General features: G+C 39.8%; 15 protein-coding genes and 1 long non-coding RNA gene across 23 annotated transcripts; 9 read left to right on the top strand and 7 right to left on the bottom strand.

Annotated features, from left to right (window-relative positions):
- Nucleotides 1–13,813: 13,813 nt before the first annotated feature.
- hmgxb3 (HMG box domain containing 3) lies at nucleotides 13,814–29,285 on the bottom strand. Its single transcript, XM_042493796.1, has 21 exons — nucleotides 29,143–29,285; nucleotides 28,424–28,586; nucleotides 28,113–28,287; nucleotides 26,268–26,771; nucleotides 26,034–26,141; nucleotides 25,727–25,861; nucleotides 25,361–25,599; nucleotides 24,430–24,539; nucleotides 24,256–24,336; nucleotides 23,960–24,042; nucleotides 23,741–23,848; nucleotides 23,491–23,631; nucleotides 22,615–22,922; nucleotides 22,351–22,478; nucleotides 20,784–20,915; nucleotides 20,462–20,646; nucleotides 19,921–20,143; nucleotides 18,094–18,227; nucleotides 16,989–17,108; nucleotides 16,641–16,850; nucleotides 13,814–15,610 (listed from the first exon to the last, which is right to left on the bottom strand). Exons 2-21 carry the CDS (start codon nucleotides 28,561–28,563, stop codon nucleotides 15,008–15,010), a joined length of 3,867 nt encoding a protein of 1,288 aa, XP_042349730.1. The 5' UTR covers nucleotides 28,564–28,586; nucleotides 29,143–29,285; the 3' UTR covers nucleotides 13,814–15,007.
- Nucleotides 29,286–29,659: 374 nt separating this feature from the next.
- Nucleotides 29,660–31,263, top strand: LOC121947945 (SLC35A4 upstream open reading frame protein). The gene is made up of 3 exons (XM_042493148.1): nucleotides 29,660–29,683; nucleotides 30,066–30,164; nucleotides 31,059–31,263. Exons 1-3 carry the CDS (start codon nucleotides 29,669–29,671, stop codon nucleotides 31,254–31,256), a joined length of 312 nt encoding a protein of 103 aa, XP_042349082.1. The 5' UTR covers nucleotides 29,660–29,668; the 3' UTR covers nucleotides 31,257–31,263.
- A 30-nt stretch (nucleotides 31,264–31,293) lies between these two features.
- On the top strand, nucleotides 31,294–33,234 carry slc35a4 (solute carrier family 35 member A4). Its single transcript, XM_042493147.1, has one exon. The coding sequence runs from the start codon at nucleotides 31,724–31,726 to the stop codon at nucleotides 32,816–32,818; it is 1,095 nt and encodes a 364-aa protein (XP_042349081.1). The 5' UTR covers nucleotides 31,294–31,723; the 3' UTR covers nucleotides 32,819–33,234.
- A 14,001-nt stretch (nucleotides 33,235–47,235) lies between these two features.
- Nucleotides 47,236–51,767, bottom strand: cd74a (CD74 molecule, major histocompatibility complex, class II invariant chain a). The gene is made up of 9 exons (XM_042493719.1): nucleotides 51,549–51,767; nucleotides 50,145–50,314; nucleotides 49,492–49,583; nucleotides 49,281–49,334; nucleotides 49,119–49,202; nucleotides 48,942–49,011; nucleotides 47,734–47,934; nucleotides 47,555–47,620; nucleotides 47,236–47,444 (listed from the first exon to the last, which is right to left on the bottom strand). The coding sequence occupies exons 1-9, from the start codon at nucleotides 51,635–51,637 to the stop codon at nucleotides 47,428–47,430; spliced, it is 843 nt and encodes a 280-aa protein (XP_042349653.1). The 5' UTR covers nucleotides 51,638–51,767; the 3' UTR covers nucleotides 47,236–47,427.
- Nucleotides 51,768–52,729: 962 nt separating this feature from the next.
- Nucleotides 52,730–109,605, bottom strand: LOC121948341 (bifunctional heparan sulfate N-deacetylase/N-sulfotransferase 1-like). Its single transcript, XM_042493718.1, has 15 exons — nucleotides 109,091–109,605; nucleotides 71,721–72,734; nucleotides 68,366–68,848; nucleotides 67,539–67,626; nucleotides 67,018–67,172; nucleotides 64,953–65,138; nucleotides 63,692–63,820; nucleotides 61,541–61,723; nucleotides 61,053–61,149; nucleotides 60,670–60,793; nucleotides 58,639–58,813; nucleotides 57,481–57,651; nucleotides 56,552–56,661; nucleotides 54,830–54,932; nucleotides 52,730–54,726 (listed from the first exon to the last, which is right to left on the bottom strand). The coding sequence occupies exons 2-15, from the start codon at nucleotides 72,264–72,266 to the stop codon at nucleotides 54,607–54,609; spliced, it is 2,670 nt and encodes an 889-aa protein (XP_042349652.1). The 5' UTR covers nucleotides 72,267–72,734; nucleotides 109,091–109,605; the 3' UTR covers nucleotides 52,730–54,606.
- A 3,182-nt stretch (nucleotides 109,606–112,787) lies between these two features.
- On the top strand, nucleotides 112,788–118,132 carry rbm22 (RNA binding motif protein 22). Its single transcript, XM_042493643.1, has 11 exons — nucleotides 112,788–112,866; nucleotides 114,140–114,193; nucleotides 114,285–114,314; nucleotides 114,438–114,570; nucleotides 114,686–114,786; nucleotides 115,142–115,314; nucleotides 115,547–115,747; nucleotides 115,841–116,005; nucleotides 116,651–116,739; nucleotides 116,994–117,122; nucleotides 117,393–118,132. Exons 1-11 carry the CDS (start codon nucleotides 112,813–112,815, stop codon nucleotides 117,545–117,547), a joined length of 1,284 nt encoding a protein of 427 aa, XP_042349577.1. The 5' UTR covers nucleotides 112,788–112,812; the 3' UTR covers nucleotides 117,548–118,132.
- A 204-nt stretch (nucleotides 118,133–118,336) lies between these two features.
- On the bottom strand, nucleotides 118,337–127,148 carry LOC121948286 (myozenin-2-like). The gene is made up of 6 exons (XM_042493644.1): nucleotides 126,997–127,148; nucleotides 124,943–125,027; nucleotides 123,753–123,919; nucleotides 121,333–121,486; nucleotides 120,545–120,728; nucleotides 118,337–119,727 (listed from the first exon to the last, which is right to left on the bottom strand). The coding sequence occupies exons 2-6, from the start codon at nucleotides 125,016–125,018 to the stop codon at nucleotides 119,544–119,546; spliced, it is 765 nt and encodes a 254-aa protein (XP_042349578.1). The 5' UTR covers nucleotides 125,019–125,027; nucleotides 126,997–127,148; the 3' UTR covers nucleotides 118,337–119,543.
- Nucleotides 127,149–129,124: 1,976 nt separating this feature from the next.
- Nucleotides 129,125–140,135, top strand: LOC121948476 (soluble guanylate cyclase 88E-like). The gene is made up of 17 exons (XM_042493876.1): nucleotides 129,125–129,286; nucleotides 130,425–130,564; nucleotides 130,643–130,777; nucleotides 131,341–131,464; nucleotides 131,558–131,677; nucleotides 131,812–131,896; nucleotides 132,292–132,378; nucleotides 133,737–133,854; nucleotides 134,504–134,633; nucleotides 134,832–134,978; nucleotides 135,886–136,032; nucleotides 136,117–136,273; nucleotides 136,349–136,458; nucleotides 136,545–136,634; nucleotides 137,258–137,416; nucleotides 137,526–137,663; nucleotides 139,366–140,135. Exons 1-17 carry the CDS (start codon nucleotides 129,125–129,127, stop codon nucleotides 139,516–139,518), a joined length of 2,202 nt encoding a protein of 733 aa, XP_042349810.1. The 3' UTR covers nucleotides 139,519–140,135.
- Nucleotides 140,136–144,749: 4,614 nt separating this feature from the next.
- On the bottom strand, nucleotides 144,750–148,550 carry arl3l1 (ADP ribosylation factor like GTPase 3, like 1). Its single transcript, XM_042493698.1, has 6 exons — nucleotides 148,376–148,550; nucleotides 147,310–147,453; nucleotides 145,928–146,044; nucleotides 145,437–145,487; nucleotides 145,138–145,323; nucleotides 144,750–144,909 (listed from the first exon to the last, which is right to left on the bottom strand). Exons 1-6 carry the CDS (start codon nucleotides 148,391–148,393, stop codon nucleotides 144,862–144,864), a joined length of 564 nt encoding a protein of 187 aa, XP_042349632.1. The 5' UTR covers nucleotides 148,394–148,550; the 3' UTR covers nucleotides 144,750–144,861.
- A 1,113-nt stretch (nucleotides 148,551–149,663) lies between these two features.
- Nucleotides 149,664–153,794, bottom strand: LOC121948540. Its single transcript, XM_042493956.1, has 8 exons — nucleotides 153,739–153,794; nucleotides 153,460–153,514; nucleotides 153,282–153,347; nucleotides 153,099–153,140; nucleotides 152,728–152,760; nucleotides 152,353–152,613; nucleotides 152,011–152,109; nucleotides 149,664–150,038 (listed from the first exon to the last, which is right to left on the bottom strand). Exons 2-8 carry the CDS (start codon nucleotides 153,503–153,505, stop codon nucleotides 149,956–149,958), a joined length of 630 nt encoding a protein of 209 aa, XP_042349890.1. The 5' UTR covers nucleotides 153,506–153,514; nucleotides 153,739–153,794; the 3' UTR covers nucleotides 149,664–149,955.
- A 2,538-nt stretch (nucleotides 153,795–156,332) lies between these two features.
- On the top strand, nucleotides 156,333–170,665 carry rgs14b (regulator of G protein signaling 14b). Of its 6 annotated transcripts, none has more exons than XM_042493784.1 (15): nucleotides 156,333–156,519; nucleotides 161,057–161,078; nucleotides 161,242–161,393; nucleotides 161,528–161,620; nucleotides 163,189–163,332; nucleotides 163,418–163,576; nucleotides 163,708–163,783; nucleotides 163,906–163,994; nucleotides 164,181–164,399; nucleotides 164,656–164,729; nucleotides 165,088–165,214; nucleotides 166,506–166,587; nucleotides 167,428–167,480; nucleotides 168,792–168,891; nucleotides 169,538–170,665. In XM_042493784.1, exons 1-15 carry the CDS (start codon nucleotides 156,397–156,399, stop codon nucleotides 169,816–169,818), a joined length of 1,794 nt encoding a protein of 597 aa, XP_042349718.1. In that variant the 5' UTR covers nucleotides 156,333–156,396; the 3' UTR covers nucleotides 169,819–170,665. The 6 variants fall into 6 exon arrangements, with proteins under 6 accessions (XP_042349718.1, XP_042349719.1, XP_042349717.1 ...); XM_042493785.1 differs by having other exon boundaries at nucleotides 164,653–164,729; nucleotides 168,792–168,870; XM_042493783.1 differs by having other exon boundaries at nucleotides 164,653–164,729.
- A 543-nt stretch (nucleotides 170,666–171,208) lies between these two features.
- Nucleotides 171,209–178,115, top strand: LOC121948444. Its single transcript, XR_006106148.1, has 5 exons — nucleotides 171,209–171,585; nucleotides 176,889–176,993; nucleotides 177,401–177,478; nucleotides 177,585–177,638; nucleotides 177,793–178,115. It is a non-coding gene; the product is annotated as an uncharacterized LOC121948444 (long non-coding RNA).
- A 3,671-nt stretch (nucleotides 178,116–181,786) lies between these two features.
- On the top strand, nucleotides 181,787–202,541 carry slc34a1b (solute carrier family 34 member 1b). Of its 2 annotated transcripts, none has more exons than XM_042493741.1 (13): nucleotides 181,787–181,808; nucleotides 183,003–183,073; nucleotides 183,673–183,855; nucleotides 184,307–184,453; nucleotides 184,730–184,873; nucleotides 186,440–186,551; nucleotides 187,078–187,273; nucleotides 188,006–188,101; nucleotides 188,260–188,326; nucleotides 188,487–188,654; nucleotides 188,870–188,986; nucleotides 194,177–194,301; nucleotides 200,758–202,541. In XM_042493741.1, the coding sequence occupies exons 2-13, from the start codon at nucleotides 183,016–183,018 to the stop codon at nucleotides 200,980–200,982; spliced, it is 1,638 nt and encodes a 545-aa protein (XP_042349675.1). In that variant the 5' UTR covers nucleotides 181,787–181,808; nucleotides 183,003–183,015; the 3' UTR covers nucleotides 200,983–202,541. The 2 variants fall into 2 exon arrangements, with proteins under 2 accessions (XP_042349675.1, XP_042349674.1); XM_042493740.1 differs by lacking the exon at nucleotides 200,758–202,541 and adding an exon at nucleotides 194,828–195,549.
- Nucleotides 202,542–234,636: 32,095 nt separating this feature from the next.
- Nucleotides 234,637–240,819, bottom strand: adra2db (adrenergic, alpha-2D-, receptor b). Its single transcript, XM_042493828.1, has one exon. It carries the CDS (start codon nucleotides 240,453–240,455, stop codon nucleotides 239,184–239,186), a length of 1,272 nt encoding a protein of 423 aa, XP_042349762.1. The 5' UTR covers nucleotides 240,456–240,819; the 3' UTR covers nucleotides 234,637–239,183.
- Nucleotides 240,820–256,161: 15,342 nt separating this feature from the next.
- simc1 (SUMO interacting motifs containing 1) lies at nucleotides 256,162–266,081 on the top strand. Of its 2 annotated transcripts, XM_042493500.1 has the most exons (10): nucleotides 256,162–256,703; nucleotides 259,184–260,452; nucleotides 260,567–260,814; nucleotides 260,969–261,038; nucleotides 261,298–261,458; nucleotides 262,859–262,951; nucleotides 263,047–263,178; nucleotides 263,910–264,066; nucleotides 264,287–264,371; nucleotides 265,818–266,081. In XM_042493500.1, the coding sequence occupies exons 1-10, from the start codon at nucleotides 256,554–256,556 to the stop codon at nucleotides 266,027–266,029; spliced, it is 2,577 nt and encodes an 858-aa protein (XP_042349434.1). In that variant the 5' UTR covers nucleotides 256,162–256,553; the 3' UTR covers nucleotides 266,030–266,081. The 2 variants fall into 2 exon arrangements, with proteins under 2 accessions (XP_042349434.1, XP_042349435.1); XM_042493501.1 differs by lacking the exon at nucleotides 265,818–266,081 and having other exon boundaries at nucleotides 263,910–263,950; nucleotides 264,287–264,372.
- Nucleotides 266,082–266,991: 910 nt separating this feature from the next.
- Nucleotides 266,992–287,968, top strand: cnot6a (CCR4-NOT transcription complex, subunit 6a). Its single transcript, XM_042492966.1, has 12 exons — nucleotides 266,992–267,070; nucleotides 268,232–268,353; nucleotides 269,258–269,444; nucleotides 270,873–270,958; nucleotides 271,057–271,161; nucleotides 271,286–271,354; nucleotides 272,068–272,225; nucleotides 273,699–273,853; nucleotides 278,900–279,054; nucleotides 279,292–279,525; nucleotides 282,395–282,597; nucleotides 283,379–287,968. Exons 2-12 carry the CDS (start codon nucleotides 268,242–268,244, stop codon nucleotides 283,592–283,594), a joined length of 1,680 nt encoding a protein of 559 aa, XP_042348900.1. The 5' UTR covers nucleotides 266,992–267,070; nucleotides 268,232–268,241; the 3' UTR covers nucleotides 283,595–287,968.
- Nucleotides 287,969–288,358: the final 390 nt, after the last annotated feature.

The following is a 288,358-nucleotide window of genomic DNA, read 5'->3' as shown; positions in this document are numbered from 1 at the left end:
TATGACCAAAAATCCAAGACTATAGTAAGGCAAAAAGTTCAAAATTTGACACGTCTCTAAAACAGTTGAAAACAGCTGGAAACAGCTTAAAATAGCCCGCATAGAAACGCCATAGCAAAGAAAGTTGCAAAAACAGGCAACAAAAGCATAATTTGGCACGTCGAAAATATGACCAAAAATCCAAGACTATAGTAAGGCAAAAAGTTCAAAATTTGACACGTCTCTAAAACAGTTGAAAACAGCTGGAAACAGCTTAGATTAGCCTACCAAGATAAACCATAGCAAAGAAAGTTGCAAAAAGAAGCAAAAAAAGCATAATTTGGCACGTCGAAAATGTGACCAAAAAATCCAAGACTATAGTAAGGCAAAAATGGCAAAATATGACATGTCCCAAAAACGGTTGAAAACAGCTGGAAACAGCTTAGATTAGCCTGCCAAGACAAGTCATAGCAAAGAAAGTTGCAAAAACAGGTAACAAAAGCATAATTTGGCACGTTGAAAATATGACCAAAAATCCAAGACTATAGTAAGGCAAAAAGTTCAAAATTTGACACGTCTCTAAAACAGTTGAAAACAGCTGGAAACAGCTTAAAATAGCCCGCATAGAAACGCCATAGCAAAGAAAGTTGCAAAAACAGGCAACAAAAGCATAATTTGGCACGTCGAAAATATGACCAAAAATCCAAGACTATAGTAAGGCAAAAAGTTCAAAAATTGACACGTCTCTAAAACAGTTGAAAACAGCTGGAAACAGCTTAAAATAGCCCGCATAGAAACGCCATAGCAAAGAAAGTTGCAAAAACAGGCAACAAAAGCATAATTTGGCACGTCGAAAATATGACCAAAAATCCAAGACTATAGTAAGGCAAAAAGTTCAAAATTTGACACGTCTCAAAAACAGTTGAAAACAGCTGGAAACAGCTTAAAATAGCCCGCATAGAAACGCCATAGCAAAGAAAGTTGCAAAAACAGGCAACAAAAGCATAATTTGGCACGTCGAAAATATGACCAAAAATCCAAGACTATAGTAAGGCAAAAAGTTCAAAATTTGACACGTCTCAAAAACAGTTGAAAACAGCTGGAAACAGCTTAGATTAGCCTACCAAGATAAACCATAGCAAAGAAAGTTGCAAAAAGAAGCAAAAAAAGCATAATTTGGCACGTCGAAAATGTGACCAAAAAATCCAAGACTATAGTAAGGCAAAAATGGCAAAATATGACATGTCCCAAAAACGGTTGAAAACAGCTGGAAACAGCTTAGATTAGCCTGCCAAGACAAGTCATAGCAAAGAAAGTTGCAAAAACAGGTAACAAAAGCATAATTAAGCACGTTGAAAATATGACCAAAAATCCAAGACTATAGTAAGGCAAAAAGTTCAAAATTTGACACGTCTCTAAAACAGTTGAAAACAGCTGGAAACAGCTTAAAATAGCCCGCATAGAAACGCCATAGCAAAGAAAGTTGCAAAAACAGGCAACAAAAGCATAATTTGGCACGTCGAAAATATGACCAAAAATCCAAGACTATAGTAAGGCAAAAAGTTCAAAATTTGACACGTCTCTAAAACAGTTGAAAACAGCTGGAAACAGCTTAGATTAGCCTACCAAGATAAACCATAGCAAAGAAAGTTGCAAAAAGAAGCAAAAAAAGCATAATTTGGCACGTCGAAAATGTGACCAAAAAATCCAAGACTATAGTAAGGCAAAAATGGCAAAATATGACATGTCCCAAAAACGGTTGAAAACAGCTGGAAACAGCTTAGATTAGCCTGCCAAGACAAGTCATAGCAAAGAAAGTTGCAAAAACAGGTAACAAAAGCATAATTAAGCACGTTGAAAATATGACCAAAAATCCAAGACTATAGTAAGGCAAAAAGTTCAAAATTTGACACGTCTCTAAAACAGTTGAAAACAGCTGGAAACAGCTTAAAATAGCCCGCATAGAAACGCCATAGCAAAGAAAGTTGCAAAAACAGGCAACAAAAGCATAATTTGGCACGTCGAAAATATGACCAAAAATCCAAGACTATAGTAAGGCAAAAAGTTCAAAATTTGACACGTCTCTAAAACAGTTGAAAACAGCTGGAAACAGCTTAGATTAGCCTACCAAGATAAACCATAGCAAAGAAAGTTGCAAAAAGAAGCAAAAAAAGCATAATTTGGCACGTCGAAAATGTGACCAAAAAATCCAAGACTATAGTAAGGCAAAAATGGCAAAATATGACATGTCCCAAAAACGGTTGAAAACAGCTGGAAACAGCTTAGATTAGCCTGCCAAGACAAGTCATAGCAAAGAAAGTTGCAAAAACAGGTAACAAAAGCATAATTAAGCACGTTGAAAATATGACCAAAAATCCAAGACTATAGTAAGGCAAAAAGTTCAAAATTTGACACGTCTCTAAAACAGTTGAAAACAGCTGGAAACAGCTTAGATTAGCCTACCAAGATAAACCATAGCAAAGAAAGTTGCAAAAAGAAGCAAAAAAAGCATAATTTGGCACGTCGAAAATGTGACCAAAAAATCCAAGACTACAGTAAGGCAAAAATGGCAAAATAGGACATGTCCCAAAAACGGTTGAAAACAGCTGGAAACAGCTTAGATTAGCCTGCCAAGACAAGTCATAGCAAAGAAAGTTGCAAAAACAGGTAACAAAAGCATAATTTGGCACGTTGAAAATATGACCAAAAATCCAAGACTATAGTAAGGCAAAAAGTTCAAAATTTGACACGTCTCTAAAACAGTTGAAAACAGCTGGAAACAGCTTAAAATAGCCCGCATAGAAACGCCATAGCAAAGAAAGTTGCAAAAACAGGCAACAAAAGCATAATTTGGCACGTCGAAAATATGACCAAAAATCCAAGACTATAGTAAGGCAAAAAGTTCAAAATTTGACACGTCTCTAAAACAGTTGAAAACAGCTGGAAACAGCTTAAAATAGCCCGCATAGAAACGCCATAGCAAAGAAAGTTGCAAAAACAGGCAACAAAAGCATAATTTGGCACGTCGAAAATATGACCAAAAATCCAAGACTATAGTAAGGCAAAAAGTTCAAAATTTGACACGTCTCAAAAACAGTTGAAAACAGCTGGAAACAGCTTAGATTAGCCTACCAAGATAAACCATAGCAAAGAAAGTTGCAAAAAGAAGCAAAAAAAGCATAATTTGGCACGTCGAAAATGTGACCAAAAAATCCAAGACTATAGTAAGGCAAAAATGGCAAAATATGACATGTCCCAAAAACGGTTGAAAACAGCTGGAAACAGCTTAGATTAGCCTGCCAAGACAAGTCATAGCAAAGAAAGTTGCAAAAACAGGTAACAAAAGCATAATTTGGCACGTTGAAAATATGACCAAAAATCCAAGACTATAGTAAGGCAAAAAGTTCAAAATTTGACACGTCTCTAAAACAGTTGAAAACAGCTGGAAACAGCTTAAAATAGCCCGCATAGAAACGCCATAGCAAAGAAAGTTGCAAAAACAGGCAACAAAAGCATAATTTGGCACGTCGAAAATATGACCAAAAATCCAAGACTATAGTAAGGCAAAAAGTTCAAAATTTGACACGTCTCAAAAACAGTTGAAAACAGCTGGAAACAGCTTAAAATAGCCCGCATAGAAACGCCATAGCAAAGAAAGTTGCAAAAACAGGCAACAAAAGCATAATTTGGCACGTCGAAAATATGACCAAAAATCCAAGACTATAGTAAGGCAAAAAGTTCAAAATTTGACACGTCTCTAAAACAGTTGAAAACAGCTGGAAACAGCTTAGATTAGCCTACCAAGATAAACCATAGCAAAGAAAGTTGCAAAAAGAAGCAAAAAAAGCATAATTTGGCACGTCGAAAATGTGACCAAAAAATCCAAGACTATAGTAAGGCAAAAATGGCAAAATATGACATGTCCCAAAAACGGTTGAAAACAGCTGGAAACAGCTTAGATTAGCCTGCCAAGACAAGTCATAGCAAAGAAAGTTGCAAAAACAGGTAACAAAAGCATAATTAAGCACGTTGAAAATATGACCAAAAATCCAAGACTATAGTAAGGCAAAAAGTTCAAAATTTGACACGTCTCTAAAACAGTTGAAAACAGCTGGAAACAGCTTAAAATAGCCCGCATAGAAACGCCATAGCAAAGAAAGTTGCAAAAACAGGCAACAAAAGCATAATTTGGCACGTCGAAAATATGACCAAAAATCCAAGACTATAGTAAGGCAAAAAGTTCAAAATTTGACACGTCTCAAAAACAGTTGAAAACAGCTGGAAACAGCTTAAAATAGCCCGCATAGAAACGCCATAGCAAAGAAAGTTGCAAAAACAGGCAACAAAAGCATAATTTGGCACGTCGAAAATATGACCAAAAATCCAAGACTATAGTAAGGCAAAAAGTTCAAAATTTGACACGTCTCTAAAACAGTTGAAAACAGCTGGAAACAGCTTAGATTAGCCTACCAAGATAAACCATAGCAAAGAAAGTTGCAAAAAGAAGCAAAAAAAGCATAATTTGGCACGTCGAAAATGTGACCAAAAAATCCAAGACTATAGTAAGGCAAAAATGGCAAAATATGACATGTCCCAAAAACGGTTGAAAACAGCTGGAAACAGCTTAGATTAGCCTGCCAAGACAAGTCATAGCAAAGAAAGTTGCAAAAACAGGTAACAAAAGCATAATTAAGCACGTTGAAAATATGACCAAAAATCCAAGACTATAGTAAGGCAAAAAGTTCAAAATTTGACACGTCTCTAAAACAGTTGAAAACAGCTGGAAACAGCTTAGATTAGCCTACCAAGATAAACCATAGCAAAGAAAGTTGCAAAAAGAAGCAAAAAAAGCATAATTTGGCACGTCGAAAATGTGACCAAAAAATCCAAGACTATAGTAAGGCAAAAATGGCAAAATATGACATGTCCCAAAAACGGTTGAAAACAGCTGAAAACAGCTTAGATTAGCCTGCCAAGACAAGTCATAGCAAAGAAAGTTGCAAAAACAGGTAACAAAAGTGTAATTTGGCACGTTGAAATTATGACCAAAAATCCAAGACTATAGTAAGGCAAAAAGTTCAAAATTTGACACGTCTCAAAAACAGTTGAAAACAGCTGGAAACAGCTTAAAATAGCCCGCATAGAAACGCCATAGCAAAGAAAGTTGCAAAAACAGGCAACAAAAGCATAATTTGGCACGTCGAAAATATGACCAAAAATCCAAGACTATAGTAAGGCAAAAAGTTCAAAATTTGACACGTCTCTAAAACAGTTGAAAACAGCTGGAAACAGCTTAGATTAGCCTACCAAGATAAACCATAGCAAAGAAAGTTGCAAAAAGAAGCAAAAAAAGCATAATTTGGCACGTCGAAAATGTGACCAAAAAATCCAAGACTATAGTAAGGCAAAAATGGCAAAATATGACATGTCCCAAAAACGGTTGAAAACAGCTGGAAACAGCTTAGATTAGCCTGCCAAGACAAGTCATAGCAAAGAAAGTTGCAAAAACAGGTAACAAAAGCATAATTTGGCACGTTGAAAATATGACCAAAAATCCAAGACTATAGTAAGGCAAAAAGTTCAAAATTTGACACGTCTCTAAAACAGTTGAAAACAGCTGGAAACAGCTTAAAATAGCCCGCATAGAAACGCCATAGCAAAGAAAGTTGCAAAAACAGGCAACAAAAGCATAATTTGGCACGTCGAAAATATGACCAAAAATCCAAGACTATAGTAAGGCAAAAAGTTCAAAATTTGACACGTCTCTAAAACAGTTGAAAACAGCTGGAAACAGCTTAGATTAGCCTACCAAGATAAACCATAGCAAAGAAAGTTGCAAAAAGAAGCAAAAAAAGCATAATTTGGCACGTCGAAAATGTGACCAAAAAATCCAAGACTATAGTAAGGCAAAAATGGCAAAATATGACATGTCCCAAAAACGGTTGAAAACAGCTGGAAACAGCTTAGATTAGCCTGCCAAGACAAGTCATAGCAAAGAAAGTTGCAAAAACAGGTAACAAAAGCATAATTAAGCACGTTGAAAATATGACCAAAAATCCAAGACTATAGTAAGGCAAAAAGTTCAAAATTTGACACGTCTCTAAAACAGTTGAAAACAGCTGGAAACAGCTTAAAATAGCCCGCATAGAAACGCCATAGCAAAGAAAGTTGCAAAAACAGGCAACAAAAGCATAATTTGGCACGTCGAAAATATGACCAAAAATCCAAGACTATAGTAAGGCAAAAAGTTCAAAATTTGACACGTCTCAAAAACAGTTGAAAACAGCTGGAAACAGCTTAAAATAGCCCGCATAGAAACGCCATAGCAAAGAAAGTTGCAAAAACAGGCAACAAAAGCATAATTTGGCACGTCGAAAATATGACCAAAAATCCAAGACTATAGTAAGGCAAAAAGTTCAAAATTTGACACGTCTCTAAAACAGTTGAAAACAGCTGGAAACAGCTTAGATTAGCCTACCAAGATAAACCATAGCAAAGAAAGTTGCAAAAAGAAGCAAAAAAAGCATAATTTGGCACGTCGAAAATGTGACCAAAAAATCCAAGACTATAGTAAGGCAAAAATGGCAAAATATGACATGTCCCAAAAACGGTTGAAAACAGCTGGAAACAGCTTAGATTAGCCTGCCAAGACAAGTCATAGCAAAGAAAGTTGCAAAAACAGGTAACAAAAGCATAATTAAGCACGTTGAAAATATGACCAAAAATCCAAGACTATAGTAAGGCAAAAAGTTCAAAATTTGACACGTCTCTAAAACAGTTGAAAACAGCTGGAAACAGCTTAAAATAGCCCGCATAGAAACGCCATAGCAAAGAAAGTTGCAAAAACAGGCAACAAAAGCATAATTTGGCACGTCGAAAATATGACCAAAAATCCAAGACTATAGTAAGGCAAAAAGTTCAAAATTTGACACGTCTCTAAAACAGTTGAAAACAGCTGGAAACAGCTTAGATTAGCCTACCAAGATAAACCATAGCAAAGAAAGTTGCAAAAAGAAGCAAAAAAAGCATAATTTGGCACGTCGAAAATGTGACCAAAAAATCCAAGACTATAGTAAGGCAAAAATGGCAAAATATGACATGTCCCAAAAACGGTTGAAAACAGCTGGAAACAGCTTAGATTAGCCTGCCAAGACAAGTCATAGCAAAGAAAGTTGCAAAAACAGGTAACAAAAGCATAATTAAGCACGTTGAAAATATGACCAAAAATCCAAGACTATAGTAAGGCAAAAAGTTCAAAATTTGACACGTCTCTAAAACAGTTGAAAACAGCTGGAAACAGCTTAGATTAGCCTACCAAGATAAACCATAGCAAAGAAAGTTGCAAAAAGAAGCAAAAAAAGCATAATTTGGCACGTCGAAAATGTGACCAAAAAATCCAAGACTATAGTAAGGCAAAAATGGCAAAATATGACATGTCCCAAAAACGGTTGAAAACAGCTGGAAACAGCTTAGATTAGCCTGCCAAGACAAGTCATAGCAAAGAAAGTTGCAAAAACAGGTAACAAAAGCATAATTTGGCACGTTGAAAATATGACCAAAAATCCAAGACTATAGTAAGGCAAAAAGTTCAAAATTTGACACGTCTCTAAAACAGTTGAAAACAGCTGGAAACAGCTTAGATTAGCCTACCAAGATAAACCATAGCAAAGAAAGTTGCAAAAAGAAGCAAAAAAAGCATAATTTGGCACGTCGAAAATGTGACCAAAAAATCCAAGACTATAGTAAGGCAAAAATGGCAAAATATGACATGTCCCAAAAACGGTTGAAAACAGCTGGAAACAGCTTAGATTAGCCTGCCAAGACAAGTCATAGCAAAGAAAGTTGCAAAAACAGGTAACAAAAGCATAATTTGGCACGTTGAAAATATGACCAAAAATCCAAGACTATAGTAAGGCAAAAAGTTCAAAATTTGACACGTCTCTAAAACAGTTGAAAACAGCTGGAAACAGCTTAGATTAGCCTACCAAGATAAACCATAGCAAAGAAAGTTGCAAAAAGAAGCAAAAAAAGCATAATTTGGCACGTCGAAAATGTGACCAAAAAATCCAAGACTATAGTAAGGCAAAAATGGCAAAATATGACATGTCCCAAAAACGGTTGAAAACAGCTGGAAACAGCTTAGATTAGCCTGCCAAGACAAGTCATAGCAAAGAAAGTTGCAAAAACAGGTAACAAAAGCATAATTTGGCACGTTGAAAATATGACCAAAAATCCAAGACTATAGTAAGGCAAAAAGTTCAAAATTTGACACGTCTCTAAAACAGTTGAAAACAGCTGGAAACAGCTTAGATTAGCCTACCAAGATAAACCATAGCAAAGAAAGTTGCAAAAAGAAGCAAAAAAAGCATAATTTGGCACGTCGAAAATGTGACCAAAAAATCCAAGACTATAGTAAGGCAAAAATGGCAAAATATGACATGTCCCAAAAACGGTTGAAAACAGCTGGAAACAGCTTAGATTAGCCTGCCAAGACAAGTCATAGCAAAGAAAGTTGCAAAAACAGGCAAAAAAAGCATAATTTGGCACGTCGAAAATATGACCAAAAAATCCAAGACTATATTCAGGCAAAAAGTTCAAAATAAGACATGTCCCAAAAACAGTTGAAAAGAGTTTGAAAAAGCTTAGATTAGCCTGCCAAGACAAGTCATAGCAAATAAAGTTGCAAAAACAGGCAAATAAAAAAACATAATTTGGCACGTCGAAAATATGACCAAAAATCCAAGACTATAGTAAGGCAAAAATGGCAAAATATGACATGACCTAAAAACAGCTGAAAACAGCTGGAAACAGCTTTGATTAGCCTGCCAAGACAAGTCATAGCAAAGAAAGTTGCAAAAAGAAGCAAAAAAAGCATAATTTGGCACATCAAAAAAACGTGACCAAAAATCCAAGACTATAGTAAGGCAAAAAGTTCAAAATTTGACATGTCTCAAAAACAGTTGAAAACAGCTGGAAACAGCTTAGATTAACCTGCCAGGAAACGCCATAGCAAAGACAGTTGCAAAAATAGCCAAAAACAGCATCATTTGGCACGGCGAAAATATGACCAAGAACTCAAGACTGTAGTAAAGCAAAAATGTCCCAAAAACACATGAAAAACACATTAAACCACATAAAATAGCCTGTTGAGACATGCCATAGCAAAGAAAGTTACAAAAAGGGTTGAAAACACCATAATTTGGCATTTCAAAAAAGTGACCGAAAATCCAAAACAGCCGAAAGCCACATTAAACCACTTCAAATACCCTCCCAAAAGACGCCATAGCATAGAAATTTGTAAAAACTTCCAAAAAACGTTATAATTTGGCATGTGGAAAAAATGACCGAAAATGCAAGGATATAGTATGGCAAAAATGTCAAAATATGACATGTCACAAAAAGAGCTGAAAACCACATTTAACCACATGAAATAGCCTTCAAAGTCGTGCCATATCTAAAAGTAACAAAAGGGGCAAAAAACACCATAATTGGGCATATGGAAAAAATGACCCCAAATGTAAGGCTATAGTATGGCAAAAATGTCAAAATATGACATGTCCTAAAAACAACTGAAAACCACAATAAACCACATAAATTAGCCTGTCGAGACATGCCATGGCACAGAAAGTTGCAATAAGTACGGAAAACACCATAACTTGGCATGCAGAAAAACTGACCGAAAATGCAAGGCTATAGTATGGCAAAAATGTCGAAATATGACATGTCCCAAAAACAGCTGAAAACCACATTAAAGGAAATCAAATAGCCTGTCGAGACACACCATAGCAAAGAAAGTTACAAAAAGCGCCAACAATGCCATAATTTGGCATGTGGAAATCATGACCGAAAATGCAAAATATGACTAAAATTGCAATACTATAGTATGGCCAAAAACGTCAAACTATGACCTGTCCCATAAATAGCTGGAAACAAACTAGAATCGTCTGCCGAGCTATTCATAGCATAGAAAGTTGTAAAAAGGGTCAAATACACCATAATATGGCAAGTCCAAAAAATGACCAAAAATGCAATATAGTATGGCGACAAATGTCAAAATTTGACCTGACCCAAAAACAGCTGGAAAGAGCTGAAAACAGCATAAAATAGTGTGCTGAGACACATCATAGCATAGAATGTTTATTTAAAATTACAGTTTTTCCTTTTAAGAGAAGACAACAAACAAATCATGAAACAAACGCAGCTGTCTTTTATATACTTTAATTAAGTAATAAAAGAGAAAAAAGGATAAGGGCTTAACAGATTCAATCTATTAAGATAGATATATAAGAAGAACACGTTCAGTCACATATTTATAATCACAAATACAGTGTTAGGAAAATCAGGGATGATATAAATAGGAAGATAAGGTGCACTGGAACAAGGATCGTTTGTCTCCTCTTCCCAGCAACAGCAAGATTGCTCACACACAAATAAAACTTCCAAGGACAGTTGGTCAGATGATTGGCAAAAGTTCATATGAGTTAACTTCAGGTCAAAAGTTAATATCAAACGATATGTAATTCATTTGAATATATCAGCTAAAGGACAATTTTTGTTTCTACACAGCTAACCTGTCTTGTATCACTTCTTACTGTGCCCATTTCCCTCTCTGTTCGACTAGCTCATTTCCCTTCAATATATTATTTTTAAGACATGTTGAAATGTTTCACATATGTTTTACGTGTTTTCAGTTCCACACTACAATTGTTCCATAAATTAACCCCTTTGTCTGTATTACAATGATATTTTGTGTCAGTCCTCACTGTTTCATGAACATAAAAGTTCCTCTCAGATCATGTGTATTTACCTTGATTTGAAACAACTTTTGGATATTAAAAGGGAGGAGATGATTTTTTTAGCTCTGTACATGATTTAAATTGTTTTGAAGTCATCTAGGTCCTTAACTTTAAGTATGTCCACACACTTCCACACAGTAAGTCATATAAGGAAGTACAAAGGAACAGTACAGGGTTTTTAGTGAAGTCTGTTTCAGGAAATCTTTGACTTTATATCACATTGCAATTGACTCTGATATTTTGGCCTTGATGTATTTTATACGTGGTTTTCAGCATAGTTTATTGTCTATTATTACTCCAAGAAACTTAATTTCTGACACTCCTTCAATTCCCACTTCATTTATCATGAGTTTTTTGTTTTGGTCGGTCAAGGGGTTTCCAAAAATTACAAATTTGGTCTTGCTTAAATTCAGTGTTTGTTCTTACTTTAGCATTTTCAATTCACTTTCCACTGTATCCAAAAGGGGAGAAAGTTCTTACCACAACAAATTAAATTTGTGTCTTCTGCAAATAATATTGTTTTTAGCACTGAGGATTCCTCACATATGTCATTTATGTACATAAAAAACAACAATGGCCCCAAAACTGAACCCTGCGGAACCCCACAGGTGATCTGTATGTGTATTCGATGTGAAGCTATTGATCTTTACATACTGTTCCCTATTTTCCAATTAACTACTTAACCAAGAGAGTGCTACCCCTCTAATTCCCAGTCTTTGCATTTTTTTAAAAAATAGTTGATGGTCTAGGAACACTCCGACCGAATATTCTTTATTTTCTATCGCTGCTGTTATTTCTGCCACAAATTTCGTAAGTGCAAACGAGGTTGTTCTACCAGCCCTAAACCCATACTGTTCTTCATTATTTTTAGTGAGGAATCCATTTAGTGTCTTAGAGAATATTTTTTCCAGTATTTTAGAGAACTGTGAAAGTAACTAAAGTGGTCTATAATTTGAGAAGACATGTCTATCACCAGCTTTGAATATATGTACCATTTTAGCTGTTTTCATTTTGCCTGGAAACACACCAGGATGTAAAGACAGATGAAAGATATGTGTGAGAGGTTTTAAGCCACACTCAACAGTGTTCTCGACCATAGCCAAATCAGTTCCACTGCAGTCTGTAGACTTTTTACTCTTAAATGATTTGACAGTTTCTATTATTTCTCTCTCATCTCTTTCCCTTATAAACACAGAACTTATTACATTTGTGACTGTACTTACTACAATGTCTGTACTGTTAGTATTTGCAATCTTCCCAGCAAAACCAGGATCAACACTAATAAAAAAATTGAATTCATTAACTAAATCAGTATCATAACCAGGTACATTATTCTCAATTTGGAAATGATTTGAGTAGACAAGCAGTTAAAGTGTTTTTCTTCATGTTGTTGTTTCTTCTCAATAAGCTTCTTGTTATTATTTCAAGCATTTTGTTTTTTCATGAACATAAATAACAAATAATGAGCTCAAGGGCACTGTTATACATTAAGTAAAGATTTTCACTGTAAAATGTTATGTAGTGTGTTGGTTGTAAACCTATATTGGACTGATTTAAATTCAATTAAACAGACTAAATGATGTTTTTGTCCTTACTTTAAGTAAATATAGCAATGTATATGGCAGCAAAATGTTCGCAAGTATTTAAAAACAATCAAACAAAAAAAAAAAGCAGAATATTTTTTGAAAATGTCCAGCGTTGTAATGTTGTAGTTGGTCTAAGTGATGGTAAGCATACTATATCATGGCATCATGAAGTTTATGCAAAACATTATTATGCAAAGAATATTGACTACAGTCATGTTATTGAATAAAAATCACAGTATTTCTCTTAACCTTAGTGGAGTTTACGACTGTCATCCCTTTGTAAAGACTCCCAGTAGCTTATATATCCACAATCCTAATGACTTTGCATGAAGGGGAAAACCACACAATTAGAAGCACTGTGCAAAAAAATGGAGTTAGCACAAGATGTCCAAGCTAAAAGCTCCAGCTATATAAAATCTGTTTTACTCTTTACATAATTTGGAGCCTTTTCACTCACTCATGATAACCATGAAATTGATGACATTTAAGGCCTCTTTTTCAGCCACATGACTGTTATGAAAATGAGTGTAATTCTGGTGGTTTTGGCGGTTTTGATGTGGAACCTTACAGTAGTTATTTCTGTAGTGGCCTACATTAGGTTGTGTCTTTGTCCGCTATCTCTTACACGTTATAGAAGAGTATTTGTACTCAAAGCCTACTTAAAACAAGCATCTTCACTGTAAAACAGAAACAGACAGCTTCTACCCTCCCCCCAACCACCCCAAAAGCTTTTACAAGTGGTATTAGTTTCCACAGCAGTCACAAAGACAATCTTATATGTCTGAATTTTCCTCAGAGCCTAGGGACTTCCAACAACACAGGACACACTGCAATGTTTTTTCCAGTTCAGTATTTCCTCTGTCAAACATTTCCGCTACTGAGGATAGTAACTGCAAATATCTTACACTGACACTCTTTGGTAAGCGGGGTTAGTTACCAATAGCTACCGGGGAAAAAGAAATGCTATTCTTTTCCTATTTTGGTTGCGCAAAGGTTGAAACACTTCCTTTATGCCGTGAATAGAAAACATGTGTTTTTCCACTTACAATTTCAGAAATATTGCTCCCCGATGTTTTTTTAATGTTACAACACAAGTGCATTAATACTGCTCTATTTATTAGTTTCTATTAAAGGTCCGGTGTATGATATTCGTAATTATGTTTTCATTCCACGGAATCCACCATGTTGTTTCTGATGTAGATGTAGAACAGACAAACCAAACACTGGATCTACATAGGGCCATTTGATTTTTTGTGTCTGCCACCGTAGTTCTCTACGCTTGGCACATGGGTGAAAGTTTCAGTTCTGCATCCTCACCACTAGAGGCCACTAGATGCCACACACTGGACCTTTAACTAATTAACACAGATTTTATCTTTGTTTTTGTTTTTTTTTGTTTTTTTAAGTTCGACCATTTTGCCACAATAAAGTTGGTCAGCTCTACACTGATCAATTTATTTATATTTATTTGTTACATATGCAGTTCACAGGACTCTTTAAGTATTACAATATTTCTTTATCTACATTATACTTGGCTGCTGCGAAGTGTTGTGATCATTAGGTTTCCCATACTGAAAACTTAGAGTGTTAGCATATGAACAAATTTCAACCACTTGGACAAACCCTACATGCTTTATGACAGTCTTGTTCTGATTGCTAATCAAAGCACTGGAGACACAAAGTAATATCCCTACAGCACTTCATGCAGGCAGGTCTACAGAGTTCGTTTTTTAAGAGTTAATTCGCCATTTGGTTCGCAGGAATTAAGACAACTGACTGTAAGTGTCTTTAAATGGATCTCTAATGAGAAGAAAATAGAAATCCAAAATAAAGTGAAGGCCACACGTTCCATTACGATATCATGGTTCAGTATAATTATCATCACTTTTCAAAAGCAAACATCAGTCTAAAAGGCAACATGTGGCAGGGGGGGGGGGTAACAATGTAAAATGTAAAGCAGAAATTTCTCTTAACATGAAGGGGAATAAATACAACACACTATTCATGTTTAAATATATACATTTAGGCTTGAATTAACCGACTTATTAAAATCCTCTATACATTCATTCAGTCACAGGAAGGCTCACCTACACACACACTCTCACCTCTGGGCATCTCACACAAAAAACTGTTACATTCCTTTAGTCGTTTGAAACAATACACTTGATTTTCAGAATTCATCAACGTGTTTTCTACTTACTCTAAACTTACTATTAAATTTAGATAGAGATGTTTTCGAATATGACCGCATAACCAGTCATTTTTATTTATTTATTTTTTAAAATTTTTTTTAATTACATTCAGAGTTAACACTGCTGATTATTCTTCTCATCACCAATAATAAGGTCAGCTTCGGCATAATTCAACCCACTTTATCTCTATTCAGTCTATTTCCTAACATCAGTATAACTATGTATGGCTGATTAAATGCGCTGTTGTACACACTCATCTAACAGTAAAGTACTCTCCAGCACTAAATTGTGATTAGCACAGTGTTACTTCCAAATTCGTGGATCCTTCTGGTCGCACTTACGTCTCCCTTCTGTTTCTCCTATTATTTGCACTCAGGTCTTTACATGCAGCAATCTTTACATTCAGTCCATCCCTCTGTCTGCATGCTGACTGTACAGTATATCTTGAACATTTCTATTCAGGAAGCACAACCTCATATGTCTCTGTCCCTCCCTCTTGTGTCTGTCCCTGCACCCTGCCTTCCTCATCCTCTTTGTCTGTGTTGATCTGTGCCACTCCCAGTCGGTACAGAGCATCCCTGATCACTACCTCCCCAGGTTGACAGGCCTTCACCACTTCGTTTATCTGCTGACTTACAATGTCTCTGCTGGTGAGAAAATCGACCAAACGGTTGTAAAGGTAGTAATAAGCTGTGTTGTTGAAAACCACAGGTTGCCGCCGTGTATGGCTTACCGCGTAACAGTCCGCATCAAGTGAGTTCTCTGTAGAGTCATTCTCAGCTTTGTCCATCTGCTCTTTCTTCTCTGCCCCCTCGTCGTCCTCCTCTTCCTTCTCTTTCTCCAGCTCAGCCACCAGGCTAACGTAGGGCTCCAGATCTCTGCAGAGGGCCATGGAGTAATGCTCCGATGGAAGAGCTGAAGGTTCCTGAGCAGCTCCAGGAGGATGAACGAGCCAGCAACAAGATGATTTGGTGATGGGGTGGACCTGCTGATTCTCTGCTACCAACGACAAGTCAGCGCTGTACAGCTGGTCTTGTAGCTCAGCACATGACACAAACTAAAAGGAAAGGGGAGAGATTGTCTGAGACTGCCACGTATGTATTCTTGATATAAGTAGTTGTATTACAGGCTCAATCTTTGGTTTAAAATAGATCTACAATACTGTCTACAAAAGGCTAATAATCTTGTTTTACTAAAGCTGAATTGACAGATCTAACTCTTAAATGACAACTACAATGTTTAACTGTTTGTAAATACAGAAAATTCAGGGCTAATTTTTACTTTAGAATCATCTGAGAAATGCAGAATATTCAAAATTGTCTATTTTGAAGTGTACCTTCACTCAAATACATAAAACATTAAAACAACTGGTGGGTAAAGTGATAACACTGATCATCTTGCTACAACGGGCAGCCAGTGCAAGGGCTCTTGGCTCAAACCCGCTGGCCGACTGTGGGGCCCTTCCGAGTTTGCATGTTGTCCCTGTTTCAGCGTGGCTTATCCGGCTTCCTCCCACAGTCCAAAAAACATGCAGCTTAGGCCGTGTGAGCGTGATTGGTGCCCTCTCTATGTGTCAGCTCTGTGATAGTCTAGCGACCAGTGGAGGGTTGGCCCTGCCTCTTGCCCAATGACAGCTGGGATAGGTTCCAGACCTCCATAACAACTAACAGGATAAGAGGTTACGGCAAATATATTAATGAAATGAGTCGGTACATTCCACAGACACTCGGCCAGGTAGATGCTTTGAGCTCCTTCTCGTGTTCTTTAAGTTATTCCTGAGCAGTTTTTGTGCTTATTGAAAAATACAATCAACATTTTCAAATGACTCTTATAATATATGCATTATGTTTTTGTATGTTTTTCGTTCTAGACTAAATTGTGCTACATTCTGACTGTTTTCTGTTTTTTTTTTTTTTCTGTTAGGGTAGTTGACTAATCTAAATTTACTTCTGTGTGAATGTCAGGGAATTTAGTCTTTAGGAACATCCCTGAAGAACATTTGTATAATTTCTACAATAAAAAAAACAAACAAATCCAGCCTTGACTATTTTAGTTTCGAATTTTATCCAACACATCACATCACTCACCTCTGGCTTTTCGAAAGGGTCAGAGAAGCAGCCTTGGTTCCTCCCCCACATTTGGCTTGCCATTTCTGGGTATTGCATGTCAGCACAGAGTGCCACCTCACATGCACAGTCACTAACATAGACTGGGGGCCAGTAGCGGGAGGAGAGCAGCAGGTCTACGTGGTCCCGAGCCGTCTCTCCTCTCACTAGGTACTTAGAGCCACACACCACCTGTAGGCACAAAGACAGAAATGGAAAAGCCTTTCCAAAGTCTTAAATACAAAAGGGACATTTGAGTATACATTTTTACAGTGCTCATCTATCATACATGTGTTCGTCATATATGATTGTTTTGGCTGTGGTTTTTACCTTGTGGGGGCAGACCTTGGAGAGTTTTCCAGCAGTGAGATGTGGAGGGGGCTGTGGAGCCGTTGAAAGACCGCCGTGAACAAGTGTGTACAAGGAGATCAGGGAGGTCAGCAGCTCATTCTAACACAGACGGACACAGAACAGAGGCTTTTATTTAATCTATCTTCCCCTACAAATACAGGCACACCAGAATAAGTAGATATAAGGTGAACGTGAACACAGAGCAATAAATAAGAAAACCATCTTTCAAATAAATTCTGCCTCATTTTATAGAAAGCAAAATGACTTGCTAAAATAGCAAGACAGTAAAGTCTTACATGAAGAGGAGGAGAGGAGGGGATTTCCTGTTCTTTAGGCCACAAACTCATCACATGATAAGAATAGTTCTTCAGACAGTAACACTCTTGCTGGTATTTTACGGTCAACATGCTTACTTCCAGTCATTAGGCATTTTCTGACCGGAGAAACTTTCTCATAGCTCTAGGAACTCCCCTATTTATTGTGTCTGCATTGCATGAACATCATGACTGTTTTTGCTCAAACAGTAACACTAATACTCTAGATAGTATTTAACGGTAAAATAGTTTACTTCCAGGCATCAGAAGATTTCTGACAGGAAGGACATTTTCACAGCTGCCATTATAAAAACCTGTCAGCCGTGGAAACAACAGCTTGTGATTAAATAAATGAAGGAAAACATGGACAAATGGCCCAACAGCAAAATCCAGGCTTTACTGAGCATCAGGGCTTATTTTGCTTGTTGATTAATCTTCCAATTATTTTCTAAATTTATCTGTTTGGGCTATAAAATGTCAAGATGATGTACCCAAGTGTCTTGTTTTATTTACAACCCAAGGATACTAAGTTTAGACAACTGTAGACACCAGAAAATATTGACATATAAAAATGCTGGATTCAGAGAATTTTTTCTTTTCTTGGAAAAAATACTCAACCCGAGTAACTGATTATCAAATTAGTTTGTAGTTAATTTAATCTTCCCAGATCCCAGATCAGTTTGGTTCAAAAACGTGCGAACAAACCCATTTGTTTCTGTCTCTCTCTCTCTCTCTCTCACACACACACACACACACACACACACACAAACCTTGGTCGAGCCTGGGCTGAGGCTTGCCCCGCAGCAGTCCAGTATTGTTCTCAGCTCGTCTTCACTATGATCTTCAATCTTGTCAAGTCTAAGCTGACCATCATGAATGAGGCGCACCAAAACTGATGGATCTCCTGAAAACAGATAAAGAAAAAACATTCTCTCAAAAATGAGTTCTTAAAGCTCACACAAGCCATTGCAACTACAATTAAGAGATTACTTATGTAGTTATTTATAAAAATTCCTTAGAGAAATTATTACTTAATGTAACTCTGTACTGCATGGAAGAACATGTTAAACACATAACAATAAACTGCTATCCTTGCATGCTTTCTGCATCATCATACTAACATTATCTATCCATAACAAACAGAGCATAAAATCCCTCTGAATGTAATCACTTTTTTCCATCTCCCTCTCTATGAAGCCGCATTGCCCTTTTTTCACTTCAAAAGAATATACTTGAGAATTTCCTGTCACAGTGTTAATGCATATGAAGGATGAAATTCAGCAGTGGGTGCAGGAATGGGGCTTTCTAGGGAGGTTTTGGGGGAAATGTTCAGTTTTTAGTGGTCCTGTGTGGCTCACTGGAGGCAAATCATTCCCATATACTCTAAATGGTCCCAAACTGAGTTTATATAGGAATGCCATTCACAAATTGTTATGCACAGTATTCAAGACTCAAACCCCACTGTACTTGGAGGCTCTCTTTTTGGGACACATTCTGTCAAAAATGTCTAAATCCTGTACCACTTAAATTGGAAGATTGGTACAGGATAATTTTGAAAATATTTAAAATGAAAAATTTGATTTTGAGGATCCAAAAAAAAAAAAACCAGATTCTATGAAATTTCTAATAAATGAATACAATCAATTTATCCGGTTCTAATATCTGTAGTTATATATTTAATAGAGTGTGACAGATTGAAGTAGAAGTATAAATAGGTATGTAGGCTGTATGTGTGTGTGTGTGTGTGTGTGTGTGTGTGTGTGTGTGTGTGTGTATACAGGCAAATATAGATGTGCTTTAGTGTAGATGTGTTACACATGTATATGAGTTGTGTCTATACATGGATATACCAGTATACTCCTTGAAGTGAAGACAGAGGACTGAAAGTGCTGCATTGAAATACCTCTTTCTGTACATAAACATAAAGAGCCGTTAACTTTTTTACACTTTAAGTCTCCTAAAGACAACGTTTTAATTTGTTGCTGTTTTTTTAATGGATTTTTGTTAGGTGCCAAAAAATAAGATCTGTGGTTAAAACAAGCTTCGGACACTTTCGTGTTTTGGTCTATGATATAAATTACACCAGTAAACATGGCACTTACAAATTCTGAAACTTTCTAAAATAAGGCCGTTGCTCACAAGTGGCTACAATATCACATAGAACGCAGCTTAATAGCCTCGTTGTGGTGGTGACGCTGAAGTCACGGGATCGTGGTGTAGTTAATTTATGACTTCATGTCAGCTTTTTCCCTCTGGCAATTGCAATTACACTTTGAAAAATTCATCAAAGTGGTGTTGATTTCTTTTTACTGTTTTGTTGAATAAAACAAATAAGAATTATAAATTCTGTTTGCCACCAAATTTATTTCCGCAATAATCCAAAATCTAATAGCAAAATACCACTGGAATTTTGTAGAGGGAACTATGGCGATGCTAAATTCTACAAAAAAAACATCATCCCTGTACCATGTATATAAAAAACTGGCAAACGTTTTTTTTGTAAAAATAAAAATATAAATATCAAAGGTTTTGTGCACTTCGTGATGTCGCACTTTTAAAACAAGAATATTCAGCAGTAGTTTTTAAGAATCACATACCTGAGGGCTGCTGTGTGTGTGACAGGACCTTGTCCTTCTCTGTGTTTATGACAGAGGGACTCCTCATGAGCGGGGGAATGAAGGGAGCAATGATAGAAGCATCCACCCGTGTGATAGGGATGTCAGTGGGGAAAGTCGCTTGCTCAATAGCCTCACTCTCCATGGTCAGCCAGAAGTCATCCATGTGTACCTCATCTGAAACTGAACACTCGGGCCAGGTAAACTGTGCAGGACATGAAATGTTTGTCAGCTTGTGGAGAGGTCACGAAAGTATGGAGCATATACATGCAAAAGCATATATGCAAAACCAGGCAATAACCTCTGGGTCCAACATAGAAGTGCCAAATGACCACTTGAGGCTGACTAAAAAAGTGAGTCAATCTCTCTATGTTAAAATGCCCAACTTAACAGCAGAAATACACATTAAAAACCTGGTACAAATCATGTTTTTGGTCTCTAGCTAATTTCTCCACGAGTATGTTGCCATGATTCTTTTGGGGGCTTTTATTTCACACTTTTTTTTCTTGCATTCATCTCTCACCTCCACATTCTTCAGCTCCAGTACATTTCTTGTGTATCGCTGTGCAATCTCAAGTTTAGGAGCAACACCACAAATGCCGCAGATCATGTCATTGTAATCTCGCACTGTGAGACACTCAAAGGCCCAGTAACCACTCAGGAGAAACTCTTGAATTTGCGATAACTCCTCTGGACTCAGAGCATGGACTGATGCAAAAGAGGAGGACACAATGAAAGTCATAAAAAACAAATTTAAATGACAGAAGATGAAGAAGACTGAAAATAATGAAAATCCAAGGTAACATTGAGCAAAAAATGCAGCAGAATGCAGAGTAAAGTGTTACCAGGATGACTGGGAACGTTGTCTAGTATGGTCCTGGCTGCATGAGCAGGAGGTTGGCCCAGTTTGATACAGGCCCTTATCTTCAGTAACAGGTCAATACTAACCAGCAGTCGGTTCCCAATGTTGAACAACCCTGTTAAAAAAATAATCAATATTTTAATTCACAGAGTAAACGCACAGCAGGCCATATATCACAGTTTAAAAAATCTTCCACAGCAAAAGTTCATATAAAAACCGATGAACTCCTGTAATTAATTAATTAAAATACCAATGTAATATGGTGCTGTGCTAATTTCATTATGAATCATTTGTTTTAAATGTTTTTATTTTATTCTTTTTTAAATTTTCCTTTTTAAAAACACCTTTTTATGCAAATGTGCATACATGATGCCATAAATTGTATAAGTGTTTGCCACATTGTGAAAAGTTCTTCTTCTGATCAAAAAAACAGAGAGTGACATATATAAATAGACAGTGGAAAAAAAACAAACCATATAGGCAGATGTACAGACAAGAACATGAAGCAGTTATGATGATGTATGTGATGTGATAAGAGCCCGGGAGTAGAAATTAGATTAGATAAAGTAGGGTATGTGTGGGTAATTTGTGTGTGTGTGTGTGTGTGTGTGTGTGTGTGTGTGTGTTTGTGTGTTTTTGGATGCTTGTATGAAAAGAAGTCATCTCTGAACAACACGACCGGAAGCCCCAGAGGGGGAAAGACAGGCCGGCTCAGCAAAACAACAGTTCTTTTTATTTTTTATTTCCTGACAAAACAGCTGTGTATTACTCAAATGCACATAAGTATGAAAAAAACATTTATTCAAAAATAAAGTAAATCTTCCTCAGGACAAGCTGATTATACGCACTTTAGTCACTGTGACTAAGCATTGAGGTAACCATAAAAACATGGGTAAAACACTGGTGTCTAGCTGTAGTCTTGTACCCACAAATAGAACACAACAGCTGCGGCAACACAGAGTTTCTGTTAAAACACTGGTAAAAACACTTCAGCAGTCACCTCTGACACAATGGAGGACATAAACCAAGAGTAAGGATAATCTCTGAGGCTTCAGTACAAAACAAAGTGACTGAACATTGTCCAGAGGTCCCATATTTTTTTTTAAACGCAACATTTTTAAATCACTTTTCAATCATATTTTACCCTATTTATAAGTTTAAGGCCTATATAGCAATGATCAGGCACAACAATTAGCATGGTTAGTGTCCGTCTCTCAAAAGCCACACATTAATAAACACACACTCCTGTGCATTGGCAGATAAGGAAATTGTCAGCTCTTGCTATCTTAACCCGCTCGTTAGACATTCCTAACACCCACTAGCTGCATACACCACTGTGTATCATGTGATACTAGAGGCATTTCAACAGTCAGCACAGCGAGATTTACCTAACCTATTTTGTGCAACATTAGACCTATTTTGGGATTTGTACGTACATGTTTAAATAATGGCTGAGATAATGTATATTTTAAACTCTTTCAAAGCATTTTTTCATGTCTTATACAGGAATTTAATGACCTGAATGTAAAGTTGTAAGTGGTGCTGTTTACCTGGATGCAGGTCTGTGAAGCTGTGCAGAGCCAGACACTGAATGTTGAGACACACCTTGAGCTGAAGAGTGGCTGTCTGGATCAGTGTCTCAGTGAGCAGCCAGCAGTCCACTTGTCCTGCAACGGTACTATGATGGACAAGCACACACACACACACAAACATAAGAGCAAACTTTGGGGAACAGGACATCAACATAACATGCTGATATTGAAATATTAAAGCCAGAAACAGGAGAGCCAGAATGCAGAAACTCATCCTCTCACCTCTGACCTCCTTTGAAGAGAGGGTAGTTACACAAGCCACAGTGAGTAGCTGCCGATTCATAGAACTGAGGCCACCCAGATTCTACCAACGTCTCCGTCTCTACGCTGTCCTTGTGCTCCTGGTCACCTGGTTGAACCAAGATGATCTGGAGACTGTTGAGCTCCTGGATGAGGGTCAGTGTTTCCTGCAGCTCGGTCTCACTCTCAGGAATCTGCAGAGAACGTTGCAGTAACTGCAGGGTATTCTGCCGCTGGATGTCCTTCTGAGCAGGACTCAGGACCTGGTACGGGTCGAGCAGAGTCTCCGACTGAGAGAGGAAAAAAGAAAATCCACATTACATGATGTAAAAGAGAGTTTTGAGGTGAGTGGCTAATAATCTGTTCTATTAAAGTGGTATAATGCTACAGCAAAGAAAAAAGATCGGGGGAGAAAAGATTGAGATTTATGGGCTTGTTCATGAGTTTGTTTCAGCAATGATTTCCTGCATCATTGCAATGTAGAAATTCTGATGTAAAAATACAGCTCTTACCATAGACTGTATATAAAGATGAACAACATGAGAGTGCCCCGTAAGTGTAACTTTTCAATCTTGATCGCCCCCTGGTGTCTGTTCTTACGACCTCTAGTACTACTACGGGGACTAATATATTTTTATATAAAAAAATTACAAACTGTGAAGACAAACGATATACAGATGGTCAAAATTACACAAAGAGGAAAACTGCAATGATTAATGACCTGACATCAAAGACTTGTTGTTAGGCCGAGATTTATGGATACTGAGAAGCAACTGCTGCTCAGGGATCTAAGGGTACAAGATAGAGCTGGAAACTAATCATACACTTGAGGACAACCTCGAGGAAGTAAGCTTTCACCTTTGCTCCCTTGGCATTCTTCTGGGTCAGCTCACAGCCACATTTAGGGCACACTGCAGGTTTGTGTCTGTTCTTATACATGTAGTCACACGACGGGTTCTTACATCGACCCCTTCCTCGTGCCGTAGACAGACCCAAATCCTAAAAGAATAAAGAAAAAGTGAAGAAAAAAGAAAACTAAGTAAAAGGGACATTTAGTGAACTGTAATAAGAAAAGGTTAATTTGTAAAGTGAATAGCAGTGTACTGACAAAGCTGGAAACGGTGTGTTGTTTAAAAGGCACGACTGACACGATATTCACTCTCCTATCAACCAGTGAAGACACAGGCTGGTTTCCATCTGCTGAGACAGAAGAATCCTACAGAGAGACATGCAAAATGTCAGGATATTGGACCAAATCTGCATCTTAGCTTTTTTCTATTTGTATGTGTGTTTTTTAGAGTGTGAGTGTGGGAGTGTTTGTGTTAACCTGCTTAGCTTTGGTTGCCGGGACCGCCTGGCCGAGCTGCTTTAAAGTGCTTGGTTTGAGACCTGAGAAACTCTCTCGAGGCACTGTGGTTAGACAATGACCAAATCAGCAAAGAGCAGAGACATCAGAAAATGCAGTCACCCATATACAAACATATCACTTCCTCTGTATAAACAAAGGTAATCTGTATATGCCGATAAGAAACACTGACAAAAAATACAATAAAACCACAAGCAAACCACAAACTCTCATTTAATCGTAGCATAATACAAATAAAATCAATTGATGCAAAGTACCGGTGGATGATTTGCTGTTGTTTGCACTCTGACACTTTCCTTTTTCAGGTGGGACAGTTATGATCTGGAACACAGCACGGCCTGGAACATAAACACAAGCCAAATCCATATTGTAACACTTTAATTTAACACTGACAACAGAATATTGCCTGAGTGCTGCATGTTTTATCCCACCTGTGCTGTAGTAGGCAGGAAGGATGGGTCTCACAGGCCTCTTTTGAACAGTGGCATTGCTTCTGTGTTGACCTGGGACTGTCGTGCCCTGAAGACCGTCTTTCATCTGTCTACTCAGCGACAGAAGGAAAATACATCAAGTAAGATACACACTTTGATCAACACTTGCAAAGAAAATGGCTGTAACAACACACAAAGGTAACATTATAATCCTGTCCAAACATATTTTTGGATTAACAAAAGGTATTCAAGTAAATAAAATAAATATAGGGTATCTACTGGCAAATATGGCACTTTTTAGACCCTTTCAAGATAATTTTTAACCTAATTCAAGACAAACTTTTGGACAAATAATTTTTGGATTATTCAAGCAATGCAGATACATGTAAAGAGGTGTAGTATGTAAGTTTAATGCAGGAATATGGTTACCAGAGTGTGTTGGATGAATCTACATTTTGCCAACAGGCAAGTGCAAGTATAGAATAAAAAGTAAGAGTTGGTTTCAGTGACAGGTGTTAAGATTTGCAACATCAGCGATGTGAATGCAGAAGATCTTGACCTATTGTAACAGAGAAAAATTAAAAGATGGATAAATGAATTTAGATTAAATATTTGTGGCAATTCAGACCTCACACATTCCAATTTAACACTATTCAATGACTTTTAAGGCCTAATATTTATTTGAATAATTCATTTAAGATATTTTAAGACTTTTTAAGAACCTGCAGACACACTGAAACAACTATTTTAGTTACACATACAGTTAGCCTAAGTTATGTACGTATACTTACTGCACTTAAGCATTAAAGCACCATTCTGTAAATGGTGTACAGCACAGTTTTCACAGTCCACATGGTCGACATGCAACTGGGGCCCTTGTAACAAACAGAACATGCTTAAAAAACTGATGTTAAAACTTCATGGGCGCTACCTTGTTTGTTCCTGCTCTCTGGTGCTGCTGCCCTCTGGTGGCTTTACATCTGGAACTGCACGCTGCTTTTTGAGGGACCGTTGAACTTCTTTTTTGCTCTCAGTGATGTTTGTTTTACCAGCATTAGCATTCCCCTCCTGTGTGGCAGGGGGTATGGGTTGGCAGCTTTCTTTAATCTTGGTTTCAGCTTTCTGTGGTAATTGCTTGGATGCAGCCTCTCTCTCCTGTGTCTTCTTTGCCTATTACATAAATGCAGCCAAAGTTTACTGACGTGATACGCAAGTCAAAACTGGAGGCTGAATCTTTGGATGTTCACATGAGATTGATCATCCCAAACTGTATGTGCAGATTATGCTTGACACTTACAGCAGATATCCATTTTCCACCCAAGTGGCTCCCACATTCAGGGCACGTTGGTGGCTTGTGGCGGGTGACATATACAAATGAGCATCCAGGGTTTGGACACCTCCCTCGACCTCTGCGGGTGTATGTCTTCACAGACTGCAAAAAAGAGAGAAACATGGAAGTTCATTTCTCTAAACTGCTATTACCACCCCCAAATATCTTAAATCTAAATGATGATATTCCTGATTTACTTTTTCTGTGTGTAGACTGTTTGCCAATTTCAACGTTGACATGTATACATTTATAAGTGAATAATGTGGGTACATACCATTTTATAGGAAGGTCTTGCACTTTGTTCTACACTGGCTCCTACTGAGACCATCATCACTGGGCCCACAGAGCTGACACCTGGCAAAGACTTAGGCTCCAGCAGGTTCTGAAGGAAAGGACAGATCACTTCACTGCATTAGTTTAACCACATCTTTATGATTAAATTGGTCAAGATCTGAAATTTCTTGAAAAATGTGATATGCTTACTGGTAGAAGGACATTTAAGTCTCACCTGAGTGGGTATAATGGCAACAACCTGTGTAGTTTCTCCCTGTATCTGCTGCACCATTGTCCCACCATAACCACAACCAGCCAATCTTGTCTCATTTCCTTTCAGCGTGACCCCATTTGCTGTGAGGCCAGCAGAGCCATGTGGGACGTCTGTGGCGGCCGGGGATTTGCATGAGACAGAGGAGGAAGAGGAGGATGGGATTCCTCGGAGAGCGGAGGGATTAGACGCCACTTCCGTTTCCTCAGCAATATCATCAATAACAATGGACTGCTCAGAAAGCTCCACCTCACCGGCCAACCCAAGAGGTGTGAACTGAGGCTCTTGGGTGACAGAGATGGAGGGCAGGCCTCCCTCCACTGGAGAGTCCAGAGTCTGCACGCTCACCTCTGGCTGAGAGCCGCCTAGCTGCTGATTTGAAGAGCAGCCTTTAGACAGGAGAAAGTAACTGGCCCTGGGGAGGATTTTGCGGAAGCCCGGAGGGTCTTTAGAGGGGCTCAGAGACGACTGAGAGAAAAGCACAATCGAGAATATTATTCATGACTATTCCTGGATTCACTTTGACATCATACTAGACACCAGTGGATGAGCTGCTGTCAAGACAAAGCAGGCAAAAGCTGGTTATCTTTGCTCTGGTACTTGATGCTGATGAGTCTCTCTGTTCCGAATTTGTCTGTACTTACATGAGCCAAATGTATTCATTACAGGTAAAATCAGTCAGATTGACAACAAGTGCTCTGACAATCATATAGAAGGTCAACAGCAAAAAAGGAAAACCTTTTGAAAAGTTTGGCTTGGGTTGTCTGCTTGGTACTATCATTTATTTACTACTGCAAGCTGTGCTGATGTAACAGGCAGTGGCATAAAGTAGTTAAAATGGGCCTCGTGCAGGCTATTATGAGGGTCCCCTGTGTGTGTTAGTTACTGTGTAAGTTATAAACTTAAAGTAGCCACCAAATAATCTTATCATCTCATCTGATCAAATAGAGACTTGACACTGGATAACACCAACATACATAGTAAACAGAAATCATCACTGCATACATGAATATGCAAAATTACTAAAGAAAATAAAGAACTATAAATTTCATTGAATAGTTTTTTTTAGCTTATTTATAATGTAGAATAAACGTATATTTTATGACATATTTTGTTATATATTGCTATTGACTAATCTATAAAATAAATTTAAAAAAAGATGAAAACTACAATGGAGATGGGTTTCCCTTCTTAAAGACATATGTGGCAAATGGCAATATTTTCTATTTATTTTGATTTTTTCTCTGAACACAGTTAATATTTCTAAGTTAGCAATGTGAACTACTATAGGGGCTAGTTTTCTGCCAAACATATTGTGGATGCAACACTGCGACCACCCTGCCTGAACTGTCTATATTCACGCCCCTGGCAACAGATATCAGAACTTATTTATCACGAGAGGTTAATACTTCTGACCTGCATGTTCAGTTTATTATAGCCTATAACCTATTTTGTACATTTTTATCATGTCAGTGATCAGTGACACTGTTTAACATTAGTTGTGTCAGTTTTATCTTTTACTTGGCACCAACGATAACACAGTTTCTTCTGAAAAAAAAGTTCATTTTTAACATCAAAAATAAGCAGTATATATATATTGAACACAGCAAGATATCTAAATAAGCACTTTTCCCACTTTCAGAATAGGTTTCTTTATTAGATCCCATAATAAATAATATTAATAAATCTACCTTGTACCTTTATTCTGATGTTGTTTCCATTAGCAAATTTAATCAGTGAAATTAAAGGCTCCAGGGATGCTCAGATGTACTGGTTTGCTTAAATAAAAAAGTTGAGGATGCAGCTTACTGTGTCTGTGCCCTCCTTCTCCGACTTGGCTTTCTCCAGATAGTAGCCTTTCTCAGCTACACTGAGCCTTCTCCAGCTCTCACTGATTCTCTTGTTGATCTCTGACTGTGGCAGATTAGGGATTTCCTGTTGCATAATCTGGTGAACGTCAAAGTAGTAAAGCAGGTAGGCAGACCTAAAACAGACAGATTCCATCAATTAGTACATGATAACGGGAGAGACGAGACTCCAGCCCTTTTTATGACAGGGCCATGATTTGTGTCATGATACCGTTACAGCTGTGTGAACGTCCTTTGGGGTATGTACATCACCTTGGCTTCTTAGGTTTCTCAGCATTGTCTTCTTGAGCTTTGCTCTTCCTCTTCTTTGGGGTGGACGCCTCCGTTTGGCTGTAGCAGCTCTCCCCATCCTCATTCAGTTTCAAAACCTCAATCACCTCAACTTTCTCCATGATCTCCAAAGGTATAGGGTCAACTAGAAAAAAAATGAGATTAGTTGGTTGTTCATGTTTGTAGCTTTATGAATGTAGAGTTTGTAGCAGGGATGTTGTATCAGACTGTATTACTTTAAGCTAAAGTGGGGTTTGTTTAATATACATTGCTTTGCACAATTCCATGCTTTTACACCCTCATTTGTACTATTTAAAACATGTAAACAGACACATGATTGTGCAGCTTCACTTCTCTACACTTTAATCACAACACTGGATTTCTGGAGTTAATGACAGCTCAGTGGGGAGCTATATCTCTAAAGGGTAAATAGAGATACATTGTCTATTAAAAGACAAAGAAAGTAGGACAGAGTGACTAAAGGCTGGTTCTTCATGCAGAGAGAATAAAGCTCTGCTGTATCTTAATCTAATATAATGGGAGCTTGTCATGCATAAGGCTCATAGGGAGACTAATAAAGCGCTACCATGTTAAAAACACGGGTCCTTCCCTGCTTTAAAAGTAGGTTTAATGGCGTGTGCGTATACTGCCTGCTCAGTCAGTGAGTTATCCAATGAAATGCCTTCTTATTGAAGCCTTACCTACGATGACCCAGGGCTCTACAAACGGCTCTGAACAACCTTTAAGAGTCGCCGACAAAATCAGGCATTTTGCCGATGGTAAATGATGCTGAAATTCCCAAATGATTCATCTTAAATCACGGATTTTGCGATGCATTAATGTCTGTAAAGTAGCTTCGTTTCTCGTCGACTTGTAAAAAAACATGGCGGTTTGTTGCTATGCTCTCAAACCAATCAGATACCGGAATAAACACGTACGGGCCAATCACGCAACACGTTTTAGACACGTGAAAGTAACGTGTGCGTCGTGTCTCAACGGGAAAAAAATACATGAAAAAATCCCGGAAAATAAACACAGCAATGGTTCAACGGTAGAAAAACAAGTATTTGGCGGTTACACATCTTGACTCTCTCAAAGTCCCCAAAGAGGCGCAACACGAGCATCTTTACTCTTTTAAAAACTATAACCCAGACCAAAGTAATCGAGCTGAAGCGAAAAACTGTCCCAGGCTTATGAGCCGAACTAAGAGCACTCAACCGAGCAAAGATGGCGGATGACAAGGTGAGCGAGCTGTTGTGTCCTGAATTTAAATGTATTAATTTCACCCTTTAGGGCAGAAAGCGATATTTTTTTAAGAGAACAAAAGACGGGGCCTCTCAGCAGCAGCAGCGGTTGGCTGTAAAATGAAGTTACCGGGGCGACGATCGCTTCTTCTTGATGAACTCAATCGATCCTTGAGCCGGTTAAGTTATGTTGCTATCAGCTAATCAGCTAACTTCGATTAAACGAGCTTTTGTAACAGAAGCTCTTCTTGGAAACTTCTCTCAGTAAATTTATCTTTAGGCTTCATTGCACATTAACGCTGGCTACCTTCGGTTTCACATGCGTCAGGATTAGTACACCGTTTCTAATATTTATATTTGATGTCTTACTTTCTTTTTAGGATCCTCTGAAACAGTTAAAAGATTTGACGCAGCTCAAACATCAGCTGGAGGAAATCCAGAGGCGAGTAGAGAGCGAAGTTTCTGTGGGAATTCCTCAGGTAAGTTTTTAAAGGTGATCCTGATAGTTTGGAATCGGAGCTAATTAGCTTGATTTCTTTCAAAAACATGGGATAGAGGCAAATACTTAAAATTAGAACAACAACAACAAAACACACATACACAACAAAACAAAGAAAGTTGGTAGGTGGGTGGGGGTGTGCGGGATAAAACAGAAACAAATAAGGAAATTATTTTAACAAAATAAAAAAAAATTACTCTTTAACATACGTTACAATATGTGATGGAAATATTTGAACGTTTTCCCTAGCTCTTGCTTTTTAAAGATAATTTTATAAATCTAGAAATTTATTGCAGTTTCTGTGCCATTTTGGCAAATTGCTCATTACCTCTTTCTCTCCACTTTTTTTTTTAAAGAAACCAAACCGATTTGCTTAGGGCTCAAATGTTTAAATGTGTGAAAGATGTCTGAATGCAGCACAAAAACAGTGATGTTGCTCCGAGTTCCAGAGGGTTGAAATTGTGTTCAGCTCTTGTTGAAGTGGTTTCCTCTCATCTATCAACCATGGATTGTTTCAGAGATAATGTCAATGGTCCATGAATGCAATCCTCAAATAGACAGAAGTGTATATAAGCATTCACAGCATTTGCTCTTCATTCAAATTTTGTATTTTTATTTGCATTATTGAAAAAAGAATGCAATTATCTCCAGTGAGATGACAGACTTTATTTGTTTAATTGTGTCCTCTTAAATTTCTTTCTGATTCTTTTGTGTTGTTTGTTTGTTTGTTTTTTGACAGCATGATAAATCATGATAAATATTTTTCTGTACTTGTATTGTAATTGCATTACATTTTATTCCCTTATCAGTTTGTCCTTTTTATGTGCAGGGAGTGTGCTGAAAATTCTTGTTTTTTTTTTTCTTGCTCCTTTAGGGAGGCTCTGTGTTTGGATCTCCATTTTTGAAGGGCTTACTGGCTGGCTATGTGGTTGCCAAGCTACGCTCCTCTGCCATCCTGGGAGTGCTGCTGGGAACAATCACTGGAATGTACGCGGCACAGAACTATCAAGTGCCCAACACTGAAAGGACCGTGAAAGACTATATGAGCAGCTTGAAAAAAGGACCAAAATAATCTGGTCTGACGGCTGGTCACGCCAGAGACATAACAGGCCCAAGAGAAAGAAATATTGTTGCAGCTGCTGGCTTGTCGGTGGCTCCTGACGGATCAGCCTTCAAGAAATCAGTGTAGACTGGACTATGGATATAATGATATAACTGGAGTTTCACTGGGGACTCATTTTTATTTGCAATTTTGCTTTCGGTTCAGTCAAACACTGCTTAATTGACGCGTCTTTGTTTGGTGTTAATGCAAATTGGAGAACTTGATGCCTACAAGGTTTTAATGTTTGATCCATCAGATTTCATACCTTGTCTGCTGCCTGGTGCAGTTATCTAAGCACGTTAGATCTTGAACTGGCAAGTTAAAAATAGGCAGCAGTTCCATCAAATGTCACCCACACATTTATTGTTCCGTTCCAAATACATAGATGGAGTTATACAGAGAATAGTGCATCTGAGTATTTTATAATAGATATTTTAATGATTGAGATTTATAGCTATTTATTTTTAAAAAAAAGCCAAAAAGCAAGGGTTTTTTGCACTATAGCTTGTATTCAGATTTGTGAGACATTGAGTGTTTATTTTGCATCACTGAGGATGATTGTGATCCAGAATGTGGGGCCCAGTTCCCCAGCGAGGATTAGGAGACAGTGGGTGAAAAGGATTCTGTGGGGTGTCCTCTTTGGGCTGATGGTCCTTATCTATGGCTCTCATGCACCGCTCATTTCTCTCACTAAGGTAGATGGTCAAGTTCCTTTCAACTCCTCGTCGTGTGTTGTCATGATTGAGTTATCCAAACTCCTGATTTCTCTGGTGACTCTTGTTTTAACTGGGGGTACTTCCACCTTACATGTTCCTCCAACTTTAGTCCGTGTGGCCCCCTACGCAGTCCCTGCCATTCTCTACGCCCTCAACAACAACCTGGTAGTTCTCATGCAGGCTTACATGGACCCAAGCTCATACCAAGTCCTCTCTAACCTGAAAATTGCCTCCACTGCCCTGCTGTACTCCCTCTGCCTGGGAAAGAGGCTCCGGCCCTCTCAGTGGTTGGCTCTGGGGCTCCTCATGGGTGCAGGCGTGTGCCACAGCTACAGCAGCCTGGATCCAGGGGACACTGAGAGGGCTGAAGCAGAGGAAGGTCCCAGGCTTCATATCACAGCTTGGGGGCTTTTCCTTGTGCTGGTGTACTGCTGTGTTTCAGGGCTGGCAGCAGTTTACACAGAGATGGTGCTGAAGAGCCAGAAGTTGCCGCTCAGTTTGCAGAATCTCTACCTCTATGTGTTTGGTGTGGCCATCAACGGGCTCTCCTCCTTTTCCTTTGCAGCAGGTGAAAAGAACTTTCTGGAGGGATACTCAGGGGTGGTCTGGGTCATTATAGCAGGGCAGGCAGCTAACGGACTCTTGATGTCTGTGGTGCTCAAGCACGGCAGCGGGATCACCAGACTGTTTGTCATTTCCTGCTCCATGCTGGTCAATGCTCTGTTGTCTTGGGCAGTGTTAGGGCTGCAGCTCACACCTTTTTTCCTCCTGCCTGTTTCTATGATTGGACTGGCAGCTTACCTTTATTACAGATAGTAAATAACTGAACCACAAGGTCCATTGAACTGTCTACCTGAACTTCTGTTTCCTAGTTTTCAAGTGTCAGTTTTGATTTGTTTTCTGCCTTACATCTCTCTGCCTTCTTAAATCCAGAATCCAACACACGTATTTTGATGTGTAACCATATACCATATTATCTGTGAACAGTTGCGTCAGCTTAATTAGAGTTTTTACATCATATTTAAGAATTTACAGCAAAGCGTGGTCACAAAAATGTGTGTAAATTCATATAATAATGCAAGTCAGGATTATAAAATCGTCAGTTCAACATTTCTGAAGAGTGCTGCTATTGTTATTTTGTTTTGTATTCATTCTCTGCCAAGAACAATGTCGAAGATCATGTCAAAGTGTTATAAAGTGTATTAATGATAACCAATAAATTATCAATAACAGTTTCATTTCTTGTGATTTACATTAAGCACACTGATTCATGAACATCTTTTATATTCATATTTTCATCGTTTTGACAACAGTTAAGTTGCAGGATCACCTCGCACAGCCAGAGTGTCCTTTAACTCTCCCAATACTGTAAAAGACAAAGAAAACATGACATTTCTGCCACTCTTTTCTTAATAGGTTCAGTAAAGCTCTATCTTTAATATAACAGCCAGTGTGGTAGAGGTTAAGGAACATACACCGACCTTTACGGAGTTGTTTGTTGTCAGCCTGCAACTCCTGGTTCTGGGCAGACAGGTAGACGGCATCTTCCACAGCTTCCAGCAGCACACTGCGGTATCTGCCCTCTGACATTCTCCTCTGCTCCTCACTTACCTGCCGAAACACTCTGAACACCTGGGCAGCAGTAAACAGATAATACAGAAAAATGAGTGACGCAGGAAAGACAGCAAAGAATTATTCTTTTTTTATGTAAACATTTCATCAAGCAGCTGTATTTATACTGAACAGTCTGATAGTTATATCATAAATTATTTTTTGTTTTATTTTACTCTTGCATGTTTTAATTCATTTTTTGTCTCAGACATCTGTTAAAAATGCTTATTTTTCCAGTTCTTGTGTAGAATCTGTGCCTCTGATCTGAGGTGTTTATCTACACTTGTGTTATTATAATGCATTTATTGCAGTTTTATTTTTGAATTGAATTTGTGAAAAAAGACAGGCTCTAAAAGCCTTTAGTGTTGTAAAATGTGGACTACAATCATGTCTACCTAAGATGCCCTCCCTCAAGCACTGAATTGGCCAATAGCAGGCCTCCATATGTGATGTGTCAGTGCATTACATCAGTCCTCATAATTAATGCCAATCACTGATAGTATCCAACATTTTAAATTCACCCATGTATTGACAAATGCATGATTAAAGATAATTGAAGATAAATCTCAATATCAATATATGTAATATGAGATATTATCCATATAAATCTTATATAATAGAGGGCTATAGTAACTTAGTAAGTAATTTTTCATATTTTAACTTTTGTATTTATACTGAATCAATCATGTCATGAGTTTTTTATGTTTTATAGACGTAGATATTGGGATAAACTTTGTATCTTTCATGAATTTATCATCACATGATTAAAAAATAAGGAGGGTGTGTAGCTGCTGCTGGTGTAGGTACTGTGGGTGAAAGCCTCTGACACTGTGGGCCCCTGGGCCTGTGCCCTGTAGCCCCAACCAGTAATCCATCTATGATTATTACAAATGTGTCTCTCTTGGGACTAAAATTACACTCTGAGTCAAAGAACAGATAACTCAAGATGAAACCACATTTACATCCTGCAAATAGACTGAATACACCTACATCAAATGATAAAAAGACACCAGTAAACTTAAAAATAAACTAACTCATTAAAAATGTGATGACATTTGAATTAGTGTTCCATCACAGATACAACGAACCCCCACCTGCAGGCTCTCCTCTCTTAGACAGTGCAGCTCTGCTTGGTGTCTGTGATATTGATTCTGCAGGTCTTTCTCAGCCTGCTGGGCCTCAGCACGCAGGGCCTCTATCTGCAGCACCAGGACCCGCCTCTCTCTGGTCAGCACCAGCAGCTCTCTCTGGGGGCCTTCTGTCTAGCAGAGGAATGGATGAAACCATAAAAAATGCAAGGGAATAACAGAATTAAGTTGCAAATGCAGTGGTTTCCACTGCCCACCATAAATCCAGTCTTGCATTAATTCAAACTGACTCAGCATGCTCAGCTAAGATAGATCACAAACTGAATAATGTTAAACAACAGTGTATTTCATTATCTCACCAGTAGCTGTTCCTGTGCCAAGTCTCTCTCCATCTTCTCCACCTCCTCCTGAATTAATCTCCCGTGGTCCTCCTTAAGTTGCCTCCTCTGTTCCTGTGCTTTGTTGTATTCTAACTGAGACTGAAATTGGCAAAATAAATTTCTTAGTGTGGGTTGCCCGCTCTCACACACATAAATCTTGTTTATGTTTTTAATGGGGTATTCAAAAAGCCATGTAAGCACGTTATACAATCTGATGTACAGGCATGCAATATCATATTTAATAGATAGAGTGCATTACTTGTTGACAGAGGTCAGATTTATCTTTAGCAGCCCCGTTCTTCAGTGTCTCCTCTCTCAGAGCCTCTCTGAGCTGCTGGATTCTTGTTACTCTCTCCTGGACTCTCTCTAAATTCCCTTTACCCTCTGTGGATATGAGAAGCACACACAATATCATTGGTGTCCCTACAGTATTCATAAGCATATTTCATATCACAGCAGATTACCTCTGATATGTTCTTCCATTTCTTGTTTCAGTTGGGCTTGTAAGTATTTCATTGTGTCTGTACCCTCTCTGTGATCGCTGCTGTGAAAACTGCTGTTTGGGGTCCGACAGCTCTGCCAAATCAGTGCAAAACATGCTGCTCATCTCATTATGTTTGGATCACACAGAATCTGTTATAATTTTGTTAAACTTGTGTGGAAATGTCAACAATCCTTGTAGGAACCTGTGTTTTGTCCTTTATCTTTTTTGACTCTTCCCTCCTCTTCTCCCATGACTGATTTTTTACAGTCTGTTGGAGAGATCACGCTGCAGTTATGAACTCCTCAGAGGCTGGTGAGAAAGCACTATTTTGGATTATTTAATGAGTTACCTGGAGGTTTTGGGTCAACTCTGCTAGCATCAAGGTGTTGTGAACTTCATTTTCCCCCTGTGACATCATCATGCTTCTCAACACTGCGATGTCATCTCGGAGCTTTTGCTCAGTTGCCCTTGGACACCAGCGAACAACAGTGACCTTTGTGACCAAACCTTTCACTTTCTGGGCCAAAGCCAAAGCGGAGGGGGTCTCATCATCTGGTTGACCTGATGGATAAAGAGAGTCATTTTTATCCTCAGAGGATTAAGGGTCAGTTGGAGTGGCTGGATCCAGACGATCACTCACCTTGAGGGTTGACACAGTAGATGAGGACTGTCCTGCAGTTTCCTGTTAAGGCATCATTTAGGAGGAATGGAAGGATCTTTTCTGTTGTGGCCTCAGATTGGATTTGGTCCACAGCCTTCACGAGCGGGCTGACTCTGGAGAGTATTTGTGGCAGAAAATTATTGACATGAAGCCATGTATGATTTGTGCATTACAATATTAACTATATTTTTAGAGCATCTTTAAAACAGCTCTGACAGACAAAGCAAAAGCAGGATAATCAGAAAACAATATATCAACAGAAATCCAGCAGTAAGGCCAAACAAAGCAAACAAAATTAAACGGATAAATACAAATTTAAAGGATAAAAGTAATAAAAAATAATAATAAAGCAAATGATTTAAAAAAAACCCAACTCCCTGCAGTATAACCTTAAAAAAACAAAACAATTCTGTTGATGTAAAAAAGGATAAAAAGGGAGGTCACTTTATTGATTATCTTGAACATAAGTTAAATGGATCATTGAAAATAATTATTAAATGCTCCTCCAGCAGTGTGTAATTAGTTTTAAGTTTAGTTTTTATGTTATTTCTTTCTGATTTGTCTTATGGATGTTTGTATACTGATATAGTTATGTATTGTTTATGTATATTGAAAATCTCATAAAGTGTGTGACGATAAAAGCAATAAAAAATGGCCAGAGAAGCTCCAACTTAAGATCTGAGGCTGCAAAATGGCTCATATGGGGTTGACATTTTCTGCTACGTAGCTTGGAGTCAGACCTAGATGTGATCAGTAAAATCTTAAAATCAATTCAGGATCAGACATGGAGCCAGTGCAGAGAAGCCAGGATCCGGATAACATCAACTTTTAAATCCAGGAATAAGCTTCTGCTGCATTCTGAACTAGTTGGAGGTGGGAGTGACTTTTGGTTGATGCCAGAAAGGAGGGAGTCACAGAAGTCAAATATGGAGAAATTAACTGTAATATAGGTGCATTGTTGCGTTTGGTATTTTGAGAGGCCTCAGAGTCCTTCACACTTGGCATGCTTTATGTGAGGAGGCTCTGAGTGTTTGGAGGTAAAGATAAGATGAAGACCTTGCAGCTGTTCCCGACAAATAGCCCTGACACACACTGGTTTGCTTCCTCCCTGCTGGCACACACTTTACGTTTTTGGTTCTGTGTCTGTGCACACACACACTGTACAGAAATCTTTTCTGAGGTCACATTTCAGTTGTAATATTTTCAAGACAGGACCACTGCAGTTCATCTAGATTGTTCTTGTATTCATCAAAAGTTAACACTGACCAGAAGTTTTCCACATGAGTATTCAATTATTACCTTTTCCTACATACTAACTGTGTACAGTGTATACTACACAACTGATCTTCTAAGTATGCTGTTTTTTTTTTGTACACATTTTGACCTGTCATATATGAACTTTGGCTTTGTTCTATTCATGAGTCCCAGTAAGCTATGGCAGTGTGATAGTGCAAGCATGCACTGTGTCAGAAACTGAAACTGCTAGATTGAAATTCAATATTCACTAAACTGATCATGTTGGAGCATGTGTCTGGAACATGTTCAATCTAAAAATCCATGTGCACCATATTGCTGCGGTTTCTGGGTTGAACGACATGTTTCCCAAAAACGATGTGAAATGGTGTGCAAGAGGTTTTGAGGTATGTTTTCTTTTTATTTAAGTGTCAGAGGTGTTACCCAGTCACAAAAGACTTGTATTTAAGCCAAATTCTAGTAGACCTTTAGTTTTAGTACATACAGTTTTTGTTTTTATTTCACACTTGTTTTGGCAAATTTATGTTTCCTGAATTAAACCTCCCAGTGCTTAAATAACAAAGCAGGTTGTTCAACGCGTTGCCGTTTCTGTGAAAAGATTTTTCTACCCTTTGCTGAGGCTGAACGCCTGCCAGTGATTTTCCTATGACATGTAAAAAGGTCTGTTGTAGTTTTCCTTTCAAAGGCATGTTTAATGAGGGTTCGCTTTGGTACATTTGAAAGCATTTCCTCCTCCAGTATAACTTGCTAATTCACCAGAAAATCCCCAATGGACAGTGCAACCACAGTCAGAAAAGTGCTTTAGCTCAACATTAGAGTATTATTTTTAGTTCCTCTGGCCCGTGTAATAGATAGTTCACTGTAAATGAGTATAATGTGACTGACCCTCGGAGGTCAGTCCTGCTGGCTCCTCCTGCCAGGCTGAACAGCTGCAGTCTGCTGCAGCAGACCTCTGACTCCACCTCCTCTGGATGAAGTTTCCACTCAACAGTCACGGAGAACAAGGAACTACATCTGAGGGTAGCACACACCATGAACACAAAGAGACAATAACAGGTTTGTTCATTCCAGCTCCTCATTAAGCTCAGGACAGGGTAACTTGACATGACATTGTGTGCAACAACAATGGAAACACAGAGATAAATCTGCTCTGTGACTCATGCAACAGTGAAACACTTAGCTCTATTGTGATCGGCCGTTGTAATGAATTCATTGACTCAGTCAGTGGATTACATGGCCAGAGTTTATTTGGCCTCTTCTTTACCTGCTGGAAATGGAGCCTGCATTGGCCTTCAGTGTCTCCCTGCATGTTTCATACAGAATATAGGCTTCCTCTGCTGAACACACACACACCTCACATAGACCTCCTACAAGACTGAGAGAAAAAATTGGTTTACATTTCATACACTTAAAGGAGAAGTGTGTAGGTTTCAGTCGCATCTAGTGGTGAGGACTGATAATATCAGCCAGCTGTAACTTCCCATGTGCCAAGCATGAACCGCAGGTTAGAATTCCTTCAGTGTTCATTGTTTAGGAGCTGAATTATCTACAGAGGTCTCCTCCCCCTTCCAAAACAAGGGACCAGGTGATTTAAACTTGTACAAACCAGTCCCTCCAGGACTTTGCGATAAGGCGATCAAAACAAATTCAGCCAATTCCTATGAATTCTGTACAACCTTGCAAACCAGTGCAAATTAACCACAAATTTGACCCTTTAAAAGGGGTTCAGGTATTGATTCACTCAGCCCCCTCTCCCCCCACATTATTAAATGGCTTAGTGCCAGTTGAGCCATTTTGGTGTCAGTGTGAGATTAACAACTAGCATTTAGATGTTAACTGCTGCTGCAGGGCTTCTGCTCAAGTGGCAAAATATTGCAAGTAGTGAGGAGATCAGATTGTTTTATTGGCTTATTCTATCCTGGCAGAGAGAGCAGGAGGAGAGTGGCTCACTGAGACGGTCCTTCAGTGTTGTGTTGTAGAGCTGATCATATGATCACAGCATTTAGCTGTTGCTACCCGCAACCATCACAAATAGATGCTAATTGTGTGGGAAACACTGAGTCCTCGTATAAAACGCTCGGGCTCTGAGATAGCCATACAACTATTTTTTATGCAATTTTCACTTGCCCCTACAATGTCATTGAAAAAGATGCACATATACATTGTAACTTGCATCGCAATTTTTTTTAAAATAAAAGTTGCCGTAAAATCAGGCAGTTCTGGCCACAACAATCATCAAAACAGCCTGCAAAATCCCGGGGGGACTGTAAAAAAACAGTTTCAGGTCTGGCTCATTCTGAAGTAAAATTATCACAAGGATTCGTATTTTCATGTGATTATACACATATAAAACATACTTAATCCATTATATTCTACATCTGCCAATATATCCCCTAAATCCTACACACTTGACCTATAATATAATATGTATTTGTAGTTTATTATATCTACCTTAAAAAATCATCATCTGGACTCACCTTCCTAGGATGGGATGTGCCACAAGTTTTAGAGTCTGTCTGTTGGGGCTCAGGAGATCCACAGCACTGCCATCTGGATAAAACTGACATTGACAAACATCAGAAGCTACCCTGCACCATATTGTGTCTAATATGATTTATGGGGATGCTAATATATAGAAGGACAAACCTGAAGGAACGACACAGAGATGAACAACTCTTCTTTCACGCGTGACAACAAACGACTATACAGATCTGCCAAGACCTGCGACAGAGTTCGGAGAAGGAGTGATAGTGAGAAAATATAAAATCTTCTAATATTAAGTGTAGCTTTGTTTTTGGCCCTCACCTGTTTGATGATGCTGTGGTTGATCAAAGTGCTAATCTTCTCTGTGGAGGCTCCACATATCAGGAGCGCTCCATTATAACCACTGGATATGGACTCAGTGAGAGGCAGGAGGAGCTCAGGGCAGAAACTCTGCAGATTTATATTCAGAATTTAGTTTCCAGATCTTATTAACATTGGTATATATTGGAGGTCAGAAGCTTTTTTATACCTGTATATTGTCCACAGTCACAACTTGGTCAAAGGAGAAGGTCTTTGCTTCCTGATTGGAAAACACAAAACAACAGTGAGACCTTTAAAAGAGCAAAATGTTGAATATCAAGTGAAACAAATTCAAATGTTTTACCTCATCCTTCCTCGATTTGTAGTCCACATCACGTCCTTCTCCACTAATAGCCACACAGTCTTTACGCAAACACAGAGAAACATTCAAACACAAATCCCCAGCGACAGCAAGGCAGATTTACAGATTTTGCATTTTTGTCCTTGCTTTACCTGAGACTGTAGTGAGAACAACTCCCACTTTCACTGTTTCAGCTCCCTCACACAACTGGAGAGACAGGAAAATTGGTCAAAACAAGCCAGTCTCAATTTTCATTTTCATCTTTACTTACTAATGTGGTTTTAAAAAGACGGTACTTACAGGTACGTTCATGCTCACAGTGGCCATCCCATGCGTGTGTGTACCTTAGCCACGAGGTTACCTGGATTTTATTACATGACACTGAAATATTAATGGGCCAGAATCTACTTTCACTGGTGTGAGTGATCAGGGTGTGTTTACCAAGATGGACAGAAACGTCTCAACTGAGAGTAATTAGGAGCAGTTATACATGCAAAACAATTTCTTTTCAACAGCTTTATTATGTCAAGATTGGAATGTTATCACAACCACAATGCTCTAGAAGCATTGATATGATATGCATATTCTTACAAATGTAACTTGTCAGTGGTTTGCAGAAATGTACAAAGCCAATTTGCTTTTCTGGTAACTCTTTCAGACAGTAATGGATGGATTACTGAACCGGCCTACTGGGCACAGGCCCAGGTGCCCAAAGTGTCAGGGGACCCCTCTGGCCTTCACTTACAAAATTTAACTGAAATTAACACGCTCAGACCAGTAAAAAACTCAAAAAGACCACAAAGAGACACCCTAAGACTGCATGGAGATGCAAAGGGGCTGCAAAGAGACACAAAACAATCACAAAACTACACAAAAAAGGCACAAATCTCAAAGACACAAAATTACCAGAGAGAGAGAGATTCAAACGCATTACAAATTCTTGGTGTCTTTCTTTTGTGTATTGGAGAGGTGGCGGGGCCCCTTTACACATCTTTGTCCAGGGGCCAATAGTTTCATAATCCACCCATGTTTAGACTCAAATCAGCAACAGGATTTTTTTACAACCTGGCATTCTAAAAGTTTTTCTTCTTCTTTTCTTATCAATAGTATATTGTTGATATGTATATTTTAATAAATAATATATCAAGTAGTGAAAAAAACAGTTGGTTTAAATCCTTTATAAAGGAGGCATTATTGGGAAGTGGTACTCAAAAAAGGTGAGTTTAAGATAAGATAAGCTTTTACTGACTCCCTTAAGAGAAATTTGTATTGGGCATTAGAGAGAACACAGGTGACATAACAACATACAACCTCTCCATACACACAACTATCCGTATACATATACAATCAAACTCACAAGGATGCAGTCTGCTGCAAACATCAAGAAAAATAAATCAAGTGTGACAATAAACCCATAACGAGTATCAGACAGAGAGGAGAGTTGTGGCGTCGTGTCCCACCAGTTGTCGTCATGCGTGTTTCAAGAGACAAATTCATGATGTGGGTGGTTATCTGAGTGGTTTGCTGAGTGGTTTTCTGCTGGACCACTAATGTGGTACAGAGACACTCTTCGGGCACGTCCTCCAAAGACAAAGTGTTTGTGTTGTCCAGGAAGATGATGAACTCTTTTAAGGCACAGTCACACTCATTAGGGATCTTCTCAAGCTGCTCCAATGTGCTCAAAATGACACCTGTGTCTTCTATCAACATGATGAGCTGGTTACTGTCCACCTTTAGCTCCCGGAGATGAGACAGGTTATGCAGAGAGTGGAGACGTATGAAGCGGTTATGAGACAAATTTAGCTTTTTCAGGGTCTGTGGTGGGTTACGAAACACCTGTAAAGAATTATAACTTAGATCCAGTTCTTCCAGAGATGTAGAGAGTAGCGAGTGAATCTCTTTGATCCCTGAGTGGGAAAGGTTGAGCATCCTGAGTGGGTTCACCTGAGGGCAGTGTGAAAAGTGGACGATGGAGAAATTGTTGCTGCTGACATCAAGTTCAGCGAGGGCAGGGGTGAGACTCAGGAGTGTACAGAGAGACTGGAAGGAGGTGAGGTTGCTGTGTCTTAGATGAAGAGATTTCAGGTACTTGAATGACAGAAAGGGGCAATGTGAGATTTTTTGCAGGTGAGCGAAAGAGAGGGGATTTTTTGACAGATCCAGGTAAGCCAGGTTTTCAACTCTTTGAGCCCAGTTGCAGTCAATCTCAACCAAGCCAGAATTAACAAGCACAAGAGATTTCAGGGTGCCAAACAACCAGTGGTGGAGCATCTCAAAGGACGGCTGGAGGAAAGAGGGGTCCATGGTTACATCTTCCAGTACAAGGGCTTCAACTGTCGATGCTTCCAGAAACTTGGGATGCTCTATAGGCTGGACAGCTTCCAGAGTGGAAGAAATTATGTTAATTTTGTTTAAATTCATCAGGGACAGAAAGGGGATCACCCTAGTGATGAATGAGGAGGACATTCTCACGTTATTAAAAATGAGTTCATCTATCTGGATGAACTGGAAAATCATTGGATCCAAGTTTATGTCCATCTCAGATACATCCAGTGTTCCATCTCTCAGCTCCAGCTCCAAAGCATGGATACAGTTTATCAGATTTAGTGGGTCATGGATAACCATGACGTCGCACACACAACGAAGCAAATTCTCACTTAAAATGCAAAGAGAAGAATCCCCTCCTGAAGTGACAGTGAGTCCCAGTAGGAGAAACAGAATGAATCTCTGATTCAGTGTCATGGCAGGAGGACTGTCAGCAACACCTGAAAATGTCAAGATCCAGAGAGGAGAGAACATTTTAGGGCAGGATTTCAGTAGGTCTTGAAAAAGCCATTGTTAAATATCTAAAAGTAAGGTTTTAAATTGAACCAAACATGCTTTTTAATAAAAGAAGGGTACTTTGGTAACTTTTAAAAGATGCAAAATGTTGTCCAACTGGAAAACTTTGGCTACATAATATAAAAGTTCTAAGATCTCCAAAAAATCTATAACTGGTCATAAAAATGCATCAAGAGCACAAATTCAGCAAGATACATTACATCTTTAAGTCAAGCACTTACCCTCTGCTCAGTTAAGCTGCAGATGTTGACCATCAATGGTTGACTGTGTTTGTTGTCTTTATGTTCACCTGACTTCTGTTTTCTACTACAGGTACTCCCATTTCCCTTCCTCTTCCTCGCACCTCTTAATGAAGGAGGAAGATCCATTTTACAGGACATACAGTACTTCCCCAAAACACCAGGTTAAATGTACCTTTCTGATACACGTAAGTCAAGGGCACAATGGTTTTCTTATTTGCCGACCGGATGCTGGGCCTGATTTAGATGATCTATAGGGCATGGTCTAACGCGCATGGCGCAAATGCATTTAGGGCATGCCAAAGTCCATTTTGCTGGTTAAACGGCAGATAATTTGGGTGCCAGGTGCAGAACACTGTGCAGAGGGGTTGTATTTAGACTCTGAATTAGTCATGGGTGTGTTTTGGGTGGAACATGAATGAATCAATCTTTGGGTCAGCTCTCATTCCCTTAAAAAGCCAGGTGCGCCAGGAATTGGCAGATTGAGATCTAAATGACGGATTTGGCGAATTACAGATGTGAGAGGTGTTCTGCTGAAGAAACCGATCTGCTTGTGCGAAAGTTGAAGGCGCGCTAGCAGACAATTTACGGAAGCAGCAGATATCAACAAAAGCAGCAGAGGTAATGCAGGTATGAGAGGACGTGGCTGTGCAGGTTCAGTCATTTTTTGGAACCTCCAGAACGGCCTTACAATCCAGAACAGTGTACAGTGATGTGAGGAGGGGTAAACAAAGCTCGCCACTCAGCGTAAAAATCAAGCAGAAACAGAGTGAGCCAGCTGATCTCTCAGCGCTCGTGCTGCTGCTGGCATAGTTGGGTTAACTGGCAGTAGTTCAGCCTCATGCCTTCCTACATCCTGTAATGTGCCCTAATTTATGTCCAAGAGACATAAGTGACGTATATCAATGTTGTGCAACACACAACATGCCACAAAGAATGCTCCAATGAGTGCAGGCTCATCTTGCTTTCTGAATAATCTGCCATTTAAATAGCAGGAAACAGACTGCGCCTTTGACTTCAGACCAGCTTTTATTTGGTCAATGGCGCATTCGCTTTCTGTTGCCTCAAAATAGCAATCCACCAACAGTACGCCTGACCACACCTCACTTCAAGACCGACACGCCCAGGAGTGCGCAGATGGCCGCAGGTACATTTGTTATTCAAAGGTCGTGGGCGCCAGGTGTGAAAATGACAACTGTGCCGGTCTGACACTAGCAGTGACACTTGCGTTGCGCAGTGCGCCGAGCGTAAGATGCAGCCCGGAGTGTCTGATTATAAAACTGTCTGCTTCTTCAAAAAGTGAAACTTAAAAGGGACAGTTCATCCCCACATGAAAGACGTATTTTCTTATCTTTTTCTTCTTACATGTGGCGCTATTTATCAGTCTAGATTGTTTTGATGAGAGTTGCAGTGTTGGCGATATCAGCTTTATAGATGTCTGCCTTCTCTCTGATGGAACTAGATGGCACTCAGCTTGTGACAAAAAAAAAAAAAAAAACATTTGAAAAAACTCAGCAGCAATGACCATGACCCGGTTCCTCGAGATAATCCACAGATTTCCTGTGAGCAGTTTTCTCAAGTAACTGAGTCATGATTTCTGGAAAGAGACAGTGCTGTTGAGTTTTTTGGGGGTGTTTAAGCATTTTGAGCTGAATGCTATCTGGTTCCATCATATTCAAGGAAAGGCAGATGTCTCTGTGGCTTGTATCTCCAACACTCTCCAACTCACACCAAAACAATCAACATTGTTAAACAGCACTACAGGTAAGAGGAAAATGTGTATTTTTGATGTTGGGGTGGTATGTCCCTTTAAAATTAGACACAGAGTGCATGAAATCCAGGACCACATGAGCAGCATCAGTGCATCTAATCAGGTTAAAGTTTATTTAGGCCTTACTCTCTCTATAGCTTTAAATGTTACTTGATTTATAAAATGATCAGGGGTTGAACATATGTTTAACAATTCCAACATTGTTGTTAGGAAAACTTTATTTAGCCTTCTTAACACAAACACCTTCATAGTAAAGTTACATCCTCATACCTTTACAGGCTTTAAAGGGTCGGGTCACCCAAACTACAAACAGTAATAAATACAACCATATTTTCTCACTAAATTCTCATACAGCTTGCCATGTAATTAGTTTTGTTTTTATTTAGCTGAGGTTATGTGTGTGGGGCTCACAGTGTGGAAAACATTTCAAAAATTAAACTGCAACATCTCCTTTTGGACACAGTGTCCTCTTACTATGAATAATCTGCAGACCTTACTGTGAGCAGTTGTTGTTGGAACTACTTTTTAATTTAAAAAAAAATAGTTCTAATGAAAACTGTTCCCAGTGAGGTCTATGGATTATCAGAGTAACAAAGGACATTGTTTCTAGAAAGAATCTGGTGGTACATTTTTAAGTGTTTTCATGCTTTTATGCATTATCAACATACTTCCATTCACTTCCATTATTGTGGGGTGAAAGCAAATGACGATATCATCAAACCCGAACAACATTCAATGCCTTGATATTATTAGAGGTGAGGGAGTAAATGTTTAATTTGGGTGAACCAACACTTAAAGCATTCTGTAAAGACAAACATATTTAACACACACTTCTTGATATACTGTAGATGATATGAATATGTAGATTAAGGGGATAGTTCCAGATTTTTGAAGTGGGGTTGTATGGGGTACTTGTATAGTCAGTAAAATACACACAGTAAATGTTTGCACGCCCCCAGTTTGGAGATGCTGGCAGGAGTCCAACAGGGAAGTTAAACAATCTACTACTGTGGAGGAGGCAGTAACAAAACATGTTTAATCCACCTGAAATAATCGTTATCTTTTTAAGTGTATGCTACATTTAGAGTATTTTCACTGCTTTACCTTGCTGTCAGACTCAGGTTTATATTGCACTCTTCAAAGCCAGACTATGCTGAGAAAAACAGTGATTTAACTTTGCTAAACACAGGAGCTGCTGGTCTTCCACTGCCTTGACAAGTTATTTTGTTTGTGTTATTGTGTGACTTTGGGGTTTAGAAGAATTAGTTTGGATTCACCAGTAACATGATAGCACAAACAACTAATTGACCAAAGCAGCTGTAGACCAGCATCTCCTGTGTTCAGCAAGCAAAAATGTTTTTCTCAAAGGAGTCTGATGGCTTTGACGAGAACATAGATGGAAACTGAAGCTGTTAATGACTTCCCTGTCTTAACAGGCTGCCTGACAGAAAGGTGAAGCAGCGAAAAGACTCATATATAGTGTACACTTCTGTTGTTGTTAATTATTTTAAGTAGGGTTGTATGTTTTGTTGCTGACCCCTCCACGGCAGCAGATCGCTTGGCTTCCATGTCGTACCCCAGCCTGCTTCTTCAAACTGGGGCCATGCCGACAGACACCTACTGTATGTAATACACTAATTACGCACATATACTCCATACAACTCTACTTCAAATGATCCGCACTATTCCTTTAAAATATCAATGAGAACACCCCAACATTGTCTATTATAAAATAGATGTAAAAAAGTAAAGCAATAGCTGTTATATGGCTATAACAGGCCTCTATTGGTTTAATTCAAGTAGCCAGCTAAATGATAAAAAATCAGAAGGTTATATGGAAGTGCAGGGACTGATCAGGAATAAAAACAATTACAGAGCTGTTTGCGGCGATCTTAAAACACTCAGTTTCTCATGTTGAAGCTTGATGAAAAGAAACACCCAACACTTTGCTTCATTTGTTTCCCTCATCTGAAAAAAAGAAAAGAAAATCACAATATGTGATGATGTGTAGTAATCAACAAAAGCTTGTGAGTAAACATTTAAAACTAATAATCCAGTAAAAAAAAAAAAAATCTCACCATCAAGGCTGAGAGTCTTCTGCATCAGCCTCGGTGCCATCATCACGCGACGAGGATAGACTGGAGCTAAAATGAACAGGACAGAAACGAGGCAACTGAGTTTATCATTCATGACGGCTTAAGCTGGAAAGCTGCAGATGCTTCTTTGAATCAAAAGTCCTTTAATCTGTAACTCCCACCTCTCTGACAGTCGGGGCGGCCACGAATGCGGGTGCCCTCGATGAGTGTGCCAAACTCGTCCACACACCAGCAGTAGCCTGTGGAGTGCCAGCACTGCCTGGGCTTGTAGCGACCCTGCTCGTCACATTGGGGCTTGTAGTCGCCGATCTTGGAGAATCCAGTTTGTGCCTCCGTCTGGCATTTGGTCAGAGGTGCAGAGGCTGAGGGATGGAATTGGTGGAGAAAATTAGGAACTTCAAACGTTGTTTGGTGTTAAATAATGGTTACTGTGGCAAACAGCAAAAGTCATAGTGATTTTTTTTTTTTTTTTTTGTGACTATAGCCATAGCTGCTAACTTAGCGTGGCAAAAAGACTTGAAAAGGGGAAACAGTTAGCATGACTGTGTCCAAGATAACAAAATGCCAATACCTTGACAGCTCACTATGGTCACTTTTGGAAACTATGGTGGAAAACACTAAAAAACACTAAGAAGCATCCAAGAAACATTTCTGGAGTGGTTACTCAAAAAAAAAAAAAAAACCTGTTGAGCTCACCTTTAGGCATACATCATAAGCACACATTGACAGTGTTTGTGTAAAATTACCTCCTCAGAGTTATAAGGTTCTCTCTGCATTCTGCACAGTTTTGAGATATTGATCTTCAAAGTTTTGCATTCCAAATAGAGAAAATGATATAACCCTTTTTGTTTTATTCATAAAAAGTCCAATAAAATGCACATTACTGAAAAAAAACCCACCTCACCCAATGTTATTAATATATGAATAACTCAGTGACTACAAAAGCAGTTTATTAGCCACATTATTTTATTCAACAGCCAGTTTGCCACCACCATCTGCACATAACACCAATGTGTCGATATCTGCTGTGACAACAACTGTCATTAGGTCCTCCAGGAAGAAGAGTGCTTATTTCATATCTGTTCAGCACTCTATGGAGAATATGTATTGAAACCCAAGACTTGTCTAAGTAGGCTAAATGCATATTAGAAATGTGACACTGTAGGCAAGGCAATGGCATACATGCTGCAATGACTTTTATCACGAGTAGCTCAGCTTTTTCATTTATTTATTTGTATTTTTACAATGCTAATATCATCGTATATATTAATTATCAGGGAGGTATGACGGTATGAAAAAATAGATACCGCCAAAACCTTAGCTACACACTGAAATATAAAGTAAAATAAGTTGCACTAATTCGGCTCACTTGTTGGGGGAGCAGGCTTCTGCTGGGCCATCTGGAAGATCAGCCAATAGCGCATCCAGGACTCAAAGCTCTGCAGAATGCAAAATGTGAAAAGAAAAAAATATCTATGAATGACTAATTATATTTATTTATATCTTGGCTTTAACTGTCTCCATGAACATTTGTGTGAGACTTTACCTTCCAATCGCTCTCATTCACGTGTTGCTTCATGCTCAGCAGGTTGGCCAGGAAGGTCTCATTGAACTGCGGCAGCTGGGAGTCCTGCGAAAAACATGACCAGAGCTCAGTGACAACAACATCAGCAAAGTGAGGACAACCAGGATGAAGAGTGCAGCATACCTGCATGAGGTCCTTCAGCTGCGTCTCCACGCTGACGACGGTCTCCTTCACTTTCTGATGGGAGGGAACAGAGGAGTAAAATATTGCTTATTTACATTTGTGTATTCATTCATTTTACACAATCCAGGGCCATATTTTAAGTCCTGAACAAGTGTGTTGCCAGCGAGATGGAGTTAGATCATTTTATTCCAGGAGGAAGGTGTAAACCTACAGTCAGGGGTGTCTTGGTGTCTGTATCTGCAGTGAAGTCCATCATCAGAGGAAGGCTGCTCATCGGCATCTGCATCCTCATTGGAGCCGCAGCTGTTAACAAACAAGTTAGCGAAGAAAAAAGTTAACCAAAGAAATATGACATTGCACGAAGAAAGTGTTAAAAAAAAAAAAAAAAAAAAAGGGGAGAGAGAATGTGAAAGTTTTAGAAAAATGTGTTGTTTGTGGTACAAAATTCACACACCTGACCAATACCTGATCTGAAATTCTATCATTACACTGACAAACATTAAAGCTCCCCAGAATAAATATATTAAATAGTAAATTAAATTATAGATGGCAACAGGCAACATAAAATCCAGCTAAAACAGATGCTCTTCATCACAGCAACACCTGATTTTACTCATACATAATCTGTGTGACACTATTTGAAATGTTCAGGTCAACATAAAAATAGTAGATTCTTATGAATCACCAGCAAAACTTTAACTCTCCCGATCCAAGTATTCAGATCAAGTTCCTTAAAGCAAACTCTCACTTCCCCGTCCACCAGCCTCCTCCTCCTCCTGTCTGACGAAGACTATTACTCATCAATGACACATTCCTTCTCGAACCATCCTATCTCATCATTAGGGCGGTAATGCCTCCTTTTACCATGGGATGAGCGGGTGAGCTGTTTGCCCAATTTCTCCGAGTTCCTCTGCAGCGAATGGATCTGCTGCTTCTGGTTGAACACCATGTAAGCGGTGAAGACCTGGCTGGCCAGCAGCAGACATGCGAGGGTTGTCAGGCCTGCTATCTTGAAGGCACGGCTATTGGATCCCCTGAGAGAGAAACAGAAGCAGCAGGGGAGACAGGATATACAGCCAAATTCAGATAAACTAAAAGTGATATGTTAATGTTTTACTAACGTTTGTATTAAAGTTATTCCAAAAAGTGCTGTTTGTGTCATTAAAGCAGAGGTGATTTGGGTATGGACTGTCTGGCACACAAAGCCCCATTTGTAAACAAACTTGGCATTATCCAAAAAAAGCAAATGATCATCTCTTTAAAATTATGATATTGGCACCTTTAAAAAAACAATAACAAAAACAAACAAGCACACACATAAAAGTCCTAGGACAAAAGTCATCCCTTTCTTTCTCCTTATAATCAGCCAATGACATTTGAGCATCACTTGTTACCAGGCAGACTCCTCCTCCTGATGTTAGGAGGAAGTACATCCAACTATTATTTTGTCTTTTTAAAATGTATTAACAGGTGTAAAAACGATTTATCTCATAAAAAGGTCACAACAACTCTACATTCAATTAGTTTATAAATAGTTCTGCTACAATGAAAAGTGAAACTACACACCAGAAACTCAACAAAGCCTCTGCATGTAAACAACATCATCATAAAGTATATTAAAGGGCATTTTTATTTTTTCATTATTTATTATAATTTATCTTGAGAGTATCTTATTAAAACTACACAGGCCTACAAAGCAACATAAATCAGTGATGGAAGAGAGATAACAAGCCTTCATAATCCATCACAAATATCAAATAGTTTTCATGTATTAGAAAGACTGCAGAGTTGTAAAATTCATACATTAAATATATTTCTAAGCTGAAATGTAGAACAATGGCCAGTGTTTTCCTTTGTGGTTAATTATGAGCCAATAGCAAAACAGCATCACCAGTTGCCAGGCAGACGCCTTCTGCTAAGTGCCCAATTTCAGATAAATGAAGATGGTTTTAAATATATTTAATGCAAAAACACAATGTTAACATGTCCAATATTGGAAAGCACCAACTAATTTATTTTCCTTTAACAAATCTGATGCAACGATAAAACAGACTTAACTATCATCAAATGTAAGAATAACAGAAAATAAAAGCACAAATTACCTACTAACTTATTTTAAAAAAGGGTTTAATTGATATTCATCACACATTTAAATTAAGCTATAGAAAGGGAAATGCTCACTATACTAACACAGATTAGAATGTGGGAGTATGACAGAGCAAAGAGCTGTTATTATGAGTATAAATATATGAGACAGGTTCCTCTCACCCTCTGGTTGTTGCAGGGGGAACAAGGACTTCTTCACTGCCCGCCAGGCTGCCAGTGGCCAGCGGGGCTTCTTCTGTAGTCTGGGCCATCTGTTTTGGAAATGTCTCTCAACTTCTTCAAATCAATAAACTTGAGACAATCTGGTAGCTCCAGTAGATAAATGGTCCCAAAAAATGAGGAAGGAATACCAGACAGGTTCCTCAGAAAGGTGAATGCATGAGGAAAGTCCCTTGTCTTTAAAGCATTGTGGGATGTGGCTCAGTGGAGCTGTGAGAGTGTGCGAGCTGTGATTGGTCAGATTATACCACCATCACTTGTTGATAGAGGCAGACAATAGTGAGGAGAGTGGGGTTTTGGTGCCTGAGTTTAACCTAACTTGTAATGTATGATATTACCTTTTATTGATGCAAATTTCAGGTTAACATGGTTTAATGAATTTATATAGGTTTAATAATAACTTACTAATCTTGCTGTAACTTTACCTATATTACTACTTAATAGAGCTATGGGAATGCTTATGCATTTTTATTTCTGTATAGTATTTTTCTGTTTAGCAAATTTAATAAGTGCCTTACAGCAAAAAGAAATAAGCAAACAATAAAGGCAAAAAAAGTACCTCCTCTAATACCAACAATAACAAACAACAATACATGTAATAATACTAAAATGCACTTTTATTCTGAAATATCCGTCAGTAGTAACCATGCGAACATGTGAATTGAGGTAATTATTTTTACATCTATGTATTTTTATTGTTAAATGCAATATTTCACGTTTGTGTTGGCCACTGTCAATGTCCTCGAACAAAAGAGAAGACTGTTTCTTTGGCATGTTTTCGGTGTTTTCCCAAACAAGGAATTGGAATTAAACATGAGCGACATGTTAATCTTTCTTGGGTTAGGTTTAACAGGAGGACCAAAAAAAGTATATTTTGTTGTTGAACTTTGTGATTCAGGTTGTTTGCCTCTCGAAAGTACCTCGCCACAAAGTGAAAGCAAAAGACAAACAAATACGAGTTTCTACTCAAACAGTGACACACATTTCTAGAAATCTCTGCACAAAAGGAGCCACCATCATCCTGCTTGCTTAGATTTTAGTGACACTAAATTAGATAAGATTTTGTCTGTGATAAACAGTAAGAGATTCAACTTAGAAAGGAGGGGGGAAAAAGATCCAACTACTGAAAAATACAGTGGTGTTTTATTTGCAAATTAAAAAGCACCGACAATATTAGTTACACTGTAAAAATTATTGACAACAATTACAAATCTTTATCATACAGTCCAGGAGATTAGTACCATCATTGCTGTTATGTGTTATCACTTAATACTTTATATGGAGAGACTCAGTACCTGTGTACAATAGTTGGCAGTGAGAGGACATGAGAGGAAACAATCTGAGCGACACACCTCCGCACAACGACGTGATCCAAACTCCCCTCAGTACAGCACTGACAGTTCACACTATGGGAATGGGCTGATGGAGAGTGTAAACCCAAACACATTCAATAATTTAGGTCTACTGAGGGTTGCGTACCTATTATGTACATTACAAAGTCAGGAAATAAAGGACCGACATGTGCATTGTTATTACATCAGAACATTGTACAAAACTATTGCAATAAGAGCAGCTTCTTGTTATCTATGCTTGACATCTAGTTGCAGTGGTAACACCTCAACCGACAACCAAACGTCTTGTATGGTCTCACTGGGCATACTGTTGGTTTGCCTGGCAACTATTTCCCAGAGACAGCTTTTTTCCCCCAAAAAAAACTAAATAAATGAAACAAAATTAAAAGACAAAATATACACTTTTGACAAATAAAAAAAAAAAGCCAATGCTGAAAAAATGGATTTGAATCGCACAACCATGTTCTGTACACCATGTGAATCTCTCCGACCAGAACGTGTAATTAAACATACAGTAGCTAGCTTATGATCTTCTTCACAGATTGTAGTAGGATGCATTGTGTTAGTGTGCTTTCCAGTAACCTGTATGTTCAGAATCAATGTACGCTTGAGTGCCTTAAATATTGTGCTTTCAACATCTATCCAACCGTTCCGGCTTCAGCCTCTTTAATGGTCATGGAACTGACTACGGAGGAGGCCGAGCCAAACAGTTTTGAACACACCGGTCTTCTGTACATCTGGCCTATATCAGAAAACTGAGCTAAGATGTTTAGTTTTGGTACATTCTAAAATAATGCATTGCCGTGAGCATTTTATAAACGTTAACACAAAGTCTGCGAAAACATAAAACTTGAAAAAAAAAGAACCCTCAAAAGTCCATGTGGTAATATTTTGATGAAGATTCTGTCCTGGCACTTGTAAATGCGTTAACTAGATTCTACCAAGGCCTATCGAGTGAGGCTACAACATGCAGCCTGAGTCAAGACTCCAGATGTCCCATAATCCTCTCACACAAACACTTACCAGCACTTACTTGTCTCAAAGGCATTTCCAACCAATGTCCCTCTGTCAGTCAGGCTTTCATCCATGAAGTCAATGTCATTTCGCCTGTTTTAAACACTAAAACTCACAGTTGGAGACACAGGTGATGCTCATCTCTTCCACCTGTTGTCCAGAGCTGAAACTGAAACACAAGCTTCAGATGTTTTTTTTTCTCCTCTTGAAGTTCATGCGAAGAGGAGAAGGTTTGGGTGAGGAGAGCAGGGATGTGATTATCAAACACTGAAGGTCCCTCCTGTGCATCACTGAGTCTTACCCTCTTCTGTAGGACACAGTGGAGGCCAGCATTAGGGCGTCCATTGTCCTGGTTTGTCCTGCAGGTGAGCAACAGCAACGAGAAGCTCAAGGAAAGACAGGAGCAGCTGCTGAATGCAACTCTCTTTTTGCTCACCAGTTTCCCTGTTCATTTTAGGAAGATCACAGTTAAGTTTTGAGTTCTGGTTGGGCGTCCCATCCTCAAATCTTGGCATATTTAAGTCTCTTTCAAAACTATTTGGGATCTTCAAAATTTCAGACCGCTTGGCCCGAGTCCCCCAGCAGGGTGGAGCAGTGGTTCAGTGTGTGGAGCTTTCTCCCCCCCTGTGGTGCTGCTACCTGGTGTGGACCAGCTCTTCTCTGAGCCAGCTGGGCAGCGGCTGACCCATCCTGTAGAGCAGCTTGGACAGCTCGATGTTGTGATCCCTATAGTACTCCCTGAGGAAGGCCTGTGACTGCAGGAGACGAGATGAAATCGAAGCCAAAAACATTATCAAAAATAGTGAAAGTAATGGTCAAATGTATTTCTTAAAGCAAAAGTCTGGAGAATAATCATACCTCAGGGTCCATGTCGGGGTACCTGCGCCCTTTACTCTTTCCTAAACACTTGGTCTTTCCTCCCTCAAGCAGCTGACACCAGAAGCCTTTCTTAGGGTCAAACCTAGACATATTAGATGCATAAGATAATAAGGGACGTCAGCGTTAACGTGCTGATCGTGATGCAAGGTCTGTACATAACACAATTTTTTTTTTAAATCGTGTTAACCGCCGTCTGACATTTCTGTCTTCTGTACCAGGCCGAGCGCTGACAGCTAGAGTGATGAAACTGGTATCATGTGAAACCAGAAGACCTGAGGAATCCAGTGTCACCAACCATGTCATGCTAAATTAAAGCTCCAAAGTTAGTCTAAACTTTGGTGATGGAAAAATGGCATGGTCATTTCACAGGGGTCGCTTGACCTCTGATCTTAAGATATCTAAATGAAAATGGGTTCTAAGTGTACCCATGAGTCTCCCTTTTACAGACCTGCTAGTGCCATGAGGTTTTTTGCTGTCATGTGATTCCTAATCAAGATAATCTGGTAAGAACTGCTTTACCTGTCAACATGGACTGTCCAAACTGTTTTTAAGGCAAAATTATGGAACTGAAAATGTATTCATTCATTAGCCGTAACCTTATTTTTTTAAGGGTCGCACAGGGACTGAAGCCTATCCCAGCTGACATCGGGATATAACTGACATATGATTAAAAAATGGGATTAACTGTGATTAACTATTAAAATTCTGTGATTAATCGTTTGACAGCCCTAACAATAATGTATCATCAACCAGAGTCTTGCACAGATCTGATTTTCAAGACTGCAGAGGAACCGAAACTGCAAGAAACTGCAAGAACTGTAACTGCAAGAACCGAAACTGCACATCCTTCAATACCTTTGCGCTGTTCAAATAATTTGGATAGACAACATGTTTTAAGAAATCATTTTGGGACATTTCATTCATGTGAAACTAAGATGATATATCCTAAATTGAAGGTAATTTAACTAACTACAATTCAAATGAGTGTTACTTGCTGTAATATTGAGCAGCTCATCTCCACAGTTAATATGCCTTTTAGCAAGGCACCTCATTACAGTGGCTCTCATATAACAGCTGGTGCAGAAGAGAGAGCAGACACAGAGTCAGCAGTCCAAGGATTGAAAGATTAAATTATATTATTATCATTATCATTTGGTTTTAGTATATTTATCATCCAACAGCTGCGATCCGACCTGCATGTTTTTTGTTTGACGCAGGCCGAAACTACTAAAATAAAATCAAAACAAACCGACTTGATTAAGTACTATTGTGAAGTGCAGAACACTTAATTTACTGTTCGAATCTACTGTTACCGATCACAGCCTACATGTAGTTACATCAAAAAACATTTATCTGTTTATTGTTTGGCCATTTTATGCCTTTACTAGGTAGTGCCAGTAGAGAGATGACAGGAAACGAGGGAGAGGACGATGCAACAAAGGTCCCCCAGCGGACTCAAACCCCTAAAGGAAAGCTTTGCAACAGATTGTTAGTTTCTACAACAAAACAAGAGCAGAAAATGATTCCTGCAAAATGAAATTAAGTCTTACATGCCTGCCTTGTTTTGTTTGCTGAAGACCTGAAACTTGACTAACCAATTTTGTTGCATACACATGAGGTTCAAAATGACAAGCTACAACTAATATAACTCGAGGAATCTAAAGCTATAAATCAGTCTGTAAATCACTGCACCATACTCACGCTAGGATCTTGTGGTAATTGATGACGTTGGCCAGAGCCAGATACTTCTGGATTTTATCCATGACTGACGCAGGCTCAGTCTTCAGCATCTGTCCATCCAAGACTAACAACTGGGTGAGACACAAACAATACCCAAACGTCACAGCAGAAACACAACAGTTTTGTATGCAACAGCTGCAAAACAGTCTCACATCATTATCACAATCATTTTACAAATTTTAATAAAAATAATAAAAATAAAAAAAATACAAATGTTCTTTTTGTAACACAATGGCTCGCTGAAAACCTGACATCTGAATCAAATGATCTACTGACAGACTATTGCAGCTTTCCAGCATCACACACGTTTTATATTTCTAACTTTACATACAAGTTTATACATTGCATTGTAGCATAAAGCACAAAGTTTTATATTTGTTACACATTTTACACACTCAGCATATTATACATATAATTTTTAAATATCTTTATACTAGTGCTAATTGTTTTCATTATTACTGCAGATGTAAACCAGCTAATAGCTAAATCTGGCATGAATAATCTATTCTCTTTTTGAGATTAATGTTTTTTATGCATGGTCCTTGTTTAAATAAAGACATGAAAGACAGCACATCATCATATTATAGATTTATAGTCATTTTTGGGCAACAAGAGCTTGTTTATGGGAGACTGTCCCGAAAGGGCAGCTCCCTTCCCTCACGGACAAGTGGATTTAACACACTGCCTGTAAAGACTGACCAAAAGAGTAAACAAGCCTCCTTTAACCCAAAACCTTTCTGGGGGAAAAATACCTGCCAGCCAGCCATAAAGCTCGATTTACACAGAGGAGAAAGTTTTCCTGACTGACGCTAACTCTGCCGCTCCAAAACACTTCACATTGGTTCATTTACTGCTTACTGCCACTATGTGCATGGATACACCTACAGTACCTGGCTGGAGTGGTAGTAGTTGAGCCAGCGCTCCAGGTGGATGGCGTACCAGCCTGGCACAAGACAGCGATTCTGGAGGACCCGCAGTTTGACGGGAGCGTCATGGCCGGCGGTGATGACATCGTGGAAGGAGTATTTCAACGCCACCGGGTCATCGTGGGCTCTTTGGTGCTGAGTGCAGAAAGAGAAAAGAGGAGGATAAGTCGAAAATACACTCATAATTATTAGGGCTGTACTGGAAATCATTTTTGGCAACATTTAAGCTTATTTTGAGGTTTCTGAATGAAGCTTTGAATGCTTGATGTCATATTTTGTAACATCATCATCATCCGAAAAAAGAGTTTCAGAGTCCTCCAACAAAATCCTTAATTGGAATAAAGTGCTTTATTGGATTAAATGAGTTAGTCTTTACAGTTTTAGTTGTCATGAAAGTGATGATGTTTTGACGAAGTGCCAAATGCCAAACAAAGGCAGATCTATAATTTCATCTACTTTTTAAAAAATAAATTTACTACAACTGAGTAAGAGCTGAAACAGATTTTTGGTTTCAGGTTTTTGTAAACGATGTTGCCGTCAGATTGCTGCTAGACCGCCTCGATAATACAGTTGTGTGCAGGAGCGTCATAGTGGGGGAAAGTCATTACCCACGGGCCCTATGGGAGGGAGACCTTGAAAGGCCTGGAATCAAAAGTTTGTTTTGTCTGCATTTTTATTTATTTTTTTTCTAAGTGATAAGTTACATAACTGAAATGAAACTGTCCAAATCAAATCGACGGGGGAGACTGCACACTGTATAAATAATAGAGGGTGCTCTCTATCTTGTTCGATGCATTTTGACTTCAGGGCTTTACAACACTCTGAAGTTACTGGAGTGTTTGGATCACACAAGTCAGACACAATCCTACAATGCCACCACTGCAATCTCAATCTAACAAACTGTATTGTATAATACTATAATATTAGTGTGACCTAATCTTTATCTGCAAATGTGCAGAAAAAAACGTTTAAGCAGAATGAAAAGACATACAAAAAACAGCTGCAATACAATTTAAATGTCAACATTTCAGTCAGTGGGTGGCATGAAATCACACACTTTTAAGAGATAACACACTTTTCATTATGAGCTATTAGGCTGGTTTAAGGTTTCCTGTGACAGACCTGATACCAAGAGTACGCTCTGTCCGCCGGGTTGATGAGGATGGTGATGATCTTGGCTTTCGGCAGCAGAGCCGCAGCCCTCTGAGCAGCCACCTCAGAGTCAAAGTAGTTGGCACTCTTCTCAAAGTAGTAGTCTGAACTGGTGTTGGAGGGCAGAGGGAAATACTCCATATACCTGACGCACAGCAAACACAAACATATAAAGTGTTACACGCAGCCACAGTTGATCTGGTCATATTTGCTCTCTGCAGATAAGGATAATTTCTCTGTGTGCTGTGTGGGTGATCAACCATGTGCAACAGCTTGTCACCTCACACACACAAAAAAGAAAACACGTACAATGTTAATATTTGGGCAGCCCACTCACATAAATATCAAGCCTGCCAAGTAAATTTTGTGTTGGACTCTTGGTGCTCTGATGCATGAAGCTTCTCATTGATGCAGGTTTTAAATCAATTAAAACCTACAGGAAACTCAAAACAGTGAATTTCTAGCTAAATAGGTGTTAAAAATGTTGCTGGTCTTGCTCGTAGAAATTTAATTAATGAGTATATTTGTTTTCGTGGTCTTGGCATCATTTGCATTTTGATTCTTGATTTAATTTACATTAAATGGAAACACCCCAACCACTCCAGGGTTTGACATTTAATGAAAAAAGTAAAAAAAAAAAAAAAAACATTAATTCTTTTTTTCTTGTTTTTGTGACTTAAAATGCTTTTCAAAATATTTTAACTATATTACTACTACCTATAGATATGGAAAAGCATTTCCTGTACTGAAGTTTTAAACGTAGCAAATTACTGAAAGTGTGTTTATTGGAACTCAAACAACCATGAATTCTTTTCACCTGTACAGTGCATCTTGCCTTGATCGTTAAAGGAATACTGTAGCTGCAATGTGACCATTTGTATATCAGTTATTCATGTGTGTTAAAAACAACAAATCTATATCAAAACAGCTGTTTAGAATGTCTCACAAAACTACTGCAGTACAATCCAAGTCTCATTTAAACAGCAGTACACTCAGTATATACTAAACACATTAATTTATACAAAATTACTGATTCAACAGGTAGTTACAGTCTCATGCATGGCAGAGTAGCATGCCTGGTCACGTGCGTGCATATAAACACTGTTTAACTGTGCTTATATGCATTTGTGCTTAGGCATGTTACTCACAGGCACAAGTGTTTTAAATCATAAAGTCACAGTGAAAATGCATGTGTTATGGAAATACTAAGCATTACGACTGGTTAAATGAGACTTGAATGATACTTTGTAAACTGTATGAAAGTTTGTGAAGGATGTTTTGATATAGTTTTGATGTTAAACGTGGACCCCATTTACTTCAATTCATGAAGAATGTTCCCCTCATTTGAATTCTTTGTTCACTGTGGAGGAATGCAAGAAAATCGGTATATATATATATATATGAGTATTTTATGAACAAATGGTCATTTATTTCGGTGAAGTATTCTCTTGACACTTTGATTCCCTCCCTGTAGCATTTATAAGCAGTATGCAAACATTCAAAAATTGTTTTATAACTAAACACTTAATTTGAACATTAATGTGTATATTAATTTCCACTATTAATCAGCAATTATAACTTCTCCTGTGAAGGTGAAGTTAAGTTTATGACACTTGAATATTACTATAATGGCATTCATTATCTGATCATACACCTACAGTAGTTTGGTGTTTTTACATCTAAATTGTAGTGTGTTATGAATCACATTAAGTACATGTTTATATGCTGGCTATCAATGCTAAATGAGGGGAAATAAATACACTGACACCAGGTTAAGTGTTCCTTGCTTAATGAGTTGGTGCTGACAAACTTTCAGTGCTGACAGAATTGTTGGAGAAAAAGTACTCGCAAAAACTACTAAGTATACACCCAAATCAAGTAAGCCCAGCAATTATAAGGTGAGGTCTTTTCTGAATATATAGCTGGTTAAATGTGGTTGGTAACTGCTGCCCTGCACCGCCATCTTATTAAAGGTGGAGATGTGTGTGGGAGGTTTTGTACCAGTCAATGCCTCTGTGGTAGTTGTGCCCATTGAAGAACTGGATCTCCTCAAAGGTCTCCTTACTGGGGTAATTACTGGTCAGGTCAGGGTGCATGCCGAGAAACAGGTAGAGCGCTGTCGTCCCTGAGAAGGTAAGAAACAGCATGTGGTACAGACAAGATGAAAAGGGGAAGAAAAGAGTGAGAAGTTTTAGCATATCCTTTTACAGCAAAACCTTCTAACAGCTCACAATCTACACAATCTACTCTACTACCTCTGATTTTCAAAAAAGATCAAAATCAAAACCTCATTCAATCAGCTTTCCTCGAACATGACACGACTTTGAACTGAATGATAATTTCCAAATTTGTCCTGTAGGGGGTGTTGAAGCACTGCGTCTTACCTGTCTTCTGAGGACCGATGACGAGCAGTTTGGGGAAGCGGTCACATGTTTTCTCTTTGGACCAGATGTCCTTGTGCCTTTTGTCCTCACAAGGATCCTGTAGCCACAGAAAGATAAACAATATTTTGTTTTTAGTGTGGTCTCTACACAATTCTAACAAATTAACAAACAAGAGAAAGCAGGTTAACCTTTGTTCTTCAGGCATTTAATAAAATATGTTAGGATGAGAAAACGACGTTGCTCTAAATCTACCAATAAAGCAATGTATTGCTCATTATCACCATTGTGTTTTTACTCATCATGGCAGAAGACTCAAGCTGTTACAGTATAATGTTATATTTTAAAAGGGATACAATGTATTTTCTAGAATATTATTGTCTGCTAAATTATGTCGTTATTGCAGCTTTCTATTGCAGGATTTCAGAAATTTACAACTGAGTGCAGATTTAATATGCAATAAATATTAAAATTAATTCTCTCATCATCACCTGCCAGAGTGGATCTCTCTCGGAGGGGAACAGGCTGAAGTACTTCTGGGCGAGCTGAACAGGTGGCAGGGTCTGCATCTTCAGGTTGGTCCACGTCTGGAGGAACATCACCAGGCTTTTAAAGGTGTACAGGCCGAGGCGATCGTTTCCATAGTTGGACAGATGGGTCATGAAGATGCTAATCTGTGAATGAGGAGGAACAAGCAGAGTAAGATTTATTAAAGGGGATAAAGGTGTTAGCTTGAGCTGAAACAATTAGTTGATTAATTTGTCCACCAACATAAAAGTCAAACATTTGATTGTTCTGGCTTCTAAAATCAACTTTATTTGTCATACCTAACCATTTTTTTTTTTTTTTTTTTTTTTAAATTTCCCACTTTTGGTTCGATTAAACAAGCAATTGGAACAATGAGCTCTAAGAAATCATAACACGTGTTTTTGCTATCATCTTAAATGACAAAATGAATAAAGAAAATAATAAGCATATAAATAAGTAATTCTATGTTTTTGCCCACATAACTCTGACAACCATTTGCATCACTATACTGATTTTTAGCAGTCTCATCAGCATTAGAGCAGCATAGCTTTTAAAGGTTAACAGATATTAGGTCTGTTTTAAAACAATTGTCTGATGCCAGCATTTACACTGCATTAAGGATCGCTTCAGTGGCTTTTGGCTCATTTGTTCTATCACTGACACTGAAACAGCTCTTGAAGCTGATCTCGGGGTCTGTATGAACAGGAGGAAGGATTACAGCACTCTAAACCTGTTGCAATGATAACATGTGCACCTGACTATTTAAAGACAGACTAATAAAAATTGTGAACTTATTATTTTACTGAGCCGCTGTTACTGGTAATGCACTAAAAACACGAGTGGATGCTTTAAGGCTTATATAAACACACTTTAAATGGGACCTGTTATGCAAAATTTTAGGTTCATTGTTGTATTTCAGGTTTACATGCTTTATTGTTAAATTATCTTTTTTCCTCATATTGTCTGTGCTGGCACGCCTGTATTCACCCTCTGCCGGAGAGTGCTCAGTTTTAGTGCCTGTCTCTTTAAGCCCCCTCCCAAAAAAGTCAAGTCTGCTCTGATTGGTCAGCAACAGAGAATATCAGGGCTTTCTGCTGTAAAAAGTCACCCATCAAAACTTCTAAACACAACAAGAGATCTATGTTTGAGAAGGAACATAATTCCAAATCAGGGAGAAAGTAATAACACTGGCAACCAGATTACATGTTTTACTGATCTTAGCATGTAGCTACATGTAGCAATGTACCTGCAGCCAGGGAATGACTGCACATAGCAGCACTTCCTCCAGTTAAAAAATCAAAAATTAAAGCTTCTAAACACAACTGTACATGTTCCAAAAGAAATTTGATTCTAAATCAAGGAGAAATTAACAAAATCATTAACCAAGACTACCTGTTTCCCTGATGTAGCTTCATGTAGCAGTATAGGCTACGTAATGTAAACACTTGCAGTAGCATGCCTGGAGTGGATGACCATATAAAAAAAATCTGTCACAATTCATTTTGTGACCAAACTAGAAACAAACTGTATTTGAAATAGCCCGAAGGTTGAGATTTTGTTCACAGGGACTACTTTAACACGTTTACCTCATTATTTGAAACTTGTCATGTTAATATAAACATCCTGCAATGTAACATTATGTATTTAACTGAAAAGAAGGAAAGGAATAACAAGTCCCCGATAAGAAAAGGTTGTGGAGATACAAGGGAGGCACCAAGTGATGATTAAGCTGCTTGAACAGAGTACCCTATTACATAGGTTGGACGTTGGTTTGACAGAAGCGCAATTTTCTGCAGAGTGCATATTGCAGGGTGAAACTAGTTGCATATATATCGGTGACGCGTAATATATATATATATATATATTTCCTTTTAAAAAGAAACCATTTTTACCCATCTCAAAAAAAAAAACATTGTGACAAATGCAGCTAAAATAAAACACGCTTTCACAGTAGTGTAAAAAGAGAAAGCATGATGCCGACGACATCACAGCGTGACTCACTGACTAGTCATTGTTCTGCCCGGATTTATATTTCAATTTACACCACCAGTTAAATGGGTTTCCGAGTGTGCAAGACAAAAGCGGTGCTGTGTTTGGATGTGAATTTGACTCACAGGGTTCAGCAACACAGTGAGGAAGAGTTCTCCTCCATTGATGAGCTTGTCCAGTTCATTCGGACTGCCCGGGTAGTCTTTATAGAAGATGGTGTGTGTGAAAAGACCACACGTCTGCCTGGGCAGCACCTGTGATATGAACAAACACAGTTTTACCAAAAGGACAAATTCACACACACATACATTGGAATGAAATCACAAAGAAACGCATTCACACAAATAAACACACACACCATCAGATCTCCACTGAGAGCGGAGCTGTCAGTACTCCAGGCGGTTACCCCACACATTGTTTGCTCTCAATAACATTCATATTATGCAGCTCATCTAGCCAAAGCAAACCTCTTATTCACTCTGAGTCTATATGGAAATTCATGGAAATGCGTTTACAGTTTGGAGTGTCTGGGGAACTGAATATCAATCATCAGTAAGCAGTGGAGACTGTCCATTCAGACTGCGTTATCTCAAGGACGGGAGTGGAGCTCTGAGACCACACAGGCCGACTGAATGCCAACACTACAAAGGAAGTGGACTGAGGCTGCACTGTTTCCCATCAGTGCTGAAGGTCAACCTGGGAAACAAACAAATAAGAGTTTTTCTTCTTCTTTTGAATCTTCTGAATGCAATCTATTCAACTTTAATTCTGCTCTCATAACTTTATTATTCAGATTTGGCCAGAGCTCTGAAGTTGAATAGAGTGCAGTTTTTTGAGGGGAGGTGTTGACATTTCAGCAATTGGTTGTGTGTAGACACTTGCTATGCTGTTGCCAAAGATGTCAGTCTTTGTTATGGTGTTGAGGCATGCTGGGGCAGCACTGCTCAGACAGGTACCTCATGCAAGGCTGCACTACCATCTTACACTGTGGAGGAATACAACAGCCCAGCAAAGCTGATGAGATGATTGGCTTCCTATGGACTACTGTTGTCTTAGTGATATACGCTAAATGAAAATAAGATTCTGCTCAGTATCTTTAGGGATGAGACTTAAGGAAAGCAGAGGCAGAGAGGATGGACAGGATGAAGAGCAGCTGCTGGCCATGAGAGAAGAATAAGAACAAAAGAACTGGAGGAGGTGGAAGATGGAGAGATAATTAATGAATGAAGGATAGCCTACGCGGATGAAGAAATAGAACCCTGAAAGGGATTATTAACAGAAAAGGTAATAGATGTTGAGAAGCCAAGAGGAGGGGAAGTAAGGGGCCAGAGGTAACAAGATAATGAGGCCTTATGGATGCCCGGTGTGTTTGAAAAGTGATCTTACGCTAATGCCGCTGTGGATGAAACCTCGCCGGAAGCGGGCAGGCTTCAGGTGTGGGTATTCCTCTGTGCTGGTCACCTTGATGCCCCACACCTTCTTCCAGGCGTCGTACAGCTGCATGTGGACCGGATAGACGCCAGAGTGGTGGGGCGCCACCGCATAGCCCATGTTCGTGGGGATCCCATGCTCCTAAAGGTTGAATGAGAGAGAGTTAAAGAGCAAGAAGAAGAGAGAATGAAAAGCTCAACGTATTATGTTCCCAATATACTAAAGCCGTAATATAATCCATAAGATTTTTATGAAATCAAACCACATTTTGATCTCCGCAAGGTGTGGATCAGCTAATCTTACATACTACTGGACCTATCACCGTAATAGTTTTTGTGCACATTTCTGTGCAAGGACCTCTTGTGGTTGCTGCAATTCACAATTTTTTGAAAAACCCATTTTCTTGACTGTTTTGCACAGTCAGACTGCCGACTCCTCACTGCTCTTAACTAGTTGGTAGAGGCTACGAGTCATCATCAACATCAAGAGCAAAAGCAAAGAGCTAAAGGCATTCCCGCAAATTTTCGTGGCAAAGAACAAGCCTTGACAAGTCTGTTGCACTAAAAAACTAACATCCATAAAAAAGCATGGTCTCATTTTAAAGTTAGGCATGATACAAAAATGAAAAAAAAAAAAAGATTTGTTATCTTCATCGACATCTTGACTGTACTTCTGGACTCCACTGGCCGCAGCTGTCGCCGGAGCTAATCGCGGCAACTCTATTAGTTATTCTTTGTTTGGGAGGGGCGAGTGAGGTAGGAAGAGGATTTATTGGACATTATACCCGAGGTTTGTCCCCATGTAGCCCATCTCCTCTGGTTACACCTTGATTTTTTGTGTTGGTAGAGGCTGGGTCAACCACTCAGGCGCCAGATTCAGACTACCTTCATTAAACATGAGGGTTTTACAGGAAAACGATGCATTTTAAGTGTTTCTCACAGAATCAGAATGTATGCGTGGCGGCAGCTGGGGGTCAGGTGGCCGCCCGGGTTGTCAGCAAACTTCATGTTCTTCATGTTTGTGCAGGTGGAATTCCTCATGAGATTTTTTTTTCTTTTTTCTCCACAGTACTTTGTGAATTTTGCATCTAAGGGGGGGAATAATTGATCTGTTGATACAGTCAGAGCTGATCAGATCAATGGATGAGAGCAGCAGCTGCTGCAGAGGGAGTGAGAATATACTTGGACTCAGAGTACGCTCTGCACTCAAAAAGTGTGGTGTACTGCATAACCAATCAATATACATATATATAACAATGGCACACCTAATGAACGGTCCAACTCCAAAAATTTAAGAACAATACATGGCGGCAGATGTTTTAATCGTGGCGGGCAGCCACAAATGTGTGGGAAACCCTGTATATGCGTGTAATCCTGCATAATTTTCCTTTCTGTTTCCTGTTTGCTTTCTCACAGCTGTACAAGAGCTGTATCAACTTACTGCTAATGTAAATGGAACATCATACAGCCGCTGCTAAATGTTAAATGCGTTCAGCTGGCGAAAAATGAAGGAAAAGAAATACCAATGTCTTTTTTCGTCCTCTCTCTGTCAGCAGATCGCTTTTAATTTTTGCAAAGGGAGTAATGGAACAAGAAGGAGCTGCCACAGTGAGCTGTTAGATGAGGAGCTGCAGGCGACAGGCTGAACATCTCTAACCTCAGTAAGCTAACAAACTGCACTCTGTCCTCCTGTTGTGTGGAAAACTTCCTGTTTGAGGCATAAAATCAGATTACAGTTGCAACTATTTTTTTTCTGTTTGACTGCACTGTGAAAAGATTCAAAAGTCGCTCTGTTCAAGTAGTCTTTGCTGTACTATTAAGTACTGTTACCTCTGTGACCAAGTATTTCTGAACCAGGACAGAAATCTTACAGATTTTAACTTTAAAAACAGCATCAACACCTTAAATAACATTACCTATTTGAACAAGAAAGGTAGGATAAGCAAAAACAGCTCTGATCACAGCGCTCACTCAAAGCTGTGCCCTGACCTTCGCCCCCGCTGTCTGACTGACTGACTCACCATTGCAAATTTCTTGTTGAGCAACATCTGCTCGGCCAGCACGGACTGGTTGTGGAATAGATGGGGCTGCATGTGGCTCCACATGTGAGGGAACCACCAAAACTCCTTCACGTAGGAAAGCAGCAGGTCGTCTCCCAGGTCCTCCTCATCAGATCCTGGGCACAGCAGGGAGGGTGGAAAGCGGGGAGGAGACAAATGAGGACGAGAGGTTAACAGAAAGGAGAGGGGTAACGAGTGAAAAGGAAATGGAGGAGATAGAAGTAGACAATGACAAAGAAGAGGCAAGAGATGAAATGGGGTCAGGGATGAAATGAAAGTTAGAGAGGCGAAGGGAGAGTGAAACACGTGGAGATTAACAGCACAGGAAATAAAGTCAGGGCAAGAAGGAGAAGAAGAAATGTAGAGAAATTAAAATGATGTGAATTAAAAAATAGAAGTGTTATCTCTTTCAGTTTAGTGCATGTTCTTATCTCTGCTTGAATTAACAGTGGCAAAGGTTCTTTTCACAGGCTGCATCTCACCAGCGTGAAAGAATTTCCCTGAGAAGCCCAGATTGAAGGTGAAGTTGGGCACATGGGTGCGCAGCTCCCTTTGTGTCTCCAGCAGGGCCTGAAAGGGTGGGAGGAAAGGAGGTGAGTCAATACACGTTGCGTTCATACTGGTGCACGAGTGCATTAATGAGGAAGTGTGAACACCCAGGCACACGCGTGCCCACATACATATTTCATTCTGCAAGTTTCTTTCGGTAAACATCCAACATCCACTCCCAGTTGCCTCACTCCTCTCCTTCATTCTGTTTGATATTTCGCTCTCCTCTGATTCGGGTGTTTGTTTCATTTGATCTCCACGCTGGATGAAACTCCCAGCACACACCCTCTCTCACGCTCGCACATTTCTCCGTCTTGTCAGGGTGTGATTCGTTCCTAAAAGCTTGCTGTTGCGCTGCCAGTGAGGAGGCTTGATGCCTCTTCCATATATCTTTCTTACACCCTCTGCCTCCACATGTGAGGGGGGTCTGTTCTGCTCTGAGGGGACGCAAGCAAGGAGCTTTTCAACATTCTTTGTATGTCTCTGGGCCCCTGAAATATTCATTGCTGTGGAGCTTCTGTGACAGTGTGAGCAGTGGGGCCTGTCAGCTTTGAGCGGCCTACTGGGACGAACACATTCAAAAGGAGAAGAGGAGCGAGAAGACGGGGGTTCTGTATGACTGGCAGAGGGGAGCACATGTGTGAGGCAATTTTTATATTTTCGCAAAGGGCTGTTGAAAACACTGGTTGATGCATACCCAAGTGGGTTCAGTTTCTATTCTGAAAGTTTTACTCACTCTCAAACTCATGCACAGACTCACCTTTACATCAGGCACCTTCATGCGGGTGCCCTCCTTGCCCACAAAGATGTCATCTATATCCACCAGGATGTAGCGCTCCAGGGACAACGAGAGCCTTTTCCCTGTCAGAAAGGCCACGGCGTCCACAAACACCAACTTGTGCAGCCAGAAGACCAAGTTGTTGCCGAACAGGACCCTCTGGATACCATCATGGAGCCCCAGGTCCTGCACCACAGACGGGAGCAGAGCGGCGTTCTGCCCCATTGATGCGATGCTCTCAGCTGATTGGGTCTTGGCCAGCAACACGGGCTCGTATGTTGAGTGGTTGGACTGGAAAACGGTCCAGTCATCCCCGGGGAGTGGACCTGGCAGGGGCTGCCCGGATCGAGTGATAAAGAGCAGGGGGGACTTGGGGTTGACAGTGCAGTCCTTGAGGCCCAAGTTAGAGTGAAGAAAGAGCGGGAAGCCTTTCAGCTGCGCACTGAGCAGACTATTTTCATTGGCCTGATCAACAGAGAGACAGAGACAAGAGAGAGAAATCACACACATTCATCATACACTGGAGTGATGAAGACAGAAATGTATTGGATGTAATTCCCCAATTTCTCCAATCATGTGTGAAATAAGGAATGTCAGGCCTACTCAAACGTGAAGGCATGAGGCAGCTTCTACCTGCTATGCTCAATCTGCTGAGCTCTGAGATTGCAGTCAAAATGAATACCTCCTGCTGTGTCCTCTAACATTCAAACACCGAGGGTTCACTGATTATTCATTGAAATTTCCACCATAATGTGTCATTCTCTGATTCTCTCACATCTCTACTGCCACAGTTACACAAGCCCTACTTCCTCCTGCACTTCTACTGAAATCTTACTTGAAATTTCACCACTATGCATGTATGGGTGTTAGATGTATTTCATAAAGTTAACACCGACATGCGCTGGCTGGTGATCTGTGTTGTCAAAAATATAGATGTATTAATTCATATTGGTTCTGAGTATTGAAAACATTTGTAATGCACTTTTCACGTTATACTGATACACCAGTGATGGCTGCGATCTCTTGCTTTCTCTTTCTCTTAATGTTTACTAAATTAATTCTGCTGTTCTCTGCTAATAACAAAGAAAAGTCAATGTTTCCATTCTGTATTATAGCCTTGTTATATATATATATATATATATATATATATATATATATATATAGTGATGCAGAGGAGGCGGGGCTTGGCGTGTGTGTGTGTGTGTGTGCGTGTGTGTGTGTGTGTGTGTGTGTGTGTGTGTGTGTGTGTGTATGTATATTTTTAAATTAAAATTGTTATGAGATGAGCATTACGATGTCACAGTGATGTTGACCTTTGAGACCTTTTGGATATAAAATATCATCACTCCATCCTATTTACCATTTGTGAGAAATTGTGTTATAATTTGCAAAAATGCCCAAAAGGGTGTTTTGTGACGTCACAACGACTTTTGACCACTAAAGTCTAATTAGTTTATCGTTTAGGTCTAATTGAGAGTTTGTGCCAAATTAGAGTCAATTCCCTCAGGGCCTCCTTGGGATATTGTGTTCACGAGAATGAGGCCTGCACAAGGTCATAAGGCAGATTTCCATTACCCCTTAAACTAAAATTGTAAATATAAAATACGTTTTTACACTTGCATAAGATGGTATTTCAGATGATTCGGTTAGAGTTACAAATAAACTGTTATGAAACACCAATAACAGAAATCCAAATAGACTTGGTAGGGCACAGTTAGAGAGCGTATGAAATAGGACTGTACCCGACTCTTTTTCATATACAGTATACTGTATAGTTTTAAAGTTTGGGCTCAGTGGGACAATCAGTGTGACTGTGGCATTCATGTGGTAAACAAGCTAACGGTGCTAATTACAGATCACTAATGCACAACAACATTTTATGCTGACACTAGATATTAAACAAAAGCCTGAGACTGCAGTGTATTAACTTGCAGTGAGCTGTAAATTCACCACTTCTTACCTAACAGTGCTGTCTCTTTCTCTCTCCATAACACTGCCTGCATGTCTGCAACTGTTTGCATCAAAGAGGATTATGAAAGTCAAGAGCACTCACTCCGCAGCAAAATCTGGGGACCAAAGTGTCCCCAGAAGTTCACTACACAGAGCACTGATGAGCAAACTATTCAAAAAACGACTGTTAAACATGAAGCCATTTCAGTTGACAAAGGGGTCTCAGAATGATGATTCAAATCTCCACATTTCGAGGAGCAGCTATAATTCGAAAACCTGTTGTATGTAATCATGTTTTAGAGCCAAAGTCTCTGAGAAACAGAGGTATTGTGCCATTTTCTATAATGGACTTCTGAAACATTTTATTAGTTCAAGATCATGTTTCTAAGCAATTATACTAAAATTAGGAAAGTCACTAAGCACCAAGCTGATGAAACAACATCAAGTTTGTTTTTTGAGCTGTTAAAGAGGTCCTCAGGCGTTAACATAAAACACAGTGCATTTAAAAAAAACCAACATATTTTCGGTCTTTTAAATCTGGCATTTAGGAATTATGAGGGTATGTATCAAAGGCAACATTTTACAGATCAAAACTAATATACCTGTTATGGTGACACTGTTTACCTCAAAAATATCTCCTGCAGTTTTTGAACTGCAAGTTCTTCTTACTTATCCGCCAACAAACGCGCTGTAGAGATATGTGTAATAAGCTATAAGCTTTAGGCGTACAGTTATCAGTTGGGTTCTGCTGCAAACAGTTTGGTTTAGATAGCAGAGCAGCAGTGCCGTGTGTCCAGGTCATTGGGATGCACACCCTCGCTCTACTTCCTTCGCTCCCAATAGCCAGTAAATCCCACCAGGCTTTCGCTCCTAACCTTCACCTACACCGCCTAACATCACTGCACCACCATCCATGCCTCCACATCTCTTTTTATATTCTTCCCATGGCTCAGAGATGGTGATTAAAACCATAAGACCTGAAAACAGGCCTCGGGCAAACAGGTTCAGCTTGGGATTACTGAGAGAGAGGGAGAGGGAGAGAGAGATAGAGTGAGAGAGATATAGAGAAATAAAGAGGTACAGAGGCTGCAGACTTTATAGAAACTAAAACAAAAGGAGAGAAAACAAAAAAAAAAAAAGAAACAAGATACTGGGCAAGAGGAGTGAAAGCTACCAGATTACAGAATAAAGAAAAACAAGAAATAGATAGGAGATGAGAGAAACAGTGCAGTGGGACTGAGTGATATTAAACCAGGCAGGTCTTTCCAACCCTGTGAATCCCATCTCCTTAGAGACGGTGGAGCCAGATGGACAGGGCAGAAGGTGTGAGTGAGAGGAGGGAGGGAGAGGAGAGAGGGAGGAAGAGGGAGTGTGGTGTTGTCCTAACCTTGAAGAAGCCAATGATGCCCACTCCATATTCCACACAGTATTTGTCCAGCAGCTCTCGGTTCCAGGCGTCCAAGTTAACGTACTTGAGAATATTCTCATAAATCACCAGTGTGAAGCGCCCTCTCTCTTTGTCTGTCAATGTGGGCATGTCCCCTTTACCGGGAGAGATCTCAGTCCGGTACCTGAACCGGCCAGACTCCAAGATGGCCACGATCTCCTGACCTAGTTGAGAATACTGACTTTCAACAAACACCAGAACCACAGGATCTGTCCTGGCCCCTCCAGGATCCACCCCAGGGCCTCCTGAGACACCCCGTAAAGGTAGCAGCCGAGACGGAGTGACCCTCTGGTCGTCTGAGTCTGCGGATGCTCCCTCGGCCCCGGACACGCCCCCTCCCGATGGCTCCAGCTCCCGCTTGACGCCATAGAGGAAGTAGGCTGAGATGAAGACGCTGATGGTGCAGAAGAGGAAGAGGAGGAGGAGGGAGGTCTGCAGGGGGAGGAGACGGACCAGCCGACGGAGGCGTGACACACATCCCAGCATCGTCTCGCGCCACACCGCTCCACCCCACAAGCCCAGCAATACGGGGACAGTCTCTCTTAGTGTGGGTAGAAAACGGCGAGCGGGGGTTATTCACGACAAAGTCAGTCTTGTTATGGAGCTAAACACAAATGGCGTTAAGGTAGCAGCTGCAGCAGCTACTGGAGAAAGAAAGACGGTCTCACATTGGCTCTCCCTCATATTGCAGCGCCGCTTATGTCACCATGGCAGAGAAATAGGGGGCCTTGGACCGCTGGTACACACTTATGCCTCAGAGGGAAGGCTGGCAGGCCGAGTCACTGGTGGAGAAAGATGATGGAAGACTCCATCACCTGTCCATCATGTGAACCTGCCAACCATGTCCCGCGTAGACTTCGCACCGCTCTTTTGATTAGAGAATGATCTCTTGAGAAAAGCAATGTCGCGCAGGTCATCTCAGCAGCACCATCCCTCGGGATCGAATCTCCTCACCTAGAAAAACAGAAAGACACAAGAAAATAATGTCAAAATCTCAAAGCAAGGCAACAGCGCCTATAGAACAAACAACATATTGCATTCTTTTGTCGAGTGGGTTTAGCTGTGTGTGGGAGACGTGCGTATACTGTCAGTGCCAACACTCCAAAAGTTCACTCCAAAGTAGTCCTTGCATTCACCTACACAAAGTAAGAGCTGCCAATTTCCCCCTACACACACGCACACACTTCTAACCCCTGTGTGCACAAACATAAACACACACATACACACATACACACACACACACACAAAAATCGCTCGCTCACGCAGCCTCCACACAATCAATAGGCAGAATGTGAGTGACAACAAAGCCTTGAGGCGAGCCAATTCCAGATTCAGTCCAGTAGGACTGTGTGACTGCATACAAGTGAAGCCATCACCCGCGGGGACACTCGCCTTCTATTTCCCTCAAATCCTCAACAGTATCAAGGACCGAAATGGAGTGCAGCAGAAGGGAGAAAAGCAAGCGGATGGAAGGGAAACGATCCAAGAGCAGAGGAGTGGAAGACAGTGACAGACAGACCTGGCAACAACGGTTCCTTAACATGGGGAGAAAACCCCTTATCACACTCAATATACATCCCCATACCCTCTGCAGACCGATCATAATATACCAGCCCTTTAGTCAATCTCCATCAAGCCGAGTGAAAAAGTACAAGACGCAGCATGGGAACGGTGTGAGCTAGCCACTTACAAATACATCATTTCTCCATTTAGAGGCCTAGAGGAGAAACGCGACGGAGCATCATTACCTTTGCATGGAAATGCTCTGACCAGTCAGCTGGAGAGCTATCGAGATACACACACACACAAGCCTTTATAAAACCCTGGATACCACATTAGAGTCACAACCCTCTCAACCCAAAGACATTAAACAGTGACCACCAAACCCATCAAGACTCATCAGACACAAATTAGACATAAACTGGATTTGACAATGCCATCATAGGGTTTATTAGTAATACTATAAACCAGGGTTTAATTAAAGGTGAGTAACATTAAAAATCCGAGAGTGGCCATACTATGCAGAGCACAGTGGATCCACTGGGCTGCATTCATCCATGTGATAGCATTCCAATCAATAAATTATTGATTTTTCTCAGCCTTATCGGAGATAAACTTCAGATCCTTTCATACCTTATTTCTAACACAATTCTCAAACAGACAACACTTTGTTATTGTTATCGTTCATGTAAACACAGTACTGAATGGGGGAAATCCAGCCTGTACAGTGTCCCTTTAATGTAATCAAGGTCAGCATTCTGGCGAGCAGCTCTGCCCCCTCGAGCCTCCCAGCTAAGCTTAACGGGATGCCTTAAATCTCCCTGCGAGTGCAGTGGATGAAATCACACTTCTTTTTCTCTGAGTCGTGTCCAAGTTTCCTCTTTGCAGGGAGGCAGAGTCTAATGTAAAGAGAGGCCGTGAAAAAACTGTGGGCGTTCAGAGAATGTATCGCAGCCGAGCAGACAAAAACCAACAGCCCTGGTCGCTTGAATATCCCCCGGTACCTTGTTTGTTTGTTTCTGAGGGAGCCAGAGTTCGTGTCATGGCATATCAAAGTATGATTAGGCACAGGAAGTGACTGCTGCTGGAAACAGTCAAGCAGAAGAAGAGACGGGGGAGAAAACTTTTAACATGACACCAAGGTCCAACTATCATCCAATCATGAGGTTTCTCACTTTACAACTGTTAGTTATGAGGGCTGTGCATTAATTCATTATGTATTATTATAAATATTATATAGCAGGTGAATCTTGGGCTGCAACACATAATTACGGAATTAATGTTATTTTTTTATTAATTAATTTAGTCTATAACATGTCTGAAAGTACAAGTTCAAATTTAGATCTTTGAGCCACTTGTTTTCTTCAAACCAAAAGGTTCCCTGTAAAGTTTTTGTTTACATTCAGTGTTTCTTATTTAAGCACATGACACCTAACAAATGGGCTGAATGCATTTCTATCCTCATTAAACATGGCATTAATGGAATTAATGGAAGAAATTACAAGTTGTGTAGATAACAGCATATTTATGTATTTCTAAAAAGGATTTAATACCATCATGACACATTACTCAATAAAATGAAAAGGTATGGCATCAGAGGTGTTGTCCTCAACTGGTTAAAAGACCATATAGGCAACTGGCAACAGTTTTTGCAGACATGTGACTACCAGCGGACTCCCATAGGGGTCAGTATTAGTTCCTGAACTGATTGATCTGTATATAAATGACACCTTAAGTATTAAGAACATTGAAATGCGTTTCATCTGCAGAGGACACAAATATTTTATGTTCAGGGGAAAATATGTAGCAGCTTTTGGAGGTTGGAGTTTAATAAACAAATGATTACATTTGAAATACAAAAACTTATTTTTGGTAATCTTAACATAAGCACATAAAACTGAACTGACTATGATATTACAGAAAGATTTAAAATGAATCTTTCTATAACATCTTTGTCCATCATCGATTGTCCTCATTTTTCCTGCAGATTTACAAGGTGGCTGCATCTCAACACTGACGAGTGTCTTCATGGAAAACATGGATTTCTGTCATTTGAAAGGGCGAACGCAGCATTGTGCCGATGTGGAGGCTCTGTATCGTAATCAGCACAGCGGGAAAGGCACTGCCTACGTTGCCAAAGAGGAAAAAAGAAGTAATCTGTTTTTGGCTGGAACACAGAAAAGCAGGTACCAGTGCTCTAAATGCAAGAGAGAGTCAGTACGGTCATTATTATTGTCCTTTTCTCTGATGTTGGATATTTTAATTTAGTGTTATAGCACCAGTGGCACTTAAAAAATGTAGTTGCAAATGGCAGTCTGCGTTTGTGAATGCAGCTCTGTGTAATTTGGTAAGTTGGAAAGATAAACAGATTTGAACTTCCTGGATCAATAACTCACAACCAAACTGCTGTTAAAACTCAAGTGACACCTCTTTCTTATACACCGTTGAAAATCACTTCAATCAATGGTCTGCTTTTGGTTATACGACAACACTTGATTTGGAAAAATGTGCTTTTTCTTAAAATCTGGGATTTCTTCACTCTTACATATAGTGTTGTGTCACCAAAATCACCTTACAGAAATATAATTACAAAATCTCCTAAAATACATTGCGTGTGAGAAAGTTGTTTGAGCCAGCTGAAGCCACAGTAAAGATGTACGTGTGTGCGCATGATCAGGATGGTACCACCTCCACTTCATTTTCAGCCAGGAAAAATCCTGGTAAATAAAAATACATTTCTGGGTGTAATATTGGACAAAGAAATGTGCTGGATATCCCATATAAATATGTGCAGGCAAAGTTGGCCAGGAGCGTCGCAGTTCTGGGAAAAACAAGAAACACTCTGGATCATAAAATAATGTACACTTTGTATGGTTTACTTGTATTACCGTATTTGAATCACTGCGTGGAGGTATGGGCCAACACCTACAAAAGCAGCTTACAATCATTATGCATGCTAGAAAAAAAGGAGTCATTATGATAGTAAACAATGTTGAATATTGGCAACACACTAACAGTCTGTTTTTAAAGTCCCGTACATTGAAATTCAGGGGTCTAGTAGAATTTAGAACTTCACAAAAAATGTACAAAACAAGAATCTATTTACTTCCTGGCAATATGAAACATTTATCTTGGACAGAGAGGGCAGCTAAAGGAAAAAAAATGAAACAGCATTGTGTTCAGACCAATCTCAAAAGTGCAAAACAATTTGTGGAGTGATTTTGTGGATTGGAGTGCAGGAGAGAGTCAAACAAAAGAAAAAATATCAATTAATGTACAAAAACAACAACTTTTGCAAGGTAGAGCATGGGATTTGGAAATATCGTTTTTATTTTTACCTTCTTGAATTTGAAGTGCTGTTAATTATGCATGAAGAAGACAAAGGTTTAGCTGTGTGGATGGACACTGGGGGGAAGAGTTGGTGTGTGTGATTGAGTATTGATGGATTAGAGGTAGGGACGGGACTACATAAACACCTCGCCTCTTTTTACTTTGTTTTGGACATAATATGTTAATGTAGTTGCTTTTTGTCTGTTGCGCTTGTTTACCATTGTCTATCAATTATTTGTTTTTTTACATGCATATTTGATTTGATTTTATATAAATGTTTGATATGAAAGTATATTTTAAATTCAAGTCTACATTTGCGAAACTATTTCTTTTATACCATTTCACAACCTGCACTTAACTTGCAAGCAGTCTTCTTCTTCCTCGCCTTTGCTGGTGCATTACTGCATTTCCTGGCACACTAAAGCCACCTGTGCATCACTGGAACAGTGTGAAACCATCACAACATGGATGTTTATCATGTCGCCAAACAGTCCCACGCTCAGTAAAACGTCACTACACTACTAAATGCCACAGGGGTATTGAAGAGCTATTTCACCAGCAGAATCATATTGTGATGTTTGTTGATATCTTCTTTTGAAAAAATGTTGTTTAAAGAGACTTTTTTTCAACAAGCTTTGTATCAAAACAATGTGGGTAGTATGTGTGTGTTTTTTTTTTTTTTGCTGGATTTGGCTCATGCTTTAACTACAGGTTGTATTTCAAAATTTTTCTTCTACATTTTATTGCCCTAAACCATGCCAACACCAAAAACACAAAGACTATAGAAGTGGATAAAAAGACAGATCCACCCCAATTCAGACCGAACTCCGGTCAAACGGTAAAACTACGCAGTGCTGATCAAATATGAACCAAGACTCTGTTACTTCGTTGCCTATTTTTTGCCTCAAATGTTTTACCTCCTTAGTGTTTAACTATAATATGAGACTGTTTGTTACCAGCTGGCTGCCAGTGTGTCAAATGGCCGAGTTCGCATGAAGTCATTTAAGAGCAGAAGCATTTATTGGCCCAATGCAGCACAGTGCATTCTGGTAGTTGTGGGTTCTTCACCTCTTGAGCAAAAGCATTTTTTTCTCTGTTTTAACTTGTCATGTAGCATCAATTTCAAAAGTATTTGTGTCTTTCTTTTGCATAGACAGCCGGTCGTTATAAAAAAAAAGACTATATTTCCAGCATTGAAATACTTATTTATGTTAAAAATTTGAAGCAATAAACAACTTTTGTTTTTCACAGAAGAGTTTTTCTATTATATTATTATATTATGCACAACAGAGAGCCACAGTTCATTACTTTGATCATCAGTTTATCAAGCTGACATGCATTTTTGCATACATCTAGCTGTATATTGATATAGAAAAATAATTTATTGATGATGAAATAATTATTTCGAAACACTCAGCTCCACTCTTAAAGAGGAAGGTGATTTTAAAGTAATTTCGGGTTAATGATTAATCAGAATGAAGACATGTTATCTGCGTCTGCAGAGAGACAATGAGCTCGGCCGTGACTCTAATGACACCGTTGACAGGGGCTCGGGAGCAGATTAAATAGTGACACAACACAAACAGAGCAGAGGCACAGAAAACCTCACTTCTTGCCCAATTCGCAGCAGCAATGACCGCCTCCCAATGTTGACCTTCAGACTGAGATACAGATACAACCAACGGACGAAGGGAGGGAGAGAGAGGGTGACAGCCTGAGGGGGGGAGTAAGAGAGCAGCTGACATAAATAGAGGGAAAGCTCAAGGCCTCGAGTGTGAAGCTTCGGCTTTGAGATCGGGCCAGCTAAATAGAGAGAGTACAATACATTAGACTATAATGGAGATGAGGATATAGCACTGACTGAAGAGAATAATGGCTAATGGATCTCAAATGTCTGCACGCTCATCTCACCTAAAGTGTCTTCTCCTTTCTGTGCCATGTATACCTTGAAAGAGGCCAAGATACAACCGCAAACATCTCCGTCCTCCTTCCTCCAAAATAACTGATGCAAAAAATGTAGAGGAGGAAGAAAAGAGAACATGAATATTTCATGTTTAGCTGATGAGAGGTGTAGCCGGCAGACACATCCGTAAGGAAAGGAGCAGCCAAAAGGTGCGCAGAGACCAGAGTGTTTCACTTTGCCAAAGAGAGTCAGTGTCTTAACTCATGCATATGGGAGAGGCAGATGGAGACTAATGCGTATCTGATCGTCAACCTTTTCATTCTCAAAGATGGAAAGAGCTCAAAGAGAATATGAGCTCTGTAATTGCACACGCGGACTAAAAGTTTCCCTCAATGGAGGTGGCAGACAGACCAATAAGAGGAAAAACAAAGAAGAGCATGAGTGCAGAGGGAGACAAAGGCAAAGGAAAAGACAAGATGATCGACTACCAAACCTTGAGAAAAAAAACAGACTGGCGGGAGAAATGAGCGAGAAATTCAACCCTAAGGCGACCATCCATCTCAAGGCTTTGAAAACATCAATTAAAATAGTCCCCTCGTTATTTTATAGCAGCTGAAAGATGGTGACAGGATGAAGTGGAGGCATAAACAATAGCAGGTGACGGCCGAGAGGATAGACTAATGCTTTTCCTCGGGGTGGGTGGTCACTAAAACCTGCTCCCTCTACATCATGGGAAGCAGGCCAGAACCATACTGCTAGATTAATGAGAGCCGATGAGGAACAGGGGGACCGGATCCTGGTCCTCAGCTGTAACAACTCTCTGGATAAACACCGCTAAGGTTGGCCATATGTAGCCTCACACGTCCCCCCCTTCTCCCCCCCGACACTGCTGATGCACTTCTTTTAAAGTGTGAATAAGACTGAGTATCCCGGGGCTTGTGAGGAGAGTCGGTACATTAACACTGTCGACCAGAGTCGGACTGGCCGTTGGTGATCCCTTCGACAAATAAACTTTTAAAGGAGAGCTAGACCTTCCAAGCCCCTCGGGACCCAACAGTATCCCCTTCTCCCCCTGCTGCCCCCTCCGTCCCCTTGCCAGTGACTGACAGAAATAAACGATGACCCTCTGTGTTCAATCACCACAGGCCCTGGCAACCGCACGTTCTCCATGGAAACGCCGGAGTTACGTTGCGCTCAGAGGCATGGAAACTGTGCAGAAGGAAATAGAGGGAGGGCAGTAATCCATAGGACACTCATCAAAAGGCTACTGTTGTTGTCACTTCTCTGTCTTTGTTAGTGTATTGATGTGCGTGTACCACAGTGGCTCGATCACAGCGGAGACCCCAGAGACTCATTAGAAGAATCCAAATTACCTCGCTACAAAGCACGTGGGTTTTGTTTGTATTTATTCCTGGGCAAATATTACTGAGCTTTTGTGCAAACACTCCAGGTCTTAACAAAAGACAAAAACAACTTTGGCCTGACTGGTTGAATTGTACACCAGGGGTATGGGTCAAGGTTAACAATGGGTAAGAATGACGCCAGTGTAATCCCTAATCTGTAATCCTGTTAATCTCGACACTGCAAACAGTACCAAATGTGCTTATGGCAGCTCTGTTACTGTGTGAGATGCCTTGAAGGGATTAAGAAACGAGACACAATAGAGCGACGAGGGCGAGGATTGAACGCTGTATTGAGAGAGAGGTCGAATGAGATGCATCTTTACTCTTGTTATAAAATGGTGCAAGCGTTACTCACCCACCGTCAACAGCTACAAGACCACTGAGCTGGAATTCTCCGGCACCAGCACCAAAGCTAAAGCAAATTTCTGTATTTGCATTCAGCCTCCTACCCTTCCTTGCGAGAGATTAAACTTCAAAAAGCGCAAATTTTCATATTTCTTTTGAAGCACATCTAAAGCAACAAACAGGCACATGAGAGAAGCAAGGACTCGCCTTCTTAAAGAGGTTACATTTTTTTAAAAAGCCACAGTCGCAGGGTTTTTTTTTCTTTCCTTAAGCCAGCCTTGGCATTCATCAATATAGAATCAATCAATCTGAAATTTGAATTCCATTTTATGCATCCATTGTGGCTGCTGCGATTAAAGGCTTAGGCCATGAAATAGCGTGGAACGTGGCGCCGTATTTTCACTCCAGCTTGAGCCTCCCACCCTTCAGCCAATCTGAATGCACAAGCAGGCAGCTTCATTTTAGCTGCAAACATTTACACCGACACTTCCCTCTCCCTCTGTCTCATCAATTCATTTCATGCCACTGCGTGAAGGACAGAGGACTCGGGAGGGAAATGTAGTTTTGCCTTCTAATTCTCCAGAAAGTGACTTTCAGACCATTTCCCCTACCAAACCATGCGGCTGAATTATCACATCATTTTTCAGCACCTCAATTTACTGTCCCCAAGACTGAAGCAATTTCACAGAAGAAAAATGCCTTTCCTCAATTCACCCGTGCCCCTCCAATTACATCTCAAGGCCCTACTTGAAGACCTCGGTCCCGGCGCTGTCGTAATTGAAATGATTGCAATGTTATTCGTCGACACAGTAATGGGACAAAAAGGCAGAGCCTCCTCTTCAAATCCAGACAACGGAGTGCAGTCTTTTTCCTTAGAGCAATTATGAGCGGAATGAAACGACAGCTAAAGTGTGTTCAATGACAATTAGAGAGGATTGGGGCATTTCTGTACTGTGTATTCAACTCAAGAAAGACAAAGATCCCACCCTTAGATTCCCATTAGGGGAGATCATGTCACATCCCATCAACACAGATATCATCCTCCTTGAAAATAACCTGAGCGGGCATGGCGTAATGGTATGATTACACATTCATATTATGTGGGGACGATTAGGACCGAGATGAATAAAAACACAGGGCAGAGAATAAAATATACATGGCGCTCTCAAAGTCTTTTTCATCTTAGAATAGGCTCCCAAACCACCCGGCCTCTTTAGATCTGGGATCTCGGGCAGGAGGGATCTGAGCGCGGCAGGAAGTGTAAAATGGATTACCTCACAGTGTGAAAAGCAGTGTGGATGAGCTGTGGGAAAACTGTGGCTGGTGGAGACGAAGCAAGGAAGGAGTCATTAGGGAATGATGTAGCAGAGATGTGAAATGGAGACTTTCCTCAGAGGTATTATTCCTCTGGGTGGTGGCGCAAAGTGGCGAGAGCGGAACCAACACCTTCATCAATAGCCTCGATCACCTCCACACAGGGCATAAAAAGCACAGCGCATGCATACACAGTCAGACCCCCCCCCCCCAACTGCTGCTGATAACCACCGGCAGCTCGCTACCACAGTATATCTATTTATAGACACTCTGTGCCCCATTTACAGGCATGGGGACACTGGATCTGTACAATAAAAAAAAAAAAAAGTGGAGACCATGCAAGACATAATTTGTATACTGCAGACTTTTATTAGCAGTTGAGAAGGAGTCAGGAGCGGCACAGAGAAATAACAGAGACCGAGCTGAAACTCCAATAAGATGGGAAGTCGACCCGTTATCATCTACAAACCACGGCTGATCCAAACAGCCAAGGTGTCACGTCTAAATTTACTGCAATCATGTTACTGATCAATCAGAGAAAGAGAAATAACTGGCCCCACTTTGGAGGCTCTGCGTATATGACTTCATCTTTGAGTGGCATCGCAGACAATTAGCCAGCAGCCAGCAGGAAAGGAGATCCTACGGTGTGTGCAATTGAAATACATAATAACTTCCTTCATTGGTCTCTTTTGATGCTTTGACATCATGCATATGGATGTCCTGCAAGCTTGAAATTACGGCAGTGGCATGTTTATGAGTGGAAATTACAGCGAGGACCTGAGGCAATGAATAACCACCACCTTGCAAAAAAATAAAAAGGTACGCTTCCGAGGGAAGGAGGGGCCCTCAGTCTATTGGATTTCTGAGGGGAGAAATAGGCTTGTAGTGCATCGGACAGCCAGCGCGAGGCACAGGGAGGTGGCGGCCGAGGGAGGAAGGGGTTGGTCATTTATCATTTTTGTCAGTCTTGGTAGCAAAGGGAGGTGGGGCACGGGGGCTTTCATATAAATTGAGTGTAGGTGGAATCAATGTGGCGTTGTTGGTGAGAGGAGGGGGGGCCGAGAGAGCCAGATCAATGCTGGTGGGAGTGACTGTTTGTTCCCATTGTTTATCTACTGTCATCTTAGGACGCTGCTGAAGGACAGGGGAGCAAGGCGGCCAACACAATGTCTCCATTGGGACTCGGGATTCGTAATGGGTCTCTCCTTATACACACAATGGACATCACTCAGAGGTGAAAGTCATAGTGCTCGTGGATGAGGCGCGTCCGTTTGTGTGTGTGAATGTGCGAGTGAGCGTGGGAGGTGGGGGGGGTCTGAGTGGAAGGGGGGCGAGCAGAGATAACAGCACTTGTCAGTGTGGTTTCATGCTGCAGGGTCTGCCGATCAAATCAACTGCCTATTCAGCTGAGAAAACAGATCCTGAGTTGCACAGAATCTCTGACTAAAGCACAACAGTTTTATTAAGACTTTTATACCTGCAGCGGAGCAGCAATAACAGATTTGCTGACCTGACTTGAACCAGAGATGCTATCAAACAACAACAGCGCTTGTGATGACCGCAGATAAATAAAAGAAAACTATCAAACTAATAATAAAATCCCCAGGCATGCTGTAACATGGGCTGTGGCACACACATAAACAATATAACTGTCTAATCTACTCAATCAATCAGAGAGAGACTGAGGGGGAACAGCCAAGCGGAGCATGTATCTCGAAGTATAATAGGTATAAGTACAATACCTGCTCATGAAATGATGATGAGCTGGATTCAGGAAGCCGCCCAGTGAATTTCAGGTATTATCATTCCCAGGGGAGCCCTCCCTCTCCCCTCCTCTTTCCCTTTTTCCTCTCCCCCTTTTTAAACCTCCCTCTTCCATCTTCCGTTCTTTCATGTCCAGATAAGAAACGGCCCGCACTGATCTGACTGTGATTCGCACAGCAGAAATGCGTTCCCATGGGAATATCACGGTGCGAAAGAATAGCTGACACAAGAGATGAGATTCTGTTGTGCTGCCCATATTTTTGCCTGCGAGATCAAACGGATAGGATTTTTCCTCCTGCATGAAAACGTGCTCGTAATCATCAGCTTGCTTTCAAAGCACAATCAAGAACAACAGATAAGCGGATGGCGGTGGAAATTTGTCTGGAGGGCTGTATACTGTACGTTTTACATAAACAAACAGTGCGCACTTGACACGTGCCCCCATCGCGGTAATTTTAGGCAGCAAATGTGGGAAAACTCCAACTGCAGAGAAATACCCTGCCTCGTGATTGGTTTATCGCAATAACAATAATTACTCTCCAAATTGTAGCCCCGGTCATGAATCCTATTACAAATCCTGTGTGTTTTTTTGAAACTGATGCTCGGCTCCAGCTTTTCCTGTCTCTCTCTCTCTGTCCCTCTCTCTCTTTCTCTGTCGCGGTTTTTAAAACACAACCACAGTCAAGCTCAGCTACACTTTCCAGTCATCCAACGTGGCAGCACTCACCCCCCTTTGACTGTTTCTTTGCCATTTTCGAGAAATCTACAAATTAGTTGACAATTATAAGATGGATACAATGCCACAACAAGGTTGCTGACGAGAGGGCATTTGGAGCGTATTAGCTCTTTATTTGGTATGTTAATATTTATGTCAGAAAAATGATTAAAACAATCACAATCACAGTTTTCACAAACTGCATATGTTGAATTGAGAGCAGCGGTGAGTAATTACAGGGTGAAAACTGATGTTTAGTACACCTGTATCTGGAGGAACAGCTGACATAAAACTACCTTTGTGGTCAAAGGAAAAGTCCAAACAAACACAAGAAAATACAAGGAAGACAGAGAGTGAATTATCTCTTGCAGTACAGTAAGGTCAGTCATTAGAGGACCAAATCTGGCACAGCTGTGTATTTGCCATGAGAAAGCTGAGGAAACGGAGCATCTCTGCATTGAAGGACACTAGTGTGACGGCCACCAAGAGGCCTGCAGCTCTACGTGGTTTCACGGCTGAGAGATGGGAGACAGTGTGCATTCAAAAACTGTTGCCTGGGGATTTCACTAGTTACAGTTTTACAGCACACTGGAGAAGAGAAAGCCATTGTAAAAAAAACTAAAAAAAAATCACATGACCCCTCAGCGAGTGTTTGCCAAAAGGCATGTGGGAGAATCTGAAACAAAGTTGAAGTTTTGTAGTGTGATGAGATAAAAATGCAGCTTTTTGGCCATCATACTGAAAGCTATGTTGGGTGTGAGCCAAATGTGGCACACTACCAGAAACTCATTCCCACCATTAGGGGAGCACAATCCATCCATCTCGGGTCGATGTGTTAATTCATTGCTCAACTATCTGATATCATCTATGCAAAGTGAAACATCGACCCATGTCCTCATCTTTAACATGGCACATGTGCGTCTCTGTCAAAAAGTGAAGACAGATAATGGCTAACAGCCAAGAAAAAGACGATGGGGAAAATAACTGCCCTCTCGGGAATAAAGTCAGCACTGTGGAAATATTTGGGATTTTGGAGAAAAGCTCATGCCATATGTAAACAACGCCTTTATGAGACAAAGTACTCAGGAAACATGATGAACTTGGCCGGGTATCTCACTCCACTAATTTGTTGCTCTCACTATGGCAATATTTGCTACTGTGTTTCAACAAAGTTAGTCTGAAAAATGACATGCAGACTGAAATAACTGTGCTGTTCTGTCGGAAGATGCAGTGACATGTGTTCACATTATGAGCGACGCAGTAACAGGCCACGAGTCATTTTCATTGAAAGCAGGCGACATTAACCTACAAATATTCCCGAGACTTATCGCTGTGGAGATGCGGGATGAGCTACAAAACAAAGTTAAGCTGGCCTCAACTTTCTTCAGCGCCCCAATGATGCAGTGAGGCGTCAACCTACCACATTTTTGTTTCTCGCTGCGGTGCTGTGTTATTTAACTAAGTGAGCTGACACTATGCTATCTTTCTGTGCATTGTGGTGCACACAGGGATGCATGGGGACAGGAAAATGTGATGTTAAAATTTGTGTTAAAATGGAACATTGGACTTGGACATTGATCAAAACCACAGATAATTATTTGACCCACTACAAACTTTAAGTGGCAAGTAGCGGAAATACACAAGCCGTGACAAATCTAGGATAACAGCAACTTGCCGATAATGTAGCTGGTCATGCGGTTGCCAGAGTAATTCATGCAACTAGCAATTTTTTTCTTCTTTGTCTATGAACCTTGATGGTTATTATTGAGCTGAATTTTATTGCTATTCATCTACATTTTATGTGTGTTAGTTGAGTCAATTAACTCTTTTTTTACTGCATGTCACTGGCTTCAATTATTTAGTTACTTCTGTTTTGGCATTTTCTTTTATGACCAAAAGGGAAAAAGGAAAAAGGTGGAAGCTTCTTCTGTAACCACCTGTGTTAAATTGGCATATGACATTGTCTCATATTCATCGCAAGTCCCTGAACTGAATCAAAATCCTACTGTGACTCTGTGATATCAGCAAATATATCATTGTCAAGGTATAACATAATAATGTGTCATGATAAAACCAGTGATTTACACAATTGTGGAGGAAGAGGGTAAAATGAATGAAGCAAGATCATAGCGTGTAGGAAATCACGCTGACGCCTGACAGAAGACTGTGACCTGAGACAAAAATAAGCCAAAAGCTACACAGGAATGGCCTAAACACAACAGTGTTAATGTCCTGCCGGTGGTTGGGTCCAGACCTCAGTGCAATCCAGAATCAGCAGCAGGACTTAAAACTTGCAGTTCATGAAACTTGGCAGCGCCTGCACTGCGACAGCTGCCAGACTAAAACTATTACTAAACATTAACTTGAGGTGGATAAATATTTATACAATTTTGTCTTTTATTTTGTCCGTACTTTAATTAGGGTTTAAAAGAAAAAAAGAGGCAAAATCCAATACATCCATTATGAACAGTTAAAGGAGAGGGTTATACTTTCTTAGGCATTGTACCTGCCACGTCTTCTCTCCCTCTCCCTGAAGTCTTCCCAGTCCCTGAAATCAACACAGCTACGGCACAGCTCACCGTTATCCCTTTCCCAGCTTTAGTCTTAACTCCGCAACTGGTCGAGAATCTCTGTCTATTTCAGCCCCTTGCTGAGGCGCTCTACCTGTCGCCAGCCAAGCTGCTTTCGCTTCCTCTGTTCTCGTCCTGGACCAGAGGGTGAGGCATGTGTTGGTGTCACAGAGCTGACAGGTCTATCTGGGCTCTGTCTACTGTGCTGGCTCTTCCCATTTCCCCTCTTCACTGCCGCCTCTACAGCTGCTGTGTGTCCTACCGTGACATTACACGCACGCACACACACAGGCGCACACACACACGCACACACACGAGAATATCAGTTTACAGAAGGGGATAGCTGGGGCCTTGGGTCAAGCCTCCACAGGGCTGCATGCACGGTGTATGTCCTGGAACACACTTTGAGATCAAAACGGTATTTCAGTATTTTTTTAGAGACTGAAACAGGCCAGTGGATAGAGAGAGAGGGGGGGGGGGGGGGGTATTTATGTGGGAAGAGAGCTATGCTTTTCCCTGTCAGTTCAAGGGAAGCTTGTCAGAGTTATGGATTAAATGTCACTGTGCAGCATTGTCTACACACACACACACACACACACTGCCAAATAGTTTAATGGTGTGTATATGTACATGTATATGTGTAGTCATGTGTGTAGAGGTGTGCATGTTCAGGTGCTGCTGGGTGTACGCAGCTTGGTATTGGGTTATGGGTCCAAACACCCAATCTGAAAAGCAGACTGTCACGTAGCGTGTTAGCCATGTAAAAATCTAAAATCTGTCTCCTGCCACCCATCCATAACCGACCAGCAGCTGCCAGAGTCAATGCGGTTCAGGCGCACGTCGTCACCATAAACCCTATGTAACACATTTCTCATTTGCTACGCCTCTCAGCCATTTGCTCTCCTGAGCACACAAACAGCAGTTTCTACTCTCTCTCACACACACACACATACAGATACACAACTCCACACACAGATTGGTGGGGTGTTTTTCCTCCTGCTGGCTGTAACAGGTGTGTGGGGGTAGGAAGTAGTAAGCTGATCCAGCCACGAGGACCCACTCCTCCTCTCTTGCCAAAACATCCCTGGTCCCACAGCTATCCTTCACCTCCTGAAGGGAAACTTCCAATCAGTCCAGCAGATCAATACACCCTAGCCTCAGGATATGAGGCTCTAAAGTTAACTAGAAGCACTTAAGGAGAGAGGGGGGTCTGTATTGATTACAAAGGGTTAATGAGACCTTTTGTGCTGGCTGCAGTATTTTTTTTAAGCTTAGAAAAGCTCGAATCGGTCAGTTAATTGATACAAATTGGTAACACACGCACAAACTTGACTGCTCATGAGGATTTAATGCAACTATTCTCCAGCCCGCTGCCTAATGTTTTGACACCTAACAGTGTACACAAAGGTGAAATAAGGCTGAATGAAATAATGATAATAGCGCTGCGGTCAGAGGAGAGCACGGTGCCACGATGAATCAGTGCAGACTGGAGTAGACGACCAGAAAGAAAGCAAACTGGTAAATCTTTTATCTGCACTGCAGGTAAAAATACTGAGTAGGATAAGGTTCAGGATGCCACGACATTTTTGCTCCGATATCAATTATTCAGCATTGCCTTTTCTAACCCTTTAATTATACATCAGCGTTAGAATAACAAAGGCTAGGGACGCTCGCTGTGTTCCTGCTTACAAAGGCCATGACAATGAAACCGGATGGGGGAACTTTAGCCTTTAGGTGGAGGCTGGAGGAAGACGGAAGCAAAAAGGCCTTCGGGCTGCTTTGCCCTGCTGTCGAGCTGTCATTTATGATGTGTCCGCCTCACCCACTGTGTGATCAGAGATCAAAGGGTTAACTGAAACTCTGGCCTATAGCCTCTGTGCTTACATTATTCAACAGCTTGTTACAACAGCCTGCTCCCTGATCTCACACACAGGGAGACGGAGCTGGAAACTCCAGGGAGGGAAACACTAGGGAGCGAATAGCCGGATTAAGAAACAGGGATGACAGAGGCCGAGAGGCTGGAGAGAAGAAAGATGAGGGGATGTGAAAAAAAAGTGAGGGGTGGAAAAAAAGAGTGATTCAATAGGATGAAAAGAGGTACTGAGAAAAGACAAGGATGAGAAAGTGGTGAAAGATAGAGAGAGAGCACAGGTGGACAGAAGAGGAGTGCTGTCTGTCCAAATCTGCCTGTTGCCACTGGAGACCGATCAGAATCACCTAATATGGACGTTTAACCTTTGACCACATATCTAATTTGTTAGTTCGGCTTCATACTTTGTCCAAGGCAAAGCAGAGGTTTTCGACATCTAAAAAAAGGTTTTATTCACAGCCTTTTCACAACACAGTGGCAGAAAATGCCACAGTCCATTTACCAACAACTCAATTATGATGAAACATAATGGTGACGGAGGGCCTTTTCTCACAAAAATCCATCCATCAAATCCATCTTTTTCTTTCACCGCTAATTCTCAGTAAGGACTGGCTGAATATTGGCTTGCTGTGTGTTCAAACAGGTAGCGCAGCATTGGCTTTAGGCTCCTCTGAAGTAGTGCTCATAGATACACGCAAAACAACAAAGCAAAACAACATCCATCAGATGAGCACTGAACTGACAGCGACCATGTTTTGGGAGCGCCCTGTTTATAGTCCCAGACTCGCGCCGCTGCTCAGTGAGCGGGCTCCTTTGTTCATTAATTGATTGGCCTCCCCTGCTGGGCCTCAGTAACTAGGTTACACAGATCCATGAAAGAAGAGGATTGGCCCCCCCGGTGAAAGGCGGAGGATAGATAGACGACTCCAGGGCAGGAATCCGAGTGTTAATATAACTAATGGAGTGAGGACGACAGTAACTTTATTGAAATCACCCTCATCTAATTAGAGCAAGCAGCTGATGAGAGCAAAGAGGGACGGGAAGGAAGGTTGGATTCCATTATGCAAGGGTGAAGTCACCGTCATGTCAAGCGAATGGGCGAGTCTGCGGAAAGGTGAGGTGACGGCTGTGAGCAAGAGAGCGATGCCGTGATGTTCATTATGCAGCTGTCACAGACAGATCTCCCACTGGCACTGTCACTGTCAGTCACTAACATAATGGAAGCAGGTGAGGGAAAGTGCAGAGATTGTTGTGAACATCACGCTGAGGTCGCCGAGACGCTCTCTAGTCGGCCTCTAGTACCACATCTCAGTGCAGGTATTCTCATCTGATTGCCGACAGCACGTGGAAAGAATCTGAAGGCAATGTGTAAAAAGCAATAACTGTTTGTTCTGTTATCGAAAAAACTGTCTCGTTTTCATATTGATAATACCATGATGACCCTCTTATATCCGTCTTTTATTGAGTACATTTTGTCTTTTTCCCTTCATGGTGAAAAACATGGTGGTCATGGTGTCTCTGAAAAACAAGAGCTTTTTTTAAATTTAATTTTATTTTTTTGGCTTTTGCCTTTATTGGAAATAGGACAGCTATAGCGCAAAAGGGGGAGAGAGAGGGGCTGACATGCAGCAAAGGGCAGAGGCCGGAATCGAACCTGCGGCCGCTGCAGTGAGGACGCAGTCCCTGTACAATGGGGCGCCCGCTCTACCAACTGAGCCACCTGGCACCCCAAAAACAAGAACTCTTTAAAAGGGTACTTAGTCAATGTTCAACCAGCTTTGTATCAAACAATGTGGGTAGTAAACTTCCTCCCTTCTAAACAGTGACTAGATATTCCCCCACAGCGAAACTGATGACGAATCTTATATCATGCGGAGGAGTTTTGCAAGCTCTTGGGCTGTTGCTCAAACTACAGGCTGTACTTCCACATTTTCATATTGCCCGCCACCTGTGCCGCCACTGCGGACCTAAAGAGTTTACAGGTGGATCAAGAGATAGACCTATCCCCCTTTCTGTCTCAAATCCAGACAAAATCTGAGCAAACAAGAAAACTAGGCTGTGCTGATGGTATATTAATCAAGATTATGTTACTGCACTGCCTATCTCTAGCCTAAAATGTTTCCAGAAACAGATATTAGTGCCGTGTTAAGCTGTAATAGTAAGAGTTTGTGAACAGAGAGGTGGTGCCATACTGATCCTGCACAGTGAAAACGGAGGCCATAGGAACAGAGATCAAACCGTAAAACTAAGCAGCGCTGATTAAATATAAACCAAGATTCTGTTACTTGCCACAGTCCTTTCTCTCGGTTTTCGCTAGTCATGTAGCATCGGTTTTAAAAGTATTTACGTCTTTCCACCGCATAGACGGCCTACTTTTTATGTGAGGACTCTCTTTATGTCGCTGAAATACTTCTTTAACCCAAATTGTCAAATGGGATAATAAGATTATAGGTGAGTCACAACTCAACCTGTCAGCTCTTTACTCCTCACAGTGTTAGGCCAGCTCTACTCCTCATGACTGTTTCCATTCCTGACATAGTGAATCCCAGCTTCTCTGGTCCTGGTCTTCAGTTTGTGGCCCCACGATGAAGAACAAAACGATATATAGAAACACTTTTGTACCTGCAGTTATTGCACTACTAAACAAAGCGAGCACAAGCTGATGCGCTTGGCACTTAAAGCTTTGCAGTGAGTGGGTGAGTGTAAGCAGAAGCACTTAATCATGACATTCATAAGAGTTCTTACTCTTCTACTTTCAAACTATTTTGATACGAGATGATACTTGTTTTAATGTATTTTGTTTTAAATCTGTCCTTTAAATCTGTATAGCTGTGGAAGGCTGAATTTCCCATCTGCACAACAAATGTACTCTTTGGAACTTAAAAAAGAAATCTTGAACCTTGAACGTGAAACTGACGTGACACCACCTTCAACGCACTCGCTGATTTCTTTCACAGGCAGCCAAACAGAGGAACATCTGCACGTCCTCAATTGTACAGCGGATTGTGCCGCGCTGTGTATTAAGTGAACAAAACATTTTAAAAAATTAAAAAATGTTGTCAATACTAATTGTGGCTTGGTTTTTTTAAACATGACGGGTCGTGCTGGATGCCCCGTGTCCATAAGAGACGGTTCTCTCTGACCAATCGGTGTCAAATAGCCACGTTGTCAAAAATATCATGAACCAGGTAGAGTGAATAATCCACATGAAGCTCACACCATTTCTCTATCCACACTGATAGCAAGAAAATTGTTGCTGCTTGGAAAGCTCTCATCATTTGATGTGTGACTGAAGGAATTAGGAAATGTTTTGCATTTAGACAAAATTAGATTCACTATGTCAAACAGAGAGGGACTCTTTCAGGAAAATCTGGCAACCAGTTGTTAGTCTCAATGAAAAATTTAAGCGAATGGTTAATGGTTTAACAGATCGGGTGTACCACTGAGTTACGTGTCACAACCTGTAACTTGGGTGATAAATGACGTGCAGTTTATTCCGTTATTGTTTTACCATCAACGTTCGGTTTTAGTTTCTTTTGCTGTTGTTTAACTTGTGCATTTGTGGATGTTGTGTTTGTTTCACTGTATCTTTATTCTGCTCACTTGAGGTTAAAAAATATATAAATATCAACTTATCAATACATATTGATTCTGAATATTTGAAATGGTTAATCTTATTGTTAATGTTTACTGCAGTCATTCTGCTGTTCTCTGCTACTAAACAAGAAAAGAAAAGTCACCTTAGATATGTTATAGCCTCATTGGTTTTATCTTTAAATAAAAATGTTGAACTTTATGCCCTCAGTGCCATTTTTCCCCTCATGGTGTTAAATTTTGATATTTTTCCAGGTATTCTTATTAAGAAGGAAATTCCAGTATCGTGGTTCTACTGCCTTCTATTATTGGCTCAGCTCGCTTGGAGCCTTGATTGAGGTGGTACCTAAACAAGCATTAATTATTAGCAACAACTTCTAATAATTTAAAACCAAAACATGCTGACTCCAGTTGAGAAGAGTCGTGCCGCACCATGCAGTGGAATTGCAGCATAAGTGACCTTCAAGATGAGGGGAAAAGCTGTAATGTAAGGGCAGTAAAGCAATCATTTACATTTATTTCTGGAAGTTTAACCACTCCTCTCTCTGTAATAAGAGATCAGGGGAAATGTGATCTTAAAAGTTCCTAAAATAACAGTAAAATTACATGAAGTGAAAATGTAAGATTTCACTTCTTCATTTTATCCTGTTTATCTAATAAACTGAGCTGTCGCACAGTTTGTTTATGTACACCATGATTTTCATTACTGTGACTCCTGGGAGCTCATCATTGGCTGATTTTGTCGAATGTTTGCGGGCAAAATAAAACAACAATTTTGCTAATTAGTTTATGGTCCGAAAACAAGCGCCCGTGGTTTTGAGCGTGGAGCTTTAAGCAGTGGGGGAAAAATGGCACCCTGCCGTCTGCACTACAAGTGGGCTGACCTCAAGCCACCATGTCCGACAAAACCATAAACCACCAACCAGTGTTTTTGAAAAAATGTCACACAAGAGGTTAAAGATGAGCTGTCTGAGAAACACATGTTTCTGTGGAACAAATGATACAACAAGAGGCTAAAGTGGGATGTTAAATTAATACACAGTTAAATTTCTGCTGCAAAAGGACCACCATGAGTCTAAATTCTGATTTAAAGAGGCATGAAAACCTCAGAGCAAACCATAAATATCTCGCCCAGCTCTATAACTCCTGCAATAACAGAGACGGAGACACGCTGTGGCCTCCCTGTCGGCACAGGGCATAACAGCTGAACCAACGTGGGGTCTGCATCTGCCCTGCATACCTCAGAGGATATAAGTTTCCACCATAAACTTTATCCCTCAGGTGACAGCACTGAGCTCCCGCCACAGACCGAGATGGACCGCAACAGTGTCACTATCAGCCTGATGAATACGGGCACAGCGCGTGCTAATGGTCAATATGGGGGATGAGCGGTGTGGATGTCATTGGCAATAGGTTGGAATCCAAAACAAAATCAAACACGGCCTGAGGCGGCCTTTTGGAAGAGAAAAAAAAGCCTATCAAGAGTATGACTCTGCAAAAATTTCTTGCTGGCGTAGTACTTCTCAACCCAAGTGGGGCGTGACAGCACGCAACATAATCTTAATATATGATTTGATCCTCCCACCCCCAAGCGACGGAGTCATAATGTATTACGAGCTCCAGTGAGGCTCGAGACCCTGGGCGGCAGAGCAGTTGACCACTCCTCACAAGAGATGACTCCTGGGTCACATGAGGACAGCGCAGCAGAGATGAGGTTAATATTGCTGTCATCGGTAGCCAGAGGGAGACAGAAAAAGAAGGAGAGAAAATGAAAGAGAAATCTAAAGCGTTTCACTTGTATTCCTTTCGACTGCAGATTACCTACTCTGCAAATTGCAAGGAAAAAGCAGTCCACCTACTCCCGACAGCCCCTCTAATGGTGTTGTCTTTAAAACCTTTATCACTAATTCATTACTTCTGATTTTCCAGCAGCCAGGGTTGAAGCTTTGTCTTCTGTCTAATTGAGAGCTGGTGGCTTCAGGCCCTAATCAGTCAAACCTACTAACAGCTTTTCTCGGGGGAGGATGAAGTCAAAAACAGCATTATTGTACCAGTAGGCCATTTGCTCTGTGTGCAACTTCAAATGACTTTAATTTCAGACTCTCCAAGATGGTGTTTTGTGGAGTGGGTAAAATGTCAGGCTGTAATGAATGTTGAGGTTTCCCCACGGTTGTCCCTCATCAGATGCTGTCATTAAGCAGTACAGCATTCAAAGAATATGCCACACATTCAAGGCAGGTTTCTAAAGTAACTTTCAGTGCCCATTCAATCAATGAAAAAAACTTTCAAAGGGGAAAAAAGCCATTTTCTCTTCTCGCTCCATCTCGCTTCACCCCCCACCTCTCCCCGCACACACATGGAAGCATACACAAGTCTAATTAGCTGTGTCGTATCCCTTGATGACTCCGCCATTTCCTCTCACTGGGAAGATTAACCACCACCACCACCACGCTAATATCAGCCTCCACATCAACACAATTAGGTGAAGAGTGAAATGTGAGGCATGTCGTCACATCTCCTCGGCTTCATTAGGGCACACAAAAGACAACTCGACGACAGACGGGCCGCTGCGTCTGCAGGTTGGGGAGGCGCTGAGCAGGTGTACTTGGAAACCCAGACTGTTGTCATGGGATGTGGTTAGAACTTGCCCTAGATAACACAATACGACCAGGTTTATTGTTGGGGGTAGAGGTTATAGAAAGAACTCAAAGGCCTCTTCATATTTAATACTGACTCCAGTAGTTTTCACACAGCTTATCTATGGATTAGAGTAGAGTAGTGTTGTGTTTTTAGAGTAGTAGTAGAGCAGTGAACAATTATTTCTTATTTGGTCTTAAAAAGGGATAACACAGGGTCTTGTTGGTGCCAATAACTCATCTATGTTGCATTAGATTTTACTATGCGGAGATACCATGGGTAAATAAAGGTATTATTCTTAACTAACAAAAGCTACCCCTGTTGATTACTTAAATTAAGACAATTATTTTTAAGATTATGTTGTTTGTTTTGTGGAATTGTATGTTTGAAAATTGCAAATGATGCATTATCTAATAAAAAAAAATACTATTTTGCATGCATTTTAAGCACAAAAATCTGAACATTGGACAAAGCCAGGTTCAAAATGATTTTCTTTTTACTGACATATGAGAGTCATGGGGTATCTATTTTTATCACTTCATAAATCAGAAAATAATTGCCATGTTTTAGGAATAACATGTTATATAAATCAGGCTTATCAGGTTTTAAATTAAACTATATAAACAAATTCCTCTGTAAAAATTTTCAAGATATAGACAGGAATAAATCAGAGTATGTTAATGCTACTGAAGCATTGAGCATGAGATTTTTGGATCAAGAGTAGGGTGAGAGAGAAGGGTCTTTAAAGATATATATTGCAAAGAAATTACATACATTTTAACATGAAAAATTTGACACTGTGGGTAAAATTTTTTAACTAGATATCTTAATGAAACTTCGCCAGTTGATTACTTAGTTTAAGACAATTCTTTACAATGACACGTTTTCTGATATTGTATGTTTAAATGTGAAAACGGAGCGTTATCTTATTCAATTTGCACTTTTTGCATAAATGTCGAGAGAAAAAAATAATTGGTCATAAACAACCAGGCCTCTAGTCGTTTTTGTTTTTTGTCTGACAAATACGGCGAGCTCCCAAATCCCGTGTTTCTCCAGTTTTCATTGGCGTCTTTGTGTAAATTACCGTTCCTCTTCACCTTCAGATGTCTGCATTCTTTCAGTGTCACACCATTCACCCAATAACTATGTCATCAACATGCCCGCTCGATCGCTATGAATTCTCTGGACAACGACCTGGTCTCTTCCCACATGGGCTCAATCGGACATTACACAAATTTTGCACTGGTGAGCTGGCAGGACAAAGCCCATTTAATGTCCGGTCCAGCTGATTCAGACATTTGTGTTCTCACATACAGCTCCGCTGGGTAATGTCTTGATAAGTTCATGGCTGCAGTGCATGTGTGAAAGCGCTTGAGTGATTCGATTATATCATTCAGTAAAAATCCCGTATCATTAGGGCAATGCTATCCACAGCTGACATGCCAGGAATTAGGATATGATTTTACTCTGTCAGGCTTTGGGGTGGGAGTATAAAATCCTCAAAAAGTCTGCCTCCTTCAGCCAATCCACCAAAAGTTTTAAGGTGAATATCAAATCAAAGAATGCCAAGTCAATCTTTCGATGTCATCCAACTCCTTGTGAGTTTGTCTCTGGAGGCTGAAACTCAGGAAGGAGAAGCATCCATACAGTTTGACATGGAGCCTGCTGAAGACAATCCATTGTTTCAAATTGTTTCCAGATGCTCCGTACTCTAGGCTGTTGCATTTTCTGGCCAAGATTTGTCATTCTTTCAGTCAATCTTGGGGCTTCCTATTAGTTCCCGTCAGCCAAGTCACCACCCAGTGCAACCTCGGCAAGCAAGTGAACTTCTGGGACATTTGGGTGCGTTCTTCTTTTGTTCTGTTACCAGAAATCCTTCAACAACTACTGGAAATTAATTGCTCAGATACACATCCTAAGAAAAACCCACAATTCCCCACGGTCCTCATGCTGTTTAATAAACAGCTTGTTTATGCCAAGAATACATTGCTAGAAGAACACTGAGTATTTGTCATTTCAAGGATTTGTTTTTGGCAGGTTAAATTATCAAAATTACATATGAGGCTGAGAAAAAAAAAATCTAAAAGACAAAAAGGAAATTCAGCTGCATAATATCCCACCATAATCAACTTGATATATTACAAAATATGACCAGTTGTACTAATGATGTCGTTAATTATAGGCAGAATTTGTCATCCACATGTAAACCAAAGACCAGCAGCCTCATCATTAAACATCAAAACACAAGAGTTGGTACCTATAACTCATCAGCTAACAGGCATACATAAACTACACAAGACAGCAACTCAGTCTGACCCATTCATAATTTATGATGTCATTTTTTACATCACAAAAAAGCTATATATTACATACAGTGTTTCATATAAAGCTTAAACAATTACTTAACAACAGCAATTTTGACAGTTGATTAATTATTTAAATCATTTTTCAAGCAAAATTGTCAAACATTTCCAGCTTCTTAACCCTTTGTAACCAGAGCAAATAGGATTCATGTCTTTCTAAAACATGGGAAGATGGAAATGAGCAACGAAAAAAGAAATGACCCAAAAATCAAAAAGTAAAAATCAAAATTAGTAAAAACAAGATCATTTTTTTTAAAAAAGTGCTTTAAAATGTAATCATTTGGTAACATAGTTTTAAATATGCAATTATGATTATTATAGATACAGTGTTTTCTCTTGCTTTTTGCTTTTTTCCCCTCAACATATTTTCCTAGCTTTTTTACGAATATATATTTTTTTAAATCTAATAATTTATTTCACTTTGTGGAACATTTCCTACCAGGTTGCACATTGTCTTTTTTCACGTTTTTTAAATAAATCTGATTCAGGGTTCAAAGGTTTAAATATTCTTGAAATGCATCTGAAAGCAGCACAAGAGCTCCAAGTTTCAAAGGGTTAAATTTGAAAAAGATGTGTCACAACATAGTAAGTTTAACATTTGGGGAATTGGGCCTTTTGATTGGACATTATTAAAGGCATCGACTTGTGGTTTGGGAACAGGTGATAGGCCGGCCCATGACCAATGTCTGATAAATCAATTAGGATAAATAATAATCATCACAGAGGTTTTTTTCCTGAGAGTCACAGCTGTAGACGGTAGACGCAGCTAATCCAGTTAATACAGCAATAGCTTTACTCAATTAAGCCAATAAAAATCGATTGTTTACTGTGCATGGATAGTCTGCAAGAGAGAACAGCGTAAGAGAGATGTAAGACAGGGGACAGCATGGAGCACGGAGCAAATGACCTGCTAGATTCTGGCTGTTTTCTCTGGTCTAACCAAAGCAGTAACACATCTGACTTTGTTTGGATCGACTCAAAGCTGTGAGTCAGCTCCCTCCACTATGAACATTAATAAACGCAAATATTGGTCCTGGCTAGTCAATAAGCACCTTCACATGTGCACGACAATGGCACTAACCCCATTCAAACCAAACTCCAAACTACTGGCATTGCAGTCAAAGGCCCATTTCCCTCATTGAGAAAGAAAGCACAAAAATATCGTAGCAAAAAATTGCAATAAGAGACAGGGGGTGCTAAAACTGCAGTTTGCAGTTTTTTTTTTTTAAGCAAAAGTGACAACTAATTCTGTCCCGTTTTCTTTTACTTGAAATGTAGGCCTTAAGTTCATAGTGCAAGTACTAATTCTAATTTAGCTTAAAGATAACTATTTGTTTTTCATACAAGTGCCATACGAGTTCAATGTGTTGGTATGTTAAAAGTATGCTGCTTTGAAAATTCACAATATTGTTGAAATGATATGGAAGGGAATAAATTGCAATATAACCATATATGCAATACTCAGCATGTTGCAAAATGTTTAAAATCATGATAATTGTGATAAAATTGTGCCATGGGGCCTCTGGTGATTTCCATCTTTAATATTTTTCAAAAATAAAAGACTCACTGGGTTTTTAAAACGTGGCAGATGTATTATAAAGTTTGTTCCTTAAAGTGCAAAATAGATCTAGGTCTAAATATGTGCAGCTAGGTGCTCCAAGATGCGGTCAGATCATCCGCTCTGATCTATTCGGGAATCTATAGTGTCTCTCATGTATTGTTTTTCCGCAAAGTGACAGAAACAGATGCCACCGTGACAACATATAGTCCTGCCATGTGCTACGATGTGAACAAAAATATCCGGATCAGCCTTCAAAAATTGATGTTGTTGGGTCCTTGTGTGATGTTTTCATTTAGGCCTTCAGACCACCTAAAAGGTTTCCTGGCGGGGGAAACTCTTTTTCTCTACGTGAAGAATAGACACAGACATGGAGGCAGAGATATCCTTATGATCGGATATGCTGTCAACTGACATTAGAGCACACAGCGGATATTTACAGCTTTCTGGAAACATCTGTAGCCTCATAGAGGACTGTCAGGCAGGCAGGGTAAACAACATGCTTACTAGAAGCTCACACCCCGATGCTAACCAGGCCCGTCAATCACACCAATCAAGCTAGTGGCTGCAATTCAGATGTGGATGAAAGAAGGAGGCTGCGCAACGGATGGTGCGGCAGCCCGGCGAGCAGCCTGCGCCACATGAGCAACAAATATGTCAATTAATCGCAAAAGACAAAAGAGAGAGTTTAAGACTCAAAGAAACAAACAAAAACACAACAAATGCTCAGCTAATTGAAATGTTTTGCTCAAAGGACTGCAGCAGATCATTTAGTGATAGCTTGAGCAGCGAGTTCAAAAATATGTAACAGAAGGAAAAAAAAAAAAAAAAAAAAGATGTGAAATCTGCCACTGAACACAAGCGTACAGAACAGAGCAGAGAGGGAAACATGCAAAGGGGAAAACAAGAGAGCTAGAACAGAGGAAATCTAACAAAAGACAACAGAACATAGTCGGAACACAGTGGAGCCGAGCACAACACACCAGAACAGGCTGTAATTGTGTTGTGCGGGACTGACCCCAGCGCATCCCAGCAGGCATTGCATGATGAATGGGCCTGGCGATGACTACATCCCACATCCCTCCTCCTCCTCCTCACATGCTCTTTTCTCTCCCTCTCCTCTCTGTCGCCACTATTAGCCCTCCTTCTGTCCCTCCCTTTGCTCCCCTCCTTTCCCCAAAACCACACTCTATTCAGCTGCTGCCATCCCACAAGATTAATTTGCATTCAGTGCACTTAGTCCTCGTATTGTGCTCTGACACAATGACATATTACAGTGCATGGCACACCTATTAAACATATAGTCTAGCTTGAGGGTCGATGCTTTTTTTTGCACGATGGTTATGATAGAGTACAAATGTGTAGCGCAAGAAGCATGTGGCTTGATCAGCTACGAAACGCTGTGAAGCTCTGACACAAGAGTCACAGCGGAATCATTACAGGAACAGTTAGATAACCTCGATTAATGATTCACTAGACCCAAACTAATAAACTGGGTCAGATTGTGTTAGCGGTGGTAGCAAGAGCAGGGAGACCTTCAGGTTAGGCTGCGTGAGAAGGAACAGCAGCAAGGAGAGAGAGACGGGGAGGGAGCATGAAAAAGAAAATTAAAGAGAGAGGAGAAAAAAAGGCGATAGAGGTGTTGGTGTTACTCCACTATAGACCCTGAGGACAGAGACAGTAATGCATGGGAAATGGGCTTTTTCCTCCAGATTTCTTTGCAACTGTTCTCCTTCTACTGTTCCATCGTGCCCACGTCCAAGGGGAGCGAAAGAGGGAGACCAAATTTAATTTGCTACACCGTCTCTAGCCATCACCCTTTGTGCCTGGGGACAAAAGAAATGGATTCTGGAATTTAAAAAGATGAGTGAAATAAAGAAATAAAACAGGGCACTCAGGAGAAGGCATGAGAGACAATAGCACAGAGGGTGGCAGCGAGAAATGAGAGCAGAGTTTGTGGGGAGCAGAGGAGGGGTTGGGGGGCGGGAAGCTGGGAGAGCGTTATGTGGGCCAGATATTAACTGTATGGTTATCATAAACCAGCTCAGAGGCCTGGCCATCTGGAGAGGCCACGGGGTTTACTCAAACAATCAGATCAGGGTGGTGATAGCGGCCACGGACGGTAGGACGTCCAAGCATAGAGGTGGCTGAGGGGTTAACAACCAATTACCTCACCCTGCCACACTCCCCAGGGAGGAACAGTGTGGAGTTGTGGTGTGTCTCCTTCAGAACCCAGAGTGCACCTTTGGGCTGTTACTCAAAGAGGAGCATGGCGCAGTGACATCACCGCAGACTACACCTGTGTACGGGAGGCAAGAGGGAGACAAGGGTGATGAGGATGGAGACTGTGGCGGCTGTGGACTATGTGGGAGTCACATTACTCGCCTCCAGCTCTTCTCTACCTGTCACATAAGCACTTTGAGGACTCAACAGTAAAGCCAGAGTCTTGACAACTTCAAACGCCTGATTTGCTGGGGTAGATCAGAGGCAGAGGAGGGATAAAGGGAAGAATAAAGGAAGAGAGAGGAATCTAAAAAGCACCAGGCTTGCTCACTGTGTAGCCTCAACATTGTGTTGTGGGATGTCTTGAATTTTATTATCAGATTCTTGACTCAAGTTCATCCACTGCTCAGTCTCACAGTAGAAGAAAGAAAAAGGAGGGGGCCTCCACCCCGGCCCATTGAGAGCCAACGAGCTCTGGTTGAGCTGCAGCGGAGAGTTGGGGGCCATTACGGAGAGAAAACAAACACAGACCTCTGGCCAGGCACACACAGCCCGGCCCAGACACCTGTGTCCCATTCACCAAACATATCCGGCCACTTAACACTTCACAGAGGGGGTAGGGCTGTGTTTGTGTTTGCAGGCTCGTACACCCCACTGTGGTTCCTTAAGTTTAGCTTCTTTACCCAAACAGCCTCCGAGCCTCTCTGTAAGGACCAAATGCTTGCGGCCGTGGCACGTCCCTGCTGAGAGCAGCCAGCCGTTACACCACCTGACCATCACAACTGACCCCGTTCGAGGCGGCACCGTCTGAATAAAACTGGCCAAAACCCGGCAAAACAAAGCTCATTCATCCTGCTGTCACTTGCAGTCTCCGGCTGCCCTCCTGTCTAGGTGCCCCAGCTGCATCTGGACTGACCTCAGGGTTGCCAACACCTGTCCTGCACAGACAGGGACAGGCGCATACACACAAACACACACACAGCTCCCTACCACCCAGGATGGATGAGAGACAGCAGGCCGGGCAGACACGGCACCGCCTCGGATCAGTGGAGGGGCACACTTGGAGCTGCCAGGAGCTAAACCTCGGGTCGGCACCATTACAATTCTTTCCACCTCAGCAATTCAAAATGGAGAAGAGGTATGCCATCAGCTGTGGTCAGTTTGTTACGGTAGATTCTCAATGCCTCGATGCAATTTAATGAATTGAAATGGAGATGACCCATAACCCTGGCAATGCACTCATAGTTTCCACCCAAAGATTAAGCTCGATAGCAGGGCCGAGCTGTTTAGATGTAGCCGAGGCCGCTCGCATGCCGCAATGCTTTGTTTGCAGCAAAGCCAAATGCGCTCACAGATGGGAGCTGACTGGACACCAGATGACTTGCTGTGGTGTGGTGGCGTGCTCTGCTTTGAGGCTAAGAGACAGGGGAGAGAGGGAAAACAGAAGAGAACAGGGGGCACTGGGCACCAGATGCCCTGCTAAAGTTTACTCAGTCCTGCTGCTCTGGTGGGATGCCACGGTGCTCCGGCCTGGCGACTGATCTCAAGGCCGAATCACTGACGTGCCTGTTTTTATGTTGCACTTTTCTCCTGCTAACAACAGTCTCTATCATCATAAGCTAACAAAAGAAAAACTCTAAACTCTGCGTGACCTTGTGTAGGTGTTCACTCCTCTCTTTCCTACAATACCACCGCTTATCGTGACAGCGCTGTAAACACAAACTGTAGTTGGTAAACACCAAACATGGTCTTCCTGACAGCATCGGGCCACAGCTGTGATGTTAAAGCTTCAGGAGGAACAGTCAAACACAGTAAGCAAAGACAGCTACACTTGTTATAGGACGATAAGGACGTTGACGAAACACTTATTTGTCAGTTAATAGGTAACTAAAACTAATACAGCAGCTCTGCAGTGGCTCCGACCTTCATGACGGTCAGAACGCTCAGTTTTAGTCTGAAATGTTCTGTCTGAAAGTGTTATTGTGGGGCTGCAGTTCATTTCAGCTAGGTGCATCTAATAAGCTGTCAACTGTGTGACGCAGATGAAAATATAAACACCTTATTCTGCATTTGTATATGCATTTCAGTTAGGCTGCAACTAAGGATTATTTTCATTGTTGTTTGATCTGCTAATAATGTCTTGATTAATCAATAAGGTGCTTGGTATATAAAATGTCAGAAAGTGGTGAAAAATGTCAGCGTTTCTCAAAGCCCAAGATAACATCCTCAAATGTCTTGTTTTGTCCACAACTCACAGATATTCAGTTTACTATCACAGAAGAGAACCATGACCAACTAATTAATCAATTATCAAATTAGCTGGCAAAAGATTAATTGTATTTTCAGTTATGTGTTAGTTAAGGGAATACGTCACCTGCAAAATGACATGTTTTATATTAATTAATCGTGCTGTGTTACCTTGATTTGTTTCTTTTTCTCGCACGACTCCACAGAAAATGACAAACATAATGATTAATTGGTTGATATGGAAAAACTCATGCAGTATAATCTAAAGCCCCTTTACCACTGGACAAAAAAACAAAACGCCAACGTCCACCAACATATGTCTTAAATGGTTCTGATCTGCATTCACTGTTGAACCCACGACTCTGCATTAGTCACAGATATTTATCAGCTTCAGCTCCGATCATGACAGAAATACAATATTCTGGCAGAGTTGCTAATTTTCTAGGACTTTTGCTGGTGCGATGCAATGATCGCTGCCACAAATTACCGTCTTTATCTGTCCAAGCAGCACTCAAACATTGTTCAAAATGTAGTTGTGTTTCTTTTGAAAGAGAGACTGAGAAAGTACAAAGAAGTAAAAACTTACATTTTCACCAGCCTCCACACTGCTTTCTATTGTTCACTAACTATCAGGTCCGTCTGTGATATCAAAGATGACCCACCAAAAAGAAAAGAAAAAAAACAACAACAACAGAAAGACAGTCATCTACTGCTGAAAACTGGAAAGCAGTCTATCAAGCTGCAGCCAATTCAAATCACAGGTCTTAAAAAAAATCCACATATTCTCCAAATATCAGTTTAAACATTACAGTAAATTAAATTGAATTTAATATAGTGTGTTACTCAAAGGAAAATGTGTAAAAGCAGTTTACTCTCCTCTCATATGGTGTAGGCATGGTAAACAACTTAAGGCGTGCATGAGTGTGGGCGTACACACATGTCAGCTCTAAAGTAGGTGAGAGTATGTGTGTGGTATCCGTGGTGCAGCCAGGGCCGGCCGAGGCCACCAGACAACTGGGTAAACATACAGACCCCCCCCCCCCAACCCCCCCCCTCCCCCCATCTGCCCCCCGAGCTCACATCACTGAGCTTTTAGCACCAAGCTATAGGTCCAGTGATGTAAGGATAATGTCTGACTGACAGTAACATTTACACAAAGCAGCCGTTATCACAGATTGCCTGTGTAATAGTAAAAACCTTGATCCAGTACCAAAGTTCCTCAGTATAAAAGATAAAAGGTACAGTATGTCTCAATGCAATACTACAGCAACATCTGAAAAAGAGCCTTCCGAACTGCTACATGGACAAAGGAGGAAAAAAAAAAAACAAAACAAAGCTAATCGTATCCGATGACTGATAGCACTTATGATGAGGACAAGGGGTTAGAATATCCCGCAGTGAAGTGGTGCGTTCCCATTACTGCATCTCTCCATCTCTGAAAATGGCTTCATTAACAGGCCAGTGCCGAGAGCTCCCTCGCCGAGTGTATGAACGCGCTGTACCCCAAGGGTCCGCTGGAATGGCTGAGGTGAAGTCCATTAACACCCGACAGCTTGTTTTTTGACCACTAAATAAAACAGGGTATTTTTCTGTGTCTGCAGTATAAATAGCCTTTAGCAGGAGCTGGCAAGCACAAATTTCTGGGGTTGAAAACTCCAAGAAGAAAATTAGTTTGGGTTCCTGAACAGCGTCATCGAAGACGCTGATCTAGACTCAAGTGAAATTGTTAAGTCTTAAGCCGTATTCCCTCTACACAAAAAACCTGCTAACACTCGCTAACATCTAGCTTTTTAGTGCAGTTGGAATGCGTACAACTGGCAACATGCACTGACGTGCCGCCACTAATAACTGTTTGTCTCCACCTAAGCAGCACTCAAACATCAATCCAAATTAGTCTGCACCAGGTCTGAAAGAGACTGGATAAGTGAGAGATCTATTAAGAGAAATAACCACCATACAGTTTTCAAAGACCTCTGTCTATTCTTCTTTCGACTGTTTATCTGTTTGTCCATCTGTGAGGTCACATGGACACACCAAAACAACCCACACACACAACGGGAACACTTGTCTGCTGCAGAGCCATATACAAGCTCTGCCCTCCTGGCTATGGGAAAAGAGTCCATAGCCTATTTTTAGCAGGTTTATTTACCTGTGTTTAAAAAACCTGCGTGCACGCACTCAATTTGGTAGGAAACAGGCGTAATGTCACCATATTCTGAGAAATGTCCTGGATATAGAAAGCGGATTCATGCCGTAACTTTTCTAGAGAGTAACCAAGCAGGTTCTAATGACTCTTTAGGTTATTCATTAAAAGTAATTTCAGTTGGTCGTTATCAGAATACGACAGAGTATATAACGTACCAAAGACAATAAGAGTTTTCCAATGCCCTGTTCATTGTAACTTGGATCAGGGCGTCACTTAAATGCCAAAAAAATATTTGAATGTCTGTATCTAAATGGTGGCCAATGGGCGGGGGCGTGACAAGTAGAAAAGCTTTAAAAACCGCGCTGTCTTCTGCAGGGGATAAATCCATATCTCACATAACCTGTCCCGTTCTTCTGGCATACCTCCCGCTCCCTCAGGCAACCAAAGCTGGCTACCTCTGAGCCTATGACATAGCTCCTACTTTCCCAGCACTTGCGCTCCAATCATGTGTCATCTGATGAAACGCTACACCCTAGTCACCATTATTCGTCTGGATACAGGAGCCTCTGGAATGTATCGGATTCCTGCCTCAGGGGGTAGGCACCTTGGAAACATGGGCCTACCTCCACTGGCTAGCCTCTCCCACTTTTCCTCTCCCCCTCTCTCCCTCTCTCTCCATCTATCTTTCCATTCAGCAAAATTCCACCAGAGAGGCCTGCTTGATTTACACCGCCTCATCGCCCATCTGACATGTGCTCACATTTTTGACACAATAGAAGGACATGTGAGGGACAGTTTAGAGTTTTGGGACTGTTTACCAGCTGCCTCCGAATGTCAAAGTGCAAATCAAAGGGTAAACATCACAATGAGTGTTAACCCTTTCAGTTGATGATGGGGGTCACACTACCTTCCCGTGCTTGCGCACAAACACCAGAGCTCCACTATTTATTCAGATTAGAGAACTATTTTGTCCTCTGGTGCAACAATGGTACAGCCACTTTCGACCTATCTCCCCTCTCCAGAGAGCAACAGTTATGCAGAGCAGTACTCGGGCCTGTAGTATTGAGTATCTCTGAGTCACTGGCCTGCGTAATTCAGTCTGGGGAATTATGACAGTGGAAAATCATTTCCCTGGGCCGGGGATAGGAGGCCATGGCTAATCGTTCAGTAATCTGATCTGCCTGCATACTGTAGCATTCAGCCGCGCCGCTAGCCTAGCCAGCCAGTCACACATGTGGACACCCCCAGTGCCTGCCAACTATCTGATGGAGGCTAGCGCCATTCAAAAACAACTCTCCAGGTTTTCCCGAGGATTACAGATGCTATCGGATCATTTGCTAATACTCGGGTTGTGCCGTGCTGTTTGAAATGTATTTACTATGCTCCTGCTCTCCAATACCCCTCGCAATAGTACAGGCTAAGCCAACAAACGCCGCAGCCACATTCCAGGCAGAAAATGGGACTTCAATGCAAACTAACCTTAAAGGCTACAATGGTACAAACTGCCTCTGGTTTTCTGTCTTATTAATCCAAAAGCTCGACTTAATGAGAAAACATCTGAGTTTGTCTGTCAAACAGCAGGCTACTTGGGGTTATTGTAGATTCTAGTATCTAGTGGAGCCAGTGGTGTTGTAGTAGTATATGAATAAGAACCATAGGGAGCAGTACTGTCGCACAAAGCAGTGTTTATACCCAGCAGAGAGGGGCTGGGGGGGGGCTCGAGTCTTGGAAAGATGCCTGACTTCAGCGCCACTCTAAAGAGAGGTCTGCCCCCCACACACTGAGTGTGGATACAAGGGGCACTGACATGGAAAAATACAAGAGATGGCATGTTGTTGGGCACTGAAGTTCCCAATAGTTACCTTGTGAAGCATTAAACGTGATGGTATAGTTATTGCATCACAATTAAAATTACATCCGCCTCTATGCGGAGATGAGCAGCAGTAAAACAGTCAGAGCTATGATTGACAATCTTCTTACTCTTCCCCATTCAAGCCTAAAATCTAAAATGACGAATTGTCTGTGATCATGTCTCATTCTGATAAACGGCCAAACAGCGCTTGGTGACGCGATCTGTCATATACTGTCGTGCCTACAGTATTTTATCAACCTGCATGTGTAGGCATTGTAGCCCAGTCGCAGCATTTCACGGGCATATCTAAGTGAGGAGATGCTGATATATGATCAAATGGCTGCGGCAGCAGTGGCAGTCTTCATCAACTGAAAGCGCTAGATCACAGCATGTTTGGCAGCCAGTGGGAGCAGTCAGATGGAGGGTTAGAACAACCAGACAAACAGTTGGCACAGATAAATAGAACGTAACTCAAGATTCAGCTCTCCACAAATTTGACAAACAAATGACAGCAACACACTCTTTTTTTAATCTAATCTGCAAATGGAATAAGCCCCAACGTTTTTTTTTCTACAAATGATGGGTGGAACATGTGATAAACAACACATGGCTAGGGAATAGCAAAAAATGTGGAGCACTGGTCAAATAAATCTCATGATACATAAAACCAGAAAGACAGCGCTTTTCAGTCACAAGAATGTCTTCTGCAGCTGAGGCGAAACACAGGGAAAGTCCTCATGACTTTACCAAATACATTCTGGGCGTGAGTCATTCGCCTTTTAGTAATCTCTTACTCACAGAGGTGCACGCTTGCACGCGCACACACCCCAGGGCAACAGATTTCAGGCAGGTCTGGACTGCCCCTTTTTACCACAGAGTGGAGTCAAGTGTTTATAGTATCTAATAGATGCAGCTACCTCGGTGGAGATACACAACAAGGAGAAACAAAGCAGCCTCATACAGTAAAGACAGATCTTGTTAAGAAAGGCATCACTGGTGGTGGAAAGTGAAACAGCTATGTCACATATAAACATACCAAAACACTTAAAACTGGGTGCACATCTTTGTTGAGGGTGCAAACTGCTCTACTTTTCTTGAAACTACAACTAGAGAATGATATAGTATAGTCATAATTCTCTTTTCACCTCTACAAACACAGTTTATGATTAAAACAGTTCTGAAATCTTACTGACGAGCATTATTTGTAATAATCAGCCTGCAGATGATTCCTACAGGTAGCTCAATAACACTCTGATGCATCATCTGTTGTAACACAGAGGCAGTAATCACTGCTGATAATTAACCCAAGTTCCCAGAAATCATTTGGACAAATTGAATAATGTTAAAGCGGTCGTTGCATTCCCATGCTGCTCTTTTATCCACCTCTGTCATGTGCGGTGCTATTAGATTAGGTGGCAGACAGTCGTATCGACCTTTAATTATAATTTGCACACAAAATCGTTCGGCCTTTCCGTTGCAAGAGACACACTGTAGCGTTTGTAGTTGAATTGCTACATTGTTGCCGAAATGTTGAAGCTAACTTGGAGCGAACATTCAATTTAGGCTACACATCGCACCAAAGTTACAAAAACAAGTTGCTCGCTTGTAGCTGGCTGCATTACGGTATTCGGCTGGATAAAGGAATTCCGATATTAAATCACAGACCTGAGCAGCCGGACACAGCTCTATCCCGAGCACAAACTTCGACCCGACCCGCTTCAAAAAATAACGTTAGCCTGCTTTCTCTGCTGCCATACGGACGAGCTGAAGAGCGACGCGGAGCCTCCACCATTTCACTGGAGCTTCGTGTTTGCAGCCAGCAGAGAGTCAGGCCGAAGAACTGGCCTCATTCTCCGTCTGCGCCAGACAATGTTCACTAGCCTGGCCTGGGAGACCGAGCGGCGGGGCTCTCGGTCGTGTTACCAAACATGTGCGAAAACACCGCGACGAGACCCGCGTTGTGTCGATGTACTCACCTTGTTTGAGTCTACGTGGATTCGGGACGACACGGTCCGGTCGGGATGGCTGCGGGACTGAAGCACGCCGGGAGCATGTCGTCGTCGTCGTCTCGTTTTGCTGTCGGCCGTGATGTGGAAGCGGCAGAGCGGACTCGGCTGGGAGAAATCGGGAAATCTGAGAATGCCCCTCTCTTTCTGCAGCTCAGTGCACCGGCAGTGGCCCATAACTGTCGACAGGAGGCGCCAGCGCTGCACATTTTTGTCTCTGATATGCGCATACATGCATACTACACTATTCCTCAAAGAAATCACCGTGCGATCATATTCCTACAAGAGCTTTATCTGCATCCTCTTCACCGGTGAGATTAGAGCGGCCTTGATGGGCTGTGTGGAGCTACACTACTCGGAATTTAATTGTGCAATGATAGCTACTGGGATTATCCTGAAAGTTTTTTATCATTCATATTTCTGAGAACAGAAGCTCAGGGAAAGTCGTGATTTTGATTAGTCACCACAACGTGCATTATACAACACGCGCCCATGCAAAAAAAAAGTGTTGCATGAAGCAACTAAAAGAACAATGTCATAAAAAGAACAATGTCATAATCATAAATACTTATTGTACTCTATAAATACTCTATTGTAAATTATTATTATTATTATATTATATATTATTAATATTTCTTTTATATTTGCTACACGTTAGGCATTCTGTGGACAGCAAAGTAAGAATTTCATTGTACAGGGAAACATGTTTCCATACTGTGCATATGACAATAAAGACTTTGAATCTTGAATCTTAAGTTATTGCTGTAATATTCTAAGGAACAGGGGCGGCTCTAGGGTTTGAGGACATCTGGGGTTTAGCTCGGCCTTCTGTAGAGGGTCTGGGGGGATACAAGCCTTGGAAATGATTATTATTATTATTATTATTTTTAAATTTATTAGTAGTATTAATAGTAGTTGTCGTGTGCTTTTTTTATTCATTCTGGCATCTATTTACCCTTCAAAACGTTTCCAGATTAATTATGAATTGTGATGGTAAAAATATTAGTCGTTAGTTATTAGTATTCGGAAGAAAACAACAAAAAAAAAATGCTGTTTTTAAAAATTCATTGATGAGAGTCGGAAAAAAATAAGTAGGCTATACTTATTCAAGTGTTTGTGGTAAATACAAGTATGACCAGAGTTACAAATTATTAGATCTTGGGATTATTATTATTATTATTATTATTATTATTATTATTATTATTATTATTATTATTATTATTATTATTACCAGGCCTATGTATTCAGATCCAGGGCTATTTATATTAGAAATATAAATAATATAAATGATATTATTATAGTATTTAGGGCTGATGCTCGGGTGCCAAGGTCTAACAACACCACTAATAAGGACTATACTTTTGATATAATTTTATCTTCTTTTGGGGTGAATATTGATATCTAAATGTTTAAATGTATAGCACTGATTACTGCTACAAAGTAGTGAACAATCAATCCTGAACTACATAAAAAACTAAGTTTAACCAAACTGTTCCAAGACAACAAATAGCTTTTAAATGATATGAAGTATAAATACAATTTTAAATGAACACAAAAACTGCATAAATCACACCTAATGTCTGAGTGTACCACACAGGAACACATGACATCAACAGCACCATCAAAAGGCTACATATCCATATAATATCTTAAGTGGAGAAGCTGTGAAGTAATAATACACCTTCTCTGACCTCGTGACTCGTGAGGTTGGTGATTTTGATTACAAAGTGGGCAAATCTAAGACAAAGCCGTCCTTCAAAATAGCTTTGGCTGTCTCATCCACATCACATGATAGAGGACATGTGGTCACATGACTCATTAGGACAAAGAAGGCAATGCTTGGAAGGGTTATGTCAGTGTCCCACACAGACTGTGCACCTGGATACGAGTGACACAGGAAGTTTAAAGCTTTCTAATGGAAATATGATCACAGGGGCAGTTGCCGATCAATAATCAGTGTTACCCAGCTGATCAGCACAATGCATTCGATTATAGGCTACCATGAAGTCACAAACTCTAACTCAGAGTAAAGTAAAAGAAGAGAATGTTTTACTAAAAGTAGCCATACTTCCTTTTTTGACCCCTCGAATGACAGCTGCATTATGAAATAGTTTGCCAGCTCTTCAGGCCTGGATCTAATCCCTGTCCTCTGACTCCACAGCCTCACCCTGACCTTAAATAAACATTAGGGGTTTAATGCCAATCCGTAATCTCAAACATCCGACTCCTCGCTAATTGGAGTTTCACACAGCAAAGACACCCTGACCTGAATTGGAACAGGTGGATAGATAAACTGTAAGTGGACTACACAATTGGCTTATAGGCTACAAGCTCACAAACACCAGCCAGTCAGCCTCTCTTTCACACACACAGTGGTAAGAAGTGCTCACATCCTTTCCATAATTACAAGTAGGCCACACTACCAGAATGTAAAAGCACTCTGTTACAGGTAAAAGCCCTCGAAATGTAATTTAAGGAGAACTGCAAAAACATCAAAAATAAAAGGTAAGTTACTTGTCAAGAGTCAAAAACAAATTTACTCAGTTTGAAGCATGGCCACTTTTATATTGCAATAACAAGGTGTTATGTTATTTAATCTAGCAATTACACTGGTCTATTTATAATAGCTTGCTTTTATTTTTACTGACAATCACTAAGGTGCAATATCTATTATGTGTATACTGTGGAATACATGCATTACCAGCATTAATTCACTTGTAAATTTATTGTATTTTGCTTTTAAGTCTTCACTTGGCCTAATACATAGCCCTGTGTTTTTTTTTACTGTTTACTTATTATATTGCTCTGTGTGTTTTTTTACTGTTGACTTATTACAGTGCTCTTTTTGCCATTTACTTATTATATTGCCCTGCCTTTTTTTTTTTTTTTTTTTACTATTTACCTTTTATATTGCTTTGCATTTTTTACTGCTTACGTATTCTAGTTGCTCTGTGTTTTTACTGTTTACTTATTGGAACATATTTACTTATTAGACTGATCAGACTTTTTATGGACATGTAATTATATTATATTGCTTTGTGGTTTTTACCTTTGTTTGCACTATCCTCTCCCTGCAGTTATGCAAATTTCCCTGCTGCGACTAATGAAGGATTGCCTTAGCCTATATTATATTATGCTACTGGTTTATATCACTAATGCATTATATATATATATATATATTCCGGTCAGTGTGGAGCTGTAAGTTTTAAGTATAGAGTTAGTGCTAGTTTTTAATGACAGAACATTAGGTAATGTTTCATCAATTATTCATATTTATTATATGGACTAACTAACTACAGATTTCAACTGTTAAATGACATGTTACAGCAGCATCTTCAATTTTCTCTAAAGTTGTGTTTAATGATAAATATTATTAAATCTGCACTCATCTCTCCACGTCTCCATGCATATTGATATGATATAAACTACACTTGTTTCATAACAAACGCATTATTGTCTCTCACTTATATGTAGTCTGTCGTTAGCAGAGTTACTCATGGTGCAAATCTAAAATTTTATTTATTTATTGTTTTAACTCATCCAGTATTTTCATTTGCTTCTTATATTTGTATTTCTTTTTCCTTAATTAGATTATGCCTGATAGTTTATTGAAATAGGGCGACACCCTAAGGTGAAACGTGGCTGTCTCTGCCGCGGTGCATTGTGGTCTCATTTGGCTCGCTCTCTGCAAAATGGCGACGTCCCTGGGATCCAACACCTACAATAGACAGAACTGGGAAGACGCGGTATGTTTAATCGGCTTTACAATGTACCGGACAGAATGTACAAATAAAACACGACCATTTAGTGTTAAATTTTAGAAATTAACACGACAATAAACTCGGCCATTTTGCCACAAAACTAACCGGTTTGCTTGGTAGCTAATTAGCCAGCCGTTAGCTAACAGTAGCTAGTCGAAGCGTGGCTGCTGCCCTAATAAACATGACTCCATTAGCTTTAGTATAAACGCTGATTTCACCTGGACCCAACAATAGTGAGCTACAGGAGATTGGGGATACCATCCGAAATTGGGCTTAAAACAAGCTCTCGGATAATGTAATCGTAACATGTTTTATGCCAAAGTTAGCTATTAGAGCTAGTGAATGCTAGCAGCAAAAGGCTAACAACAATAAAACGTAGTTGCCCTAAGTAAAAGCTAATCCACAGCGAGCGAAGCCGGGACTTCATAATGTGTGACCTTTTATTTTGGATTAGCTAGTTTCTTTTGTTCCGTGTTACTATTTTTTTTTATGTAAACTTGTATCACACATAACTAACTGAAGCGTTAGCTTAGCAGGCGCTCAAAGGAAATGACTCAATCCGTTTACCTGACAGGTCACTCTAAACTTTATGTTACGACTCATGGGAATAGCAGAAGAGATGTGGTCTTTGTTATAAACTGTTCTCGTGATTTTATTATTTAACCATCCTTGTTGCTGGTCATCGACTTAGGAAACTATCTGATTTAACTTTTTAATTTGAGCCAAGTTAAAATTGTCTTATCTCCTAAATTTTAACTGTTCATTGTTCTATTTGTGCATCAAGCAACTGTGTCTCGATCCTCTTAATAGTTCCATAACCTTACTATAAAAGGCTACAAATCAGTGTCCTCCTTTGAGCCATGACACAGCAAGGCCTTTGGCCAATGTTGGTTTTATTAAGACACCAGATTACAAACTTTGCAATTCTAGACTGTGTAGTTAACGCCTGAGCCACAAGAGCTGCTTATATTTAGGTGTTTGGCTGATGCTGTCAGTAGGATGGATTAAGACGAGGTCATTTTCAGCAGCTAGCACTTAGATTGAAACAGCATCCTTCAACAGATGGAAAAGAAGGAGTGAGCAAGTCCCATTTCACTCCCTGTAGTCACACATGTAACATTGCCAAGATGCCCACAGCGAAGTGAAACAGAGAATGAGACTGCTTCAGATAACTCTCATCAGGGGACTGTTGGATGAATAACAGATATGGTGCTTGGTTTTTACTAAATGAACATCTGTTCTCCTTTTGTCTTTGCAGGATTTTCCAATTCTATGTCAGACATGTTTAGGAGAAAACCCTTACATCCGTATGGTGAGTGAGCATTCCTGACTCTTTTTTTTTTCTTGTATTGTCGGTATCAATGGCTGTGCAGGTTCAAATTTGTTTATTCTTTGTTTTACAGACCAAGGAGAAGTATGGGAAAGAATGCAAGGTATAGTTTACATTGATGCTTAAAGTCTGTTTTATGCTGCACACAGCATAGTTTATCTTTAACTATTTACATTAAGTTCCATGTAGGATCATTTATATATTTTTTTCATTCTTTGTCCATCAGATCTGTGCTCGACCCTTTACCGTGTTCCGGTGGTGTCCAGGGACACGGATGCGTTTCAAGAAGACCGAAGTGTGTCAGACTTGCAGTAAAATGAAGAACGTTTGTCAGACATGTCTACTTGACCTGGAGTATGGTGAGTCTCAACCGACTCCTTGAAATTGTCATATATAGCCTGAGCACGTTATGTATTTCTTGCCGAGACACGTACTGTAGTTATATGAGTTTAATCCACACATTTTGTCTCACAGGTTTGCCTATCCAGGTCAGAGACACTGGGCTGTCAGTTAAAGACGAAGTTCCTAAGTCAGATGTGAACAAAGAGTACTACACACAGAACATGGAAAGAGAGGTATGATTGCTTTCTGATGCAGACCAAATCTTTTTGTTTTTTAATTTTATTTATTGTGTTTCTCACACAACTACAAAAGCTAACACTAGTATAAAATGAGTATCAGGGCATTCTGATCCAATTTTTCTGTCAGTTATTTGTCTTTCCTGCAGTATAAAGGCCTGGACAGGGTCTGATGAAAAAACAAACAGGAAATAGGTGTAAATATGAACCATCTGTAACACTTAAGAGATTTGGTTCACCTATGAGATATAACTAAAACAGGCAACTTCCTGAAGAAGTTCATGCTTTTCTATAAGGTTGCAACTTTTTTGCCATTGATCCCTTTTGTCTGTTCGGACATCTGTGTTCTTAGATAGCCAATTCTGACGGCACACGGCCAGTGGGGCAGCTTGGGAAAGCACCTAGCTCTAGTGATATGTTGCTGAAACTGGCTCGGACCACCCCATACTACAAGAGGAACCGGCCGCACATCTGCTCCTTCTGGGTGAAGGGAGAGTGTAAGAGAGGGGAGGAGTGTCCTTACAGGTGAGTGACAGGCTGCAGTTTCTTAAGGGTCAAACTGGGTGCTGTGGGGTCAGCAGTGTGTGCTGATTGGTTCTTATATTGATTTTCTTATTGTACATTTATTTTTTTATTACTTACAGGCAAAATAGATGTTGGTGTGTTATTGTGTTTCAGTTTGACTGTAAATTCCTTATTTTTGTCAGACTTGTTGCACAATCAATGTTTTCTCATTCTGGTTCTCCTTTTTACTCAGGCACGAGAAGCCCACAGATCCTGACGACCCCCTAGCCGACCAGAATATAAAGGACCGTTACTATGGCATCAATGACCCAGTAGCTGACAAGCTGCTAAAACGGGCCTCAACTATGCCCCGACTGGACCCACCAGATGACAAGTCCATCACCACCCTCTACATAGGGGGGTTGGGAGATACTGTCACTGATGGAGATCTCAAGTAAGGTTTCTATTTCATTGCAACTTTTCAATCTTCCTACAAGCTTCTTCCAGTGTTGAGGGGTCTATTGGACATTTATCTGTTTTATTGCAGGAGTCACTTTTACCAGTTCGGTGAGATCCGCACCATTACCATAGTGCAGAGGCAGCAGTGTGCCTTCATCCAGTTTGCCACTCGGCAGGCAGCGGAAATGGCTGCTGAGAAGTCCTTCAACAAACTCATCATTAATGGAAGGAGGCTCACTGTCAAGTGGGGAAGGTAAGAAGCTTATCAAGAATGTAAAAGTGAAGCCTTAGGGTGTCCGTTACCAACCTGACCCTCAGACGCTTAATCATTTTTCCACAGGTTAATTAAACTTGTGATAATACTGGTTTTACCATTTTATCAGACATCACACATATTTCCAGTGCAGCTATTCATGTGAAATTTTGACCAGACATTGGCATTAACTTAATGAAACTACACAGATTTAAAAAAAGGTAACATTTCAATGCATTTTGATGGCCAAACACTATGTAGCTTAGCATACAGGACATGCAACCCAAATAAACTGCCATCAGAAAATTCAGTAACTTTCATACAGCTCACTAAGTGTAGCACATGGGAGGAGATGTGAAATTTCATAGTGATAATTTGCACATTAAATGCCAGGTGGTGTTCTAAGAGCATGTGTGTTTTGAAAATAACAGCCTGGATTAAAACTACCATCACAGTCACAGCTGAGAGTTAACAGCTGACTGCATTGTTAAAATATTCTCACCGACACAGCAAGAGCTTTGACACGGCAAAGAACGTGAACTTTTCTATTCTGGACAGAACTCTGCTGCTGCACACCTTCACACCATTCAGCGATGGTCAAGCAAAGTGATGTGATTAATATATATTGCGTGTTTGTTTTTTTAGGTCTCAGGCAGCTAGAGGGAAGGAGGGCATCAAAGATGGTGTCAGTGAGATGGGCACCAGACTGGATCCTGTACCTGGACTCCCAGGAGGTGAGTCTACAAACACAGGGATTTTGTGTGTGTGTGTGCGCGTGCGTGCATGTGTGCATGCGCGTGTACTTGTGCACACATACTGACAGTCATGTTGGTAAAATTTAAAAGTCTTTAATGTCTACAATGCATCATTGGTTGTTGATTGTTTGTCTTTTTGGTTATATATTCTAGGAAATTATTGGGATTTTTAGTGGAAATTATCATTACTAAAAGAAATTTGAAATTTGTTTATTTTCCTCTTTTTGCTGTAGCTCTTCCTCCACCACCAGCTTTAGATGAAGAAGCTCCTGCAAACTATTTTAACCTGGACCCCAGCACCTCTCCTGCGATCATGAACATTGCTCTACCCCCACCTCCAGGCATCAACCCGCCTCCTCCAGGTAACATAATAACCATGATCTCACTCATATCACACACATAGTAACATATGTCGGATATAAAACAGTTACATATGAAATAATCCTGTTAACTTTATTCTGCTTTCAACTTTTGTAATCCTGATCTGGTTTTAAAGGTTTAGACAACACATTTTCACAAAGCAGCGAAGAAGAATATATTCATCAGATAGCACATTGTAAAGTGATTTAAACACAGTAAGAAAAGGTCGATTCCTAACACTGTGTTCTTTTTTTTTATATCTGCTCAATCAGGTTTCGGCCCTCCAATGTTTCACCCCATGGGTCCCATGGCTCCACCTATACCCCCTCCAATGAGCATGAGACCACCTGGTCAAATCCACTATCCCTCCCAGGATCCTCAGCGCATGGGTGCCCATGCTGCACATGGCTCACGTCATGGTGATTAGCAGCATGAGTAAAGTCATACAGCCATTAGATGTCATACTTTTTCCTTACGTCAAACCTGGTCAGGTGCTTTCACTTCAGATGCCGTCAGTGGGCCTGAAACCTGCAGACTACTTCTGAGAGAAAACACAGCTATGTCTCACGGGATAACATCTGATTTATTTTGCCACCTGCAGTGCAGTGAATGAACTGAAGGAGGACCATCTGTGTTTTGGAAAGACAACCAGGATGTTACACAATGATTCTGTCACTACTTGCAGTTGAAAAGTACCAGAACGGCACCAGCAGACTTCCAACATGAGAGTACTAGCCAATGTGATCAGGACCATGTGGTTTTTACAGGCTCCTGTGGTCGGAGCCATTGTGTATATATATAAAATGTATACTGTGAGTTTAGCTTGTATTTGGCACATCGTGCAACATGGAGTAGAAATTGGAAGAGCATTTTCTTTTTTAAATCTGTTAATTTTCAGTTCCTTTTTTTATTTGACACAATCTAAATATTCTACAGCATAATGACTTTGTCTAATGTAAGGCTTTCTTTATTTTCACTTGTCATTAAAATGATGCAATTTTGTCATTGATCACCTCTGAGTGCATGTTCATCATTAAAATTCTGCAGATGCCGAGGTGTCTCCTACAGTCGCCAGGGATCCAGCAGGTCTTTGAAATCCTTAATAATTTGTTAATTTCAGGGAAAAAAATTCAAGGCCTTGAAAACTTCTCAGATATAAATAGACATGATTCAGTATCCCTTTTAACATAGCTCGCACTATAGAGCCTCTACAAAGTCCTTTCTTTTTGCCACCTTTTATTTTTTACATAGAACCAAATAATGTCATCATGTTGTAACAGTTTGTGATTTTAGACAGCATGCCAGCATCCTGGAGGCAACAACATCAACAACAACAGTGTCAGCCTCTAGTGTGACATACAACATACAAGCGCTTTCTAAACTATAACAATGGCATATCATGGCAATGACAATCATTTACCATCGCTGTTATATGACGGCTGATCTCGCCCTCTGCTCAGAGGACCAGGAGCTCCCGGATCTCAGTGTTTTCCCACTTTGCAGACATTTGGCTCCTTTATTTCTTCTTTGAGTTAGCCCCTAATAGTTGCTCTCTAGATTTTAAATTTCCTGCGTCCCGACCCCATCCTGCCAGCTTGTCCCTATGACACACACCTCGATTCAGCAATGGTACAATCTTTGTTGCCAGTTGAAAGGCGAGACATCTCTGTCTCTTTGGTGATCTTACCTTATGTGCAGAGTGGTGAGGCAGCATAATAGTGTGACATTCCCGCCTTGGAACAGGCAGCATAAAAGTGGCTAATGAAAGCGATTGAATTGATATATTATGTGTTATAGAAATTGTAGTTCTTTTGATATTGTCTGCCATCACTGTGTAACAGCACAATTTCCACAATCAAGCCTCTCTTTTATTATTGTTGTCTGTGAGCTTCCGTAAAGCCTGCTTTTTCTAATTATGTTCTTTCAGCGTTAGAACAGTATTAACCTTGATCAGTGTTTCAAACAATGCCACTTGGGTCTTTCAATCTGAGAGGATTGAGCCTGGAAAGTCCTTGAATTGGATGTTTACGAAGGTGTGGGAATCCTGAGTTGCTCTTACACAATAGCAGGAGACAAAGAGGGGATAAAGATGTAAAGGCAAAGCTTGAAAATTATCAGATGCAGACTGGGAGTGGGTAAAGAAGGGTGCCAGGCACTGACATTGATGGGATCAGATACTGCTAAGATAAGAAAAGGAAACGGATAGAGCTGTTCAGCCTGTGGCAGCATTGTCCGGGACTCTACTGTGTTAATAAACAGATCCAAGCAGTTTACCTCATCTGGTCAAGCAGTAGCAAACCACTTTACATATCATGCAGGAGTGTTTTCTTTCTCTCTCCTGCAGTGCCCACTGATTAACAGATGGATCATCTTTGCAGGAAGAGAGCAGGGCAGAACTTCAGTCTTAAGCTCACCAGCCCTTTTCATAGTTCATTGGATTCAGGGCAGTAATCATTTCCCCATCCCCTGGGTGCTCTGTTAAAATTGGGCCGTCGACACATGCGGTCCAGAGCGAGGCCGGGCAGGCACTGGGATTCAACTGCCTCAAAGCCAATCACTGGGATCACCCTCTTGCTGGCTAGACCTCCGCCAAATGGCATTGCAGATCTGAGAGACAAAAAGAAAAGCTTGTTACTAAGCAGTTTGGATGCATTGTGTTTCATGTTGCTTGCAGAACATGAGCCGAAATATCATATGACCCAGGCTCCTTCCTGTAAAGGGGGGAAACTTTTAAATGATACATGATACCTAGTTTAGTCATCTCTGATATTAACTGGACTGTCTAACAGGAGAAACCACCTGGGATTTAGGATGACTCAAACTGGGTGTGTGGTGAACTTTTTCTCCTTATGAACCCGCTCTGACCATTAGAGTTCAGATTTAATTAAGGCTTCACAATAATCTTGAGGGCGTAAACAGATCCGTCCACAGGGGGTACAGTTCCAGACTGGCTGGCAGGAACCGAGTGATTGACAGCCTTAATTGAATAAAGTCAGAGTTTGTCTTTCATACATTCTCCATTTCTCCGGCTGCCCAAGCTTAACCTTTGTGCTGCCTTGCTGGTGTGATGCAATTGCTTGTGTGCCACAAGAAAGGTGATTCCCTTTCGTGCGTAATTTGTCTTGTGGGGGGCATTAAAAGCTGGCAGCCCCCTTGGTGGATTATCTTTCAAGAGCTAGGGTTCAAAATAGCCAGTCACACAGCCACACTCCAAGGAGGTGCAGGCCAGAGATTCATTTTCAAACTGTGGAAACATGGAGTAGAGCCGAGGGAGGAGATGATTGTGATGGATGATACGGTTAGGTCATCTGCGGGTCTATTTGAGGATGGGTGGGTTGAAATGCCTGTATTTCCAACTTAAGAGGATTCAACCATCACCCAGTGCTTTCATTGGGATGTAGACGATGTGGAAAGGCAGATTTACCTGTTGAAGCACCTGTAGTTGGGTGGTTGTAGTCTTTGTGGGAGCTGGGGCAGCTGGGTATTGAGGGCGTTCAGGAGCTCTGTGTTGTCTCCCAAAGCTTCACTCCATGGGGAACTGTAGGATTTGGGGATTATTGTTGTGTTGAACTTCTCATGAGGCATTTCCTTCATAGGTCCAGAATATCCTGACAGAAACAAGTCTGATGTCAGTGTGTAAAAATGGCATACAAATATGGGTAAAATGAAAGCTTTGTTATTTTAATTTTGAGAAACTTTAAAATTCTGTGTAGGCTAAATAATTCTCCCCATTGTTCAGAAAAAATGTTTTCTTTGGTTTTGAAACTAATTACAAAACCCATTAGATAACTTAAAAAAAAAAAATCAAGCCCCAACAAAGCACCAGCAGATCTAATATTCATATAAATCTCTTTGATGTCACTCCTGTCAACAATAGCAACTACAGTAATTAGATCTCAGTGCGAATCCCGATAATAAACAGAGCTCAGCTCGCTGTCAGTCAGACTGTAAGCAGTGCCTTCTGTCAGGACTAATACACAACAGCACTCAGCAAAGATGCTCACATAACCGCTCTCTGCAAACTGCCAGCTCCTCTGGCACTGATAATAGGAAAACTCATTTATTTGCTCAATAAATTTCCATATAAAAAGTGAACACCAGCAAAGTGAGATGCAGTGTCCATGCATTGCCAAAGCATTTGGAATTGCGGTGAGCTAGTTGTGCGGCTTATGGCAGTCTGTGGGTTTACATCACAGGGTATTAACCATTTACCTGGAGCGAGGACGTCAGGGCTGCCCTTCTTTGCTATAGTCTTCTGGAGGTTCATGACCAGGCTATGCTTACCAGCGATGGGGAAAATCTGGTTCTCTTTTCCTCCCTGTGGCTCTGGGATGATCTGTGGAGGAGGAACAACCTCTGCATGGACCTGGGGAATGGACAGAGTTAGATATCTATGAGCTTATGTCAAGATTCAAAGATTTTTTTGTCACCAGTGGTGTTTTCACTGGTGGAAAAGAGGGTTTGATTACCCAGGGCCCCAATGTGTGGGAGGCCCTTGAAAAGATGACAATGAAAAGTTTGGTTTTGTGAGCAGTTTTTGTATTTCAAAGTAATCAGTGCCACAACTAAAGTAAAATAAGCTTAATAAATTGGTTGAAAGACTGGCATTAGCATTAAAAAATAGTGGAAGTTCTCTGAGGCCTCGCCCACCCCTTAAAGGTGCAAAATAGTTTAGTCTGCCCATGAACAAGGATTTGTCCTTTAATACAGCTGGAACTGAGTGAATGCAAGCATAATTGTATTTTCAACATATGCAGTGAAATGAGTGGCTGGGATCCTCAAGAGAATATGCTTAAAGCACAAGGTGCAATAAAAATGATTAGAATAATCATTAGAGAATAAACAAAGGATTTTTCATTAATTTAAATGTAATATTATTATAAAGTAATTAAAATGTATTTATTTATTGATTTTTGTATAGTTAAATGTAAAATGTCACATTTGTCCAATGGTGTCCAATAATTGTGCCCAGAGACAGACACATAGTTCATAAACCTGAGGGAGTCTGAAGGAGAAAGTTATTTCAACAGAAAGTCTGCATCACAAACTCGAGGTGTGGGGTATAAAAGAAGTGGGTATGTAGGAGGCAGTAAAAGATGACATTGATGTTTAGATAAATCATTTTTGGATTTTGTCCCAAACTAAAGACATTTAGTTGAAAAAATAGACATTTTCTAAAAGTTATTTATTTGCCTGTGCTGCTTCCATATTGTCCATTTGTCTTGCTAATATGTGAAACACTAGATTGCTGAGGTACCCTTGTAATATCTGTCCTTAAAAAGGATCATTATTTGTGAAGCATATTCCTGTCAAATTAAAAAAATATTACTCATATATATTCATTCATCAAGGTGAAAACAGCCCATTTTGCACGTACAGTTATTGTAGTAAGATGATAAATGTCTGTTACAGTACTCCAGAGAAATTAGACAGCAGACACTGAGAAAGATCAGACTTCATTGGTCATTAATTGAAGCTCTTTGATCAATACTGCAACAAGCTGCTATAAAACATTAAAGGCATACTTCACCCACAAAATAATCAGCCATATATCAATTACTCAACCACTTTACTTGTGAAGAAAAACTCTTGAACGCCTTCACAGTGAACAAAAAATCCCAAAGCACTCATACGAAGATAAGAGAAAAAAATCTTGCTTTTACAGTCCATACATTGTTGTCTAACACAATGAAAAATTAAAATTATATTTGAGGAACATATAACAAAATGCATTAATATCCTTTATAAATTTAGATGGGGTTTTGATAATTTGGTAATTTGGTAATTTGGTAATTGGGTTTTTAGTAATTTCAGTCACTGTGCATCCCTCTGCTGATCAGAGCTGACCTTTAAATAAGTACATTTACTCAAATACTGTACTTAAATAGAAATCTGAGGTTACTTTTGCATCACTTGATTATCTTAATCTCATGCCACTTTCCACTTCTACTCCACTACACTTCTGAGGGAAATATTGTACTTTTTACTCCACAACTATTATTAGATAGCTAATTTACTTTTTTTTTCACAAACCAAAAATATAAAAATATACAAATGCAGCTGAAACAATTAGCCGATTAATTAGAAAATTAACTGGCAACTATTTGTTTCGTGAAATACATTTTTAATGCTAAAAAAATGTAATGGTTCAAGATCTCATATACACTGTATGTATGAGGAATTGCTGCTTTTTCTTTTAATTATTTTGATTTATTACATTTATTTAAACCCTTTTACATGTGTACTTTTACTTTTGATTCTTAAAAACATCTTCCTGAAATCACTTTTTTACTTTTTTAAAAATTTATTTAATAGTAGGCCTACGTCAGTTTCACTACTGCTGACGTTCTTCTTACAACCTTTTTTGGTGTCGTGTCTCCTGTCTCAGCCATATGCCAGAGTCTTTGCACACAGCACAAAACTTGTCCTTATATAGTGTTTAGGAGGTGCTAAATCATGACTCATTGAGTACACCTGGGTAAGAGCAGGTTGTGTTTAGAGCATTTGGTGCATCTGGAGCTGACTTTTCTTATTTTTTTCTCTTACCAGAAAATGAAGAGTAAATGTAAGAGAGATTTGAGAGAATGTTGCCGCATGAGGCCCATTATGTGTTATGTGCCTCATTTCCTTACAGTGTTGGCGTTGTAAACAGCACCAGTGGCAGTGTTCTCCAGTGTGAACCTCTCCGCTCTCTTCTGCCTCTCCTGAAACATGCGAGAGCCTCGATTAGATGGAAGGTTGAGCTCCTCCATCATCACGTCCTTAGGAACGCTGATCTTCTTCCCAAGGTTCAGACCCTCTGACACAACATGACAGACAAATTGAGATATTTGAATAAGTCATTACATTAAACGTCCCTATGCATTTTCAAAATGGAAGTATCAGAGTAGAAAAGTCTGTTTGCCGCAGGTTTCTCTGCTGTGTGGCATTGCATGGGGTGAAGAGGTGACTCTAACCCTGCATAAATATATCATGACATTTGGTTGTGAGTGTAAAAGCAATGATAACAGCAACTTCCAGACATTTGGAGAGAGAAGAAAAGTAACATAGACTAATAAGGACCTTTGGCATAATGTCTCCTCTCATCTTCTTGTTTCTGTTGACTTTAAACAGCTGAGGGGCACTGATATAAAAAAAGCCAAACTGTGTGCAGCATCACTAAGTTGGTATCCGTGCAGCTTTTGCTCAGGGTCTCTTCTCGTGTTATATCATGGCACAGTGGAGGGTCTGAAATAGCCTCGAGATGATGTCAAGGGGTGTGTAATGTTTGTTGTGGTCCAGGGTTGCATGGGTAACTGGGCATATAAATAGGATCTTTGGATGAAAGACTCATGTAAGAGCGGATAGCCCTCTTTCTCGCACATGAAAAGTGTTGGGAGAAGTCTGGGCATGTGCCACCCTTGAGGCGCTGCCTTTGATCGTCCTGCGCAAGATTCACTGGTGGGAGTCACATTTTGCTGAGTTTAGGAGACTTAGTTTCAAAGCCGGCGGACAGCAGTAGAAAACAAATAACTGGGATGGTCCCTGCTGGAATGTTTGGAGAATTTCGACAACACGCTGGCACTCCTGGGATCTGGGTGTATACCATATCACATGTGTCCCCAAACTGTGGGGTTGCACACTTTGATGTTTTGAGGTTTAATTACATCTGACAACATTATGCCGGTTTGAATATGGGCACTGTATGCACAGAAATGTACCATTTTCTTGACACAAGATGTATACCTGAATTTAAATGAATGTGTATTATCTTACTTTCAAATGTTGTTTATTTTTATGTTAATTTTGTGTCAAATTAATGCATTGCACTATCAACACTCACCTCCCCTGGCCCCCTTAGATAGAGCCTTTGCTTGCAACATCCTCTGTTTCGTCTTGTGATCCAGGTTTGACTGCATCGTCGCTGTCTTGATGGACACACATGTTGACATTGGAATAATTATTATTAAGACTTTTCTAAATTGTTTGTTTTCTGATACATCAGCTTCTGTAATTTATCATTTACAATTGCAAATCCCCTACAGTATGACATTTAATTTATTGAAAATGCAAAAAAATAATCTTCTATATCTTGAAGTTAGTTAAACAAATCCTAAAGGCAGCTCCATTTTCTTGTGACTGTTATTACCCCAGCTATGTGCTTTGACTTCATGGCTCCTTTACTGATTTTTGGCTTAAAGGGACAAGCCACTCCAAAATCAAAAATACATATTTCTTCTCTTAGCTGTAGTGCTATTTATCATTCTTGATTGTTTTTGTGAGTTGCAGAGTGTTGGAGATATCGGCCGTGTAGATGTTTGCCTTCTCTCAAATATATGGAACTAGATGGCACTTGGCTTGTGGTACTCAAAGCGCCAAAACCGAAAATACATTTGAAAAAACTCAACAGCAATGTCTCTTTCTATAAATCGTGAGCCTGTAACTCAAGATAATCCACAGACTTTTTTTTTTTTTTTTTTTTAACCAAACTACACCCGCTAACCATATCACCTTAGCTGTGTTAAAATCATCTCCGCTATTCATTATGTAGTGTGTATTAAATAGTGTAGGGTTAGATGTAACCCTGTCCCTAATCCTAACCTTAACCACCTCTCCTTTAAGCTAATTTAGCTAACTGAATGCTAAGTTTTCTTCAGGGTATCTGCTTTCAGACCAATTTGCGAATGGGGCTGATTGTTAATCGATGTGGGCAAGCTATGTAGCCTAACTGGTGGGCAGGTCACTCAGCTGCTCCAGCTGAAGCTATACATACTTACCCTCAGTCAGACAGATTTGGGGGCCTGGTGCCCCAGTCTATCTGCCTTGCTTTGATTTCACCCATTCTCTAAGTGGGAGTGATGGTGGGCTGTAGGATAAGTTATGCTGTTTTCACACACAACATACCTGGCTGCTCCAGTGTAACATAAAGTAGATATACAGTTATTGTGTTTCGGTCAAGGCATAATTCACTTTTAGTTCAGTGCAGTTTGACATTCACTCTAATGTTTTCTAATGCACATCTGTGTGTGAATCATGCATGTTTATTTGTTGTTTTAACACTTGAAAGAATTAAGATTTTTTTTTTATCAAACTTTTTTTTACACAAAATGGGCCAGGCTATGCCACGCTTTGTGTAAGGAAAAAAACTGCTGCGCAGCATATTTACACACGCAGCGCCACCACCACAAAAAAAAATTTCACCTCCTTTCAAATCTCACTCCAAGCTTTTCTGAAAGGTTTGCAGCCCTGTCCATGACTTGATGCAAGTCTCCTTTGCGCTGTGATATAGTTAGCAGGTGTAGTTCGGTAGAAAGAAAATAGTTCCTACATGAACATCTAACAACAAAGTCTGTGGAGTAGGCTAACCAGATCATGATTTCTTCAAAGACACATTGCTGTTATTTCCAAATGCATTTGTTTGAGCACCACCAGTCGAATGCCATATAGTTCCATTATATTCGAGATAGGGCCGACATCTCTATGGCTGATATCTCCAACAGCTGGCAACTCACACAAAAGCAAATCTAAACTGATAAAGAGCACATACAGGTAAGAGGAAAAATATGGATTTTTGATTCCGAGGTGAACTGTCCCTTTAAGTTTCTAAAATTAGAGAACGTATTTTCTTCTTGTGTGAACTTCCTTTTGTGAATTAATTTTTATGTATAATTAGAAAAATCATAAGTATCCAACTGCAACAAAACCACAGTGCATCATCTCCATTTAAAACACATCTCTTTAGCATCATAGAAATATAATTTCTCAAGTTTCCTTTTCACACCTCATTAAAAGACTTCCACAGTTCATACTCTGTTCAGTCAGGTTGTAAACAACGCCTCCTGTCCTCCTTATTTTGACCATATTTAAGGCCAACACTTCCCTCACCTCAGTCCTTACCTGTGACTCCTGCCTGCCTGTTTGTTGGGTGTTGGAGCTGGTCTGGACAGTCGTGTGGTTTGTCCCGTACTGGAGCTAGGATGCTTCCACAGTCCTTTCGGACTCTCCTCAGCAAAGAAGGAACAGTCTGTATAAATCTCATCCCAGGATGCCTCGGGTGCTTACCTCACTGGGTTATTTTAGCAGAGGGATAAGAGGGTGGATGGAGGGAGCGTTTAAGGGGAGGGTATAAAAGGGCAATTAAGGCGAAGGGGCACGTATAAAGATTTACATCCTGACCTCGAGTCTCTTTGTAATAAAAATCTGATCCCCTCTGTGTGTGTGTGTGTGTGTGTGTGTGTATGTGTGTGTGTGTGTGTGTGTGTGTGTGTAATAACAGCTGCTGCCCAGACAGAGACATGGAGCTCTCAGAGAGGCCAAGCATTCAACCTCTCCACTGCAAACATAGACACACACAAACAATTTCTATGTCTCTCCTCTGTGCCCGCCATGTTTTTCTCACATACACAGGCTTATGGGAGCTACTGCAGTACGAGGGCACTGGAATTAGAGGTTGTGATTCAGTTTACCAGTTTGGGGTCAAAGGTTAAACTCTGGGGTAGTTTGCTTTTCCATTTTCTGTTGCCGCAAGACCATTGATGTCTTTTTCTTTCTCTGCTATAAGTTTTGATCGTTCTTCATACTTCTCCATTATTCAGCAGTGTAAGACTCATAAATAACACAATGTTTTTGCTATTTTGTTGTCATTTTTTCACTGTCTTACCAACTGCTGAGAAACTCCAGTAGTGAATTCTGCATAAACTCGCATTTTGCGTTACATTACAAGTGATGCCTTTTTAACTTTATATTTGGTCGGCCTTTTTGATCTCGAGTTAGTCTTTATCAAGCAGCTTTTTCCCCCTCATAAATTGATTCATTGAGCTCAGCAGGAGCCAGGAGGGAAAAAAACATTTTCCTTATCCCTGTTGAGATTGGATATCGATTTCGCACCTGCCCTGCTCCACAACACCGCTATATCCCCCCAGTAGGAAGCCTCCCGGTGTCTGAAAGAAAATGTGGAGTCATCCCAAGTCACATAAAAATCATCTGCAGACACAGAATAGAAGTAGAATAGTTGCTGCCTGTTAAGGGTTTTTTTTTTAGGAGAAAAGGGAAAAAGAAGCCACAGTACAGGTTAGTAGCCTCCTTTCAACAACTAAACTTTCAGCTTTTGTTTGGCATTGTATCACACTAAGCCTTAGTGATTAGAATCAATCTTTTACTTCTATTTTATTTAAACCTATTTCCTATTACAATTCATTACAAATGAGGTTAACATGCCTAATTGTCCATTGAAAATCAAGTGATTTACAGTGAAATTTCCTTGAATAGACTAGAAAGATAATGAAAAGCGGACTTGTGTCTGGTGTCATCTGTGTTTGACAGGTGGCCTCCGCAGTGTGTTAATGTCACATAGAGAGAGGCGTAGAGCCACCAGGTAATGACAGCTGACGCAAGAACAATACAGGCCCATTCAGACTCAAGGGCAACTGTGTTAAGGGCACTTTAAAAACCTTTTGCCCTGTTGGCCTTCAGATGAAACCTTATCTGGCTATCCTAAGGACGTTCAAAACTCTGCAGGTAATGTTGACAGCAGGAGAAAACAAAAACAGCAACATTCAGTGCATGGCTTTTTATAGCTTCACCGCTGAAAGCTAAATGCATTCAAATTCAGCTCGCAGCAGTGAAACAGTCATCATTCTGAACTTTTCTTATTCATTTGCAGGTGCCTTTGGGAGGACTGTTGGAAGTCGATCAGTTGGAGAGCAGTGTTGACGGTGCTCAGTTTGAGCTCCAATCCAGAGAGACATAATGTACGGGCTGCTGTGTGAGAGTCTTCACGACTTCATCAAGGAGTCGTACGGAGACGACGTGTGGAAGCTGGTCAGAGAGAGAGCTGATGTCAGGTTACACTCTTTTGTCACCCACCAGGTACAGTGTCTGAAACGAAAAATATAACTGTATGTGTGCACTGAATAGTAATATCGTTGTGCTGTCTGAGGGCATCTAAGTCAACTTGTCTGCAGTTTTTCTCTGCTTTCACCTTAAGCTTCACAGTCCTGACGTCAAAAGATTTTTTTTTTATATGATGAGGTCTGTGTGTCTGCAGGTGTATAGTGAGAGTGTGATTCCTCGTATTGCAAAGGCAGCCAGTGGAGTGACAGGGACACCCTACAATGAGCTGATGAACTCCTGGGGTGTCTACTTTCTTGGCTTTGTTGGAAAGTACGGCTATGACAGGATACTCAAGGTAAAAAAACCAAAACACACTCAAAGCTGTCAGAACTGTTTTGTCATTTTGTGTGAGAAAATTCTTAAACACCCTATGTATCCTTAAACTGCTATTGTGCTAAAGATTTTTAAATCTTCACTTTTCATAGTTTTTGTGTATCTTGTTGTTATTATTAAAGAAGAAACAACTCGTACAAATCTGTCAATAAAAGCTCAAAAATGGAGCACCACAAGGCTGTGTGCTGTCACCACTGCTGTTTCCATTAACACAAATTAAACAACCATCTTTTGTTGGTAATGGAAATGAATGCAGCCAAAACAAAGAACATATAATGTAAACAATTCCAGGTGGGACCACCAGTTACATCCTTCCTTTCATTTTAAATTATCAGCCTGTAGAAAAAATAGAACATTTTGAGTACTTGGGCGCAATAATTGATCAACTTTTAATGAGAACTCAGAGCGCATGTTTAACCCTTTGAAATCTTGAGTGGCATTGCTTTTCTTGTGCTGCTTTTCGATGTGTCAGGTCATTTCCTTGTTTGCTTTTATCTTTTTTTTCTAATTGTCAGGTAATTTTCTTGTACTTTTTACTAATTTCTTGGCAATATTTGGGTCATTTTTCCTTTCATTGCTCGTTGCCTTCTTCCCACGTTTTCAACTGAAATCAAGTCAATTTGCTCAGGCTCCAAGGGGTGAAGAGAGTGCTTGTTTTCAATCAGCAGGCTGAGGAGCTTTGGCATTAGCCAACACATACTTGAAATGGCAAACAGAAGCCTGGTCGAAAGCGTTTTATCATTTAAAGTCCAAAATCTCAGCAGCAAAGTATGATTTATCCTCGTTTGTAGTCACTTGTATGTGTCAAGCTTCAAAAAGGCTCATCCTCAGTTGTTGTTAAAATGTTTTTTCCTCGAGCACAAACCAAAAAAAAAAAAAAACCCTCTCATGACATTTTCGGGGGGTTATTTTCTCTTATTTTCCTCCAGGACCACAGAAGCCATTATGCAACTGCTTTTACAGGCTGAGTTGTTCTCCCCATGACAAGTAAAATGACCTTTTAGTCTAAAATTAGTGGAGCCTCCCTTTCGAAATACTGCAATGAAAAGGTAGAGTAGTCATCAAAGACATGACCTGTCACCCTCTATATCTGCCTTCAGGTGCTGGGCCGTCATGTGCGTGATTTTGTCAATGGCCTTGATAATCTTCACGAGTACCTGCGCTTCAGCTACCCCAAAGTGCAGCCTCCAACCTTCTTCTGCCAGGAGGAGTCAGCCACTGGAGTCACCCTCCACTACAGGTCTGAGAGCAAACAGAGAACGCTGTGTTGTTAATTTCTTTTAAGTGATACTGAATTTTATTCCTCCGTAACCGGCAGGAGTAAGCGCAAAGGCTACCTGCACTATGCCATGGGTCAGCTGAGGCAGATGGGGAAACAGTTCTACGACACTGACATCCATGTGGAGGTGCTATCTGAGCAGATGGTTGGAGACTATTCCCATGTCACCATGAGGTGCACACACACACACACACACACACACACACACACACACACTACATTTACTCAAGCACTGTATGTAAACACAATTTTGAGATATTTTTGAGTAATTTCATTTATTGCTGCTTTATACTCCACTACACTTAAGATGGAAATATTTAATTTCTTAAAGACAGAAAAAGTAATAATAATTATTATAACAAGAAGAAGAGGTACACCATTATGATTATTGACACTGTAAAGACAAACAATGAAACACACACACACACACACACACACACAAAAACAAAAACAAACATTAATAGATGAAAAATTTGCAAACGCTATAGGCCAAAGTGGCCTATAACTGATAAACGCTAAAGTCTGAGTGGAGAGTTAGAAGACAGGTTAAAAAATAATAATAAATATGCCAAGTATTGAAATAGATTTAATATTGACTGATAAAATGTTCTAATCTGCTAGGCCTTTATATATAAACATACTATAGAAATACATACATTAAGTACCTATAAATACTTCTTCTGCTACATATTAAACTTTAAACTTTAGAAAACATACTGATCTGTATGTCTGTTCAGGCTTAACTTTGACAACTCAGCCTACCGTTACATCATGAAGGAGGATGAGGAGGAGCAGGAAATTTTGCCCATCACCTCTGACTTCTTCTTCGAGGTCTTCCCCTTTAACATAGTCTTCAGACAGGTAATCCTTTTGAGACACATTCCTGAACATACCAAATGAATGAAATAAAGCATCAAATGAATGAACAATCACTGCAATTCTTTGATTCTTCAGGACATGGTGGTGCACAACGTCGGCTCAGGCTTGGCTACAGTCTTCCCTGATCTGGATGGGAAGAAGATCAATGATGCCTTCTTGCTGGCTCGCCCCCTAGTGGAGTTCACCTGGAACATGGTGAGACGTCTCTTTACATGTTCCAGTCTCAGACAGGGACAATTATAATGCTTCCAGCCAAATGTTTGAACATATCAGCTTTAAACGGTGTGCTGGTAAGGAATAAAAATACTGATTTAAAAATCTGTGCACAGATCATCTCCCATCCCAACAACTTATTTGAGATCATGTCCAAGGAGCCCGTGAAGAGAGAGAGGAACCTTCACAACCGAGTCCAGAGTAAGAGGGGGAGCCATGCATACACTCGCAGGGGTGTGTTTCTGGTGGGCAAGGACTCTCTGGCTCGTGGTCAGATCAATTTCACCGCAGTCAGTCTCAAAAGACACGCTCAATTTCAGTTTCATTAACTAACGAAAGAGAGCAGGTGTTTAGTTAAATGGATGTCTGTTGTTGTGCCACAGCTCTAACATGAACATTTCACCTTGAAAACATTGCTGAATGAAAGTTGAGAGTTTATAAGGTCTTACTATTGCAGAAATGGAATTGTTGGGTGTCATGATCCAGCTTAAGTTAACTGAGTTCAGTGGAAATGATCCCAGCCCTGGTTGTCATAGGTGGAGGGTGTGAATGTGAATGTTTGTGGCTCTGATAGTTTTACCTTGTTTTTTTAACAGATTCGGACTATGAAAATGCCAATCGCTCTGCTGACGTAGATGTGGAGCTCATGGCTTTCCAGTCCATCATTGGAGATGATTACAAAGGTCATGACCTTTATATAATCAGAAAAGACACACAGTGAGACCTGAACATACAGACACTGAACTGGTCTGCCTGACAATATTACTACAATAAAAACAACGATATTACACTGACCGATTAAAGACACAAACACATTCAAAAACAAAAGAATCTCACTTTAAATAAATAGTTTGACAATTTGGGAGATTTGCTTGTTTGCTTCCTTGTTAAAAGTTATTGAGTTGATGGGAAGTTTGATTCATTATCTTACTTTTCTTTGCATTAAGATGTGAAAAAGCCAGCCTGACTCTGTCCTAAGGTAACAAAATCTGCCTAAAGCTCCATTATTAACTAACTCAACTTAAGAGAACTCCCATTTAAGAAACAGCCCAGCACAAAACCCACAGAAAGCCATTAAATGTTATTTCCCTTAAGGCCCCAAAACACTAAACCAACATCATAAATAGTGGCGACAAAGGCAACTGTTGCGTTGTCTCACAATATCAGTGTCTCAGCCAAAAGGTAACACTTGAACAAACTGCAAAGGCTATAGCCAAAGGCCAGCTGGCACATACAGTATGTTCGACATCTGTGTAAGAGGAAATAACTTTCTGTACCAGCGGGTGGTGGTGGTCTGTATTCAGTACTCAAAAAGGGAAACCAGAACACTGCCTGGACAAATTAGAGCCACTTAGCACATTAACAATACAACCTGATGATGAAGGGAAAACAAGATATTTAAGGTGCGCTTGTGAACAAAAACCAAAACAAATAAGAATCTTTTTACTTAGGAGTTCAATGGCTAAAAGAATTACCTTATCTAGGACAACAACTCTGTTTCAATCTCATGGCCTCTTGACTTTATTCGTTTGTTGGCTTTCCTCACTTCTCTTCTTGTGTATTGAGCTGAACTGCCAATCAGAGTTATTTCTCTCACTGGCTCAGTCATTTACGATGCTGATTAAACATGCTGACTCGGCTGAAAAACAGCCGAAAAAGGCCAACTAGTGCCAATAGTGTGGGACATACTGCAAAAACTATGGCGACAGGCGCACACTAATGACCTCACTGTAAAACTAGATTATTTAATAAACAGGTGGACAGAGGTGAGCTCTTTCCCCCCCTACTCTCTTTATTTTTTTTGCTAAGCTACACAAACTGGCTGTTGTCTCTAGCATCATATTGAACAAACAAATATAGAAGTGCTATCAATCTTCTCAACTAACTGACAGCAAAAAATTGAAAAAGTGCACTCCAAAATTGTCAAACTGTTCCTTTAAAAATGCCAAACTGCCAAATCTATTAGACACAGTTAACAGCGCAGTTACTTTCTACTGCTGAAAAATGTTTGCTGTACTCCTTTATCGTACTCCTTTTTTAGACGGTAACAGCGCTAATGCAATGGAGAGCTGGGGCGATGGGAGCCGCTGCCTCAAACTAAAAGGACAAATGAGATACATGCCAGAGTGGGAGTCCATCATCTTCCTGGGAACCCCTGTGTAAGCCCCCCCCCCACCCCCCAACACACACACACACACACGCACACACACACACACACACACACACACACACACACACACACACACATGCACACCCATAGACACAGATCTTTATTAAAACGCTGCAGTTGAAAAGTAAAACATTCAAAAAAGCAGCAAGAGCTAAACTGAATTACGAGGCTGGAAATAAAAGCCTGGGCAGTGAATCAAATCAGGGGCCCATTCTAACAGCACTTACCATGCATGAAATGAGCTGCTAATTAGCTTGTAATCAGACAGTGCAGCTCTTGTGAGCCTAATGGGAACCCATTTGCAACTGAGAGTGTTTTCCACAGAGTACATTACCAAAACATCTCCCTCCTCTTCTCAAACATTTTGTTTTGCAAGTAAATGCCCTTATGCCTGTATTGACAAAACTACTGAAATGTTAAATGCCAAATCACACTGCTTACAGCATTTATACTGTTGGAAACTAAAAATAATATCTGTCAGAATTACTGTCTTTTCATCCTTAGATTTCTTTTTTTTTTTTACTGCGATTGTTATTTCAGAATAGTTTTTTTATTAGTTTAAGTACATTTTATTATAATTACCATCGCTGAATGTCGTTTTGTATTTTTTCTCTTTAACTGTGCGTATGTGTGTGTAGGATGGAGAGTCTCAGTGCAATGTTTAAGACTGGCCTGTACATCAATGACCTGAGCATGCACGACTCCAGCAGAGACCTGGTGCTGGCGGGCACACAGCAGTCAGAGGAGCTGAAGAGAGCTCTCATACAGGTTCCCTCTGCCAACATGCAGCTGAATTTTATATGTGTCATCAGCTCACTTGTCACTTTGCATTATGCAAAGTTGCTATGAAGCCCTTCTTTCAGCCTGGAAGCCCCAGATCACCTACCCCCTGCAGACCTGAGATGAAAGAAATAGAAACAAACTCACAGTGTTATTATTCTGTCTTGTTGCTCATTGTGAGCGCAGGAGCAGAAGAAGTCCAGTAAGCTGGAGGAGAGCATGAAGATGTTGGACTATGAGATGAAGAAGACTGATGACCTCCTGTACAGGATGATTCCCAAACCAGTGGCTAAACGGCTGCGCAAAGGAGAGCCGGCTGTAAACACTTGTGAGGTCAGGATTATAGAGTATCATACACAGTATTGAAACACATGTTTAAAGGGACAGTTCACCCCCAAGTCAAAAATACACATTTTACTTTTACCTGTAATGCTATCCATCAATCTAAATTGTTTTGGTGTGAGTTGCTGGATATTGGCTGCAGAGGTGTCGGGCTTCTATTGAACTAGATGGCATTCCTGCGGCAATATAGTTGGTGGGTGTAGCTTAGTAGAAAGAAAATAGTTCCTACATGAAACTGCTCACAACAAGGCCTGTGTATTATCTTGAGTAACCAGTTCATGATTTCTGGAAAGAGACATTACATTACATTCATTCCCTTTTATGCAGAGAGTTAGATGAGATCAGCTCGGTTACAATTTCAGCCTAGAGCAGATTTTGTGTCCTTTGGACGTAGCCGGGCTAAATGTTTCCCACTGTCTCCGATCTTTAGGCTAAATTAAGCTTACCAGCTGTTGGCTGTAGCTTTCTATTTGTCACATAGACATGGGAGACATATACATCTTTTCAAATAACGCTCTTTAACTCACCAAATCATGTCAAACTTTGGCACACATTTCTGATAAAAGGTCTAATCTATCAGCTACCATAGGGTACAAACTGAGTTTTTTTCTTGCCCAATGTAGATAGTGACTGACTGGGTACCCAAACACACACGCACGCATGCACGCACACATCCTTATAAATCCTCTGCATACTTACTATTGGAGACTTTATGCCACAGTGAAATTCAGGTTGATAGAAAGTGGTCTCCTGATGATGCATAACAACACAGGCACAAAACATGGCTCATGAATGCCTGCCTCCCTCACCCGTGTGTATGTGTGTGTGTGTGTGTGTGTAGTTGTGTGCAGTGTATAAAACTGCCTGTTCATCAGCTCTTTTATCTCTTTTCTCCAAGGTGTTCCCAGATGTGACCATTCTCTTCAGCGATGTAGTGGGATTCACTCGCATTTGCAGCCACATCACTCCAATGCAGGTGGTCTCCATGCTCAACACCATGTACACGCTGTTTGACACGCTCAGCGAGAAGCACCGCGTCTTCAAGGTTTGTGTGTGATTTTTCCTCTGTTTAATATACTCAATCTATTACGTACTGCTGTGTGAAAGCTGCTCTTCCTGTCTTTTCCAGGTGGAGACTATTGGAGATGCCTACATGGTGGTGGCCGGGGCTCCAGAGAAGACAAAGTATCATGCTCACAACATCTGTGACATGGCCCTGGACATGGTGCGCTCCATAGATCACCTGAAAGATCCTTCCAATGGCAACAACATACAGATCCGTGTTGGTGGGTAGAACGTGCCTATTTATGTGTTTATGTCTGTGCTCACTTGAATGAACGAATGTGTTGTTCTGGTTGCAGGCATCCATTCTGGAATGGTGGTGGCAGGTGTGGTGGGACACAAGATGCCACGTTACGGTCTGCATGGTGACACGGTCCACACTGCATCTGCTATGGAGAGCAATGGAAAGGTAGTGAAGCTCAGTCTACACTATATGATGACTAAAGTGATTCTGTGATTTTATTGTAACCAACTCGTTACTCTTTTTTTGTTCAGGAGATGCACATTCAGCTCAGCAGCGCCACCTACGAGCACCTGAAAGGAAGTCATTTTATCTTTGAAAGGAGGGGCACCATCACCATCAAGGTTAGGGGTTAAAATCTGTTACCACAGCAACTACACTCACCTAATTAATTGCATTCACCCAACCACTATAACAGCATGTTAAACATATGAGCAACACACAGGGTCTCCTCTACATGTTATCTGTACATTATACACAACCTACCTGGAGCTAAACACTGAGACTAAAGTCTCTGTTAACGGCAGATTTATGTATCAGCAGTCACACATAATAAACAGGCCTGAATCTAGGAAATACATGAAATAATAATAACTCACAATGTTTTGGCTCTGGGGAGTCAGCACACTTAGCATTCAGAGCTGGTAATCTCGGTTTGCTTGTTGATTTGCCAGTCTATTTATCACCGGGTCTGACTTTGAGGCTGTACATTCAGTGATAATGCAGGCAAAGTGACTCCCAAAGGTTTCTAACACAGCTGATTACAGGCGGCAATCTCAAGAAAGTGAGAGCAACTCATTTTTCATCAGAGAATTCTGACTATTGAAAATCTGCCACCTGCCATTTTTCCTCGTGTTCATAACAAAAATTGTGCCTGTGAGCACGTCGTTGAATATTTGTGCACAAGTCAGGTACCTTTTTGTCCTTAAACCTAAATCTTATGTTTTGCTGCTTTCTGCATTTTAAGGGGAATGTTGAAATCGAGACCTACTGGCTGAAAGGAAAGAGGGACAAAGATGGGAATGCTCAGGCGGCATGTCCTCAGTTTGAAACCCAGACCATCAGTAAAGCCATCAGCAAGGCCAATGTCTCAGGGCCTGAGGCCACAGGAGATGAGGAGGGGCTGGTAAGATTTTATCCAAGTCATCCTTAAATCGTTTACACTCTCATTTGCTTCATTGCCACCATCATCATCATCTCTGATTCCCTGCATCTTGTTCTGTCTTTGCCCCCAGGTTTTCCCAGTGGTGGCGGGGCAGGACGAGGATGATGTCAAGTCTGTTCGCTCTCATCATATCAAGATGGAGATATCAGGTCATTCTCTGGAGGAGTCGATGGAGGAGTGTCGGGTGGAGGAGATGTCGGTTCATAAGGTAAGAGGTGATGCTAAGGATTTATAACTTGTTAGACTTTTAATGCCTCTGTTTTAACTACGACTTCTAATTCTCAGGGTTCCCACATATTTTTACAAATAAATTTAGAAAACTTTTTAAAAACTTGAATATTTTACACCATTTCTATAACTTTATTTACATAGTTTAGAATGGGTAGACCTTGTCATGACCCTGGGTTTTGTTATAGTGTGGACTTTGTTTTGGTCTTTTCTATTTGTGTTTTCCTTGTTTCTTGTTACTCATGTCCTGTTTCCTGTTTTATTTTGTGTTTACACTCCACATGTGTCATGTCTGCATTTACTTCCTGTCTGTGTGTTTTCCTGCCCTACTTTTAGTTTTACCTGTCTTTTATCAATCTGGCTTGTCCTTCCTTGTTAGTCTTTCCTGAACACCTGTTCTGTTTTAGTCTTGTTTGCTTCTTCCTTGTGTTTTCTGCCACACCTTCAATATTTAGCCAATCCCTGTGTTTTCCTCCTGTTCCCTGTGTCCATCTGCCTCAGTTGTGTGTCGTTGTCTTGATTAGCTACCTGTGTATATATACCTGTGTGTTTGTTTTTGTCAGTTTGTCTCTGATTCTACCTTGTGGTGGTGTCCTGTTATTCCTGTGGTGTTCCTGCCCTGTAATCCTCCCTGCTGTTACCATCTTGTTCTGCTTCTGTCTTCACCAGTGTTCTTTGTAGTGATCCTGGTTTGTTTCATTTTGGTTTTTGATTCCTGTTTTATTTGTACTTTGTGTTTTTGGTAACCTGTTTGTTTTGTGGACATCATCATCAGCATTAAAAGCATGATTTTCGTTTGCACGCCCATCTGCTTTTTTGTTCTGCATTTGGGTTCCCAAGAATTTGCAGATGAACTAAGTGCTAGTGCTTGGTAAATTAACTTACTCATTAGACATTTCTGCCACCAACTACCTATGCTATACGGGCACTTTGCAACATGTCAAGCCCATGTCCCTTATGAGGGGGTAGAAAACCAAAGATCGGATGGATTTCAATGCAATTTGACTTGTATTTGTGTCTTGATAAATAAACATTACTATATATATATATATAGCGGTGTCGAATACCTATATGAATTAAAGTTTGCTACTGTCATGTACCCTTAGTCTTACCCCATTAAAGTGGACCATTGACCAAGCACAGTGGCTAGATATTCATGATTCCTGGTGATTCAATCAAAAATGTAAATTCAATTGAATCAACAGGATTTAAACCTCAGTGTGAAAGCCTTGGTTGACCCATTACACAACTTTTTAACATCTAACTGTTTTTCTCCCTCTGTGAGAAAAACAAGGCACAGCCTTGCCTATAACACAGTGACTGTCTGTCCAATGTGTATCACGTGACATTTCAAAGGTTATGCAGTATAGCACTAGTTTTAAGTTAGTAATACAAGGAATGTTTTTACTGTGTAACAGTAGACATCTTTTGGGATTTTTTTCTGAACATATTTTAACCAATATCCAACAGTGTAACTTTTCCAAAACATTTTGTCAATTCCAAACCATATCCAGACCTGGAAAACCTTTATTTATTTTTAAATGTTGGAACTCTTTCAGGAATTTCATGAGGGTGGGAACCCTTCATTCTATTTCTTTTCATCCATAGCCATCATCAGTGCTGTGCTGTTTTACACTTGAGTTTTGTTATCAGTGTGATTAAATAAATTACATCTTCCCCAGTCCCACTACAAGGATGCTTTGCAGGACGGCCTCCAGGACGCCCACCTGGAACTGGACTCACCTGGGTCTGACAGCAGAGACTCCATCATGGAGTCTCGTGCCAGTTCCTGTGACTCGCGCTGCTCAAAGAGTGCCACGTGCTCCATATCGTGAACCAACATACAAGATAGGTGGTGCTATAGCCGGTGATTTAATTTGTCTTAACTGTTTCTAAAGCGCTTTATATAAAACTCCATAAATGTTAGGTCAAATGTCAGATAGGAATGCCATTTTTGCTGTTATTTGGCATTCTTGTAGTAATGCCATGAAAATCTGCATCGATTTGTACATGGTGTAGTCTGTAATGCTTGAAATTGCTAGTAGCCTTGTGTGGTGTTTTGTTGCACAGCTAAATCATCAGTACTTATTTAGCTCTGACAATACAGAAATAAACTGTAGCTATCATTGTATGATTCACACTTAGATCACAGTCAGACACTTCTCCAGTTAATACCTCAAATACATCAGATGTCTCAGAGGAATTGCCATTAAAGTGTTGTAACCATTGTATAACATGTTTTAAAACCAAAAAGTGGTCACTGCCACATAGTTCAGCTGCACACAAGCTCAGTAATTTCCTGTTTGTTCTGCTACACCTTGTAGATTTGACATCTTGTTTCATCCTTTGGATAAATCCCTCTGTATCTCTCCCCAGTCCCACTCCCTCATCTCTCCTTCATCCTGCATGTCTGGATTCATTGTTCTATATCAGTCTCGTCAAATACACAGCCACGGCACAATGTAAACGCTTGTCAGCTCAGTAAAAATAAAGCGAGATGACTGCTGAGCCATGTGCAGATCCGTTTGTTATTTTCTTGTCACTCAAAGGCACTGGCATTCAGACTCACAATTACATTTACATATATTTTACAGTTTTTTATTGAACGAATTTCTCAATGGATAGGTTTTTATTGTGTGTGCTCATGTGACATATATGTATGTGTACCTGCAGGAAACCTAGTACATGCACTTGTATTTCAGGTTCAAAATGTTATATTTTTTTGTGATTATAGTATTTGAAAACCCTCCTCCTGTTCAAAAATCAGTCAAGCGCAGAAACAAATCACATATCAAAACATATTAAATCAATATAGGAGTTAAAGCAATGTCTCAGATTTTAATACTTTGGTTTAGGTGTCATTATTCTCTGCCTTGCGGTGCTGTTACATCCATAAATGCTACGAGAACAAGAATAGTGTAATTCTAGAACAAATATATCCAGCTTCTGCAGTCAGACGACATTCCCCACTGACTGGTTATCAGAAGAACTGCACTTATAGGTGGCGTCTTCACGGTCCAGGCTGCATCTGTTGGCTGTGGGCAAGTCTTTAGGCAGAGAACCGATGGAGAAGTGGAAACAGAAGGCGTAGAAGAAGGCAAGCAGGAGCAGGAAGCAGACAACGCAAAAAATCACGACAATCAGGATGGTGTGGACTTGCATGTGCACCTCCTCCCATGGGAGGAGCGTGGTGGTGGCCAGGAGGCTGGAAGTCGTTGGGGTCGCATTGAAACTAGGTGGAGGGGGCTTCATGGAGGGCAGGTGGGCGACTTCCGGCATGATGGGAAGCCTGGGGATACTTCTTGCAGCTTTAGGGGAAAAAAACATTTCAGTTTGATCTACATGAACAGATAAACACACATTAATGAGATACAGTAACAGTAATTCAATTAATTATGTTGAATGATAAATCAACCTGCTGAAAACTACAGATGAGAACAATGGCAACATAATAAAAAATAACCACTTTGCAAGATTTTAACAGTCCTTAAATGAGACATTTGAGCGCAATATTAAGCCATGTTGCAAAAATAATGAACACTATTCATTAACCTGTTCCTTTAACAAGGTTAATTATCTCTCTCACAGACAACCAAAAACAGATGTGTCTTTTTGTTCCTACCTGGAATGTGTTATCGTCCTGAACAGGCTCTCTTTTGATGAGCAGAGCTTGGGAAAATGAAAGAAATGGAGAACAAGAGAGAGAGGGAGGGCTGGACTTAAGAAAAGAGGTGGCTTGTGAACCAGGAGTAACAGGCGGGGTTGCCATGGCAACACTTGCTAAGGGGCCACTTGTTTGGGAGTGACATCATATCACCTCAGGATGAAGACTGCATTTTGAAGTAAACAAAGGAGATATTAGGAGGTAATAGTTAAAATTACTTGTAAAAACACGAACAGATTCAAAGCTTAAAATACTGTATGATGGGGGAAGAAGCTCTCACCTCCTTAATTCCTCCCCTAACCAAATAATGGCTCTAAATCTACTGTAAACACATGTATTGAATGACTATGTTCTAGTGAATTATGGCATTTCATCTGAAGTGCTGCATTCTTCAGATTTATTCCACCAGAAGTATTTTAGGGTAAACTGATCTGATTTCTTTATCACTACAAAACGGTGATCTATATATTTATATGAAGTTTTACAGCTTTAATATATATGATGATGGGGAATTTGTGGTGCAAGTCAATTTATCTTAAAAGCAAAAGAAGAGAAAAGAATTTTCACCTTTTGAGTAAAAAAATTAAAGTTAGGCCATTAGGAACAAGAAACTACCTGAGAAAAGGAAAAAACAACAACAACAAACAAACCCAGGACCATCCTACTTCAAAACATGATTTAGTTGGATTATCTAGAATATGGTCATATATGATTTTATATAGTTCATATCTATGTACATATAGCAATAGCATAATATTATAGTTTCAACAGCTTGCTAGCATTAATAACTTGCAATCATTAGCATTAAGTGATGACATGGAAGTTAGCATTGCCCTTGTTCCTCTGTCAAAAAGCCAATGGTATTTTTCCATTGGATTTTGGATGACTGCAAAAAGTAAGCTCTGTGGTATTGTGTGGAAAGTGGTGTTCTGTAAGGACTTTTGAAGCCTAACTGCAATTGCCAGATGTAGGCCTAAAATGCTAGCGTTAGGCCAGAAACAAACTATCCTACTGTTCGCTGTGATAGGGTTCTGTAGTCTCATGTAGCCATTTGATAGCAACAGCCTTTTTAAAGACAAATAAAAGCTTCAAAATTCACAAGTGGAGTATTTACTGATGCATTCAGTGTTGAAAATGTGAAAGTCTCTTAAGCTTGTGTTAACCACAGACCTTATTTCAGGCATCTAACCAAAAGCCCATTCATATTTGGACCATTTTAGAACTCATTAGTGGGGCACTCTCCTGCTAGTTATGTAGCCAACTTTTTGAAATGTTTTTAAGCAAACTTGCTAAAGGAAGACATGCTGAGATAAAGACAACTAACCTTAAGGAAAGGCTTAAAGGCTTCTAGATAATCCATCAATGCATCAAGCCCCAAGATTGGGGCAAGATGCTCCTTTACAAATTTTCATTTCTGTGCTATAACAACAAAACTGTCTCCTCTATCATGTATTTCTCCCAACAGTGTCTCAGTTTATACATACACATCCTGCACATACTAAAATCAAATCCAAATACAAAAACGTTTTTTTTATTTGCTTGTTTTTTTTTTTAACAGTAAACTGGTTATTCTTGAGGGTGGAATTTTCCCCTACATCTAAATCAACTATAGTTTATATAACCTACAAAAAACACAGTTAACATAGATAAGTATTTCCATGTAAAGCTTTGGAACAAAATGAGAGAAATCAGAGTGTGTCAGATCACCTATTTGGAAAGAGCAAAGCCTCTTTGTCAGCCTTGAGATGAGTCAGGCTCTCTAATACTGCCACCTGTTGGTAAAAGAGGTAACAGTGACCAACAGACTGCAGACCACAAACTCACCTCCTCACCAGCCCAGCTCCTGTGCCGTCTGGTCTCTTTCAAACAGCCATAATGATCCTTTAGTACAAGTTGTAATTGGTCTGCACACCCTGCTGTGCTCGCTCAACAGGACTTGATGCCTAAAAAATGTTTTAGAACTTGCACCAAATTTTAGTTGCTATGGAGATGACTCAATATTCACTCATTTTTAGCAAGTAAACCAGAGAGCTGTTTTTATTTTTTCCCCAAAAAACCCACTCATAAATACCTGACAAAGAAAAAGAAAAAACTATTCATTAGCATAATTTCATGTAGAGGAGGGCACGGAACAAAGCCTGCCAGCTGATGTGATTTTAGAGTGCTTTCAGATGGTTAATTACAGCTCCAGACAATAGAAACAAAACGATCCATTAAATCCAACTGCAGCTGAGTAGAGCCAAAATGGCTGAATGGAGGACTTAGCCTACACCAAGGTCAGTGTAAAGGACAAATATGTGAGGAAAGCCCACAGGGCTGTGTGGGTCTGCGAGTCTGGGGGGTTTCTGTCTGCTGTCGTCCCAGTGGAGATGAGCCATACATGGGTAAAGACAGAGCAAGCTCTAAAATCAATGATCTGCACATCTTTATCGCCGATCTCAGAACAGAAGGTGAAGGCAGATTTTACCTCAAAGTTGCTCCCACAAAGTAGGCCATTTGTATTTCTGCAAGGAGAATAACCCAGGGCTCCCAGCTCGACATTAGATGTGTCATATGGCCAACTACCTCTGTGAAAAGGGATCCAGGAAGCTTTACAATCAGTCTGCATGCTACATAATAGTCCCAGAATTAACATATAAAACAAACATTTTGAGAAAAAGTCTCTCCAATGCAAATTAGTCAGCCTCTCTGCGTGTAATTTGCCGCACTGTTTGCTCTGCTGTGCCTTGAAGATTTGATATCTTGTTTTGCCATGTGAGTGTTTAATTATGAACTCTCTTCTTTCTCACTCTTGCTTTTCAATTAGTCTCTCTCTCTCTCTCTCTCTCTGTACAATATGAGTGCTTGTCATTGTGGTGTGGAAATAAACTAAGTTGACAGCTTGTTATTGTTTTTCTTGTCACTCATGGAAGCATTGACATTTACAATCACATTCACATGTTTCCCGTCTTTCAATGATGGCTTTTAAAACTATTATCTGACCATTAATATGTTTGTGTGTGAATGCAGAGAGATAATTTAATTACTGACATGAAAAAAAGACAGAAAAAAGCAGAAATGACTAATTACTTTAATGTCAAAAACCTCATAACACACTTTACACTCACACTGAACTGATGTCTATGTAACTGACAAATCCCAACACTTCTACATGGCTACACACTCAGATTGGTTTTCTTGGTGCTTAAGAAAGCACACAGATTCACCAGACAAGGATCCTTGATTTAAGGGGAACAAAAACAAACATTAATTAGGACAGAACAATTATTAATAAATGCCTAATTCACTTATTGTAGCTAAAATCTTTCTTTGAATTAGCTACATTTGCAAAACATTCATAAAAATGACAAACATTGTAAAAACAAAATTATGATTTAAATCTGTGAAGGGGCCAGGACCTGTCATGGGTGAGGTGTGTTGATATTAAATGTAGTAACAATTTTAGGGACTTTTAATCCCTTATGTGATGCTGGTTCTCTGTTTGACTGCGACCAGTGTTGTTTGGGAGGCTCGGTCACTTCTTCTTATTCACAATGTTGTTGCAAATCCAGTTCATGCCATCCTGTTAGGGGAAATAGAACATTTAAAATCAGTTACATAGTTTAAAGATATAAAATAGACAATTATCAGACTAAGGAAATCAGAGAGGTTGTTGAGAGAAATTCTCCATTAAAGCCGTTCAGACCGATTTTCAGTACATCATTGTGTACCAGGTCAGAGCACTTTTATATGGTTAATTAGTTTCCATCTGAGGAAAAATCAATAAATCAAGGTTGGGACTCAGTCTGACCTGAACTCCCTCCCCAGACACGGCTGAGCAGGCCTGAATCTGCCACTCACGGTCCCGGTACGTGTGCAGGTTGAGTCCCTCGGCGATCTCACTGGCCGGTGACGCTGTGGCCAGATCCTGCTTGTTGGCAAAGATGAGCACTGGAACGCCCTTTAGATTCTCCTCGTCAATCAGCTCAGACAGCTCCTGCAGACAGAAAATTTTTGTGAACAAAAAAAAAAGACATTCACATGTATTTAGCTGTTTTGCTTTGGTTCTTTTCAGAATTTGTGTGCATGCAGAAATGACTTCAAACTCACCAGCCCCGTCTCTTCAAACCGCTTCTTGTCTGCACTGTCAATAACATAAATCTGAAAGAGCAAACATGTTACAATACGATTTGTAAAGACAGATCATTCATAGATGAAAAGTTTTCTTTTTGGCCTTAACATTTTAAACTCCTGAAGGTTTCAGTACACAACTGCTGCTCCTGTGCAGCAGCCAACAAGTCAGTGTTAATTGAGAACAGCAGATACACTTGTCAAGCTTTCAAAAATGCTCCGTAACATTAGAGTTTGGTTAACAAGCTCCTTCATTGAGATACAATTAAAGTGCTTAATTTCTGCACATATGCGAGAGCTAAATGTCATGGATCTTTATAGCTTCATAAACTTTCTGTGGTGTATTTTCAATAGGCTGTTTGGACTCAAGCAACCACTTCGTAAACACTAATGGGGTTCCAAGTCGAGATTAAAGTAAATGTCTCCCATGTGGAAAAATTAATTGATTTAAATTCATTTTAGTCACTCACCAAGAGGTCTGTGTTTTCCAGATACTTTTTCCAGAAGGGCCTGATCTTCCTCTGTCCTCCAATGTCCCACACGTTGAGTTTCATGCCATGAGAGGCAACACTCTTTATGTTGAAGCCCTGGAGTGAAACACAAAGCTGGAGTCACTGCACCACACATCACTGCCTTCAATTTAACACAGTTCCAGCACGCAGCACCTGGAAAGCCTCACAAATGGTTATGAAGCAATTCATTAGGCTGGGATGTACTACAGCACAGGTGTGTGTGTGTGTGTGTGTGGGTGTGGGGGGGGTTAAGTGAATCACTGTTTGGTTACTCTGTAATGTAACCTTGTTACGTATCAGCAGGAGAGCAACATGTGCTCTGAGCATTTCTAAGGAAGTGGTCACTGTGTTAATCCGTGGCCGTTTTTCACGACGCAGCTCCTCTCTGCTTCAGTCGGCAAGGTTGTATAACAACTTTATCCTGAGGGCCAGCTGAGGAGCAAATCTTAGGATAAGACTGGAAGGATCAAGTGCAGTGTATGTGTTTATGTGTCAAGTCTGGTTTAGCTTTGTGGTGACTTGTCATGCTGGACTGCAACCTCTCTGCTCAATGTCTGATGAGTCGTCACACTCATCCAGGACCTGGTACTACATTTGCTTTATGTCTTGTCTTGTGAGAGTAATACAAGGCTATTAGTTAAAAAATATTAGAGATTAGATATCACAGGATGGTGATAACAAAAAGAGCTCCCTATAATGTCAGAATCCTCTCAGAAAATGTGTTGGGAACAAATCAGGAAGGTTGTGTCCTGCTGAAAGGTCATTTAACATACAATTTAACACGCTAATGGGACATCCACAAATTATTATTTCAATGATTGCTGGTAAAACCATGTGTACTGTAAGACCAATCATTTCATTTCACAGTGTGCCGGGAAAGCAAAGGTCATCTGAATCGCATTACTTGGAGCGACAGCGTGCACTGGTCCAGCTGGTCTCACAAGATTAGATACAATCCCCCTGCCTTTTATAATGCTGGGTTACAGATCCATGAAAATACAAAATATATTTTGAAAAGTGTCATTTAAACATGATGAATCCATCACTGCATGGCTGCTTTTGTAAAAGGATTCAATCACAGCAGACATAACCTCTTTGAACAGTGGGAAAATATTGGTTAACCAAATATTGAGGGCATATTTCTGGCAGATGCACCCTGTTTATCTAAAATACACTTAATGATGAACCTTAATGAAAGGTAATGATGTTATAAACCATTTAAGCTGTTCATGGTAAAAAAGGATACAAAACATTATCTGCAAGCATCAGTCAGTGGCACTTCTTGCTTTTTATGCCATGAAGGAAGTATTTGTGTGTTTTAACATAAAACCTCCCCTCACCTGTGTCGGTGTGATGGTGTTAACATCCTCAGAGGCGAGGCTCTTCAGCAGGGTGGTCTTGCCGGCGTTGTCCAACCCCAGCAGCACTATCCTGACCTCCTGCTCTGTGGATCCCTTGAGTTTCTCAATGACAGAGAGTAAGCCCTGCAGGTAGTTGGGGGGAGGCGATAAGGAAGTATAGGACAGAAAATAAACTTAGCTGCACTACTGCATCTTTTAGTATTTTGTAGAATATCTTCTTTGGAAGTCGGCCTGTACCACGACAGGTCATTTGTCACTAGATGTTTGAATTTCATGTTTGGGTTTAGAATGCAAAAACATGTAGGTGGCTCAGCTATTTTTACATATGAGGTTCTTGGAAAACCATATTACTATGAGGGTGCAACGTTTCTTCGATAAACTCTGGCACATCCGACATAATATCTGAAAGTATATAACAAGAAAAGGTTTACAGGCATTCTTCACACTAAAGAACTGATCCCACTGACCTCTTTCTGATTTGAGGTCAAAGCTCTGGTTACATACATGACCACACATCCGTGCCCACTTCACTCCACCCACCCACCAATCTCTAGCCCTCCTTCCCTCCCTCCTGCATAGCTCCCACCCACCCTCATTCTGTAAGAATTAATCTATTGTTTCATTTAGAAAAGCACTGGTCTTGATTTGAGCTCCATTCATATAATGGTGCACAGTTTAATGTGATTAGACTGAAAGCGAGGTTGCGCAATCGCAGACTGACACACTGCTGACAAAAGAGGTGCAGTAGCTTTAAATATTTCATTCAAGGTGACAGGTACTGTAATGTATGTGTTATTAAGTGTAGATCAAAGCACATTAGAGGCCCCACTTAGATGTATAATCATTGTATCAGCACCATTTGACAAGAAGAGCAATTTAAAGACCTACATGGCAGCATCTCAGCAGCAACTAAATAATTTAAAATAGTTATTGTCACACATTTTAGAGCCATAACAACCTGTAAAGAGTTGCTAGTATCAAACAAATGCTTAAGTTCACATAAGTTCACATTTGGTTTTGTAAGTCTCCATATCAGGTCACTTACCTTCTGAGCTTCTCCCATGGTGGCGTATTTCCTGTGGTTTGGCTGGAGGGCTACAGCTACATTCTCCAGTGAAGCTCCCACAGGTGTGTTAGCTATCCAGGTCACACAGGTTAGCTATCCAGAAAAGGTTCCAGCAACCTCCGTCTATTTTTCCTCTTCCTCCTCTGTAAACTTGAGTGAGTAAAGTGCAATGTGTGTATGTGATAGTAATGTCTACCTGGACGGCTATTGCTCCTCACTGTCGCCGTGGAGTTAGCAAGCAGGAAGAGGGGGAGGGTGGATGGGACTGGGATTAGGAGGCCCGAATTAGCCCTAGTCATCCATGCAAAGGCCAACACATCCCCCTCCCCCCTCCCCCTCCTCCTCCTCTGTCCATCCCTCCATCTCCACTTTGCAGTGGCTTTACCTGGATTATCCCTTAGCCACCTGCTATAGGAGGAAACTGAGTAAACACTCCTTCCTGACACACTCACTCACTCACACACACACACACACACACACACACACACACGAATATTGTAAGGAGGAAAAATGGAAAAAAGTTAATTTTGCCATATGGCTGAGGGGGGAAACATGCTGTTAATGCAGAAAAACAAAGGCACTGTGAGCAGCATGGGGAGTGACAGTATGCGCAGAGCTTAATATGTGAACTTCAAAGGATTATATCATGTTGTTGAACCAGGGAACTTATTATTTCTGTGTTCATGAGTCAACTCTCAAATCCCACATCCATGCCTCTCTTGGAGAGGGGTAGATAGCATTATCATCCCATATATCCATTACATGCCTGGCGCTGTAAAGCTGCTCTGTGTGGGTCGTCTGTAGTGTGCGTTCCTGTGAGTAGAGCATTCAGTGGGATTAGTTTGAGCGCGCCTGTCCTGCGTCTGGATTATAACGTTTCTAGACTTTTTTCCTCAACTGAACAGGCGTTCTGGTCAGTGGGCGTGACTATGATGAATACTGGGTGAAACGAAGGATCCACCCTGATCTGGAAATGGCTATACATAAGCTTGTAACCTTAACTCATCACACACAGAGCCTCAGAGAGATTAAAGAGGTTTTATTGCTATGTTAAATGAACATTTCATGCATAAAATAACCATTTGTATATCAATTAGTCATGTCATGTTACCTTGAAGTCGTGAATAAAATGTTTTTCTTGCATGCCCTCCATGTGACAGTGAACAACAGTGGACATATTGATTTAGGGATAGATTGGGGACCATGTTTAACAACAGCAAAACTATACCAAAACATCTATTTATAAACTCTCACACAAATCGTGCAGTACAATCCAAGTCTCATTTATCCAGACACGTGCTCTGTACTTTCCAAACACATGCATTTTTGCTAAAACCTCAATATTTATAACTGAACTGAAAGAGAAACATCTATTCTTTCGTTATTGAAAGACTCCAATAGGTTTTTACCAGAAATGCATGTGTTTGGAAAGTACAACTGAATAGATGAAACTTTGAATGTACTGAAAAAATGTAAATATTTCTTCAAATGAAATAACAGCAGATTATGAAGAAAACATCACTATTGATTATTTTTGAAGGTGACAGACAGCTTCTTTTTTAAGACTCTCTTGGTGTGAATGGAGCAGGTCCGGCGCTCTGCTCCGCCCTTGCCCTCTGCTTCATCCTTTCTCTGTGTTTAGCTGTAGAGTGAATGAGAGAGAGGGGGAGAGAGAGTTGGAGTGGTGAACTCGATTGTTTATAAATACAGAAGTCAATCTGTAATTTTGAAAATAGCCTTATGCATTAATTAAAGGAGAAGTTTGACAAATTGGGAAATGTCTTTGCTTTCTTGTAGAGATGGGAAGATCAGTACTACTGTCAAACCTTTATGTTAAATATGTAGCTGGAAAATAACTCAACACTCAATATAGGTTTAGAAAAAAAAGCAGAATATTTGAACAGTTTTGCTCGCAGCCAATCACCACAAGTGCGCTTTAATATAACTGGCCCACTAACATAGTAGCTACGACCCCATACAGTCTGTGGTAAAGTGGAGTGCTGTGTATTTAACAGAGTAGGCAGCTCAGCGAGATGGCATCAAAACGTTTAAAAGTATGGCTATACTACATGTGTGTGATGTCTGATGGCAGTTTCAAAATTGTTAGCTTGATGGGTATCAATAAAAGTAGTTTTTTTTTAAGTATCAAATGAAATACTTTGCTAGTACCACTTTAAGTGTACTGGTATTGTCATTTTTTTAAACAACACCTCACCCTAATTAAATTGAGACCCCCCTTCCTTCACTTTATCCTCCTGTGTGTCCTGTATGTGTGTATATGTGTGTGTGTGTGTGTGTGTATGTGTGTGTGCGTAAACTGGTGGGCGTTACCCTTATCGGCGGCTGAGACGCACCTGCTTCAAATCATCTCATCACCGCCAGTATTTAACCCTGGACTCTCCACCGCTTCGATGCCGGACTGTTCCGTCTATACCGGTGACTCTCGAGCCTCCTACACTTTTTTGATCGTGTTTTGACCTCGTGTTGTTGTCTTGCCTTGTGCTCATCGTCCTCTATTGTTTGCTCAGTTCTCCTGCGTCTCACTGCCTGCCGACTACGCCACCGCTACCACAAACCTCCATGCCAAACATCTGCCAAAGGAAACCTCCGGTCCGCCTCACCCAGACCGCCTTCCCTCCTCCACCTACCGTCACTCCTTACTCCAATAAATCCTGTCTTTACACCACCACCACCGTATCGTGTTTTTGTGTTCAGGTCCGCCAGAACACAACCGTTAACACAAAAAGTACTAATACACACACTGAAATCAAGTTTTATTTTAGTGGTGCATCAGCAGTGAATTTTTGAAATGCTTGAGTGTGTCACTGAAGATGAGGCAAAGGGACCAGCAGCATCACTGGGTTTGTCTTACTGCATGCCAAACAATAAGGCTGAAAAATCTCCAGAGCACTTCCACAGTATTTACTGTGGGTTTTTTTTTAAGCTTGGCAATAAAAGATTGGATCAGAAGTACTTACTGTTGGGTATTTTATCATTAATGCTTTGAAACCTGGACCTCACTTTTATTGTGCTGCTTTTCAGATGCCTTTCACAAGTATTGAAATCATTGAACCTTGAGCAAATTGGTGTGATTTCTTTAAAAAACATGGTTGATTAAAGGCAAAGAGGAACTTGGTTAGAAAATGTTGATGGAAATTGATGATGTAGAAAATTATTAATTATTTAAAAAAAAGATGTCTAGGGAAAAAGGGGGGAAATAGCTTGGGGAAAACTGTATTTATAATTACCATAATTCCATATTTAAAATTATGTTACATAATTATTAGAATTTTTATGCACTTTTAACAGGTCATTTACTTTTTTTTTTTTTTTTTTTTTTTAATTTTCATTGTTTTTGTACGTGTTTCAGAATTCTTGCCATCTTTTCATCTGTCATTAATCTTTGCCTTCTTCCCATGTCAAATCCCATGTTAAATTTGCTCTGTTTTCAAAGGATTAAACCAGTAACCACTTATCTCTAAATTGTACAACATGGGGTACATAGCCCTGAAGTAAATCTTTCATCATCATATGCATTCAAGGTGATATATTTGAGATATAAATATGGCCACTGTATTGTTTAATACCACAGACAGCCTGAACTGAGCCCTTACCGTTGTCTCTTTTCAGCTTGAACTTCATAGCTAGCCCCATAACCACGACCAGGGCCAAAGCGGCAACACCACAGATCACCAGTATCACTACACTTTGGTCTGGATGAGGACACAGACAGAAGAAGATAAACAGACGGACAGAAAAAAACATGCTATCAACAGTCATTGAAGTGTGCATTTTATTATTCATCTTATCTTCATAAAATATTTCGACTTTTTCATTTTCAATCCAGAAATTGTACAATGCACTACTTTCAGGCTGGTTAAATAAGCTAAAATCCACATTACACTGGCACATGGAATGTGTGGCTGTGTGAAATAAGCAGGGAGACGTCCACTTACTTCCCACAGTGACATCATGTGGCGGAGACTCGTGATAGCCACACGAGCCGTTCACAAAGCAGGTGTACTTTCCTGCTTTATTTGACAACACCTTCTTGAGAACCAGCTTCTTCATATTTTTGCCACCCTTGATTATCTTCTCATTCTTCTTCCATCCATATGTGAAGTTCAGAGTGGAAGGGACATCATCGACGCAAGTTAGGGTGATGGCATCACCCTCCTCTGGTTTGGCTTTGCTGCTGTTGACAGAAAGCTTGAAGTCTGATGGGCAGGGTAAATATTTTAGGGGAAGGAAGCCACATTGATAGAGTTTGGTAATCAGATAGTTGTCGTTCTATATGTCCACTGCCACAGACAAGGATATTATCACGTTACCTTTTTTGCAGTGTGATGAAACATTTTTAGGGTCTAGATAAAACAGAAAATGAGGATAGTCACAGTCGGCACTGAATTTACAACAGAGCATACATGACACATCCTATTTATTTTAGTTTTTTTCTAAGAATAAAAATAAATGTGCTCACTTCTAAAACATTCTGCCCAGCAATACCCTAAGCGATAAGAATAATTTAATTTCTAATTTATATGCAATTACATTATTTATCAAGTCTCCTGTGTTTGCCATGTTAAATTAACCTCATTGTGCTGCCACATGCCACCGTCATTTACTGTAGCTAATGTACCCATATATAAAATGCATAGTATTTATCTTCAAGTAAACAAATGAAAAGAAAGATGGCACTTACTCTCGCATTTTGTTTTATTGGCTGGGCAGAGATCACAAGCATCTGTAAGGGAAACAGGTAAAAAAAAAAAAGTATCAAGAACATTTTTTCCTTTGCATCACACTCTGCAATTACTTAATGCCAGATGATGTTCAAGCACATAAGCTGCCACATGACATTTCCAGATGTTCTATTTTGATTTACCTGCAAGAGTTTTAGAGGCGTCACAATTCAGGCAATCGACAGGAAAGCAGGTAGAGCCAAAGCCAACTAAAATAAAGTACAAATAAAATAATATGAGAGTGTGTGGAGCTAAACAGGGATATATATTTATGCAAAATAAGAAAATATAAAAGTGTAAAATTAAAAAATGGCCTGTTACCTACGAGTAGATGACTGAGCAAAAGATAGAGGGATATCTCTCTCATAGCTGTTCTCTGTTGAAAAGGACTCATATCATTAAATTGCTTTAGCCTAAGAATAAATTTAACAGTAGAATGAGACTCCTCATCTATAAATATCAGTCTCTAATAATAGAATATAACAACATTTAAACACAATAGAAACAGAAAAAGTCATTACACTCACACATATAGCACATGAGGTATTAAATATCATTATAAAAGGTAGAAAATAATGCTCAAATGTTTTTTTCCATTACCTGTGGTGTTGATGTCTCCTCTCACACAGAGGCTGAATGATAACCTGCTCTGTTTTGCCTAAACGAATGCTCTCTGCATCAGAAAAGGCATGGCAGAGCTGATTATAAACACTGATACCAATGCAAATAAATTCTTTTCCTGGAACTTAATGGCACAAACAATGCTGCTGTTTGTGTGTTTTATAGTTGGGAGCAATGGCAACGATGACTGTTAGGCTGCAGGGGCTGTTTTTAATCTTGTGGAGTAACATTCAGGTTAGGTTATGGTATATGTTTTTGTTTTTTTTGTTTTTTTGTATACTTTTTACACCTTTAGAACAAGAAATGGACAAAGAACATAATATATACATAGAAAAATAAATTTAGAGAGACAGAGGTATGTTGGAGTATAGCACGTTACTGTATGGCGCTGCTATACCCCAATTTCTCAGTTTTGAGATCAGTAAAGTATATCTATCTATCTATCTATCTATCAAGACAGTGGTGTACTCATGCACTGTCTTCTGCCTTTGCACATGCTATGCAATGTGACACATACTAGGGATGACTTTGCTCATAATTTTTATGTTTATGGCCAAACTGACTGAATTTGAAGAATTTAAGACTGAAAAGAAAATATCTTTTACTGAAGTCATCCCTGGCCTTTATACACTGTGTCTATTCTTGTGGTGGCCAGCAGAGAGTGCTGCTGATCGTTTATCTTATCCCCTCAGGATTAGGGGTAGCTGGCACTCATCCCAGCATGCGCTGGGAAAGAGACGGGGTGCACATTCGACAGAATACCAAACACAAACACTATCATACTCCTAATCCTAACAGCTAAAAGGCAACTTGGAGTATTATTTGATTAAAAAAAACTGTATGTGTTTGGTCTGTGACAGGAAAACAGAGCATCAGAAATAGACACAAGGTGAACATGCAAACTCCAAATGGAAGTAACCAAAACTGGTCTGTGGATTCAAATTCCATCCAGTTCACATTCCCAGTCAAAGATAGTGCAATATAATGAAGACCAGGCTGAATACATATAGAAAGCCAATGATGTTTCCCTATCAGTTTGCAGTTTCTGTTGTCTTAGCCCCAACCAAACTGTACATTAACCCCATCTCTTGTTTAAAACACGTTATTGAGGGGGGCCAATTTAACTCCATATCTAACCTAAGGTTGTACCCAAACAATGAAGCCTAACAGTATGAGGGAACATTCATTTATTCAAAGGAAAAACAGACTTAAAGTCAGAACCAAGGTCAGAGCTACTCTGCCCTTTAAGTCTTAATTGTTAATTATAACATAAAAATATCAAACTAAACTTTGTGCTCATCTCTGAATGAATATTAATGTTTTCATCTGTGCTTTTAATTGTTTGCATGCTTTTATGTCTTTCTGTTTCATGGCAATGAAAGAATCCTCATGTTGACTAATATCTGATTATTCATTCAAGTACTGTGCAAGTTTTCTTCTTTCAAGGAAGGTTTCATGGACAAACACAGGACCAAGATCTGAACTATACAGTCCACCTGTCCACACTTTGTTGTTAATTATCACATTAATTTAAGTGTTTAAGTGTCTCTATGTATTTTATAAAACTAAAGGTCTGGATTTTATGATTACCACAGCACTTGGGCAGCTCTAGTTAAAGCTATGAATGCACATGAGTGACAAGATCATTTTTGCTTTCACCAGCTGACAGTATGTTTTGGTATTGGAAAGGCTAGCAACCAATATATAACCAATATTGTTTTCAGTTTAGAATTTTCATGGTGAGCCATGAGCTTACGCTAAAATGCTACTATAACATGCTAACATCAGATTTAGCATAATAAAATTATAAGTTTAGCATTTTATACCACCTAATAACTGAATGCTACACGTGCACTGACTTCCCTGTAATACATCCATAGTTCACAGGTCAACAGTTATTATGTTCAACCTGAACCCAAAATAAGATGCTATGGTTAGCATGCTAATCTATTTATGTTAGCAATTAAGCTATGAAGGTGGAGTAACTCTACAGCTGAGGTGATGACACCTGTGACAGACTGATAAAAATAAATAAATAAATAAAACCAAATGAATAAATGTAACATTATGGGAATTTAAATGACAATGTGATGTGTTACATTCATAAAATGTCTTCATTTTACAACAATTTCTGGACCAGGTAAGGCCTGCCATTACAATGTTAGCCATAATGCTAAAAATGCTGCATATCAAAGTGTGATTCAGCTAGGTAACATGTCATTTCCTCAAAAAAACACTTTTGATCCCTGAAGTTTTCATTCATGGTACATTTTGTCTTTCGGTTTCCCTTTATTAGGCTATTTGTAGGGTAAACTGCCTTGCAAGTCATAAATGTTTTGCTAAACAAGCCTATTATAGGAATGTCACTGCTGAATATGTGCTGTAAAGTTACTTCCACAAATAGCCACTTTGCAAAACAATCTGATATATAAGGAAAGTTGTTGACACATACAGACCAGTCAAGCTAATTTCAAGGGGAAAAAAAGGTGAACTGTTAATTAACAAGTTGTGTTTACACCTGCGTGCGCAGCTTCTGCGCATGTCAGGTGAGATTAAAGTTGTTAATTAGCCTACCTATGAATTTCCAGCGTGTGCATCTCCCTCCTCCTGATTTGCGGTGCGTTTGTCTCCGTGAAGATGGTCGTTTTGAGAGGATTTTACTACAGGTTTTCCCACCTGGCAAAAGTTGCTGCAAAAAAGCAATTCAGGAAATATGACAAATGGTGCACCATCGCTGCTGGCATCACGACGGACAAGAAGGTATGACAAACATTTCAGGCATTATCTAATTGGAGAGTGGTGCGTGTTTAATAACGTAAAAACGAAAGTTAGTGTACAAGCGTGGGCGGATTTTGAGACAGTGGGACCCTTCGTGCAGACTGGTACAATGCCTCACAAACTCTGGAAACACACGGTGACTTTTTACGTTGTAATCATTTTGTGTCTGTTCTGTTATTTCGTGTCTTTTGTTGCTGGTTTTGTGTCTTCTTATAGTAATTTGTGTCTCTTTGCAGTCGTCTTATGTCTCCTAGAGGTAATTTTCTGTGTTTTCTTCAAGGAAATTCTTTGCCTTTGTTGTTTTGCTCCTTTATGTAGTCATTTTGTGTCCCAACTTGGTCATTTTGCGTGTCTTTGAGGTCTTTTTGAGTCTTGTTTTTGGGTGGCAGGGGGTGAGGGGTAATTTGTCCGTTTGTGTTTTCGCCTCTTTGTAGTGACTTGTGTCTCTCGTTTTGTCTCCTTGTAGTCATTTTGTGTCTCTTTGGTCATTCAGTAAGTCTTTGTGGTTGTTTTCCTTGCTTTGTAGTTATTGTGCGTCTCTGTGACACTATTGTGTGTCTTTTTTAGGAGTTTTATGTCTCTTTTTTGCCCCTATTTGGAGTTATTTTTCTCCTTGGGGTTGCTTTGCTTTACTTTGTGTCTCTCCTAATATGAATGACATTTTGTGGGTAAAGGCCAGGGAAGGCTTTGACACTTCTTGCTCCCTGGGTTAGTGCCATGTGTACAATTTGCACTACTGGTGCATGCTACTTTAAATCATTAATTACATTAATTTAATTGCTGTTGCTGCAGAATAATACTCATAAAGTTAATGATGAACCTGTAATGCTCTGTATGCCAAACCTCAAAATCATTTGTTCACAACTTCTTTGTTTTAACTGTTCTAAACAGGATAACATGCAATGTTGAATTTATGCTTCAAAAGAGAATGTCCTCAGTTATTTTAGAGATGTAAAGTTGAAGTTCCTCGTACATCTTGGCAAAGTTTAGTCATGTTTGGAGAATGCTTTCACTCCAGCTGTTGTATGGCAGAATTACCCTCTTAAAATAAGTGAATACCAGTAAGCATTGTTTTCTACTTTTCATGTCTAAATCTCAATGACTTCCAAGTAAGAGGAAACTTCACTATGACTAAAAAAGAAAAGTGTGACACATGCAAAAAAAGATTGTATGGCTGTGAGCTGTGTCAAGTTACTCGCACAGTGACTGTACATCAAAAGCCGAATGAATGCGTGTATCTTGTCTGTGTTCACACATCATAGTGTTTCTCAAGACGTAGGCTGAGAACAGTTTGATCATAGTAACCGTACTTCCTCTTTTGTGGCTTGTTGCTATGGCAAGACTTCCCTTCCAGGCAGGAAGTGACAGGAAGACCCAAGTGATGAGTTTTTGAGTGTGTGTGTGTGTGTGTGTGTGTGTGTGTGTGCGCGCGCACGCGTGTATATGTGTGTGTGTAAGGAACTGTGCATCATGTTTGGGTGGAGCCCTTAAACTTTGTCCCCTGACAGTGTACGCATCACATAAAGACTTCAGCTTGTAGCTTGGTGTGTGAGCCACCATGGCGAAGAACGGCAACACTCTCGGGATTCCTGTTGGCCACATGGTGAGTTGGCAACACTCTTTTAAGTCTTGGTTTGGTTCTGCGGCTGTTGTTTGGATCCAGGGAAGACTTCCATCAGCTCTTACGTAGAGGATTTTCAAGACTGTAAGCGTACCAGAGGAATAAGTTAAGTGTGTGAAGTTGTAGCCCTGTAAAGATTTGGTTAACAGGAATGTTATTTTAAAAAGTTTGGCCTACTTTTATCAATCTGCATTTGGGCTCATACTTTATCAATCTGCATTTGGGCTCATACTTTTGAGTTGACATCCAGGTCAGAGTACCAAGAGTACTGCAGTTTCTTGTGTTAGCTGGTATTGTCTGTCTCTCGTCCTCAGAAGTGCCAGAACCAATTGCACAGTGCTGCTAACAGTTGGTTGCTCTTGAAAACAGACCAGGCCAGCTTGAGTCAGAAGCGGAAACCAAGCCATGCCTGTGTGCCAATCTGTCATGTGTAGGCTGAGCTGTCATCGGTAGAGTCTGTGTGAGACCATCACATTTCTTGAATTGGTTCAGCTCTGCAAAAGGTGTGAAAGTGTATATTGAGATGTATTTCACAGGGTCAGAGAACTCCTGGGTGTTGCTATGATTTTAAAAAAAGGGTCCTCCTGTGCTTTGATTTTATGTGAAATATTACTATAATTGGTGCTGCAAGAGGCTCCTCTCTCATGGTGTGTTTGCATATCTTCTTGTCTCTCATCCAAAGGATTTGCAGAGAATCCTAATCCTTAGACATAGTTCTCTGTTGCAGTGTGTGAGACCAAAAAGGTGTGCAAGTAACACTTCGACGAATCATTTGCTTTCATGACAGTTTGTGGATGAAGTGTGTGTGTGTGTTGGCGTCTCCTGTGAAATGTGTTTGTAGGCACTGACATGTTGTGTTTTAGGAGCCAGAGTTTGAGCAGTGGAGCAAAGAAAAAGTGAAGAGGTGGAGCCATAGTGGAGCTCACACCTGCAGAAACTGCCAGCCCATATCAGCCTTATATGGGCAAAGTTTATCAGTTGCGAAGAGCAGTTGCTTCAGCTGAACAAAGACACTTTCTCTCTTTGCATGGACTGAAATCCACAAACGTACAGTATCTTCTCACTGGCAAACTGTTTAAGAAAAAACTAAATACTGAGGGTGCATTCTTTATTTCTCTTGTGTTAGCCAAGTGAACTCTCCCACTCTTACCTGGAATTCTTAGTCACATTTGTGGGCATTTTGACAAAAGTTTTTTCACTCAAATTATGACATGTATCTTTCTGCATGACTCAGCAATTTGCTCAGTTGAGTTTGATGTGAATACCTAATGGATTGTTCCAGAAATTAGGTTAAAAATAAGCTGGACTTTCTATGAAAACCTTGATGTTAACCAACCGAACTGATTCCCACTTTACAAAAGCATCCCAGAGCTAAAATAATCAGCAAAAGTGAAGTCTGGTTTCTACAATGAAGCAATCTGCTCATGTATAGAAGACATCACGTCAATACAACAACTTGTTGAGCAAGATATTTGTCATCCCCCAGAAAGTAATAAGAAATACTTCTATGTACGCACACAGATTATGCTGCTTGATAGGTGGCAGTTTCCTTAATCTTATATTTACCCAAATGGCAGTCTAAGTGTGCGTGACAATGTTTCTTTCAAGTTTATTTTTACATACAGTCAACACTCTGGTCAGGTTCCAGCTCACAGCACTAACCTACATAACATATCAACATTCTGACAAACACACTCTTCACACATCACATCACATCACATTCACACATCTGGGCAGATTTAGAGGAAACTCAGATGGACAAAAGAACACGCGAACTCTGCACAGAAAGGCCTCTGGACTGTTGTGCTGGAGCCACTGTGCCAACTCAAAATAATATTTCAGTATTACTAAAATATTATTGAGTAGGGGTGCTTATTTACCATTCTTGGAACCAGTCAAAACAGATCCAGCCATCCTGCCGATCCTGTTTTCTAAAATACCTCTTGGGGGGGATTGAGCAATACAAAGTAGAGCTCTAACGACTAACTGATTTATCATCAACTATTTGATGGCTACCGGCTATAATAATTTGATAGTTTATTTATTGATTTAAGTTTGTTTTTTTAAGTAAAACAGTAAAAGTTCTCTGATTCTAGCATCGTTAAGGTGAATATTTTCTGGTTTCTTTACTCCCCTTTGACAGTACACAGAATATCTTTGAACAAGGCATTTGAGGATGTCATCTTGGGCTTTGAGAAAACGCCATTTTCTGACATTCTGTTGACCAAACAACTAATCGATTAATCAAGATAATTAACAACAGAGTCAACAACAATGAATATAATCGTTAGTTTGCAGGTTGTAAGCGCTGGTTTGTGTGCAATGACTTTGCAAAATGTATTGGAAATATTTTAACTGTGAAATGCTCTAATTGAAGAAGAACTTTCACAAGGTGTGCATTTCTGCAAACTCTAGTTTAAAAGCTGAATGAGAGCCATTGTCATCAGTGTCACAACCACTTCCTGTGAAAACAGCCTTGACTGACTGCACTACATTGTTTCATGGAGGAGAAAAGCAAGAAACATGCAGCTGGTGTTCACATTTCACTTCCTAGATGTATGCCTCTGTGTTTGAGTGTGTGTGTCTAGCTTTTAATAGTACTTAGAGTACACTGTGCTACATGCATTGTAAAGGTTTTCTTTAATATTTAAGTGACATTTGTTCTTTGCTCAGAGAAAATGTATGTACTTATATATTATTCCTCTTTGATTTTATATGTCAATCAGGTGAATGTTGAATTTCTCAGCTACTATCATATGAATTATCCAGATATATCATACTAGTCTATGACAGCCTCAGTGAGGTGTGTTCTCATCAGATGGTTTGATTTAGAGGCTTTCCCAACCTTACATCTCTGTATCTCTCTCTATTCACTCTATTCTATCTCTCTGTTCACAGAGCCAGGCAGTATCAGACGGAGGTAAGCATGAACAACTAACACGTGCTCTGACAGTCCTGCACATCTCGCAATTCTACAGACTGAAACATGTCTGTGCACGACAGAGGACGATATCTGATTCAGTCTCATTCTTGGCTTTTCTGTGATGATAAATGGGTGTGTTTGTGTCTGGATGTGTTTGTAGAGTTGAACATGTCGACTCGTGGCTGTGGAGGCAGCAGCTCCAGTCTTCCAGGGACTCCGGGCGGAGAGGCCAACCCAGCCAACAGTGTGCTGAGCTGGGCTGTCTCATTTGAGAAGCTGCTGGAGGATCCGTGTGGAGTGCGCCACTTCACGGTGAGACACACTAAACAACACCTGGTGTGTTATGTTGTTCAGGAATAGGTGTTAACAAGTGCTGATGTTTTCAAACAAACTCTCAGGAAGTATTTCATATGTGTTCATACACACTTATGTTCCTGTCTCCACAGACCTTCTTAATGTCTGAGGTGAGTGCAGAGAACATTTTATTCTGGCAGGCTTGTGAAAAATTCAGGAAGATCCCAGCCAGCTCATTGGAAGAGGTATGATGACCCTTTTTTCTAACCTCTTTGTACATGGTGAAACATCTTACCTGCCATTTGTGATTCATTGTGCTGCTGTGTGTTTACTCATCATTAGAGAGAAATCTGCCATGAATAATCTCTATTAGAATTTTCCAGAAACTTACTGTTGTAGTTTTAGACAAGACATTTAATGTTTACAGTGAGGGCAGCTTGGTTGCTAAGTTGCTATTATTGTGTCTTTGTAGCAGTCAGTAGCTGCAAAGTTTTTTTGTGCCTTAATATTGCTTTAATTATGATACAGTATTTTGATATTTAGTTGGCAGGAATGGAAAACAATATGATAGTATGTTTTTTCTAGTGTATAATCACCTGAAAATAGGAATCGCTGTGTATTCTTTACCTTAGCATGAGCCATGTATATCTATTTAGGGTTACGTCCAGAACAGACAACCCAACACTGGCTCTAGATAAGGCCTTTCGTGTCGGAAAAACACAGATTTTTTTCATTTTTATTTTTATTTTTGAGTGAAACTGCTTCAGTCAGTGTTTCTTCTAGTTTAAATCACTGTGTCCATATGGTTTGGAGAGAAAGAGACATCTGCAAATGATTTGTCTCTTGGTGAAAACCTCCTGAATGTCTGAATCTTAAGTTATTAAAGAAAATAGGTGAGCACACATTAGCAGGTGCTGGGCCCATCACAGATGGGCCGAACCGTGTCGGAAAAACACTGATTTGTAACGAGAAGCTGCTTTATTCAGTGTTTCTACTGGTTTAAATCCCCTGGTCCTTTTTGTTTTGGAAAGGAAGAGACCTCTGCAGATAATTCAGCTTCCAGTAAAAATGTCCTGAACAATGAACACTGAAAGGATTCCTAAGCTGGAGTTCACGCTTGGCACATGGGAGAAGTTTCAGCTGATTGCAATCTGAAATCATTCTAATAAATTCCTCAAAATCTTGAGTCCTACACACTGCTCCTTTTGAAAAGCATTGATGAACAATTCAGTAAAAACTGCACTGTTGACCTCAATGACGAGTGAAGCTGTTTTTTAACTTTTTTTTTTTTTTTTTTTTTTTTTAAAAAAAAAAGATGTTTTCAATCTTTTTATGCTATTTCTTGAAATGAAAGTGGCCTGCTTGGAAGCTTTAAAAGCTGTAGCCAACTTTTAATCTATGTTGTTCCTTCAGGCAGAATTATTGTTCAGTCAATTAAATTCTATTATAGAAACAGGAAGTGCAGAAATTGTCAGGGTTGCTGACTGTCCACACATCAGTCGATTTTATGTGGTTGCTCAGCTTTCTGTGAAATGAATTGCCTTTTAGGGACTTATTGATTGCAATGACTTCCAGTGTTGATGCTTGGGGAAGGGTCGATTTGATTCTTGGTACACTTAATAAGGAAAGACACCAAGCCGTAAAGATATATACACGCTGGGTGGCTTTTTAGATTGGTATTGAAAGCTACATACTCAGCTAAATACTCAGATGAAATCCAAAGGGAAATTGGTTCAGTGTGTCAGTGGGGTTTGTATCTATCCTGGTTAAAAAGATGTCTCATTAGCTAAGAAACAAGATGTTGTGTTCCCAGCTGAAAGCAGTGGCTCGCTCCATCTACGAGTCCTACCTGTCTGACAACGCTCCATACTCAGTCAACATTGATGACACAGCCAAGACAGAGGAGAAGGACCTAGAACAGCCCACACCTGACATGTTTAACAAGGCTCAAGCACAGGTTGGATTGCAGCACACTCTCCCATTTTAGCTCAGTGATGCATTGTCGGAGCATGTGCTGACTGTGTGTGCAACTGTGTCGACAGATATTTAAACTAATGAAGATGGACAGCTACAGGCGCTTTGTGCGCTCTCCTCTCTACCAGAGGTGCACCTTGGCAAGCGTAGAAGGTAAACTTCTACCTCAGCTCTCTGCAGAGCCGGTTCGCATGGGATCCTGGGAGAACGTGGCCTCCAGAAGCTCTGTAAGTGGCAAGCAGGTAGAGTGACGGGTACAAAATGGACTGAGGGGCAGGGGGAAAAATAAATGTGTCTTTTTCCTGTTTTAATTTTGCTGTCATGGGTTTTCTTACATCACTGTGTCAAACACAACAAGAAGTCAGACTCTAACAGCTTGCCAGGTGGAAAGAGTGCCTCAGAGAAACAGCGACAGAAAAGAGGATCCTGGGGAGGTAGTGCCTGTCAAGTGACAGATCTTGTGCTTCTAAATTATACCTTGATGAACATGCTGTGGCTGTATTTCACAATTTCTCCCTGCTTTCTTCTTGTTCTTTTCCTTCATGAATAACAATAGATGCATCTGACATCCATGCTTCAGTCTCCCATATGTCGGTCAAGTCGAGCAGCAGCGTGGAGCTCGGCTCCGTCTACAGGCAGACAGAGGTTGGTGCAGTTTTGACACATATAACAGACAAAATGTACTTTTCAAGAGGTTAGATCTCACAATTTAGAGAGAAATCTGCAATGAAATGTCAAAGTGTATTCTTTTGAGTAAAGTATATTTTTTTGAGTAAAGTATATTTTTCACTCATAACTAAGTGCCTCTTCTTCCCTCAATCGGTGCTGTAGAATGGCAGATCAAGTCCCCGGTGTCCAGAGCAGGCTGGGGGAGGTGGGGGTCGGATAGGGGTGGAAGGGGGCTACTGCTGTGTCTACCTACCCGATGGCACTGCCTCCTTGGCCCCGACACGTACCGGTCAAGCCATCAAAGACATGCTGGCTAGCCTGTGTGAGAAGAGAGGTTTCCCGCTGAAAGATGTCATCATCTACCTTCAAGGCAAGGACAAGGTGAGCAGTTAGCTGCTCCGTCTGCAGCACCAGCCACAGCTTTAAATTAAGAGACTGCTACATCTACTGTACCACACTGCAAAGTTGTTTTGCAACAGGCGGTATGAGAAAGATGACTACCCTCTTCCTGTTCTGACATCCTCTCAGCCTCTCACTCCCTCTTTTCATTTCTCAATCTTCTTTGAAAGTATCTCCAGTTGATGCTGATGTCTCTGAAAGTCACTTCTCTCTGTCTGGTTTGCTCTCTCTACAGCAGCCATTATCGCTGGACCAGGACTGCTCCGTACTCAGAGATCAGCAGGTCTCTTTGGAGCTAAGGGTGATGTTTGCGTGAGTCAACTGTGCTACTTCCTTCATTTCCTTTTTTTTTTTTTCGTCAGTCTTTGTCACCATAGCAGGCTTTCCCACCCCCGTCCTCGCTTCAACATGCTACTTCTCACCATATTAGAGGGAAGTCCCTGTGTTAACACCACACAGAGCCTGCACAGTAATCATTTTAGTCATTTGTGTTGCATACGTTATCAAATCGCCAAATAAAATCAGATGAGGATTTCCTGTAAATATATCTTTGGGTGGCAGATTTTTCTGTGGCGTCAGGCTTTGCGTGACTGGATTTCAGCGACAGTGCACTGCATATGTTTGTGCTTACTGTGTGAGGGAGGTTATTGAATGGATGTGTGTGTTTCAGCCTAGAGATTGCCTTCACTGGTAAGACGGTGGGGATCATGGTGAAGTCCAGTAAGACGCTACAGGACGCCGTCTCTGCGGTGCTGCAGAAACACAACCTCAAGCCACAAGAGGCCGTGGTCACCATGGTAAGCGTCTGTATATATGAATAAGACCACAATATATGTAGCATGCGCTGGAGTAGTTCCTCACATAAGGATATTATTATAATTACTTTATCTCTATTGTAAAGTAATAACTTGACTTCTCTGATTTGATCAAATGAGTAATAATGTTATATTTCTATTAAGTAAGCATGGATATGAATAACCTTGAGACTTATTCCAGTTATTATCATATTCAGGACATGGTGTTTACATGAGCACATAGGAATCTGATTATTCGCATTCCCCAGAAACATACCAGTAACCTGGCTATTGATAACTGCAGTCTTTTTTAAAAATCAAAAAACAATCCGACAATGGGTGATCAGAGCGACCGCAAATATTTAACACCCTACATTTACTACTGCTTCACAACTTCACTGCTAATTTCTTCTCTGCTCAGATAGCCACTAGCTCTGTGTGTATCTATTGTCTCTTTCTCTTGTTACCTGAACATAAACATGCACACTGCACAGTTACTCAGCTAATATATACCTGAGAGCAGCTATTGTAGTTTCCCTAGGCTGAAAAATGAAGCCAATGTGGAAGTGCCAAAAACTGCATTTTTTCTAATTGTCACTTTAGGCTGGCTTTAAGACAACAGTAAATCCAAATAGACCCCCATCTTAAAATGCCCAACCTTACAGCAGAAATAAACATGTTTACAGCCTGGTACAAGAAAAAAGAACTGTTTTTGGTCTCCACAGCTAATTTAAACACTGACAAATGTACAAAGGTGAAGTTTTTTGTAGCTCACCCCTTTACATTTTATGTCACAGTGTATAGGACAGGGAATCAATGGAGAAAGATATACAGCCTCTCGTGTTATCGAAAGACAAAACTCCTCCAGAAGAAAGACCCTATTGCTGCCACTCGCACTCGTGCCGGTAGACAGTAGCTCTTAATAACCAAGATAATCCAAGATATCTATCAGTCAAGAAATTTTACCCTATTCACCCGGGGTGTCTTAAAATTCTGTCTGTTAACACTTGTCTGCCTCTCCTGCTTTCAGCAGTCATTGCTAGGCAACCGTTACGCGTCACTGTGCATGTTAATGGTTATATCAAATCTGTAATTTTAATGTGTCGTGTCACCCTAATATGTTAGCAGAATACATGAGGATTACACCGTCTTTGTATTGCAGTAATGTGAGTTTTCTCTGTGTTGTGCATCAATACCTGTTTTCTGTGGGGTGTCTTCTTCTTCCCCACAAAACCGTGCAACTGACTGGGAGTCAGCTTCTGTCTGACACACCTTATTTCCTTGTCTGTTTTAGGTTGGAAGCGACGAGCCCATGAACATGTCCAGCACTGTGTTCAGACTGGCCAATAAGACGCTACGGCTTGACAAAACCAAAGGTTAATACACTTGACCTTTTTAAAAATGCAATGATTCACTTTAATGGGGACCAGAGAGATTCATGTTTACATAATTTTAATAATAGCTACACTGCTCCCCCAAAAGCACAAGCAGCTAAAGGATGAAAATAAAACCACTTGGCCTATGAGTAAATGCATTAAGTTAAATCAGATCTGATAAAGGCACGTTCTAGCCCTGCAGCCACTGTTAGTTGTCGATGATGTGGGTGATACATCAGTGATGCTTTGTGTGTTCTCCTCTGCTGCCTGAGCCATGGCTGTGCTTTCTTATTCACGTAATTGTTTCTTAATGGGTCCTTGAAGTGTTTGTGCTTTTCTTGCTCTCACTTGCTCTTAGCTGGCGGCGAGGAGAAAGTCTTTTCACTGTCCATTTTAGTGCCCTGGTTTTTCTGCGTCACTGTCTGCATGTTCCTTTTTCCTTCTCTGATTTCTTTGTGCGTCTCGCTGCGTCTTCATTCTTTTCTGTGGGTTCAAAATGTCTGAATCCATTCGGTTTGTTGAGTGCTGTGTCAATTTGAGTTCACTCACCTCATTTCCCAACTGCTGAGGGACCAGAACCAACTTCACTTTGGATCAGTGCTCCTCACCTCAGCTCCATTCACTACATTAAGGAAGAGGGGGATGGATTAGATTAGAGTGGTTGCATCCCAGGAGGACCAGTTAATTGGTTGTCAAAAATATTTAATCTGGTTGATATCACTGTTTAACACAATAGGGAAGTTAGTCTCTGTAGCATCATCAGCAGTCCACTGATTGCTTCTCTACTGGAAGGAAAAGTTCTGTCAGAAACTGAGCTGTGTTTTTGTGTGGTTTTAACAGGAAAAGATCAGACCAATATGTCCAGAGGCAGTGGTTCTGCTGCAGTCACACAGGTGAGCCAATGTTAATATAATTATTGCCATCATGCAAAAAAACTTTTGTACGATACTGACAAAGTCATTTATAAAAGGCAAACTGCAGAGATTACAGCTGCAATGCTAATCCAATAATAGATAAATTGTTCAACAGGAAATTAATTGGCAGCTACAGAAAATCCTAGTAATGAGTCTTTAAACTAGGAAATCCAGCATTTCAGCATCTCCTGTTCCATAGTCTCAAAGTCAGTGGGTTTTTTGAATGGGTTTTTGGTTGGAAGCCTCCAAAAAAGGTCTGCAGATAACACTAGTTTAAGAGACTTTCATGTTTTCAATTAAATTGAAAAACACTTTATTCATCCCTGAGGGGCAATTTTAAGGCATGCAGTAAGGTAAATTCCTGTATATAACAAGAAACAATAAATTTAAAAAAAAGAAAAAAAAAAAGCCATTATCCTGCAACATAAAAATTCATCCCCATTGGCAAACTTTGAAACTTTGTTTGTGTCTTAAAAAAGGTTGTTAGTTCGTTTTAGCAGGCAATAGCTTTTTACTTCTGGCAATTGCATTTAGGCTTCAAAAATCCTGAAAGTGATGTTCATTTGTGAAGATTATCGTGCTCAACAAAAGATGTCAGTTTCATAAACATTTGTTTACCTCAGAACTTTTCTGCAATGATCCAAAGTTCAATGGAAAAATTGAAAAGGCTTTTTGACGAAAGGTACCAGGGCAACATTAGCTTCAGGGTTGGCCTACAAAAAAACCTTCATCCCTGGGGAACTCTATTTTAGATCCTGAAGTAATTGTATAAGTATGTAAAAGAAAAAAACAAAAAAAAGAAAACAAGCTGGTTTCCTGTTTCTTGAATGTGAGAATTTGATGCATTTTTTTTTTTTTTTTGGTTATATACGATTAACTAAATAAGGTTGGATTGTTGCACTTGGTTTTTTTTGTTTTGTGTTGTTGTATTTTTTTCACATGAATCAAGTAATTTAATAATGAATACCTGTGGACATAGAGTTCCAATCAGATACAACTATTATCTTAGATAATACAGATGCACAGTGCAAGTTTTTGAGCAATACAATGCATAGCCTATGCGAAGTCAAAGCATCCCTAGCTGACAGTAAATACAGGTCACTAAAGTGTCATTAGAGAGTGGTTTGGGACACAGTTCAAAGCCTCTGAAAACCATCAAAATCTTTGTATGAAAAGCATCAACATTTTTAAAAAAATCAATCCTTGTGTAATTTCCACAATCTTATTTGGACTTAAAACCTGAGAAACTTTTATTCATACATTAATAACGCTGCACTTTTTTGGTCCCAGGCAGGAGCAGTGAGTGCAGGTGGAGTGGACACCCGATCATCGCTGCAGACGGACAGAGCCAAGACTCAGCACAAGCCCAGTAAGAACCGCGACATGGAGGGTAGGACATCTCAGCAGCATCTAGTAGGGTTGGGTAACATGGCAATTTATACTGTAAGACAAAAGATATTTGACAACTGTCAAGAGATTTTTCCATAACATTCACAGCAAGGAATCTATAGCAATATTGAATTTAAAAGATATTTTTCAGTCAATGTAGACAGAAATGTCAAGGTAAATGTGGAATTTACCTTGATTTTTATCTGTTAACTGTTTCTCAATTGAAGCTTTAAGGTGCATTCTTGGCAACCAACAACAACAATAGCTGTACAGATAAATCATTTCTCAAGACAAGGTCCCACACAAAGGGAAGGGACCTTTTTTTATAAGTCACGTTTCTCATTTATGGCCAAAATCGTCTCTCCGCAGGGTGCACTTAGAAGCTGTTCTGGCGCATATCGCCCTCCCCATGTATCCTAGCCAGGGGTTTGAATAATTACTTTTTAATATACTGTATATTATTTATTATTTAAGGACAAAGTTGTTGTTATATTATATTTGTAAAACTTGTTGAGAAAGCATTGTGTTTTCTAATGTTACCCCCCTCTATAAAATGTAAATGCAGGGGGCAGATTAAAAATAGCACAGTGTTCTTTATTTGTTTGAATAAAAAATGTCAGAATTTGCATGATGTTTTCGTGTGTCAGGGTTACTGGACATGCTGACGAGGGCTCAGTGCTGCAGGGTTGATGACCAACGAGGCCTTTTGACCAAAGAGCAGCTCGAGATCCCTCTGTTCCTGCAGCTGCCCTCAGACCAGGGACAGGACTCGGAGCCAGAGGAACTCGGGACGACCACCTCCTCCAACGCAGACTCAAAAGAGGACAATGTCAAAGAAGAAGGAACGTCAAGTTCATGCGGTACAGTGGAGAAAACCTCTGACTCTGCTGAATCAGAAACCAAAGACTTGAGGGAAACAGCAGTTTGAAAGAGTCTGTATGTTTGTGTGTGTGTGTGTGTGTGTGTGTGTGTGTGTGAGAGAGAGAGAGAGATGGACACAATCAGAAACTACGACAGATATCTCGCAACATTACGTGACCAATCATGTAAAAAGATGGTGAGAAATGGTCAAGCACTTTCTATAATTGTTTACAAATAAGCTCTGAGACAACAGTGTTCTATCATCTCTCCTATAATTATGATAATTATCCTGTTGAGGCAATATGTAAAGAAGAAGAAAGATCATGGCAAACTTTTATAGTGTCATTTCAAAACACTACACGTTAGTTGCCATGAATTGTTTAATGTGTCAAACATTTTTTAAAAGAAGTTTCAGCTCATTTCAGCCTAAAGACTGTGTATTTGCTTGAGTGTTTGCTGATGGTTTAATGTGCAGTATGCAGTTCACTTTGCTTTAATTTCTCACAATCTCACATTGCAGTCACGCTTTTCTTCGAACTCTAAGCAAAAACATGTTTCTGCACAGGACTGTCCAAATGGGTGTTTTGAAGTGTTTTGCTCTTTTTTCTGAATTTGAATTAAGATTATTTTTACTGAGATGAGTTTTAAATATTTTAAATTACCAATTTTCAGTTTGTGTGCTTACTTTCCACTTTATAAATGGGTGTTTGCGGTCCTTAAATGCATCTTGTTTGCTGTGATGGCACTTTAAGAAGCCCCGGTCAAGTCCTGTTTTTCTTTTCCACCTGAGGCTACATCTCAGGGTTCAGATCATGAATTAGTGATGTGATTTTACAGGGAATTAATCAGATGGTGTGATCATCAAAAATATCCCGTACCCAAAGAATTAAATCTGTCTTTATGATGAAATTTAATTCTTTCTGTCTGTATTTGTTGGGGAAAGATGTCAGGTTTCAGCTTTGAGCCTTCTGTGAGGAATCTTTTTTGGGGTGAATCATTGAGGTCAGTTTCTTGTTTGACAAATGCTACGTGATTTGATTTTAAATGTGGGGCAGCCAAAACCCTCTGCCCCTGTGGAAAGGCTGTATGACTCATGCAGTGTAAAACAAGCCTGATGTGTATCTGTCTGTGTAGGTGTCACTTGTAACTAGCTTTGATTACATTATCTTATCCTGGTTGAGAAACCTAAAATTCCATCATGTAATGACGTCATTTTTGCACAGTGACGGCTAATAATTGCAGTGCTGTGATTGGCTCTTTGTGATGGGTCTGTAGCCAATGGCTTGCTTTATCTGTATCCTGACTTGTTGCTGGAAGGTGTTTTTCAAGTTGAGGAGCCTGCAAGGACTATTATGGGGTGTATTTGGCTATTGTATGGGTTACAAAACAAATTAGATGAGTCATAGATGGATTCATCCATTTCGATGATGTCAGCAGCATGCATATTTCCAAGTACGTGACAGTTTGGGGTTTTGGGTGTCTTTTTCACCTACCTTGTCAATGTGATTGTCCCCAAAGTTATTAACAATTAGACAATGATCAAAGCTATGGGGGAAAACAATAACATGCACTATATGATACCTGTTTGTCACGCCCACAGCTTCTGTCTGCCCAGCTGGAGACATTAGCATAGAGCTGTGATTGGCACACCTGGTGTTCTGTGTGCGCGCGTGTGTGTGTGTGTGTGTGTCCATGCATGAGTGGTGCGTCGGTGGAGCTATGAATGGGCAGAGAGGGGTGTGCTCTAACAGACACCATAGCAGCAGTGGGATGAGGAGTGCCATCTACTCCACTGCACGTCTGTACTGAGAGAAGGAAGGAGGGAGAAAAGGAGGTGAGTGAATTTCCCCGAGGCATTTGACTAATCTCATTTTTGGGGGTGATCGCTGTGCTTGTTCAGTCAGTAAATGTGTCTGCCTGCCCTTTCTCTCTCTGTCACTCCCATCATTCATTCTCTCCTCCTATCTGTCACTCAGTGCATCTCTGTGCTTGATTAATCGTCTTGTGCTGTCTGGAGATAAACCCCTGTGTCTCCTAATTCATAGAAAATCTCACATTTTGCACCAATGCTTTTCTCCTATCTCTGCTGTTGTCAGTAATCTACATTGGGATGGATAACAAACGGCTTCTGATTATCTGGGGAAGTGTTTATTTTCAATACTCTGCTAATGGGAGCTCTGACTGGTGCTCACTGTGCCTTTGAGAGTCCTGCAGAGGAATACATAAGTGGTGTAAAACAAAACCCATCCATCAGATCAATGCAGGCACATTACTGTGCGCTGAAAGATTCTGCTCAGACACTGAAGGACAGACTCTGTGCTCAGTGTGTTAAAAATGAAAATGATAGTAGATTCATTAGCACTGACTCCTTTATCAGGTGAGATACACATGGTCGAGCTGTGATTCAGGCTGGGAGCAGCTGTGTGGGTCGACTGCTGACTAAATTCATCCAGATGGGGGGAGTTCGTGTGTGTGTGTGTGTGTGTGTGTGTGTGTGTGTGTGTCACACCTGAGCATGGCTGAAAAGAAAAGACAGCTCATCATCATCAATTACAGGACATAATGTCCTTGCCACTGAGAGCTGTCTTATAGTGCTCTCTCCTGCCGGTGCAGCTACTGTCCACATGCTCACCTTGGTGCGCTAACCACCTCCATGTGCCTGCATGTTGCTATATAATTATACACATCCCAAGCATGTGATCTGTGATTAGCAACAGCAGGGATGTGGTGAGGTGGCGATGTCAGCCCAGGCTTTAGTTTCACCTTCTCGACTAACATTATGAGGATTAGTTGAACCAAAGACGTGGAAACTATCTCCAAGGTGTTTATCGCTCATCTCTTGGCTGAAAGGACATGAAGGACGTCTGATGACGACCAGTTAGAGACAATATGAGAAGCGATTTTGTCTTTAGCCATCACTTGTTAGATGGACCAGCTCTTTTACAATCAGACAAGTTCTTCTCACTGTATTAAAAGCTCCTACCAATGCTAATTATGCAACGTCAAGTATTGTCAAATCGACATCTCCTGACACAATGTGTGAATCTCCTCTCTGATTCATGATTTTTATTTTTATTTTTTTATTTTTTTAGAACCTGTTAAAGTGTTTTTAATGTGCGTACCCTCCACCCTGCCTGTTCCCGATCTTTCAAAAAGACAAGGGTGATTATGTAGATGCAACCTGACCGTACTGTTTGCTTCAATGTCTTTTCTGTTCTTATGAAACTCTTTGTCTCACATACACTAAAATGAAGCTTGAGAAGTCCATGTGATGCCTTCCAGTGGGGAGTTAATTAGCGTTGACCCAACATTCAAAGATTTGAGCTGGGCCAATCTTCTCTGCCGCTGTTTATGGATTCAAATCTTCAGAACAGATTTTCCTCTTATGCAATGCAGATACTCACATCAGCATTTTATTAGACTGTAAAGGCTAATTGCTCTTATTAAACTTTTTCTCCCTCAGATTTATCCTCCTCCTCTTGCAGTGTCTGAGTCAAAAGTGATGGTAGAAGGAGGAAAAAAAAGACTGCAAGGCAAAATATTCAATTAGTCCATTCTAGCAGAAAGAGTTCTTGAGTAGCTTTTAAGGCGAAAGTCTCAGCATTGCTTTTGTGTGTGTGTGTGTGTGTATCCTTGTATACCTAATGTATGAGCATTTTGGGCATTTGTGCGTGTTTTTTGTGTGAATCCCGCAAAAAGGCGTAATGTTTTCAGATGTGTCACCTTGGCTGTTGTTAACTTGTTCATGTGGATTAATCGATAGAGAAGTGTTTCTCAAAGCCACAGGGACTTTTCTACCCCAGCTACAAAAGAGAAGCACTTCCAGTCGCCTCAGTCTGACCTATGCGGCCCTTCATCCCTTGTCGGCAAAGACAGGATTCCTCGTCTGCGATAGTGACAGACCAAAGAATGGGGAGAGACTGGGTTAGGCAAGCAGGGAAATCGTTCTCATTTAGGTCATTTCCCTCAGTCAGCTGGTCAGAGAGCACTTAGGACCTGCTGAATGCGTGGCTTCCCATCAAGGCTGAGATTATCCTTCTCTATCCCTCAAAGGGCTCTAATACACATTTTTAGAGTAAGTGCATGGAGTACAACAGTCTTGTATACCCCTGGGTCTGCCAGCTGAACCGACATGTATGTGCATAATAGGCCTGATGTAAGAAAGAAGCTGGAAACACTCCACTGGGTCGCTCCTTCCGGTACAGAGAATTCAGTTTGAGCTGGAAGGCCACGCTGAGTATCACATATTCCAGTCCAAGGAGGACTTTGTCATTGGGTGCCCCGCACCATCAAATTTGGTGCTGACGTCAGCCATCACAGTGGGTGAGTGAGCTCCTGTCGATCAGCTCACATTCATTCTTCATGAGCCCTGGCCTGAGTGCTTCCTGTAGAGCAGCAAGAGATCATGGGATAGATTAGTCGTTGTCACGTTAGTAAGATGAGGAGGCAACTGTCAACATTTTATTTTATCTCAGTTCTGTGGACTGTCTTGTTTCGCCAAGCCAGATCTTGAGACTAGTCAGGATTATAAACATACTTCCCAGGAAGAAACCATTTTATCAGTAATTTCATGCCCAGAAGCAGTTAAACACAATCAGAATTTGCTTTAAAGACCCTGAAAATGTATTGTCTCAGTAAACTTGATGATGGGGTTCTATGTGAACAAATACAGTTTTGATTATTTCACCAGAAAGGTGAAAACAACCAAATATAACAACTGATTTACAGACATCTATTTTACATGAAAGTCCATCGGGAAAGTATTTTGGGCCCCATGGCATCATGTGACAAAACCCGAAGTTGAAAGCCGGGAATTGTTTTTGAGTCCAGTTTTCTTTATACATCTCTATACAGTCATATATGTCTGTGCAGCAATCAAGATTTAGTAACACTTAATTAAAAATGCTAATTATTGGTAATTGTCAATGAAATCTGATAAAACCACACCCACACAGTCCTGATAAAGCAGATTAAGTGACGTTTAAGTTTTGTTTATATGCTAGGGCAAAGCTAACAGGGATCCTAAAGCTCAGCTAGTCCTCCTGGTGTCCACATTTAAAAACAAACACTGAACACTGCAGTCAACACAAATGGCAAACAGAAGATATTATATTAAGGGATAACATTAATATGATATGCAATATTTGTATGTATGTGTTTTTTAGTTATACCTAAAGATCTTTTTTATTTTGATATTTAATGTTATAAGAAAGTACTTACGGTATTAAGCATTTTTTATGAGCTTTCAAGTGACATAGCCACATTAGGTGTTACTACCTAAAATATGAAAACAAAAATTTATAAATGCTAAACACAAATTGCCAAAAGTTATAGTTAAATTTGTGACAAGTATCAAGAAACTTAGTCATAATCTTGAGGCGACTTGGTCAAATAAAGCAAGGTCAACACAAGGTCACTTTACTCTGTGTTTCAAAAAGCTTTCAGCAACATTTTGTGGCCTTGTCAGCAGATTAAAGGAGCTCAGCTGTCATCCCTTTCTGCAGAGGAAGGCCACAAGATGAAGCCTAAAGCTTCAGAAACACCAAATAAGTCTACCTTGTTTTGAGAATTATTTTTTTGCCAAACTGCTGTTTCCAAGGCCAAGAATAAACCTTTAAATTCACATTTTTTTTCAGACACATCACTGCTGTATGATCAGTGAAGTCGGAGTTCATCTGAACTCTCAGGTGTCTTACCCTGCCATTAGGATCTCATCTGTCTCTCTTCTACTTAAAGGCCCTACAGAGCAGGAAACCAGTAACCCATCCATTCACCCTAAGATGCCAAGAAGTATTTTGACTGATCTGATCTGACTGGGCAGATGTCAGAGAGAAGCAGACTTTGATAGGCAGCACTGAGGTCATTGGAGAATAAAAAAACTGTCTCACTCAAATTGATCCAGACCCAGAGGTGTTTTGTTCATGGCTGTCAGGGCTCCTGACACCAGCTGTGGATCTGGCTGTGACTGTTGGCTGGTATTCATCGTGGCCTTTCAATTGTGCAGACATTGTTTTTTGTGTCTTGCATGACTCCCACTGCGTGTGAGGATGTCAATTTATTTCAGGCTCGATCCCTTTTAAAAGAAAAATCTTCTTTGTTAGTACAGGTGAAGTTTTGAAAAAAAACCTTTTAATCTGCATCTCTGGGTATTGGAGAAACTATCTGTCAATCTCAGGTTTTTATAATTGGTTGCTCAGTGTTGGCAGTGTTGGGCAACCATGCAGAGCTTTATTTATTGCATTTTTCTTTTCCCCACGTTGTTGTTTTATTTTATTTCTTGTCTTTTAGGTCATTGTCATTATGTGTAGTTTTTTACCTTACTGCTCTGCGTGCCTTACATATTGCCCCTCGGGGACGGATAAAGTGTTGTTGTGTGTTGTGTGAATTGAAAAGTCAGTTTTTCTTGGGTGTCATTTATCCCAAGTCTTAGCTGAGTTGGGCCACTGGATGCGGCTTGTCTGATTCATTCCAGCATGCAAATTTCGGGCCGATGCTGGACCAGGTTGCTTTGGCTACCTGGGTAATTAATTGAAATAGAATTTTACTTGCCTTTATTTTATAACCTTCAGTAACAAAAATCTTAATATTTTAAAGGAAACAGTAGAAGCATTATCATCAAGTAAAGACATTTCAACCAGGCCATCTGTGGCTGTGATTTCTGTTAGTAGGATGAAAAGTTAAATTAATTCAAGGTGAAACGGGCGTGTTTTTCTTTGTATTTGCAAATCAAAATAAGAAGTAAAAATTGGAGCAACAGTGGGTACATCTCAGTGTGACAATTAGTTAAAAAAAACAACTGAAAAACAAAAAATGGGAGGGTAAAACATCCTAGGAAAATCACCGTGCAGAATGCTCAGAAAAGTGAAGTGGTAGCAGCTGTGGGTCTCTGAGTCAGCGTCGCCATCTAGTGAACAAAGGCCATAACTCCACATTTGTCAGCTTGCATGTGATCTCATATTGAGTGATGCTCATGGTGACAACATCATGGATCAAATTAGCTTTCTTGTCCATATTTGAATTGAAGTAATAATGGCCAGTTTATATCAATACATTAAATACTTCTTGTGAAGGGTCTTGCTTTAACTATTGTTGTATAAAACCACATGACTGCAAAGCTTCTTTCTCTTGTCTTTTCAGTTGCACAACAGTATTCCACAGGAAATCATCTAATCCTAAACCTGCGTCAGCACACTACTCCTACAAAAAATCTTCAAGTCAGCCATGGAGCAGAAGGCGAGTGAGGTGTGTGGAAGCCTAATAAATAACATTATTATTATTATTATTATTATTATTATTACCATCATTACAGATTGTAACAGGTCAAGGATTAATGAAAAACACTCCACTGAGGTCTGTGTATGCAATAAATATAGACATAAAAGACAGTTGAGTAACTTCTGATGTATACATAAAGTTCGTGTGAACCAAAATGTATCCACAAAGTAAATAATATCAGTACAGTATATGCGTCCATGTGGAGACAAGTCATACGATCACAAAAAATGTACAAGTTTTGTCATTTTGATAGAATACACAGTGTGATACAGGTATGGCATGCAATGTGTGTATGTGTTTATCAGAGTTATTTTACACTCAAAGTATTTGAGTCATTTTGGCATTGTTTAATATAATCATCTTTGTCTCTCTAGTGTCCCTCTACCACCTCTCCTCAGAAGCACATGAAGAACAGGTCAAAATCCACAGAGGAGATGCAACAGACGAGGAAGGTAAGCAGCAGCCTGAAAATCATACCTTCCAGTGTTCATATTTTTTAATAACAGTGTACTTTTATATTCGTCAGATCTGATCGGACTGCCTTGTCTCACCTTACAGGCCTTTTCCTCACAAAAATCACTCCCAGGCAGACCAGAGCTGGAGAAAGTGAAGGTGGCATTTTTTGGTTGTTTTCAGGAATATTTCTAAATAATTTGGTGCTTTTATACATTTTGTTTCTATGTCACTGTTTAAAACACATATTTCAAATATGCAAATGCAAGCAGAGTTGAAGGTGGACATTTCCATGTGTCTCCCTGCTTTTCAGGAGTGTCCTGATGGCTCTGACTCGCCATTGTCCTCCATGGAAGAGCTGAAGTGATAAATGAAGGGATCTTAGTGTTGCCACCAAGTTATTGTCATAAACACAACATGCATACAAATGTACATATGTTCACAGGGAAACATACAAAATATGACTGAAGATAATCCTGAACTACACAAGTAATAAACTTATGACTGGTTGAAGGAAACGGTTTAAAGATGGCAAACTGAACACACACACAAACTAATGCACACTGAAACAATCGCATGTAAACAAAAGGACCCCTGTGATGATGTTGTTTCATTGTACTGTGAGTGTCGTATACATACCACACTGAATATGTATTGACAATAAAGTGATGCTGTTGAGTGAACATGTCTTTACTCTCATGCACATTAACCATACGACACTTGAAGCTGCATCGAAATACAGAAGGTTCAAAATACAGTTTTGATTATTGATATCATAATGTAACAACAGGAGGCTGTGTGAGGAGAAACAGTTTTGTAAAACTGCTAATTCACATCTGCAATGATGTTTGTGTGTTAGCATGTATGTTTTATATAGCCATTACAGGATAGATACCACATAATGATGAATAGTGCAGTTGCTTTAATGGTTTTGAAAAAGTCTCTTTTAGATGGCTTTCTAAGGGCAAAACCACAACAGCAGCCATTCCCCTATGGCACCACAGAGGCGCTGACTGCAAGAACAGCAGACACAAAACAGGTAAGCAGTTTACTTTATTCAGATGAGATGATCTTCAGTTGACAGGAAATTCCACAAACAAATCCCAGTTGGGTAACAGCTAAGAGGCTATTGTTTCATAGATGGCACCATTAATGATTAAATTATATTAGAATAACACAACTTCATGATTTTATATCCAACCAGAGTGTAAATTGTCTTAACATAAAAGCAGTCTAAAGACATGTGGCATATACAACAAATTTAATGATGCAACAGATATAAAACACATGAAGCAGAAAACATTAAATAAAATACTATGAAGCTAAATTGCTGCACACTTTTTACATTTAAATTGCTATTTCCACTTAGAATAAAAGCCTTCTCAAAAATGCTTTTAGTTGCCAAAGGCACCCTATAGTTAAGTTTAGCCTTTTGACAGATTTCAATCAGTCAGCAGTCAAATACAAGAGACCCTGTTCTGAAATCCTGCCAGTCTCATCAACAATAATCACCATATTAGGGCTAAAACTCCTGCTATTTTGATGTGCCAATTATTTTAAAGGTCGAGTGTGTAGTAGTTAGCACCTTTTAGTGGTGAGGATGAAAAACTGAAACTTCACCTTGTCTGTGTTCAAAGTCTGTAAATGAAACCATGGTGGCTAATGAAACAACCCAAATTGCCCTGTGTAGAGCCAGTGTTTAATTTGTCCATTCTGGGCTACTGTAGAAACAACATGGCTGACTTCATGGAAGAGGACAGTCCTGTATGCACATATAAACGCCTCATTCTAAGGTAACAGAAACACAATAGTTTTTAGTTTCTTAGTTTTTGGTCTGTTAAATGGCAGAATAAAGGGAAACCTTCCAATCTAAATTTGCCAGAGATGAAGGGATGACTTCAAAAAGTTTGTTTTGCCCAAAGAGTTCAAAACCAAAGATATTCATGTTAGTCGGGGCCAGTAGCATTTTATTTTAAAGCACTTGAATAATTGACTGATGGATTATTTAACTAAATATTTCATTTGTACTCCAAACTGCTGATTTTGCAAGCCTGGGGAGCTTGTGTCTGGGCAAAATATGCAGCCTCAGTGAAGGGTTCAGTTTTCATTTCAACAGCATACTTACACAAGCAAAACGGCAAAATTTAGAATCATTTTTGCTTGTGCCAAAAACCTCATCAGACTATTTATCGAGATGACAGCAGTGACCAAGGTGAGAATGAGCTTTCATTCATTCATTTTCTGTAACCGCTTGTCCTCGCAAGGGTCGCGGGGGTGCTGGAGCCAACCCCAGCTGTCAACGGGTGGAAGGTGTGGTACACCCTGGACAGATCGCCAGACTATCACAGGGCCGACACATAAAGACAGACAACCTTTCACACGCACAGTCACACCTAAGGACAATTTAGAGTCACCAATCAACCTGAGCTGCATGTCTTTGGAATGTGGGAAGAAGCCGGAGACGAGAATGAGCTTTTATTTCTTTATTAAGACCAAGTGATGACAGTGTCAGCTGCCAGAACTGGGCCAGTTTATTTGGCCCTATTCTAAAGTGTCATCCATCCCGAGTCTTCGCCGACTCAGGTAATCAGACTTATTTCTTCTGGCATGCCGAGTTTGGGCCAATGTTGGGCCAGGTCATTCTTGGTAATGGCAGAATGATGGCAGTGTCAGCGGCATAACCAGGCCAGTTTATCTGACCTGATTCTGGACTCTCAGCTGAGTCGGGCAACTCGAATTGGCCAAAGTTATTCAATCCTGCGTGCTGAGTCTGGGCTGATGCCGGTCCAAATCATTTTGGCCACCTGGGCAGAATTGTTGCTACAGTTAAAGTGTCTTGCCACTACATTGATGATAATAAAAAGGTTCAAAGCAAAACATTTCTTTAATTTTAGACATGTGAGGCATGTGGATGACCATGTCTCATCTGCCATATGTCCAGAGATATTTAACTGACACGGTCCTATGATACCCTTGAATCAAATAACAGACTGAGAGCTTACTGAAAGAGCATCATATGGTATGTCTCAGTATAGGATTAGGACAATGCAGCCTACTGAGAACCAGAGGAGGACTAACAGCATGTACCCACTGCTCTTTGATTGGCAGGTGTTTTGAATGGCAGGATCGTGTATGGCGACCCGGTGGCCTCTGTTTGCTTTATCCCCAGGCTTGAGCAGCAACCACCTGTGACATGCACATCTGGAGAGGGGATTACCAGCATCATGGGGGGAAAGGGGTTTACTAAAAAGCTCTGGAACTACGCCAGAGATTTAGCCATGTGTGTATAAGTGATTACTTGTGTGTGTCCATATGTGCGTGTATATCTGTGTCTCTTTGACGCATCAAATCTAAAGGATTTATCCCCTCACCACCACAGACAACCGCAGCCAGTCCAACTGCCTGCACAACAACAGAGCTGTTATCTCTCTGGCTCTCAGCTCTCATAATAGTTTGGACAGCAAAAAAACTCTAGTGGGTTATTAAGTTCTGCTCCTCTGAGTTCATGGATGCAAGTCTGGGGTCAGCAGGTTTGGCAGATTTGGATGAGAGCACTGCTGATATAACAAAACTGTGGCTTGACTAATTGTTAACAATTACCCTGTTACTCAGGCCATCACGATGTTCTCCCATGGCGAGGAGGACATTGCCTTGGGGGCTAGCTGGGTGTGTAAGTAAACGTGCGTACGTGTGTGTTGAGAAGATTTCTGAAAATCTCCCTGATAGTTCATTTCCAAACACAACATGCTTGATCTTGAGTGCTGGCAAAGTACCTAAGCACCTGAACATTCTGCAAAGTCAAACAGATTACACTGCACATGTTTGAAATACTTCCACTGACTTACCTCATGCAAGAAATGATCGTTTAATACTCTGAATACTGGCTTTAATCTGTGCCAAACTGCAAGTATGTGATGAAAACAGCTGCATGAGAGTGAATTTGATAAACCAGTGCAGGAATGATTCTTCCAAAATTTACCACTAGGTGTCAGATTTTTCCTGCTCTTGCACATTAAGAACCTCAAGGATCATTAATCCCATCAAACAGTCATCTTCATCTTGGATCCTTTATCTGGCCCCAAATCAGGTGAAAAACAGCTGGTTGAACAAACATCATTCATCACCTACTGCATAATGTGCTTTCCCAAGATATGCATCATTAAGTTATGACTTTTAGTTATTGATTAACAATGAGATCTCTGATGAAGCAGGTTAATCGACAGGAGGCAAGGTGATACCTGGTAGCTTATTTAAAGATGATTTACACGTTGCTTCGATGCTTCTCCTCCCAGGGCCGCATGCATAACACCTGAGACTGTTTCAAGCAAGGTAAGACACCTTACTACACATGTAAATATCAAATATTTATGAAACGAAAAAAATAGAATCAGTCAATATCGAAGCTTTCTGTTATTATTTGAAATGAATGATTTATTTTAAATGGAAGCCTGGCCTTTGATCTAAAGCTGTGGGACTTACAGTTCATACATCCTTTATAATGTTGGCAAGTCAGCCATCACTCACTGACAACTGTTACTAAATGTTTCATTAATCCTTTTATTTTTCCACTTCAAGTCAAACTCAAGTAGAAAGATTTTGGATGAAGCTTAAACAGCATGGAGATACATGTATGTGAGTCACAGTGACTTTAAGGCAAACACAAATAGCGCAAACAGTGAGACTGGCAGACTGACTAACAGCTGAGCGTGGGGCAGGTAGATTAGAGGATAACATTCAGCAGCACACACACACACACACACACACACACACACACACACGTGCATTCAGAGTATATTCAGATGCAATCTATGGAACTTGTCTCACACTCTCCCAAGTACAGACAGACGTACATATGCTTACAGGGGCTTCTCATACACATCAGAACCTGCAGGAGGATGCCACACAGAATGGGAACGATGCGGCGACTGTAATCACTATAATTTCAACTGCTGTAATTACTGAACTCACTTCCATCCTCTTTGCTTAACAGAGACACATTAGCACTCCCCCCTCCACTGGAGTCCCCAAAATATGGCAAAGTGGCTGACATGAAAAGGGGAAAAACGGCTCTCTTTAAACCGAGAGCGTGAAATTCTTTGAAGGGAGTTGCTGCTCTATGGATGGTGGAGAGACCCTTTAAGAGCTGACTTGCAGCTGCAGGAAATGGGGGACAAGACAAGTTACATTGGGGCTGATGTTTCCTTATTGATTCTGACAAGGCATTCATTTGTTTGAGAGGCGAGACGATGCCTCTTTAGTGTATGTTGTTTAAGTGTGCAATTTGACCTCAAATCAAGGACAGCTGCCAATTACAAACAACATGGGCTGCCTTTGTTCCTTTCTAATTGCTTGTCTGTTGATCTCAGTGGCGTGGTGAGAGTTTGGCTCGCCTTGTATGCAGACATATTGGTCTCCTTTGGCTTCTTTTTCCTGCTGCAGGTGCCTGATAAACACAATCTTACATGTGTTCCTTCTGCAACAGTGTCATCCTGTGATTTTAATTACCTCCCTATCTCCACACAGCATCCAGAGCACTATGTCCTCTCGATCCTTAACCATAGTGTCCTCTGGACGGGGAACACAACTCAACAATGGTAATGTAACGAAGTACATTATTCAAGCATTGTACTTAAGTATCAATCTGAGGTACTTGCACTTTACTTAAGTAATTTCTTTTCATGATACTTTATACTTAAACTCCACTACATTTCAGAGGGAAATACTGTACTTTTAACTTCACTACATTTAACTGACAGATTTAGTTACTTTACAAATTAAGATTTTTGCATTAAAAAACACAAGAAAAGTTTCTAAAATATGATGTTTTGTTATAAATTGAATTACCAAACAGTTAATACAAGTACAGCCGCAACAATTATTTGATATATCAATCAGTTGATTGATTAGGGGTTTTTTTTCTATTTTTATATTTTTGAGGGTTTTTTTTTTTTTTACTTTTAATATTTGAAGTACATTTTCCTGATTATACTTACTTACTTTAACTAAGTATCTTTTATTTGTAACAGAGTATTCTCACAGTGCAGTATTAGTGCATGTACTTAAGTAAAGGATCTGAATACATTTTTCACCACTGCTTGGGAATTTCAACCCCAATCACTCTGTCTTTTTTGTCTCTGAAATTCTTGAAAGCAGATCTCTCACCTGAGTGTATACTCTTGTTATCTGTTATCAGGGGTGAAGATGCATGGCACTCAGCTCTCCTCACAGCCCAAACTCCTGCAGGAGGAGGACAGGGAGTCCGGCATCGGCTCCACTCTTGACCTCAGTGACAGCTTTGAGGGCCTCAACCAACATACCAATCAACGCTCCAGCAAACCTTCACTTGGGGAGGCAGACAGACTATCTAAAGAGAAAGGTACAAGAGGGTCATGTAGAGGAGAATCACGCATTCGTTTCCTAGGTTGGCAGCAGGTCTGATTTCTCTGAAAAGGCAAATAACAACAGGAGAAGCCGCACCACATGCTCATTAGATGAGGGCATGCTCGAAAGACACGCAAGGCTCGTGGGATCATGCTGTCTAGGCAACAAAGGCAAAGTCCTGCAGTCACTCAGCAGTATTTGGCTGCATTTGGGTAATGTAGTATGTCAGATGGCTTTGCTCTCTATATGTGAGAATGCTGACTATGGCTATCTCTTTCATCAGCAACACATGAATGAAGAAATATAAGAAGAAGAATGAGAAATATAGGACGAATTAGTGGCCAGAAACATCCTTGTGTTTTCTGTGATGGATTTTCTTGATAACTGTGCATTCCTCTGGACACTTTGTGAAGCTAAAGCATCTCCCTGGTTCTTGTTTTGAACAGACAGCTCTCCACAGACCACAGCAGTGAGACTGAGCAAGATCAAGCAGCTCTTTATCAATCTATTCAAGATCCCTCTCCTCCTCGCCCTCCTCTTCCTCTTTGTATGCTCCTTGGACACTCTGAGCTCTGCCTTCCAGTTAGCAGGGGGTAAGTACTATTACCCTCGCTGCCCCCTCAGCGGGTTGATAGTGACTCAGCCAGTTGATGTTTGACAAATAAGTGAGTCACTGCAGAACAGTTCACACTGTCCTACCAGGGCCCTGCTCTGTAATTTAGTGCAAAGCTTCATGTGGTGACCTTTTTGTATTTGGGGAAACAAGGAGTTTAAATCTCGTTTAACATTGCTTTTGGCAACTGTCATGTCTGAGACCAGCATTTGTGCGTGTGTGTGTCTGTGTGCATGTCGGTGGCATATTTAACCAGGTAAAGTGGCAGGGGACATTTTCCAAGACAATGCGGTGCTGTCCAACCCTGTGGCAGGGCTGGTGGTGGGGATCTTGGTTACTGTGCTGGTCCAGAGCTCATCCACCTCCTCCTCCATTGTCGTCAGTCTGGTCGCCTCCGGACGTGAGTAGGCGAATAAAAGTGTGTGTGTAAATCTGCAAGCATCATGTAGCCTACTTTAGCACAAGTTATTTTAGGATTTAAATAAGACTCTGAAAGGGAAACATGTCCAAACTGGCCTCATTTTTTCTGAGAAAGGCCTATATGTTGTTGTCGTGTGTGTGCGTTTGTGTGTATATGTGTGTGTGCGCACATGCTGTATATGCAGTATGCTTATGTATCTCCAGGCTATTATTTTGCATGAAAACATATAATAAGTAGAAAAACAGTAATATGGCAATAAATACAAAAATTCCCATGGTGCATGTTTGGCAATAACAAATACATTTAATTAATTTCCGGTTCATGGTTATAATCTCAGTTTTCTGGCTTCCTGCACCATCTCATGCTGTGCTGTGAATATGGAGGATACAGTAAATTATGCTACTTGATTTGCCGCTTAGCATTAAGGACCAAATTAGGGAAAATGGCTTTGGTTAAATGCTTAAATGTAGGCAGATGAATGTATATAAGAACAGAGGAAGATTAAACTCTGTAAATAAACATGCAGTCTACATTAGTATTCTCCAGCAGTTAAGTGTAATCTTAAAATGTACATTTTCCTTGTTAAATCACCTAAAGTACATGTCATGTGTTAATCTATATTTATGTTATTGTTAACAAATCCCACAAAAAAGGCTAACCCCCCAAAAAAGTGTTAGTCAATTTCTCAATAATTTGCAACTTCCTGTCTATTTTTCACAACCCTGACAACAAAATCTTGGATCCCAAATCCAAATTTTCATTTTTATTAAGGCAAAATAGTTTTTTTAAACAGCTGGGCATGGTAGTTTTTAAAGTGTCCATCTTTATCCTAATGAAGCTAGTGTGGCTCGTGGCTCACTGATGTGATTGTAATCGTTTTTTGACAACAATGACAGTCTGCAGCACGTAATAAGCTATATAAGGCTTTACCTACACAGAGGCAGGTTGGGTGGGGGTCAGAGAAATAATGAAATCAAACAATTTCACACCCTGTAATCTCCCACCATCTCGGTCATTCCAATTCATCATGTCTCATAAGACCATTACACAGTGAGGTTATGACCTGTCTCTTTCTAACGAGCACAGGCTCCGAGGTCTCCCCTCTTTTGTCTGCGTGGTTAAAGTGAATGATATCAGTATGCAAGAGCTGCCTCCCTGCTTTTAAATCCTTTCCGTAAAAGACCTAGGAGGAAGATTATAGATAATTATCAAAGAAAAAAAGAGATGCAAAGGCATGGACGTGTGCATGAGTAAATGTGTCCTGTAGGTCATTATCATTAAAGGCATCCTCAACAATGAACATCCCTGCAGAGTGTGAAGGCTAAGCTGCCTCCACTCACCAGCAAATTACAGTCACCTTTCATCCCCATTAAGAGTCATGTTCCATTCTGAAATGCCGAAGGTCACGTCTTATTATTATGCGTGTGATGCAATACCATTCACAATGCAGGCGGATGTTTACAATGTTTTTTGTTTAACTATACATGCATATAGTTTAAAGAATCCTGACTTTAAGTAAAATGTGTGTGTGGTCTCACTTCACAGTGCTAGAAGTGAGGTCAGCTGTTCCGATCATCATGGGGTCCAATATTGGGACTTCAGTCACGAACACCATAGTGGCAATGATGCAAGCCTCAGAGAGGACCGAGTTTCAACGGTGAGTGAAGAACGGTGGTGAGGCAGAGGATGAGTGGAGGGGAAGCTGGAGAGTAGGGAAGAAGAAATTGAAATGGAAAAGTGAAGAGGATAAGTGGTCTAGATAGAGGGAAGAAGGATAAAAGTGTTGAAAGTGCAGGAGAGAAAGCAGAGGAGGGTGAAGAGAAAGCATTAGCAGCTGCTCGCTGCCTCTTTGCTTCAGCCTTCATTTGAGTGTGATTTCTACAACAGCGACAATAATGGCACCAATCCACATTGATCCCACACCAGTAACCCTTTGGCATGAAAATATAAGGCACTGAACAGATGGCATGTTGCTTAATCTGGGCTGGGTAAAATAAACATGATTTATTAAACTTTCATAATATACTCACACACTGAGTCAAAACTAAAATGCTCATTACATCACACACATAAAAAACCAAGTTGAGCCATGAAAAGCAGATTAACAAGCAATCATTCGGAGTAGTTGATCATGCTGATGGCTGACCTCAGGCAACACAGAAAATGATTGTGACCCACTGCAGTGCCTTTGCTGGGGCGACAATCCACGACTGCTTCAACTGGCTGTCGGTGCTGGTTCTGCTGCCGCTGGAGGTGGTGAGTGGCGTCATGGCCCGTCTGTCACACCTGCTGGTCACCAGCCTCAAGCTTCAACCCGGGGAGGAGGCACCTGAGATGCTCAAAGTCATGACAGAGCCAGTCACCAAGCTCATCATACAGGTAAAATGATCAGCCAATCACTGTTTTTTTAAATGATAATTTGCCTGTTAATCTGTTCTGTTAATCTTCAGACTTCTGTCTAGAGACTGATACTCTGCAAGTGGACTGTGTTTTTTATTTTTCTTTCTAAAAATCAAAGTCTCAAAAGCATACATATAAGTAGACCTCATGGACATAACAATGTGCTCAAACATATGGTGCAATTTTTAGCAAGTCTAGCTAATAAGTGGGGTTACTAGTTACTGAATGGCTTTGGCCAATGAGCACATAGTTAATGTTACATTAGTCTGAGGGTTACAGAACCCCCTGTGCACAATTAGCACATCTACTGTGTAGATTTCCCCCCACTTTAAAGAGGCTGGAATAGATGCTAACGTTAGAAAGTTCAAGTCAGCGTTTCCCAAATCTCTCCTCAAGTACCACTTGTCCTTCATGTTTTAGATCTCTCCCTGTTGCAACACAGCTTAAATGATCAGTCTGTCATTAAGCAGCTTCATCACAAGCTGATCATTTGAATCAGCTGTGTTGGAGCAGGAAGACATTTAAAACCTGCAAGACAAGTTGGGATTGAGCTTGGCTTGTAATGTGAACTCAGCATAAATGTCTTGCACAGCATTGGTGGGAATTGTACAGACTCTTTAGTTGAAGGACTAAAGGTTTAGTACTTTAACCCTGCTCTCCTTTGACTCACTGAACTTTAAAGATGAAAGATATTTCTCCTCTCACCCTCAGCTCGACAAGTGTGTAATCACGGGGATCGCCTTGGGAAATGAGGACATGCGGAACAGGAGCCTGGTGAAAGAATGGTGCCAGACTGACCTTGTTATGGTAATGGCCTCGTCTCCACTGCTGTCTCCTGCACACGCAGACACATTTTGTCACACTTTGGTGCCAAATAGAGGCTGACACTGCTGCCAGTGAAAACTGTGTTGCTTATTTGTGTTTTCATCACAAATGCTTCCGTCTTTCTTTCTTCTTGTCTACAGCAAACTGGCAACGTGAGCACTGCAAACTGTGGGCCCAGTCATGACTTGTCCCATTCGTCACTGAAGTGTGAGTTCAAACTCAGAAGTATCTGTACAGCCCCTTCTGTTGTAAATAGCGTATTTTTATTAACTTTTGTCTTTCTTTAAAAAAATGTAATGAAACTGTGTATAATATAATAATTATTAATAATAATTTCCTGATGATTGTTGGTCCTGTCTTTGTGCAGGTAATCATTTGTTTGTGTCTACCGGGCTGTCTGACCTCACAGTGGGCCTAATTCTTCTGGCAGGCTCTTTGGCTGTCCTCTGTACCTGTCTGATGCTTCTGGTCAAGCTGCTCAACTCTCTTCTTAAAGGCCAAGTCGCAAAGGTCATCCACAAAGTCATCAACACAGGTGCTTTTGAGCTGCTAGAGTTTTACACTGTGTATCCACATGTAGTGGCTAAATATGCAGATGCACTCTGCAAATGAGTAAACAGCCAAGAAAACCTTTATGAGCTGCTGTGGATGCAAATTACATCGAAAGGCTGTGAAGAAGATACAAGTATTGATGTGTTTATTGTGCATTGATGTGGGTAATTTCAATCTCTCCTGGCTTTATCTCCACAGACCTGCCATATCCGTGTGGGTGGCTGGCAGGATACATGGCCATGCTTGTGGGTGCAGGGGTAACATTTGTGGTCCAGAGCAGCTCTGTCTTTACTTCAGCCATGACTCCTCTGATAGGTGGGTGAAATATACTTTTGCTCCAACTATGAGGAAGATTATACATTATGTTCTGCAACAATTAACCTCAAACATTTACAGGATAAAATGTTAACATTAAAAATGTGTAGCTAATTAAAGTCATTAGCACCCAAACTGAATCAAATAAATTAAAGCATGAACATATATGTGCACAAAATACATATGCCACACATTCATTTTGTTAATTTCTTTAAAACCCGAAACATTTTTTATTTCCCTGTATTAAAGTTATATAAAGAATGCTGACATCCACCAGCACATGCTTTCACCAAAATGTTATGTAATACCAACATCTGTCATAACTAAAATGACAGATGTTGCTTCGAGGCAGATGAATAAATAGATACATTTAGTATCAGTTCTAATCAATTTTAGTATATTTTCAGCACATCCTGTGCCTTTTTTCTGCGAAACTCCACAACTGAGGATAAACTTTAAAATACCTTTTAAAGTTTAGTTGTAAAGCCACAGTATTCATAGCTGCTGGGAAATATCAAATAAAAGCTATTTGTTCTTTGTTTGGTAGAGGTGTTTGCACTGTCTTGTCAGTTAGGGTTAGAATTAAAACGTCATAACTTCTTGGTGACATAGAGTACTTTAAAGGTGTAGCTGATAACTTTTGTGAAAATAACATAGTGTTAAATTTCCTAAAACTGTCAATATGTCCACACAGTGCTACATAGATTATCTGTGAAAAAAAACATGTCCCTCTGCTACCTCATAGTGTTTCAAATGGCCCTGCCAAATGCAAACAAAAACAACCAGTCAGAGACCTGGACTCTCTAACTCAGCTGTCATGTCAGTTACTGCTCGTGAACTGCAGTCAAACTGTCAAACTAGGCAGGAACTGATCAAATATGAACCAAGATTATGTTCCCACATTGTCTATTTCTCTCTGCAAATGTTTTAAGACACATATTTTGGTGAAATGTTTAGCTGTAAAATAAGAAGTTTTTTGTGACCCGACTGGCATGATGGAAACAGTCAAGCCAAAAAGTAAGCAGAGCCTACAGGCCAGAGCAGACTTTTCATTTTGTAGCTGGCTCACAGTCTTTGAAGCCAGTCTTTGTAGTGGAAAAACAGTGAAATTACGACTTCTGAGTCCATCTCATGATGCCATGTGGCCTAAAAAGACTTTTTCCCACAGACTTGCATGTTGAAAGATACATCTGTAGATAACTGGATGGATTTTTAATGTCACAACCCCGCAATATGACTTGTTTCACTATGAGAATTGATCCATTCAGTCCGAAAACCTATAGAATGTCTTAAAGAGCCACAAGATTACGTCTTTATATATCCCTATTCAAGTAAACAAGGTGCTAAACCGGAATCAGCCATGCCACACTGTTTTACACACACCAGTTTAACTGTTTCAGCTTTAGGCGCCACTGAGCAACTTTCATAGGAATGAACAGGGCTTCAACTCCAATGCCATATCCAGTTTTCTTTACAGATCCTTGTTTTACAGCTCTGCAGTACAATTAAATACATTTTTGAAAACATTTGAGGTGGGAAATAGGCCCTGATAGGTTGTTTTTCTGTGAGCCATGGTAGATTCTGACAAATGCCTTTTGAAGCACAAGGAGCAGGAAAGAAAAATGACTTTTCCTCAAAACTATTTCCTGTACCTCTGTGTGGATGACAGTTTCAGCAAATATGCCAAAATGTTAGTTTTCATAAAGGTGAGCAATCTGTCAGTGTATCTTTAAGTGGCTGCTAGTAAAATATAAGATGAACACAGCACAAATAATGAATTTGCTGCATGGCTTTGTTTTACTCTCTTGGATCTGTAGTGTCTTACTTGCTCTTGACCACCACCCACCTCGCTGACCATAGCAGGTCAAACCACTTTAAAACTCCCCCGGCCATATAAATGCTGAATAACATCAATTTAACCTTGTACACTGTCATGACCTCTGTGTGAATGTGAAACCCGAGGCAGCATCGTGTGGTTATTACAGTTTAAAAGATATGTGAGCAAAGTTAAACAACTTTTTGATCCCTGGCAGCTGTCCATCACTTTGTTCTCTCTATAGAAATACTTCAGGCAAATTGGACAGTTAATCATAGCAGCTGATGTCAGTGCATAGAATAAAACCAAAACTGATCTCACATCATATTCTTCTCATTTATAATACAGTCTTTCGTTGCAACTTGCCTTTGTAATTCAGTAGTAGTATTCAGGAAAACAAGGCTTGTGTGACTAATGCCAGTGTGACACATTATGCATATGTGTTTACTGTGTGGGATCAAAGGATATGGAAATGTCGATAATGGGATTGCATAAAGAAACAAAACAAATTCAAACATAATCCACAGTGCAGCAAAACAGTGAAATTGTTCATATTCATAACTTCACTTTTCTGAGAGGCCAATTACTTTGGTTTATTGTTCAGGTACTCGCAGCCCACCTGAGCGCCTCACCTGTTTTTCGCTGTCCAACTTGACTCTGCTGCTCAGTTTGTTTCTCCTTTGAGGTGATCTTGCTGTTCATAGTCCAGGGGCAACCCCAGCATCTGCCCAGTCTAAAGGTTGAACTTATATGAAGTTTCTTATTCAGACCCCACAGTTACATTTGGTGCAGGGCTTCAGGGAGTCTCTTGTAATGTCTTATTAAACTGGACTCTAACAGGGTCAAACAAAGTCAGGATCACCTGGGAGCTTGCTGTTTTTGTGCTGTGTGCAACTGAAAGTCATTCCAGTTATTTTAATAACACAATGTGTGCTAGTGCATGTATCATACTACACTGGTGAAGTATTTCACGTTATGCTACATTATGTTACTAACCCAAACCCTAATTCTGAGTTTTTAAACCAAACCTACACTGGCCAAACCATGTTTTTTTTAACCAATGTTCTAAGTTTATTTTGAAAAGAGACTATGCATTTGACAAGCATAAACTGTGTATTTTCTGTGAAAACTGAAGTTTATTTTCAAAAGTCATGTCCCCTGTCTCTGGGTGTCCAAAACTAATGCTGGAGGTGTACCTGGAGTGTCATAATTTGATATGTAGAGCAACTGACCAGGTGCCTGTATATGAAAAGTTGGGAGGTGAGAACATGTTGACAGAAATGGAATATAATATCCATAACTATGTTTTCATCAGTATATAATCACCTGAAACTAAGAATTGCATTTTTGTTACCTTTGATTGAGATATTTATCTTGACCCCCCCCCCCCGCTGCCCCCCCCCCCCCCCCCCCCACACACACACACACACACACAACACACACACACACACAGCCCCCTCCAAGTTATTAATTATTAATTGAAACTCCACTCCATGACCTCTAAACAGACATTCACTGCAACAGTAATAAATTAACTGTACATTGAACAAAGGTGTACCTGATTGCTCCTGTCATGTAAATAATGGCTTTAATTTAGTGTTGCCTCATAGAATACCACAGATTTCCTTGTTAGCTTACAGCCCATTTGGCAGCTAGATGGGGCCAAATAAGGACATAAACCTGCTTATTTCTTCTGATTGAGCCTTGTGAAGTTTGTGAGAACATTTTGCATAACCGGCACTGTATGCCACTGGCTAAATGAAGCATGTAAAATCAGTGATGACTGAGTCATCAGCCTGCAACTCACTGATAAATGTGAGATGGGAATCATGTTTCATTTTATACAGGAATAGTTAGCGGCTTGGGAAAAAAAGCTAAAAGGCAAAAAGTATGGATGATTTCCAATCCACAGATACACTTAATTAAGTATTTCTGTTTATTTTACTTAAGATTATAGCTTTACATCCCCTTTAGCTGCTGCTACCATGTGATAGTATCTATTGAAAATAACCCAGAAAATAAAAGAGAGATTACAATGTCAGTAGTTTTAACTACATAGATGGGTACTATAGCAGCATTGCCCTACTTTGGTTGTCAGTTGTTGTCAAGCAGCCACTCATTTGACAGTCATTAGTCATCTTATCTGGCAAAGTTATATTTCAGCCTCTTTCCTCCTCGGTTGCTTTTTAAATATTTGGCTTTTGTTCATTTTTGATGCTCAACAATGTTGTCAATACATTTATTTTTATTGCTGTGGTTTCACATGGCTTGTTATCTTTGTAAAAACAGTGAATTCAGATTTTATCAACTGCTAAGAAGTTAATAAGACAACGTATCGAAATACAGTGGTACGATAGCTTGTGAAAATGCACATACAAGGGTTTGTTTACTATCTAATGAATTACTTCCCCTAGAATGGCATTCTCACATTACAAATAGTGTAAAGTTATGCACTTAAGATAAAGATTCCTCCATAACGTGAAGTTGTGTAGGTTAGGTTTAGCATAAAAAACATGGTGATAACATGCTTTAAAAAAAACCCTCAATGTTCACTTAATTTTACACAGGACACAAACACCAGTCTCCTGGCAGCCTTCCCCATTATGACAGTTATATACAAATTACTGGCTCAGGACTATGTGGGCCATATATGAATTGTGGTGCTTTACTTTTCGTAGATATATGTAAGAACAGTGTAGGAGAACAGCCTGACTTAGAGAGTGTAAACATTCTTAAATTTATTCATTTGAAATAACTCTGAAATTTGTCTTGTGTCCGAGGACGTCAGCTATTTCACATAAACACAAACAACACTCAACCAAACAACAAAATCATAGAAAAAAACATTACAAATAATTTGATGAAAAGTGAATGCATTGCAACATATTACCCATTGCTTGTTACATTCAGTGTTTGACTCAGGTACACTTGGGCTATTTAGAATCAATACTCCGATTTAATAGGTTGACAGACTGAGGAACAAATGAATTCCTCAACCTGTTAAGTCAAGCCTGTGGGACTCTAACTCTCCTGTTTGATGACAAAAACAGATATTCAAATGTTTCATGATGATATGTCAGTGTTAGCCTTGCAGGGTTCACAGTGTATTTCAAACTAAAGATGGTGTATTGAGCCATTTTCACCCCATAAAATTCTGATTCTCATAAATTTCGTAGGATGTTAGTATTATTGATGTGTTTCATCACAATGCAGTGATACCATTTAGTTAACAGTTCAAAAAACACCTTTAAATATGCTTTTATTTAAAAATTGTGTTAAGCGTATCAACTAGTTTCTGTGAAAGTAGTAGATACTATAAGAAGCTGTTGCATTTCCTGATCATCTTAATTTACTCTCCTTGTTTTCTCCCTCAGGTATCGGTGTGATCAGTCTGGAGCGGGCCTATCCTCTGACCCTCGGGTCCAACATTGGCACCACTGCCACAGCCCTCCTGGCAGCTCTGGCCAGTCCTGGGAACAAGCTAGCAGCTGCCATACAAGTAAGCCAGTGTTTCACAGCATACAACCACCCATTTGAAACCTGCAGGAAAATTAGAAAAAAAATGAAGGCACCACAACCACCCGCCTCCCACTTCGAAGGCAAAATGTATTTTCATGAATATATTTGTCACTGATATGCCTCTCAGGGGGGAGGATGGACACAGACAGGGAGACAATGTTAAAGGAGCCCGCACATATAATTTTCCCCTATACAAGCAAAAACATAGAATTAACTACAGATGGTAAATCATAATAATGTTTGTATGTATATTTATGAACATGGATTTATGCATAAGCAAGCTGGAGGCAACTTAGTGGATGCCTTAAGGAAAACAGTTTGTTAGTCTTTTCTTTGACAAACTGTGAAAATGTCTTGTGTTGGTGGTTTATGGAATGAATATTACATGATGACAAAATGGTTCATGTAGGCTCTCCGAGGATGCAGCCTAATTGACAGCACACTGACTGTTAACTGCATCCTTCAGCACTTGCATAGTTTCTCTCTGTTTCTCCTCTTGTATGAAGATCGCTCTGTGTCACCTCTTCTTCAACGTCTTTGGCATTCTGCTGTGGTATCCTCTTCCCTTCTCACGCCTGCCGATAAGGATGGCTCGTGTCCTGGGTGAGCGCACTGCCAAGTACCGCTGGTTTGCAGTTTTGTACCTTCTCCTTTGCTTCTTGCTCCTGCCCTCGCTGGTGCTTGGCCTTTCGTTGGCAGGCTGGCGGGTGATGGCAGGTGTTGGGGCTCCTTTTCTGGGGGTGACCATCTTCATCACCATGGTAAATGTGATGCAGACCCGTAGTCCTCGCCACCTGCCCACTAAACTCCAGAGCTGGGACTTCCTGCCCCAGTGGATGCGATCTCTCAAACCGCTCGACCGCCTCATCACCAAGGCAACTGTGTGCTGCATTTCTGTATGCGTAGAGCAGCAGGGAGAAGAAGACAAGGAGCATATATCAACAAAGACAACATCTGTCAACGCACAGAAAGAATCTGCCCAGAGTAAGGCACAGCTGGCTTATGATAACCCAGTCGTGGACTGCCTGGTTGAAAGCGTACCAGGTGTAAGGGTGCTTAAATTAAAAGGACTGGAGAGATGCAACAGCACTCCACTGTAGTGAAACTGACAGCTGCATTATGTCAACATGTTGGGAAGAGTTGGATTGGATTGAGAAGCCATTTTGTAATGCTTTGGAAATGAACCCATTTTTGATAATGAACTGACTGATAGAAGATAGCCTCCCAAAGCCAGGCTAATTATGGTGGGCGACATTTCCTTATGTATTTCCACTCAACTGAGCAAGCTCCATCTACTGATGAAGATCATATTGTCAAAAAACCAAAATCAAAAGCTCCAGAACAGCTACTTAATATACCTTAAGCTTTTTTGTGAGCTGCTGTCAAGATGAAGAATTAACTTTTAAATTCACTTAATGATAAACTACATAAACAGAACATGATTCTGTAGCTGAATTAAAGGTACCCTGAGGAGCTGCTGACCACAAGTGGTGCTATCGAGCAATGTTTTTATGAGTGGACCCCCATTTTGTTTGTGCACACATGTGCAAGCATACATGCATTCTGACTTGGTTTCATACCATTTCACCGGTTTGCAAAAAATGTAGCTATGGAAACCCTGAGAGGCAGTGAAAACATTTTTTTTCTGGCAATCCATTTTCTAAAGTTTTTTTTTCATGTGTGAATTAGAGTGGAAAGAAACCAACTTTTTTGCACAAAAAAAATTGCGAGAAATTTGGGTTTTTTTGCAAGGAAAAAAATCAAGATTTTAGCAGGAAAAACATTTCTTTGGCGTGAAAAAAACTTCTTTTTTTTTTAGTTAGTGTCATGGGTGGAATATTGCGTACTGTCAGCAAGTCAAATCGAGGATTAACATTTTATGGTCTCATACATAGAACTATTCAAATTCTGATATTTGACCACTTTCATGTTACATAAAAGGTTATGGTCATAGTCGTCATGTTTTGTCTTCAAAATGCAAAGTCTAACATCAACAGTAGTAGTTACCAGCAGCCTCCAGCAAACTTGGCTGTCTATGCAGTAGAAAGACGTAAATACTTTTGAAATTGGTGCTACATGATCAGAGAAATGGATAAAAAGGTGTTTTGCAAACATGACTGTTTTTCCATGGCAAACAATATGGCAACTGACTGGTAACGATGGATCTCTAATTACAGCTAAACATGATTCTGAAAATATTTCAGTCAAGAAATAATCAAAACAGTAACTTACCACTGCTTAATTTTACCTTTGATCTCAGTAACCTATTATCACCCTCTTTTTTACAATACAGGAAACAGTATGGTGCCTGCTTCCTACTCCCAAATGTTCATATTACAGCCGAACAGTGAACTAAAATATGTTTCTGTGGACTTTTTAGGCGAGAAATAGGCAGCGCAGTAACATAATTTTGTTTTATATTTGATCAGCACTGCCTCATTTTACCATTTGAACTGAATCTGGTCTGAGTTTGAAAGAGAGAAAGGGGTGGCTCTCTCTCTATTGATCAGCCTCTATACTCTTTGTGTTACGAAAATGTGAAAGTACCATATATAGTATAAAATTCTGCTGGATGACACAAAACGTGTCATATGGAAAGGAAACCAGCACTGTTGTTAGCCCAAAGTCTAATGATATAAACAATCTTGTTATCAGATAGCTAAATGTTTGATCACTTTGTTAAAATACAATGAAGTTACTTGTTATGTAAGTGTAGGTAGGCGACCTAATACACGCAGACACTACAAAGGATTTATCACGTTGGCTTCTTGATGTCATCTGCAAAGCAGTGTATGAATGTGCTGTAGCATGTGTGTGCGCTGTAGTGTTTGGTGTGTATGCTTGTTTAAGTGAGAGAGTATGTATGCTCAGGAGGCGTTGTTGAGCGTGTGAATGTGCTGTTGCATTGTAACAACTGATCGTGTGTTTAAGAAATTTTGACTCCCTGAGTCTTTAATTTAATGAGAGAATAAAGTCTGACTCTTTCACTTTTAAGATGACATACTTTGAAGAGCGCTTTGCAAACAGGATGAGAGTACACATTAAATAAATAACTAGTCTGTCTCTGCTGGTAAAATTGCAGCTTGGTACTCAGAACTGACAAAAAGAGAAACTTCATTAATTCTTGTGTCTTACTTGAAAGTACTGGTTCAGGTGGAAAATACGTCCTTTTCTTTCTTTTGCCCATTCAAGGACCTTGCTAATCTGCAAACGTACACTCCAGCAACTTTTTGTTTCAACAAAAGCAGCTTCATCTCATCATACTCCTCTGATCCTGCCATGCTCTTTAAAGTTTTAGGGTTTTAAATGAGATGCAGCCATCTCCTCCACCAGACATGGCAGTCTGGACAGAGTTTGCATCACCCTACTGAGTCTAATGTGAACCCCGGAGGCATTCGAGAGCAGTCTGAGATGGAAGGGGAGCCAGAAACAAGAAGCTACCATGACACTCACTCCTGCACATACTCACGAAAAACACGTCGCACAGAATTAATCTTATCTTTAAGTAAGAGCTGATCTGAGTGCTGATTATCTGCAGTGTGGGACTGAGCAGGGGGAACTGCAGTTTTGATGAGTGCAGGGGTCCTGCAGAGCTGGGTCAGGGTCCTGCCAGGCCTTAACATTTGGGGATTCACAGCAAGGAGCTGCAAGGGCTCTCTGGTGCTATCGCTGCTTCTCAGCCTACTTAAAGATAATGGAAATAGCCACTGTGACATCACCCGTTGGATTGTGGGCTCCAGCTCTGAAACCCAAAGTTTGGCATTTTTTTCGTCGCCTTATTGAATTTTTGTAGCCAGAAGTGAGCATATGTGAGCTGAGGAGGAGTGAGTGTACTCATCAAATACTGCTTCTCTGTCAGTGATCTCAGCGTCATATAACTATTTTCAGAGGCACATTTTGCAGTGGCAATTTTTAACGCCGGCAGCTACTTTGGTATAAAGAGCGAGGAAATCCATACAGGACAGGAGCCCACAGTTTCTTTTCTGTGTGACACCAAAAGTCAATAGAGTAATTTTTAATAACATCGTATTGGTTAGTATTTGTAGCATGCCACGTTAGTGACGTATGTCACGTGATGTCACATGGTTTTTTAAAGGAGTTTAACCTAAAAAAGATTTTTTTATGTCTATGTTTGTCTGCTTTTTTTTTTTTTTTTCCAAAAAAGCAGAAACTGTACATTTCCTGTGACAACGGAAATGTATTTTCAAAAGGCACAATGCATGTAACAAATTGACACGCAGCCCCTGAATGTCACAAACTGATGCAGAAGGGCACCAAGTATGTCAAATTCATAGACATAGACATAGTCATAGACATTTAATGGCAAAGCAACGGTATTTTGCACAGATGTAATGAACAGGGAAATTAGCTACAAAAGCCGAAACTGTTTTTGTTGTTTATTTGTTTACTAGGCTGTAAACATGTTTATTTTGGCTGTAAAGTTTGACATTTTTACGTGTGTATAGGGATCGACTTGCTTTTGGAGCCAGCCTTATGTGGCCATTCAAGGAACTGCAGTTTTTGGCTTTATTTTTCAGCCTAGGAGGTTGCCACCTGTTCCCAACAAACGCTCACTCACACTCATTTACTGTACATCCCTCTCACAGTGGCATGAAGTTCTATGTGTATGTGAGCTTTTATATTTTTACAGTATGAGAAGTAAATCCCTTCAGAGGCAAAAAAGTAATTTCTTTTTGCCTTTAGGCACAACTTGCTTTGTGTCTGACCAAAGTCACCCCCCATTTTTCAATAGCTAATTTCATGAACCTTTTCAACCCTAAAGCGCTCACATTTTGCTTCCAAAGCATTTTGCTTCACTACCCAGGTGCTGATACAGCAATAATCTGTCAACAGCTATTTCTTTCTGTGTAGATGCTGTGAGAGTATTTCTCAAAGGGATTACAATACATTTAATCAAAATTATGATCCAGAGACATCATTACTGCTGAATCAACAGAAGAGTTTTGTGGCAAAATGAAAACAGCCAGACAAATTGTATTTTGGATTTTTGCCAAAAAAGTTTTTACTGTGTTACTGTGTTACCAACAATATTTACAAATAGATTTTGAAGAGAGCCTTAATAGAATTAGTCAAAAGATCACGGTATGTCTAACATCACCCAGTGATTGAGAATAATGGCTATTCTCTCTGATAATATATCAGTGTAAAGCAGGTTAAGTCAGAAGGCTTGTTGAACCAAATTGCACCACATATAAGCAGAATTACATTTGTTACAGAAAGTAATTAAGTTTTTGCTTTATATCCCCCTTTTTTCTAAAGAAGTTTATCAATATACTTACTACTTACTACTTACTACTTAATCAGGTTTTAACTTGGTAGCTATGACCTGTGCAACCCTAAAGTAAATACTTTTAAATGCAAATTAATTGATTATATTCAGAAACATAAGTGAGAAAACAGAAAGATTCTGTGCTTGCAAAAAGCTGCAACGACTGTATTTTACAAACTAAAGGTGGGCGTTCATTATCTCTACAAAACTCAGCCAGATGTGACTTGGATTCATCACTTGGTCGACTCATTAAAATGAATGTAGGTTCAAATACAAGCTGGGATTTTATTGACTTTTTATTCTTATTGCTTCTTATGTTATTATTATTATTATTGTTGTTGTTGTTGTTGTTGTTGTTTTTGTTGTAATTATATAAGCAGTAGTAGTAGTAATAGCTGTATTTTGTTTTATTATAAAAATTTGACAAATTGACCTTTACATGGTTTTTAAAATATTAACCACAGTAACAGAAGTGAAAATGATCCATTATTATTCAGCCCCTCATGTGAAAAACAGACATCATAACATAACACATGGCCGGTGGCTGTTGTTAAGTCAGCACTGTGTAGGCCTTTTGGGACAATGTGTTTACGCAAACCTGCAGAAAGTGCTGCACTCATATTTCAGTCTTATTCACGGGGCCACATGTAGTTGACTTTTACTTCTTTGCCATACATCCAGTTACTATTAATTACACATAATATTTGTATAATGCATGTTTTGTTTCATGTGTTTGCATTTCCAATAACAAAGATATGGCTATGCTCAATGGAGTCATGAGGATACGTTTCAATGAGAATTGCTGTGTCGATAGATCTGCATGCTTGCACATGTTACTACAGCATCAGACCACGATGGCCATCGAAGAGTGAAGCAAAAATGCATTAAAGGGCGGTGAAATGTCATATCTGAAGCCCCTTTGTGTTTTAAGAGGGAGTTTTATGGGTGAGGTGCTACAGCTGGTAAAATAGCTTGTTAAACAGTAACAGAGGTGAAGACTTAAGCATCTTCTGTGCAGTCTAGGTCACCTCTTACTGCTCCCACAGCTGGGAATCATGTTCAGTGTTAGAGAATGTTCATAATTTGAATTAAATACACTCGCGAGGAACTAATTATCACTGAAATCTTACTTTGTGTTATGAACAGGTGGACCCAAATACAGGAGACAGCAGGCAGACAACAGGAGCTCAAAAGATTAAGCTTTATTTTATTTTTGCTCAATTCGCATCCGCCCTGCCCAACTGGTCGCTTGTATCCATCCATAGTCCGCCCCAACTTCTCTACCAGCGAAAAATTCACTTAAGTATTTCATGGATTAATACAGAGCTGTTCAGAAAGTCACTGGAGCTGCAGCCAAAGTGGCTGTGTTAATGTGAGCACCATTTGAATTTTTGAAATTGTCACTCTCTCTCATCACGCTGCCAGCTTGGTCCACATCGCAGGTATCCCAGCATGCTTTGCACAGCAAATCAGTTGCTTCCAATACAAAATGAATAGTTGCAGATTTCTGGTTGCATGTAGTCACGTATAGTGGGCATGCACCACAAGGTGTAGAGGCTGAAGAACAGGAAAAAAGCTGATTGGCTGGAAATACTCAGGAGCAGAGAAAGACTAATGAGGCTGATTCAGGGCAGGTGTGTAGATGGGTAAGAGTAAGGGAAAGAGTCTAACAGAAACACTCAGTCCAGTCTTTCCGAAAGTCTGAAGGAATCAGGACACAGCAGACTCTGATACTTTGCAATTTAAAGGAACAGCATGTAAGATTTAGGAGGACCTAGGGATGTCTAGTGGTGAGGACTGCAGATTGCAACAGCCTGAAACCTTGGCCTTAACCTCCCGATTAAGGCCAAGCTGCTGGTCAGCTCTCTGTCTATATTAGGTGTCCTGCACCGTTGGCATCCGTTGACCTTCATCTGCTTATTGTCCACAGAGTCAGCATGTTGAATTGGCGATGGCAGCTGTGCAGCCCATCGGTGAATGAAATCATTGAATTACACTGTTTGGCTTCTACAAAAGTTGGCATCAGTGCCTGACGCACTTTTAAGTAAAATCAGAATTATTTCTACACACTGGACCTTTAAATCAAAATGCTCAATATCTGCATTATTATGAAAAATGGCTCCATTTTTGGTCGCACAATTTGCATGCAGACAGACGAGTGTTAGCTCAGGACAATAAAGAAGGGTTTTAACACAGAAGAGGATATCACAACAATATTCATGAATTTTGAAAAGTCTTAATATCTTGATAAGTTCTCATAAATAAAAGATGATGGTGTCAGAATGCATGCAAATGCTTGAATAAAAACTGATCTAAATCAACCAGAGATGTTAGCATTGCTCTTTATCTGTGCTGCACTCATAATTACCTCCTTAGCAGCACAAACACATCTGTGCTGAATGCAACTGAAATAGAGGAGAAACAGAGAGAGAGAGAGAGAGAGAGAGAGAGAGAGAGAGAGAGAGAGAGAGATTACCAAGACCAAGTTTTTGGGGGCAAAACAAGCTCTCTTCCTGCAGGGCAAAGTGGGTGGTTGATTTGAAATTTGTGAGTTAATGCTCTCTGCTACAGCTGTTATTGCGTGCAGGCTGGTTATGATATGATGATGGTTGTTTTTTCAGCATGTTTGATATAACTGAACACCAGCAAATGTATTCATACTTCACTTCAGTTACTTAGCATCCACAAACTGTGTAATTTATTCTTGTTTAAACAGGAAGTTGAACACTGTTATTATCTTTATTTAGAGCCATTTGTGACCATTATTTTAAACTATGAATCATGTTAATGCCTACAATTTCTCAAATGTTTTGATATATATGTGAAATGTAGAATTACGTGTACACACAATGTAGAACACAATAACAACTATAAGTGTGTACACGCAGTGGGAAAAACCTCTGGGCCATTTGCAATTTGGACCATGTTGGGAAATAATCCAAGCTGCGGGTTGACAATAAATCTTGCATAATGTGTTGATACATTCCATTAATTCCAATATTTGTTTTGTCAGGCTCTCCATGACCAGTGTTTACACATGCCAACATTGTTCAAACATAATGTTATAATGCAGCAAAAACAACGGAGCGACATTTGGTCGACAACCACAATGAAACACATTTTTCTATTTGCATAATATGGGACGAAAAAGGCAAGTGTTTCAAAGTAAAAAAAAAACCAAAACAAAAAAAACAGAAATCTGCAGTAAAACAGAAGTGAGTGTGAAAGGAATTACCAGGAATCTGACTTTTTAAAACTCTGCAACATGTTGGTCATCATGCAGAGAGTAAACAGATCATAACAAAACAGACATAACATGACAAAACAGAAAAACATACAAGCAAACAAGCGGCCTTTGATTTTCTTTGACATCCAGCAGTTGAATCTGATGAGTAAATACAGATGGACACTTTTTTCCTCTGCATTTACAACATATGAAAAGACATACATGACACATAAGTATTGAACTCAAATGAAAATGCATCATATCAGATTACTTAAATATGGGGTTTAAGACGAGATGACAGTTTCAGTATTGCAAATTGAAAATGTGCCGTGAACTTAGTGACCCAGTGCCTGTGAGATGGTTGAGTGGTGTCTCGCCAGCTGAAAATGATTAACCCCCTAATTAAAAGTGAGGAGGACTCATAAGGCCTCGGCCAGATAATATTAAATCTGTGCCTCCTGCCCCAAATACTTCATTTCGGTGTTGAAGATGACTGAGCTTTGTGGGACTTTAATTAAACTGAAAAAAACCAAAACAGGCTAAAATTGTGGAAGAAGGGGCAATCATTTTTAACATTATTACACAACATTGAAAAACCATATAAAAACAAACTGTTTTAATCAGATCGCCAAAGGCAACTAATTTATGGAAATATTTCCAGTGTGAAACATTATCCCTATACACTCCAAAACACCCTCAGATGTTTAATTTCTCCATGACACGTCATAGCCTAAAATAGTATGACTCTAAGAAATGTATTCATGCGCTGATGTAGAGGTGGATTTAATAGTACAAAGTATTTTATGGCATTTGATTTGCAGGGTTTTTACAGGGTTTTTCATCTAAAAGACCCATTAAAGTTATCTAAATTCCATTAAGAGAGCCCTGACTGATTGCCCTAACTTTTATTCTTTTTTTGTCTGTGTTTTAATGACAATAACCGAAAGCCCCTAATACACCCTTTCCTTGATAAATAGGAGGGTTTAAGTTAAGGTGTTTGATTAGTTTAATTTTCTTACAGTCTTGAGGGCTGATGTGAAATTAAAGGGATCTCTATGCAATTCTGGATTAATAGAGTAGAAATGATCAAAGTTTAAAATAGGGATTTGTGGGGTCATAGAGATATGATTGTTGTTTGGCCAGCAGTTTATTTGTCCCAAACGACACAGATGGCGACTTCAGAAAAAAAATAATTAAGTCAGTGTGTAGCATTTGGTCAGATATACAGAGAGGGGTTATGTACTGTATATGAACTGGAGCATTTTAGCAGAAGAAACATGATACAGACGTCAGTGAGAAACAGTGGATCGAGTGAACGTAAACTCTGGTTTATTGTTTGGTCTTTGGACGAAAACACAGAAAGTATGATAAAAACGATGGGAGCAGGCTAACTAAACAGAACTGACCCAATAGACCTATGCGACAGTGACTTTTACTGTGGGATGTTTATTTTTGTTGGCCGTTATATTTCCAAAGCTGGCAGGATGTGTTTTTAAAGATAAACAGCGAGAATCAATCTCTGCAAACAGTCTCCTAAGACATGTATCAATGTCAATGACTCCAAAAAGTCACACAAGAATCATCTTTAAAATTTCTTCTCAAGGTAACAGAGGATGATTTCAAGGAATAGTTCACCCCCTAATTGAACATTTGCTTATTGAGTGCTCACCCCATGTTACATTGAATTCAAGAAGAAAAATTAGTTTTTCTTGCATGCCTCCACAACAAACAAAGAATCCAAGAAAATCTTTGATGAATTGAAGTCACTGGGGTGCATGTTTAAAAAGCAGCAGAACTATATCAAAACATCAGTTTACAAACTCTCACACAACTCGTGCAGTATAATCCAAGTCTCATTTATCCAGCTTCATGTTCATTACTTCACAAACATACAGCCCTTTGTGACGGGAACTGAACTGAAAGTGACATTTTATCTATACTCTCTTTTTTTTCCCTAGCCGAACATGGGAGCTGCTGGTCTAACACTGATCAGTTACTTTGTTTGTGTTATTGTGACTTTGGGATTTTAGAGGGTTAGTTTGGATTTACCATGAGTAGTGTGAGAGTTTGTAAATGGATGTTAATATATGTAATATAGTTTTGTTGTTGTTAAATGTGGACCCCTATGACTTCTATTCATCAAGATTTGTTTTTCCAGTTTTGGATTCTTTGTTCACAAAAGGCATGTGAGAAAAAAACATTTTCTTCACAAATGCAATATCACGCAAACAACACAAAACTCCTTAAACATTACATGTATCTATGTCAGCCTTAAAAATATGAAACATAGTAAAATTTGCTGAATTGTCTGCATTTTTTTCTGCAAAGTTATCTCGACAGCTGTTCTCAGAATATAAAAATAGAGTCGAGTATTGCTCCATAACTGGCCTTTTCTGGCTGTGACCTTTTCAGCGAGACTCAGTTCGACAGTAGTGATAACTAGGTGACTCTTACCCAACCTTCATTCTCTACTTATTACTTTTTTTTAATCTCAGTGTCATTTGTTTAGGTATCTAAAAAAAACACTCTTTTAATAATTCTTGTGATATAAGACCAGATTTTCTCTCCAAGAGGAGCATGAATCTTGGCAAAACTATCATTTTCACAGTGGATCTTGCCAGCATGTGATAACAAAAGCATCAACAAGTGCCAGGTCTTTTTAAGCTACTACCAAGTCTACTGTAAAATAACTCATTGTTATCTTGAGTTAATGTAATGTAGTTTGTTATTTTTCAGCAGTGAGTCAGAATCAAATCTCAGCTGTGTGAAATGGACTTCTTCACTTGTACTTTTTCGTGACCAGCAGTCATGGGTGAGTTTGCCTCAGCTCATTTGTTTTTGTGGATTGCCCTCTAATCACACACACATGTGCACAATCAAGTGTAATCTGGAAACACACACACACACACACACACACACACACACACACACAGACACACAGAGACCAAATGATCCATCAAATTACTGAAAGGGAAACAGGACAGTGTGTTTGTTTATCCTCAGGATCTGAAACAGAAATAAATGGCCACTTTATCACAGTCGTCCTAACGCACACGACCCCCCATTCGTTTTGTCAAACAACAGCCAAACACACATAGATACAAAAGTTTGCCCCACATAGTAAAATTTCAGGAAGACTGATTAATCATTAATTCCACCAGAGTATTGAAAGTCTCCAGAGCAAAATGTTTGTTTTGCCAATGGGCAAAGTCTGTAATTGATTTCATTAATAGTATGCATGTATCGGTGCACTCGGTAACTACAAGCTGAACTTGAGAGTTATTGGGTGGTGAAAAATTATACATGTATAATTTTTATTCAGTTTAGAGAATGCCATTTTCAGGTTCAGGATTATTAATTATTTGTTGATGGGTGCTACTACTAGACAGTGTTCTGTATTTGCAGTACTGATCATGTGATTCCAGATGACACGTGAAATGGCCTTTTTATTTCTGAATCTGACTGTTTCTCCACATGTGGAAATGATTTTGTCTGACTGAAGATTTTATCTCATTAACATCAAAGAGCTCTTCTCCCTGGACAGAATATGCTTCCCTTAGAACAGTGATTCCAAACTGGTGGGTCACAGTGCAAAACGCAAGTAACTTATAAACGGGTTAAATTTGTAAAAAAAAAAATATATAAAAAAAAATAATAATAAAAAAATTAAACAAATTTATTATGCACAACAAATTTGCAGCACATATATTTTGTGTTGAAATGCCATTTCTGTTTATTCTTGCAATGTCTTTAGTTTATTTGTGTTCTAAACCAATGTGTTGTTAACATTTTGTGAAATACAACTGAATAGTTGGTAATGTATCGAATGTATTGAGCTTGAGCTAATGACTAAGGAGAAATCTGGATCCTGTGGCTGGACCAGCTGGGACACATCTCATTTTTCATATTTGTCAATATAACATCTAATTTCTAGGAGCTGGTAAAATGTAGATAAACATTTAAATAAGTGACTTCCAAAAATGATAATCATAATAACATAATATTCTACAACTATTTACCAAGCGACAACCTCTGAAAAAGGAAGGCAATGTGGAAGTGCCAGAAACTGCTGTTTGTCATGCTCCTGTGTCAGCTCATGTTTTTCTTTAATTATTATTTCTTCATTTTGCCCATTTCCTGTTTTGGTTTATCTTGTTAATCTCTGTTTTATATCATTTCAGATCCCCATGTCCTGTCAAGTTTTCCTCCTGTGTGATTACCTGCCCCGCCTTAATGTGTTTCACCTGCATCTGATTACCACACCTGTGGCTTGTTCTCTTACCCTTCCATTTTCCTTCTGTGTCAGTTTGGTGTTGTCTCTAGCAGCAAGCGCTCTAGCAGTATTTGTCTTGTGTTTGCTTGCTTGTGCCTGTTATTTGACTGTTTTCTTTGACTCTCCCTTGCTGACTGATCACTTGTGTACTGGGCCTGTTGATTATCACTTACCTGATTCGTCTCAGTCGTGCACGTGGGTCTTTTTCCTGTGAGCCTCAAACAGTTTCTCTAATGGCCACTTGAGGCTAGCCAAAACACACTAAATCCCTGTAGGGTAAAATACACAACTTTACAGCAGAAATAAACATTCAGAAATGTTTGCAGTCTTGTACAAAAAAATAGTTTGGTTCTTTGTAGATAATTCCAACATTCATAACAAGTTAAGGAGGCAGAATTTTTTATAAATCACCTACTTACATTTAAGGGTGTGGTTGCTTGAATGGCAGGCTGTCTGCGAGGCGTTGCCAAAATTTGCGTCAGATCCACAAACTAATGAAGAACAGACAAAGCTAAAGGGACAGTGACAAAGCATTGACGAAACACAAGTCAACTTTGGTCAGTCATTCAACAGACTAAAAAAACTGCAGGATTTGAAAGGCTTGAAAACAAATACTGAATTGGCCCTTGTCCTTGCAGACAGGTGTGTAATATGTCTATTTTATGTCCAAAATACACTGCGAGGGAATGTTTTACATCAATAAGTGAATTTACGCTGGTGGCTAAAATAAAGTTTACTTGTTTTACCATCATCTTACATAACCACAAATAAAGATCAAGATCTTTATGACATGAGACAGTGGTGCTTATTGAAACAAGACCACTTTTGTCCACTAGGGGCCACCAAAATCGACATGAAATAAAAGTTTCTTGCAGTTACTTCAACTAATAGGCATGAGAGTGATATCAATTGTGTCACCTTACTGCTAGAAAGTGAATCAGAGCATTTCCCAAAATGTTGAACTTTTTTCAAAGCAATTTTGGTGACTTTGTCTTTTAGTAACAAAAGGGAAATCACAACACTTTTGGTTCAACTTTTCATCATATGCACTTCAGCAGCTAAAGATCAAGACTCAGCATTATTTCCCACATTACATCAACTTGTACAGAGCTTTTTTTGATCTGGAGCCAGATTACATTAGTCAGCCGTTAACTCCCCACTGTCCTCTTTGGCCTCTCAGGTCCACTAGGTTTGAAGTCCTGTTATTTTGAGAACACAAAACAAAAGTATACTGTAAATCTGTAGTGGTGCCAGAAAAGTTTTCCCTTTGGTATAACATAGTTCTGCTGGCATTGAGTATGTTTTTAAATCTTACTGGCTATTAACTATTTTGTTATTTATGTTCCTTGTCATCTTCTTTATATATATATGTGTGTGTGTGTGTGTGTGTGTGTGTGTGTGTGTGTGTGTGTGTGTATGTAAATGAGCTCCTTTTTGCTATGCTGTCATTTCTGGGCTTGTCTTTATAATTTCTTTCCTATGAAAACTGCTGCACTGTTTGTAAAACCTTCCTAACCCACTGCCAACTTTCTGTTTCTTGTACTTATATGGTCAGACTGTACATACAGTGCATTTAGGATAAAAAATAATGAGTTTTGCACGTTTAATTTCATCTTCAGTAATATGTACAACTTTGCAAAAAAAGATTCTGTTTGGCACCAAAATCTGGAAGAATCCTGATTGCATTAGTGTGCCCCATTTTCACTACATTTGGGGATTTATAGTCATACTCCATTTAAATGACCCAAAAAAAGTAATGAAATTATTATTGACAGTTTTAAGTGCTCTTGGGCTTGGACTCTCATGAATATCTACTGGCTTAAGTGCTGTTTTTTCCAGCAGCGTGTGAAGTGCTGTTATATCATCTAGTGTCTGTCAGCCTCTAAAGGAGAGTGCTCTCCATTCAAATGGTTCAGAGGTTAGACCAAATGTTTTTGATCTTTAAAAGTCAAGTGGCTCTGTCTGCTCATCTCACTCACTCACATCTAGACTGAAAGAAAACTCTGTTGGCGAGCTTTCCAACTCTTGCACAAGTGCATGTTAGTTTCCTCCTCACATACAGTCAGCAGACAAGGGGAAAGACAAGATAATTAGATTGAAAATGCAATTGCAAAATAATGACACAGATAGGCCATTTACTAACTTTTAGGCACAATTTATTTTGTGTAGCTTAATATAATAAAACACTGAGAAAATTCACATCAATCAAGTCCAGCTTGTGATGCCACCTCCACATAATAACAAAAGAAGACAGACTGCAGACTACACAGTCTTTGTGTCTGAGAGTTTCATGCAGATATACAAACAGACAGATGGAGAGAGAGATGTGAGTTCTTTTCAGTCCGAGCATGTTGCTTTTTTTGGGTCCCTTTCTCCCTGTTGTTGACAGTTTGTTGGCGGCTCCGGTTAGACGGAGAATTTGATAAACTTTGCCAAAAACGAAGAACTTTTCCACTGGGACCTGTTTGTGGTATGAAATGCCTAAATTGAATTCACCCTCTATTAATGCAAATAACTTCTTGTACACACCTAAAAATGTTATATAAGACAGTTTCATATACCTTTTCAAAATATTTTCCCCACTCCTAGTGACAACCGAAATAGTTCATTTGTGAACATTAATCTGGTGAAAACTACATTGTGTCTCTGCATTACTGTGACTGTGTGACAAATTATTTTTTAAAACACCTGATTTACAATAACTTTGTATGCACATGCAGGCAAGAACTGCAAAGAATATATTTTAAAACACATTTATTTTGTCAAATCATAAAAAAATACAGCAACTTTGAGATTATCCTTCTTAGTGAATGCAATTTAAGAGCAGAGCTCCTCATTGCATATTTATATCCGTATTTAGTGGACCACCACAAACTATTAATGCTATCAGTCCACTCAAGCTGTTTGTTAATTTGAGGGGAGCAGAGTAGTGCCACACTCAGTGCGACCTCAAGAACATCATGTTCTGGTGCAGCTAACTGCTTTCTGCACCATGTAGGGAAAGAAGAATTTGCATCATTATTGTTGTTTTGTTTTTTTAACCTAACCTCGATGCCACATATGTGGAGACCAAGAATACTGTCCAGCTCCCTCATGAGTGTTTAGCCCTTTTTAATGTTATTTTCACAGCTGTTACCCTGCTAGATAGTCCAAAGGCAGAAATTAGTTATGGGCCCTTTTTGACCCCCTTTGTTCCCAATCTTTAGATTGTGTATTGACATAGGTTGCCTGCATGGCAGCACAGGTTGAAACGAAACAGTGCTGCTATGCTGGACTATTACACTGCCCCAGTACTGCTGTGTTTCAGTTGGTTTGTGTTAATGTGATTGATTTGATGCCGGGGCTGGCAGGAAGAATCAGTGTGGGGAAAGTGAAATAGCAGCGCGATTCTGCTCCAGTGGACCTGCTCAGTGGCACCATGTTCAGACTGTGGTTATACAGTTTTAAGGATCGCCTATGCATTACTGCAAGAGAGCTGGGCTACCAAGGATACCTCCCTGTAAATTAGGGTTATAGAAACATATAGGTGTTCATAACAATAACAATGTAAATAACTATTATTTATTATCTCTATTACATGGCAGCTGATCTCGTCCTCGTCCTCGCCCTTTTTGGCCACTGTTCTTCTTTCAGTTAGATGCTAACTGCTGCTAGCTTCTATTAAAATTTCCTGTGGTGGTACGCACACATAAAACGCTATTAAATGTCACAACTGTGACGCCCATGGTTCTGCTGACTGTCCCTTTTACACAGATGCTGTCACTACCTCCCTTGCTGACTGAAAGGCAACAACTCCTTCCCGCTATTCCATGATCTTACCTTTTACACTGAATGGTGAGACGCCATAAAAACGCAGTATTCCTGCCTTGAACAGGCAATGTAAAAGAGGCCTGTGAAACCAGCAGTGGTTTAGACAAGACCACCTAAATTGAGACTAGGTCATGACCAAGACCATAACTAAATAAATTGTGAAATATGCAAATGGTACTCCTCAAATTGATCTGACTTTCCATAAAAGACAGAAAACAAATGAGGATTCCTCTTCATTCGCCTCTTTTATTGCCAGAACATAACACTTGACCAATCTTGAAATGAAATATAGAGTCCTAATTTTCTGAGACTGAGACAAGACTGAGTAAAAATGCAGTCAAATCTGAGATGACACCAAGACCTTCTTGTGACTAGTATTGAGACCGCTTTCGGGTACTACAACACTGGAAACCAGTGTCAGATAGGACTAAGAACATTTTTAAGATATTTTTAAAATCATAGATAGAACTCTCCAACCTGTAAGTGCTCCGCATTGACCTGGTAGTAGGTGCATGCAAGATCAGTGGTTTCACTTTCATTTCAAGTAAAAGGGTGATTATTTGGGATGGATAAGCTGAACGTGTGTATGTGTGTGTGTGTGGGGGTGGGTGGGGGTGTACCAAGCCCCTAGGAACAGAGCTAAGCATTAGAAACTCACTTGTTGAATTTTCACAATTTAAACCATCGCACAATTTAAATTTAAGAGTCTCAGATGTATATTTTTTCATTAATGTTTGCAGGCAGTGAGCCAGGGAAAGACACTGATGCTTGCATTATGACGGCCAGCAATAAAGAAGCCTAAAATGTGGGTGGATACTTTCATTGAAAGAAGCAATGGTGTAGAGTTTGGTACTGACATGTACAACATAAAAGATGACTCATGACGGGCACCAATCTTCTTAGTTTAACACTCAAAATGTCCTGGTTATGGGCTTAATATGTTTCACCCTTGAAAAAAAACTATGCCCTTGAAAAGAAGAACTCTTGGTGCTCATAAAATATCTATGAGGAAAGGGGGTTGTGGTGGAGGTCAAAGGTTAGTCAGAGGTTGCCATTACGATCCCATTGGGACTTATTCCCATTTTGCAGTCAGCACTGAACAGACAATTTGAATAGGTGTGAATCTCGAAGAACACTCTCACTGCTATACACTCATTGGTGTATAACTGTGATTATTTTCACACGCACTCATAATGGCATTCTATGCAAATGCTCTCCACTCTTCTCCTCTCCTCTTATGCTGTCCTCACACTCTTCTCCAATGCTCCGCTTCCCTCCTTCCTGGGTTGAAGTTGGTGCACAATGAGCAGAATGAATCCATTTTAATTGACAGGTTCCTGTTGCACTGTGGCCTGGCTATGTGCAATGAGTAATGCATGAGGGACCTACCTGGTTTGGTTTCCAATGAGGAATGACACTGTCAGGCACTAATGACAGGGGTGTGTGTGTGTGTGTGTGTGTGTGTGTGTGTGTGTGTGTGTGTGTGTACACTGTATGCCAGTGTGCTTGTGCACACATGCATATGCTCACCTAACCCAGCCTCAGATGAGCATTGGCAGAGCCGAATGTCCGTCAGATAACAGCTTGCATGTCAGAGTCTGTTTATGGACTCATTTGGATGTGACTGTGTTCTTCAGTGGGCCGGAGTCATGAACAACATCATATTAGGACACACGTTGCTTTGTTTCTGGAAATGATCATTTTCCAAATCATGATCCTAATCACTAGAGAACAAAGCAATATGGAAGATAGGCACACAGTGAAGTGGCTCATAAATATGATGTCACACAGTGAGTGAATCACAGAATAAAGCCCTTCTCGCCCTTTTAAATGAAATAGCAAATTTAAAACATAAATTACGATAAAGAGGAGTAGAATAAACACGTCACTCTTTAAAGGAACTGATGTAGGTAACAATAATTCGGGAAGTGCCATTTTCTCTTAAAAATGTAAGAAAAACTGCCATTGTGGTCTCGATTCATGTAAAATTTAATTCTCAGAATCTCTACAACACATCACACTGCTGGGCTGTGCCCTACAGTAAAGGCAGGGATAAAGAAATGGATTTGCATAAACCAAAAGCATAAAAGATTCATGTGATTAAGACAGGCTGATAGGCAGAAAGGAACCAGACAGAGTTGTAGAAGCAGCCCAGCTTATTTCATGTGACAGCTTCCTGTTTTCTGTAACAGATTTTGCATTTATTTGCAAGTTTGGAGATAAGCAGGCTTCAGGTTTCATGAGTCACAGTTCAAACAGGTGATAATAGGGCTCTGTTTCACCTGCCTGAATATCTATTGATAAAATTCAGCACCTCCAAGGGATTGCACCAGCATGTTGTCTGAGCCACAAGTCTATCTGCAGGATGACTTACAACAACGGAGACTGTGTTTTTCACACATCATAAACAGCATCTTTGTTGAAATATAAACTAAAGGTTTATTGGGTTGTGTGCTTTGAGCTCACAACGGACAGACATGAGATATATGAAACTGCACAAAGAAGACGCTAGAAATACTCCACTGGGAAAGAGCAAAGCTTTAAAGAAGAGAGACAGAGAAGTCGATGGTTGGGCAATTTTAATGATACACACAATGCGCTCATCTTTCCACCCGAAATTAGTTTTCTTTCTGAGGTGAGAACACAGATAGCAATTGGGATTTTGTTATTGTCAAAGGATTTGTAGTGCAACTCGTTTCTTTTATTCGTAACTTGAGACACATTCAGAAACAAACAGATGTTTTCTAATAGGGGGGAAATTGCTTGTTTTTTTAAAATTTGCCCAGAGTTCTATGTTTTATCACCTTAATTTTTCAAAAACTCTGAGTTGCACATGTCAAGTATTTTAAGGCAGCCACAGCTGTAATATTCACTCAAACGCATTCGGTTTCAAGCTATCTAATCACACTGTAGAGTAAATCTCTTACATGAAATGACAAACACACATTCCATGTTGTTCGGTAGTGCTTCTCAGTGGTCTTTCCTCCAGTGTTTTTTTCCTGTGCTTACCTTCATGTGTTTCTAGTATTTTGCTTGCTGACATCATCAGGTGGAGCATAGTGGAAATTACAAATTCATAAGCAAAAGTCCAGAATGACACCCAGAAATAATATAATGCATTTTTTTATGCTTTGATGGCTATGGAATCAAAAATTGCACTTCAAATGGGTTTCAGTGGCATATTTTTTGCACTTAATAGTATGAATGTAACATTTTTTTACACAGTGTATTTCAGATTTATTATAGGAGCTGAACTGGAAATTCTAAGATTAAACAAAAGTACACAATTTTGCCAAAAGTTATGCAACATGCATGAACACAGCCAAAATGATCAAAAAAAAGTGAAGAATGCAAAGTGCCCAAAATGTGCCAAGCAGTCCCTAAGGGTTAAAACTCTTTGAACTGCACTTTGTGTCTGTCTTAGCTTTCTTGGTTCCAGAACATAAAAAAACATACATTACAGCATACATTGATAGCTAATAAAACATCTGTTGGGAACAAGCCTTCTCAAGTTTAGGAGAGACTCTCGAGTGCAATTTCATTCAGATATCTTGAGGTGAGAGTTTGAAAATAGGCATGCCAGTTCTTCCTTTGCCAAAAAAATAGCTTAATCTTGGCAGCAACATTTTTTTTTCGGGTGAGGGGGCATGGCCCCTACTGGCCTATCCTTGAGGGCACCTCTGCATATAACCAATAAAGCAGTTTGTTTGTATCAAATTTGGTTCATCGTACTGCATTTATTATATGACTGTTATGCTCAATCTCAACGTTAACAGCAATGTTTATGTAAACCTGTCATGTGTTGGAGGCAGTGATGGCCACAGTGACATGAATCTTAGATCTTAGATGTGTAAAGAGTCACCTGAAGGTTATGCGTTGTTGTCATGCATATAGACTTACTGAGAAATTCATTTTGTATGTGTGCACTGTGGCATTTGTGTCTCTTAGCTGACTTCCTGGCAGATCTGCAGTAGCAATATTATGAATTTACTCTTTTTTCTAGTTGCTGACTGTGGTTTTCTTTTAGAAAAATGAGAAGCACCGGAAACTGTTGGAGCATTTTGACCCAAGCTGGAGCACAAGTGTATTTCTGAGTAGGGTAGGAGACTTACTGATTCATTCCTGGAAATGTGCTTTAAGGGGTCACATTTGGAGATGTGCAAAAGTACAGATGACACAGATTAAGGCTGAATGTCAAGCAGTTCTGACCCCAGAAAACTGGGTAAATGTACAATCTCACTAATATTTAGCTAATATTCAGAATATGAAAATATTCCAAATTTCAGAATCAGAATATGAATATATTCTGAATTTGTTGCGGGTCATGTAATCAGCATATTCCATTTGGATATTCTGCAGACCTTTTCCTGAACAGTGCATTTTTCTAATAAGACATATGTAAAAAGGATCCTAAAAAAATCCTAAAACTAAATCCTGAGGTCCACTTTGAAGAGAACATAGAAAAGTTTCACTTCACTTCAGATTTAAATCGAGAGGTTTTAACAAAAATGCATGTGTTTGGGAAGTATTGACTGTATGACTGGATAAATGAGACTTGAATTATACTGCACAATTGTGTGGAAGTTTATAAATAGATGTTTTGATATATTTTTGCTATTGTTAAACATGGTTCCCTATCAATCAATAAATGGATATGTTTGCTGTTTTCCATGGAGCATAAAAAGAAAACAAAGTTTTCCTCACAATTTCAAGGAAGCATGATATGACTAATTGATATAAGAAAGGTCATTCTGTGGGCAAAGTTTTCCTTTAACAGCCAGATATTTCTTTCAGGAATTTGTGGAGAGCAAAAGAGAGTGAAAATTGGACTTAACTTTATCAGGTAGACCGCGGCCAGAAACAGGACTTCAAAAGAATGCTAATGTCACTCTGTGTCTGCTGGGTGTTCAATTATTCAACTGTCTGTCTCATCAACTTCATGAGAAAGTAATTTGCCAATGGTGTGTTCACAGTTTATTGTGTTGCCTCAAGTAGCCAAAAAACTAAATTAAAATCCTCAACCTGCCGCAGGTTTACTTTTTTCCGTATCTCAAGTGCTTTTTATCTATCAGTTTTTCTTACAGTAGTTTATTCTTGGGGTCCCCAAGGAACCCAGTCTGCAGTCTTTACTCTTATTCATTATTATCATATTTTGCTGATAAAGATACTAATTCCTGAACTTTAGTTTGCTTTAGCTGTTAATAAAAACACTCTGACATCACTGTTGGGTGTGGTCACAGCTGTGAAATCACTTAACATACTCAGGCATTTTCAATGTCAAAACATGCACCTTTTGCTATGGTTTTCGGATTCAACAATATGTGTAAAATGGACGCAAAGGGTCTTGGGGTACGTTTTCTCTCATTTGGTGGGTGTATCAGAAGTGTTACTCAATCAGCAGTTACATGTAAATAAATAAATCGAGTAGAATTTTAATTATTGTACATACATTTTTTGTGTATATTTTTTAAACTTAAAATTGAATGTAAGTAAACCCCACCCTACTAAACGGCAGTGTGCTTGCATATCACAACACAGTGCCCAAGTCAAAACTGATCTGAACTGACCATGCCTTGAATATATTAATATACTCAGTTGCAACCACAAGTTTTCCAGCTGGCATTGGGTTCAGTTGGGTAAGTCTCTACAGTCCGGTTCACTGCGGTCCATAAAAGCATAAACTGAGTCATTGTGCGATTGCAGACAGCCTCTAGAGGTCACACTGACATCTTCTACAGCAAAACCCATTTTGAAAGATGAAAACATAACAATGCAATGCGGCTTTCGTTGCCATGGCTTCATCTTAAGTCAGTCATGAAAATTGGAACCCGACACGTACCTGAAACAGAACATGTTGATGCCATGTTCTGAGGTACAGACTGTATTCTTTGTACAATAATTTATTTTTTCACTGTCTACATTGTTATTTTCATATTACAGATTTAAAATATTTGTATACAATCTTGTGACCTTTGTGATGGAAGATATACAAGACAAAGACACATATGCAAACATGCAACTGAGACAAAAATGTTATTTCATCTGCCTCTGTAATTTTGCTAATGAGTACACTACTGTGACAGTGGGCGACTCCTGTGTGTGTTCTTGTTATAAGAATTAACGCAGAGGAGTATGTTTACTGTACAGCAAAATGGCAAGGTGTTATCCCTAGAAAACACATCCATTATCACAGTGACTAAGCACTGTCAACACTATTGTTCTGCAATTTTATGTTTATATAAGAACTGACTTTTGTGATGAGTTATTTATGCAGAGCGACAAGACTGACTCAACCTTTATGGCTTAACAGTTGCATAAGAAATTATGCCTGTGAGTTAAAATGACACCAAAAATCAAAACAGCTGCCAAGTGAGAAAATTTAATTATTCTCCTTTCATTTTTAATGTTGTATGACTTAAAGAAATGGTATCCCATTAGGTAAAACAACAGCAGAGGCGCAACACATAACTCTCAATGTGTCAGTGAATATGACAGGTATATACTCACACACACACACACACACACACACACACACACACACACACACACACACTTACATTTATCCAGCTTATTTTGTTCTCCTCTTTTCTGCTCTCCCCTTTCTGTCAACCAGCTCTCCCAGAAGCAGCAGTCATCAGAGTCTCATCTGCCTCCGTAGGACATGCCTCCTGACCTTTTCTGCTTTGGGGGACAGGGACATAGCTTCGATAACCAACCTCCTCCCTTGGGGGCTAAAGATTATAAGGACGTGACTATATCACACTTTCCTCACTGTCAGATACACACAATACACATACAAATGGGAAGACACCTGTTTCGGATAAAAGATACAAAATAGTATTTTTAAAAGAGGTCTAATCTACATCCATATTTTCTTTTAACATGCACTGACAATTATAGAGGAGGGATCAAACAATGTGCTTCAAGTAGAAATGTAATTGGGAAGTTTTTTTTTCATGCACTTGTAAAAAAAAGTTTTTTCAAGAATGTTAAAACCAGATGAATAGGTGTTAAACTCTAAAAAGTGGGGGAGGTAAAAGTCTACTTAAAACATGCTTCTTGGTCTCATACATGCAGTTGTTGAGTGAAACACATTCATATCTTCAAACATGCAGACACTTTGCAGCACAGTGGTTTGCTCTTGCACTGTCGCCTTAAAGAAGAACTGTTTCCTTCAACTTTCTCAGAACACTCCAACAAAAAAAAACAGAGCCAAGAAGGGACTGAATGTACAAGTAAGTGATGTACAGGTGCACTACAGGACACCATGACATCACTGTTGGGTGTGGTTACAGGTGAAACAGAGCACAAACATCACCACACCGAACATAAAGCCCAACATGCAACTGACTTGAAACTTTCAACCAAAGGGCAGAGAGACATTGCTTTTGACTCTGGTGTTAACTTTAAACTGGCATAAGCCATGAGGTGTCCCTTTATAAATGAACTGAATTAAATTAAATTAAATAGAATTAAATCTTTTGATCATCATTCTCTCCCATACATTTTCCCATGGTTTCCAGTGGTTGGATGCTTCAAAATGCTTCAAATTTGTTGCTAATGAGGCTGAAGTTTAGACTTATTTTTCAGATCCTGCGAGCAAAATTTGCATAAAATATGAGATTTCTTCTGTTGGAAACTGTACTGATTTGTTTCTTAAACTCCTTAAAATATTCATATGAACTGGCTTCAGCAGTACTGGCAGCTGCCTTGTCTTAATACCCAGTTGCCCCAACCATGCCAGTATTGTGTCAAAGTTTGTTTCCCAATCTAATAGTACCTTTCTCCTGTTAAAATATTTAGCGCCCCCTCCATGGTTAAGTAAAGGAAAACTTTTGGTTCAGGTTTTTTCAGGGGTAACATCTATTTATGGGAAAACAGTCAGTCATTGATAGCCTACTATCTGGCATACAGGGTACCTCAAAACCCAGTGCATGAGCTTCATTAATTGGCGTGAGAGTTAACAACGCTCATATTCATGTTAGTAGTAAGTGGATACGTTCAGTGCAACACTCACCATAAACATGAGCAAGTTAATTGCTGAACAGTAGGTAAAGACTATTATTGTGTTGGTTGTTTGTGTGTTTTAATGATTTGTATTCCCAAACAAAATTTGGCTGTTAACCCAGAGCTTTCTGAGCACCCTGGAGCTCTGGTACCTAACAGCAGTTGTTGTCTTCTTCCCTGTTGGTGACCCAACTTTCCCTTCTACCTCACAGAAAACCAAAAAGCTTTTTTCATAGATATTTTTCTCCATGATGCACAAACCCGGCAGCAGACATTCATCCCCTCTAAACAGTTTGAACCGCAGACACTGGACAGTAGCCCAGAGGCTGCTGCAGCATTAGCATGTCCATATGGGCGTGCTGTCAGGATGAGGAGGAGGTCTGCACCCTGATCTAAGCCCCTCTCTGCTCCAGCAACTGCTTTGCGTCTCCGCTCACTTACACTTCTGACATCAACAGAGCAGAGAGATAGTTGATGTATATGTCTCACTGTGAGATTGAGATGCAAAAAGACTGAGCATTTGTAGCCTACATGATTGATTGTGTATGCGCACATATAAACGTAACAATACTCACAGTATGTGCTTTCTGCGCACTGATTGGTTTTATATAAACAATAGCCTCATCTTGTGCAGCTTGTCTGGTATCTGTTTTATCCCCAATATAACTTGTAAGAATGGAACCCAGCAATCAAACTACAATTTTCCTCTGGAGAAGTCTTTTTTCCCCAAATAACTGAAGTTAAATCCAATAACATATTTTTGTCTTTCAGTTTAGAGGACCTGTTACAAGACATCAACAGAGCTAACACTTTTGCAGAAATAATGATGAGAAAGCACCTTAGATTGTCCCAGAAGTAAGAAAAATGATAACTTGTAGTGGCTAAAGTTTGAATCAGGGTGCAGGTGCAGGCTTAGTTGGAGTGGAGAGGCAAAACAGGCAGCCTGGCCAACATCACCAATAACCAAGTGCCAAAAGCTAGAAAACTGTGACACTTAGGCTCATATATAGTATAAGTGATATACAGGAACATCTGGAGATACTTAAGATCTAACGAGGATTCCTGTTTGAGGGCCAGTTAAGCACCCCATCAATGAGTACTGGAGAAGCTGAAGACGAGACTTCCCATAGTCAGAGAGCCGAATGATGTTTTTACTTGGATCAACATATCTAATCATGTTTCACCCAATTAAAATGTGACACACCTGCACATTGACTTCATTAACTGCGACAGAGATAGAGCAGCTTTTGTCTGTTAGACTAAAGAGAGATGTGCTGCAAACGTTTTTACAATTTAGACTCTGATACAGTTGCCACTGAAAGCTTTCTGCTAACTGAACACAGATGTCTCAGCACAGTGATGTGACAGAGATGGGAGTGTGTGTGTTTGTGTGTGTAAGGGGTGTATAAGAAAGAAGACTGAGAGAAATTGTGTGTCATGTTTCTGTAAAATAACAGCCACAAGTAACACAGCTTTGTATATTTTAATATAGTGTAAAATACAGAATGATAGTTGAATATATTTGACAGTTACTGCTGTGGGACCATACAATGCATTAAACATTTACCTAAGCCGTTTTTGGCCAATTGGGAGTAATAATACAAGCTAAAAACAGAAAATTCTAACATCATTACCTTATAAAGTTTATAATAGAAAAGGGTTGCCTGTATACACACCCAGTAGATATAGAGCAACACCGGCATTTACTTGGAGTCATGCTTAAGACATATGATGAATGTGTTTTGGTCTCCAACTCCTGAGATATATAGCTTTAGCTAAAACACATCACCATGTTGACTTTGTCTGCCTTTGGTGCTCATTAGGCAGCGTACACTGGGTTTATCAGAGCTTTTTTAATGCAGTTGGAAACCAGTTGATGAAAGTCATGACACTGAGTCAAAGCTATAAAGATGTAAGCTGTAAAACCAAAACAATAAAATGGTACATAATAATAAAGGGAATTGTAGAGTTGAGATATGAGATACCTCTCCCACTTTATACGCAGTAATTAAATGTATTCTCATGTCACAGGTTATATAATATCTTAGGAAGTAGTTCTTGTAGGTTTCAGAAAAGAATCAGGGTTGGGCAGGATGTAATGTCAGTGCATACATAACTTCAAATTACATTAACGTTAACTTTTGGTTTCACATGGGACAAAGTCCGTTATTTCTCCATATGTCACCTGACTTCCTCTTTTGCCCCCGTCATCCTGCATAGGTCATGTGATCACAGCCTCCTGGTTCACTATTATGCCAGTTAGAAATTAATTACAGTGCATTACTTTTTGTCGGTGTAAACACTAACAATGAATGAAAACATTCTATGTGAATGCATCCATTGTTGACATAAAAATATTAACTAGAGCAGTTTTAAAGTAAGGCGTTTTTTGCTAAGGACAAATTTGCTTTTTTGTGGCTCTCTTCTGCATCACAATCATACATTTACACACATTCACATTTTAACTGCAGTCTTACAGTTTAAATCCTAATTGTGGGCTGAGGGCTTTACTCTTTAGCCAAACAGAATTGACAGTTTCCTTCCAACCAAATGGTGCAGCAGCTGAGTCCATTAATTAGGCTCCATCGGCTCACTAGTTATCATTGTGCTAATCTATGAAGTGCATACTTTAATGTTCGATTTGAACGAGCGTTACAGGGTGCTTTGACTTTTTTATGTTTTTTCCTCAGTTTTCTCACCTTGTTTGTTTATGTTTTACAGTCGAGGTAGCAACATTTTTGGACAAGACCTCTGCTGTGCCTGAATTATTTTGAATCTGTGCTCCTCTCGCTGCCTGTGTCTGACTCTCTTTCACTCTGTATGCATCACAATATTGTATGTGAAGACCACAACAGAGCCATGGGTCGTTTTGGGCTGTCAATTTACAAATGCCTTTTGATGGGTTTATGTCAAACAATGAGTCAGCCCACGTATCAGCTTCCCCCACCTCGATTTTCAATAGTTTTCATTAGCTACATCTGTAGGGAAACCAAATTCTATCTGGATGAGCCCCTCAAGCTGTAACAGCAACCCCGATTGGAGGTAGATTTCAAATTGAATGCGGGCATGGAGGATAAAATGCTATGAATTTCTGCACTGCTGTCATTGTCAGGCATTGTAGTCTGAGCCACATGAGTATTACATAATTCATAGGTAGAGCACAGGGACCCATCACTGTAATAAGCCAGTGTGACACGAATCCTCACCTCCGCCAGCAAAGAACACGATGAAATGTTAAAGAAAATCAACTGTCTGAAGAGTACAGTGTGCTGTAGATGCTGTCATGGTGAGCATAAACACAGAAGCATATACTAATAAACTCAGGGTACTTACTTTATTTCAGTCAGAGAAGACTTTCTACAGTTTTTAACACATGGACACTGTCAATATGAGACAGCTGTTATTTTAAGCCACGCCAGCAGCTTGGCTTAAAGCATGGCAACATTGTTCTGTTGGTCCGCCAGTTTGGCCCGGATGGAAATATCTCAACAACTATTGAATGGACTGCCATGATATGTTGTACAGACATTCATGGTCACCAGAGGATGAACCCTGTAGACTTTGTTGATCTGAACTTGACACAGTATTGGTTTTTACAGAAATATTCTGACTGATAAGTATTGAATGGGTCAACAAAGAGTGCTGCATGTTGTTAGCCAACATGGAAGTTAACATCGCCCTGGTTCCCTTGACAAAAAACCTATGGGATTTTTCCACTGGAATTTGAAATACAGCAGAAAATATGCTCTGCAGCAAAGAAAGGATTATGATATACATAAGTTTTGTTAAGAAAGATAATTTTCACAAATTAACGCCACAAATAATTTTGAAGCATAAATGCAATCACCAAAAGTTAAAGGCTGATAGCTATAAACAAACTGTACCATGGTCACAACACTTCAACACTGCTACCACATCAAGGCTGTAAAAGCTGCATTCAGCAAAATGATGCTCAGTAGTCTTATTTAGCCACTTGTTAGCACCCATCTTTCTCAAGGCACAAAAGGCTTCAACTTTATTAGTGGCATATACTGATGTTTAAGCTGGTGTGAACCACAGACATTATTGCAGGCAGCTAACCAAAGTGTGCTAAAATGTTACCTTGTTCCTGGGATTTAGGACCCATTCGTGCAACGCTCTTTTAACAATATGGATTAGAAGGACAGAATTTATGAAAGTGAAGAAGTAGAACATTTCAGACCCAGGGGTTCGTATTTAAAGGTCAGAATCTGATATTTGACAAACATCAAACTGCAACCAACACAAACCTTAAAACACACATACAACTCCCTTTACTAATTAAAACGGATCATCCTAATAAGGGCACATTAACTAAAGGTCACACTTTAAACTCAACATGATACCCAAGACTCCATCGGTGGTATTAGGCAGAGGGGGTTATGATGTCCTTTGGTGGTGTATAGTTGAGCTTCTCTGAAGTACAAAAATTAGAGGTCAGATGTTTTATTGTTATTTATTAAATTATAATTTATAATAAATATATTTATTTATTCATACATCGATAAACATTTCTGTAAATGTTCCAGTTTAGCCATCTTGGCTAATTTTAACAGTCCCTGGCAACATTTTATTTATGCAAAACACTAAGATGCTAAATATTCAAATTAAACTCTGATGAGATGGATTCTGCTTTAAAGTTCCATAATATTCTCTCTATTTTCTGTGCTGCATTTATTTTATGCAGTCCAATATTGTACAATGAAATGGAGTTAAAAAGATGAACCTTGCCCTTGAACAGAGCCCACACCACAACCAAAATATGACAGTGGCAAATGACACATGAAATTTCAGAGCGATTTTATGAATGCTAGAAACACTTAAGCCAAATCCATTTAAATTTACAGGGCATCACATTCAACATGGCAGATGACATTGATGAGAGACTCATTGTTGAGGTTAACCTGTGTGGATGGTTTTTAAGAGTCTACAGCCATGCTAGCACCTAGGCACAGTAGTGGGGTGAGCTAAATACTAACAAGTTTAGCAGGTAAAGTTTACTACGTTCAGTGTCTTAGTGTCTCATGTCAGAATGCTATAATTTGCTAATAAGCATTAAACACACAGCACAGCTGGCTGATGAGAATGTCATGAGTTTTGATGGTACTGCGCCATAAACTGAAGTATTGGACACATTTTTGACCTGATGGTGGCACCAGAGGAAAAGTTAGGGGGTCGCCAAAGTTAAGGTTTCATCCTCTGGGGACCATAAATGCCTGTATAAAATTTCATGGCGGTTCCTCCAATAGCTGTTTACCGGTTGGACCGATGAACTGACTTACATTTTTATCCACAGGGCCATGCTGCTATTTTTGCTAACATGCCAGTGTATGTCATATGATGCAGGTCACCACACAAATGAATCCACCAGTATAACAACAGGGATGAATTATAAACATTATTTGGTTGCATGATCTGAAATAACTCAAAAAAAAAAGATAACTGAGGTATGTGTCATTTCTCTCTCGCATCCATCCATCACCTGATTGTTAAGTGTAAATTGATTTACTACTCAATGCTCCTACTCAAGCCCCTCTCCTCCTCATCTGTCACTCTTTCATGTTTACCTTTCTGAGCTTCTGAGTGTGTTGACAGATCTGCCTCTCTATATATATTTCTGTCTCTCCTCTTTTCTCAGCATCCCCTCTTTGCTCTGGGATGAACTTCCACCATCTGCCTGCTAATCGGTGTGTGCAGGCTGTCCCCTCCCCACACCTGTTCCCCCCCGTCATGGAGCTTTGGTTCCCAGTAGCAGCAGCGATACTGCCTACTCATTTAGCCAGCAGTCAGCAAAGCACCTACATTCACTTCACAACATAACAAGGTTATTGTCACCCACGTGTGTACCCTGTGCAGGAGCGATTCTTAAAGAGGATTTGTGCCTCATGTGACTGCCGGTATGACACAATTAAGTCATTTTTTTGCTCTTTTCTTATCCAGCCAACAGTTTTTACTCAATGTGTAGCTTTGAAGAGTTGCAGGCACATTCAAAGAGGTAGTGTCCATCGCTTAACGTCTGACTCATCACAGCAGATCTCCTTTCGTTTTACTCACTGAAAATTGTACACAGAGGATCAGAGAGATTCCCTCCTTGCCTCCGTACTGTGATCAGCCCCAACCATATTCCCTTTGCGCATGTGTTATCTATAATAAGGCCACAATATATGGCTTTGTGAATGTCCTGAGGTGGTGTTTACAGGAAGTGTGTCTTAATAAGATGAAGCACTACTTATGAAGATAACATCAATGCCAACCTCCATGGTAAAAGTTAGATCCCCAAGATACATAAATAAAAGCATGAACACACAAGCCAGTACACATATGCGCTCCCATGACTCCTACACATGTGTGACTCATGGGAGTGCACTTTAAGTTTATCTAACTTTTACACAAAGAAAGTATGTGTCACTCTCAACCTTTGCTCTCTGTCTCTTCACTCATATGAACAAAGGGAGAGTAAAAGTTGCCCAGGGACCAAATGGAGACATTGGGGAGTTGAACTGCTTCACTTATGCAATGTAAGCACACATGTAAACACATGCACAACATTGTGTTCAAGGACGCTCATGGTGATTCTATAGTTTTTTTCTGTTTTGTGTGTGTGTGTGTGTGTGTGTGTGTGTGTGTGTGTGTGTGTGATAATTGTGTTGGAACTGGTGAGCTCGCGGGGTAAATTGGTCCATGGGGAGTTCATCACTGGCGCCTTCTGACATAAACCTCAGCCATGCTCATTAGTAATCTATCATTATATTCTCTATGGTTAATTTAGAATAGCATTCTTTGGCCCATTAGCAACCCAATGTTCAGCAGCTCAAACCCCTTTCGAACTTTTCTTGGGCATTGGACATCCTTCACTGCACATTCTCCCATCCTTGAAGATTGATTTCAGATTGAAAAAGAGAAGCAGACAGAATACACTGACCTCAGAGCTGAAATGTTCCATGTTGAGTGCAGTCTGACGGTTTTACTCTGACCATTACAGGTTTTATATCTCAGCAGATGAAAAACTATGAGATGGAATAAAATTGTAAGTGTCCAACAAAAAGCCACGACCCAGGCAGAACATCGATTTTGTAACCACTTAGGTCAGAACCCAAATGCAGACTCCTCAGACATGACACAGGTGGTTAAACGGCACTTAAAGGTTAGGCTGACTTACAGGCTGTAACATGCAGGCTGTCACTGCAGGAAAAAAGGACAATAAAATAGGCAAAATCAACAAAGGGGGGTTAAGAGCAAATAATGCTGATAATTAAAGATAAAAGTATACAGTGTATAAACCAGTCTTAATTTTTAAAATCATTCTGACAGTTTTAGCTATTAACATTCAATATATCAATGTGCTATTTTGTATCAAGCAAACTTTTTAACAAAGGACATTTTAACTTGTGCCAGTGTGAAAAGCACAGCTTTAAATGATGGCTGAGTTCATTTAGCTGCCACAGTTTCAGGGTCCTTGTTCATACTGGCTCTTTGTTACACCGTCATGCTTTACTGGGACATTTGACCAGAGCAGAGCCATCGTTAATGTTATTAGTATCACCTGTCAAGCAAAAGAGATGAACTGACCTCCATATATACTACAAGGCTGACGAGATGATGTGGTGTCAGTGTGCAGACAGGTGTCTGCCAGGGGCAGGAAAACTTGATGATGACATCTAGTGGGCAGGTGAAGCATAGCAGAGTCTGAAAATGTCAATTGATGGTGAGTGCACAGAAATCACAAGCTTGGTTCCAATTTAGGCACTAGATCCTCTGAAGTCCATATTTTGAGACTCAGAACAGTCCCACAAGGCCTGTCCCATTTCAGTGTGGACAAATGCAGCCTTTTTTCAACCAAAATAGGAGGACATGTGGGATGCAGTGGTCAGACGGTTATAACCTACTGTGTCAACAAATACTGTAAGGAAAAATTACAAAAGTAAGATTTATATATTTAGATTTGTTTTGTTACCAAAACAAGTTGCTAACAAAATTATTAATTACTTGCTATATCTTTTTGCTGATCCAATCTAGACCATAAGTGACAAGGATGACAGCAGTGCCTGTTTTCTAACACGTTCCCATCCTCAATCGTCACATGTTGCAGCTTTGGCAGTGGACTTCTCCGTCAACATTTTACATTTTAGGTATCTTTCTTTTTCTGTTGTTTACATTCCAGGATACAGCTACCATGATGTCAAAAAAAGGCACATAGTGGGGGATGTTACACATGTTAGGCCTTTCAAGCACATGGCAACCAACACCAGAACGTCAGGAAACAAACATACTGGCATGGATGGTTCGAATTTGGGGGGGAAAAGGCACATAGTAAGGTGTAGAAAAAAACATGACATTCAGACAGGAAACAAACACCGTACTCCTGCATGAAAGTCCAGGGTTTGTTGAACCCATCCGCCGCCCTCCCTCAAACCCTATCGCTTCTTACATCATGTTGTGACCAGCAGCATTTCAACCTGACACTGTCCTGCTGCATTTCATGTGGACTTCACAGCTGTCACCCGTCTCGTTCTCCTGTGTGCATATTATGCTGACGCAGCAGGTGCCGTCTGCTGGCGTATAATAACACTGTGACCAGTTCTGTCTGGTCGTATGCTCACCTGATGCCATCCAGCGGTGTTTCATGTGCACACACTTTTTGCTGTCGCTAACTTGCGCCAAAAGCACTGTCTAAGTGCTATTTTAAGAGATTGGAATGAGAACGGGCTGGGTTTTCCACCATGAAATTCTAATGTTTTGTAATATACCTCATTGTCTCATAGTCAGCTGAAAAATAATGTTACACAGTTAATGTTGTGAATCAGTGGCAGTGATGATTTAGGCCATAAAACTTCTTGATGAAGTTTAGAAAAAAGGTCATGTTTTAGGTTAAAATAAGTAAGTTTGTTATACAACATACTGTGAGGCCAAACATTACAAACAGCAGCATGGATGTGACTCCAAATCACTCAAAGCAGTAGGTAAAGAGGCCATAGAAATGTCTAGAAGGGGAGGAGATAAATGAAAGAAACTGTTACAAAGAGAAACATTTTGGATCCTCCAGTTAAGTGCCAACATGAGCCCAGGCCTAAATGAAGAGCTGGACTTTGTTTCATATCTGCAAATATAATTTGTGAAAATAAATTGTGTGAATATCTGATGTTACTGATTATTTGTGATGTGTTTGCAGGGAGTTGACCTGACTGCGTGCACACTCACTTCATTGATGGCACCTGTGACAATTATCCCATGCCACTCTGATTGGCTTGCAGCTGACACCAGCCTTGGTATATCTGTGAGCTGCCACATGTTTTCATTTGCTTTGATGAAGTCTGTGAGTTGAAATATGTATGCGCTAAGGCTAAGCCCTTTTATCAAAGGCTTTTTTAATTTTTGCAAAGCAGTGCGCCTTGGTATTTTTAGGTTGCAACTTTTTGATCACAAAGCAAAGTACAAATCTAACCTCCTCTGCTCTCTTGGATCCAAAAGCACCTGTGTTTTTGACACCCGCATGTGTGAAGTAGCACTCCAATCTACTTTATCGAGCTGGGTTTTCACTTACTGATGAATGCAAACTAGCAGTAAAATGGTTACACAGTGTACAATTGTGGGCCTGTTGTTTTCCCTTTATACTGGATCTTTTTTTACACATGCTTTAATTGAAATCTACATCCTGAAAACACACAATAATCACTGCTCATATCATTGAGATACTGAGAGCAGAACTTTTTAAAAGAATGTAACCTTCAAATGTTATTTTAGAAAAAGGACTCCACAAAAGCAGCCAAATATTATGTGAATGAATCCATTTTGAAAAATCAAGCAGAATTATATCATTCCAAGTTTAGATTAAAATGTATAGAGGTGAGGTGTGACTTTATGTAGGAGCCGCTTCTCATTTTTTGTTTTTCCTTTTTGCATTCATGCAACACTTGGAAAAGAGGGAACGATAAATGATTGAGAAAGTATTCAGCCTTGAACAGCTCCTTCCTCCACTGGCTTCCTGCATCTCTCCTGAATCGCAAAGACTGATGTGCTGTCAAACCAAAGAGCGATAACCACGGAACTAAAAGCTCAGTCATGCAGAGTCTCTCTCCAGCAACACCTGAAAATACCTTCTTTAAATACCTCCCCTATATTTCCTCAAGTCAATTACTGAGCTGCTGTTTACCTGGGAATTCCCTCTGTAACCCGTGAATACCAGATATCTATCAGCTAAAAGTCTGCTGCTTAAAAAGTAAAAGTAGTAAAATAATCTACACACCGATAAATATGCAGTCCTACTCAGAGTTTCTATTATATTAATATTTGGTTATTCAGTTTGAAAGTATTGGTTGTATTACTTCCTATTAACTTAATGGACTGGGTCTATTTGAATATTTTGATTGATTATATAGTTGGATCTGTTAATCATGTTGATCTGAATTATATTTCTTTATGATGAGATGATGCTTGGGTCCATACTTTAACAGGATAAAGCAAAGTATTTATTTTTTGTTTATTTGCCACGTACACATGCGTAGAAAATACAGAAAAAGAAAATTATAAGAAGCCCCCGCTCCGTTGAATACCTATAATCATTTCTAAAGAGAAAAAAGATTAAGACAAAGATCACATAATTGACTACATTTACATGTACAAATGACAAGAAGCCACAGCCTATTCACCCTGCTGCCATTTGTAAAAAGATACAGATGTATCTGCTGCTGAACCACCAGACTACGGAGCAGCTCCTTTCCCTCCTCAACTCCTCAACTCCTCCTTCAATGACAAGATGTAGCAGCACTTAGGATCAACTTTAATTTCATTTCTTCACCACATTTAAGAAAAATGGCCATAAATCTACCTTGTACCTTGTATTTACAAAGCCAAATGGACAATGAATGACAATGAAGTGCTATGAGTCTTTGAAAATTAGAAAGATAAAGTGCAGAATTGATTAACATTATTTTCATTGCTCTCATTGAAATTCCACATATGGCCCTGAAAACACAGTTCAGCAAATGCTGAGTCCTGGAATGTAAATGATAAACTTTATTTTCTGAAGAGGACAGTTGAACAGAAGGGTAAGCAAAGAGAGGTGGAGGCAAATAGATGCAGTAGAGAGGAGTCAAAGTTTATGAAAATAAACATTCCCCTTCTTTGGGCCAGTTTGTGTTGTTCTCTCTGCGGGATGTTAGTTCATTTCCTCAGGGTGTCGTCAGCTGATGTTTCATTACTCCTGTATTTTCCCTCTCGCTTTATTTTGCTGCCACAGAGGGATTGTGATCTCCATTACATATGAGCGGCCACTATCTCGCACAGATGTTCTCTCCTCAGCAATCACTTTCAATCAGCCCCTTTCAATGATTTATTACTTCCTGTTGTCTTTGGGATTGCTGAGTTTCACTACACTCTCTTTGTAGCAACAATTTGAAGTTACAGCTCCTTGGGTGCTTGGGAGCGCTGACCGCAAGGCCTGGCTGTGGGGTCCAAAATAGTTTGGAGTCAGGGGATGAGATAAAAGGGTCATCAGGATGGAAAACAAAATGACTCTCCTTTCTGAATTTGGCTGGTTGTGGGCAGGTTTGAGGCTTGTGAGAACTTGCCATCTCAGGATGAGGATTAAGTGTGGGTGACTCTAGTGACTTCTGGCCCCTCAGGGAGTGGTGGGTGGGGGCAGCTATTGTTCAACAATCTTACATCTGGATGAGCATGATTAAAATAGTGCTCAGCCTGTGTATCAGACTGTCTGTCCACACGTACAATGATATATCAGAGTATGAAAAAGATAACAGCCAAATCTCTGAAATGTCTTGTGCAGTGAGTGTCAGGCCTCATTAGGCTGCGTCCAGCTCAGGGTCACTGAGACCGAGGTCAGGGCTGAGAGAACCCTCCTCCACCCTTCCCACATCTTCCTTCACTTCCTGCCCCAACAGCTGGTTTCTCCCTATTGCTTAGAAAAGTGATAATTTATGCTTTTAGTCTTCACTTTTGGTGGAGAATTTGTATAAAGATTATTTTTAAGGTTATTTTTTGGAGTTTTTATGCCTTTGGGATGGGACAGATGTAGCATGCAAGGGGAGGAGAGAGGGGATGACATGCAGCTGCGGCAAAAAGACAGCCTTTGCACACAGGGTGGCCGCTCTACAATGTTAACTTCTGGCCGCCCCAGAAAAAACTTTTAGAAAAGATGGTGGTGGACACAAACAAAAAAAAACAACCTAAAACATTGCATCAGGCATCACTGAATGTAATTCTTTACTTCAAATTCATTTAGAATAGAATTCATAGAATTCTTTTTTTTTTTTGCTATTAATTAACTTTAACTCTAATAAAAAAATATTATTATGAATGATTTTTGCTCCTTTCATCTGCTTATGGGCTTATTTTGTTATGCTCTCTATAACTGTATGATTAGAATGTATATTTTTATATTTATAAATATATTTGCTATTGACTGTCACTGTTGTTGCACCAAATAGAAAATTTCAAGGGTCAAATTCCAAAAAACAGATTGTGGCCGCTGATAATATTGAGTGCAGATATTCATGTGGCAAAGTATAAATGTTGCCATTGGCCAAGAATACAGTAGGCAGATCATTGGCAGAGAGAAAAAGAAAGCAGAATTTTTCTGATCATGCATGGTCTATAGTTCCTGACTGGCAAGGTGCACAGGTCAAAGAGGTTTTATTTCACAGTGGAGGGTGGAAACATGAAACTGGGGATATAAGGTCCCCACTCAGGAAATTTTAAGAATCAAACACTTTATGTCTTCTTGTTCTGCAACAATGGTGAAAATAAGATTTCCCTGCTACTGTCATGTTTTTATTAAGGGGGACAAATGCACATGCTCAAAATAATGAGGTGTCATCTGCGTCCCCCACCTGAAATCTATGCCTGTTGCACAGGTATTCCTTAAAATTTCAGGCAGACTGTAGAGTCTTGATGTGACACCCCTTAAAATGTGACTCAGTTACCACCAACTCTCTGAGGACACTAATAATTTCCCTGTAATGCATGTGGCTATCCGTGCTGATCTTTGTGAATTGGACTCTAACATAGAAAGGTGCCAATTTTGCTCGAAATGTGTAAATGTTATCTAATTTAAATTAGATGTAATGTTATCTAATTTAAAATACATGCAAATAGCACAGGACCACCAAGACACAATTTGTTTTGCAGAGTAGGTTGGGGTGTTGCCTATTTACATATCTAGCAGATTCATAAGATTATGAACATTCATTTGGAGAAGTGTGTTTGGCCACATGACAAATCCCTAAATATCTAAAGTGCAAAATTGGTCCCAACTACCACAAATTCTCAGAGGAATGTGATTTTGATCCTACTTTGGGGACAGAAGTAAAAGCATGTTATCCTCTTCTTACTGTTGCTTAAAAAGACTTCCTATCTCTTTTAGGATTAGGAGACTCAGAGAGCTGTATGAATGTATCAGCGGTGCCAAGCTGATGGCAACAACGCAGTGACATACGCACGCTTTTTTTTTTTTTTTTTTTGAAAGGATTTAGATATTAGAAAAGCAAGAGAAACAACAAGGGAAAGCTCTTATGTTAAGACTGAACACTTATGACTATGGAAAGTGATTTCTGCCAATGTGATGAAAAATCCTGTAAGTCATTATAATGAGAATCTTTCTTGAAATAATGACTCCGTATCTCAAAATAATTAAAAACTTTTTCAAAATGACATAGCATTTCAAAAATATTGAGCTGGTCTCAAAATAATGAGACACTTTTTCAAAGCAATGACATAGTATCACCCAAATAATAAGACACTTTCTCAAAATAAACTCAGAACCTCAAAATAATAAAAATTGTTCTCAAAATAATGTCATTGTACCATAAAAATGATTTAGTATCTTAAAATAGTGAGAATCTTTTTTGAAAACAATTACTTAGTATCTCATGATGATTTTAAATAATGAGTTAGTAACACAAAATAATGAGAATTTTTCTCAAAATAATGACAGTTTTTCAATAGTGATTTACTATCTTCAAAAATAATCCAAATAGTGTTTTAATATAATGACTTAGTATCTCAAAATAATGACTTAGCATCACAAAATAATAAGAAACTTTCTCAAAATAATGATCCACTCATTTTTTTAAGTTTTAGATACTGAGTCCATATTTTGATTTTGATTTTGATTATTTTGATTATTATTATTATTATTATTATTATTATTATTATTACACCGACTGAAGATTCTTCCTGACACAGATGAGAGCTGATGAGTTTTCACTTCAGTGATGAAGTCTCTGCATGAAGTGCAGGTTGAAAGCTTTGTTAACTCTCATTTCACTGCAGGTTCTTTTTAGTGTGAATTCTTGGGGTGACTCCAAGATTCATGACAACTCCAAATCTGCATGATTAAAACAGCTCCTGCTGTGAAGTGCCTGTGTCTCACCACTCACTTACTTGAGGGCCCAAGGCAGAAGACAAGCACGGGGACCCTTTAATTACACCCTCAGCATTTTACACCCTCCCTTCCAACTCCTTAAAACTGGGTCAGGGCAGAGACTGAAGGGCTGCTGTTGTTCAGAACATAGAGCTAAACTCTCCAGACTGAGAAAAATACACACACTATACTTTTATACTAATAGAACTCTTTTAGTTAACATCATTATTATTTTTTCCAATATTTCATTCTCCCTTGGCTCCGAACATTAGTTTTATGGCTGCAAATATTGCTGCTGCAGGTGCTGGCAACAGAGCTCTTTCGACTTGAAACAAGCAGTTGATTCTTTGACATATTTTTTTTTTTTTAATAAAGCCTCTGTTTCTCCACACCAGGTAGCTTTGCTTTTGTAAATGTATGTTTTTGGTTGTGTAGAAAAAGATTGTAAATAAGCTTACATTATTCACTGTAAGGTAGTGACCTACCTTCACATAACTGTAAGACCACTGCATTTCCTGCTTTTAGATATTAGAGTTTCCATAATAGCACAGGTCAGAGCTGTCCTTTTAATGGTGTGGCTGCTATACCACAAAGTGCGAAAATGGACAAACACATGGCAGAGTGCAGGATCTGTATGTATGTGTTTTTGTTTTTTGTGTTTTTTTTACATTACAGATGATGACAGGAATAAAATAGAAAAGGGAAGCAAGGTGCACTATGGTCCAGCAGGGCATCATCCCAGTAATCTGCCTCAATACAGCAATAACAGAAGCACCGAGAATAGCACCTTATCAGAGATTGTGAGAGAAATACAGTACACAAGAGTCCCTAGAAAATGAATCGCCTGCGCGGATGTTTTGTTTGGATTTAAATATTGCCTGTGAATGCCCGCTAGAAACAAAAGAAGATTTAATCTCACACAGACTGCTGAGGAAGCACATTGACTTTATGAAATAGAGTCTGTGGGGATAAATGCTCCCACTGATGTGTATAGACAAATAACAGCAATGCTCAGGAATAACAGAAGCCTAATTGTCCACCTTATATTTGTCCATCTGTACCATCTGTTGACTTTGAGGTGCTCATCAAGGTAAACTTGCACAGCTACATAAATGCCTTGTACGTTCAGCTGTGTGGATGAATTGTGAATAATTGGGCAACATCTTTGCATATGAATGATTTTTAGACAAATATACAGTACTCATTAAAGAATAAAACTAAATAATAAGTAAACAGAGAGACAGACACACACTGTTTATTCAGATCTCTCTTTGAATAACTACTTTAATAACTATTTTAGTACCTAATGCAGGATAACAAACAACACGGCAGAATACAGAACAAGTGAGGAGAAAAATTTATAGTTTAAGTAATCTGGTTGTACCTTGAGGGAGTGAAAGTTTTGCAACACACTGCAAGTCACTGATCACACCCCAAAGTTGTTTCTTCAGTTACAAGAACAGAACAGGAGAATGCATACTTTATTTTAGAAGTGTTACAGCCATTAAACATAATCAAAATTTTCAATCCAAACAAATATATTTTGATTTAGTCAGGTTGTTGGTCTACGAATTTCTTTATTTGTTGAATAGTTTTAAAGGATGAGGCTGCCAATATTTTTATAGCCCCTCTCCCACTACACAGAAAAACCATTAACACCTGCCAAAGTCTGGCTTTTGTATATGATGGTAAAGATATTATCAGCATTCACACCTGGGTCAAATGACTGCAGTAGTCTCTGGTATGTATCGGCTCTGGCTCTGATTGGCAGTGATGGAAACACGTGTGAATGTGTCAATTTTAGCCCCTTTATCAATGAGATACAATCATGTGCCGCAAAAAAAGTACTGCCTGTCTCTGCCCAAGCAGCTCAAATATCTCTCTAAATTAGTTGGCACAGAGTTTGAAAGAGATGCTGAATAAATAAGAGATATAAAAGTCTGTGACATTCTCACTGGCCTCCATGCTGCTTTCTACTGTTTACTAACCTGTTGTCCGGCCTGTCCATGTCATCAAATGTGACACAACAGTAAAAGAAACATCATCTGCTGCAGAGTTGGTACACAGCTCTGGGCAACTCGCAGTGGGAAAAGCAGCCTCTTTTTGGGGTGTTTTCCCGTGTTTTAAAAACTCACATACACAATCAAATTTTGGTGGAAAAGGGGTATATCTAAATTTTTGACAACAAATCCCATGAAAAGACTAAAACCAAAAGTGACTCTCAGTCCCAAGATTGTTTGTTCCTATATGAAGTCTTAAAAAAGGTTTCAAATATAGTTTCAGTATTTTAAAAAAAAAGGCTGATGAATTTTGAAAACAGTTGGACACTGTAGTTTTTAGCAAATTCCACTCAAACAAGGGTAAAGTTTTGGGGGGATTTCAAATTTCAGCAGCAGGATGGAACACACAATACTTGTTAATTGCATCAATTCATCGTTGGTTTCTCATGAGATTTGAAGAAAATATAGACTATAACCCTACTTGTCCTCTAAAGCTGCAAATTTCTAAGATTATAGCTCACACAATCTGTGACAACTTCTGCAGCCCTCCATCAATGCCAAGTTTGACATTAAACATTGTATTAAAAATAGAAATTTCTAATGCCATGGTAAATCTGCCAATGAGCAGAATCTCCACTTGCTTGGTCAGTTAACAGGTATAAAAGGAAACACACCTACCTACATGTGCTTGCAGAGACACAGGGGCCACAGATCTGACTGTCATCTTTAAATTAGCGCTGCTGGTTTCTGATTCTCTTTGACACCTCCAGTCATACAGTGGTTGTTTGTGTTAAACGGGGCTATATGTTAGAAAGGCCTGGAGGCCCACCCTCGCTTTGGTGTGACACCTGCTGATTTACACTAATGACAAACAGGCTCCTCTTCTCTAAGATACACAGCTTCCTGGGATTGACGCTAGTTTTGGCCTTGCTCGCCTCCAACCCTTATCTTGTTAGAGACAATTGGAAAAAAACAATTACCTGCAGATGCCGCATTGTGCCTGACAAACAAGGTAATAGCAGAGGACAACGAGCAACTGCTCTCCCCCAGCGTTCTCTCTCTCTCATCCTAAGAGGCTTCACCCATCTTGAAACATTTATAACCACATCTCCTCCAAGTATTGTGACTGCAAATAGCCTTGCCTGCACTTCTGACCCTAAACAGCCCTGGCAGCCGCCTCTGACCGTCCACTCTTCCTCCCCCTTGAAGAAGGCCAGAAGAAAGCTTTCCCCTCAGCATCCCACACCAGGAAATGTTTTGACTTTGTCCAGTTGGTCTGTTGCTCTCGTTAAGCCTTTTGGGATGTTGAGGGTCGCCTCAGCTATGCCTCTCTTCCTGAACTAGTCTCCAACTTTGTTTACACTTTGGGATAAATAAAAAGGCTCAGCAGCAGAAGACAACAATGCTAATTTTTGTCTTGAATAAAAATGCAATTACGAGAGCATTTAACTCATGAATAGGAAAAGGTTATGAGGAATAGTCTTGTGTAAATGTTTCTTTAGGAGTGCAAATGAACATAATGTAATGTACCATGCTGCTCTATGTGTAGGTCTTTTAATTTGACTCTGAAGTGTGTGAGGAGACCTTACCAAAAGTAACAGAAGTCACTAACGGCTAATTAAAAGAATTGTGCTCAATTTCTGTTGCAACAGAGCAGTTGATTAGAAAGATAATTGAACTGGGGAGTGAGATTTAACAAGGGAGTTGCATATCTTGTCAGATAGTAATCAGTATACTACCAGGAATTACATGCGAGTGCTCATATAAATATATGCTCCTCAGATAATGCAACAGGTGATATCCATGCCGTTTGGAAAATCAAGTTACATATAACATTTGCACGGCAACATTGCATTACACATGTCCCAATTAACATCACTTTCATCCCAGTAATTCAAGAAGATGCAAAGCTAATTTTACCACCTCCTGTGAGTGTGACTCGACCCAGACATTTCATTTGTTTCAAGAGATCCTTTGAGAAAAAACTTCCTTCCTCCCGCCAGCCGCACTTCTCTCAGACTGTCTGAATTCTGCTCATGAATAAAACGTGCAGCACGTCAAGAGGAAATATAACTACCTTCACTCTTATTTCCCTTGATGATATTTTCAGAACACCCTTGTGAAAATGGGCGCACTTCACACACAAAAAAGCATTTCATTAAACTTTTTAAAAATTTCCTTTTAAGCATGGCACACCTCAAATGGAGTGATTATCATTGGCAAGGCGCCAGAGAGCCGTAGGAGTGCTTTGAAGACATTCCTCCGAGGATATAAATAGTGTATCTTTCCTCAGCATCCCCATGCAGACAAGATACGGAGCTGGTCAGCCTTCTTCTCACTAACCAGAGTTTGTCCAAAGTAGTGCAGGAACTTCTCATGCAAATGTCATCATATATTTAACATTTCACACACACTTTACATCCCAGATGCATCATCATCTGACCGCAGTCTGTCTGAGAAACAGTGCAGAGCAGCACAAATATATACTTGAATCCAACCACAACATTTCCTTTTCATGTCTTCTAATAATATATTTTTTCCATTTAAGTTAAAGATTTATTCCCTCTGTGAATTATTTCTACATATTTTTAAGAAGTTAAAGGATAGTTGAAGTAGTTTTTTCTGATATAGCAGCTTTATAAAGCAGAGGATTACAGCCTGAGGCCTGGCTCGTAGATATTAAGCTCTCTTATTGAACCAAGAAGATTTGATGCTGGATTGAAGTCCAGCTCTTCCTGCAATAACTGTGTCCAGAGATGTTATTTTTAAGATAGAGGGAGGTTTGTATTTTGGCTATGTCATGTGTGAGCAATCCTTCCTTTGGCATGTACAGGAATGTCACAGGCAGTTAAATTGACTGGACTTTCTTTTTCTCACCTTTCCCAGTAACATTTTTACTTGTAAGAGAATAAAATTTAAAAAAATAAAAAAAATACAATGAAATTTGCTGAATGATAATAACTGATCCCTGAATGGTGACGTCACACGGTTTAAATATTTACCGAATAAATACTGAGGTATTGTGAGGTGTTGAAATGAGAAACACAGATTTATCCAATACATGCAGGCCTCTGCTTGGCCATTGTTCTGTTGTGAGGTGGTGTGAGGTGGTGTGAGGTGGTGTGATGGTGCGGTGGGGGTGTGAGATTAGACTCTTACATAAGTTTGGGGGTTCACTGATAAGAAATGGCTGAGAGGCCTTGCTGTAGCTTTAACTGCAGCAAAGATGAATGTGCGAATTACTTGTATTAATGCCAAACATTGCATGCAACATTAAATCATCTGAGCTATGGATTTCATTTCTTTTTTTTTCCCATGACACACACACACAGGCAATACTTGCTTGCCTGATTATCCCCATGCCCATATCTTACAGATGGAGGAGATTAATCTTCTTTTTTATCTTTACACAAAACACCCACTGTGAAAAATCTACATTCATGACTTCAATTTTACCCTGAAGTAGCTCCTTCCTGCTGCTCACTGCAGCATAGGAGATTGATCCAAGACAGGGGTTTCTTGTTCAAAGGTGCATGTTTGCAGGACTTATTATACAGTGACCTATAAATTACAACTTGTGTGGCATAAATGCATATATTATTAAAAACGGACCATGTTTGACACAAGTTTGCAACACTGATGCACTTAAAATATTCATAGTTTTGCACAACTTAACATTTTATTCATAGACTTTTAAAGGTGCACACACACTGGGTCTTTTTTTTTTTAAATCATAGTAGTTACATTAAAATGAATTTGGGAACAAAAACCTGTCAAGAAGGATGAGCTCTAATTATGTAATTCCTTCCCACCACAGAGCCAGAGAGGCTAAACAGATTTGTCCCAGTATCCCCTCTGTGTTTATGTGCGTTTAGAAGTTCTACATATGATTTTCTTGAAGGATTTCCTGAAATCCCTGTTGAAAATAGTATATATTATGGGGTTCACAGAACTGTTGCAGTAGCCAATCCAAAAGAAAAGGTTGAAAAGTGCACCAGGGATGTAGCAGCTGTCTCTGCAGATCGCATGAAGGGTGTAAGTGAAGAAGAAGGGGAACCAGCAAAGCACAAACACTCCCATCACTACCGCCAGAACGAAGGTGAAACGTTTCTCCCGCATCTGGGCCACTTTGGTTTTGTTGGCCGCGGTCAGCTGTTGTCGCGCACCTGGGTTCTTCTGCTCCGGGTAGAGCTGTGACGCCCGGGCTGAAGCCCAGGAGAGACGGCAGTTCTGAGGCGGGCAGCAGTCTGACCCCTCCACCTTTCTCCGCTTGGTGAAGCGATGATTGCGTGGTTTAACGTCCGAAGGACAGCAGCTCTCCTCCAGATCGATGTCATCCAGCTCCCCCTGTCTCTGCTGGTGGCTGCCGGAGCTCTGGCTGCTGGGGCTCTCCGTCTCGAACCGATCCTTCCTCACGAAACAGGTCTCGGACTGAGAGGGCTGCCTCTCCAGGCCGTTCTTGGCCACGAACACGGTGGAGCTGCGCTGCTTGGCCACCTTATAGATCTTACAGTAAACCAGAATCATGATGAGACCCGGAGCGAAGAAGGACACAATGCAGGAGGAGAGAATGTACCAGGTCTCATCATTCAGCAGGCACTCCCGTTCATCATGTTTGGTCATGAGGAGAGGAGGAAAGGAGATGACAGCAGATATTACCCACACTACAGCGATCATGGACTTGATGCGCTTTGGTGTCCGCTTCAGGTTGTAGCTCACCGCCTTTGTCACTGACCAGTAGCGGTCCAGGCTGATGGCGCACAGGTGCACGATGGATGAGGTGCAGAATAACACGTCCAGAGACAGATAAAAGGCGCACCAAGTACTTCCAAAGTACCAGTAGCCCATCACTTCATTGGCGAGGGAGAAGGGTATGACCAGCGTGGCCACCAGGATGTCCGCTGATGCCAGAGACACCAGGAAAAGATTCTGGGGCGCACGGAGAGCCCGGCTGGTCAGTACCGCAACAATCACCAACACGTTACCGACAATGGTCACCGAAATGATCACAGTGACCACCAGGATGATGAGCGCAGTAGCTGCCTCCGAGTGTGGCAAGCCAAACGGTGCGTCCGTGGCGTTCTCATCGCTGGAAACGTTTTGCACAATCACGCTCAACTGGGTTAAATCCATTCTGGCTCCGGTTTGTCCCTTCGTATCATGTTCGTGGTTTTGCACCCTTTTTTCTTTCAGCCTAAACTGGGTGCGCTGAGCTGCCTTGCACTAACGCATGGAAGTACATTGCGCGTAACGCTCCCGGTCATAGTGTAGCCCACATAAGAAGCAGCACCTGCACGAATGCATCTCCTCCAACAGAAAACCCCTTTTAAAGGTCCCCCAAATTATCCCTACGGGCACACGGGGTTCCGAAGAAGAAACAAAGTTCACAATCCAACGCTCCACGGGGAGAGTCACTCCGCTTCTGTCACGTTGCCATGCGTAATACTGCTTTTGGTGAACAACATCGCTTTTGGAGACACGCTCCTGATGGAATGAATGCCCACACAGGAGGGAGGTGACATCACTCCAACCCATCTCTAAACTTAAAGGAGAGACACACACACACAGAGACAGAGAAGGAGAGAGAGGGGAGAGAGAGAGAGAGAGAGAGAGAGAGAGAGAGATTTGTTTAGACAGTTTTTTGTAAATTTAAGTGTCTTCGGGCGAGCCTTTGGGCTTGTTTTGTTGTTTTCTTGCTTTTCATATTTAACTTTTCTCAGCATTACATGTACAGCATGAGAGAAGTGGGGAAAGAAGCACAGTCTTGTGTTGCACAACAAAAATGCTTTCCATTTTAATCATTGCAAATAATTGTTATATGGCACTGGCAGCCCATGACACTGATGTTTAGGGTGAAACGGTCATTAAAAATCATTGATGGATATGGAGTTAAAACAGCACAGCAGGGCAACTCTCTGAACTTTATCAGCTCTCCAGGGCTGCCAATTAGTAAACCATGGTGTTCAAAGTAAAATGCTTTCATGCAAGTGATTGACTGATCTGCCCTTGCATTTTGTCTGTGAAATTTAGTGTTACATTTTTTATGGTCCAGCTCTCTGATGGAGGCCCAGATTTTCTTGTACCCTCACTCTTTTCCATTATTCATACTCTGTAATCTAGTATTGTTCTATGCTGGCACATGGAGGTGACCATAATACCTGTTACTGAGAAGCTTGCATCTGTTTGCTCTGAAGGTCTAGTTATATAACATGTGTGCGGCGGTATTAGACAGCCAGTCGTAGAGCCAGGGGATATTTACCAGTCAGGAGGGACACAAAAGGATGCACACACACAAATGGCCAGCCAGGGGTCATTGTGAAATAAAACTATGAAATGAAATTAATTCTGAGCTAATGAGTCGTCTGTGGCTCACCAGATGCATGACATTAATTTGAGGTTTTAAAAAATAATCTATTTGTGAGGTAAATAGCATCTGCCAGAAGCCTGTCGGTATGGGATTTGCAATCTAGCTAAAGCTGCTCTATGGATGCCAACATTAATGTTGGTGTATGTGTGTGTGTCCGTGTTCATCCTCCAGAGTGAGTTGTCTGGAGGCTGAGCATCCTTTAGTGGCTGCAGTGAGACGAAACACAGAAGCAGATTTGGAGGAGGACGTGGAGGAGGATTCGGACAGCCTCGCTTCCTTCTCCTTTTCCTCACTATCGCTCTCTCTTTCTCTGTTCTCACTCCCCTGGATAAACATAAAAACAGTGAAGATCATCTAAAGGGTGACTGTCACCACATATCAGTAGTCTGTAGATATTCCCTTAAGGGTCTACCTGCTGCATAAAAACAGGGAGAACAAAACACACACACACACTGACCTCAGTAACCAGTGTCCTCCAACACAAACATGCTCTTTACAAGCAGAAAAACACAGTTCTTTTGTGTCTGACTTTATAACCTGCAGGGGATTCGAGGAATGGCTTGCAATTAGAATTATTACAAATAAGCTTGTTATGCAATCACTTGCTGGAAGAGGCAATTGCACAAATTTCATCTGTTTTCTTACTTAATTGTTTTTTTCATTTCAACATTAACTTTTTACATTAAAGGAACCTGTAGATTGATGTTTCCCAATTGGTTTAGCCATGGGGTCCAGATTTGTCCTTAGTCTTAAGTTCAGTTTCAACACATGAGATAAATTACCACATATTCAATTTTATTTCACAAAATGTAAGTATCATGCTGGCTTAGAACACAAACATATTAAACATATTGCAAGAATAAACTGAAATAGCATTTCAAAATAAAAACTGTGTGCCAGAAATTCACTGTAATACCAAATAAAGTGTGTATTTTGCAAACTTACATGTTCATGAATCCCTTGTGGGCTATTCAAAATAGACCTGTGACCCACCAGTTGGGAAACACTGCTGATCGATAGATAGATAGATAGATAGATAGATAGATAGATAGATAAGGCCTATATACTGGCTTTCTATGTGTTTTTGTTACTTGTTTTTGCCATTGCCTCTGTCAGCATTGGTGTTTTTTAACCTATATATATATATATACACACACACTGAAGGTTATGTTACAATACCTGTCTGCACCTGTAACTTTTAGCCTGTCAAAAACAGAAGTTATGCAACAGTTCTTGTCCTGTTTGCAGGTGTTGACAAAATCCCGTCAACATAACAACAATGTGTTTTGTCTTGTTGCTCCATTGCCTCTACTTTTGTTCAGACATATTGTTTGTGAGAGAAAGAACAAAGCTGTCTCCTTAATACTTCTGTCCTGTCTAATCCAGAATTTGATAAGTGCAGAAATTTGAGTTGTATAACACACATTGCTAAATATCTATTGAGGCTGAAAATCACTGCTTTGTACCATGAGGTAATTCACAACTCACTGGTACAGACAACCACACACCTTCATACATTTCATACATATCATAAAAAATGCATATGTAATTAATTATATGCTGCACAAATACTTTGGAAAAGTAAAGGGCACATGGAAATACCCACAGTGTTTTTATAGACTAATACTTTTCCTCTTTATTATATACTTTGTCTTGACATAACAAGCTGTTTAAACCATTTTTATGCCATCACAGTAAAATTATTTTGTGATTGGAGGAAAACTAAATACAAAAAATAATTACACACATGTTCCTTCCCTTTTGTACTTTCTATTCTGAGTATTAAAACAATACCCAGCATCCTGTCATGTTGGATCCAGCTTCCTGTTATGATGCAGTCGCCACACCAAATGAGGGGTGGATATACATGCAAGTCCATCCGGAGGTCCCCGCCTCTGTGCAGCTAAAGGTTTTCCCACAAATTGAGAATCAAATCAAGCAATCATTCAAGCAATTACTTTCCAATTGCGAGTAAAAAGCATCAGTGAACAGGCAGAACGAATCAGCCATACAACGTGTTACATGTTTGACATCTGTATGAAATAGGTGACCCCTCTGTGACGCACATGCCAGGTTCATTTACTGTGACATTTTAAAATATTAGAAGCTCTCTGCGGCCACAAAAACGCAAGAAAAATGAGGTACCACGTCTCCCAAACGGCTTTAATCCCATCAACTCATCAATCAGTAGATATGCACCATGGTTTGACAAGTTGTCCCACTGCCAGCAGGTGATGTTTTGAGTGATGTTGTTTTAGTGATAATTACAGCTCCAAGAAATTATCCATTAGCTTCAGTGATTATTAATACTCTGGTTGAACACCATTTCACTGCCAAATCAGTGCGCTTATTATAAGCTCCACACCCTTAAAAAAAGTGTTTCCTATACATCCAGGCTTGCAGGAGACTAAAAAAAGAGGTTTCCACTTCTGCTCAGCCTTTATGGGCGGTAAAAATGTGGCATGCTGAGATATGATGATTCTGCCGGCCAGACAAGACAAAAAAGATCTCTGAGAGGGCAGCCATATTCAGAAGCGATTGATGGCTGTGTTTCCCTTGCTGCCTCAATCCTCTTACCTTCCTGTTTTCTTCTGAGGAGGCTGCTCAGGCTGGTTGTGAGCGGAGCCCACTGCTGCGTTATGTAACGTTCCAGGAATAAATGGCCCGAGGTGGTGTGTGAAAACCTCATCTCAGGTTGCAGGTGATTTGTTACAGTAAACATTTTATGAAGACAATTCAGCCTACAGAACTTTAGTCAGAACCCCATATGATAACCGCATATGCGTGATGACAGGATGCTTAGCTTTTGTTGATGTGTATACTTGTGGGAGAAACGAGGAAGTGGGAGAGGACTGTGTGTGTGTGTGTGTGTGTGTGTGTGTGTGTGTGTGTATGTGTGCGTGTGCGTGTCACAGCCACACTGTGATTCACATTCTGTTTTCAGAGATCACACATCTTCACACATCTCCCACCTTCTTCAAGTGTTGCTATTGCTGTCAGTAGGCTTGGCAGATCTGGATATATACATGACTGCTGACCTTTATTGTGTCCCAAACAAACAAGGTTTCCCTCAAATTCTTCCACAGCTTTAAGACATAGCCGCACTGGAATATAAAATCATAAGCGGGTTAATGAAGCCTTAAAGGTCACAAGTGTCGGCACATTCCATGATGAAAGTTTCACCTTGAATTTCTGCAGAAGTTTGGGATGTTTTTTTTTTTAATCAGGAAAGTCGCCGAGGCTCAAAGGGCAAAAAAAAAAACAAAACGTATCTGCAATTATTTACTTTTAAAAAAATATTTTAATAATTTCAAAAACTAAAGCAGGCATGGCACCAAATCTGTAGATCCTTAAAATTGCCTTCAATATGTTTAAACTGGAAATGATCGACTTGTTTCATCAGCTGCTCTCTGAATTGGAATGTGGTATAAAGGACTGTATCTTTGATAAAGAGTTGTAATGGTTGTGTACACATTCAGCAGAGGAAGGAGCTTTTAAAATTCACTTCCAAGACCCTAGAGAATAGGCTTCCTGCAAAAACACTTCAGTGAATGAGATCCTCCACATCTCATTTTAAGGGAAGGTACACACTTGTAGTTGGTTAATAGTGGCTTGTGTTCAGAGTGTTGGGTCTGATTTGGTTTATGTCTTCGTTGACTGGGAGCTGTGGTTTAAAATGAAAAAAAAAAACAAAAAAACAAATGGATGAAGCTACATGTGAGTATTAGGGCAAATGAATCCCTATTGGGATCAATTCTATATGCTGTGAGGTACAGAAAAGTCCTTCCATTTTATATACTTTGTCTAAAAATCTTCAAAATTCACCCCATTTACAGTAAGAAGAACAGCATTGACTCAGAACTCACTGATGACTCACAAGTCATTATGATCTGGCCATCATAATAAACTATTAAACATGAGTTATCAGATGACGTAGATTAGAGGAAATATGGGATTGTGAATGCTCTACTGACGTGATTTAATTCATTTGATCTTTTAGATGGGGTGTGCTGAGAATGAGATTCAAAGGCGCTGCTCAATGAGGCGGTGTTCATTCAATGAATAAATGACAGAATGAACAAAACGTAAGCCTACAGTTAGGCCTGAGGATTTGGCACAGAACAGTGTTTTGTTACCGAAATCAAATCTGTATTTTCTACTTTTGTCAGGAATTAATTGGTCAAAAATCAAGTGTTGGACAAATACATACATTTTGACATCCTGGTGGCACTGGACGACAAATCAGTGGATCACTAGCGTCATTATATGTCAGACACAAGGCTGAGGGATCCAGATGACTGCCAGCATTAGAAAAACTGGGCTGCATGTCACCTCTAATCACCATATTTTGACACCTGTGCAGAAGCTTGAAGCCTTTTGGCAGTTAGATTTAAGCAACTAAAATGTTCAGTTGGGTTTAGGAAAAGATAATGGTTGATGTAATTTACACCGGTTGACTTAAATGACAAAAAACTGATGTGACAGAATAACTAAATGCTAATTTTTAGTTTCACATGGAGCACGAACACTGGTCTACAGGGTCAAAGTCCTGTGCTTGTTGTACCAATCATTCTCCCCTCCCACTTGCCCTGAGTAAACTTTCTTGCTCTCTATACTACACTTGTGCTCTCGTAATGTCTCATAATGACATTTGCGGTTTAACATTGGAGTTGGATGAAATTACAGTGCATCTCAGATGCAAAAAGGTGCATTGTGTGTCCATATTTGATGCCAAAGGCTGCTGACAGAGTGGCGTTCTTTGTGAGTCCAGAAAAATTTAATTTTATCTACAAATCAAACACCTGGTCACATCATGGTCAGCAGCGAACTCTCAGAGAGGCAGCACATACTTTGGAGGCAGAGAAGCAGAGTGCCAAGCGCAGTACCAAGCACAGTGAAAATAAAACTTAACTGTTTGTCAGTTCATATAGCCTAGAGCTAGAAGTCTCTAACAATGGGAATTGGCAAGAACCCAACCACATGTGAACATGGGGAAATGTGTGGGTGGGTCGCATCAAGACCAGTTGGGTTAAGGCTGCGAATCAAAGCTCTACTCAACACATCTTAGCTTAGCATTACGATTTAGATCAAAGCACTGTGACCAAGAACAGCCTCATTGAGGTGCTAGCAAGGCTGTAGTCTCGTATACTTGTTACACAGTTTTTACTTCTGTGACTTTGTGACACAAAGAAAGTTGTCTAATGCCATATTAAGCGATTTCGAATCAGGCTTCATGGTCTCTGTCCTCAAGTGTCAGCTGTGAAAATGAAGTAATTTACCTCGAAGCACTTCTTGTTAACTCTTAATCTCTACTATTTGCTACTTCTCCAACTCTTCTGTGTACACATCCCAGCTCTTGAAAGTGAATTGTTAGTATTCAAGGTATCCCTCTGCAGCCTGCCACCAGGCCAAGTGCTCATTAGAGCATTCATTTTGAATTTGACTTTGGCCTTGTTCCCTGTTATTCTTGCGTCAGCCTGCGCAGTGCAATTGTGGCTTTTTATTATCACAGAAAACATCTCTGTTTATCAACCATAAGCGTTTTTCTTGGCACACAATGCTGCTCTCTCAGATACAGCAGATTATTTACCTTACCGAAAAATTGGAGAAAGGAAAAGGAACAGTTTCTTTTATCTTTACTTTTTATCATGATTGATTCACTAGTATTTTTGTCCTATTAGTTTAAAATCCGTTCTATATTAAATCTCTCAAAGGTCACAGATTAAAGCCATTATATTGCATAAAGAACACAAATTACATAATGGGAATGTCTGGCTTTTTATGTTGTACAATAAGATCCTGGGTTTTATGTCAACTTTATTTTAATAGAATCTTTAGAGGCATCTGGTAACTATCAGATTTCTCGTATAACCAAGGCTGCCACTGGAGTTCAGCTCACAAGCTTCCAGCATCCATGAAATGAATCCTGTGCTATATATGTAAATATATAGAAATATACATTTTTTCAAACAATACTTAGTATTGCTAGACAGACTGTGTGTTCCAATACCCATACTCCCATTCTATATAGTATTACAAAAAAGATTTAAAGATTTAGCCCAGTACATCGTATGTCAAATCTGTGCCAAAAATACCAGGATGTTTAACTACATCTGGTTGGATTTTGCAGTATGCAAACCAACATGCATTTCTGGCTTTTCTTACCCACAATCCTCTGCGCAGCAGCAGATAAGTCACATCTCAACAGCTAGTTGACAGCTGACAGAAGCCTCAATGACGGATGACAGCGTATTCAAGTGACTAAGGACCAGTCGAATGTTAATAACAGGAATGTGAGATTGTTTGAGAGAACAAAATAGTCAGATTTTCAACAACAACAAAATGAAAATAACTTATAGAGGAATGCATATGAAGGCAAAATTTAATGCATAAATGCATGCATGTTCTGATTGTGTGCATACTGTATGCAACAGTATATACTATGTAAGAGCAGCTGCAGTAGTAAAAGTAAAAAGAATTAGTATGCGATTCGGAACACACCCTGTGCTTTATAGCTTTAGAGACAACAAGAGATCAAGATGACTCTCCATCCCTGACAAAGGCACAAGCAAAAACAGGCATCTTAAAAAAATGCATGACATTTTTGATTTTTTTAGTGTTAACAAAATAGCAGGTACTAAAATATCTTTCCAGTCACTGTGACATGGTGCCCAGTAGTTTATAAAACATTATATATAGCAGTCCAGTGAAGGATCCTGTTGTGACATCCATCAGCCTCTAAGGTCACAGATTGCAGAGTGAGTCATCAGGCTCTGGTCCACCATCAGCCTGCTCTGTCTCTGGATTTGGCACATTCTGCTAGTCAAATGAACCTTGTTAGGGGTACTGTAGTGCTCCACAACAACACAAAAAAAAGACTAACATAGTCCTGAATTTGATGGCAGGATGTGTGGCAGGCATGGTCTAAACAGCTTAAGAGCATGACATGGATGTGGACAGCAAAACAGAAAAGTGAGGAGGCGGTTGTTGGATACTTTTCAGACAGCGTCCTCGTGTTACCCATCCCTGTCTAACTTCGTCACACCTCTTTCTCTTGTTGTCTCTTTCTTGCTCTTGCACTGACAGCTGACACTTGTTGGTTCTGTAAGCCTTTTTGCTTCACCCCTCTATCTTCCTCTACCTGCCTCGCTCCCCTGTTGTCACGGTTCATTTCCATGAGATGGGACTCTCTGCCCTGACCATCTGGTGGGGTTTTTTGGGATGCTCAGCCCTTTTCCCTTGCCATGCTGCTCTGTGGTAACAAACCTGTAGCTCTGGTGCTCACGTCTCTTTTTCCGTAATCCCACAAGACCGCAGGATACACTGCCTACGTGGATCCGTGTCCAAAAGCTACTGTGACTCTGGCAAGCTTGCTAACACGATAAAGCCTGCCTAATACTCTCATCATCCCATGTTAATACTATAGGGTAACCATAGCAATAACTGTTCTACTTGAGACTATGTACTATACCTCTCACTGAAACTGACCTAATAACAAGTTTAAGGGAATATGAGCAAACTTTGAGAAGGACCATATGATTTGAACACCATTGGCCGAACAGAAGAAAAGAAGAAGAAAATGCATCATATGTTTCTGCAAACCACAAATATGTAACATTTTCTACATATCATATCAATGTTTCTGAAGTGACTGCAGGAGAAGGGGATGGTAGATGACATGGCACTTAGGCCATACACCTGCCAAACTGCAGACTAGTGTTTGAGACCAACAAACAAAAACGGTTGTTCTTAAGCAAGTCATTGCTGTCATTCCAGGTATAGTGCAAAGAAAAGCAGCTGTTAAAGAAATTCGCTGTGTTTTCAGCTGGGATCCTTCCAGGAGAAGTGGTTGTACTTTACGGAAATATTGCCGAATTTCCTGCCAAGATAGTGCCATGAAAAAGTTGTTTTTTTACCAAGACATTGCTGTGTTTTTGGCCAGGATTGCACCACTACATCATTCATAACATTATCTTTTTTAATAACCATCATGTGTTTTTTGTGGCTTAATCTAACCACGTTACTGACGTTACTATGTCAACTTAACACATAACACATAAACATTTCATTCAAGGTACTGTACTTAAGGTACTGATGTTCTGGTGATAACTGGCAGACCTGCATCATCCAGTTCACTGTGACTCTAATTGACACTGTTGGGAGTTGTTTTGTGTGTGTGTGTGTGTGTGTGTGTGTGTGCGTATGTGCGTGTGTGCGTGTGTGTGTGTGTGTGTGTGTGTGTTTGTCTGTGATGGGGGACTTCACATTTACTGTGAGCCAATGGTTGTTAGGGTCTGATTGCTGGCAGGTGTGTCTGGATGTGCCTCCTCACTCTGTAGGTTATTTAAGCATGTGTTGCAAACGCTGTTGTCTCTCATTACTTTGTGCGCTCTTTCTGTGCAGCTGTCGTATGGATGTGATGTCTGAGTAAATATTGTATTTAAATGGCGAAACTCGTTCTCCATCCTTTTGTGTGCTCTGTCTGTGCAGGTGTGGTATGGCTGTGATATCTAAGTGAATATTGTAGTTACACAGCAAAGCTTGTTCTCATTCCTTTGTGTGCTTTTTCTGTGCAGGCAAGGGTCCGCTCAAGGTGCCACGGACAAAAAGCAGAGTTGTGGTTTTTGGAACTCTAAAGTGTTGCCGGCCTTGTCCACAGCGTCAGTTCAAAGAGAACTGCCATCAAGTATGTGAAGTTGTTAGACTGAAGAAGCAAGAGATCTGCTGACCCTTGGCCTTGGACTGCCCCCCCACTTTCCCCTGTTAAGTAGGACACTGACATATTTATAGTCAGGAGAGCTTGAGGAGCACATGAGTGTAGATTTATTTTTCAACTTTGGGTTTTAACTCATTTGTGGTCTTTTGTCCCTTGCTAAGACTAATTTTTTAAACCAACTTGTACTCAACATCAGTATATCCATTTTATGTTACTTGATAACTATATCCCACTACAGTTCAATGAAAAATATTGATTTAAGCAGTTATTTGACAGATTGGGTTACAGTTTTGTATATTCAAAACAAACATATGATAAGCCTCTAAAATATACATTGTGATTACCAACCTTAATTGGCCCTTGCTCACTTACAAAAGAGCGGTGCCATCATTCAGCGATTTGCCTTTAACCCTATGAGGTGGCTTCATTTTAATAAGTTGGAGGCCCAAAAAGGTAAAATTATCCAATATTCCACAAAAAAGCAGAGATTATAGATAACATAAACAATTGGTAAAATAAAAAAACATGTCGCAGAATTTAGCCTAAAGTATCACATAGAAAACCCCAGATTAACTTTGTGTGCAACTGGAAGAGCTAGTCCTTTAAAATTGGAGTCACTGAAAATTGGGATTTCTGTATGGATTTGGTACTTTTACTTTGACAATTTAAGTATATTTAGCTTATAATATTGATATACAACAGCCAATAAAGTACTTTTACTTAAGTAAAAATATCTATAATATATAATAAACTCAAAGTCCTGATGTTAAAAAAAATAATATCTTTTTTTTTTTTTTAAATCTACTTTGTGGAAGTGGCTTTGCAAGGTGCTGTTTTTCACTTCCATCTTGTCACTTTTTGAATATCAGCACACATCCTGCCCATTATGACTTAGCTATCACTCAGACAGTGTGAAACATGTTCCTCCCTTGAAAACTACTATCACTCTGTGCCAAGAATATTTGGCATTTATTTATAGCTCTTTGATGAGTTATATTAATGATTGCACGTGGTTAAGACAGTGTTCTTCAGAGACTGTGGATTTTTCATGCGAAGATTTTTGAACCCCAAATCTTTGTTTAAATATTTTTCACTCTCTGCTAAATGTGATAAGACAGCAGATGTGACCTCTGACCTACCTCGGCAGAGAGTGTTGGCTAACTCCCCTATCAGTGTCTCAGGGTGCCTGGACTGTCTGGCTGGCTGGGACAGGAAGGGATAAACACGGTTGTCAGCTCCTCAGTACACAAAGATAGCTGTCTCACTTACTCGGCCCTCCGCTCTGCTTGCTTCATCTCCCATTTCAAACTACTTGCCCTCATACTTTTTGATGATTCTATTGCTGTTATCAACCTTTTCTGCTTAGGCATGTGGTTGAACAATGATTTTTTTGTTCTCTATGTCCCAAGAGAACCTTTACACTTAAAGTAAGTTTTATGTCTTGAGGCAGTTACTCAAACCCTGATTCTGCTCATTTCTCGAACTTTAAGATAAGACTTCTTTTCAACTCTTGAAAATAAACTTTGTGAAGCTGTGATGTTTTCACTGCACTCATGATGGATAATAACTGTTCCCAGCATGCTTTGCAGCCTGTCCTTATGGGCCTCCATATCCTGTGAGGATCTCTGCTGATGCAGCCAAAAGCAATGGAAATAGGAAAATACCATTTATTTTTTCTTTTGTGTTATTAGTTTGCTGTCAAGTATGTCAGACAGCTCATAAAGACTGAAACGTAAAGGTGTACTATGTAGGGATTGTTGGCTACTGTTTGTAAAGTTCTTGGTGTTTCGCCTTGCTATATTTGCAATTTTTTCTGCACTGTGTCCAAGATTTTTATAGGTTTCTCTTGAATACTTTCCGCTTACAGTCTGGCACCTGTTTACCTTTACATGGAGTCCCGACATCACCTGCGCACTGTCCCCAGGAACAAAGCAAAACAAGAAGAAAATAATAAAATACAGGCAGAGTCTCTGCAGATAAACACACCACCACACACTTCTAGTGGGTCATAACTGATGATTGAGAGGAATTACTTCTGTATGACTCTATATATTGTTTTGCTCTAGGATTTTGTTGATTGCCAATATACAGTATTTGTAGTGCACTCAACAAACAGACAACAAGCGCAGTAACTGGACTTAACCACACACAGTCTCAGAGGTCTGCCCTTCACTGATGACTCAGCAAGGCAATCAAAAGTTGATGCACTGAAAACTCAAGCAACAACCTGAGAATTTCTCTCTTCAGAAGGCTATAGTGCACTTACAGGAATAGTTACAGCCAGGGGAAGTTTTGCTTAGTCTTCAGTCTTAGCTAAAGACTGAAAACGGAGGGAAACAGTTGGTGTGACTCTGTTCAAAGTGAGAAAAATCCATCAGCCCAACCTGGGTGTTTTTTTTACCAAAAAATCATGTTTGCCAGCTGCCTTAGAGCCAAAACAAAAAAAAACAACTGTTTTTTGTTCTTTTTTAACCTACACATCATGGCGTTTCCCAGCAGCGTTTGAGCCAACCGATCTGGGTGTATTTTTTACCAACACATTGCAGTGTTTTTCAGCGCCATTTGAAACACTGTACCTGATTGTTTTTTTACCAACACACTGTAGCATTTGAGCCACTGAACCTTGTTGTTTTTCACTGATGCTTTACTGCATTTCCCAGTACCATCTGAACCATCAGACCTGGGTGTTTTTCAACAACTCATTGCTGCTTTTCCAGCTGCTCTTGTGCCACCAACCATGGGTGTCTTAAGCCACAACATAATCTTTTCCTAACCATAATCAAGTGATTTTTGTACCTAATTGTGAACACATGTTAACCACAGCATATCCACCACAAAATAATGTACAAATGTAACAAAGTTTGAATCCAAACATTTTGCTGGTGATTGGGTTGATAGGAGATACCAGAGAGTCACTGTGCCCAGACAAGAAATAGTCCCACACAAAACCCCTGAAAAACCGCAAGGTAGCTGTACATTTATAACTCATAGAGAGTGTATCCCCAGTAAAACAGTATGCAGTTATTACAACATTTAGTTGGTCAGTTGAATTCCAGATTATGATTTCTGATTTCACAACTTGCTTTAAAAAGAAAGACATCCACAGTTTCCTATGTCCAGTCCAATGGCCTTCACAGATCTCCTCAAACATGTCCATCTAAAGCCAGTTGGCCTCCTATCAGACATCTCTGGTTTCCAATGCAAGGAACTACTAATGAGTACAGACGTGCTTTTGTACACCCTTTCAGACAGGAAAATGCATGCTCTGCTGCTGATAAAGTATTCCATCCTTAGTCCGTGTCCATGTATGGGCAGCAGAAACCTTTCAAAGTTCAGGCTCTTTATTTATCATAGGCACCACAATTGCAGAGGCAGTTGTTGGCACAGTGTCAGGATCCCTAAAACAATACTAATTAAATATGTATAAAAGAGAAGATCTTGCAAGAGAAAAAAGGGGATTAAATACAACATAGATGAATTATAACATAGAGTCAAATAGATTAGACAGTAATTGCAAATGAATAAACTGAACGTAAACAGGAAATGTATGTGCATAATGAGAAGTATAAACATATATCAAACAGAAATTGTGAGTAAAAGTATATAAAAGGTAAAGTGGCAATGTTTTTGTTTCAGTTCCTCTTTGTCTAACTGAAATTGGACCACTTTTGTCCTGCTGAATGAGGTTTGACGTTGCGGCAATATTTGTGTTCTTATAATTAATGGACTGAACGCAATAATAAGGACTAACTGACAAATACAATTCGGCATCAACCATTGCTGTGTGTTGGACATTATTACTAATAATAACTTTGCTATTTTTATCAGAAATGTGTAGTCTGTTTTCAAACTAAAGCAAAATGTGGCTCCAGAACTGATAGCATCATGGCAGTACAAAGGGTAAGGATGATTTCCTAAGCACAAAAGAAACCTTAACCTCTTACATACAAGCACTTTCTCTCCATAACATCCCAGTAAAATCGTCACATTGCTCAATAAGTGTCAGGGGGTTGTGTATGCCTGATTACGATGACTCATCCTCTGCGATGTTCCTCACAAGGTTCACTGGTTGGAGGCAAACAAGGTTAATAGCTCCTGTCATCCAATTACAGGAGAATGCAATAGCCCAAAAATTTACATGTGTTGGAAAAACAAAAACAAGTTGAAAAATACTATATTCTCTTTTTTCCTGGAATATCTCCTGTCTGCAACACATGCATTTAAAAAACAAACAAACACAAGATAAAGAAAGTGTGATTTAAAGAAAAAAAATGTGACAAATGTAAACAAGGCTGAGAAAAGTTCACTGCGCACATTTTCAACAATGTGCTTATCACAATAACAGTGTTGTTATCAACTCAGCACACCACTGTGCTATATGTGTCTCAGCTCCCCATCAGAAGGAAGCAGCTCTCAGTGATGTCATGCATTACGAAAAACTAAAAGCTCTTGACCATGCTTATAACAGAAAAGTAAGCCGTAGAAATACCATGTAGGATGTGGTTTTGTGTATCAACTGTGGATAGATTACAAATCCAGAAATGTATTAGAACTGTTTCCTGCAGCCCACTTAGCCCTCATACTGTGTTTGTGTCATTACAACACAAGGGTTTGTCTGACACTGTCCGGGTACACAGAGTGTCGGTAATGCATCTCCAGGGATCAGAGAAGTAAGATGAAAACAGAGTACGCATTGAGGCTGCAGATGTGTCACACTTCATGTCATCAGCACACAGCACCTCTGCACACAAAAAGGGAGATAAAATGTGTTTGCCTGCCTGTGCTTCAGCTCAAAATGTGATTAAGACCAAACAAGAACTCATCTGATCTTAAAACATGTCTCTCTCTCTGCGCTCTTCTGCTCGTGATTCACTTTCAGGAAAATGTCCATGATGAATATGGTACACAGATATTTGATTGCTACTAAGTGTGCTGTGTAGGCTATGGACATATTTGACAAATTTCAAAATCTGTTGCACAACATGAGTGCACTCCAGTGGTGACAAGTGAGATTGCACAATATTGCAAAACTCCCTGTGGATATTTGATGTTTATTCATTTGTGCATTAATTACAGCACATTAGGCCTTTGGCATACACAAAACACACCCAGCATTTCAGAGACTTGAAGAAAAATTTCACCCTCAAAATGATTGTTTTTAAATCAATTACTCGCTCTGTATTATGCATTTTAGCAAAAAACTTTACTATTTAACACACTTTTGCAGTGTCTGAGAATTTTTATGCAAAAATGCACGTGTTTGGGAAGCACTGAGCCCACAACTGAATAAATGAGACTTGGATTACACTATAGGAGCTGTGTGAGAGTTAGTAAACAATGTCTTAAATATACCTATAGTTGTTCTTTCTTTCTTTCTTTCTTTCTTTCTTTCTTTCTTTCTTTCTTTCTTTCTTTGTCTTTTTTTCTTTCTTTTTTATAATGCCTATTTATTCAACTTAAACCCCATGGCATGTTTTGAATTTTGAGTTTTGCATTATAATCATTGTTGCTGTGCAAATAAGTAATATATGCAATTTGTTATTATTAGGCCTATAATTATTTATTTATTCAATTTTATTTTTCAAAAAGAAAAGTCTGTTATTTTAATTAGAGGATAAGGTTTATTAGTGAAAAATGGTGGCAGGTTGAGCAGTCACACTCCAGTACTGTAGGTGGGGATATTAACCACTAGTCGTGATCCGCATAACAGAAGAAACTGTCAAAGAAAAAAAAAAAAACGAAAAAAAGGAAGTATCAAATTTCAGATGAGATGTACCAGTTAACAGTTGTATCAGACATATGTACGCCATTTTAATGGATTTTAGTTTTCGGATGTATCTTTAGTTTTAAGCCTGCTGGTTAGTTCGTGTCCCGAGAAACATGAAGATACAACCAGTTCACAACGACTGGCGAGGTATAAGGAAACAAGGAAATGTCAACACCAGTCCTAAGGTTACATGTCTTTACTACATCAGTTAGCTTGTGTTTTTTAAAGAAAACGTTATGGGGAGTTACACTTTAAAGTCTGTTTTTCTTTCTTTGGGACTTTGGCGACAATCGTGAGTCTGCTTGAGGTAATGCTGGACATTACCCACATTAGCTGCTGAGGTTTTTTGTGTCTTGTGAGGTTGAAAAGAGAAGAGGAGGCATGGATGATGTGATCACTCTGAGCTCCGACAGTGACAAAGATGACTCTGATGTGGAAATCATCGGCTGCTTCAGTAACATTATGACCAAAGATGATCCACTGCCCCTCACAGCGGTGCGAGTTCACGTCGACGACGTCAGCCTCACGCCGGTAAGCCAACAACATAACTGCGCGACCGACGACGCTGAAGTTAGGTTTCGATTCGTAACTTCAGATTCAGCAGTTAAGAGGAGATTTAAGGGAAAAGCAATTTACATTGCTTGGTTTATTGTACCTTTTAGGCTGGATTACACCAACAAGGATAAACTTTTAAACTTGATGAAATCATTAAGAAATAATAGTTTCAAACCTAATCTTAACTCTCAATTTGGGTTTTACTCTAAATCTAAATCAAATTTCATTGTGTTACACCAAAACTTTAAACTACAATTTGAACTGTGATCTAGGGTAACTTAAAACCTACATACTGTCCAATGTGGACAGCATGTGACAAAAGCTGTGAAATCTTAGAATTAAAGTTTCTGAAACCTGAAACTGTTTCAAGTAATCTTTAGCCTCCCAGGGACAATCCAATCCAAGTTTGTGGTGTCAATGTTGTGGTTTTTGATCTGGACCTGGTCTAATGTGGTCAACAGAAAAGCAGTGAAATCTCACTCTTTTGCATTTTGAATTTTGCATAAAGGTTTCAAAATTGTAAAAGTGGGTCTCAGACAGCGTCAATGCTTTACCTGAAATATTTAACATGCTTTCACAACACTGACGAAAAACGCGAAAAACCCTGAGAATCGGTCGCTAAGCAATTTGAGGAACTTTTCCCTTAACTCTCCACTTAACTGCTGAATCGAAAGCTACGAATCTGAAACTAACTTCTTCGTCGCAATCGCCCGGTAGTGTAGAGACGGCTGCTAACCCCGGCTCACTTTGTTTTGTTTTGACTTTTGCATTGTCTTTTGTCAACCATTGTATCAACACCTATAACTCGCTTATTGTTATATTATTATTATACGCCGTAAAAGTTTTATATTTGAATTGGGTCAATCTCAAGACGTCGCTGCGTCTAAACGTTAGCCAGGTTGTTTTAGCACGACCTAAACCTAGAAATACAAACAAAAACAAGCATACTGTTTAAAACAGGTACAAGGCGCTCACTAGTGCCGTCCTTAGTCAAGGAAACTTGGAAAAAAAAAACTTTCATCTCCTTTCTGCCGGCTTGATAGGTGAGGTGAAGCTAACTGTAGTCCCAGTAGTGTGGTTATGGTATGATAATACGCACCAAAAAACTTGTTGTCGTGAAATACTTGAATACTTTGCATGCTGGCTACGTGCCCTTTCGCTGCTAGCATCCTCAGCTTCTGGCTTGCTAAAATCAGTGTGTTGTGTTAGTGCGTATATCCATGTGGCTCATGGTTTCTGCTCCTAAGTATGAATATTTTTCAGTACTTCATTTTTAATAATAGCTAACATTACCATATGTACTGTAAATATCCTCCTAGTCCTGTCTACCCAGATATGAAAGCAAGTGCTGCTAGTCCAGGTGATATGACTTTGAGGCTATATGCTCACTTTTTCATAAAAGGATGATATTTTTTTACGTAAATCTTAGTAAATCTATAGTATTTACAGTCATTGTGTTGTCAAGGTTAATGTTGTCAAGGTTAATAAACATAAGCATTAAGCATTATTTAAAACTCTCCGCAACATGTTGCAAAAGACATTATTAAGTCTAGCCTAGGTTCTCAAATACTGCAGTTTTCTTCTCACCTCACTGAATTCACCATGAAATATTCAGCTGAGCAGTTCAAATGATGTTGTTTATTGTATCATGGTGATCCTTGACCATTAAAGCTCGGGGATCGACATCACCTTTTCTGTGTTACTGTGGAGAAAATAGACATTTTTGTGATGGCTCCATTATGGAAGATATTCAGGCCCCTCAACAGTACAAAAATGTGGGCATAACTTTAGCATATCAACTGGATTACACTTTCTATTATGGGTATGGCAAAACTGAGACAGTTGACACCTGTATACCTGCTCAGAATTGTGGGTTTCAGCTTCAAAATACAAGCTTGACAACTTCAAACACTTTTTCATAACTGGCCAAAATAAAATTTGAATATGCTTTCTGTACTTTTAGGCTACGTATTACAGCGTCATGAGGGAGTTACGAAATTTGCTCAGAAAACATCATTCAAGTGTACTACAGGCAATTTTAAGACAATGCTGACATTGACCTTTTTTTCACCAGCTGGTCATGGGTTATAATCCATAGTGGAAGGAACAAACAAATGCTTGTTTGTGTACAATTCAGGATTACTTTATTGTAAAACTTCTTGACACATTGCAGTGTTCAATAGAATAGTTGTAGGTCCATATAAACTTTGGAAACAGTGCAGTCAGATCATCATATCATTTCAGATAAATGACATGTTTACTGGGTCAACAAAGCAAGGTTACAGTAGCATTTGTAATTACCTTATGGTCTGACAAAATAAGCGTGCTGCTGTGAATTTGCAAGGAGAAATGTGTTTATGCTGACAATCAGATGCCATGCTATTCTTCTATTACAGTATTTAATCAACCACAGAATTCATTGACCGATTTTTTCCTTTATGTTTTTCTTTCTCTAGCTTTATATTGACCTCACAGAGCATAAATGGACTCTTCCAGAGTTGAAGTTGCACACAAGACAAAATTCTCCACCCTTGACATTGGTGGCCCTGACCGAGACCAATGTAGCAAATGAGACAATACAGAAGACAGAGAGTTTGCCACCAGGTGACCCTCAAAAAGAAAAAGAAAGTGCAGCTAAACACCAAACTTCCAGCAAACAGGAGTTTAACTTACAGACTGTTGCACTACAGCCGTACTGTGGTGACATAAAGCCAAAGCAGAGACGGTTGGATTCTCAAACGCAACACCAAATACAGACAGATAAAACACAACATCACACAGCATTTGTAAAATTGAGACGATTGCCTTTTCTCGAAACTCATGTTGCAAAAGGGAGAACATCAAATTGTTTTGCCAATTCAAACAGCAGTTGTACACAAATGCCACTGAATGTCAGTCAGCTAGACAAGAAAAGTGAAGCAGAAGAATGCTCCGGGAATTTGAGAACTACCGCAACAAATGGTCCTGACATAGATCCGTCATTGGTTGAGTCTCCTCCTAAAACATCTCAGTCTCCACAGAGCCCAGCTGACTCTCCCTGTCCAGATAACAGGGGCGCTGTTACAACCTCAAAGGAGCACAACAATGGCGAAAATGAGAGGGATGACTTTTGCTCATCCATGCTCATAACCTCCCCAAAATCCCCTTCGTCATCTCAAGATAAAGCGCAGGGTTCCTTACAAAGGGAAGTTCTCCGCCCCAAACTGGAACAACTGGGATTAGACAAAGCAGAATCCAAACTAAGTGATCTCTCTGGTCACTTAACCCCCCACTCACCTACAGCTGGTCTGAACTCCTCTGAGCGTTTTGACCTTGACTCTCTGTCCCACACAAGTGCCATATCTCATAACTGTACGAGCAAAGTCGACCCAATGCCAACCTTTGAGCGCACACAAGCTGAGAATACGTCTGAATGGCAATCGGAAGAGGTTAAGGCTGACGAGGCCTCGAACAGCTCTGACTTCTTGCGCTTTAGCATCCCGAGTGAACCTGCTTTGTCTGTGTCAGGTGAGAACATGGATGATGGATCAGGAGCTGGGACATACAGAGACGATCTGCTAATTGATAGTCCAGTGTCTTTTCTTTGGCAAGAGGGGAGTGATGGAGATGAGGTGAACAAAGAGAGCAGATTCGATGTGGACTTCAGGACAGCCAGTAGAGAGGACAGGCAATTTGTGTGCCCAGTTACACTCAAGAAAATAATGTCTGGACCAGCTCAAGCCCTGGTGAGAGACATGTCTCCAAGTCTTTATATGTGTAATTTTTTCTGTTGCTCCATTTACACATTATATGCTTGGCTGAATTTACAGCATTTTTTTTCTTTGTGGGTTTTTTTTTAGCTTGATGTGGAAGATGACGGTTTTGGAACTCCAGAGGTGCTGTGCCGTCAGAGCCTGAGCCTGGTGTACAGCACCATCGATGAAAGCTACACAGAGGGTACTTTGCAGCTTTTGTCTGACCTACTCCAGCCTGGCTACTATCCCCCCAGAGATATCACCTCCCACCTGCTGCGTGGCATTCTGCTGGACCCACAGTGTCCCTATCACCTGAGCGTGCAGGCCTTCAATCTGCTCATGAGGACACAGAGGTGAGGACACCGCAGGCATAAGAGTTAATAGTAGCGCATTATATATAGCCTTTCCTTTATAAATTCATGATCTGTCCTTTATGTCCTGTCTTCCATCATGTCTCTCCACTCTCCATCTTTGAATTTGGAGATTAAAGCTGCTTTCTAATTGCAGACACCACATGGCTGATAAAACCACAGCTCCATGGGACTGGGAGTTGTTGACCTCAGTCATGACCAGTCAGGTATTATCCCTTAAAGCAAAATGTGTGAATGTACAATAAAGCTGTGTGATATATTAGCACGCAGTACTACCAGTGCTGTTGAACAGAACCATGTTGATTTTGGCTTGATTTTTTTTTTGAATGGGCTTTGTTAAAAACTTTTCTCATGTGTCAGTATCTTCTGGACGAAACAAAAGTCAGATTGTTGCATTGTATCAACATATTTCTAGATTTCAGTAAACTGACATGACGTGTCTCTATCTGTGCCCCTCACACTTAGGACCAAACAAAGAGGCGTCGATGTGAGGTTGTTCGAATGTTCCTGGACTATGTTGTGCAGACTCTGGAAGATGACTTCCAGGCCAAACGCTCTGTCTCTGCCATCAACCACTCCATCGCCAAGGCAACGTTGTCATGTGATCAGCAGTTCCATCGCATCAGGTGAGTTTGGTAACCTGGGGCTTGTGTAGTATAGTACAATTAGAGGGTTAGTCAGCTGACTTTGGACTTAAGCCAGGAGTGTTAGTGTTATTGTACATGACAGTTAAAATGTACAGTTTTCTGTTTGGAAGCTGTAGTTTTATGAGACAACGGACCTCATTGACAAACAGTGCATAAGCACAAATCTGTGCTCAAACCAGGTGTAGGAGCATTTTACGCACAGATATTATATACTTTTAGACTAGTTCATTAATTTAATTTAAATCTTTGTCAGTAAAATTAGTCATCAGGAGCATCCCTAGTTTTTAGAGACCTGGCCTATAAAGATCAGCTACTCCCACCAATTTCTAGCGCCATGAAATTGCAAATACATAGCCAGTGTCGTTAGCCAAATGGTTAATATAAAAGACTTTTATTTACCTCTAAGCAGAGCTTAAGATATCTAGCCTTTTGGGAAATATATTTCAGCCTGTGCCTTCAGGAAAGAGCAAATCCTCAATTAGAGAGTATCAACGCTTGCCGACTGCCAAGAGTTTTGCTGCAGCTAATTCCTTGGAAAAGCATTCAAGACATTAGACACCTGATACCTTCTCGGGTTCAAGTCCTGTCCACCAACAGTCTCCTGGATACAGGGGCATTTCAGAGGGAGGCAGATCAAGTTTAGACATATTTCCATAAATAGGGAAATGAGGGTGTGGCAGCAGCTGATTGCAGATAGTGGGAACGCACCTTTACGCATGCGCATGATGTTAAGAATCAGGTTGGCATATGTCATGAATACGTTTATAATTTTTCGTGCTTATTACATTATGTTGTGCAAAGTACGAACATTTCTACGCACGTATTAGGGAATGAGGCCCCTAATGCTGTATACCGCACAGTGTACCTATTTCAGAGCATTTTGACTTCAGTGGATCCAAATATTTAAATTTGCCATACAAATGATCATTCCTACACCCCATCTTTTATACAGTCATATAGTTGTACTTGGCCTTTGTGCAACTGCAATGACATAATTTACTTACGTCGCTTTCACAGTGGCATCAAATATTAAATACACTGCTCTTCTCTGTTGATGCTCTGTGTTTTTGGATCTTTGCCAAAAAAAACAACCTCTTGAGTCCTATAAATGAAAATTGCAGCTGCTTTAAGAAAACAAGAGTTTACACAATCGATCAGTAACCAGATTTGCAAAACCAGATTATGGTCCTGAAGGTAGTTATTTTAAACAAAGTCCACAAAATTTGATCTTGCTTTGTGATTCAGGCCACATTAAAACATATCAAATAAAATACTACAGATCAGCGTGATCACATTATAGTACATTGGTAAAAATTTGTACAAGTTTTTTTTTGTATTTTTATATGTATAATAATACTTTTTTAAAAAATGTTTTCTAGGGATGTCATCAAGTGGCTCTTTTCTGCCATTATGAAATCAACAGAGCATGAAGAGAGTAAAGACGCAGCCAGAGAGAGAGATGAACAAATCAGGTGAAATATAAATATCTTCTTATAATGAGTTGTTGTATGCATGGACATTTTAATATCTATGCCTGTCTTTTCCACATAAATGTTGTCCCGTGCAGGACGGTGTTCATCTTCCAGAGGATGCTGTGCTTGGCTCTGGAGGTGGACTGTTCTCCAGCTCTAAACTCAGCCAAACTGTCCCAAGAGCTCTTCCATATGCTCATCAGCAACATACCTCTACGAGCACACAGGTGAGGAGGAGTGATGAGACGAGTGAGAGAGGCGAGATGAGCAGATTCTCACCACCAAGAGAAAGTTGAAGTGTGAGAGGGACAAACATTTTTTTTAATATGCAAAGCATACCTTCCCCTGTGGATTGTGCCATCAAAAAAATCATAGACTTTTAAAGGTGTCAATTACAATTTATTATCTAACTGGTACATTAGGTAAATAGTCTATTAAGTAAAAGATTTACCTTTAAAGTATACAAAATAAAGGGATTCATAAAATAGGTCATACAACATCATGAAAAATATCAAATGTGGCAGTCAGTGTCATTATCATTACTTAAAATGTTTAATATCTTTAAAAGGAGTCACAAAATGTTCATAAAGGCCTTTCAATTAGACTTTTTTTATTCAATTGTATGGCATTGAATATTAATAGTTTCTGTTTTAATATGGACCTCATTAAAATCTAACATCTTGGTTTCTTTAATGTTTGGTTTTGTTTTGGGAATAAAATAGAAATTTAATGGCATAATCCAGGCAGACAGATGATTGTGAAGTGCGTATTATAACAGGACACATATTTAAATGGACCAGCAACAAAAGGATATTGAAATAGATTTTCATTCATGTAAAAATAATTTCAGTATGGTTTATAGCAGAAAGAAAGATTTAATTATTCTAATGGCACAATGTGTCTCTTTTTTCCCAGTTTTTTCGGAGCAGTTACTGACTAATCTCCGTCTGATTCTCAGAATGCTGTTGCTGGAGAGCCTGCAGAGCAAGCTGCTGAGATGTAAGCTGTTGGAACATCTGTTGGATTATGCATGCCCACAGAAAATCTCTCTGCCCATGTCGCTCAGTCTTCTGCTTCACTTTCTGAAGTTCTGCACTCTGGCACCAGATCCTTCGGTGAATATCACTTTTGCATCTCGTTTCCATCTTTACCTTATTGGCCAGGTTTGCTCTTCACAGATGTAATAGTATTAACATATCTTTTTTTGTTTTTAAACAGTACCCTGTTAAGAATTTAGGGGGTATATTTGCTTCATTTTGATTTTGATTGGGGATTTCTAACACTTCCACAACAAGCAACCATTCAGTGCAACTGATTGATGACTGTATTGTTTAGGATGGTTCTGAAAAGTGGCAGAAGTGGGAGGAGTTGATCCATCTTCTCTGGATGTTGCTGCTCAGCTACAACAAAGCGATGAAAGGTGAGATGCTGGTAAATACCAACGAAGTAAACAACAGTAGTTACAGGAACAATCATGAAATGGTTGATAAGATCATCCTTTATTCATCCCACAGCAGGGACATTTGCAACATTAAGGGGATAGTGTAGACAGGAAGCATCAGTAAAAAAACACACACAAGGCAATATAATAGCAAATATGTATCTGTGAAAACAAAAAAAAAAACTACACAGATCAGTGTAATAACTAAACTGTAAAAAACAAAGCAATATAATAAGGAGAAAGCAGTAAAAAAAATCAGAAATATAACTAAGCAGTAAAAAAGTAAAATATATAAAGTATAATAGAGAAGACAGACTAGGTGGCTAATTCGCATTACTGACCAATGGCAGTATAAATGTTCCACAGTTAAGCATGTACTGACATTACCCTGAGTGATGGTTGTAAACAGTAAAAATAAAGGCAAGATATAATAAATTAAAAGGCTGAATGACAGAGTTTACATTATTGCACATTCAAGTATAGATACTGCTCATTTGGTAAATACTGATTTGCAGATGAGTGATGATTGAGTGGTCTACTGGGACCAGTGTTGGGTAAACAGTCGATAAATTGTCTATACATTATGTAAAATCGAAGAGAACGTAATTTTTGCTCGTGCTCATTATGCACAACATTATCAGCATTCTCCTTATTGAATACATATTTTTTTTTTAAATATGGTGAGTAAGGTTATCTTATCAGAATCAAAACCAATATTGTTACTCGGCCAGCTCTCCAGCGTCCTGCTGCCAGGAAGCAGACAGAGCTTGGAGCCTGTGAGAAACCTCAGACTCCAGTGAATGTGGTGTGATACCATGTGGGATTGCACTGTGCTGTTTTATGGGAATCCTTTTTTTGTACAGCGGAGAAAGAAAAGAGGACCAAGTTCTTACTTTGGTTGTAAAGATCAAACAAGAGCTAGATTATCCTGATCACCCAGTCAAATGTCTTTTCCTGCCCTCTCGACTTACCATTATTTATATATTTTCCACAAATGTATTTCTGTCTTTGGTTCATCTGCGTTAACTATTGTTGATGTATTCTACTGAGGAAAAAAAAAGTTAAATGTAAAATTTGACTTATTGTAGATATAATAGTGGTTAACTTTCTACATATTTTCACGTTCCTTTGCTCATTTAATTTTTAATTTCATTTGCATTATTTTGTTTTTTTATCTGTTGATTTTTTTTAGCTCAGTCACCTGTCTTAAGAGTTTTGTATCATCAATAAATTACAGAACATTTGTGATCACCTTTCACTAATGATTTTATTTGACCTATCCCGAGGAATGCTTCTAAGACATTGGTTGCATTAACTTTTTGATACCTGATGCACCAAATACCTGGATTATATGCACATTTCAGAGATAACAATAATAAGCCCACTTTGGTTTACTCCTGGCATCTTTCATCTGTCATGCCCCAGGCTATCTGTGCAACTCAGTCTCTGAGCAAAGAGGCCGAGTTGTCAACTTGGTCTACAAACCGGATGATATGGTATCCAAGCCCGCCATTCGTGAAGCAGTAGAGGCCTTCCTGTCCAGGTCCCAGGATGATGTCGGCCAAGCCTTACCTCTTCATGTAGAAGAGTCCCTTACTTATCTACAGGATCACCTGTTAGATGTGTGTCAGTGTTGAATTTCTTTTAAAACAGTTTTAAAGCAAAAAATGTGTTTGGTTCTTGAATAAAAAAAGCATTGTTTTTATTTTATATTTATTTTTTTGTATGAGTTGAATAAAGCTTTGTATTTTAAATAAAGGCTGTGCCTTGTTGGGTTGAAGTTAAAAGATATTCACATCTGGCGTGTCTTAATTACTTTATATTATCTTTCATACAGATACATATATATATATATATAGCACAGGTATAAAAAAAAAGAAACATCTGACAAATCTGATAAATACGGGACACAGGTGGTAAAAATGATACAGACAAATAAGCAGATAAAATAATTAGGAAAATAAAATTTTAAAAACAAAGATGGATAAACATTCAGTCAGAGGATTCAGGCAAGAAAGAAGCATGATTTTCAAAAGCTTGAAACTTGTGTTATTCATTAAGCAGAGTGACTGAATGAGAGCTTTCAGTTCAAGAAGGAAAGATGCAAACTTTCTATTTCTATGAATCAAAACTGAAGCATTTAGAATAACAGAGTTATACAAATATTCAAGAGCACTACTTTTTGGATTATCACAATAACAGATGATATCCCTGAGGTTAAAAGGGTAGATTGATTTGGAGGTTTCAAAGAAGACTCCAGATCTGTCCAAAATCTTTGATATTTCACATTTTAAAAAAAGATGTGTAATAGTTTAGATATCCTGTTTGCAAAAGAGGTGAATCTTGCCTTGATCGTTATACAAATGCGATCATCACATCATTATTTTGACTGTATTTACTTTTTTCCCACAAACTATATATAAATTGGCCACAATAAAATGTACTGTTGTATCCTATCCATCCATCTCATGCTCCATCATCACTTAAGGATTTTATTTACTCTGGTTCAACAGCTGGTTGGACCGTCTGCACGCTGACCAATAGGATCAGGCGCTGTTATCGGCAGAGAAAAAAAAATCCTTACAGTCGCCATGATATAGCAGCGGAAACGGGTGAGAAGTAGCTAGAAAACAAAAGAGAACACGCAGTCGTCCTCGCGATTTGGTATGCTCTTGCAGGTAATAAAGAAATCCTTCCTATGAGACCTGAACTGTTTTCAAACATCTCACCACAACCTTATTTTGACTTTAAAGGCGACCTGGTCGTTTTCCAAAGTAGGTCTTATTTGAATAGGAAGTCGGTCAGCTCCGAGTAATTGGGATCTGTTAGCTTTTAGCTAGCAAGCTAACTCGAGCTAAGCTAAATAGCTCGCAATTGCTTTCGAAACGAGCATTGTGTAGCATTGTGAGCTCGTTTGCTCAGTTTATTTCAATGATAGTGATTCTTGTTTCTGGAGGCTAGCTAGCGGCAGCTAACTAAATCGCTATTTCGTGGCCTACTGTTAATGCGCAAGTCAGTGCTTTGCTATTATGTAAACAACAATTGTGCAGTATCTCTTAATGTCATTTTGCTTCTTATTAGCTAACCCACTCGGGCAGGGTGTTTAAGTCAGCTAAGTAATTGCTGAATTTCACTAACTTCGCTTGTCCGTTGACCATTCTGCTAGTTAGCGAACGAGCTAGCTTTAGCTATTTAGCGTTTGTTATGTATAGTTTGATAGCTACCTATTTAGGTTAAGCTAGGCTAATCAGTTAGCGACAACGAGAGGAAAATTCGGCTAATCTTAGCCAGTGTTAGCTATATATACTCGTTTAAAAAATGCTGTTTAATTTTAAGCTCTTTGACCAATTAAAACGTTACAGTTAACATAGTTTGCTAAGTTCAGCGTGAAATGTATTGCACTATCGCACGCTGCTGAGTTTAATGTTGATTATTATGTAACTCCAATGAAATCTCAGCCCTCATTGGAAACAGGTTGATGTTTATTATAATATATTAAAAAATAATGATAGCAGCCTATTATGACTTTAACAATATCTTAGTCAAATCTCGTCATTTTTGAAATTTGAAAGGATACTTTTTATGTCTTGTGTAAACGTGTACATGTTGTACCTTCTTAAATGTCATGGCAAATATGAGTGCCATCAACGTACCTGATGAGCTAAACACACGCACACACACATACACACACAAACACACACAACATTTAACCCTGATTCAGGATATTCCAGCTTTACTCTCTGTGCAAGATTACTTAATTGATTTGCTATTGGTGGTATATTGGGAGTTCTCTGACTTTGTTCATGAATAATAATAATAAATCAAAATTATCTCTGCAGTGTTATAGGAATGCCCAAGGAAAAATATGACCCGCCGGATCCCAGGCGGATGTACACAATTATGTCCAGCGAGGAGGCAGCCAACGGGAAGAAGTCATACTGGGCTGAGCTGGAAATTAGCGGTGAGTTTTATTAGGGAGTTCCTAGTTTTGTTGGTAAAGTGGTTGTATTGAGTGTATCCTGTTCACACATACTTTTGATGGTGGCATAAAGCTTAATTATATTTGACTCTTTTTTTCCTACTTAAACTTGTAGTGTTTGTGTGTCTACCTTTTCATGTCACATTACAGCACAGGTACTTTGTCATTGTTAGAATAAGACATTGGTCCACTTAGAAACTCTGCACATGTCAGTCTCGTCTGCAGTTGAGGATTATTTTCATTATCAGTTAATCTGCCAATTACTTTCTTGATTAACCGCTTGGCCCGTGAAAATATCAGAAAATAATGTTAATCAGAGTTTTGCAGAGCCCAAGGTGACATCCTCAGACTTCTTGTTTTGCTCGACTAACAGCTGAAAACCCAAGGAAAAAAACTCAAACATTCAACATATATCCACCTTTTATACAGAACAAAAGCTGGGACCATTGAATGTTTGGCACATTTTCAAAAGTGTATTTAATTTTTTTTTTTTTTTTGCATTATCATAGTTGTTGTTAGTTTGCCTTCTGTTAATTTACAAATTGATTAATTGACTAATTATTTTGGCTTTAATCCTAAACTGTGTTTTGCAAGTGTTTAAAATAGGTTACAGTGAAACAGTTTCCCCTGGAGATGCAACATAGTGGTGTAATTTACAGTCTCATAACATGATTTTGTTTATCTATTTGGTATTTGGGGAAATGAAAGCAGGCCTATAATTATGCTCAAGCATCGTCTATATCATTGTGAAATCAGTCAACCCACATTGACCCCTTCACAGCAATGCGAAGCGAGTTATTTCATCCTTTTCCTTTTCCGTTAGTGGAGTAATGGTTGGATACTGAGATGAATTTTCCTGCGTTTCCTTTTCTCATTGTCACTGCAGGCCGAGTAAGGAGTCTCAGCACAGCCCTGTGGTCTCTCACCCACCTCACTGCCCTGCACCTCAGTGACAACTCATTGTCACGCATCCCGCCAGACATTGCCAAACTACACAATCTTGTGTACCTGGATCTCTCATCCAATAAGATCAGGAGCCTGCCGGCAGAGCTCGGCAACATGGTGTCTCTCAGGTTAGTGAGTTTCTCGTTGGCCCTGTTATTGATGCACAGTGGAAAGGAGTATCTGTCACAGGACTGATCATGAATCTGGTTTTGGTGCTCACATATATTACACACTGGTGCTTGTCCTTATGGCAATGTGTTTGTTTTTTTTCAGTTAATCATAGATAAATTGGATATCTGCCCATTTTCTTTCACATTAGCCTGTCATGATAACTACTTTTGGTGGACAATATATTATCCTAGAAATAATTGCAAAACACGATATTATTGTCATTTTAAGAACAATGTATACCACTGATGGTAAAATATAATTGCTTAATAATGTAAGTACACCCTTTCAAAGAGCAATGCATTTTTAATTTTGTAATTATATTCAGACATTCAAATTGGAATGTAAAAATAAAATAATAAAAAATATCCTAGATAAATAAAACGTATATCCTCAATAAATTTCAAATAATTATCTTAAATAAATACAATAAAATCACAAAAAATAAAAAAATTGACCTTTTTTGTGCTCTGTTAACAATAATTTATTGGGGTGGGGTGGGGGGCAGATTATCTGAAATTACTGAGGTATTTGGTTCAATGACCTTTTTGTGTGGTTTTTGTGACATTACACAGCTTGTGACAATTTTTATTCTAATCAACAAATTATTATAGAAATTACTAACTCCAACAAATCTAAGATTAAGGATGCATTTATTATTTTTTTCCTCATAAACACTGAAATGGCATCCCCCCTTTGCAAAAAACAAAAATAAATAAACCCCAAAAAAGTCCCTAAATTTAGAACTAAAAATCTACCCAATTAACGGAAATTAAAATAGCTGAATATTCAGAATCAGCTCTATCCCAAACCCTGCTCTTTATTCTGGCATACTGTTGGCTCAAATATTTGGGACATTCTTACATAAAAAAACAACAACCAAAAAAACATGCACGTCAACACAAGGGAAATGTCATACAGTATATGAACATTACCGCAATCATTTTTGCCGACCTTGATAAGTCAATAAGGTTTTTAATGTGACCTTCCAAATTTTATTTCATATTAACAAGATCTGAAGTTGCAAAGCATGTTATGTCTGTGTAGATTCTCAGTCATCCAGGTCATGGTAATGCGAAGTTTCTTTTAAAGTGGCAACTGAACTTGTTGAGGTTTCTTGAAGACGTTTCGCCTCTTCTCCAAAAGGCTTCTTCAGTCTTAAAAAGCCTTTTGGTGAAGAAGCAAAACGTTCTTCAGTTCTGAAGAAGCCTTTTGGAGAAAAGGCAAAATGTCTTCAAGAAACCTCAGCAACGCCAGTTTCCACTTTAAAAAGAGGTCGGACAAAGCATGTATGTCATAAGCAGATATTGTTTTTGAAAGGTAATGTTGATGGATGTTTCTCAGGAGGGCTGTTTTCTAATGATCAAATTCCCCAATGTCATCCACAGGGAACTGCTTTTAAATAACAACCAGTTGCGGGTTCTGCCATTTGAATTGGGAAAACTGTTTCAGTTACAAACACTGGGGTTGAAAGGTGAGTGGCTTATCAATGAAATTTTGTAGTCATTGTAGCCTTAAAACTCCATTGTTCTCTGTGCAATCATTCAGCCTGCGTTGCTTTTCCTTCGCCAGGAAACCCACTTGCACAAGAAATTATGAGCCTCTACCAGGAACCTGATGGCACGCGGAGACTGCTCAACTACTTGCTAGACAATCTGGCAGGGGCTATTAAGCGCAGTGAGTCCCTCCTCTCTCTGGCAGTTGGCATTTGGAACCCTATGGCTTATCTATGTTGAAGACATTGTTTTACGTTTGTTTTCATGTTGTCACCAATTCTGAACCATTTTCTCCCTTTGCTCAGTACCGACAGAGCAGCCCCCAGCCCGGTCATGGATCTCACTCCAGGAACCAGACCGAACACGAGCCTCAGGTAAGGGAAACAAGCATGAAACATGATTTTGAACAGATGCACATGGACTAAGCAATCTTCTTTGTAATACACAGCGGTTCTATAAATAAAGATCCAGCTTGTGTCCATAACTGTCAACCAGATTTATTTGTTATACTTCTTACACTTGCAGTGTAGTTTATTTAGACGTCCGTGGCTGGATCTGATCAAAACAAACATATTGTACAGTTTCGCCAAAAGATCAGTAGGTCTTTGGCAAATATATACGGTCTTCCAGTGTTGGCCTTGGGTTGAGCACTTACTTATGTTGGTTGACTGTGTTATTTTAACTGACTCAGTACTCAGTGCTGTTAAACAGATGGCTGCACCATTGCTGTGTGTTTTTTAACTCCTCGTCAAACTGCAGTTCTATACAGAATTTTGGTAGAAATAGTTAAAACAATATATACAACAATACAGTTTGGATGTCTTACCAAAATTCTGTTTTTAGAAAACACAGTATCAAGTGGTTAGTGCTCACCTGGCTAACAAAATACTGCAAAAAAGACATTTTTTCTGTATAGGCTGGACGAAGTGTATAAGGAAAGGGTCGGATTTTATTTTAATCTAGAGGCTAGTCTAAAGTGTGGAAATGCCGCCCCTCCTTAAAATATTTTGAGGCAACCAAAGATCATCAACTTCTTAAGTATTTCTGTGATGCTAAGTGGTGCCTTTTGTCTGCTTGTCCCCCTCAGCACTGTTCTCTGTGATGTGCTACAATGTGCTTTGTGATAAGTACGCCACACGACAGCTATATGGCTACTGCCCCTCTTGGGCTCTAAACTGGGAGTACAGGAAGAAATCCATCATGCAGGAGATATTGGGCTGCAATGCAGACATCATAAGTTTGCAGGTGAGTGATGGATGTCGAAGCATGTTTTTCTGTTTTCAAGTATAGCAATACAGATCCAACGGTTTTAAAAAAAAAATGGGTTGTTTGGTGGGATTTCTACATACATCAAGTTGACACAATAAAAGCAACACCTGTAGAAAGTTATGCAATCTAATAAATACTCCCTTTGCCTAGCACTGTCCAAAGTCCCACTGTCCTGTGTTGACACTGTTAACACTCGCCACCATTGTGTTGTCATTTTCTCATTGACCTGGAATGAAATTTAGGTTTACATGTTTGGCATTTTATTAGGAAGTGAATATTGTACTATTGTCATAATTTGATTATGTTTTAATGTGTGAAGATGTTGGGTTGAGAGGGTGCTGTCATCTTGGTATATCTTGTTAGGCTTTTTTATTTTATTTTACTTTTTTAAATCTGAGTTAAAGAGGGGTTTTTTTTGCCTTTTTTAGGCATGTTATGATACCAGAAATTCAGTAGTCGTATGCCAATACCAGTGAAATACCCGAAATACCCAACTCAATACTAAGAAAAAAAAACAGAAACAAAACATATACTTCTCTATTATAGACATTTAAATGTTACAAAAAACAACAGTTGCATGCAGACTTAAGGTAATGACTATGAAATAAATTACAAAAAACAGAATTAAAATTTACTTTGAATTTGAAATACGTTTGGATGTGAAGTAAAAGTGTTTCCTCCTGTAATCTTTAAAGTTCAGTGTCACTGTTTGCATACTGTTTTTGGGAATTTTTGCCTCAAATGCAAAGTTCTTTCATACACAACTCTTAGTGTGTTTGTTTTTGACGAGCTGAGAAAGAGCTTTGGCTGAAGCAGCACCTGTCGCCATCTTTCATGTGTTGTCGTTGTTTTGTGCTGGCCGGCGTTTTTCTTCTTCCTCGGGCATTTAAAGGCAGACTTTAACACTAGTAGTTATATACACTAATCCTGTCAGGTCCAGAAGAATTTCTTCCCCAATATTTGCGTCACTGGAGAAAAACTAGTATCGTCACATTTACAGAATTTTGGCATCCACTTGGTACTGAAGCATCGGTTTTCGTGGCATTTCCAGTCTCCTAACAAGAAGAAGTTAATAAAAAAAACTTAAATAACTTTAAAACATTTATATTAATTTTTCACATGTGTATACTATAACAAGGAGCAGGACTAGTATCTATGACACAGATGGTGGAGAATTATTCCCAAACACTTTCTCTGTTCAGCCGTTTCTCCTTCCTGCACTACTTTTCAGACATTAACAGCTGTTTCTCTTGCTTCAACTTGTGTGATTTGATATGTCCTTTCAATGAAAAGGTATCTTACACCATCTTTTATTTGTTGTCAGTCTTTTATTAAAGAGTTCAACTTAAAATTGCTGTTTTGTTCTCTTTGGAAGTGGGTGTTCAATATTTGCATGACTGTTGGTCTTTACTGTTGTCCATCCTAACACTTGTTTCTTGTTAATTGCAGGAAGTTGAGACGGAGCAGTACTACAGTTTTTTCTTGCCTGAGCTGAAGGAGCAGGGATACGACGGGTTCTTCAGTCCAAAGTCACGAGCCAGGACTATGTCAGAGTCGGACCGTAAACACGTGGACGGTTGTGCAATTTTCTTCAAGACAGAAAAGTATGTACTCACAAATTTTGCAGTTATGAGCTGTTTTAACGTGTCGATTTGCCTAATTAGTCAGAGAATTGCTTGTTAAATCTTCTCAGCATTTTAAAATACATTTTTTGATTTTTTTTGTCTAAATGCCATAATTGCTGACAGTCTGAATTCGGTACATGACTTTGTGTCTAGTGTAGTTATGGTATGAGGATAGGATTAGAATAGCTCCAAATATTGTTTGAGTGATTAATACAGCGTTATTTTGGTGCTATTATATTTGATCCTAAGCCTCTGAGATTTTCCCGCTATTTGACAGAGACAATGATTCTAATAGAGAAAATAGATATTTTATTGTGAGCCTTGCTCTTCTGGTCCTACCTGTAATGCTGGGAAACTGAAACTTATTCTATAGTTTTTATTGTTGTGTGTTAATGGTGTCTTGTGTCTGCTGAGCGGTGAATCAGCTGGGTGGAGCTACCACCGCTGGCCTGCCTAACCAGTTTGATTATTCTGCAAATGAGAGGGTCTATTTATTTTAGCCTTCAGATGCTGATGACCTTGATTGTACTCATCTTGGTGAATATTTGTGTCAGTTTATCTAAGTGTTTACTAGGGGTGTAAATCACTGGTTTCATCACGATACGATATTATATCGATACTTTTGGATAACGATATGATATTTGCTGATATCACAAAGTCTACCACAATACAATTTTGATTTGATTTAGGGGCCTGCGATCAATATGGGCTGATATTATCTACTAATTTAACACAGTGGGTTACAGGAGGAGTTGCCACCTTTGTCTTAATTTTTGGCCAGAAAAGATAAAAACAACATATACCTAATTGGAAATAAGTAAAACTGGTTTATTCTGTTTGAAAATGCTTTCTGGAAAAAATGTTTTCATCGTAATTCAAGCCATGATTTTTTTTCCTAAAACTTCAGGTGTGTCTGACTTGAAGACAAACTTCTCTCAACATCCTCAAAACGTGGATTGACAACAAGATCTTTTCACTATAGTATAAAATTCAATATTAACTATAAAGAATTGTAGACAAAACAACTGTAGGTCACATTTCCCCCACATATACAACATGCTAACATTATGAGCATAAGCCTATGGCATTTTGCATTGCAGAAATTAGCTTAGCAGCTAGCGGTGTTTTCCTCTACTCATAAGTTAACCAACTTACTATTATTTATGCTTTGTCTTATACACCACTGGTTTAAGTCTGCATCTCCTGACAGAACAGATGATTTTCAGTCTTACGTGCACGCAACATTTTCAGTCAACATTGTTGAAACAGAGCAGTTAACGTAACTTAAGCAAGAAGTCCGTGAAGTGGCTCCGCAGGTACACCGTGTTTCTTCAGTACAGCTTTTGCTTACATATGACATACGCCGTCTGTTGACTAGCAGTCTCTCCGAAAACAAAGCTTTTCCACATTGATGATTTATTCCCGAGTAAAGGGCGTTCTCATCATCATCTTTCTCTTGGCTGATCGCCATCTGCCCGACAGTGTGTGACGGTGACACAGAATTTCAAAATAAGAGTGCATCTAAAAGAGGATGATGTGGATCAATGTTTACACTTTGCATCCACGATACATGATCATTGCTCATTTAATTAATATATCAGTGCAGATCGATCGATCATTACATCCCTAGTGTTTACCCTGATTTCACACTTCAATGCAGTTTCCTGTAAAACTCATAGCAGATTGCATAGTTGTCAGCCTAGATTCTAAGGCTTGATGTTGGCAGTATTCTTTAAGTGAGGCTCTGTTTATACCATAGCACATAGATTTGACTACTGAATGAAAACATTGTGCATGGTTGTTGTGGAATATGAAAGTGGTTTCATGCTTTTATGAGTTTTCCATAAATACTAAGAAAAACACGCACATGATAGACCACGACATTAGTGGAGTATTTCGCATGAAAGCACTTTTAGATTGGAAGTTAGTTGTTATCAATGAATCCTGAGCTGTTTAATTTTGATTTAATTAAAGGGGAGCCCTATCGATTCGACACATGAAAGTCTGTTTACAGGTCTTGCGGAGCTTGACTGCATTTGTGAAAATAGTTACATAAAGCCTTTTCTGGCTCCAGAGGGAGCAGGGTGAACTCAGATAAATTTCCTTAGGTGATTTTTAGAGTTGAAAACAAAACTCTGGTAGTGTGGCGTTAGAGAGAAGTCAGTTCACCTGACCTCTGTAGCTGCTCTTCATCTCTGTTTGTGGCTAGAGGCTTTATTTGCCGCGACTAGATAACAGGAAAATCTCTTGACTGAACTGTTGATGGACATTTTGCATTGTGGGTAATGTAAGTGCCTGGTTTTGACAAGAAAGAAATGTGTGGAACAAATACAAGGACAATATTTCTGGTTCTACTGCAGTGATGTTGATGTTAATGATGGTTTGTTTTTTTTAACTGTCCAGTGTGACTCTGACAATGTTACAAGAGTGCATTTCTGAATAGGTGAAGTACAAATGATAAAAAAAAAATAACTCCAGAGCAGCCTAGTTTTGAATATTTTTATGTGACAAAAAAGTGATATTGAAATATGTAAGATAGCTTTTTTTTCTAAATATATAGCTTAGCGATTGATAGATGGTGTCACAACAACAAAAACTTGAATTAATTCAGTTATTCATTAGCCGTAACCTTAGGCAGCGGCCTACCCCAGCTGACACTGGGCAACAGGCGGTACACCCCACACAGGTCGCCAGACTATCACAGGGCTGACACAGATACAGACAACCATTCACATTCACACCTACGGGCAATTTAGAGTCACCAATTAACCACATTTAAGTTTGCTGCAGTATGCCCACAGCAGAACATGTGTATGATAATAAAATGAAGCTGCTCAGCTGACCATAGAAAAGGTATGGCATGATGAAGAAATTATCAAACATTTTAATACATTTGGGACAACACCTGTGTTACCAATTTGCATGAGCAGTGCTGCTGACGCGCAGCACATCTCTAGAAATAGTGGCTCGCTGATTTTTTTTTTCCATGTGACGCATGCAGTTGTCAGCTGACATGGACAGTGAAATTGGTGTTTTGATATTTATTTTGACTCTATGCCACCTTTTATTGCAGTTTCAATGTCTCTGTCTGTCACAGACATTTGGAAGTACAAATATAGTTGTTAAACTCAACCTACCCTGTTTCCATTTTAAAATAAATGCCCTCTGATAACATTCTGTCGACAGAGTCCCTTCAGTTGTCGACACAAGGCATTTTACTGTGAAACATTTGCAGGGCCGTGTTGTTGACAATGCAAGAGCTTGCAAAGCTTCATAAATAAGTGAAGTATGTACTTTTCATTTTGGAAATCTAGTTCTCATAGAAGCAGGTAGCTCTGCAGCAGCGCCGCAGTAACAATACTGTCAGTGTGAAAACCGTGCAAGACGCAGCAGTTTGTCGAGGTTGACATTATGAGCTGCTCACGCATACAGTGGTCTGGATGTTAGTGATGTAACCAACTTGTTTCCCCACATGTACATTATTAGGTTTCCTCTTTGCATTGAATTTAAATCAGAAATGTTACTAAAGTGGTGGTGAAATCTGGCTCCTGCTACTCTTCTGCTGCTGCTGTAAGTAGAAAACACTTTGGTTTATACCTGTAGCGTCCTTCATCCGCCTAAGTATTGATTAAGAAAGCAAAACTGTGGTGGGCAAGCAATGTAATCGGTGAACATCATATAATGCCAGTTACCGCAACAAGCCTACCATGGAAGGAGCGCACATCTGTGTGGGATTGTGTTGCTCTTCTCCATTTTTACTCAGCTAGTCTATTTTTTTCATTTTTTTCCCCCTCTTGTTTCACAATGGCCCTCCAACAGATAAAAACTACATAGAACTGTGTAAAAACTAGTACAATCAATGTAAAAAGTGCTGAAAATAAATGCCTCATTGTACAAGAGGCAATGTGTTGCCGCTGACTAACCTTGTGGATTGACAGTCAAATTAATGCACTCTGTTGTTAAAACAATCTAGTAGATTTTTTTCAGTATCGGTTAATATTGCTCATGCTTCCAAACCCTGCATAATCAACTATTATCACTTGGCAAAACTCAGAACACACAAAGTGCAATAGGCAGCAACCACATACTACAAAGACAAAGTCTGTGTATCAGGTAAAAAAAAACCACCCTGACTACATGACGCATAATGTCTGTGCCTCCTGTATTTTGGCTGTTTGAAGCTCAGTTCAATGTTTACGTCATTGTGTAACCCTTAATACTAAGCTTTTTTTTTCAGACAGTTTTTCCTAATTGTACAGAAGTGGATAACAGTATTAGTCCTAAACTGAGAGTGTTGGTGAAGTAAAAGCAAAGCAAATAGCCTGCCTTATTTGCATTGTACACTAACTTTAAAACTACAGAAGGCTGAAGCTTCATCTGTACAGCAGCTGGTTGTACTGATCTGTGTTTTTCTGAAGCAGGATAAGTCACCATTACATAGAGTGGACACTACCAGCCTTATAAAGTGTCCACACACCCATAGAAACATTAAATGAAGTAAATAACTAAAATATAACTATTGTACTGCAGTGTCAATGTTACAGAAATGGAGAGGCCCAATTGTATGGGCAAGTAGGAAAATTGTTGTTGCTGCCAGTATTGGCGTATAAATTGTTATGCTGCACTACATCCCATTTGCTCTGGTATTTAGAGGCATCAAGTTTTGGCAAATTAACTAAATGTGACTCAGTCTGGGGAACTATCTCAGTGCTTTGGGAGAATTTTAGTCTCTGTTAAACAGTAAGTCAGTTAGCTGCGAAAAAATAAAAAATACATAATTAAAGTGTTACATTAGCCATTGTAGCTGCAGTAATTGCAAGCCTTAAGATTGCACCACTTAGTTCATATGCTTTGTTTTGCCTTTCAGAGGTCCTTGATTCTTATCCGGAGTGCAACTGTTAGAATCCAGGATCTATTTGCAGCATCTCATAAATTATGTGCTTGTCTTCATATATTTATTCCCAGCACTGCATGCAGAACTAGTGTTAAGTCCTCTCCTCTTTGTCTCCTTCTGTTTATCTCCAGGTTCAGCGCAGTTCAGAAGCACACAGTGGAGTTCAACCAGCTGGCCATGGCTAACTCCGAGGGCTCAGAGGCTATGCTGAACAGGGTGATGACCAAGGACAACATCGGGGTAGCTGTACTGCTCGAAGTTCGCAAAGAGATGATGGAGGCCTCCTGTGAGTGGACACTATTCTGATCTTTCATTTAGAGATGCCAGGCACACAAATAAGATCCACTAATCCTGAACTGACTTTTGTCTGAAATTCACTGAGAGGCTTGAGTTACAGTAAAAAGATTGTAGCTGGGGTTACACATACCCGTGGTCCATAAACAACCGTTATTATGGCACGGTATTTCATGAGTCATAATTCCTCTGTGTCACTTCTCCCTGCTTTCTTTTTCCCTTCTTTCAGCTGGAAAGTCACTCCATGGTATGGAGAAGCAGCTGCTCCTGGTAGCCAATGCCCACATGCACTGGGACCCAGAGTACTCTGACGTCAAGCTGGTCCAGACCATGATGTTCCTGTCCGAAGTGAAGAACATAGTGGACAAGGCCACACGCAGCCTCAAGTTGTCCTCTGTCTCTGGTGAGACCAATGCCATTCCACTGGTGCTGTGCGCTGACCTCAACTCCTTACCTGACTCTGGTAAGTAATAAAGCTGTGCTTCATCCAACCACATGGAGTTTGTATAAAATTTGAACATGCTTTGAAGATCCTGCAACAGTGACTATGGGTGTAACAGTACTCAGAAGTCACGGTTCGATTGATGCCACAGTGTCAGAGTCACGGTTCAGTGAGAGTTAGATACAGCGGCGGAAAAAAACACAAATGCATAAAGATTCATTTCTCTTCATTTTTGCAGAGTATAGTGTCAAAAACAGTCAAAATCCTGTTGCTATAGGGACTGAGGTCACATTTTGCATCTCCACTATTTTGATAATTGATTAAATGTTTTTTTTCTCACAAAATGTCAAACAAATTAGGAAAGTCAGTAAATAACATTCTCACCCTTTTTAGGCCAGTCAGTTAATTGAGAAAACAGATTAATCAGTAATCAAAGTAATTATTACTTGCACCGGTCTTGTTTTTGCAGTTTCTTAGCACTGGATAAAGCCACTCATGAAATACATTATACCAAGACCTTCTGGCACATATTTGATTTCAAAATCTTGTAAATTTCAGTTCAGCAGTGACCATATACTAAGTGGTGGTAGTGAAAACATCCATAAATAAGCACCCACCTCACCTGCATGTGTCTAATTTATTAGTTTATTATCTTGAAGGATTTGCTCCTTTTTATCACTGTGACCTTGATTTCTTTACATGTCACATCTCCATGTTGAAAGTGAAGTTGACCTGTAAAGGTATCAGGCTTTCCTGCTTCAGTTTTGCTGCAGCGCTCATTTTAGACCCCACAGGACCTGATAGATATCACACACATTTTATTTTGCCAATTGTTCCAAATGTGCCAAAAGATTACCATATGCAAAATTGTTTCTCTATGCAAACAGTGGGATGTGGATGTGAGAAAGGGGGGTTGAATAACTGCTTTTATCTTACAGCAAACACTGCAAGAAAAGCTCTTTAGCAGTGCCTGTGGTGACGCCAGGACCGATTTGGTTTGGTCTGTTGTGCCATTTGAATTTTCTTGATTCAGATTAGGATTGATAAAGAGCATGAAGCTCCAAACATCACCTCAGTGGGAACTCAGTACAATATCAATGGCAGCATAGTTGACTCTGCGGACTGTGTTTTTCCATCTTTTGCATTATTTCTTGTCCAGCACCCAGTGTTCATCCTCTGGGTGTGTATGCTTGTGTAAAACTTTCACGATAACCACATGACCGTAATACTGCATTCATGTGATGGCTACACTTATTACTGCTATCACCACAATTAATTTTCTTTTTCTTTCTTTCTTTCTTTCTTTCTTTCTTTCTTTCTTTCTTTTCTTTCTTTCTTTCTTTCTTTCTTTTTCTTTCTTTCTCCGGTGAAAATGCATATGGTGTGTGATATGAAATCTACAAACACAATAATCATCGTTCAGTTATCATCATTGACTGTCTTTCATCCTGTCTTTTGGAGAGAAAAAATCCATTTTTTTGTCACCCCATGTTAAGACTGCAAGTGTATCAGATTTGTTTTTTGATTGCAAGCCTCATCCAACAGATGTGCTGTCATGTGAATCTATGCAGCTGTCTGAACCACACTCGGTCAGCCTCATATCTCATGGGCCGTACCAGATCTGAAGCGTTTATTTACGATGATGTGCGCCTAACCGTGAGGTTGGCGCCCAAAAAGAAGGCATTGTGCAACCTTAGGTGGAGCGGACTGTCCTGTCTCTGGAGTTAGTCATTATGTTTGACCTGTCCCCCTCACCTCCTGCCCACCCCAATGTAGACTTTCTTGCTCTTTATACTATGGTAGTTGCTCTGATCGTCAAGAAATGCCACCGCCGCATCCGTGTCATTCCACTTCAACTCAGTGCGTCAGTGTTTGACACCGTGGGCCACAAGCGGTGGTATTTGATGAATTGAGAGTGAGACTGGGTTGATTGAGAGGCTGCAGTGTTTATTCATGGCCAAACTGTGACCGACGCCGTACATTTACTAGACAACTTTACTGCTAACCTTTCCCTCTGCTCTGATCACCAGCGCCCGTCTGCCTCAAATGCAGCCACTGTCAAACTCTCTCTGTTGCTCAACCACACACTCACAATACTGTTATTCATGGTTCCCACAGTCATGGAAAACCTGGGAAAGTCATGGAATTTCAGTCTCATTTTCCAGGCCTGGAAAAGTTTAAGAATTAGTAAAAAAAAATCATTGAAAGTTTCTTAGGAGTCATGGAATTTTGTTGTGTGTACCTTCAGGGATAACCTTTTCAATGTGATGCAACAGAACAGTGAAATCATTTTCTGTATGTTAGCCGTTTACATTACGTAGCTCCAATATGCGTTGACGTAAGGCTGTGCGCGATATTGTTGCCGCGTCAACATTGCGATGCTCAATAGTGGAATTAAATGACATGCAATACCAAGTAAGGGAAATTAACTTAAACAACTTAGTTGCTTCTTGATAAAAATGGAAAAAAACAGTTTCTTTTATTTTCCATGAGTAATACAGGCCAAGCCTTTAAAGTAAGTAAGTAAACGTGTATATGTGATGTAGTGTGGCAGCATCTGTTACGGGAAGCGAGACTCCCGTAAGCGTTTTGTGTTTTTGTGTGTGTGTGTGTGAGTGTGAGTGTAAGAAAGTACTGTAACAGATGACAAGTGCCACAGACGTAGTGAAGCCCGTGCCTCTCCATAATGATTTTTTTTTTTATGGAGTCGAGGAAAGTTTTTTCAATTTTGTCCATGAAAATGTGTGGGAACCCTGTTTTAACATAATCATATGCATTAATGTTTGGAAAAAATGGGTAGGGATGCATTGCTTGTTCACTGTGTTAAAAAAAAAAATCCATACTGCCACAGCCTTTATTCTTCTGATGACAACTTCTCCCCTCTGTCCAGGCGTAGTGGAGTACCTGAGTACTGGTGGGGTGGACTGCACCCACAAGGACTTCAAGGAGCTTCGTTATAGCGACAGCCTGACCAAATTCAACTGCAATGGCAAGAACAGCACGTCCAACGGCAGGATCACACATGGCTTCAAGCTAAAGAGCGCCTACGAGAACGGCCTGATGCCTTACACCAACTACACCTTCGACTTCAAGGTGAATGAACTGACAGTACAATTATTGTTTTTTTGAGGTTATGGTTGTTTTTAATGTTGCTTGTTTTTAAAAGTTACCCGCGCTTTTATTTCAAATAGAATAGATAATTACAATGCTCTTTTTACTGCTCTTCTGAAACAGTCATTTGAAAAACTTATTCAGAATTGTTTCACTAGACTTTTAGCCAAAACAATGAATAGAGAGCATATTAGTGTTGATGTAGCTACACTCCACTGGCTGCCAGTAACTTTTAGAATAGATTTTAAGGTTCTTTTACTTGTTTTTAAAGCTCTTAATGAGTCGGGACTTGCTTATATTGCAGACTCTCTCTCGTTCTATAATCCTTCACAAGCTCTCATGTCTTCTGCTGTTGGGCTTTTAAGTACACGCAATTGTACACACAAGAAAGCAGGCAGCACAGCTTTTGTTAACTATGCTCCAAAATTATGGAACACCCTTCCAAAAGACTTGCGAGAAGCGGGCTCGGAAAATATTTTAAATTACAACTGAAAGCCTATTTAGTATTTAATTAATGTAACTATTATGTCAATTCCCTCATTTTAACTATTGTTATTGGTCACTGTACTTTTTATCTTCACTTTTATATTTTGTTTATTACTGACTGTCTTTTATTGTCTAATCTTTGCTTTTGTGTCGCATCTTTATCATGAAGCGCTTTGAGCAGCATCCCATCCCCATGAAAAATGCTCTGTAAATTATTATTATTATTATTATTATAACTCCATATCAAAGTTGTATGTATCTGCTCTTCTCTCCCCAGGGTGTCATCGACTATATTTTCTACTCCAAGCCTCACCTGAACGTGCTGGGTATCTTGGGCCCCCTGGACCCCTCCTGGCTTGTAGAGAACAATGTCAGCGGCTGCCCACATCCCCACATCCCCTCCGACCACTTCTCCCTCTTAGGCCAGCTGGAGCTGCTCCTGCCCAACGTGCCCCCCCAGGTCAACGGGCTCCATCTGCCTGCACGCAGGTAGTGAGTCCCTGCCACACCACCAGGGGGAGCTGCAACCACAGCCTCTCCCTTTCAAACCCTCCTCCCTCCCACTACCAGCTCTTCCCTCCACCATACCGGAGGAGGAAGACAAATACACAACCTGTAAAATATTCGTACAGTGAGGTCTGGCCGACAGGGATTTCGTATAATGTTATAGATATTCTATATTTTTCTTTTTTTCTTTCTCCGTTTTTCTTTTTTGTTCTTTTTTTAACTGCTCGATTCAGTCCTGTCCGTGTATCATAATTTGTGTTTTGGACTCCCTTTCCTCCTCAAATCCACCCACCCACTTTGCTTCTGTCTTTCAAACTAGAGGGGATGGTAGCTCATTCAGATTTGTCACATGGGGCACTGTTTGGTTTTAGAGCAAAGGGGGGAAATTCGAAGCGGCTGAGGGGAAGACATTCACCGGAAAAGTTCCATAGCTGATGGTCTGCCTGTCTGTCTGTCCTGTATAAATCTGAAACCAGCAAAGACAGCAGACTTGTCAGTCTCAGACCTCCATCACTGGCTTGTGCTTGTTTTCCCCTGTACTCTAGGCAGCCTGCATACTTTCTTAGTCTTTCCAGGATGCAGACATTTGTCGAGTCAGATGTTGTTGGGTTAGAGCAGCTTTTAGCTGGTAGTTCAGCGTCCCTGGAGGTGGATGTAGCGCAGCTCGTTCGAGGTGAGATTTCCTGCTGTCATTCTGTGGTGCTGAGGCCTTTTTGTGTGGTCACGGCCTCCCGTGGTGCTACAAGATAGTCTACACCTCTGACCCCGGTCCTGGTGCATTAGCTACCAAACCCACAGATGCCTCAAGAACCAGACGTCCGAGAACTACAGTTGCCCAGTTTCACATGGGCTGTATGTAGTGTTAATTTGTGAAGGAAGGATGTGGTGAGAAACTGAAGGCAGCTACCATTCTGTTTGCAGACTGTTTTCACCCCAGCTTGTATAGTTGTTAGGTTAGTCTTGTGCTTAGGAGCTCATGTGGCCCACGTCCCCCCATTTTTTGGGCAAAGGGGGAAGGGATTTAGGCTGATGGGCAAAGCGATGAGGGGCTTTCACAAATCTTTTTTTTTGTCTGGATTGCTATTAGGCAGAGAGAGCGAGTAATGGCTGATACACAGGAGTAAAACCAGCATTCCTCTCACTGTCTGGAGTTGCCATTCAACTCCACACATGCAAGCTTACACACACGCACACACACATTACACAGGTAATTTGCAGACAGATCTGTAGCACTGTCTCCGAGGCCAGTAGTGACTTTCCCCAGCCATAAATTCCATACACAAAAGCAGTGGTTTTTTTCACAAGTGTTTGTACAGAATAGAAATCTAGACTCAGTCTTTACATGATTGTATATGAACCACAAAAGACCTGTTTTCTGGCGTTTTTTGTACGAAGAGTAAATTATGATCAGATTTGAAAAAAAAGATTGTATTGTAAACTATGGCTAAATTTTTATCCAGTTAATGTTAAGATGAATTGATATTACCAGCTTGTACAAAAGACGTAAGAAGAGGTTGTTCGAGGCGTTCACTGTCACTACTTTGCACTCCGTAGAGAATAACTGTAATTAATGTATCAGTATTTTTTTTTTCTCCCCCACCCCCGGCTGTTGATTTGAACGCCTGAACAACCTTTTCTCCTTTTATTTTTAAATACTGTTGACATTTGTGATGATTTTATGTCCTTTAACAAAACCAATAAATGTTGATTTCCTTTTTTATGAGCTGTGACAATGTTATGACGATGTGTATATCCTTCCTATTCATTGAGCTCTCTAGTAATCAGGTATGCTTTCTCCACCGACCCCTTCTCCTCTCTGTAAGGATCATGAGTAGGATGTCTTATCTTTATTAAAATCCACTCTCAGATTGTTTTGCTCCCTATTTTTACCTTAGCACAGCTCCATGCCTAGACCCCCAAAATATCTAGCCCATAGCTCCTTCCCTGGCCATACATTTTAAATCTCCTTAAGCCTGTCCATCACCCTATACCCCCCAACCTCAACCACCCAACCTCAGACTTCCCTAACCCACTATATTACTCGAGCTGTGTCTTTTAACCCCCTTTGCTCAACCACTTTGTATAGTTCTCTTACCCTTGTCACTGCAGCTATAGTGCCATCTGTGGATCCCCTTCCTCTGTACTGGAAAAGTTGGAAGGCCCACTTTGCTCTGCTTCTGGATGAACAAGGGATGAGGGGCAGTGAGCTCAACTATTTCTCTCCAACACGTTGCTAAGAATCAAATTTGTTACATCCCAACAAATGAGAATCTGTCGTTGGTGAGACATGCTTTTGCACGGATACACCAGATGATGAGCACTTATTACATTCAGACGCAGCTCCCCTCACTCCCTTGCCCATCATATTAGCAAATAAAGACCTAATTTACTTTACATGTTGAAAGGACGTGTTTTAAAAAGCAAGAGGGAAGCAAGTGACTAGGAAGTTTAGTCCTCTTATCAAGGTTTCTTGTCCCATTTGTTTGCCCCCCCCCCCCCCCCCCTTTTACATTTTTTTTTCCTGAATGGCATTAGTATTGTAGTAGATTTAAAGGCTAGCTTTTTTTGTAAAGTGTGAATAAAAGATGTATCTCATGTTTCCTTTCTAAAAAGATATTGAATTGTGTTGTTGATGTGTAAATCATGAATTCTATGACGGTGTTATGTTTGCTACGTTGTTTTTACTTTTACTCAGAACTTTTTTGGTTTTTTTTTCCTCCCGCATTTACTTTTTCCCATCACAAACCAAATCCTCTGTAGAAATCATGATGAGATGTTGTCTTGGTGGGTTGATTGGAGGAGTTGAATGTTCCTGACCATGCCTCGTAGAAGGAATTATTGAGAGCTTGTCGAAGGAAAAGTACCTGCATCATTGGTATCAGTGAAAACTTACAGTGCAGGGATATTCAATTTGTTTATTCTCTTTTTTTTTTTTAAATTACTTTTCAGCTTTATTTTGGATGTTGCATGGCACTAGCTGGAGAGTGCTAGTGCCTGTAGTTTAGGGCAGCAGAGCTGTCTTTCTTAGTGGCTGCAGTTCAGCACTAGAGAACACTGTTCTGACTGGTGTAAAACATGTTTGTAAGACTAAGCTAACGGAGCGCCGCTGGTCGCTAGACTGGTCCTGTGATGATTTTAAGTACTACTAGTCCATTTCACTCTGTTCTTGTGCATCACAGTGGTTAAACCTGTTACACTAGCTAGCTACTATTGATAGTCACTGATTTGACTCTTATGTCTTTTTGGTTGTTGACTCCCCCTCTTACCTCCCCGTCTCCTCCTCCTCCTCCTCATCACCCTCTTGTTAAACCACAGACTATGGCTTCTGACTGAAAATCTGGCAAATCACAGAGCTGAGTTATGTCACCGTGTAAGCTTCAGCGAGTGATCACATTGTTGGCTTTGTGCTTTTCCACTGTTGCATTGTGTTTCATAGTTGGCTTGTTTAGACGTAGAGTAATTTCCCAGGCTGCATCTCTTTGTAATGGTGCACACCAAAGCTGCTTGTAGTCCAGTTCTCTGTTGTAGAGCGAGTTCTTTCACACACCGGTCGCATTTTTATCCAAATCATAGTCTTCATGAAATGTAGGGCTGTAAGGAAAGCAAGGTACTTTTGTCCTTTTTCCTTGAATTACATCAGTACATCGTATCCATATTCATACTCCTGTTGGGGTTTGGTTTCTCGATCCATAAACTTCTTTTAAAACGCATCCTTTTCCAAAAAAAAAAACAACTTGGCAATAATACCCAGAAACGTTCAAAATGGGTTTTTAAATATTTCATGTGGAAAATGTAGCTATTTCATCTTTCAAACTGTGGTCTTTTTTTATTTTTTGCTCTCGAACTCTCAATCTTAAACCTTCAAGACCATTTTTGTTACCTTTCTTTTCCCCTTTTTATCACCCATCTTGTATATTTGCTCATGTCCTTCTTCCCTGCCGATCTAGTAGTAGTTGTTCAATGATCAGGATTGTCTATCTGTAGTCAGCTGAGTACATATATTGATCTGTGTCACTGTGTTTATGCACTGGACCAACTATTGTTTACCATTCATGAAATACCAGCAAAAAAAAATACTGACAAAACACTTGCACAATGTTGTAGAATGTCCATTAATCCAGATGAGAAATCAAGGCAGCTGTTTTCAAATCAACACATACTGTTTTAAAAAGAAACTGAATGGTAAACAATGCTTTCTGTTGTACCCCTTAGCCGTCCTCTCGATTCTCTTCGGACTAGTTTTGTTCTTTTATTTTTTGTTTTTTTCTGTTTTGACTACAGGTTCTGCTTGTTTCCTTTACACCTACCTATGTATTTTCCTACTTCTGGTTGAAAATAAATTCTATATTATCTGTTTAAAGCTGTGTCACCTCTTATTCTTTGCAATGGATATCGAAAATAAATTCTATATCTGTTCTCCTTGTATCCGGCTCCCTTTGCTTCCTTTTTTTTTCTCAGATCCTTTCCAGTCTTTTTCAGACTTGATTTAACACGCAACAAAAAGTGACTGTTATATTTTTAGTCTTCATTTTCTCCTCTTTCTCAGTCCAGTGACCTTATCAGCCATTTCAAATGTAGAAAACGTAGTAAAGCAAGCCGACTACTCGCCCCCGCTGTCTCACATTTTACATAATCCAAAAAATAATTCTGAGCTTTGTGTGGTGGTCGATGTTGAAGATGCAAGTGTGTCAAACAGCTGGCAGAGGCTGGATTATGCGGCCCAAGAGCATGTGGGTTTTCACTCCAAACT

This window comes from Plectropomus leopardus, chromosome 9, assembly GCF_008729295.1.
Source record: "Plectropomus leopardus isolate mb chromosome 9, YSFRI_Pleo_2.0, whole genome shotgun sequence".
Classification (NCBI taxonomy): Eukaryota; Metazoa; Chordata; class Actinopteri; order Perciformes; family Serranidae; genus Plectropomus; species Plectropomus leopardus.
The sequence above is the reverse complement of the archived record's forward strand: the minus strand, read 5'-3'. Positions and strand labels throughout refer to the sequence as shown.

Bases quoted from the DNA above. Each gene is read 5' to 3' on its own strand.
- slc35a4 (XM_042493147.1), top strand. From the start codon at position 31,724: ATGATTGAGATTTATAGCTATTTATTTTTAAAAAAAAGCCAAAAAGCA.
- slc34a1b (XM_042493740.1), top strand. From the start codon at position 183,016: ATGTCCTCTCGATCCTTAACCATAGTGTCCTCTGGACGGGGAACACAA. The intron at 184,454-184,729 runs GTAAGTACTATT...ATATTTAACCAG, and splicing joins TGCCTTCCAGTTAGCAGGGG to GTAAAGTGGCAGGGGACATT. The intron at 187,274-188,005 runs GTAAAATGATCA...TCTCACCCTCAG, and splicing joins TCACCAAGCTCATCATACAG to CTCGACAAGTGTGTAATCAC.
- cd74a (XM_042493719.1), bottom strand. From the start codon at position 51,637: ATGGCCCAGACTACAGAAGAAGCCCCGCTGGCCACTGGCAGCCTGGCG. The intron at 49,584-50,144 runs GTAAAAGGAGGC...GTTTGTTAACAG, and splicing joins GCTCACCCGCTCATCCCATG to CTGCGGCTCCAATGAGGATG. The intron at 49,012-49,118 runs GTAAAGTCTCAC...TGCATTCTGCAG, and splicing joins TGAATGAGAGCGATTGGAAG to AGCTTTGAGTCCTGGATGCG.
- LOC121948286 (XM_042493644.1), bottom strand. From the start codon at position 125,018: ATGCAGTCAAACCTGGATCACAAGACGAAACAGAGGATGTTGCAAGCA. The intron at 123,920-124,942 runs GTGAGTGTTGAT...ATGTTGTGTCAG, and splicing joins ATCTAAGGGGGCCAGGGGAG to AGGGTCTGAACCTTGGGAAG. The intron at 119,728-120,544 runs GTAAATCTGCCT...TTTGTCTCTCAG, and splicing joins AACTACAGGTGCTTCAACAG to ATCTGCAATGCCATTTGGCG.
- arl3l1 (XM_042493698.1), bottom strand. The intron at 145,488-145,927 runs GTGAGTGACTAA...TTGCTCTTTCAG, and splicing joins TGGAAAACACAGACCTCTTG to ATTTATGTTATTGACAGTGC. The intron at 145,324-145,436 runs GTGAGTTTGAAG...TTCTGTCTGCAG, and splicing joins GGTTTGAAGAGACGGGGCTG to GAGCTGTCTGAGCTGATTGA.
- hmgxb3 (XM_042493796.1), bottom strand. From the start codon at position 28,563: ATGGAGAAAGTTGAGGTGATTGAGGTTTTGAAACTGAATGAGGATGGG. The intron at 24,337-24,429 runs GTGGGATAAAAC...TTTATGTTCCAG, and splicing joins TCCTGCCTACTACAGCACAG to GCCGTGCTGTGTTCCAGATC. The intron at 22,479-22,614 runs GTGAGAGGATGA...TGTCCATCATAG, and splicing joins CTCTTCAAAGGAGGTCAGAG to TACCGTTGCAGGACAAGTGG.
- LOC121948540 (XM_042493956.1), bottom strand. From the start codon at position 153,505: ATGAGAGAGATATCCCTCTATCTTTTGCTCAGTCATCTACTCGTAG. The intron at 153,141-153,281 runs GTAAATCAAAAT...TTTCCCTTACAG, and splicing joins CGCCTCTAAAACTCTTGCAG to ATGCTTGTGATCTCTGCCCA. The intron at 152,110-152,352 runs GTAAGTGGACGT...GTCCTCATCCAG, and splicing joins ACATGATGTCACTGTGGGAA to ACCAAAGTGTAGTGATACTG.
- simc1 (XM_042493500.1), top strand. From the start codon at position 256,554: ATGGATGATGTGATCACTCTGAGCTCCGACAGTGACAAAGATGACTCT. The intron at 260,815-260,968 runs GTGAGGACACCG...TTCTAATTGCAG, and splicing joins CTGCTCATGAGGACACAGAG to ACACCACATGGCTGATAAAA. The intron at 263,179-263,909 runs GTGAGGAGGAGT...TCTGATTCTCAG, and splicing joins ATACCTCTACGAGCACACAG to AATGCTGTTGCTGGAGAGCC.
- rbm22 (XM_042493643.1), top strand. From the start codon at position 112,813: ATGGCGACGTCCCTGGGATCCAACACCTACAATAGACAGAACTGGGAA. The intron at 114,315-114,437 runs GTATAGTTTACA...TTTGTCCATCAG, and splicing joins AGTATGGGAAAGAATGCAAG to ATCTGTGCTCGACCCTTTAC. The intron at 115,748-115,840 runs GTAAGGTTTCTA...GTTTTATTGCAG, and splicing joins GTCACTGATGGAGATCTCAA to GAGTCACTTTTACCAGTTCG.
- cnot6a (XM_042492966.1), top strand. From the start codon at position 268,242: ATGCCCAAGGAAAAATATGACCCGCCGGATCCCAGGCGGATGTACACA. The intron at 269,445-270,872 runs GTTAGTGAGTTT...TGTCATCCACAG, and splicing joins GGCAACATGGTGTCTCTCAG to GGAACTGCTTTTAAATAACA. The intron at 279,055-279,291 runs GTGAGTGGACAC...CCCTTCTTTCAG, and splicing joins AGAGATGATGGAGGCCTCCT to CTGGAAAGTCACTCCATGGT.
- adra2db (XM_042493828.1), bottom strand. From the start codon at position 240,455: ATGGATTTAACCCAGTTGAGCGTGATTGTGCAAAACGTTTCCAGCGAT.
- LOC121948476 (XM_042493876.1), top strand. From the start codon at position 129,125: ATGAGGTCTGTGTGTCTGCAGGTGTATAGTGAGAGTGTGATTCCTCGT. The intron at 131,678-131,811 runs GTGAGACGTCTC...ATCTGTGCACAG, and splicing joins TGGAGTTCACCTGGAACATG to ATCATCTCCCATCCCAACAA. The intron at 137,417-137,525 runs GTAAGATTTTAT...CTTTGCCCCCAG, and splicing joins CAGGAGATGAGGAGGGGCTG to GTTTTCCCAGTGGTGGCGGG.
- LOC121947945 (XM_042493148.1), top strand. The intron at 30,165-31,058 runs GTAAGTTTTTAA...TTGCTCCTTTAG, and splicing joins TTTCTGTGGGAATTCCTCAG to GGAGGCTCTGTGTTTGGATC.
- rgs14b (XM_042493783.1), top strand. From the start codon at position 156,397: ATGGTCGTTTTGAGAGGATTTTACTACAGGTTTTCCCACCTGGCAAAA. The intron at 161,621-163,188 runs GTATGATGACCC...TTGTGTTCCCAG, and splicing joins CAGCCAGCTCATTGGAAGAG to CTGAAAGCAGTGGCTCGCTC. The intron at 166,588-167,427 runs GTTAATACACTT...TGGTTTTAACAG, and splicing joins ACGGCTTGACAAAACCAAAG to GAAAAGATCAGACCAATATG.
- LOC121948341 (XM_042493718.1), bottom strand. From the start codon at position 72,266: ATGCTGGGATGTGTGTCACGCCTCCGTCGGCTGGTCCGTCTCCTCCCC. The intron at 67,173-67,538 runs GTGAGATGCAGC...TGCTGTGCCCAG, and splicing joins AGGGAAATTCTTTCACGCTG to GATCTGATGAGGAGGACCTG. The intron at 54,933-56,551 runs GTGAGTATGGTG...TAATATGTCTAG, and splicing joins AATTACCACAAGATCCTAGC to GTTTGACCCTAAGAAAGGCT.